This window comes from Aythya fuligula, chromosome 20 (genome assembly GCF_009819795.1).
Source record: "Aythya fuligula isolate bAytFul2 chromosome 20, bAytFul2.pri, whole genome shotgun sequence".
Lineage (NCBI taxonomy): Eukaryota > Metazoa > Chordata > Aves > Anseriformes > Anatidae > Aythya > Aythya fuligula.
In genome coordinates, this window is record NC_045578.1 from 11,121,635 (window position 1) to 11,366,451 (window position 244,817).

General features: G+C 50.9%; 4 protein-coding genes across 15 annotated transcripts; 2 read left to right on the top strand and 2 right to left on the bottom strand.

The window, feature by feature from the left end:
• Positions 1-43,471: 43,471 nt before the first annotated feature.
• On the top strand, positions 43,472-77,377 carry PAFAH1B1 (platelet activating factor acetylhydrolase 1b regulatory subunit 1). Of its 2 annotated transcripts, none has more exons than XM_032201064.1 (11): positions 43,472-43,604; positions 59,528-59,740; positions 61,302-61,386; positions 63,675-63,749; positions 64,733-64,939; positions 66,703-66,871; positions 68,480-68,582; positions 69,338-69,566; positions 70,892-70,993; positions 71,637-71,793; positions 73,746-77,377. In XM_032201064.1, the coding sequence occupies exons 2-11, from the start codon at positions 59,709-59,711 to the stop codon at positions 73,817-73,819; spliced, it is 1,233 nt and encodes a 410-aa protein (XP_032056955.1). In that variant the 5' UTR covers positions 43,472-43,604; positions 59,528-59,708; the 3' UTR covers positions 73,820-77,377. The 2 variants fall into 2 exon arrangements, with proteins under 2 accessions (XP_032056955.1, XP_032056956.1); XM_032201065.1 differs by lacking the exon at positions 43,472-43,604 and adding an exon at positions 43,780-43,834.
• A 2,439-nt stretch (positions 77,378-79,816) lies between these two features.
• CLUH (clustered mitochondria homolog) lies at positions 79,817-114,639 on the bottom strand. 2 transcript variants are annotated; one of them, XM_032200709.1, is made up of 26 exons: positions 114,497-114,639; positions 104,866-105,062; positions 103,562-103,733; positions 103,268-103,411; positions 102,939-103,066; positions 102,171-102,325; positions 100,825-100,950; positions 99,478-99,625; positions 98,656-98,748; positions 97,265-97,959; positions 95,896-96,113; positions 95,138-95,242; positions 93,916-94,016; positions 92,100-92,252; positions 91,447-91,509; positions 90,538-90,782; positions 89,656-89,740; positions 88,862-89,015; positions 88,358-88,497; positions 88,164-88,244; positions 87,447-87,572; positions 86,675-86,796; positions 85,170-85,263; positions 84,292-84,426; positions 82,527-82,600; positions 79,817-81,766 (listed from the first exon to the last, which is right to left on the bottom strand). In XM_032200709.1, the coding sequence occupies exons 1-26, from the start codon at positions 114,582-114,584 to the stop codon at positions 81,598-81,600; spliced, it is 4,011 nt and encodes a 1,336-aa protein (XP_032056600.1). In that variant the 5' UTR covers positions 114,585-114,639; the 3' UTR covers positions 79,817-81,597. The 2 variants fall into 2 exon arrangements, with proteins under 2 accessions (XP_032056600.1, XP_032056601.1); XM_032200710.1 differs by lacking the exon at positions 114,497-114,639 and adding an exon at positions 107,258-107,272.
• Positions 114,640-117,163: 2,524 nt separating this feature from the next.
• CCDC92B (coiled-coil domain containing 92B) lies at positions 117,164-134,448 on the bottom strand. 3 transcript variants are annotated; one of them, XM_032200962.1, is made up of 4 exons: positions 133,908-134,448; positions 127,555-127,708; positions 123,837-123,884; positions 117,164-120,959 (listed from the first exon to the last, which is right to left on the bottom strand). In XM_032200962.1, the coding sequence occupies exons 2-4, from the start codon at positions 127,682-127,684 to the stop codon at positions 120,310-120,312; spliced, it is 828 nt and encodes a 275-aa protein (XP_032056853.1). In that variant the 5' UTR covers positions 127,685-127,708; positions 133,908-134,448; the 3' UTR covers positions 117,164-120,309. The 3 variants fall into 3 exon arrangements, with proteins under 3 accessions (XP_032056853.1, XP_032056852.1, XP_032056854.1); XM_032200961.1 differs by lacking the exon at positions 133,908-134,448 and adding an exon at positions 133,003-133,047; XM_032200963.1 differs by lacking the exon at positions 133,908-134,448 and adding an exon at positions 128,007-128,060.
• Positions 134,449-136,679: 2,231 nt separating this feature from the next.
• On the top strand, positions 136,680-213,201 carry RAP1GAP2 (RAP1 GTPase activating protein 2). Of its 8 annotated transcripts, none has more exons than XM_032200799.1 (26): positions 136,680-136,759; positions 138,995-139,111; positions 154,073-154,108; positions 185,914-185,998; positions 194,011-194,046; positions 194,259-194,303; positions 194,832-194,864; positions 195,176-195,385; positions 195,632-195,735; positions 196,280-196,358; positions 196,548-196,601; positions 197,571-197,654; positions 198,611-198,711; positions 199,305-199,434; positions 199,669-199,824; positions 200,527-200,598; positions 200,915-201,001; positions 201,273-201,407; positions 204,647-204,784; positions 205,175-205,293; positions 205,622-205,735; positions 206,178-206,295; positions 206,540-206,666; positions 207,757-207,836; positions 208,247-208,285; positions 209,088-213,201. In XM_032200799.1, exons 1-25 carry the CDS (start codon positions 136,710-136,712, stop codon positions 208,253-208,255), a joined length of 2,319 nt encoding a protein of 772 aa, XP_032056690.1. In that variant the 5' UTR covers positions 136,680-136,709; the 3' UTR covers positions 208,256-208,285; positions 209,088-213,201. The 8 variants fall into 8 exon arrangements, with proteins under 8 accessions (XP_032056690.1, XP_032056691.1, XP_032056692.1 ...); XM_032200800.1 differs by having other exon boundaries at positions 207,760-207,836; XM_032200801.1 differs by lacking the exon at positions 154,073-154,108.
• Positions 213,202-244,817: the final 31,616 nt, after the last annotated feature.

Genomic DNA, 244,817 nt, shown 5'->3' on the forward strand with positions numbered 1-244,817 from the left:
GCTCCGCCCGGAGCGGGGCAGCGGGGCGGGGCGCGGGCGGCGGGCGGGGCGCGGGCCCGGCGGCGAGGGGGCGGCGGCGGCGGGCGGCGGGGGCCGGGTTCCGGGAAGGGAGGGGGCGGGGGGCGGCGGCGCGGGGCGGCGGCGGCGGCGGCGGGGCCGGGCGGGGCGGGGCGGGGCGGGGCCGGTCCTCGCGGCGGGGGATCCGTGCCGGGCTTTGCGGGCCGCCCTCCCCCCGCAGTGCGCCGGCGGCACGCGGCGAGCTGTCAGCGCGGCGGCAGCCAATGGGCGCGCAGCACAACACGGCGTGCTGCACCGCCACATGGGCGCCCCGCGCCGCCGCCGCCCGCCTTAAAGGGGCCGCGCCGCGCCCCGCCCCGCGCCCTGCCCGGCCCCGCTGTGGGGCTGGCGGCACGGCGCAGAGCGGGGCGGCCGGGGGGGGCCGCGGGGCCGCAATGGAAATCACAGCCGGGCCGTGGGGGGCAGGGGGCGGCTCGCAGCCCCGCTCCGTGCCGTGCCACAGGCCCGCGGGTCCCTGCCCTCAGCGCTGCCCCGTCCCTTCACCAGCACCCCACGGAGCGCCCCTGTGCCGGGCCCAGCTGCGGGCAGCGGCGCTGAGCTGCCGGGACCCACAGCACGGCCCTGCCACAGCCCAGGCACCACCCGCAGCTGCTGCTCCAGCCGGTCACAAACACCAAACACCACCAAACCCAGCAACCAGCCTCAGAAACCCCACCCGCACTGTGAGAGACGCTCCCTGAGAACAGCAGCCAGTGGTCTAGGGACAGGCACCAAAAGCACAGCTCTGGCAAGGAACATGTCAGGCCCTTTCGCACAGCCGGGAGCCGTGCTGGCTGTCCCAGCGGGCAGAGCTTCCCTCCTGGCTGCCCCTCAACATCTTGTGCAACGCGTCCATCTCCACCGAGAGCTGATGTTCTGAACCCTTGAGCTCCGCGGGCTCTCGCTGCTAAGCTAGCTCCCGAGTTTGGCAGCTGGAAGTATAAATCAGTGCCATTAAACATTCATATCAGAGTGACGTCTCCTGATTAAACTCATTTATTGGCGCTTTTGGAACCACCCGATGCAGCAGTTTGGGAGCGTGGCCAAACGCCATCAGCTGTGTGTCCGTCTGCCTCTGGAGGACGGCGCTGAGGAAGGGTTTCACTGAGCCGTTTGACCCTGTTAGCGGGGACAGCAACAAAGCAGCACGCTCGGATCATTTGGATTGACTCCGTGAACACTCAGGGAGAGTTTTCAAAACCTTGCGTATGTGCTGAAAGTACAGAGAGGTCCAACTTCTACCCCGTTACGCCCCACGCCTGTGCGCAGCAGCACACGGAGCTCAGGGCTGCCGCCCAGCAGGGCCGTGGTTAGCTGTCAAGCCAGTCGGCCTTCCCCGCCGGCTGCACGGCCTCACGGCCGCTGCTCTGGGTTACTCTGCTCCTCCCTGTCGGGCTGCTCCTGGAGACAACGCGCGGGCAGGAAATACTCGCAGGCTGCAGGAGCCTCCCCAGAGAGAGCCACCGAGGTCCTGCTGCGCAGCCTGCGGCACCGCGGCTCCTCCAGGGCCTCCGTGCGGCTCTGCCAGGCTTCAGGAGCTACAGCCACCCCCCGACGGGGACAGAGGTGCTCCTCAGTGCCCCTGCACAGTTCTGATACTTTCAGTCAAATCCTTCGACTCCTGTCCCAAACGTCTTACGCTGTACTGGGGATATGCCGGTTGTTTAAAGCACAACCTCAGCTCTGGAGGAACAACCGCTACACAGCTGAAGCCTTGACCGTCTCTGTCTTCCTGTTACTCTGCTTATTTCATTTCTGCCTGCACAGCAAACAGCTTCTCCCTGCACGAAACCATCCTCCAAATTTCGGCCCCACGTGACCGTTGGTGCAGTCAGCTCGCTCGCAGTGCTCACCACCAAGACTTCCCCTGGCTCAGAAGTTACTCGCTGCATTTCCTGGCGGGAGGCGCCTGGAGCAGGAGGCGGCGCGGGGATGCGAGAGCAGCTGGGGGGTGTTTGTGCTGCTGGCACGAGGGGGCTGAGGAGCGGCCCAGACCCACACCTCTGTGCCTGGTGCTCCCGTCCCGACCCTCGCTGCCCCTCGGCAGCTGGGGACAGGCCGCCGAGTCCCTGCGGTCACAGAGGGGCGTCTGCTCCGCAGGCTTCACATGGTGATTTCGTGGGTTTTGTCTCATCGGGAAGGTTTATGGAACATCCCATCCTAGCTGTGCCTGTTGGCAGAAAGAATAATGCCTGAGTGGGAGCTTTTTACTGCCACGATGAAGTCGTATCCCAGCCAAAATGACTTTTCTTTAATTTGAAATATAGCTGGCTTTAGAGCATTTGGGTAATGTAAGCTCATTAAACGTCTTTTTAAACCCTAGCTAAATTGCTTTCTAAAGTTAAATAATCTTCACTATTCACACTATTTCTAAACTTCCGTAAGAAGCTGTGAGCAGCTCAGATAACAGACCTTATGCCACTTCAGCTGAAAGCTCACGTTCTCAGGTTCCCTGTTGTCTACCACTCGTCTCCCTCATTTTAACACTATTTGTTCTCACACGCTTGCCTGTTATTTAGCTCTGCATCCTGCTGAATGGGGAGTGACCCTGAGCACCAGTGGCAGTGCCTGGACTCAGCTCTGCTTTCTGTACTCCAGACCCTGAACCCTCATCACCTGCCCAGCTTGGGACCTGCGGCTCTGCTCAGTGCCCGTGAATCTGCTGCGCTCTGCTCCTCCCCTGCACTGAAAGAACGGCCTCACTTTGGGCCTCTGAATAATCCTCTGGGGTCAGTACTGCTGGAAGTTGTGTTGTCTGCTTAAACACTTTGTTCCTCAGGTCCCAAATTATCACTGAACATAAATGATTACACGAGTATTTTTTCTCCTTTTTTCGGGATTCACACTGGATAAGAACCTACACCAACCGCACTCACATGGAAGTTGGAGTTTATCTCAATATTTTCATTCTGAAATTTGTGTTAAATAGAAAAAACCCACAAGGGTGAAAATGATCAGGCTGGAAACCTCCCCGCTGCTGTGTGCAGGGCGCAGACACGGTCTGTCCGTCCCTGACATGCCACCCTCGGGCAGCGCGGGGAAGTGCCGGCACCGGCTTCACAGGGTCTCGGAAACCCTCCAGGCTTCTCTGGGCTTTACCCAGTCATCTCCGTCCTGTGTCCAGTAACTCTGGCAAGGCATAAGGACAGCCTATATTATGCTACGGCACACCTTCCAAAAAATCTCTAGCTGTGAGCTGGAAATATCACAAGCAGAAGTCAGCGTGTCTGCAGGTAACGCGTCCCCGTGGTTAATTACCTGCTGCAACAAAGAGCTGTGCTTCACTTTCCCTTTGAAGATGACTGAGTTCAGCTTCCAGCCGCTTGGTCTTGCTGCAGCGATCTCTGCTGGCTCAGGGACTGATCAGGACCTCCCCTGTTCCTCCCCCAGAAACTTCCGATATTTTGCAACGCAATCGTCTTGCGGTCTTCTGGGAAACCAAACGGGCTGACTCGTTGACTGCAGAGAGTATTAATGCGAAACCTCCAGAAGCGTTACAGGTAGTGTTTTTTCACTCTCCCCATTTTTAAACCACTCCTGTGGACACCAAAGCTCTATACAACATATGAATGTCAATCACATCAATACCGTATACATTAGCCGAATCTCTTACTGCGACACCAGCCTTACATACACGCAGCCAGCCCTTTGTATGGCTTGCTGCAGCACCGCAGGGACATCATCTCTACAAGCTCCCTTTCTGGCTACTTTCTCCTTAACACCATTCAATCCCAGTAAGAAATGGGGATGCAAGAGTCTGGGCGAGTGAATCTCATCCGCCTGGCGATGGAGAGGGGTGTGTAAGCGTAAACAAGTCCAGGTTTGCTGAGCGAGGTGCCAGGGCCCAGCCAGCGAGTGCCGCTCGTTTGGAGGGGACGCGGGGTGTTTTTCACAGCTCACGTGGCCAAGCCCTGCGTTGTGCCCTGAGCCGCAGGGCCCCGACTGCCACCTCCGTCGCGCAGCCGCGCCGGGCAGCGGTCTCCAAGCGTGGGTGATGGTAAGGCTGGGGGTAAGCAGGCGTGGCTGAGGCTGGAGGCGAGGAGCCACCAGCAGCCATCTATTTGCAGCGCCGAACAATCACTGTCAATAACCCCACCGCAAATGTCAGCCTCTGACACGGTGTCAATATCGCATTGTGGGAGGATAATGCACCGTCTTGGCAAAGGCCAGCGTAAAGACCCGTTTGCTAGCCAGCATTGTGTGATCAGAATCCCGGGGTTTTTCATATATCGTCAGTCATTTGATGGATGGAAGCCGGTGCATTTAGGTGAGATCATTACGGTGCTGCTGAATGGCGGCGTCTGGAGTTCAGAGCAGCGCTTCTCAGACATCAGGCTGGGCTCTCCGGGGAGGCTGTGACCTCCGAGGGATGCAGGAACTGGGCTGGAGAAAATGGGAGGAAAAATATTTGCTGCTCCCTGCAAGTTCATTTGCTGAGGACTCAGCAAAAGACCACTTAATAGATGCTTCTCGTTTTTGATGATTTAACCAAAGCTGACCCAGCACCAGAGCACAGTCAACACATCCTGGCCCGCTTTGCTGCAGCCAATAAAGAGGAAAAGTATTAAAAATATAATGAAGTTGTAACAGAAATTACACACCTAGCATCAACGTCTGTCCATGACTTAAAGCCATACAGGAGTGTGTTAAGCTCTTCAGAGACAAAGTCTCTGCACAACAATAGTGCAAACGGTCAGATAATTTATATACCAACGGGCTATTTTATATTTAAATATATTCTGTAATACACAGGTATGGAGATTGAAGTTTCTGAAGAGCTCAAACCAATCCAATTTGATAAAAGTTCTGAAAAAGGATTTTATTTAGATTTATGATCAACATCTGCGCGGTTCATAAAAATACATTTTCCCTTTCTGTCTGTATGTGCTCATGCTTGTACTGAACATTTGTATACCATAATATATGGCCATGTTAAAATGGGACGGTAGCAAAAGCAGATTTTAAGGAACAACAGCTCTAAAAATCATCCTTTGTGCTTGTGATAGGATTACATTATCAGATGCTACAAAATAAAACCTCAGTATCATAAAACAATGTCGGAAAATACGCCCCTTTTCAAAAACAGACACTAAAAAGCAAGAGAATTCAGAGTTTGCCTGTGTCTTAAAACAGTTGTTGTCCGGAGCTGTTCTGAGGAGGGCCGAAGCAATCGCGCTGCCACGATCGAGTTGAGCAGGCGATGCACCCATTAATTATTCAGCAGTCTAAAATCTAAAAATCAATGCTTTACACTGTGTGATCCAGCTTAATGTGACAACCAAAAAGCCCATTTATGAGCAATTCTAGGTTATGTTATATATGGAGTGGTAATTTGTGTCGAGAAAATGGTTGATATTAATAAAGAAGGGGGAGATTTGGGAATGTGGCCATGGGGTTGGAAAGCCCTGTGGTTGATGAGCACATCAGACTTTTAACGATGAGGCCATCAGGAATGTAAAAGAGTTTAGAGGGAACCAAGAAGGGTGATTCAGGAGACTCCATGAAGTCTTGGGTTGGTTGTTCTCCAGCTGGTCTCTTGCTACAGCCATCGCAGGCTTTTGCTGTTCCGCCCCTGGTGACCTGGACGTGCCTTTTGACCCAGGCCTCTTGGCCTTGAAAAGGAGATGGATATGCTTTTCTTCGATCCAGGAAGAACGGGATACATAAGGCCTGAAGACCGAGTTGCTTGACAACTTAAAACGAGACATATTGTTCAAAAGGAATGGAAAATGGAGACTTGTTAGTAATCAAGAAAAGGAATGGAAAATGGAGACTGTTAAGTCATGGAACTTAAAGGATTGTTTGTTACCTTTTCTGATTTTACGTATGTATGGGTGTACTCGAGTTTAGTAAGTCATGGAACTTATAGGATTTTTGTTCTTTCCTGATTGTATGTCTGTATAGGCATACTTGGGTTTAGTATGTAAAAGCCATGTTCTATATGTTTAGAATGTTTGATGTTCGTGTGTGTGTGTTGGTGGAGCGTAGACTCCCCACACACCCAACGCTGTTTACTTGCCTTTTATACCTTTTAGAAATATTTGTTTTATAAATATTATAAAATTCAGATTGAGTTGAGACCTCATTTATAACAGTTAGGTTTCCCCACAAAGCCTCCAGAACTGAAATTACGAGACAGAGCACGAGAGACGTGCCCTTGCCTCTCCTACGCCAGACGCCCGTACCGCTCCGGGACACACTGGGCCGGCGGCGTGCACCGCGCTGCTCGGTGCTGGCTCCATCCTCGCCCTCCTCCCCCTGGCAGTATAATTAATAAGGAGCTCTGCATAAAATGCTGACACGAGTCTTTTTAAATGTCCGTACTCCCTGAAGTAGTAATTCTGTTACCGCTCAAGGCCTCGCGTACCTCGCTGTTGTTTCTAAGTTTTAGTGGCATGAATCACAGCAAGGGGAAGCGCTGGGCAGTGCCGGCACACTGCGACCTGCAGGACACTGACAGCGGCATCGCTGCCATCAACCTAAATAGCAGCTGTACATAAACAAACCGACCATAATAGATAGTAAATTCATCTGCATTCCCTCCAGGACAGAGCATACGATCAGGGCTTAAATAATTAATGCTCTGGGCTTACGATGTACCTTTCACCCCGGGATCTCAAAGCCCTTTGCAGCGTGCGGGGAAAGATTTTTATTTTGCTGGAGAAAATAGGGTAGAGGAAGATTAACTGATTGGCCAAGGTCATGCTGCCTTAACATTTCCTTTCTGCTTACCATTAACTGGATAGCTGCTACGACCTTGTAAAGCTAAAAGAAGGCTGCGTTTAAAGCTAACAATGTAAAGATAATCTCTCTTAAAGTGTGCCATATGGTTGTGATTAGGCAAACGAAAAGGCTGCAGAATGGCTGGTCCTGCGTGTTCACAGTGTTCTCTGGGGTATACATGTAATAGCTGAAATTTTCAGCAGAGCCTAGAGAAGTAGATGCAAAACTCCCCCACTAGTTCAACAAAAAATGGTTACTCAGCATCCCTGGGCCCTGAAGACATCAGGCCTGTGGATCTCCGGACGCTTCCCAATCAGAAGAATGCAGTGACATGGCGAGATCGCAGAAGGTCCCTTCCCATAGCACATTTGATCCAGGACACTAGAGATGTCACCACAAAGCCTTAAGACAAATATTTCAGCATCGACACGGATTTTATCATCGCTACACCTGCGCCCTTCTCCTTCATGGCGCTCCCACCACCTCCCGCTGCCGCAGCCCCGGGGCGCGGTGTTGGGGCTGGTGGCAGGGCTGGGGGAGGCAGCTCGGGGCCACGGCCCTGCTCCTGCTGGCGTGAGCGAGGGAACCCGCGGTGCACGTGCTGCCCCTCCAGCGGGTTTTCAAGGGGAGGAGGATGCTGTAGCATTTAACTGTCTTTTGTCGTCGCCCTAAACTGATTCTGCAAAGCTGCGCCAGCCTCAAGCTCCGCTCAGACGGGCTCTGAGCAATGGGCTACAGAAACGGAGCCACTTGGCTTGGCAGAGAAATAAAACAATCCCTTCTCGCTGCGCAGCTCCCCCAGCAATGAGTCAGGAGGCCTGACGGAACAGAAAACACGAGTTGCCATAGAAACCCTCATGCCTTCCACCAGGAGGAGAAAAAAATGTAGGCCAATATTTCTGCTTAGCTGGCTCCTGTTCTCGGTCTGCTGCTCGGCCCGCCTGGATCCCAGGGCTGCGTTAACAACCCGCGTTTGGTTTGCCCCCCACTAAGAAGCGCCCGTGCCCCCACCGCCTTGGCAAGCTGCTGCTCTGCGTGTGCACAGGTGTGTGCATGCACACAACATACAGACACACATGCACACACAGCCTCCGAGGCCATGCCAAGGGGCCGTTGTGGTGTTGCTGTGACCCAGGACTGGTTCCTGCTGCTGGAGCACCACTGGGCAGCAGACAGCGGCACCTCCGTCACGGTCACAGCGCGGGCACGGCAGGGGGCAGGCAGAGGGTGACGAACAACAGCTTCACACAGGGTTGCTGCAGCCACCCCCCATCCACACCATCACCTCTCCTCCCCGCTGCAGTTCTGCGCCCCCGCCTCGGGCACCAAAACCCTCATGGGCAGTCCCAGCGTGGCAGGGGCGCAGCAGCAGCAGCAGGGGTCCCGCTGCCCTCTTCCCCTGCCAGCCCCATCAGGGAAGAGCTGTGCCCTAACTGCGACCCTTGGATGCAGGGGTACTTCATGGACAGCGATTGGAGTGACGGAGGAAGCACGTGCTTCCGCAGCAGGACGCCTGCCCAGCCACCAAAAGCCCGGGGACGGGGCTTTCTGTCCTGTTCCACAGTGCCCAGAAAGCACGGGAGCAGGTGCGTTAACGCAGAGAGCCGCCCGTTTGTAAGGGGCTGAGCCGGGGTCTGACAGCTGGAGGGTCAGGGGCTGCTGGCAACACCTCCCTTCCAAAAGGATCCTGTGGTCCGGGGGGAGGAGGAGGACATCTAGGCCTGTGCGTGATCTGTGTCACCTGAGCAGTGATGTGACTGCTAGGTTTAATATCATCCTCAACCCCCTCCAGGTAAAGACAGCTTAATGCAATTACCCACTGACTGCGAATGGAGAAACACCCCTAAAAAACAGCTCCTACAACACATTTACTTCAAGAGAATCTTGAGGGAAAAGTTTTCTTTTTGCTCTGAAATTAGGAGTGAAATCAGACCAAAGAACAATTGGACCTGCTTCACTCTGAGCAGTAGCAGCCTGCAGCAGCACAGAGCCCTCCTGCTGCGCTGAGAGCTGCGTGACGTGATGCTGGCACGGGCATAAACCAAAGCAGCGCTCTTATAACAGTGCTGGCGTTGCTGCCTCAGAAAGCATCCAGTGGTTCCCACTTCCAGAAGTATTTTGCTCGTGCCCTGTAACTGGTCCAGTCTGAGTACTCGTCCCACTATACAAATGGTGACATTGGTTTGGAAACATAAACCACAAGTCGGGTGCAAACATTGCCACTAGAACAGCAACTGGTAGCTCCACATACACCGAATTCCCCAGTCTGAAGACACAACGAGCACAGCCCATCGGTCCCGAGGCTGCTCTGCTGCCCAGTGCCACCAGCTGAGCCGTGCCACCGCCGTGTCCCCGTGCCCACCACGCTGGGCGCTCCGAGCACCGCGGGCACCACATGCCCCTGCCCTGGGCGTGGTGCCTGGCCCCCGCTCACTGCTGAAAGAGACTTCTCATCCTGCTCTGCTCACCCTGCCACCCTTCAGTCCGTTGCTTTTTTTTTTTTTTTTTTTTCTTTTTTCTTTTTTTTTTTTTTTCTGTTTCAACTGCTTGTTTTCTGTGGCAAGATTTGCCTATTTCAGCGGTACCTCACTTCTTTGTACTTATGTAGTACAAGCAGTTACTGGTCTTTTTTTACTTTTTTTTACTGCTTTTTCTCATGGATCTGCAGCGTGAGAGTCAGTAGAGCTCAGGATACCATTCACTGTGTAGGTGTAACAAAAGTAGAACAAAATTTAAGACAAACTTTGCAATGTTTTCACAGGGGAAGGAAGAGTCTAATTCTGTGTCTGCCACTCTGCCTGGTTCAGTATGTGGGACACTTCCCTCTGGGAAGGAAGATAATGTAGAGTTAAAAACTAGAAGTCCTACATTTACTACAAGGTGAGAACTTCAGAGTACATTAAAGCCCTATGATAGTTTATGGAGCAGTGTTCTTCAAAAGTGTAAAATGACAATACTGAAGAACACATTTCTTCCAGTTTCCATCATACTGTTAAACAATTTTCAAACAACGGGAAGTTTGGGAAAGTCCATGCAGTATGAACCAAAGCACAGCACAACATGGGCAGCCCCACAACAGGTTTTTCCCCAGGCTGGACCTTTGCCAGGTCCCTTTCCTTCTCGATGCGCTATGTTTAGTGCCCGATCTCTGCTGCAGGACACTCACGTCGAAGCGATGCCACTACCCCGTGTTGTGTAGCAATGAGGCTGCTTCAGCCCCTGCCAGGGGAAGCAGCTCGCAGGCTGCTCCTCGCTCCGTGCCAGAGCTTGGTCCAACCACAGCTGCCTTCCCATCCAGCAGCCGCCACTGACAAGGTGCTGTGAATCTGATGAATCTGATGAGTTCTTTTGAGCCAAGAAGGTCTAAATTTTGAAAATGTAAAACCCAATCCCACAAACAGCCATGCATATTGATTTGCTGCCCTAGTTCTTTTCAAGGGGCAACTCATGAGTGACTTCAGTCACTTAATGAACCTAGGCTGAAATCATAGTGATAATCATAAACATGGAGTTTGCCATTTGCAAAGTGGTATTAAATCTTTAAAAATATAAAATTCCACAGAATTACAACTGAAAAAATCCTTAGTTCAAAGCAAAACCAAGTATTTCTGTTCGCAGTTCTAAAAACTGTGGGAGGATACGATCCCCTTGATACTGTAACCTACCGCTGAGCAAGGTGCCTACACTCAGTGCACAGGACTGTGATCCTCAGGTCAGCAGCAGTGCTAAAGCTGAGCCCATGCTTGCTCACTCACTACGCTGAAGTAGATCTTCATCGCTTTATTGCTTCCCAGCATCCTCCAAGAAAAATAAGAAAAGCACTGAAAAGTTTTCTTCGCAGAGCTGAAGGTAGGAAGTGAAAGCTCTCTCCATCTCCAGATCTCTGCTAAAGAGAGCACTTCTCACCAAAATAATCTATGAATCCAAAGATGCAAGGTCAGCAAGAAGATTTAAGTCATTGTAACAGCAGAGCTAGAAAGTAACGATATGCAAGCATACGTGTTAGGTTTGTGTTTACATGGGAAAAAATAATATAAAGATGAACCATGGAGGAAACTCTCTGTATGAGGACAGGTGACAGGCAACCAACTTCTTAACACGCCGATTTTAAACATCATTCTTTGTTTTACCGAAATTCCAGGAGTTATCTCATATAGAGTGTTTTATGTGTTACAAGGAAGAGAGGTAATTGGTGAGTGATCAAAGATTTCTGCCTGGTAATTTGCAGTCAGTTTGGGGCAGGATTCCTGTGGAGAGGAAAACCAGCTAACAGTAGGAAGCTAAACGATAAAAAACTCCTACGGAGGTGGTTCTCCATTCATCCACATCTCCCGTAAAAATGCAGCAAGACGTATAAACCTGCTGTTCTGTGAAGGGCGTCAGAAACGCGGCTCCTTTGTGCTGCTGCAGTGAACCTGCTTTCTGTCGGGAGAATCCCGATTCACAAAGGAGTTTTTCGCAGCTGTGAATCCTCCTGGATGGCTTGAGGCACCCACAGGCCACGAGTGCTCCTCTCGCTGGGATGTGCTCCAGGGCGGCGCCTTTGGCCTCACGTTCCCCTTCCTGGGTCAGGGCGAGGAGCTACTGCTGCCTTCATTGAGCAGTACGGCCTGGGTCATTAAAGCACTGCCAAAGCCAGGATGTAATGAGCGGCGTGGTTGGCACTCCGTTCAGACTAGCAGAACAAAGGCATTCCACCAGAAACAACCAGCACCAAGGGGACACATGCAGGTGGCCGAAGGGCTGGCTGTGCTGGGCACCGGCCACACTTCTGACAGCTTTGGCCAAGGAGTTGATAACCCGCACGGACCAGCCAGACAACAGAAGCGCTGCTGTGAAAGACTTGCCCAAGGCCAGAGAGCTGACCAGGCCCCAAACCTGCCCTTTCCCCGAGCTGCACACTGCCTTACCGCAGGGCCGTGCCCTCTGCCTCCCTCCATGTCCTGCTGGAAGCAGCTGTGTCCCTGTGGGGCACCTACCGCCTTAACCATCAGCGCTCCGGGCACCACAATGGCTTCATGATACCAAGAATTAAAAGGAGATGTTTCAAAATAATGGAAGGCATGCTGTGCTAGTGATTTCAACTGTTTTTAATAAACCTAGATCAATTTTTTCTCCCACTTTCTCCAGATTTGAAAGCTCAATTAATTTTGTGCTACAGCTCTGTCTATCATTTCAACCACATGTGGCAGAGCAAGAATTCATGTGAGACAATAGTTAATTTTTGGTATCTTCTGCTGCCTAATGACAGGTGTGCTGTCCTAAATAATTAGCTTTCCAAAAGGGATCCCCTTAACCCTTCTCTAAAACTGGTTAGCGATCTCGGTTTTACTTCATTAAGCTCCTGACAGCTCAATGTACTCACATCTGTTACTGTTTGGTAGTTCGATTCCAAGAACACAAATCGCTTCAAGAATTGGCAACGAATTCATTCAGGCTCGTGATGCAGATCAAAATCCATCTGTTTACTAATCAAAAGCCATATTTTACCCATGGTATAACAGTGGTGTCAGTGATATCGTAACTTCAGACTTTCTCTCTGCCCTAAAGGTAGTACTCTTAATTTAAGCTATATTAATTTGAATTAGATATTTAAAATGCAGGTACTCTGCTAGTCAGGCAGCTTGTATACTGGAGTTAATCCATCTGTTTGCACTGGGCTGGGTCTTCAGGCATTTTTTACCTACAGGCTTAACCTGGAAGCTTGTACCTTCGTTTTTATTTTTATTTTTAATTCCAGGTAAAACCTTGCCCTGTATAGTCCCACCTTTTTATCATTTAACTGCAGCAATGAACTCAGCTCTGCGCTCTCTGCAGATGGCTCCTCTTTCTGCATCTTGCAACATAAACAAAACCTTCAGATCTCAGATGCATGGCATGCTTTGTTTTCACCAGCACTGCATACTTCATTTGTTTAGGAAGCTGGTAGCTGTACAATGAGTAAGGCAGGAACAGAAAATGTTCCGAAGGACTGAACTACATCTCTAGCAGCCATTCTGTTCACTAGTGTGATGTGTTTTGTCTCCAAGTGAAATTTCAGGCCTTGCATTTTAACAGATGTACTCCCATTGTAAGAAAAGCAGCAGAACATTTAATAGCTTAAATAGCTGTAGAACACTGAATTGGGTGCTGCCATCCAGCGTGGCATCCAGTTTCTATTGCACCAATCACTGAAAATATGATACTAAATTATATCGAGATGGAAACAATGTGATGAATCAAACAACAGCTTAAGTTTCCAATTACTTATCCCCACAATGTAAAATATATTGCCTTCCCCAACAAAATTTACAGCTGACTAAGGTCTGTGGAAGTTCACCTTAGCTCAGGTGATGCCAGAGGAATTAACAGAACTGCAGCTTCGCAGAGCACGAGGCAGCCCATGCATGTAGGGCTTCTGCCTAGAGAAGGCTACAGGCTTGGAGACTTCTGTCTGTGCAGCTGGGGAATTCAAGGGGAAGCCTATGAGGAAACGAAAGATAATTTGTTGAGTACAGGGCAGCATGCTCTCTACAAGAATTCCCTCAGATGACTGATGAAAACGCCATCCTTTTAGTTTTGACATTAGAACACACACAGCATATTCTAATCAAATACTTGGCAAATGAAAAAATCGTGCAAAATGCAACAATGCTTTCTATTTCTTTCTGCAAATGAAGGTCTATAAAACCTACAGAGACCAGATAGGAGGTATACGCTCAAATTATCAAGCAAGTTTGCAAATTGTCTCTTTCGGTTTCTTTCCAAAAACCGGGGCACAGTTCATGCTAAATCTGGGCAAACACTGCAAGATCTAGTCCAGGGGAAATGAGGAAGAATCTCAAGTTTCAAGCTGTTTGGCTTAGCCTGGGAGGGCTGAAGAGAAACAACAGGGATTGTGATGGGTAGGACCTGGGTTGAAAACACTTTATTTGGATTTGAAATGGGGAGGATTTGTTGCACAGGCACCCTGACATCAGATCTCAGTGGACACCACAGAGAGTTTTATAGAACCACAGAATCACAGAATTGTAGGGGCTGGAAGGGACCTCAAGAGATCATTGGGTCCAGCCAGAAGGGTTGGGCCACAACAACTCCAAAACCTGCCAAAATAAGAAATAGCAGTTAGCACTGCAGAGGCCTCACTGCTGCTGACAGCGGGGTGGTAAAGCACTAATTTTACATCGCCACAGCATCAACTGTGAAACAGGCAGTGGCTGGATCTTGGCAAAGGAGCAGCTGCATCAGATCTACGTCAGATTCAGAGCATCTGAAAAAAAAGTCCTGCTGAGATGGACAATTGCATGCACGTGGGCAAGGCAGATGACAGCTCGTGTGAGAAATACAGGCCCACAGAGCACCCACTAAAGGCCGAGGACTGCAAGGGGTGAGAGCCCCACACTCTGCGCGGGTCTGATGGGAAAGAAGATGCAGATGAGCTGCTGAAGACCTCATATTCTTCAGGATGAAAGATGGACACAGGACAGTGACTTTTCAGCTCTTCATCTTCTCAGAAACGATAAAAGAACAGACCACCAACACTGACACGGCACAACAGAAGACAGACAGAAGAACGAATGGAAAAATAGTGAGAACATAAGTACATTACTGACTTGCTACAGCTGCTCTGTGGAGCCAGGCAGGTTTCTACACCAATGCAGATGAGGACATCCTTAGATTTATTTTCCAAAATGCAAATCTGAAAGAAGGAATTACATTGCGTGACGTGACAAATGAGCACATGGCTGGATGTGTCAGCTTCTAGCTGCACGAGGTGTTTTGGTTTTAAAGGGCGGGTGAGATTGTAAAATTATGCCATATCATTTGCTGTGCCCTTAACTATGATCCCTACAGCACCGTCAACGGATAGCAAATGTAGGCTTGTCAGAGGCTATTACAGGATAATCACCTCTCCAAATGCGAATATCTGCAGACATTAGGGAGCATAATTCCCCACAGAGTTCATTCATCTAGGAGGCTGCATCCTCGCAGCAGCCTAGCTACTAGGAGGTAAAAGCTACACAAGCGGTCCTCTGGAAAGAAGCCTTAGGGAGAGGGAAGGGAAAGGAAGCAGTTCTAGACTAAAAGGAAACTAGCTACAGTAGAAGGTCAGAAGACACTGACAAAATCTTAGCTGATTTTTGGAGACACAAGAAAAACTAAATAAGGATCTGCGTTAAGTCTTCTGCAGGTTTTTTTATCATGTCTGCTATGTGGACTGTTAGTATTTAGGTTTGCTCGTGTTCTCCTTTACTAGTATTTCAGAGAAAACAGGGAGGTAGAGGCTGCACAGTTTTGAAATATTATGAGTGAATTTAATACCTATTATTAAAGCTTTAGAAGGCAGGGACTAACAGTGCCTAAGCAAACAGACTGTGCGGCTCTCCCTGCCAAAAGCAGGATCAGGCACTTGGTTTGCATCTGGAGCGTACGACAAGGGGCCCAGAGCCAGCCAGACAATGTTTCTGTGCAGATTCAGCAAGCCAAGAACATGTGGGACATGAGGGCTAGACTGCATACAGCAGTTTAGAGAGCATCTGCTGGGAGAGAAGCTAATCCAGGATTATAACGTCTTGTTCAAACTGCACGCGCTTTGAGAGCAACAGGACACACTTGCAGCAGGTGTTTTCCCGATGAAATTTCCTTTGCACACATCCTAGTTGAAAATGCTCAATAGGAACAAGTGTGTGTGATGGACGATGAAAGAGAGCACCGGAACTTCAGACATGAAGCACAATGGTGGTTTGATTCATCTGAAAATACTTGCATTTTTCAAGTGGTATTTCTTCATTTCTCTGCAGAATGAATACATACGGAACTGCCTGGCAGATTTAACCAAAGACTTAATTGATTCAAAATCAAGTTTGCCCATTTCTTGCTGTTGTATTCTAGTTGCAGAGTAACAGCTTCTCACCGACCTCACATATGAGCGGCTCCTATGCTCCAGCTGGGAACACTTACTCTGGAGTAGCTGTTCCTGCAGAAATTCATCCACAATTACACCCACCAAAAGCACAGCCTGTAGGCTCTTAAGATGTATGTTAGGTGACCAGAAGTATTCCGCATGATAGCAGTGCCAATGGCTCTGTAGGGATTATTAGCTAAATTCACAGCATTCAAGTAGATCTAATACCTACTAGAAAAATTTAGTCCTGAAGAGGGCAGTAAGAATTATTCTTGTCCAGAGATGTCCACCACAAATGAAATTATTCATGATTATTAATACAAAATAGTCACATAAGACGGCTGGTACCAGACACTGGACCATCAGTGCTCTTTTATAACAAAATATGAAATACTGAAAATAATAATTTGAACAAATATGCTACAAGATTGAGGCAAACTACGCTTTCCAGAGTTTGCTAGCCACCACCACATAATTGTTAACCTCTTGTACATAGCATAAATATTTTAATGTATATTAGGATGAATTGTGTTGTATTGACTGATCCTATGATTGAATCAACCTCTATTCTTTCTGAGGCATAATTTACAAACTGATGAGTAACACTAAGCAGCTGCAAGTCAATGTCACAGACATTTTAATGTGAGTTACAATAAATTTTGCGGTTAAGAGACAAAAAGTTATAAAAAATATAGTTTTAAAAAATCAACAGTTCAGTAATTGTCTGAAGTATGGGTACAATGTCTGAAAATTCTGACCACTGTATGGTCAAAAACAGGTGGAGATATTTTGTCAGTATAGATCATGAACCCACAAACTGTGGTGCTGGATGGAGCTCCTCTGAAGTCAGCACAGAGCTCTGTAGCTGCAATGAATTGCAGCACCGAGGCCATCAGTGAATTCTTGACCCTATGAAAAATCCACAAAGTTCTGACACTAATTATAGATTTCACCCGTTATTTCCCTTGATATATGGTAAGCCTGCTAGATCCTAGTTTATTCATACCTGAAAAGAAAGGCCTAAGGGATTTTACAAGATGGTTAACCTATGACCACTACATTAAGGCTTCAAAACAAATGTAACTCATTTGCTCAGAGATGACAGATTAATAAATTGTTCCACCTCATTATCCCTGTAATACCTGACGGCATGGCTTAGAGGGAGCCTAGCAAACGACACAGGCCAAAGGTCAGCACTCCTTTTTCAAAAACAAGGTTATAAACCTTAATACAACCATAAATGATTCAGTGAATTTATAAAAGGACAGTAGGAATACTAGTTGGGGTTCAAACAATGCTCATCAGGGGAGCGGCAGATCAGGAGGTGACACATGGCGACGGGAACGGGAACTCATGCAGCTGTACCCAAGACTGTGCTGCCAGCGCCGCGTGCCAAGGCAGCTCCGTGACCTGCGCCCCTCGGCCGCTCATCGCGTGCTGGTGCCACCAGTAACCAGGAGAGGGTATCGCCTCCTGATCCCTTCGTGGGTTGGCACATCAGTATAAAATAACAGAGAGAACAAACAGCAGATTGGACACAGTCCTGCGGCTCCAAAGCCATGAATCAGGATGAAGACTCTCTTGAGTTAAGCTTTGAAATAATACCTCATTTTTAGCGGTTACGCTTTTGTGTTTTGTAATGTCCCTACAAATCTTTGAGCCTGTAGGGTCATATTTGCAAGCTTTTATCAACAACTGCAAAAACAAAAAGGATATTTAAACTCACAAAACTCTTGCCTGCAGGAGTTAAGGAAAAAGCAGATATCATGAAAGCTGTGATGAAATTACGAGACCTGGAAGCCAGGAAATACAACTTAAAATACGAAAAGTTGAGACTAGCTACAAACACGCCGAGGTTTACATGTTGATTAGACTTGGAAGAGACGCTCATAAAAACAGAAGGTAACAGGGAAAAAGGTTGTGGCTCAAAATAATTATTCTTTATGGTAACAGCCATGCATTTTCTATGCAGGCATGTGTAAACATTAATGGATAATATGTAGAATAGAGCAGGTCAGGGAAAACTACATATGTAAGCAAAATGCTATTTTTTTTTGGAATTACTTCTATATACCTGGAAATAGGTGAAGATTTTCTAAACTGTAGAGTTGACAATTTTGAAATGATTGTAAAGACAGCCGAGTGCAACAATTTGAATAGCACGCAGGCACACCACAAGCAGCATACAGACTGTCATGCCAGTATTATGCATGGAACTAAAAAAAAAGCTTTTTGTTTCCAGCTTCACAAATGAAAATCATCCAAACCATCAGGTCAGGAACCTCTGTTGTGCCAGGCCTGACAAGTAGCATGAAATAACTTTAAACCAGCCAGAAGCAGTGAGCGAGGAATTCCCCTTGTGAAGGGAAACTGTACTGGGGCCTGAGGGTAGAGGTCTAGGATGTTCTGGTGGGTATAAAGAGAAGGGGAGAAGAGAGAGTTCGTTTACATAAAAAATAAAAATACTGAAAAGACACTGCCAGGATATAAATCAAATCTGTTCCTCTTCAGGTTTAGTGCAGACAGACATTTGTAAACCCAGGGCTAAGATGCTGAGACAGCTTTTAAATGGCCTTGCTCTCCTGCAAAGTCCGAAGGAGCTCAGATACAGAGAACCTGCTCTTTGCTTTTAGGCTTCTTTGCACATTGGTTAACGGTGTAAGGGTGACTGCAGCAACCCATTACCAGGTCATACTCTATTTTGCTGCTAGGAAATGTATGAGGTAGATAAATAAAGTTACTGGAAATAAAGATGCCATGAAGAAACAAACATGTAATATTCTGCTTGGCAGTAAATAACACTTGTTATCAAAGCACCTGGCAATTTTAAATTTTGTTATTTGTATCTTTCTCAGATAAAATACTGAAAATTTTAAGCAGAATGAACTTCTCTGGAGAAAGAACTGTAGTAGAAAAGGAACACGATCAACCTCAGTCATGCTACAGATTAATTCTTGATGCCACTTGCACTGAAAAAGTACTCGTATTTCACCTCCCTTTTTCCAAAGGTCTTCTTCCTCTGAAAAGGAATGTTATTTTTGCTGTTCAATTACATTTAACCATTCAGTCAGATTGAGCTATATATAAACGTATGGACTCTTGTTTCAGATTCCCTTACTCAGCTTTTACCTCATGAAGAGAAAAGCTGCGTTCCAAGGTCACAACGGATTAATCTTGACCTGTGAACCTTGAAAGTGTAAAGTCTTAATCTAAATGTATTACTCTACATAGTAAAGTGAAATGTGCTCTGCATCCATGACAAATAATGAACTGAATTTTTCTGACTTTACTCCTTAGTTGTTAATTAAGCACTTAACTACAAGATCTGTTAACTCTTCAGTGCTCTTTGGATAAATTATCTGTCTATAAATAGAATGGAAAAGTTTGGCCCTTTGTGCAGGTGTGATGGAGATATATCCTCCTCAATTATTTTACAAGATATTTTTTGCTGAGCCTTGAGGATGCTCATGGTAGAACTGCCATGGGCATGCTTTAGCCTTGTGAAGAGTATAGCATTTACAAATATACATGTTTAAGGCTTCAAAGATATATTATTTATATATGTATATATATATATTATAATTATCATTATATAATATTTTATAGATATATATATTATTTTTCTTAGAAATTTTTTTTCTAAATGGGTACTATCATCATGAATTCATATGTACAGCAAATAAAGTAAAAAACAAAACAAAGCAAAACAAAAAAAACACCATGACTTACATCACCAGGCACCCTTCAGTTAACCAGAAGACATTTAAGTCAAAACAGATTTACCAGGTGCTTCTTGTAACTGTAACCAACGCAGACATTTACGGTCGTGACAATGCAATTAGTTGTGCTAAACAGACGCTGTGAAATCACTTCAGAATACATTAGGACAGTCCTACATGGGTGTTTTCAGCAAGTAGATACCTTATTTCCTGCAGATCTGAGGCCCGACACCAGTGGAAATGTAATAAATCTATTTTTATCTCTCATCATCCATTCTGAAGCACTGACAGGCACATTAGGCACTCCTGTCTAAAATTAGTTCTGTTCATGCTGGAAGCAGCCATTTATTCTCTCACACAATTTGCACGCTTAATATGGGAAGACTTCTGGGAGACGTTGCACTGGTTGTGCCAGGTCTCTCTGCAATACCCCGGCTAGTTCCTGGAATGCTGTCCTGCTATTATAACCAGTGTCCTAAAGCCTCGCGAGTGGCACGTCGTTAAAACTCCCGTTAACCTGCAGACCGCTGCGGGAGTCAGAGTGGCAAACCAGCTCTCAGGCAACCGAGCAGTCAGATAAAGGGATGGTTGCTTTAGGAGGTGCCGGGCTTTGACCCCACGATTGCATTTTGAAAGCAGAAGGTGCCAGGCTCATCACAAGCAGATCCTTCCCCAGCAGCACAGCGGTGGCTGCAGCCCTCAGCCCCGGCAGCGGAGCTCCAGCTGCTCCCTGCTGGCCCGCGGCCTGCTGGCGGTGAGCACAGCCTCCCCGGCACGCTGCTCAGACCTTGCAGGCACAGAGGAGCCCAGCCTGTGACACGGCGCTACCAGGTCTGCGCCTCACGTTTGCAGTTCCTGATTTAAGGCCACGAAGGACCCCGAGAGCACGCCGCCACCTCCCAGGCCTCAAGCCAGCACCTCAGCCACAGTCCACGGCCCCAGGTGTGCAGGGGCACGCACCCAGCCCCACGCCGGGTGGCACGGCGCACGCCAACCTGGCATCCCGCGGAGGTGGTCACCCTCCCTGCACACCCCAAGCACCCAGTGCCTCACTGCAACAGGAGCAGACAATGAGCATCTTCACTGTAATTAACTCCATGCTCAAATTAACTATAAATAGCTACAGTAAAATGAGCCATAAGCTAAGAGATGAATGATTTCCAGTCTCAGTTGCTGACTTCACCAGAACTAGGCTGATAAAACCCAACAGGCATTTGACACAAACCTCCCTTCATTCAGCCTGGAGAAGAGAAGGCTCAGGGGAGACCTCACTGCAGCCTTTTGATACTTCAAGAAGGCTTATAAAAAGGATGGAGGAGGACTCTTTACTCGGGTAGATAGTGGCAGGACAAGGGGGAATGGTCTTAAACTAAAAGAGGGTAGGTTTAAATCAGACATTAGGAAGAAATTCTTCACTCAGAGTGTGGTGAGGCATTGGAATAGGTTGCCCAGAGAAGCTGTGGGTGCCCCATCCCCGGAGGTGTTCAAGGCCAGGCTGGATGAGGCCTTGGCCAACCTGGTCTAGTGGGTGGCATCCCTCCTGTGGCAGGGGGGTGGAGTTAGATGATCTTTAAGATCTGTTCCAGCCCAAGCCATTCTGTGATTCCATTTTCTGCTCTTAAGACTTAGCCTCTGTTACAAAGGTCTGTCTAGCAACAGAGGGTTCCACCAGCACCCACTGTCCTTAGTGAGACTCATTTAGAAAAATAAAATAAGATTTTAAAGAGGTGTCAATTTGTGTCGAAAGCTGTCCATCACCATAGGAGAATATGAAGCAATTCTTCTAGACACTGTGATTTCACCACCATCATCCCAGGAGAACAAGTGCAAAGTTGGCAAGTTTGTGCCGGTCACAAAAGTCTACAATAGTTAGCATATTATATACATTTGCTACAAATTCTACCTGATCTAAACCAACATAACATCATCATTTTTGGATCTTCCATTTGATATGATTGTTACTATTCCTGTGGTTGGGTTGATCAACCACTGGATGTCACTATTAGTCTAAATATATAAACCCAAATAGCATTTGTTTGGCATTAGAAAATCTTTAAGGACATGGTGAATCTGAGCACAGCAAATAACAATAATATTTGAAGATGCTGAAAGCATTTGCTGAAGTCTCTCGTTTGTTTTAACTATATGGTATAAGAATGCCTGATTTAATATTATTTTTTTTCATTTTTTGGTGATTCATTTACAAAACTGACAGCAACTCACATGTTCTCAATTTCACTGCTCTCCTGACAGCAACTTCGTGTCCTGTGCCATGTGCTAATTTCTATGGAGAACCAGCATCAGAACCCAGTATCCTGCAAAATGTTCCTCCCTTAGCACCAGCTACGCTGCTGGCTTTTCCTAGGGATAAAAAGTACCTTCTCCATACCTCTGGCATAGCTCGCTGTCTCCCTCCCATGGACAGTGCAGACAACAGATGCCTTCAAGTCTTCAACCCCAAATTTGATTCTGACTGATGAAAATGTGTCCAAAATCACAGATACACAAAACGTGCCAAATTCAGGAGCCATCCAGATACACCTGTGAATTAGGGGAGGAAAAAGGGAATCTTTTATTCTGCTTCTTCTAATATCTTCAAGCACCAAATTAGAGGAAACCAAGCTAAACTAAACAAATGTTCTTTTGCGTGGGGTTAAAAAACAGATGATCTGGTTCCCCAGAGGGCGAGAAAAGTTGCACAGGCAAAGTAGAATGAGAGAGAATAAGTATAAAATCACTGAACAAGGTGCAAGGCAATGGAGAATCCAAGCCAAGGAGCATAAGAAAGACATGAAAATTGAAAATACAGATAATAATAATAATAATAATACAACTTTACCAGTTAGATTATATGAATCTTACTTTCATAAAACGTCATTTTGGCAAGGTCCTAACTATACTACAGGGAGAGGCAGTTTCCTGAATCCTTTCCCACACACTGACAGGGAAGCTGTCTTGGGGCAAAAACTGGCTGGAATTCATTTTGCACAGGGTGGGAATCTGCTGTAAGGAAATACTGAAACATTCAGTGTTGATGTTCAGGACCAAAACAAAACAAAACAAAACAAAATCTGTCTTGAATGTCCCACCAAAGGCAATAAAATACCTGATGACAAAATCCCATACTAAAAAAAAAATCTAGACAAAGCTTTTCAACATATAAATTTAAAGTTGTTTTTGGAAATGAAGATAAACATTAGAAAACAACTTTGAAAATGAAAACACCAGTCTGATTCTCACTAGCCATTAAAACTAAAAAAAAAAAAAAAAAAAAAAAAAAAAAAAAAAAAAACAAAAAAAACAAACAAAAACACAACAGAAAAAAAAAATGGTGGGAACTGCTTTTAAGTCAGTGGTACACAGCTAGAATAAATAAGATGAAGATCAGGTCCCTTTCCTGACAGTCTGTACTTCTGTGCATTTATTTCCTACTGTAAAAGTAATAGCATGAGTTTCCAACACCTCTTCTACCTAAAACACAAAACCATTTAATTATCCAAGTGACTTATATGAAACCATTTCATCAGAAGCTCTTTATCTCAGAGAACAAGATCCTTTGAGAGCAGCTCTCACAAAAGGGACTCCAGGCCAGGGCAGGAGACCATTGCAAGGTCACCTTTCAGACTTCATTGCGGTGATGTGTGGGGCTTATACCTGCCACAGCCGGTGTGCTGCCCTTCACTTTGCTCTGCTGTGAACTGCCTGATTGCAGCTCCGTGTTCCTCATGCTGCAGGAAAGACTGAGCATCAAACGCATCTCTCGCAGCAGCTCAGAGCAGGTCGATTGTGTCTCTGCTTAGCCAGATGTGCACAGCACAGTCCTGATGCCCAAGTGAGCTGAGTTCGGCTGCACTTTGTGGTCACTAAGGAAGAACAAGAGAAGTCTCATAATACCAACACATCATCAAAGAGGAGAAGAAAAGTATTTGAAAAAAAGGTACTTGAAACAATTTTCTTAAAAAGGATGACCAATTTGTTTTACAATTCTTTTGAAATAATTATTTAAAATAATTAGATTGCTCTGAAGCAATGCTGTAACTTTAACACATGTATAATCACTGCAAATGGCATTAAGAGCTTGTCTACAGGCAAATTGCATTGCTTTAATTATAATGGGATAGTTGAAGCTGAACAAATCCCCACGTCCAGGTATGGTTGACAGAAAGGAAGGGAAGTTACACCAGAAAGCCTAAAACATGTTGGGTTTTCCCTGACATTGCTATTCCATATCTACCCAAAAAAACTGGAAGCAAGGTACATGCAGCCCAAACCACAAACCCACCATTGAAGCAGCGCTGAAATTTTGCTACATTTAAGCTTGAAAGAGAATGTGAGCAAGCGCCATTCCCACTGCCATTTAACAGTGCCTTCCTGCAGGTTGCACAGGGACTGGGGAACAGGGGCTGGAGCATGGGGAGGCTTTGCAGTGCTAGGACCACCCCCCCTGCAGCCGGGGCACCGAGGCACAAGGCAGCCGGCCTGCAGGGCCTGCGGGAGCTTCCCCAGCACCCAGCGGCGCTTGCGCAGCTCACGGCAACACAAAGGCTCGTGACAATTAGATGCCTGCCTTTAGCTAAACCTGCAGCAGAGTGCACGTGAACTGGTCAAGAAAAAAAGGAATTACAGGACACAAGCAGATCGTGGAATCCAAATCCTGCGGTTTGCCCCGTGATTACCGCGTTACAGGACTTTGAGCGTGCCTCACTCCATCGCCACGCGCGGGTGCCTCGGTCACGCAGGGACTCGCACAAGTCGCTGTACCAGCCCCAGGACCAGCAGGTGTGTTGGAAACATAGTGGCGATTTTCGGACCAGAACACTAGGGAACTCCCCGTTCTGCAGACACTGTCCCCAGATCAGAGGAAACAGATTTTATTAAAAATAATTACAGAGAAAGCCGTTACAAAAAATTCCATCCGCTGGAGTTCATGGCAAAATTCGCACCTAATTTAGTGGAAAGAGAAGTGAGTTCGGATCAGCTAACTACCTGCACCAGGTCCCGTCTCAAAAGCTGAAACTAGAAATGAGACTGACTGACCCAAATACTCAGAAATTACTTAGTGACTATTAATGCATCTATTTTTGAGTGGTTAACTACAGACTTCTCAAAGAAACTTGATCACCAGAGATGGAACTTTAACAAGAGGGCACTTTTTAATGTATTTCAATCCGAGGCATACAGAACCACTAATCACTGCAGTGAAAAATTAGGTCAGAGTTATCCCCATCTTCCCCAAAGTGCTGTAAAACCACATTTAAGTGTATATATATTTAAATTAATAGATACTCATACATAATTTTTACTCTACATAGCAGAGGCGGCAAAGCACAGTAAATGCTGAATCCACTTTGCATGGTACTCACCAAAGAACAGAAGTAAAAACACCAACCACAGGGCATTTTCTGCTGAGTCCACTTTCATCCCTGCTCTCAGCAGATGAAGAATCTATACTAATTAGTGATCCCCCAAACTCCACAATTCCTAATGCACTAGGCAGCGACGGGATATTTTTTGCCTATTAGTTACTGCGTACCAGCTGCAATACAGATGGAAACACATGTATACACATCTAGGTGTTGTTTATGGTTGCACAGATCTGTCATAACCTAATAGAGGTAAGTAAAGGTATAATATTTTCCACCAATATTTCCAAACTGCTTAATTCTATTTCTCCCATATGTTCCTATGTAAAATCTTAAATTAGGAAAATTTAAGCACAGTGTGCCTTGAGTGGACTACATTTTCAGTAAGTGTCACTTGGCAGGTAGTAAAGCTTGGCTATTTGTGCTACCTGGGAGCGTAGCCCTAGATTCGCTGTAAACATTGTCTGTGCTTTCGTATTTCTTAAGAAGCAGCCCGTTAAGGTCCCATTTTCAAATGTTTTTCATCAATAATGCCTAAAGGTGGCATGCTCACTAAACAATCTTGCTAGAAACAATACAAGACATAAAGGACATATTAGATTACGCAGTCCATGTCTCCAAATGCAGCAAAAATAAATGCAAAATGCTTTGGGGTTTGTCACTTGCAGTAGGCAACAGCTTTTCCTTTTGCTTTGCCTGATCCTTTGCCAGATTTCTTCAGAACCTGCATGCTAGGAAGAATGGAAAGCGCTTGTCTGGAGGTTACACCGTGGGGAAGCAGCAGGCTGGCATTCCTCTCCTGACTTGCCCTGACCCTTACTGGGCCCTTCCTGCCTTCTGCCCATCTACTGGCGTGGGCATCCCAGCTCCTGTGCTGTGCAACTCTTACAGCGTTACTACACGGCGTTGTTATCTAATACTAATGCTAGAAATAAGTGAAGGAGCCCAAATGGACTGGGACTTCCAGTGATGTGTGACATAGCTGAAGACAGAGTTGAAATTCTTAAATTATATAATTATTCAAATGCAAGTTCTTTGGACTGCAGGGTCCCCAACGTGAGGGTGCGCAGTGTATGTGAAGTGCTAGGTACCTCTGGACATTGCTCGCACATGGAGGGATGTACAGGGAGGCTGCCTGGTCCCAGGTGTGCTGGGGGAAAGCAGTCACTCGTATTTCCCATGTAAGTACTACTAAGATTATGAGGAGCAGGAGTGCTGCAAAAATCATTTATTTGATGCTACCAACGTATTCTGAAGACAAGAAGAGCTATGTAGGAGATACTATTTTAAATAATAGTTTCCTAATTCCTTGTGTGAATTCTAGCTAGGCTAGAAGAACATCTTGAAGCTAAACCTTCTAGACAACTTTTATTTTCTTTTGGTGAGGAATTACTCATTGCAGTTCTACTACACGAGTCCGTAATGTTGTCGCTGAGCTGCCAGCTCCTCAGGGCAAGATTTAAATCAAGTCCTCTTCTGCTTTTCTTTTTTCTTTTTTTTTTTTTTTTATTAAATCAGGAAACTATTTATATTCATTTCAGGCTTTGTAATCTTTTCCAATCCACTGTTAAAAAATAACAAACAAAGAAAAGAATACCCAAAGCTGAATGTTGACTCTAAAACCCCTTTTCCAGACTCCTATTTAATCAGCCTTGTGGCATATTAGAAAATAGATCATTTAGTTCCACTTCATTATTATGGGAATAAAAAAAATCTTGCAGTCAGGCTTAAAGCACCTAAATACCTAAAGCCACATTCTAATCTGTAAAGCACACGGGTGTAAAACAGGCAGGCAATTTTTCATTTCCTTGGGGCACCATTGTTTATGGTGACTGGCAAGGGCTTTCTGTATTTCATCAGGCCCTTTATGAGCACACTGCCAGGCACGTGAAGCTGCACTCGCTGCATTAGTGATCGTATGTGCCGTGGTACATCCATCACGGCAGAAAATGGAAACGTGGCTGCTGAGGGGGGTAGCGGAAGGACTGACCGAAGGAAATCTGAAATCATCAGCTACCATTTGGAAATACACAGGACGTAACATGACGTACACTGAAATTAACATAAATTTAGTCTGCTGCCAGTGAAAGCCACTGCAATTGAAGTAAATTGTTAGTTTTACCCTTAAAAAGTCTTGTAAAGCACTCCCTTTGCCTAACCAGGAGATGGTTACCTGTCTGCTGTCAGGGTTTCTAGCCATCAGAGAACAGAGGGGCAGGAGAGGCCCCTAGGACATGGAGAAGACTCCCATCTTCTTGTCATAAACAACAAACAAACCTACAAACCAACCTCTACCGTGTTACAGACATTTAGAACTGGGTTATGTGACACCCCTGATGGCACCTGGCTGGGCTCAATTACAGACTGCGTTCCAATTGTATGTTCCCTCAGCAGCTTTGCCAGTGGCATCTGAGAATGTGAGATTGTTGATAAAAAAAAGCCTCAAAGTACATTAATGACAAAGTGATAATATCTTTGAACTCATTTGAGTTTGTTTCTTTCACATGCTGTTCATCAACACTCTAAAATCAAAATAAACAAATGTAAATACTCCCTAGCTGAACAATATTGGTACAAAAAAAAAAAACATCAATAGAGATTGAAGACAACTTAAATGGCAAAAAAATCTCTGGACCTATCTCGGACTTTTTGTTTTGAAATACGTAAAGCTGACCATTCCTTTCTTCATCTTCCCTCCTCTCCCCCCTTTGGGCACTGTCTCCATCCGTGCATACCACTGCGCTCACTGACTGCCCTCAGGAAGCCGAAGAAAAGCACCTTCTGATGGCAGCGTTCTAACAGCAGCTACACTGAAATACAAGAAGGCGGCACAGAGTCCTGATCCCTGTATATTTCACAAACGCTTGAAGAAAAGACAATGGCGTTTCTGGACCTAGCCAGCACGAAGAACTTGTTTTGTTTTTTTTTTTTTCATAATAAATGTCAGGACTACAATTGCCCGGCTTGCTCTCTGTGCACCCCGCAGACTGTGGTTGTCCCCAGCTCTGCTGGGGGAGCTGCGCGAGCACGCCGCGGGCAGGGGCAGGAGCGCTGGGCACCCCTGGGCACCCCATGGGTGGGTGGCAGGGGCAGCAGCACCAGGCAGCGCTGCCAAGCCCTGAACTGGGAGTCTGTGTCCTGCCACCGACAAGCAGAAACTTGACCTGAGAAAGCCTTTGTCCCTTCAAGCTCCCTCGCACTGAACATCTCCTTGCGTACAGCCAGCAGGCTGGGGGCGAGGTGGGCAGCGGGTGTCGGGAGGCGAGTGGGGTGCCCGTGCTGTTTGCGGGCAGTGTCTGAGGAACGCACGCCACAGGTAGTTATGGCAGCCACCGGCTGCTACACGGCTGCGTGGTACGGGGCGGCCGGTGGCGTGCTGGCTGCGGGGCGGCTACACGAGAGGCTGATTTCAAAACACAGACACGTAAGCGAGGCAGAAACCCCACCTCCACGTGATTGCCTGAGAGGGATCAAACGGGTGGAAACGCCACAGAGAGACACACTCCTCCCCTTGTTGCTGCCACAGCTGTGGTGGGGAGAGGGGGAGGAGAGCGGATGATGCAAGGAGCTTGGCAGCGCGCTCAGCAGGCGCAGGCTGCTCGCCTTCCGAAGAGGAGAGGCGGCCGGCCTGGGAGAGGGCCTGGGAGCAGGGATGGCTGCTGGGCCTGGGAGTGGGCCTGGGAGCTGGGCACTGGGCCTGGGAGCGGGCCTGGGCGCTGGGCCTGGGCACCGGGTGCTGGGCTGGCCTCTGCTCTTCCTCCAGCAGCGCCCAGCCTCGGCAGCCCGCCCGCGCCCACCGCGTCCGGCCGCTGCATGATTTACGCCAGCAATACCGGTTCCCAGTCACTTATTTCCAGAGCTCATTAAAAAGGGTAATTAAATGGTCGTAGTGTCCCCAGCCTTAACCCTTTTTAGAAGATGAAGTGGGTAATTAGGCATTGTTAGCTCTGTTTTGCATCTATGGAAACTGGTGAGAGAGGCTAATGCAAGGTCATGGGGCTACTCGGAGTCAACTCTGGGCAATAACACACCGGTTACTGACTCTTTCACCCCAAAATATTGGGATGTTTTTGTTAATTTCAAGGAATTATACATCAAAACCGCTATTCCTGTCTTATCACTGAGAAATCTCCTACATAGTGGCATTGCATGATCTGAATCAAGTCTTTGAGAGCTGGAAATGAACACTCGCCTTCATTATTTCATCTGCCAGGTGAGACAACCACCTACTCTCCATACGAGCTGGTATTTGTGTGATGTAACCACCTCTTCTTACAGCCCTCCTCTAGTACCAGTCCACAAGGAAGCAGTCAGATGTGACGAATCTGATACCTGCCCTGTGGAACTGAGGTTTCAGTTATTAATTGTAGCTGCCTAGGTACAGCCACAAAACCCTGCAGCCTGTTCGTCGGAGTTTTTCATTCACACTCACTGCAGCAGCAGTGCTGAGATTTCAGACAAGAGTGTACCCTGATCACACCGTTCATGAGTCACTGGATACTGCACTTCAGACTGCTGTACCCTTCGAGCTATATATAGACCTATTCCTACAAACTATTATCTCACTTTTGGCCAGTCAGCATGCTTCATTCATAACTGTTTATCTTGCCCTAACCGGCAGCCTAAAGGTGGAATGCTATTTTCAGACTATGAGAGGAGCTTAAAGAAAGCTGAATTTTTAAACACTCTCCTTTCCCTCATTTGCAAAATATCACGCAAGATACTACAAATTGAAAACCTCTATTTTTTCACAATATGTGTACAAAACTGACATGAATTTTCTCTACTTGCTTGTCTCAAACTGATTGCTAAGGAGTGGAAAAGACTTCAAACGTTTTCAATTTTAGCTCCACTCCTATGGAGGACAAACAAGGCCTAATAAAAGACCACTTCATGCAGGGACCTCTGGCCAGTCACCAACGTGGAGAACAACTAAATCTGATAGCCAGAGGACTGTCTGAACTATCGGATTCATTGGGCTATCCCATCTCACAAATTCTGGTTGTTTTCCAGAGCTTTCTTAGTAAATCTATGATTATATCCACATAATAATAATAAATTTAAATCCGTATTTCCCTTAAAATCTACGGAAAATCTGTAACTGATTTCAAGTTGAGAGGGGGCAGTAGACCCTTTTAGTAGTGTTTGTTTAACACAAAGCACCCTACAAAATCCACTGAAGTGAAAAAGCCTTTGAAATACAATTGCTTTTACCAAACGTTGAAACAGTAGAAAAAGCAGAGCTCAAAAACTGCCCTTATATCTAAAATTCTTCATGAGGGCTGAGTGGAGGCCAATTTCTTGCCAAGTAATTCAAGCATAGTCAAGTGAGATCCACCTGTGCCATAACACCAGCGTCAGACTTAGCTCGCATTTCCTTAGCTGGGTTAGTACTCAAATACGGTTCAGGAGTTAAATGAATTGGGCAGTTTCTTTCCAATATGGACAGAACATTCCTAGTGTGGCACAGTCCTGCTCTTAGGTGCTGTAAAAGAAGAATAGTGGAGACATCCAGAATATTTAGACAGCTTTATTGCTTATAAACAAGCAAGTAAAATAAAATAAAATAAAATAAAATAAAATAAAATAAAATAAAATAAAATAAAATAAAATAAAATAAAATAAAATAAAATAAAATGATTCAAAAAAAATCAAGCTTTCTAGAAAAATTCAAGGCAGCTGGACACGACATAGGGACTGGTCCGGTGGTGCAGCAACGCTCCCTCTCCATTTCAGAGCTGCCTTTCTACTTGGCTTCGAACCAGTGTCATTGTTAATTGGATGCTGAGTGATGGAGCTGGCCACCTGGCACTCTGTCTGGCTCCTAGCTGATGATCAACTCACTTGGCAGGCTAAGTGGGGAACTGGCCACCTGGCTAATACGAGGGCTACAGAATTTCTGACGAGCTGATTGCCAACCTGCTAAGGCATTTTTTTTATTGTGGATACTGACAGTTACTTCTCACGATTCCTCTGTTCATCTTTCTCACCACAAGTTGTGTGTTCACAAAGGAGCACCCAGCTCATGACCCCTCCTCTCTTTACTTTCCTCTGTCTGCTATGACAGATAAAGACAGATTCCTCCCTTAATTGCTAAATGGGAATAAAATAAGCTTCTATCCTTCTCCTCCAATTCCTTTAAATTATTCCAAGCTCCCTACTCCCATTCCATCCTGATCTGCTTCTCACTATCATTCTCAACACTACAGATGAAAAATTGCCAATGACTTTCACAATCATTTTTGAATGGTGTAGTTTGCTGTCTAATTTTTAATGAGTAAAAATGCTGATATAAATTAAGTATAATATCAAAACGAGGAACAGGACAATAATTACATGAAATTTGATCCATGCCTGAAGGCTAGATTCTACACTTGCCTTGCACCCTGTGTTACTGTTAGCACTTGCAAAACCTCAGTGAGAAAGGCCACAATTTAGATTTTTTTTAACATTAATTTTGCATATATGTAAATTACTTCACATGGAACATGGCAGTTGAAAATGAAGACTGAAGTGCACAAAAATACATCAATAAAGGATTCTAGAGTACTGTCAGTGTTACAGCAAAACACTGCAAGTTCAGCTGTGAAAATCAATTGTATTACTTCAAGATCTTAAAGAAGTTGCCCAGAGCAACCCAACAACAGCTGGGACAAAATGTTACTGTTTTAATTCAGTTCCAGTATTGAGGTTGGGGAAATCTGTCAGTCAGAAGCAGACAAACTGCTAGTACCTTTTTAGAAGGACAGCAGCTGCACATCTCTGAACTTTCCGGAAACTAACCTACTTATTTTTCATAGCTTTTTTTTCTTTCAATTTTCATAAAAGACCTATCATTGTAGGAAGAGTATTTCTCTATGGCTTGAAGGTGGAAGGAAGTATTTTAGATATTCATAAAGAGAGGAATTAATGGTAAACTAATCAAGTTGCTGTCTTCACATTACTTCTAACCTTCTGGAAGCTGGACAGCTGATTTTCCTGAAGGTATCAGGAAACTCTTGCTCTGAGAGCCTTTATCAGCATGACCATCACCTCTGACCATCTTTGAGCATCTTTTTACTCTTCTTTACCTCATGAATCTCCATCAATAAAACTAGTGGTATTTTTTGTAAGAATTTAAAGGCAAGTAAGGAACACACACACCAAACAACAAACATTCCTGGCCACCGAATGTATGTGTCTGTCCTTCAGAAGCCTCCTCCTGCAGAGCAGCATCATTGCCCTTTGCACTCATCATACCAGTTGCCTCTCAAATCACACCAGTGCTCTCTTGGAAACTTGGGACAAAAAGGATTGTGGTACACTTTGCTTTTAGCGTACCTGCAGACTTCTCTGTATTTCCAACATTTTCCATCAGTATCGGTATCTGCTTTTGGCATCCCACCTGCTCTTGGTAACAGTTGCTCGTCACACTGCAGAGGATGCAGAGCCCTCGCTATTCAGTTCAGAGTTAACACTGGAGAGGCTCCTGCTTGCTTCTTTGACACCATTTCTCCAAATTGGCTTTACAGCCCCATGTGATTTCACATTGTTCCCTTTTATGTCTCACTGCTCACACAACACTGGACTTTTCATATTAAATGAAAAAACAAAACAAAACAAAACAAAACAAAAAAAAACAATCCAGTGATTCTAGTTGACTTTCAGCTTCAGGTGTCTAAATACCAAGCTACAAGAGGCTCTCCTGTGCTCTCTGTACCAGCGATTGAACTACCAGCTGTTAGGAGGTAAAAGCTCTTGGCACAGAGCTGCTTCCAACACAATCAGCTGGCTCAGCTCTTTTTGATCTGAGAGTTCTTTCCATTTTTCTGGTTGGCAAAGCATCCTGTGAGCAAGGACCCACATCATTTTCCAGTCTTCAACTGGAGAAGGGCTTCTGAATGAGTGCAATTGTCATTTTAAAGCATGATATTCGGCACTGTTGGCGTTTTTATTTCCCTCATCCTAGGTGTCAGTGAAATACTTGTTGCTGTCTGCTAGCAGGCTTTGGCAACTTGCTGTAGACAAGGACAATAACAACCATAGGGCAAGGAATCTATTAGAAAACGTTAACATTTAGCATTATCTTACTAATGTCTGCAGCCCTATTTCTGTTATTTAGCTGTCACTGATAATATTGTCCCCAGTACTGGAGCCAGGTGCTGCCAAGCCTCTGCAACTTGCAAAAGCCAGAAAGCTTTTCCTTAGGACCTTACCAGTGCCTCCATCGCTCTTCATCTTAGTGCCCACAGCAAATGCACCAGTCATTGCTTGTTTCTGATACTCACTACAGCGGCTGATTAGTAGCTTGTAAGCAACTAAATTTTAGTTCCCTGTATGAGGCTGGTTTTCTTTAACGGGACTGGCAGCCCAGGAATAGCTCTGTGCACTCTAATACATACAGTATTGTAAGTAAAGGCAGATAATGCTATCAAGGTCTTTTCCTAGAATATAGGGATTAACTCACCTCATTAAAATGTACCCATTCTGCATAGCACGATGTAGTACTACATCAGGACAACTACTGAAGCCAGCCAAAAGATATTATGCTCTGTGAGACCTAAGATGATCCTTAGCTGTCCTCTTACTTCCCAGTATGCCGATTTATATAATCTTTTTAGATTAGCACATAGATATCATAGCACTGAGGGCTTTTAAAAGGCTAAAATAGACTGCGTGAGCTTAAATTTCTATGTAGTAAAGAAACTTGAGAGGAGAGAAAAAAATTAACTTGGAGCATGGAAAGATTCCCTTGCGGAAAAACAACCTGAAATACAAATGGCAGCTTGGACAAGGTACCTACCAGTGAAAATAAAAGAATCTAGCAAGTTATACATGCTGAAGAATTAAGTCTTAGGTTCAAGGTGAAAAGATTTTTGGTTTTACTTGAACATTTGTTCTTAGACTTTCAAAACAGATTACATTATTTTCCAGATATGAAAATGTGATTGCTGTTTTCAGCATTTGGTCTATTTCTCTCAAGAAAATGAAAATAAAGCTATGTTGCTGGAATTGTCTAAAGATACTTCTCTACATTCATAACATGCCAAGCACTTGCCCATTCCCCTACTCCTCTGTTTTGTTTTAATTAAATTTATGTTGCCAGCTTAGTACAAACCAAAACATATTTATTTCAGTTGTACTACATGCCATTAACCTGATGAATTCTAAGTCCTAAGAAATAAGAGTCCTAAGAAATATTGCTGTTGGAAGAAACAACTTTGCAGTTCAAACTTCTTACTTATGTAATTCAAGTCAGCCTCCACTGACTTGTCGGAATCTTTGGCTGTTTTACATCCTTCTGAAAAAATTCTTAAAAGAGGCAAATTGTTTGTTCTTGAAAAATTCTGAGGTAACTTTGTAAATACAACATTTCAGAAGACTACTACAGATTAGATGTTAGATATGATTCACATAAGTCTTCTGCTTTATCAGTACATCAGAGAGCTTAGGGGAGACTTTTTGTTGTCTTGTACTGTAAAATGACAAAAATGTTCTACTTTAGTGAACCCTTCACTGAGCCTACTTAATAATGAAAAAGCTGCCATCTAAGATAAAAAAGTGAATACAGGTAACGAAGCCTGAAAACGGGGACAGAGAAAACTCTCCAGGCCCAATGGAAATCTACTGGGATTCTGTAAATGAACCAAAGAGGTGTTCATTCCCCCTTTTTTCTTAAGAATTAGTAAATGAGTCTCAACTAGAATTTCTTCTCAATTCCAAGTAAGAATTGTTGATTTCTAACCATGCATTAAAATAGTAACAAACTGAACCTCACAATTATATTTTTTATAATTAGTCTCACACCTTGTTCCCAGTTAAAAGTTGTAAACCTTTACTGGATAAGCCAGAGTGAGTTAAATAACACCTGTAATAACTTATGTAAAATAAAGGGCAAACACTACAGAAATCGTGTTCTGACATCCTCTGAGACCACTCTGGCCCATGTCTCTTTCAGTCTTTCAGTCATGTAATAATTTATTGAGCTATGACACTGGTCTATAAAACATACTACTACATAAGATCTTATTTTAGTACAGCTCTAACTGAAGCCAAGGTAAGTTTTGTCTACAGAAGGTTATGTCAAAGTTGAATGCTATTTTTTTCCTTTCAGATAGAATTCTACTTCTTTTTTTTTTTTTTCATAGAGAGCTCCTAAAAGAATAGGACAGTCTTTATACATTTTTAGGTAACATACATTAATTTAACACCATTTGCTTAGTTTCCTCCTCAGAATGGATGCAGAAAATACAGTAGAGAGTCCACGACAATTCACCCCTTCCAAAGCATTTTTAATTAAATGTTTTCTAACCTGGCTAAGAGATCCCACATCCTGAAGTTTATCTTCTTCTAATGATATACGTAAACATAGTATGGTCACTGAGGTCACTAAATTACATACTTGGAACAGATAATAGGACTGTACCCAAGGTCTGAGAAAGCACTTGAGCCAGTAGAGTGTGAATGAACATTAACCTTCTGCTGTAAAAATTACAGTCCAGTTATGATTATTCTATCACAGTCACCGAGAGCTTTACTACTGATTTTCTAAAGAGAAGTTTTCCAATACATGTTCATATTATTTTTGTAGTGACATCTATTAAAGAATAAGTATAGACAAACCTCACAGACCTGAGTTAATAATGCAGCCATTTTAAATGCTTGAAAGAGTTTCCAGAAGAGGGTGAATGGTTTTCCCAGAAGAAGATACGTTATTGACAAAACAAAGCATGGGATAATAATCATTTGTAACTTTTCCGAAAATGAAGAGATGTTCTCTCTTTCTACTGTTTTACACACTATTCAGAATTACGGTTTCAACTAGAAGATATTAACTAAAAAAATGCAGATACTACAGAATGAATCATTTTACTGCCTCTGTCATTTACCGTTTTCAGCATTAACTGCCACATGGGTAAGGTCTGCATTGCTCTACACTCTATGTAAATAAATCTAAAAACTCTGGTAAAATTATGTTACCTATAGAAAGATCTAAAGCACATTTCTTTTTAAAGCATGAGACCACACAGTGATGTACCAAGGGAGTAAACCTTCGCAATGCTATCAAATTATTATCCCATTTTCAATAAAATCTCAGATAATTTACACAACTAGGAAAATGTTTCTCCTTTATTTATATTTTCAAATTCAGATGAATACAATCATAAAACCTTTTTTGTTGTTCTCCCACCCCAGTTTGTTCTTTGATAAGAATGCTGGGAAATATTTCTGGAGGACAATGGAATTACAATAAATATAAGCTAATAATTCCCCTTGTTGCCTTAGGAGAAACATTTCTCTAATACACTTAAACATTTTTTTTATCTTTATCTCAGCTTCTCCCAGGCAGCCAACTTTATTTGCCTCTGCAGCATTTTATTTTATTTTTTTTATTTTTATAATAAACTCTTATAGTCCTGTTTCTCATCCTAGTAGCTTCTCATCTTAGCATACCAAGAGTAACAATAAGTATTCTAACGCCACTGTCTTCTCTCTGTATATTTGCTGTTTGACAAAAGTTAAAATCTTATATTTTCTTCTTCCACGTACAATTTTCAGTGCATTTACTACCACAGCCAATGTGGTCCTTCTTCACAATCCATTTTATGTAACATTGTATTAATTATAGCTGTTCATCAGACAGAAAACTGGGTAAAAGACAAGCTAAGGTTACTGTTTCCTTATGAGATATAGTATGAAGAACAGTCAAACTCCACTGAAGCATTTCATTACTAGCTAGCATAATACTGAATCACAGCACAACTAATGAGTATAATTGCATTCAGAAAGTTTCATTTTAAGAACGTGTCAACCATATAATTTCATTAGGGCGTGTGAGTATTTGTGCATGGGTTGATCATGGTACATTCTTATGTATGTGAATCATAACGCATTATGAATGACCCACCTCCTGGTAGCTGGGAAGCTGCAATATTCCTTCCTATTAGGAAGAGAAATTGTCCAGCTGGACCACCTTCTTTAAGGCTGACAGCAGTCCCAACACGCATCTATTTTAATTCCTAAGCCTTCTAGTTAGACCAGTAACATTCATGATGTTACTGAGGAATAGTTAGGAATTTTCTAATCTAAAGAGAATTGGAATTTTCCAGTAAAAATAAATATTTCAAAATTAAAAAAAAATGTGGCATCAGCATGGCATTTACAATTATGTTTTGTCAAAGCAACAGATTCTAAATACCTGTATTTATTTTGTAAAATGGTGCTTATTTCAATATGGTAATAGATTGTCAATTTATTACTCTGAAATAAGTCTATTAGTTAAATAGATAGTGTGTCAGGAAAAGGACATTCATTTTATTATATTTATTTATCATATATATAATGATATTATTTATCATTAAGAGATCAATATTTCTGTTCAGGAAGATATTTTTGCTTAGAAGACATGTACAACTAAAACTTGTCCTTCAGGTAGCTATTGACAAGGTTTCTTGCATCCCTTAGCCTATATATTACAAATCTCCTCTGTTAGCTTGCTAATAACTTCAGCTGCAAAATTCATCATCCTTCTGGAGAACAAGCAACTCAGTCCTCAAGTCTGCTCAGCTTACTGCTGCACCTGACTGGAACAAAAAGATGTTATGTCAATCATATGTACACAGAATACAAAGTCAGAAACCATTACCAAGTTGCCTTTATAAAAGTCACAAGTTACAGCTGCACAAAGGTTTTTTCATTTCCCATATCTATAATGAAAAACGCATTGTGAATAATGTCTGTCTCTAATTTTCTTGGATGAGCTAAGTGAAGATACTTGTAACATCAAAGCTGTGTTTAGAAGACAGAAGCACAGTTAGGACACAGCGAGTATTTCCCTGTAGTTTTACAGTATCTTGAGCAACAGATTTCTGCTGTAAAAGCAGAACTTTAAAGAGACTTCGGTGACTCTGCAATAGCAAACTAATATGTATGGCTAAAAGTGATTTAGAGGATAGAAACTCTTAAATTAGAAGTAAATTCTAGGTTTCTGCAGGTTATATGTAAACAACAGAATTACAAAGGAGTGAAAAATAACATGAGAACACCTTTTAAAATTAGGTTGAGTGCAATGAAACTAGCCCTTGTTGTATGATGATTATAAAAATGCAAGCAATGTCATTTAATATTGTTGGCAGTGCTTTATTATTCTAAGTGAAAAGGAATATAGTGAAAGGAATTTAGAAGGGGAGTTGGACAGTGTCAGCAGCAACAGCATACACAATTACACGTTACTATAATTAGCAATGGAATTTAAAGAATTATAAAAGCAACATATTTGCTTTGTTTTAGCTCTGTTTTTGACTCAGCAGCAATTCTATTGATATCCTCAGCAGAAGAGTTTATCTTGTTTTGTTTTTTTTGTTTTAAATATGAACTCATTAAAAGGGGAAACATTGTGACCAAAGGCAAACACTCCAATACAAACAGGGCCTTAAAAAAACTTCAGAAGGCCGTTTAATCCAAAGCTGGGATAACTATGGATTAAGAGTACGTTGATATTAGTTTGTCCTCCCCTCCTTTAATACTACTACCTCATACTAATATGCTCTGGACTACTTTCCGCAATCTTTATACTGACAAACTTTCATGGTCTAGTTGCTTTTTTTGCTTTGATATACAAATTTGCGAAGCATCACTAAACCACTCCAACAGCTCGCATACTTATTTTATTTCATTCCAAAGGTTATAGATGTAAATGAAAATGTGACGCTGAAGTACAACAACGGCTTGCACTTAGAGTACGTCAATTTTTAATTTCAGTTGCAATATGCTTAGAAACGTTTCTGTAAGATTGATGATTTATCTGATTTAAGATATCTGCATATGCATTTGCAGCAGTTTTCTATGCAAATCAGGTGCTTATGCACACAAATTATTCCAGTTAACTACAGGAGGCTGTGATGACCTGATCTGCATGTTCAGCTATAGTACACCTCGAAATTAGCATGATAACCCTGTGCATCTTTTGCATACAAAAGCACGCACCCAATTAGATTGAGAGGATCTTTTACGATCTCCGAACTGCTTTACTATACTTCTAATTGAAATTTACATGCTACCGGTAGAGCTTTCACTTTAACTAGGAGAAGCGTTTTGAATATATAAGGAATCATATGCTGAAAATATTAAATACATGTTTTAAAATTAAGTATATTTATCCTTTGAATAAGTGTACTTTGTACAATTTTTTAAACATGTGGGAACAGAAAACATCTTCAGGTATGGCAATAACTACCTGCAATTATGATATAACGTTATAAACATTGTGAAGGTCGTTATATGCAACACTTGTTTTCATAGCATCACAAAAATGAAACTTTTAATATCTCACTGTATTGGGGCAGACGTGGTTGAATGCCAGGCATGGCAGAAGTTGACTGTACCCCCCCTAAAATGCAAAAGAGCCAGCAGATAAGTTGTGACTTAACAAACAAGCCAGGCCTACAGCTGTCAGATAAAGCCGTACTTCAAAGGTGAACAATAAAGTTTATACAAGGTCCTCTCTCAGGGTACAACCAGGAAAAACAAAAACGATAAGCTGATGAAATGCTACTTCTACCTGGACTTTCATCCTTTGGCCCTAGGAGAAGTAGTTGCTGGACTAACATGTGACTTTAAAAAAGAAATCATGTGAAAATAATAACCATAGAAATACAGGCGGGCGAATCAAGGTATAGAAAGATAGCAGTGTCACTGACAGTAGCATGAACAAGTTCTAACCTATACAAGATGACCAGTTATGTTAATAAGCAAAATGGCATAAATATAGGCGTGTAAACATCCAGTTGTAGAAATGGAAGACTAGCTGAAAAAATCATCACATTCTTTAGAATAAATCTGTAAAGGAGCTCAGCTCACTTAAAAAATTCTACTGTGATGGGCGCAGCCTTTGCACAAGGCCAAGGTTCTCAGCACTGAAACACGGTAGAGCCAGGATTTGTTGATCTTCTCTTCTTTAATGCTATTAAGAAGGTCGGGTAGAGAGGGACACGGTTACAGATTGTTCTCTTCCTTATGTTGGTAATGTATAGGTAAGGCCACGTGAGTACTGGAAGTAGGATTTCTCAAAACTGAATTTAAATTAGAAATGAATCTGAATGCTTTTGTGCTATGCTTGGCACTGGGAACAAAAAAAATCCACATATAGGTATCTCCTCTCTGTTTTGGTTGCAAAAATAGTCATTTTTTTCAGTATCTTTTATTGATTCCCAAGTGATGTTAAAATTCAAAAAACACAATGGCAAAAACCTCTGCGTGTAGTTCCATCCACAAAAACAATGGAGAGAAAAACTTTGAAGTTTCAGGAAGAGGTCTTGCTTGAGCCACAGAGAAGTCTCTGTTTACTATTGAACAAAAAGATGAGAAAATACTCACTTCTTGCGATTTGTTTCAATGACAGGGTAATGACACAGGCACACGTGCCCATTGACTCACTAAACTGAATGCCAAGACACTGCTAAAAGTTAATTTTCCTTTGGTATGCTTTGGCATCTAGTCACCACCGTATTTGTGTCACCAGGATTTATTCCCAACCTAAAGCTGAGCGGATCTTTCAGTTCAGACCCGTGGAGGCATTTTGGTGCAACTTTCTGTCTTCCAAAGCTCTGCAGCTGCAGCAGATCGCGCCGTTTGTAGGTCAGGCACAGAGACGAACTTGCAACATGTAAATTAGTTCATTACAGGAGAACAGTCACTACAGATGTTTTGCTACACAAAGACGTACACAGTGAGAATATTAATCACAACTTTCACTCATGGACAACATAAATTACCAATGAATGAAGTTTTCAGTGTTTAGTAGCATAATGCCTCCCAAGGTTTGATGTAACATGAGATATGTGATCACCAGGGTCCCCGTACAGTAAAAAGTACCATGAAGAAGGCTGGCTTGCTCTGAAGTGCAGCTGTGCACATTGTAAACGTTTACTTTAGGAATATCCTGAAGGAAAAATTGAGGCTGGCATCAGAATGAGCTACGCAATTTGGATCTACACATCCCCGCTGAGGTTATCTCCGAGTATGTTCTTTCTGTTGCCAAGGTACTCTGCAGCAATCAAGGAAACTATCAAGAAAAATCCTGCTCTGAGACTTCTTGTAGTTCAGATGTCCTGGGAGCTGGGATTTTTTTTTTTTTCATCCCAGTATCAAACGATAATATTGCAAGGAAGGCCAACTGTAAGAGGAGAACAAAATGTCCCATAAAAGTACTGGGAAAATTCATCAGTTTCTGTAAACTTAATTTAATTCTATGGGTAAACACTAATTATCACTTGGCGTATGCACCCCAAAATACTTGATATGTGACAATTTTGAGAAATTTCAAAGCAGCTTAGCCTGCTTTGCAAACTGAAGTAATGCAGATATAATTTTGTCATGCATTTTAAAGTCTTATCCTAAATTTCAGACTGTTTCTGCAGATCTCCTGCTTGCAGTTAATGGACACTTGTAGGGAACTGCACCCTGGCTGCTCAGATCTCAGTTCCTCAGCCCCTCCTGGGGGCCATGTTCAGGCAGACAGAACAAGGAGATGACTGGAGCAGCCAGCGCTGATTTACCAAAGGCAGCTTAATGTGCCCGAGCAGCCCGACACTCTGCAGCAGGATGAGCAGCTCAATGGCAAGGTGAGAGCAGGGGATGTTGCTTTGCATTTAGCAAGGCTTTTCTGTGGTCTCCCGGTGTATCCTTATAGCCAAATGGTGAGGTATGGACTAGATGTGTAGGCAGTTCAGAGGGGTAAAAGTGGCTGAGCCGTGGGGCTCAGAGGGGTGTGATCAGCAGTTCAGAGTCCACAGGGCTCCAGCATGTAAGCGGCATGCACAACCATACAATTGAGAAAACGTTCCTCGACGAGTAACTCGAATGTGAAAAGCCTTAATTTCCTTTACCATACGAGAGGGACAGGCTCTCAGTCGCTTCCGGGCCTGCCCACTTGTAATCAGCACATTAAAAAACCCGAGCCAATGCCTGCACGTCTCTTAAGAGGTAAGAAAATGTACTCAGCACATTTAAAAATTAAAAGCATGTTAATTGCCAGAGAACAATTTAAGAGATGAAAACTGGTCAACAATGGCTAATACCCCCAAGGATTCGGAACATGGGGAGTCATGATTTTCGGTCGGACGTGTTACTTTTCCATGTACCTGAGTGATGGGAAGCATCACAGAGAACTGAAGTTTTGATCCACCGTGCTTATCCTGGTGACATTTCTGAAATACCACTGTCACGTGCTGTAAGTGGGAACTGGGAATGTTATCTCTGCCAAGAAGGCAAGTGCTCTTGCCAGTAATCAGCACAGGAATTTAGAAATACTGGGTGGAAAAAAAGGCCAGGTTGATGAGACCCATTCCTCTCTTTTTGGAAACTATCTGAACACGTCCGTGAAATGTTGTTATGGGATACTGACAGATTCTGCTCCATGTTAATTTTTTTATTAACAAAAGGATCAGATCCACACTGTGTTGTCTCCTCACTGGAAATTGGGCCTACTGGATTATCCAACTGTTTATTAATTCCATTAATCGGTTCATTTAATGCGGTATTACTTTGTTTTTATTATTTTCGATGTCATTAGTCAATCAATGTATTTGGGAATATCTGGGATATCACCGTGTCTGTGTGTAAACTTTAAGAAGTTTTCAAGGCCTAAATGAGTTCAAAACTTACAATCTAGTGAAAAACAAAACAAAACAACAACGAAAAAAAATTAAACGCATGTTCATACTCGAAATTTGTCCTGGACCCATTTGTAGTTCCGCATTGCGGATTGGGTTTTAAAAGCCTACTGCTTTTACCCTACTGCTATAAAATAAGAGCATAACGAGGCAGTGACTGCCTACACGCCATGGGTTAGCAGTGAAGCTGACTGAGCACTTTCAAACCAGTCGACAAACGGAGATTCATTCATATTTGTAATCTGTTGTTACTTGCAATAGAAGCAGATAAAACTACACAGCCTTTGACTGTGAAATCTTCCTTTCAAGATTCTTTAAGTTTTCTGCTACATGGGTAATTTTACATGTGAAACTACTGATTTCCCCAAATCAACGCTCCAGAAAATTTTATGGCCTACACTAAACCATGTATTGTGCTGCTGTGCCTGCCAACGTTAGAGGTGACTTTGGTCACTGGTCTTTGATGGTGCCACATGTACCTGCCCCCTGTAACAGCGGGGCTCTTTACTTTGCACCTGGACTGACTGCGATTGAGCACTTACACCGGCTGGGTCTGCTGCCAGCTCACCTCTCATTTGCCAAACACCGAAGGTTTTGCAAAGCAGCGGCACAGGGACTGTTCTGACTGATACGGAAACCTGTGGGAGCCCCAAGTGCTGCAAAACGAAAATCTTGAGGGGGGAATTTGGCTTCTGAGGCGCAGTTGTTTAACTCCGCGCCGCCAGCTGCCCGCTGGGGGAGGCGGTGGCGATGTCCCTGGGGCTCTGCCTTGTCCTCTCTCAGCCGCTTCGTCTGGGCGCGGGGCTTCAGCCGCCCTCAGCCGCCGCCTGAGCAGCGCGGACACCGAGAAACCGCCTGAGGGGCGGGGGCCGGGCCGGGGCCGTTCCCGGGCCCCGCTCAGGCCGCGGCGGGGCGGGCGCGGAGGCTGCCGGGAGCGGCGCGGGGCATGCCGGGCCGGGCGCGCTGCGCCTCCGCCGCCCAAGATGGAGGCGGGCGGCCGCCCCCGCCCCCGCCCCGCACATGCGCAGAGCCGCGGCGGGGCCGCGCCGCTCCCTCCCTCCCTGCTGGCGGCCGGGGCGGCTCTGACAGACGCGGAGCGGAGCCAGCGCCCAGCGCCCCGCGCCCCCCGCCCCCCGCCGCCGCTCGGGACAGGCGGGCGGCGCCGGCCGCAGGCAGCAGAGCGAGGCGGAGCCGAGCGGCGGCTCGGGTAAGGCGGGCGCCGCGGCTCTCCCCGTCCCGTTCCCGTCCCGTTCCCGTCCCCGTTCCCCTCCCCGCCGCCGCCGCCGCCGCCGCCCCGCGGGCCCGTCCCGGCCGCGCAGCCCCGGCCCGAGGCCTCCCGGCTCCCCGCGGGCCGCCCGCCTCCCCCCGCGCCCCCTCCCCCCGGCGCCGCCCGCCTCCTTCTCTCGCTCGCTCTCAAAATGGCGGCCGCGCCCGGCGGTGAGGAGGCGGCGGGGAGGAGGCGGGGGGAGGCCGGCGGCGGGGGGCGGCCGGGCGGGGGCTGGGCCCTGGCCCTGGGGGGCGGCGGGGCCGGGGGCCGGGGCTGGGGCTGTGAGGGGGGGGGCGGGGGGGGCGCTGCTCCCCGCTCCCTGCCCTCGCCGCCCGCCCCGCCCGGCCCGCGGCCCGCCCGGACACAGCGGCCGCTCCCGGGGCTCGGCCCCGCCGCGCTGCCGGTGACTTGGCAGGAAAACGGGGAGCGGGGAGGGGGGGGGGAGACCGGGAGGGGAAAGAAGGGGGGGGGGGGGGAGAGCGGCCCCGGTGCCCCCGCCCGCGGCTGCCTCGTCCTTCCCCGCCCCGCCTGCAGGCCGCCCGGCTCCGCGGGTGACTTAGCAAGATGCCGGGGAGAGGCGCGGGGCCGGGCGAGGAAAACGGGGAAAAAAAATCACAAAATAACAAAAATAACAGAATAACGCGGGGCGAGGGGTGCGCGCCGGGGGGTGCCGGGCGGCCTCACCCCCCCCCCCCCCGCTCCTCTCCCAGGGTTCGCTCCCGTCCTTATCTCCCGGCCCCTCCGCGGCACCGCAGGCGTTGCCAGACGCTGGCCCGCGCCTCCCGAGCCGGCTGCGGCAGGGCAAACAAAACAAAACCAAATAAAACCAAACGAAACCAAACGAGGCTCGATAGCGGAGCGGCCGGGGGGATTTGAGGAGCCGCTCGCATCCAGCCTGTTTTCCTGCGGCGCTCTCGCGGGGAGCGCGCAGATAGGAGGCGGCTCAGACCTTCAGAGCCAGCTGCAGCACAACGGGGGAGGGAGGTGTAATCTCCTGCGGGGGTCAGATCGCAGCCCGGCGCCGCATCGAGCTGCCCTGGAAGCCTTCTGCTGGCAGCCCGGGCGGCCGCATCGCCCCGCTCACGGCCCCGCTCGAGGTTTTGTTCGGCAGCAGGCTTCTGGTGGGAGTCGGGGGTGGGAGTGGTGCCTCCCTGAAAAAAGTTTAGGGTTGCTCTGTCCTGTGGGTGGGTTTTTTTTTTGTTGTTGTTCAAGGTGGATGCGATTAAACTTGACCTTTAATACCAACGACGAGGCGATAGCTTCCCTTTCTTTGCCGTAGTATCCCTGGTAAAATTGCCTTGCTGGTGGTGCTGCAGCAGAGGGCTTGGTCGCTGCAGGTCAAGTCAATTCATAATGAATTACCTGACCGGGGGGTGCTGGAAGGTTACTGAAGGTATATTAAAAATCGTTAATAATCGCTATTTTACTGCAAATGAATGTTGGGGCGTATGGACCTGGCCGAATTCTGTATTGATGCGGAGACCCCTTCACGTATGTATTTCTCTGGCGGTATTGTTTATACAGCGTGAGGAGGTGGGGGTTAAAGAACCTGTGTTCGGCGGTGATCGGTCCGTAAATGATTGTGCAGCATTCGGCTCGTTTGCAGAAGAGGGAGGGTCTGCTATCAAAATGTTATTTGCCCGTGGAGTCATTTTATTAAATGGGAAAATCATGGTAGGGAACTAAACAAAGAAAATATTTTCTAACAGAAAGATTTATTGCAAATCTCCAGCTTGTTCTCAGGGTTCTCATTTTTGTGTGTTTCTTTTGATTTGGCCATGTTTGTGGATGCTGTGTGCAGCCATTGAGCAGAGAAGAGACTGGGTGGAGTAAGGAGGCAAAGCTGCGAAATGGCTAGATTACCCTTTCATAGCTTTTTTTTTTTTTTTTTTTTTCCCTTTGCTTGCGTTTTGCTGGGGTGGAGGAATACTAATTGCCGTAACAATGAAGTCTCTTTAGGGAAGAATCTAATGGTGCAGGAACCTTCTGAAACGAAACAAATCTCACATTCTGTTTTGAGGCTTATTTTTCTGCAGGGTGGATCTTGATTTGGCTGGCAGTGAGAAGTGACCAGTCACTGTTGCAAAGCCAGATTTTTTGTCTGGTATCTGTTTCAATATATCGATTTAGATATTCACTTGTTGATTTTTTTTATTTACGCTTCAGATAAGAGTTGTAATTTTTGCATGGGCGTTTTACACACGAGATTCCCTTGGTTGTAGAGAACCCTTGTATTGTTGCCTAGTGGTGGCGTTCACATAACTTCTTGGTTAGATTTGGTTTCGGGTGGACACACACACAAAAAGCATCCCTGCTCTCTCTGGTGCCCACGGTAGGGCAGGCAACCCCTGCTAGTACAGGGAGCTGGTTACACTGCCCTCCATGTGCCAGGCTTATACAAAATAACGTCTCAGGGCTTTGGAGGCCCTTGTGAACGAGGCGGCTCTGTGAGACCCGTGCTGTGCTCTCGGCTGGCCTTGCATCCTGGGGTCATACCAGTGTTCAGACTTAAAGTTGTGTTGGAAAGGCATTAGAACAAAGGATTGGGGAATACAATAGGGATCAGCTGGAGCACCTAGAAAGGACTGCTTTTAGAAGTGCTCTGCTATTCCAGATGTGGCTGGTGGCATTCCCACCTGAACCCAGTGCTGGTCAGAACGAGCACCACAATAAAGGTGATGATTGTGAAGCAGGTTGAGGTTTTGTTTTTCTTGGGTCTGTCTCAATTCTAGAGTCCAGTTTTTGCTGGTAGGTTGTCACAGCTGATAACTGCTTTTGGCTTTAACTTGCCCCAAATTAAATTAAGGGATAGTGGCTTTCTGTAAGTTCATTTACTTAGAGGAGTAGATGTTACAGGGTTTAATGGATGCGTTCGCTAAATGCCTGCGTCTATGGATGAATCCAAGGTAAGGACAATGAGGAATGCAATAGAACACTTGCCTGCTTAGAACTTTGGGTGATTTTTTTTGTCCTCGAAATGATGGCAGTTACTTTCTTCTATGGGAGTAACTGGTTAATTTCTCTTCTACAAAAGAAAAAGACATTAACACTTACCTTTGTGACGCTGAGAGGTCTGTCCTGCCCTTATGGCTGACTCTTCAGCCTATACTATTTCCTGTGCTCCACCCAGCCTTGAGTGCTCGGTTTGTATTCTTTGTCTGCTCTCAACTTTTTTGTCTGCTGAGCCTGCTAGAGATGGGGCAACTTCTGAATTACCTTCTGTTGATCGTCTTACCGACACTTAAACCTTGTTATATTCACAAACTCTGGGGCTGAGTGATGTGTTTGTGACCTCTTGTAAGATATTCTGGGCAGACAATAGCTGGAGGAGCTCTATGGCTCTGAACCCTACTGGGCATGTCTGTTACAAAGTTTATTTACTAACCCTTGTAGCTGCTTCTAGGATTCATGAACGGGAATGGCCTGAAGTACTCTAGTATGAAAAGGAGCAGCTTTTAAATGGTTCCATTTCAGTCAGCTTTCCCCTATTTTTTGAACTTCAGGCCTGTCTTCCAAACTGAAGGCAAAGACTGGGAGTTGTGTGTTGAAATTCCTTTGAACTGAAGAGTGAAATAGTACCCGGCCTGAAAAGAAGAGCTGCTTACGCTTAATATATGAAATCAAGAGGACAATAAAAAAAATCAGTTAATAATAACAAATAACAATTTCAGATTTCATATTTTTCCCCCAGCCTGTAGTATGTAACTGGTGATAGCAATTGAAGACCTTTCCCAAGTACCAGAGCCACGTGCTAATCAAAATGCTCCTGGGTTTCTTCTGCCAGGTTTATTGTAGCGATGTGGTAAGCTATGGGCTGTCTATAAATGCAGATTATTAATAAAGTTGCTACTGTTCTCTTCATTCTCCTACTTTTCCTTTCTATAAGCCATAGTTGTCATTGGCAGAAGAACCTGTCTGCTCTAACAACAAAAAAAAAAGTCAGTTGCTTAAGCATTGCCTGGGTTGAATGGCTTTCTTGGGAGCTACTTCATTATGTGGCGGAAGGGGAGTGAGGTTCCTAATGGGGCTTTTGGGTGTTGTGAGTACAGGTGTTCATTAATGGCTGATGGTACTTTGTCTTTTGATCTGCTTGACAGAGTAGGCTACACCTCAGTGTAGATTTATAAAATGGCCATTTACACTAGTAAATAATCCTGACCCACCTAAAACTAGTTCTGGAGCACGTGAAGTTATTTCTTCAGGATTCTTGCTGTAACTGCTGTCTGAGCTGGCAGGAGTGCCCGTGGAAGGTTTGTGCCACTGCTGACAATCCAGTGGTTGGATCTGAGCTGTAACACATGAAAAATAGACACTTAGGCTGAGGGCACCAGCTGACATAACACAGCTACAGTTATTTCAGAACAATGTTCTTCTTCATTCCTACAATGTTTTGAGCCTTTTGAGTATCGCATTCCAGAAACGTTTGAAAGAACCATGATTTCTTACCTTCTGCTAGGCAAATCATCTCACTATATCTGTGTATCCGAACAAGACGTTTTAGCCTGTAAGTTATGTGTTCAGTGTGAAATGAATACCTCAGATCTGGTTTTAATCTAATACTTGCTAGATCCTGCACGTCTACCCCAGCAAATGTGCTTATCTAACTTGTTTGAAGAAGGGTTTTTCTTAATACTCATTAAGGCAGGGCTCAGTCTTGACTATCAGTGCCTGTCCAATTCAGCACATGTAAAAGCTCGTTCTGTGCTGTTTTACCTTACGCCTTCTCTGTAGGGATTACGCACGTGATGACTTAGTCTACCTTGCTCTTAGGTGTTTTCCATGCCAGTTAACTATTGTACTGCTTTGTGCTGGCGTGGACTGTTCAATTTCAAAGGGAAACGTTGCTTACAAGGTGAGTGTGTTTGTTCCTGCTCTGATCCATTTCCTCAGTGCTGTAAGCACAGGGGCCTCTTCCAAGCCCAGCGAGCACAGCGTTGTCATACCAAGCAGCAGCAAGTGCACTTAGGCATGCTCAGCTATGTGTATAAAAATCAGCGTTATAAATTCAAAGCACTTGTTAGCTTTGGAAGTAGTTTAGTCCTTTCTTCCTTACTAGTATGGTTCTTAGCCCAGTAGTTTGATTTGGCTGCTTATGGACTTTTGGGTAAGGATTGTGCTTAAATGAATATAATAAGCACATCTTAGTGGTTGTGATTCCGTTGGTTCTGGAGGAGCTGTTTGTAACTAGTCCTCAAAAGATATTTCCAGTTACGGGACAACCCATTGTGCTTGAGGTTTATAGGTGGTGCTGCAGCAAACGTCTGTCCTGTAATTTTCTCAGATCTGTTGTTAAGCAGGTCCCTGCGCCGGGAGTTCAGAGGCAGGCTTCTCTGAAGCACCTCTCGGTCTCCCAGCTTGCTGGTGAGTCAGCTGAGGCAGGGCTAAAGGTAACAGGTTTCATGTCAGCCTGCCGTCCCTCTGAGATAGCAGTGGCCTTCATGACTGAGATGGCGTATACCTTGCCTCTCCTAGCAGTGTTAATTGTTCCCATTGTTCGGGAAAATCTACGTTCTCTTGGCTTAATTAGATGAGTCTTTTTTTCTCCCCCTCTCCAGATTGCCTCTGCTTTCATTGGTTGTGTTGTTTTTCTTAATGCTAAAGCAGAGGTGTTAAGTTTATCCCTCTTTAAGTCTGCAGGAAAATCAGTTAGCAAACTGTCGGCTGTAGGTAAGGGAGTGTGTCTGTAAGGGAGTGTGTCTTCCTTAAAGAGAGCGCTGACGGCTTGCCTTGTGCTTAATTCACCTGGGGGGCTTTTGGGGGTGACGAAAAGATCGGATAAACAATTTGGTTTATTTAAATGCCGGTGTCTTTACAGACTATTAAGGGGAGGATGTCATTAACGTGAGTGCATGTATATGTTTTGAAGCAGATGGTGTCTATCAAATCAGCGGTGGTGGAAGTCTTTGGTTCTCGCTCAGCTGGGTTTGTAGGCAACGAGCAGAGACTAGATGGGGGAAAGCTTCAGAGAGGAGCTCTGGAGCTCTCGTAGCTGAGGGGAGGCAGCTCCGCGGGACAGCGAGCGCAGGGGGTGCGTGGGGCTCCCAGGTGGGCGCGCAGGAGGTGTGGAGCAGACGGGCTGTAGGAACCGTCAGGCGCCTTCTGCAGGAACCTCATTTTCGTTCCACTGGGTACCAGCATCGCAAAAGATTCAACTCTTCCTCCTAACAGGATACGAGGTGTGTATGACAGCTAGGTTTGTGGTTCTTTTCTCTGTACTTGTCAGGTGGAGCTGTTCTGGGTCGATAAGCTTGGAACATGGCTAATGGATGGAACGGAGCATGCTCGTGAGAAGAGGATGGGGTGTTTGGTCTGCACCGATTTTGGATTTTTTTGTGGTTTTGACCTTCTGCTCCTTCTAGAGCTTTAACATGAGGGTTCCTCCAACTTTCCTTCCAGATGCCTATATATAAACTTAATCACTTCACAACCATTTTTCTCAGCATCACCTTTCTAGTATAACAGGCAGGTTAATAACGAAATCTTAAAATTTGGCTATATTTCTGTAAATTGCTTGACAGTTGCAAGTCTGCTACTCAGCACTTTAAGAAATGGGTGGGGGGGAGAATGGAAAAGAGCAGAATTCACATCCAGTGCACAGCTGCTGCCCACTGTGAAGAATGGTTCTGAGGACGTACGCTCTTCTCTTGGGGGCTAAGACCAAGTCCCGTAAGTGCAGCGTTCCAGAATTGTTATCCTACAGTGTGTGTGTATTGCTTGACCAAACAAAAAAATCAGATTTTTTTTCTTTTGCTGGAGTTATCCAGATAAACCACGTTATGTATTGTGGGTTCCTCCAAGTAAATTGAGTGGAACAGCTTGCAGTGCTTAAGCCAGTTGTAATTCTTCAGCTCTCCTCCTCTCTTCCCCCCCAGGCTGAAAATTTCACTAACCTTTCTCTGACCTTTAGGTCAGCCTTTCAGGTTTCCACTGATATTCAGTGAAAACCCAGGGGGGAAGAACAGGAGTTTAAAACTCATTTTGTGATATAATTCCTTGCTATCACTATTATAGTATGCTGAACAACAGCACAGAGTTCTAGCTCCAAAACCTTTTCACGTATTTTGAAGTTTACTTTTTCAACTGCAGCCTGCTCCCCCCCCTTTTTTTTCTCCCCAGGCTGTTCATTTATTGATAGCTAAATTTACCTGAATTTTCAAGCAGAACTGAGCAGGCAAGCTAGAAATAGAATGGTTTCTATCATCCTTAGACAATCCTCTACCATGTCTTCTACCGAAGTCTACATGGAGTGGACTCTAAACTTGAGCTCTGACATGGACGAAGCTGAAGGATGCCAAAGAGAAGATCCTTCAGCTAGCTGTGGGGTGAAAAGTAGAAAAACGATCAGCCCTGCTTATAAATGAGTAGCTTTTTTGTGTTCTTATGCTCATCCCGGCCGGCTTAGCAGGTGATTAATTCTAACCTTTTCTAGGATAAGGTGTGTTTGCCACGCTGTAGGAACAACCGTCTGGCTATTCTCTTGTGTGCTTTTCTGCTGTAACTGGGGTGAGAGTTAAGGGGGGAAATGGGGCTGGATGCTTGCTGTTACCATTTTTCTTTCCTCCCAAGAGGTGGAGACAGAAGGAGGTTTCTTCTAAGAAACCTTTTTCAGGTCATAATTATTATGCCCAAGAAATACGGTTATTACCTCACTTTTAATTAGGTCAGTATTTAAACAGCAGGTTCGATGGAGTTTGTTCCTAGAGTTCATTTGTGGGGAGTGCTCTGTGGCTTGATAAAGCAGCTTTTTGCTTACTGGTTTTAGAACAAAATCAGCCCGTTAGAGCTGGTCTAGATTAAAAAGAAGTGTTTTTATATATTTGTTAACGTAATCCAGCAGTATAATATAGAGGTGTACAAGAACAATTAAAGATCTACCCTAAGAGTTTGTAACTAGCTGCCAGCAAGTACTTACCAATAGCCCCTTTTTGTTAATGTGTTAGCAAAGGGGATACACTGTTGAAAAGCTTTGTAAGGATCTGACGTGCCTGCCATGTAGTAAGCTGACAATGCAAGGAGAGTTTCTATTTTAATAATGCATAAATAATTAATCCCAACTAGAAAGAATTACCAAATTTATATCTCATCCTATCAATTAAATTAGTCTTTTGGTGGTTCTCATCTCTTCTACCACTTTATAAGTAACTTGCCTTTCACCAGGATTGGAAAAATAGCCAAAGAGAGGAAGCTAGCCAGACAAAGTAGGATTTAGATACATTAACTAGAATGTTAATGAAGAAAACAAGGAATTTTCCTCTGGCTAGCACATCTTCTCAAGACAGTAGACAGTGTTAGAGAAACTGCTTGCAGGTTGAGAGCACGTAGCTGGACATAAGGCTAGTTGAAGGTTTTACACAGGTCGTTGGAAATTTAGCTTTGAATTAAAACCTTAATTTGCAGTCATTTAGATGTGAACAGTCTAAAAATCTAGGAGCTCTGAAGCTGTAAGCCCAGATCAGCACCAGTTGCTCGGTTCCCAGACAGCCGCAGGGGGAGCTGGGGGGAGCTGCCCCGTGTAACTGTGCTGCTGGTACCAACCAAGGGGTGACGCTGACACTGGCTTTCACGATTTAATTTGTAGAAATTCTGAAATAGATGAGAGAAACCATAAAATACAGAAGGGATCAGTGTGCCTGTGGGAATTGCAGGAGGCAGGAGAAGTGTTTGCAGACTTAAGGCCGATGGCTTCCATTGCAGATGAGCAGTGCTCCTGGAGGCGTTCGTCGTGGGGCTGATGAAGTTTCCTGACAGTGGAAGGTGTCTTGATCAGAGTAACTCAGGCCATGAAGGAAGCCTATAAAATTACACTTCTGAGAGTTCAAAAGGCCTTAGAAGAGGTTTTTCTCTACATTACTTTGTGTGGCTTTAGCGAGGTGTTGGTTTTTGTTTTTGTTTTGAAGATCTGTTTAGAGCCTACAAATGTATGCAAGAAATACTGATTCACGATGAACTTGGAATAGCTTTTCTGCTGGCTGTATGTCACTCCTTACTGCTTGTCTGGATTTTGTTAGAGCTCATTGCTGCGGTGGCAGAGCCCTGCTGCCTGAGGAGGCGTTGATGCAGGTGGGTTTGCTGCGGGGAGAGGAGGTCACCTCCTAGGGCATGGTGGGCTGGGGCTCGCTCTGCTGCTGGGGCATGCCTGTGATTCTAGCAAAACAAGCGTGTCTCCGGAATAGAAGGGGAGCTTGACAGCTGTTATTTGCTATTTACATATTTAATGTTTACTGGTGTATACCTTGTTCCTAACTTAAACAATCACTTCTTCTTACAGTGCTAATCTGCAGTGTAGGTGGATCATATATCACATCATATCTCAATCTGGAGTAATTTTTCCTGTAGCTTTTTCTGAAGAGCAGAAATGGATGTTGTCAGGCAATTGAGGCATTTCACTGATTTTGTTGACCGTAAGCAGTACTTTTGACACGCTTGATGCAAGTAAAGGAAGGACAGTGGAGAACTTTGAACTGATCTTGCTAATGAAATACTAAGGAAGATGATAAGGTCGGTTGCAGTTCCACTGTTTGGTATCTGCACACGAATGTATCTTGTGCTACATTTGTGAAAACGCTTGAATGTGGAAGGACTTCCCAGGAACTAGATGTGAAACACCTGGCTTGTGACAGGGTTGTGGAGGAGCCCCCAGGCTGGGGGGCTGCAGGCTGGCAGCTGCTGCGGGTGAGCGCAGTTCTCGTCTGGGGCCACCCTTCAGGCAACGCAGCCGAGAGGAAAAAAGCTTTCAGTCTTGCTGGGATGCTAAATCCCTGACCAAACTAACACCTTGCAGGGACCAATGCAGCATCCTAGTGAGGATGTAATTTACACCATGAGTTAATAACAAGTCACTGATGGTCTCTTTGACCTCTGTATTTGCAGCTCCAGTTTTGTCGTAGTACAATCAATAAATGCGTTGGAAGAGTTGAATGGGGCCCTACTATGTAGAGATAAAACCTTCAGATCAAAGATGTAACACTGAATTATTACTGTTGCTAAACAAAGTTGTAATAACAAAACAAATGGTTTAGATGAAACAGAAAAATAAGGCAACTTTCACCTTCCCTAAAATATGTGGGAGATCAGTTTAGTTTGAGCTGGGGTATCTGTGCAGTAATTAATAGCAGCAAGCAGTAAGTCAGGGGCTAAGACCAGAGACACTTTCAATAGATAAAACTAAGGTGACAGGTTTGTTTTGATTTAGAAAAAATAATAAAAAAATAAAAAAAATAAATAAAAGCAATCTGTCTTAAAGCATGCTTCAGTGCTTCTGTTTAGTTTTTGTGGCTTTGTAAAGTGGGCGATCAGCTTGAAGTAGGTCAAAGCTGAATATGCCAAATCCAGGGCACGGCATCTTTATCAGGCACGTATATTCAAAACAAATCTTAGTTCTGTTTAGCATCCAGTGTACTTCGATAAGCAAAAATGTAAGGATTTGTTGGAAGTAATTTACAGACTCTAATTTGATTTTTAGGAGTACAGAATGGGCAGTTGTAGGAATCTTAATTGCAATAACTTTGCTCTTGCTTGATGCTAGGTTAGGCAAATGACGATTTTTGGCAAGTTAAGATTATAAAACTCAAGGGTTAATTTCTTATTTTTTTTTCCACAGTCTTTTTCTCAATTATTATTTTCCATAGGTGTTCTCCAAATATATCTGAGTATCTTCTAAAGCAAGAATAAACACTGTCATAGAAGTACCATGAACGGTGACTTACTCTTTGTTGGCAGGGTGTATCATGAGGTGAGGGGAATTGGGAGGATCCCTTGCCTGGAAGTGACTTGTTTCTGCTTCGTTGCGTTGACTCTGTCTGTTTGGTGCTGTGCTCTGACTCCCTGCTGCGCACCCCTCTCAGAGGGCTGACGAGTGTTGCTGAACCTGCTTCATCCTGCTACTGGTGCGTTTTAGGAGTGCTTAGCAGGTCTGTCTTGTTAAGTTCTTGCAGTTTTCCAGTAATCTAGGAAATGCTTGAGCCATGCTGGTATAATCAGTACCAGGACTATTGGATGTATCAGTCACTCCTAGGAGCAGAGTGGTTCCTGCTCGATCCCAGATCTTCGAGTTCAATCCGCACCTGAAGCAGACTCGGAGTCAGTGCCTGGCGCTGCCCAGTTGCACAAGGTGTGCCTCCAGTCACCTTCAGGGTGGGCCCCTCTCTAAATGCGTGTCAGGCAGAGTCTCAGCCTCAGCACTTTCAGCAGGAGGAAAGGTGTGCCTTGGGCCTCCTGGGTGAGTCTTGGGGCAGCGCAGTGGGCTCCAGCAAAGGCTGCAGGTGCTGGAGCTGAGGGATCTCTGGATGCTAATTGATACAGGGAAATGGGAGGTGATTCTTCAATGTGCAGAAGCAGAGGGTCTTCCACTTGTTTTTAATGAGAACAAAGAACCTCTGCTGTGCTGGTTCCATGTTCTCTTACAAGGAGGGCTTCTGCTTTTCAGGTTTTTCTTCCAAATTTGTTGCTCTTTCAAAAAAAAAAAAAAATATATAAATACAACTATTGATAAACTCATGTAGGGAAACATTTCTGACCTGGGATGACAGTTGGCTCTTTTCTCTGGTTTTTGAAGGGTTGTGCTTCAGTGTGCCACTCTTCAGTCCTGTAGCACTTAAGGATTGAATTAGGTCTTCTATCTGTATTGTTCAGACGTTCCTGTGAGTCTTTTCCTTAGTATAAAAGGTGATCTTTATTGAAATGTCAGTAGTTGAAACAAGATGGAGCTGTCTGCTGAGGATACGCTACTGCTAATGGAGCTGAGCAGGATGTAATGTGCAGTTTTTGCTTGGTTTGTGTTGTGAGCTTTCATAAAGACATAGCCTACTTACATTTCAGTGGGTAATGTCTGCGTTTCTTTCCCTGCCAGGTACCTGTACGTTCCAGAAAAGAGAAGGGTGCTCCTAGGAGGAGTAAAAGGCAAACATTTGATGTCATTCCTGTTCCGGTGTTATGGGTTTGGCTGGGTCTAGCTCCTAACTTTAAAGTGGTTATAAAGACAACTGATCTAGCTGAAAATACTTGTAGCTCACGTTTTTTGCAAGGTTGTACATCTTCAGAAGGTTGCTTCTCAGTGTTCATGTATGCTGACTATCAGTATGGAATCATGAAATCGAAATGTCCATAAGTTAGAAGCTAGAACTTTTTTGCAATACAGGTGGGGCTGTTAAAAGGAGGTGCATCCTGTTTTGCATTTTATTAGTAGTTATTACTCCATGAATGGCTCTGTTTAGGCTCAATCATTTCTTTCTTTACTGTACTTAATACAGAACAAATTTAAAACTCATCTTTTTCAAAAAAAGACCTGTTTCTGTGTCGACACCACCTTATTCACAGTAAATTATTGATACTAAAAATCACAGATGTCAGACAAGGGGTAATGCATAGGTGTTTTTCCCAAGGGTTCTCCCAGTTGAACACTTGCTTCCTCTGGTTCCTAAGGCTGTTTGCAGGTGTGTGTGTAATGCCGCGGTGCCTATAAACCTCGATAGGCAGTGGAGGAGGACTGGTTAGTCTTGCTCCCCTGAGCTTTGTATGTCACAGCCCTCGCTAGCTAAGCAAGAAGGCAGTGCACGTGGACAACGCTCATCTGCTCTCTGTTGTGTATAAAATGGACGTGTTGACGTCACAGCAGTAACTTGTAATCAAACAAGGGCGATCTGTGTCCTCGTGTCCTTCTAGTGCTTGCGGGTGTCTGCACCATCGTCTGCTTGTACGTGAAGTCTGGAGCTTGAGTACGTGGGACTGCTCCGGAGCAGCCTTGTGGTGAGGCCTCGATGTTTGTTCTCAGCACAGTGCGATGGGCAAGTTCTAACGCTGAACTCCACGAGAGGGGGAAGGTTTCTGTAGGGTCTGTGAGTAGTGTTGGAAGATGCTGGAAGAAGGCACGATCACTGGTTAAATGAGCCCCGGTTTTGGGCGGGATAGACTAAGGTGGGCTTCAGCTGCTCCCAGCTCAGTCGCACCCTGCCCCAACCTTGTCCATCCATTGAAGTAAACGTGTCCCATAATCTCTGCTCGCTTTCCTATTTTACACGGGCAATATTTCAAAAGCAGTTGAGAAATAACTGTTGTTTATTGTCAGTGCCTGTTGACTACCAGCTAGGCCAGATAAGAATTGCTTCCCCTGTAACTGCTAGCTGTGCAACTTGGCTTTAGACAAAAAGGTTCGAAGACTCATTGCTTGCTAAATACTTACCACATTCATAGCACTTACAGCTTTTAATTCATTTTTTCTTTAGGCTTATATTTGCAGAGAAGTGCTGTGATTCACCATCAGTGACTTGGTCTGAAGAAAATGTATTAATGCTGCATTCAGGGCATCCTCTGGCTTCTAAGGCTTTAGCAGATTAAGTAGCCATTATTTGTAAGCTGCAGGATAAACATGGTGGGTGGAGGCGATTCAGTCATTTGCCCCAGGCTGGTAGTGAAACTCAGTTTGACACAAACAATCTCTTATTTTACCTTTGACTGTTACTTTGGCAAACTTGTGGCTAGGGTGCGCTGCTGTATGTCATGGAATACCGGAGTTTGGAATTACTTCTCATGAAAGGGTTTTGCATGTGTTAATGTACATTTACATTAACTGCCACGTGACTTCCTTTTCACTACTGCAGTGCTACAATCCTAGTCAAATGACAAACGTTTCATAAGGCAGCTATGGAAGCAGGTAAAGCCCTGTTGCAGTTCAGCTTTAAGCCAACAAAGTATCGCTGTTGGGGATATAGCAGGAGAAGTTTAGGGTTCCTTTCTGTTTGGGGCAGAATTCCTTTAGATGGTATGTCAAGGAGCACCTTGTAAACCTAGTTGCTGTTGGTTGTGGGCATGAATTATTGTTGCATCTGCTAGATGCAATGACAAAACGAAATCTTGGGGTATCATTTTTCGTGGGGTTATTGCACCAATGTGGGGTGTGCAAGGCGTTTGCTGGTTGGAGGTGGTTCATAATACAGAAAACACCCTTTGCTTTTCCTGCTGTGTGTAGTACTGCAAGCGATTTTTGGATGTTCATGTTTGTGCTCTGCTGCTCAGTGCTTCAAACAGTGCCTCTGTACAGAAGCGTGCCTCATTCTGGCTTTCTCAGTGTTATCAAAGAGTTGCTATGCTCATGCTGAACTACAGGGATTCAGCCATTATAAGCCTCTTTTTTCAGTACTTAAATTTATAGCACCATTGCCCTCTAGAGGGCACTTCTTCTGATCATTTGTGTATTGTTTTTTGTATATCTTAGCTAAATTTCCATGAATCTGTGTGCTCTGCTCCTACCTTGTAGTGAAAAAGATGCATCTATGGAAAACCAGTTGCCACCTTACCTGTCAGGAAGCAAGATGTGGGACAAGAAAAAATGAAATGTTTGCTTCTGGTATCTGAAAGGATGGAACCTGTGCTATTGGCTTTCAACCGAATTGTTTCGGAAAGAGCTGTTAGGGAAGAGGTCAAACCAATTAAATGTCTTGCCTGTTCAGAGTGCTCCTTCCCTGAACAGCTTGCAGTGCACTATTAGGGTGGACAGCGGGTGATGCGGGAATCCCACCAGCAAGGGAAGTACAGGCAGCTGCCACTTGGAAGCAGACAGCAGAGCCTGGATAGGTTTAGAAACCAACTCTTGGTCTCCTGTGATGGATAAGCAGATGATAATGATATTAGCTTAGCATTTCCTTTAACATTTTAATACAAGAAAGGCTTTTGTGTACAACAGCCCTCTTACTTGTATGTCTAGTGGAAAAACAGTAGGGGAGAGGCAGTGGGAGCGGGTTTTCTGAGGGTGGTTAGGTAGAAGCCTAACCAATATTTCCTGAAGTCTTTGTTGTACTGTCGTGATAGCGTTATCTCATTGCTAAAAGCTGCTCGGTGAAACTTAACGGCTTCAGTAAATGACTGTATATACAGATTCTTGACCAGCACGCAAAAATGCCAACTTCAGCATTTCTCGTAATCGTGCTCCTTACAAAAGGGTACCTGCAATGCAGAAATCAAAAAGCAAAGCTGCTAAAATGATTTTAATGCTACGTTCTTGACTAAGATTAAAACAGGCAAGTTGAAGTAGTCTGCACGCTAAGAATAGTTAGCTACTAGTAATTGTTCGTGTCAGGAGTAAATTCATCACCGAATCAGAAGATACTGTATGATGGGGGGAATCAGTCGTTTGAGAAGGGCACCATTTCTGACAGACTCAACTCTGGGCCATGGAATTAGTGCTGCTCTGTTAAGATTGAAGATCTGTTTAAAAAATTGCTGTGCTCCAAACCTGGACTAGATTGTATTTATATAAATAATTGTGTGTGTGTATAAGCTAAGCTCGATTAACATGTGATTAAAAAGACGGCAAAAACTCTTCTTAGAACAGCGTTCTTGGGAACTAACCGACCTGTCAAGTTCGTCTGCTGAGTTACAGCCAGAGTCTGCAAAGACACCGGGTAAATCCTAGGGAGCTGCCCAGTGCAACGCCAGCAGTGGGCTGCAGGAGCCAGCTGCGGGTGCGTGGTGCTGGCTGTGGCCTGGAGCGGGATCTTTGGGGATCTTTGATAGGGGCAGTGAGCGCAAAAAGTAGGTTGTGTAAGGTAGGGCTGAGTTCTTTGCATTGCACTCCTGTAACCTAGGAGTGGGCTGTGTCTGGAGGTGTCTTCAGCTCCCCGTGTCTTGAGGGAACAACGGTAGCAAGAAGAGGAATGAAGAAAGGGTGCAAGACTTTCCAGGCTACTCAATCGAGATCGCAAATGTGCGATAAGGGCATAATTCAGAGTAGCAAAATAAAAGGGCATTTAAAAATTCAGTCAGTTTACTCTGTCCAGTGTGTTGTGATCTGGGTGCATCTTCTCATCGGCCCAGAGTGACTGAATGCTTATTTAAATGAAATTAACAGTATCTCTTTCTCTTCCTTCTAGATGGATTGAATCTTCTGTGTTGAATGCCTCTGGGTTTTCCTATCGGATTTCACATCTGGAGTAATATTTCTGGTTTAAGCCACTCTGTGGCAGACTGAATTGTGGATCCAGGGTTCCTAAGACTTTAGATCCTGAGGAGGCAGCCACTGCTGAATCACGTTAACCTGACATCACAGCCACAATGGTGCTGTCACAAAGGCAACGAGATGAACTGTAAGCTGCAGTTATTTTTTAAGTTTGTGTCTCATTAAGCTTTAGGAATAAACTTTTGTTTCCATCTGTATTTTACAGAATGGCTTTGCTCACGGTCTGATCAAGTACCATGTACTATGGTTTTGATCTCTGTGCTCTTACTATACAAGCTCAAGCATTTGGTCATAGAGATGGGAAATGGCATCAAAAATAGATTCTTAATTTTTGTTGTAATTTATTATCTGCTCTTTTGTTTCAACTTCAGTCACAAAATTATTAAAGGGTTATAATAAATGCATTACAATATTTGTTCCAGACTGATTTGTGAATTCTACTTTTATCCTCAGTAAATTATGACATTTTGGGTTTTTATTCCTTAATGAAGACAAGGACCTAATGAGAATGTGCTGCACTGTGATTACAATCTATCTTTGCTTATGAGGTGTTTAAAATAAGGGAATAATTAAAAATAAATAAATAACTAAACTAAACTAATTCAATTGAACATGGAATTCTTTCCAGATTTTAAGGCTAGGAATAAGCTGTCAAATTCCATGCTTTAGTTTGCTTAATAAATCACGATCGAGCAGGTGGTGGGTAGCGGGGTCAGAATGGGAATGTCTTGCATGCTATGCACTTCCATAGATTTACTTAGAGATCGTGGGTTGGGTTTGTTTTCTTTTGTAAAAGTATGGAACTGCTATCACTTAGCTTCTGTGACTCTTGTCCTAGGTGAGCTGTACTTCTTAATAAAGCTTCTTAAATTAGAGTTAGAAGCTCTCTTCAACTTTTGATTTTCACAACTGTTCACTGGATTTGGATAAGTTCTGGTGTTTTCACACATTCAACGTGATAATTTTTTAGGAATTCTGTGAAGTTTTATGCAAAACTTCAAAGGCTACATACGTTAATGGGGAGATGGAAGTAATGAACCCTATGAATAAAAATAGGGAATGAGCAGAGACCATGATTAGCTCCAGAAAGGAAGGCAATACATTTCCTCATACTTGGTTTATGGGGAGAAATTTGGAATTTCTGCTAGAATGTAGAATTGTAGAGTTGTGTCTGAGGAGAGACTGAACAAATAGGAAGGAAGAACGTGATTAAAGCCACAGGAAGAATTTTCGTTTTATTCGAGTTTAACTGAAGCAAAATTTTGTGAGCACTCTCAAGTACTGTAAACTATTCTTCTGAACAGTTTTCTTTTCAATGATAAAGCTACAAAGTTATGGTCATCTTTTTTGTATCTGCTTTAGGTTTTATATGCAATACAGATTGATAAGTAACTCCAGTGTTTGGTAATATAAAAGAAAAAACCAACACCTTCATCAAACCTAAAATAAGAAATACATTCTAAGAGATAAGTGTATTGCTGTTTACATCTTGAAGCAAAATGTTTACCGAATGTATTCTAGAAATTTGCTTGGGTTTTTAACAAGCCTTAGAATTCTATATAATGTACTGCACTGAAGACATGTTGACTGTGCTTTTGTCATGATAAAAAAAAAAAAAATTGAACCAATCCTTGCACTCTTATCCAGAACTATAGCTAAAGATACTGTTACTGGTTTTATTTTTTTAGAAATCGAGCGATAGCAGATTACCTTCGTTCTAATGGCTATGAAGAGGCTTATTCAGTTTTTAAAAAGGAAGCTGAGTTAGATGTGGTGAGTTCAAACAAAATTATTCATCTATATTCTAAGTAAAGATTTTGTAATCTTGAAGCATTTGTGTCTATTCTGAATGTGCGCATGCTTTATCTACCTGTTAGCTCATGCAATCAGAACTGGAGGTGATACTCATACAGCTTATTGTCTTAACATAAAATCAAAAAATAATCATTGGATGTGGTCCTGAGCGATTGTTCAAGGTGACCTTGCTTTGAGCAGGGAGCTTTGGAGTCTGTTCAGCTTGGAAAGGACCTTTTGAGATCACCTATTTTGTTCGCAATGATCGGAGGAATGCATTTTGTTTTCACGTTTGATTTGTTTCCTGCTGTTGTGTACATCCCTCCTCCCCTCCCTGTAACTAACTCATTTCCTTAACTGTGCTTATTCTTATCATGGAATTCTGCATAAAAGCGTAAACTTCCTGCAGTACAAACTAATCAAACTGAAGACTGTTCTCTTGTCACCAGACTTGAAATGGTATAAGATTGCAACTTTGGAAGCTGATTTTTCATGGTCATGTTTTAGAAATAGGAAGACAGGATTGCTTTTGTCTTTTGTATTTATCAGACAGAGCACATGGTGGAGCTCCATTTTGTGATGGTCAGTAGTTAAATCACTGCCTGGGACTGCTGGGTACTAGTTGGTTAACGGTGTACTAGGAGGGCAGATCTAAACAGTTCCTAGAAGGTGGTCAGCTCTGGTACACAGTTCACTTTGTCAGGCTGTATGGATGCTATTGACACGGACCAGTCATTTCATGCAACTTAATTCTGTTGGTTTGCCTTTGTAACAGATGATTCTTCCTTGGTATGATTTTTAGGTTGTCATTTATTAGAGCTGTGCTTTTCGTTTGAGTTTGTTTCTCTGGAGTAAACCTCTATGAGATGACTTCTGATAAATTCTTGCCTACTCTCTATTATAATTATTGTGTTGTTCTTTTTCCCAAATGCTTGGTTGAAGTATAAATTAATTTCTTCAGTCTGCTTCTAGTATCTAATAAACAAGTAGAAATTACAAATTGGAATACCGTAGTTATAATTGAAAATCCTAATACCATTCCCTTATCTGCTCTATCTATCAACCTAATTAAGTTTTCTCTTCCCAAAAGTTAAAAAGGTGATCTAAATAGGCTGGATTGTCTTGAGGGAAATAGAAAATGCAGTTACTAGAAGTTCCGTATGACTTTCTTACATGAAAAATCTGAATTAGGTGGGATTATAAAATGACAAAAAATATAATTATTCTGGTATGAGATTTTCACTTTGTATGTAGAATGAAGAAGCTGTGCAGCATTTCACACACTATTGTGTGCTTCTGATGCTGCTTGTTTTTGTGTTGCTTTTTTCCTTGTGTTAACAGGTGAGAGGGGGAAAAAAATATAGTAGTCCTCTTGCTTTTGCAATAACATCAGTTGTTCGTTGTAGCTCCCCAGTTATTCCCTAGAGCCCAAAGAAGAAAAATACTTAGAGGAAGAAAATTATCCATCATTAGAATTTCATTAGAGTTACAAAATCAGTGTTGATTTTTCCAGTATCAGAGGGGTTGTTCTGTTGAGCAGGTTCAGTAGTCAGCTGTATGCTGCAGGTACAAAGGTAAAGGTGCTGGGAGAAGTTCAAGCTTGTCTTTGAGATTTTGGCACGAAACAGTGCAATGTTATGGTGGTTATTTGAGGTTAACTATGATTAAGTCTTCAAAAAAGTTCAGAATTAGTTTGAGATAAATGGTTTTCAAGTGAGATGGAATATACGTAACCCTGCTCTGGCAGCTGGTTGCCGCTCACGGTGTGTTTCTGTGAGAAATAAAATGCATTGTGCTAACAAGTAGTGCTGCTAACACGGTCTTAATGGTTGTAGGTAAGAGTTCATTAGCTCATAACGCTCTAGTTGGTGGATGTGAAAAGAAGATTGTCTTTTAGAAGCTAATTACCAGTCCTGTATGCCTCAGCCCTTGCAGTCAATGTGTGCTATATACTGTTGTTTTTATGAGGGTTAGCTGGGGCAGGAGAAGGGAAAACCTGTAATAAAACAGGACACAACTTACGCAGAATTGCATAACACTTAAAAATAAAAAGCTTTCAAGTAATGAAGATTATTTCTAGTTTCTAGATTTTATTTGCAGGATCTTGCATCGTTAATCTCTGTTGCTGCTGTATTTTTAATTTGCTCCAATTTCTTTTTCTGTGGTGAAGAGATTTTTGTTAAAATGACCTGTTTGTTACTTTTGAAGAAATAACTCTAGAGGCTTTGGACCTAGAGTTTGTTTACTTAAACACTCCTCCCCCCTAGAATGAAGAGTTAGATAAGAAGTACGCCGGACTTCTGGAAAAGAAATGGACCTCAGTTATAAGATTACAAAAGAAGGTAAGTAGATGTCTGATAAATTTACTTGTATAAAAAAGTTGTAATTAAAAGCAAACACTCGTCACTAAACAGTGTTACATGTTTTCCTTCTCAGACAAGCATGGAGTTTAGAAAACACTTCAAAAATTAATTTGGATGACTTGTGTAGGGGCAAACAACTAATTCAGTGTTGTAGAAAATGTTTTGTCCATCTTAGTACTAGTAAAAACATCCTCACGGCCTATTTATAAACATTTCTTGACTTCAGTTTATGGATTGTATGTACAATTTCTGAAGCTGGAAAGGAAAAAGGTGCCTTAAGGCAATTTGTGAATAGAAAGATTGAATAGCTGTCTCCAGACAGCTTAACTGGTTTAGAAAGAAGGTAAAAACCTATGCTGCTGGGGTTTTGGGCTGTTACATTAAAGGGGAGATACCATTAACTCCAGTGCATTAGAGCAAGTGACTCTTTTGCAAATGGACAGTACAAAACTCTTTTTAGTAATGCTTCAGTGGGTTTAGAGAGTATTAAAAGCCTTAAAAATCAGTGTACTAACAATAAAGGCCTATCTATCCTAGAGGTTAATATAACGAGGATGTTATTACACCTTCAGTTTCTCTGCTGTTGACTAACATGTGCCACCTCAAGAATACAAAAAATTATTGCAGTAGTCAGATCCCTTTTGCTTACAACTTCCTTCGATCATTCGTCAAAATTAATAAAGAAAAAAAACCTTTGAGTTATTTGCTAGTGCAACTTTGTACAGTATTTGGATGAATGTTATTTGACAGAACTTTTCTTGTGAAAGTGAGAAGGGAATTAGTGGTTGATGTAGGTCTGAATTTTTTAGAAATATCAATGCTATTGAGTGTTGGTAATTGGTGTGGATTTTTGCTTTTCTGTGGATTTGGGAGCCAGTTGGTGTTTGGGGTATCACTATAGCTGATTTAGATCTTGGTGTAAGAGTAGAAATAAATGGTCTCTTTAAAACCCATAAACATAGGTAATGGAATTAGAATCAAAGCTGAATGAAGCTAAGGAAGAATTTACATCAGGTGGACCTCTTGGTCAAAAACGAGACCCTAAAGAGTGGATTCCTCGTCCTCCAGAGAAGTATGCGTTGAGTGGACACAGGAGTCCTGTCACTCGAGTAATTTTCCATCCAGTTTTCAGTGTTATGGTCTCTGCTTCAGAGGATGCCACAATAAAGGTATGTGCTTGCTACATAAAATTAAAATAAGGAGGTCTGAGGATGAATAACACGTAACATCAGTATTTCAGGGTGAACATGTTTTGTACCAATGAAAGATTGTTTCAGATTCTGCTTTAGCATCTTTCGGATATGATTCCATGTGTAACCTACAAATCACAGTTTTATGCTGGTCCTGTTAATATCTGCAATCTTCAACTCAAGAAGACTTTCCTTTGACTTGTGAAGAAATAATAAGCTAATGTGGATTTAGGGACTGGAAAAATAAATGGTTGGTGAAGGAAGAATGCAGTTTGACTGCTCAGTGAGAAGGAGTGTCATACAGAGTGTATAGAGATGTGACGGGGGGGGGGGGAGGAAGGATTGCCTCGAGTCATCTGAAGAAATTATTTTTAAAGCTAAGTTAGTGGTTACACAGATGTGTTCTTAACTGAAAAATGTTTCTTCCCACTTATTTTTAAGTGGGACATGCAAGTCCCATGAATTCCCCATGACTTTCAGGAGAGACTTTCAGTAACTCTAAATGTTAGACGTTTATTGCAATGTACAGTGACACAAACAAATTTGTTATAGTAGGCAAGTAGCTTCTCATTTTAACATCCTCTAAGGACAAAATTATGCGTTTTGTTTTTCTTTGAATGTCACTGTTTAAGACAAATTGCCAGATAAAGGATATTTCTCATTGCTGCCATCTGTGCTGTTTTGAGCATTATTTGGAAAAGTGCTGTTCTGAAAAAGGTTCAGCAGAATATTAAATAATGTGCTTAAAAATACAAGTTTTTCTAATAGTGGCTACCTATTGGAGAAGATTAAAACACCTGTCAGATCTAGTTCATGAGAAACTTTTAACTCATTCTTGTTTCTGTGACAGGCTTGAGCATCAAAAACTGGTCTTTTGTTCTTCAAGCAGACTGGGCAACTGAAACAGTGACAGCTCTGCGTTTGTTACATGTTATGCAGGAGCCTAACTAGCTTTGGTTATTCTTTATTCCTTCTCATGGATAGAGTGGATGAATTTGTTTGTGCTGGAAACCAAGCTGCATAGCGTGATTTTTGACTCTGTTGCATTCCCAGTGATTGACATCTATTGGGGATGATGGATTCTTTTGCTGTTGGGTGTTTTTTGTTTTCTTTTGTTTCATTTAGAGTACAATTTAAAATTAAATGTCTTAATTTTGTGATTGAGAGAGACCCCACAATAAAATCTGTAGGAGCTTGTTCTGTTTCAAAGGCTTTGTTTAAGGTTAGGTGATAGAAGACTGACTTAATTAGGAGGTGAGAATGGTATCTTCCAGTTACTAGCTCTGCAAACATCTGTTTAATCTCTGACAAATTCTGTGATCTAGCTAATGTGTATAAATCAAACTCCTAAGAGTGGTTTGGATTATCACTGAACCACTACATTCTAAATGTTGTTCTTCTTTTAGACAGAATGCTAGCTGTTTAGTTCTGGAGCCACAGTAAAGACAAGAAAAAGGAGGGGGGAATTGTTAAAGAAGGTGCTTTCTGCACCAATTAGAAACAGGCTGTGTCACTAGAGTTAAGGAAATAATATAGAAAGGAATAGATCTATAGGTAACAATAATTAAAACAACACTCGTTTTTTTTGATGTTATTAAGCTTTTATTGGTTTGTCTTTCTTTGTCTCTTGCTCAGTTAATTATTGAATAAGGTGCCAGACTAGCTTGCAAAGTGCAAATGTAAGACTGGAGATTACAATGAGTAATAGGTTGCTGCTAACAGATTTTCTGTTCACTTGTCAGGTGTGGGATTATGAGACAGGAGACTTTGAACGAACCCTTAAGGGGCATACAGACTCTGTGCAAGATATTTCCTTTGACCACACTGGCAAACTATTGGCCTCCTGTTCTGCTGATATGACCATTAAGCTATGGGATTTCCAGGGCTTTGAGTGCATCAGAACTATGCATGGTAAGGTATAAAGGGAACTCATTTAGCAATCTGTGAAGTGAAGAGATTCTCTTGATCCAGGAAAACTGCTGATGTGGAAAGAGGATATAAACCACAGTATTGTCCAAAAGAAAGAAGGGGATGTTATAATGCTTCGAGTGCTCTGTAAATGAAGTATATGGTCAGTGTCTATGGAATGAACTAGCATCTCAAATCTGCTATATGTGATGCTGTGGGTAACTCCCCATAACAATATTGAAATGGCAGAGCAGCTTAGTTATGAAAATTAAATGTTTACTAGATAACTCTCTACTGATTTGAAGATACAGTTTTTGTTATCTTTGTCTACTGATTCCCTAACGTGCTGATTCAGGAAGGAAACAGTTAAGGTGAAAAGTGTTCTGTATGTACTGTGCAGTCTTTTGCTTCATATTTGTCTGATTTCAAATGAATGTGCCTAGTGCATTAGTCTCAAAAAACATGGGGAAAAAATGGGAAAGTAAAGCAACCACAACATAGATCCAGGTATTGGCAGTAACTCCTCATTTTATAGTCTTGATATAAAAGCAGTTTTATACTGCTGCTTGTCTCATATGCTTTTAATGCCATCTTGTAGAAGTGGTGAGTAGGAATAAAGAATGTTTGAGACTTTATAAGAGTAAACACACACCAAAGAAAAACAGAAAGCTGTTGACTTTTGTGCGTACAGTTCTTCAAACACCATGGAACACTACTGTAGAGAAAGAACAGATGTTGCAGTGGAACATGATACACAGCTGGGTGGTGGTGAGAAAATAAAGTGGTGTTTCAGTTTTGTTTTTTTTTTTTTTAAGTCTTTAAGCATCTCTATATGAACACACATGCAGCAGGTATAATTTGATGAACTGGATGTTACAATGTGAGTGTGGGTGAAATAGTTCAATGTGTGTTGCCAGTTACATTCCTTAAGGTCAATTTCAAGTAAAATGAAATAAATTATATTTTCAAGGGGAAATTGTATAGTACATGCACTGAAATTGGTATTCTCTAACACTTTAGAACTTCAGATACTTGATTACCAATGTAGCTGCTTTGTAGTTCAAGTCCAGCAGTCTCTACAGTAGTAAAGTTGCTATCATGGATGTACAACTGGTTCTTACTTGGCTCTTGAATCAGTGCAGTATGGTATCTTACTAATATCTAATACCAGATTATGGACACATTCAGTCTTCGAGAATTACGCACGTACAGTGAGGTTGGGCATGCTTTCTTCCTGAAGACCTCTTTGCGACATCTTCTGCATAGTGCATCAGAATACTACCAGCAGACCTAATTGATAATTTCAGATATAGTCAGCATAGCAGCTGTCTTCTAAACTGCCAGGCTTTGTAACTGTTGCAAAGGAAGTTTTGCTTGCAGTAGTGAATGTCTATTTTTAAAACATCTTACAATTTTGTTTTTTTAAACAGTCCTAAAGGTTGCTCAGTGGCTGGACTGTGTGGCGTAAATTTACATTTAAAGATCATTCCATGAAACGTGCTGAAGGCTGCTGCTGTAGCTACTTGCTCAAGACAAATGAATAGCAAGTCATATATGCTCTGTCAAAACAATATTACAGTACCACGTAATAAAAGGTTTTTTTGTTTTTAGGTCATGATCATAACGTTTCTTCAGTAGCCATCATGCCCAATGGAGATCATATAGTCTCTGCCTCAAGGGATAAAACTATCAAAATGTGGGAAGTCCAAACAGGGTAAGTGCAATTGCAGTTGAACATCACTACCTAAAGAAAACACACAAAAAAGCACTTCCTAAAAGGAAGTGGGCCAACATGCATCTTGAATGTCAGAAAGACTTTTGATTGAGATATGGTATTATGCTCTTTTCATATACAAACTGAAGGTTTCTGCTTCAAATCTTCTAAGTACAGGGCTTTCATAGGCACTAATTAAAGGTAACCAGCTTTATCTTTCTGGGAGCTATGAAGGTGTAACACTAACTCGGGGCCAAGTAGGAATATAAATGTAGTGGTTAACTGCAAGTTTAAACAGTATGACAGGAGGGAGGTGAAATCTGTTACTTTTCTTGCCACAGAGAAAGAATTTGAATTTTAAAATTTTCTTAGCCTTATTGCTTATTTCATTCTTCAGTAGTCTCTTTAATTCATCCATTTGCTCAAGGTTGTGGGTGAAGGCTATCTGAATGACTTGTAAATCTGTGTTCTTAAAATACATATTTAATGCAAACTGGGGTGTCAATTTTATTTTTAGCCTCCGAGCCTCCTGTTTTTTACCTTAATAAGTATTTGCTTGTTCTTAACTGTTGCTTCTTTCTCATATGAACTTCTTACCATAAACTGTTATGGCCTTGTACATCAGCCAGAACTGGCATGCGTGCTGAAATAGCTTAGCTTAACTTCTACGGGTAGGTCAAGTGTCCTTAAATTTCAAAGGCATGTATAGTGGTTTTACTGCAGTGTTAATTACTTTGTTTCTCTGTTTTAAATAGTTACTGTGTGAAGACTTTCACGGGTCACAGAGAATGGGTGCGCATGGTGCGGCCTAACCAGGATGGCACCTTAATTGCCAGTTGTTCTAATGACCAGACAGTGCGTGTTTGGGTGGTAGCGACAAAGGAATGCAAAGCTGAGCTCCGAGAACATGAGCATGTGGTAGAATGCATTTCCTGGGCTCCTGAGAGCTCATACTCCACCATATCAGAAGCTACGGGATCAGAGGTAACGTTTCCAATGCTAACAAACATGAAAGTACGTACTAAGCTTTGTTCTCAAAATAATTGGCAGGTACAGCAGGTATATGAGGCTTTTTGCTGGTTATACTTGGTGTACATTAATCCCCCCTCTCGGCTTCATAGGTTCAGTGCTTTTGTGCTTTTAGCAGTAAGGTGCGCTAACGAAAGTGAAGTTTAGAGAGGCTATTTTTGAGGTTGAGAGTGGAACAGCGTTCACATACCTTCACAAAGAAACATGGAAGGTAGCTTATCTACCATAACATGAAATTTGTAAGGATCATAGGCAAATGAAATGTGTAGGGGGAGTACTAGCAAGTTAGAAATAGTGTGCAGAGTTAATGATATGAAAAAACATCCTTTAAAAAAAAAAATCTGCATTCGTGTGATTGTGGATACATATTCTCTCGTTTGGCCATTAAATTTTTAAGAAAGGCTTACTAAAGGTCAGCAAAAATTTTCCTGTTAAAGATGACAAAGTGTAGAAGGAGTTGACTTTTATTTCTAGTTTAATGAACAGAACAAACATTTCTACCCTGCCCATAACGAACCCGAATACCCCAGGAGAAAAGCAGATACACTGAAGGCAGGAACTTGTCTGCTGATAGATCTTACAGATTATTTCAGTCAAATTTTACTTGCATCCTTAAAAGATTCTTATAATCTTTTAATTAAGAGTAATTAAAGCTAAACTCCGAATGTTCACTTCCTCTTGCAGTGATAATTATCTGAAGTGGTGTCTCCACTGCCCTCTGCTGGTCTGATCAGCTATACACGTCACATGGCAGTACTTAACTTTGAGCAAGAAGCAAGTTAATATGACATTCACAATTGAAGCATTTCATGTTCTGAGAATTAAGTCTCATTCATACTTTGCTTGGTAGCAATTGGCAATAAGCTCAGAGTAGGGACTCTCCAAAAACTCTTAAGCTTGCGTCATTACTTTTTATGAAGAATGAGGACACACAGGTATGTCTGAACTTCATACTCGTTTGTCTGGAGATGTGTGACTCCACTTGAACCGCACCTACCACTGTATTCGATGTCTTGCAGTAGGCAAGTTTGGATTCAAAGTATTTTCGGTATATGAGCAGGACATATAATTCTTTCAACAGATTAATTCCTTTCATTTTTTGTTTTTCTCCTAGTATTAGCAACAAAATGCCTGCAAATCCTAGCTTTAGCGTTGTGTGTTTATTAGTTGTAAGTTGTCATATAATCTAATTTTTCTAAGAAACAGCACTCGAAGGACCTGCTTTCTACCTCTCCTTTCCCCCCTGTATATGCCATAACTTAAAACATAATTTTCTGCAGACTAAGAAGAGTGGCAAGCCTGGGCCTTTTCTGCTGTCTGGATCCAGAGACAAGACCATTAAGATGTGGGACATTAGCACTGGCATGTGCCTTATGACACTTGTAAGTTTATTGGTGTTTTTCTGGTGATGATAGCTGTGTACTTAACTCCAACTTTAACGTAGTGAATTATCTTTTTTTGTAAAAAAGACAAAGTTGTTGTAATAAGGCACACACTGGAAATAGACAGTTTTAATGGCTTCTGTATTTCAGCTCTTGTTGCTGAGAAATACTAAGAATTTCAAAATAGGTAGTATAAATGCGGGAGCGTGGTGGTGTAGTTGTTATAATGAGTAGCTTGATTTGCCAGTGGAAATGCTGATAATCAGCTGAATTTTGTCTTCTTTGGAATGTCATATTCTTTCAATGTGGTCGCCTTCCTGTGGGCTCTGGGCTGTTGTTTTCCAGCCTGTGTTCAGGTTGGCCTGGATGTCAGCACTTGGGGTGGGGAGCAGGATCGGTGGAGGTCACATGAGAACCGCTGTTTGTTTGCTTTCAAGGACAGGAACTCACATTGTTGATAGTGCTGATATAATAAATGTAATAATAGGAACTGAAGATAAAATTCAAACTCTTATAGGTTTTAGAAAAATAAATGATCTCCTTGCAGGGACAGAGCAAAGAGTTGCTCAGTTTGCCATAGCATAAATTGTAGAGCATTCAGCCTTAAAACATGCATCTGCTTACTAATGTCTCTGTGCTTAAGGTGGGCCATGATAACTGGGTACGTGGCGTTCTGTTCCATTCTGGGGGAAAGTTTATTTTGAGCTGTGCTGATGACAAGACTCTACGTGTCTGGGACTTCAAGAACAAACGATGCATGAAAACCCTCAATGCGCACGAACACTTTGTTACCTCTTTGGGTATGTATTGTTCCACAGTACTCACTGAGACATTCAGAACCAGAGATACAAATTTTTCTACATCTTTACCAGCTGAAGTTGAGTACCAAGCTAGGCATTTACATTTTGTGATTCCAGTGAAGTTTTGTGCTGTATGTATCTTAGTCATATAAGGACAGATAGGCATTTAGAGTGTTACGAGTTTTTGCACTTCTGTTACCGGTGTTGCACGTTGGGTGAAGACGTTAACTGTCAAGGTGTTCTGGAACCCTTCATTGCTGAGTGTGCAGGGATTTGGGGCAGTGCTGTGTTGCAAATGCTCACCAACAACAAAAAATGCAGGGGACAAGGTAAAAGAGTCAGGAAATAATGTTAATTTTAATTACTGGGCATTCTAGTTTGGCATTACCAGAACTTAATAGATGTCAGTTCCCCCCTACCCTAGCAAAAACACTCCTCACTCAACAAAACTAGCTTTACTCTGGAATCTTCTGTATTGTTTCTTTCTCTGTGCTCCTTGGCCGGTTTCTAGTTTCTTCATTAAAGCTTTGTGTGCTAGGTTAGCAGCGGACCTGGAATTGGCTACTAAGGTTTTCTAATAAAACTAGCAGTTCTCATCAAGATGCAGAGTTTCTTACTCGACTTCACCCTTAATTTATTGAAAACAGCTGATGAACAAGGGCTAAAGAAAAGTTAAAGAACAGTAGCGTTAACATTAGATCCTTGGAATTGTCTGCTTCAGTTTGTGGGTTGATTTGCTGAACCTTTTCTGTACAATGAGGTGTTTTGAATCATAGAATCATTTAGGTTGGAAAAGATCTCTTAAGATCATCTGGTCCATCCTTTAATCTAGCACTGTCAAGTCCACCATTAAACCATGTCACTACGTAGTACACGCACATGGTTTTTGAAGACTTTTGGGGATGGTGACTGAACTTCTTCCCTGGGCAGTCTGTTCCAATACTTCACAACCCTTTCAGTAAAGAATATTTTTCCAAATATCCAACCTAAACATCCCTTGGTGCATTTCAAAGCCAATTCCTCTTGTCTTTCACTTTGTGTTTGGGAGAAGAGACCAATCCCCACCTTGCTTATAGCTTGCTGTAAGGTAACTGGAGAGTGTGATAACGTCTCCCCCGAAACATCTCTCCAAGTTAAACAACCCCAGCTCCCTCAGTCACTCCTCAGAAGATTTATTCTCTAGACCCTTCACCAGCTTTGTTGCCCTTCTTTGGGCACACTCCAGGGCCTCGATGTCCTCCTTGTAGTGAGGGTCCCAAAACTGAACACAGTACTCGAGGTGCAGCCTCACCAGAGCTGAGTACAGGGGAACAATCAGTTCTCTAGTCCTGCTGATTCTGATCCAAGCCAGGGCGCCGCTGGCCTTCTTGGCCACCTGGGCACACGGCTGGCTCATATTCAGCTATCAACCAGTACCCCCAGGTCCTTTTCCAGTGGGCAGCTTTCCAGCCACTCTTCCCCCAGCCCTTTGATTCTTCATGGATAAAACTGAGTACTGTCTGCTGACCCACCCAGTCCAAAACATGGTTGTATATATGACATATTTTGGGATCTCGTGAGCAACACTGCACGTTTGTTTTAAACATCAGCTCTACTGTCTACAGCAAAAAGTAAAAGTTTCTTGACTTCTGATTCTAACCTTAAATGTAAATAAATGATGATGTCTTCTGGTAATATTCAAGGACTTTATCAGCTTGAGGTATTTCAAACTTGCCTCTGTTATAACTTCATCAGATTTCTTTTCCATGGAAGCTCCATGGAACTGAAAGTAGATTTTCTTGCTTCACAAAACTTTACATTAGAGAATTTGCCTTCAAAACTACAGATATGCAGAGCTTTGAAATTTAGTCTTTGAAACGGTGTCATTTTGGGGGAAAAAGTAATGGCATTCAGTGAGAGAGGGAAATACTAAAGTGCATTCATTCTTAACACACGCTTTTCTTTCCTCACAGATTTCCACAAGACGGCACCGTATGTGGTTACTGGAAGTGTAGATCAAACAGTAAAAGTGTGGGAGTGCCGTTGATTGAATTCACATTTGACCCCTTTTTTCCTCTGGATGCACTCAGATACCATGGTTACCCATTGAGCTCTGTTTAAATAAATATTGTCCTTTCATGTAAATTATTCTGGATGTAGATTGAGCTTATTAAATGTTACACACAAAGTATTCATGCATGGTGAATCCAAATTGTATACTGTAAATTTACATACGTTGTCTAGAAGTACCATAGGTTTAAGAACATGGGCTGGCATTGGTCACATCAGACCTAAGAAGGCAGAAGTTGGATAATTGAAATAGGGCACTTAACTGAATAGTTGACAGTGTCGTTCTATGTCGGATAATTATACCTGTTTTTCTTTCTGCTGTCTGTTGGTGCCTGAATTGGTGACCTCATTTGGGAAAAGTTTTGTAGGGCTCTTTCAGAAATGTGTATCTATGTAACATCACTTAAGTGTGCTTAATAAATCTTCTCTAAGAATACTAGATAATATGGCTGCAATTCAGAATCTTCTGAACCTTGTATGTAATTAATGGAAATTAATTAAACTTTGGAATATTTGTCATGGAACATTTGCCAAATCAACAGAATACACTTGTTTTGGCCTCCTATCACACAAGGTTGGTATATTTATATAACTGTAAACCTGAAATAAGACAACAAATCTTAGTAGCAGCTGATGTGATAAATGTATTTATTTTTTATTTGGTCATTCAATGGTTAAGCTGTGCTGTTAAACTAAGTTTAAATGTTTTGTTTTTTTTTTAATGCTAGACGAACTTCCAGGAGGAGTTGTCCATCCCACTAGAACTTAGTGATCTAATTTCCAATAGAGCTTACTCTCCCAAATGACTGCCATGGTACAACTTGCTGTTTGCTTTCAATGTTTGTTAGAGATGTGCAATTTCTATTACACAACAGTATCAAAGTACACTTCCCTTATATTCACATGCAGGAGGTTGGGGTATGCAAAGGGTTCTTGTTTTCTTTAGTGCCTCCTTGGAAACCCTTTTGAATATGAGGTTATATTTACCTTGACAAGACAATGTGGCTTGAATAAAAACTTAGTGGTTCATGTATTGAGAAATCTTGGGATACAGTATTTAAATGCTTTAAAGAAAGCACTAAATACCTTGAGGATCAGATTATAATGGCAGATAAAAATTGATACAGGCTTCTAAAAGAAAAAGAAAACACCGTCAACAAAACAAAGTCCATCTGCTGGAATGATCCTATCAAGTAAACTTTTAAAAACAAAAAAATAAATCATATCAACAAAACTAGCCCAACTTGGTTATTAGTATTTGCATTGTCTGGTGTATACTATTTTTAACTTGCATATCCCTAAAGTTAAAGATTTTTGACCTGCAGTGAATGAAAATACTATAAATTAATGTTTTAATCACCATTTTGTGACAAATTTCATTATAGATAACTAAGAATTCCAATACTTACTGAACTAACCAGGTCTTTTTAAAAATCCACTTTAAAATCTCCAACATACTGAAGTACCAGTCTGATATTTTAACAGATGAAATTGTGCTTTTTTATTCATTTTGTTTAATACATGGCTTTTTAAACTGTCCCTTTTAAAAATAGAAATCCTTGACACAGGGTGTACACACTAAGAAATTGGTGAGGGGTGTAGTGGTTAATTTCCTACAGTCGCCCACAAAAAGGATCCTTTCTTCTGCATGGAGGAGATGGATTTCAGTGTTGTTTCCCTGCGTAGACTTGCCTTTGGGAAGGGGTGGAGGAAATGGAGTTCTGATGTGGGGGGTTTTTTTTGAGCCAGTTGAAGATTCAGGCTAACTTCTTAAATCCAGTGGTTTACGTAATTTTTAGTGTGTGTTTCTGCACTTCAGCATGCACAGATAAAGTATTTTTTTCTTTGTTAGCTGCTTGGACTGGAAAAATTTGCTGCTCTTTGTCTATTCGAGAATTCCAGATACACAAGTAGTGCATCTTAAAATTCCTCAGTGCATCTGCAATTGTTAAGTAATAAGTCCGTTTAATTCCTGATAGGACCTAGAAACTTTATTTAAGTATAACAAAAACCACACTCATGTACATAACTCGTAAACATGACTGAGAAATTAAAGGTACCTAATAAGTGGAAATTGTCTACTGCATTTTTTTCCCTGTAGCATACAACTATACACAAGGGCAAACAACTAACTAATGTCATGTTAGCAGCATCTAATTGCTTGTGTGAAACACCCTGCCAAGTACTTCTGCAATGCAGTTTGCAACCTTCTCCTTTAATAAGCAGTGAATAATCTCAGGGATGGTCCTAAATGGATCAAAAGTTAAAGCCCTGTTTAGACAAAAAAAGTGAAAGCCACAACACAGGAGTTGGGTTTGTGAGGGTTTCCTGCAGTGTTGCTCCTTGGTATTACACTGTGTTGAACTTTTTCACTGTTTGCAACGTTTTCTGTCAGCTGTCTAATCCTGTGCCTTTCCTGTGATAACAAGTACAATAATGAGGTTACTGGTTTGGATAACAAAATAAATCTATTAGAGCATTTAAGAGGTTCACTGCTTTGTCGCTTTCCGTACTAGAATTGGCGTTTTTTAAAAAGTAACTATATAGACTGTGTTACCAAATAGACAATACAGACTTTTTTGGGGGGTTAAAAACAGACAGACATTCCAGTGCCACACTGACATAATGTGCCCAGGAAGTCTTAGATGCATTCTAAAAAGTGCAACATTTATTGTGGTTTAGACATAATCTGGAAGTTGATGTTTTATAGCATCTTGCACTTTAGAAGATTAAAAAAAATAAAAAATACCGTCCTGCTTTTGTGTATGGTGTGACCAATGATGTGCCCGGGGCACTAATTAAAAAGAAAAAAAAAGAAAAAAAAAAAAAAAAAAACTAGTTGCTAGCAAGTTGTCCAAGGGCTGTGGAGCACTGTAGTATTTTGAAAGCTTTGGCTATAGACTCACCAAGCCCAGTCTTACTGTCAGTACCCTGCTTCTCCTGTTTGCCTCCTCCTGTTTTTATGTGAACTGCCTGATAATATCACTCTTAAATGGCTTTTGACTTGTATGAAAGCTATTTAAAAGGAAAACTTTTTTTTTTTTGTAGACAGTGGTGGCTTGATAATCCTTTTAATGATTTGAGTATAAAGAAAAAAATACTAAGTTGAGTGAAGGAAAAACGCACTTAGAATGAGTTATTTGCTGTCCAGCTGTACATAAAGTCCAGTGTATTTTTAAAAAGTCAATACCAAGAATCTTCTAGCAAAGAATACATGCATAAAATGGTAGGGATAAATGCATTAGGAGTGGGAAAGGTTGGGTTGGATTTACAAGTCACAACTGGATTTAACTGGCCTTTATATCTTTCCACTGTGTCATGTAAGTAGCTGCTTTCTTGTCCTACCTATCCCTCAGGCTTCCCCAAGTTCATTCTGAAGATAAGTGAGCAAAATCTTCAAGTTTTAGAAGTTGATCCTGACATTGACATGAAGGCAAACGAAATTTTCATAAGAACTATGTTAGAGGTTGCAATTGGAGAAAACAGTTCCCCAGACTGTAGGAGTTAACTGAAGATATGACACAATTAAAAAAAACAAACAAAAAAACAGTAAAGGAATGTATATAATACTGCTCTGTGTTTTACAGTAAGATTTGTTGCTCTCAGACTGTGTAAAACAAAATTTATTCATGTTTTCTGCATATTAAAAAAATCTTATTGTACCAATTGGTAAACTATTAAATGCATATAAAACTAGATGTGTTTTTGTTTCCTTGGATGCAAGAACTAAATCTATTTTGAAAACAAGATCCTGGTGTTCCACCCATCAGGTTTTGCTCCACACTGCTTTTTCTTTAAACTTAGTTTTAATTCAAGTCGTATGTGAGTAAGGAAACGTAAGGCATTTTTAAGGCAGTTGGTTGCACTTAGGCTATTCTGAGGTTTTGTTGATGAAAATGGTAAAGTGAGACTTTATTAAAATGTATGCAAACTTAAAAAGCCAGTTTCCTCTATGATCTGAAGGTTTTTAATGCTGTACCGTGTGGTTTCGTGCTCCCTAACGCCGCAGCGCACAGCCCGCAGGAGGAGGCGTGCGCCGTGGGCACCGCGCTAGGAGGCCGCTCTGACTTTTCAGCATAGTAAGATTTTCTGAGATGAAGTGTATTTGGAGCAGAATTTACTGGTGTTGTTGGGTAGAAATCCCCACGTCTTGTACTGCAGGTGTCAGGGTGTCAGCACAGCCTCCTGCAGCACACGCACACCGCGGTGCCCTTGCACGCTGCCGCTGGCGCGGGCCCTGCCTCCCCCTTCGTGGCAGAGCGCGGTGTCAGCGAGGCCAGCGGTCAGCTGTGGGTGGTGGTGGCGAGTCTGAGCATCTCCAGCTGCCCTCGCTGCCTTTCTGCATCTCCTTCAGCCGGCTGCCTCCTGCTGTCCTCCCGCAGCGTCAGATGGTGAGCCTTTGGTTTTTTAACATACCTTGAACCTTAATTTACTGTTGGCCTGGTAGAACCACCTTTCACTTTTCCCTACCTCTGTTCAGTACCGTTGGAGCTGTTCACGCTGGGTGAATCCCCCCAAGCATCTCGGTGTGGGAGTTATTTGCTCTCGTAGGCACCAAAAGCCTTGTGTGGTTGGAGGTGCGTGTATGCAGAGCTGAGGTACTGAAGCAGGGCTTACATTTTATTTCAATGTTGGTGTCTTGGTGTGTAGTTTTTTTCCTTCTGCTCTGGCCTTCATTGCCTTGAGTGCTGTTTATAAATGGCTCAGTAACTAACATGGAAATGCTCATTTCTTCAGAGGTAGAAGGACAAGGCTGTAACCTTGACCATGGTATGGGGAAAGAATAAAGGAAAGCCACCCTACCACCTCTTAGTGCTGAAATCCCTTTGTCTGGAAAACAAGCAGGGAGGATAAAAATAGTGGGTCGCTTTCTCTATGCCATCTTCAGACTTGCTGATGGTTTCAGTATCTCTCTGAATTTAATTCTGTGCACTCTGGCCCCCGTGCCCCTAACACAGTGTGTCGGGGTGTTTGATGCAGAGCCCCAGGCAAAGGTGCACTACATGTAGCTGCATAAATTAATAATAAAGTGCCTAACAGACATAAGCTGGGCTGGGTTCGGGAGAGCTACGTGCAGGTTCCTGAACTTCTACCCTCTGCTTGGTCTGGTGTGCCCTCGGTTTGGGTCAGGGCTTCCAAGTTCATTTTGGCTTCTCAGACTTGTGAACTGAATACCTGAGAACACCCAAAGCCAAAGAGAGGTGAAGAGGATTACAGAACTCTTGTTAAATGCAGTTATTGAACAAATTATAGCATTCAAGCTGCTCAGCCTTGTTAGTGAGACTTTGTGTACTTCTGCTTCCCTTCCCTTGTTTACCTCGCCCGGGGGGATGTGCTTCTGTGGTGTTTGTTAACAGATGGGAGTAGCTCTTGCTTCTCTGGGGCTTTGGCTTGCTGGGGTTATGACTCCGGTGTTAGTGTTATTACTGCTCTCTTGGACTCAAGTCCTGGGACCCCAAGGGCAGCCCCCTGTGGCACTCGGTTAACAGGGGAGGCAGTGGGTACAGAGAGGAGCGAGTATCAGGCTGCCCAAACTCACAACAGGGCAATCTAAGGACACGTCCAAGCAGCCCCGCACCTCTAGAAGAGGTGGTGGAGCTGCTGCCCTGCAGGAGGCGCCCACAGCTGGGAGCCCAACCCCGAGCACGCCCCCATTTCACTTCCTTCTGAGCATCACCCCAAGCGAGCTGCGGGCAGTGGCCCCAGCACCCACCTCGGTGCAGGCAGAAGAGCGCCGGAGGGGCGCTGGGCCCCCCCCAGCAGCTGCAGGTGAGGTGCACGTTTTAAGGCTGCCAACTACCATGAGCTGTTCTGGCCTAGGGGCTCTTGCTCAGAACAGAAGCTGGGGGCTCTGTGATGGTGCTCAGCTGAATGGTACCCACCACCTTAGAGCAGTTTTTAAAGAAACTGATAAGTAGTGTCTAAAATAGTTTCAAAAGCTTTTAATGGACTAAAAGACACTAGCAAAAGAAAGTTCGTATAGGAAAGATGCACTGTAGTCATTTATTGATTGCTTTCCATGAAATTCAGATATTTTTTTTTCCAATAGGAGCAAGGTCTTTTGCAGTAAAGACTCCTCCTGCTTTGCCACCTCTAACAACTCGGAGGCTGCTCCCCAACTTCCCTTCCCCCCCACCAAAGTTACAAATACCTGTAATGTAGTACAGGAACCCAAGGGTACAGAGCACAGTGACAGCACTTGTTTCTCCAGAAGGTCAGTAAAAGCAGCAATGCAAATTAGCATAGGGTACTAGCCATGACAGACAAAATGAGAAAGAGACTGGACTCCTTTGTCAGCACAGGATGGTTTTGGACTAGCAATCAGAAGTTGCTCTACAGCTTGATCTGTTTGGGAAAAAAGGACATTCAACTCTGTCGGCATACCATGGCCTGCAGTGGCTAAGTCTTACCTGCTTAGTGACTTGCACTACCAGGGGAGCCTGTGCTCGTCCTTTAACGTGACGATGGGATGTGTGTGTGGTGGGAGAGGGGGAAAGACAGAGGCAGTTCGTGGCATCTGCCACTCCAGTAACATCCATTGCCAGCAATGGAAGCTCCCCTGGGAACAATCTCAAACCCCGTGTGCAAAACGTTAGTTACGAAGACATCAGCCAGAGCTTTCAGTGCTGGGGGAGGAGTGTTTTTACTTACCCCCCCTCCCTGCCCCAAAGCCTACTAATTTCGTGTTGTATGAAACTCGTGATTCCAATTTAGTTAAATTTGGCAACCAGGTTAAGGTTGATCAGCTCTGTGGTAGAGTCGCTATTTCAAATGAGATCGAGTCCCTGTTTCTTACTTTTCCTCCCCTCTGTTAAGCAGGCAACAGTGGCCCAATAAATCATTTCAGTTTAAACCTTGTTTGATGCCAGTATCCATCTCGTCTAGGCACTGGGGTTTCCATCATAATGGAAGTTTGTGCGCTTTAATTATCAAGCCCTCACTCTTTGGATACAATATCCGAAGTTACTCAGCTAGAAGCAGAGCAGAGGTGGAACTGTGAGTATCGTATATATTTATATATATATTTCTCTATATCTTGAAAATTAGAACATGAATGTTACAAAAAAACTGACTTGCCAAACTGCCAACCAAAAGTAGAAAAAATGGTTAAAGGAATCCAATGGCTATATCCTGATGTAGAAAATGCTGTACATTTCCCCACTTACTTACATACACACATTACAGGCTTCAGTTATCTGAGCAATACAAATATGGCTGCTTAATTTTCCTTAGCACAAATTGGGATAGTGACTGGGGGGAGAGGGGGAATAAATCTTTTGGCTTGGAATCCACATCTTACAAGAATGCTGAGCAGTGGATAGGGGATGTTTCTGTACTGGTTTTAGCAAAGCAGTGTCCTTAGTCAACATAAAAATGACCTGAGAAATGTTATATACCTCAAGACAATTCATTTGGAATTCATATGTACAAAGTAGAAATAACTGATGATATGTGCACACACACACACATACACACACACACAGGCACAACAGCCTCTGGCTGTGCTCACCTAGGATGGGTCTTTCATATGCTGCTGCATCCTGGCCACCTTCCCCCTTCACGTGGCAGATACAAGCTCAGTCAGACAGATTACATTTCTCAGATTAGTTCTTTGCATTGTGTATTAATTGTACCAGTGCAATAACATTGTCAAAAAAAGGAGGAGCTGCTCCAGGGGAGTCCAAGACCCTGGTTCAGATTCAGAAAAGGGTGGTTTAACTTTTTTTTTTTTTTTTTTTTAAAGCGAGGTACACATTAAGCAGAGCTCTGTGTTAAGGGGATCGCAGCGGAAGGCATGCTTGGCTCAGCTTCTTTCTCCTCCACAGCTTTGTCCTCTGGTTCCAGATGTTCACCACTTTTTATGCTTTCCTGGAGCTGCTGGCGTCTCTGCACCTCTGCTTTAAGGTTCTCCAAGTCTTTTTGGCTGAGGGGGAAAACCAGGAAGGGTAGCAAATATTAGCAAATAAAAAGAATGGAGTGAAGCACAGGGACAAAGGTAGTGGCTGCTGTTCACTACAGGTAGGCCAGCACCGCTCACTTCATTTCTTATGGGTAGAGACCACTGACTGTACTTCAGCTACTTCCTGCTCTTCCAAACAGAGCTGAAGAAAGACAAACCCTTTGCTACCAGGGGAACAGGCTGAGAACAGGAGACAATGAGAAATACCAGCTCCCTGGCTGCTTGCAGAGCAACCCAGGGGGAAGCTGCACCGTAGAGGTCTTGCCCACATAAGCATCACTTCTCAAGGAAGGTTCCCAGTTTCCTTAAGATGCATTGAGCGGTTTTATGAGAGCAGAAAGCTGCTGCAAGGTCATGGTTACAGTCCTATAAGAGACCCTGACAATTCATGCAATACTCCTCCAAGAAGGAGCTTTTCTAGCACTGTTACAGCTTGCTGAGGGATCTCAGCGAGCAATCCCTTCACAAGGGTTCAAGAGTACCTTCAGGTGACTGTGGCACCTTCAAAAGCATTTTTTTTTTCTGCAGGAGCGACACTTTGCCTAGTGCTGGCAAAAGAAAAAAAGTACATAACCTCCGGAAACTCCACGTTTTGGGTCTGTGTGACTCCATGTAAAGGGAAACATGGGGCTCGTGCTATCTCAGGAATAAACACAGAGACTGCTTGACTTCTACAGCCATGAGTTAGGAGACAAAGGTACAAAGTACATAGTTAGCACTCTACCTTAGCGGAATGAAGAGAATTCCATTGATAATGTTGAGCTGCTCCAGGATGCTGGCCATACTGGGAGCTGTGAACTACAGCAGAAGTTTAAAAGTCAAAATGCAGACTGAACAACTGAGCAAATCCAGCCCAGGCAATAACCCTCCTTCCCCCCCAACTATAAAAGGGGCACTACAGCAACAGTTGAAGAAAAGCTAGCTCTAGCAGCAGTGACTTTACAGATCATATTTTTGCACCTCTTCACAGCCCCACGTTACAGAGGCACCTATAGATCTCCATTGCTGCAGGAGACTTCCACTATGAGCACAGTTCTGACTGCATTCAGTTACACAGAACGTTTACACAAGTTCCAAATCCCTTGCTCTATTACAGCAAACAGGATCATGAAGTTTATTTCTCCTGGCGTGTTAACAGGAACATGCTATGCTCACAGTTCAGACAGGTGGTCAATAAGGCTGATGCTAGTCTCAGATACCTCAGTTTCATAACACTGCCTTTCACTTCTCCGCACATCGATTGTTCTTGTTATGGGCAAGGAATAATTCCCTTACCTTGTTTTTGGGACAGAGGCCAGTACAGCGCTTTCTTACATGGTTACACAGAGTCCCTAAGCCCCTGAGCACTACCACAAATAGTCCTGGGACACAACTACACTGAAGTATTCTGGGGAGGCTGCAACTGAATTTCCAGGATAGATGGACTCTCAGTAATACTGCTGCTTCTGGGACCATCCTGCTGAATCAGCTGTGACATCAAATCTCAACTTGCCTGCCTTCCCCTCTGCCCCCTTCCATGTGTTATAACACAGGTAGACTCTTCAATGGGTTTGAGCCTCCTAGCGCAACACTTAGACTCGACCATTTACCCGATTCACGGTCCTTACACTCAGATTGCTCTGCCACAAACTCCTCAGTTCTGTATCTAGTTCTTCTCAGTGAGAAGAAAACCCCAGCACTCCCACAGAGAGCTGTCCTTCTCTGCCCTTTCTAGTGGGAGCTGCCTGTGCAGCTGGAAGTCCCTTCCTCAGCCTGCTGACTAGCAGTCTGTGGCAGCCACTCGTGCACAGCATAGCAGGGAGGACGCCCAGCACACAGGTGGCTGCACACTGGCCTAGATATGCCACAGACAGGCTGGTGGGACTTGCCAGGTGCACATGCAGATAACGGCAGCCGGTTCCTGCTGCGTGGAAGGCAAGGCAAAGCAGGCACCCCACGCTCTGCTGTCCAGCCTTACAAACCACAAAGTCCTTGGACTGAGAACAAAGCACTTGGTGAAAGATGCCTTTTTTTTTTTTTTTTTTTTTTTTTTTTTTTTTTTTTAAGGATGAGGAAACTGAGGTGCTTTTGTATTGAGTAACGTGCCTACAGCCAGTGAGTCACCAGCAGGGGCAGGTTTGTGCGGAGGTGTCCCAGTCTCCCACAGTTCAGGCTGCCCAATGTGGGCTTCCCAGTTTGAGCATCCTGCACAGCAGCCGGCTTGGCTTGGCTGCTTAGGCTCAAGAGAAAGAGCCGAAGCCCAGAAGAGCTGTATGCAGAAGCAGAGGAGGCAAGCGCTCAGTCCACAGCAGTAAGACTTTCCTGTGTCTATCTGAGCTTCTGCCCTTCTCAGGGACCTCCTGTTGGTGTCTGCAACTGGCACAGCTGTTACTGCTGCCTGCACAGGCAGAAGGCTGCATGCTCATGCTCACATGGCCTCAGTAACAGCTGAATACGAATCTCTGCATTCATGGCAAGTACTCTCAACTGCTTTCATCGCATAAGGTTACCTTAAGTGGCATGATGTTCGCATTGGAGCCATTCTTGTAGATCTCATTCATTGTGCGTTGAAGAGCGACTGCTTGCTGAGTCAGGTATTTCAAGTACTCAGAGCTCTCTTTGGTCTTTTCGTGGTGTTCTCCAAGCTAACCAGAAAAGGAAAAAAAAAAAATGTTGCGTTATAAATCAGGGTGCACTCCTAGTCTTTGCCAGCTCAACATCCTTACAGAAAATCACCAGAATTGTATTCGACCTGCTTTGGCATTAAAAACCAAACAGAAATCATTCCTGCAGGAACCTTATTGTCAGAAGTACAACTTTCTATCAAGTAGAAGCATGTTTGCAGGGTAAGAGGCATTCCCTCCACCAGGCTGTGCTTTCAGCCAGTGAGATGGCACGGAATCAGTGTGCAACTGCAGACGTGTTCAGACAGACCCCAGGCTGATGCAGAAGTTTCACTGTGCATCAGCAAGGGCTCCAAGCGAGAGGGTACTACCCACAGAACAGCTCAGCTACCAAACTACTTTGGATCTGGCATCTGAAAGACAGGCGATGCACAAAGCAGGAAGAACAGACCAGCTCTTTCCATGCCCTACCAGAACATGGGGCTAAGGCACGAACAGAAGTTTCTGCCCAATGGCAGGGGCACAGCAAGAACAAATTAGCAGGAAAGTCCATTCAAAGACTTTCAGAATAAAAACCAATCAACTGCAGCACAGGGCAGCAATTCTGTCTCATCCTTAGAAAGACGGGAGCTCCCTGGCATCTGCTCAGAGCTGTTTATAAGAAGGGCCTCCCTGTGTTTAAGTTGCAGCATCCCTTTGCAGTGGCAGAACTTGTTTGGGGCAGGAAAGCAGCACAAGAAGTAAGCAGCATGCACGCTTGTTACCTGGTTTTTGTAGATCGTGTAGCCTTCCTTCTCGTGCTGCAGTGCTGACCGGAATTCTGCTTTGCTCTCATACACTCGGGCTACCAAGTGGTGGCTGAAGGAAATAAAAGGGTTGAGGTGACGTAGTGAAGAAACGTTTCTGTGCTACAGAGTGCATGGCTTTAGCAAAGCAAAATGCAGGCTAGAAGTCTTAACAGTGCTGTATTTGCTGCCTGTGACACTGCTGCATACTGCACCTTGGTAGCTACTTTTCCCCACCCCAGCTGGGGTTTGGCTCACTACACTGACGTAGCTTGATTGTTATTGAAATGTTGAGAAGTGACCTACAGCAGACGGGACTGAACTTGGGATTTTGTTTTTTTTCCTGCTGCATCCAAGAAAACTGAAGGTTGCAGCAGTGCACTGAATAAAGGCAAGACATCCACAAGAGTATCTTGTTAACTGGAGAAGGAGGAAGCAGCTATAAGCCCTTTCCCTTTCAAAAAAGGGCTTTTTGTTTCTTGGAAAGCAAATGTGTTAATAACTTGATTAGTCCAGACAAAAAAAAATCGAGAAGTCTTCCAGCACAGAAACAACCAGCAAACAGTGGCAAAGCTGGGATCCAAGTCACCTGGTTTCTCTCCAGTTTGGAGAGTTGACTTGGCTTGGACTTCGCTTCCTTAATGCTTCTGGAATGAAAAAAAGACTTCTATTTTTGGCAGTTTTACTCTGTGGGAAGCGATGGATCTCATCAAGCATCCCAGTGCTACTGAGGGAAGGAAAGAGTCTTTCTCCAGAATAATATCCATCAACTGCTAGAAAACAAATCGGATTCCTGTGCGTGCTTAGTAAGATTTATTTTCACCCTGACGAAGAACAGATGGGTTGCAATGTGGTAGTAATTAGGAGTGGGCCACTGCTTGGTTGTTTGTGAGCCAGTTCTGCATTCAAGGACAGAGCATGCAGCACTGAAGAGCAGTGGGCATTTAGAATAGATCCTAAAGGTGCCAACCACTCATAGCTCCCTTGGAAACAAAATGCCGCTCAGTATTTTACTCAAGTGCAAGGGTTTAATGGTGAAGGACAAAAGCAAATGAAATATTTCCTCAAAGGTAGCTCCCTGAGGGCTGAAACAATTAGCTACACGTGTTTCCATAGCATCCCAGTCTCAGTATAATTACTGGAGCCTTGCTCTTTAACCTTCAGTTGCCACATGCTTTTTTCTCACTCTGCCCTGTGAGTACCAGGATCTTCCTGACGTATTTTTGGGGCAACCAGCATTAAGCAGATCCCACAATTAACTTCAAGAACAAGGGACTTCCGTCCTTCTAGATCGACTTGGATGTTGCGGCATTACCTGAACTGCATGCAGCCCACCGGTCCCAAGGAGCATGAGAGCTGGGACTACTGACTCTAATTTACATGACTGGACAGAGACAGACCAGAGCCCTCCCGTGTGAGCACACAGTGAGCGTACTCACTCCTTGCCAGCACGGTGACCCAGCCCAGCACTCCACCTGCCTCACCTTAGTGCAACTTTCAAAGACTTGGAGCCATGATACTTGGAGCTGATGGCCAGCGCGTTCTCCAGGAACCGGAGGGACAGGTCATACTCCATAACCCCGTGGAGCACCAAGCCGATGTTGTTCTGCACAGATCCACCAAGCACAAGTAGTCAAGTAGGCGTTCATTAAGGCCAAATCAAAATATGCATTTACTGCTTCATGAATACCAAGACTGCACAGGTATTTGCTGCTTGAAAAGGCTCGAGCAGACAGAGGTCCCCAGCAGATATCTCCAGCACCTGACGTATGACTGGAGACCGCTCTCTCCCTCGGGGACTCAGCCCAAACCAGCCAGCCAGAAGAAATAAAAGGAGCCTCCCCGTCCTTGGAAATATTCAAGAGCTGCCTGGACATGGTCCTGGGCATCCTGCTCGTGCAGGGCGGTTGGACCAGATGAACCCAGCAGTCCCCTCTGATCTCAGCCGTTCTGAGGTCCTGTGAACCCTCTCTACCTCATGTACAGGAAACAAGGAACGGGCTGAATTAGGCCAAGCATTACAGGTGCTCAAGTCTACATCTCCAGTGTCCCAGCAGAGAGCTCCAGCCACAGAAGGCTGACCTCCCATCTCCCCAGCTAAACAGTCAAACTCCTTTTTTCTTCTAATGGTAGTAATGTTTTGTAACCCAGGGATGAAGTGCCTAAATGCACAGTTCAAATAGCCTGGGTGTTTTGAAGTCCAAGAGATTTCTTAAGGGTTAAACTCAAAGACATTGACTCTAGAAGATTACTTACATCTAAGAGTGCCATTTCTGGGTGATCCTCCCCAAATACCAACAGCATGAGGTAGCGTGCACGGTACAGTAAGTTTAATGCTGTAGAGAGTTGGCTGTTTGCAAAGCAGTACAAAGCAAGGTGCATCTACAACAAAAATAACACAGCATTAATGTTTTTTTATCACTTTATAAAACAAATTGATATCTCCTTTCTACTCCCTTCCTCAGTTGCACACAAATATAAGTATTTTCATTTATAGCTAAACAGATTTCAACTAGTCAGAAAGGTTACAAGTCTACTGGTTGACTTACAGCTATGCTAAGGGATCCACATAAAATACACTGAAAAACAGCCAAACAGTTTAATTGCAACATCTCTTATGCACCTCAAAAATATTTCAAAGTTGACCTGTATTTATATGATATTCTGATTGTGCTCTTCAGGGGGTTCTTGCCTTTTTTTTTTTCCAGAACTAAAGAATATATATATAAGCATTCAACAGACAAAATCCCAGAAGTCTAAACTGAGTAGGACAAACACTGATCGTATGGGATGCTCATAATGCAAACAATTTCACATACACCTTACAGAATCAAAACCACGAAAGTGGAAGATTCTGGTAAGAACAGCACAGAAGAAACTGCAACTGTTTTCTAGATTCAGACATCAGTTAAGGCTCTCAGAATAGGCGCATACCCAGGGTGCTGCTTCTCCCCCAGTATCCTGTGTACTTACGTATTCTTGAATTGTGTTGGGATGTTCGATACCCAGGACCCTCTCACTCATTAGCACCGCTTTCTGCTGATTACTTAAGGCCTAAACAGAAGAGAAGATCCAAACACAAGTCAAACAGATGTCGTGCACTTGAGCAAGCAAGCATGGGGAAGGAACAGGAGGACAAACAAACCCTGTCTGAGACCTTTGCTTACCTCTGAATAATCTCCCATGATATAATTGAGACGAGCTAGCAGCCTCAGGCAGGCACAGATTTCTACATGCATAGCACCATACACATTGTTGAACAAGTTTAAGGCTTCATTGATGAGCTCACAGCCCTCCTTCAAGAAACCTGAAAAAATACATATTCATCTACGCATACGTAGTAAATAACCCCTAATGCTACTGGAGAAGCCACGCATGTGGAGCGAGCTACGTGTGGCCGGCAACAGTAGTGGGCTATGGAGCTATAGGTCACTGCCCTGTGTAAGGTTTGAACCCCAGGAGAAAAAACGTTGCTCTACATCCATCCTTGCTCACAGGTGGTAACCTTGGATCAGCTGAGTGCTTCACATGTTTTTGGAGACCGTGACTCTCAGCCGAAACAGGGTAGGTGGGGGACACCCTGGCGGAGGGCAGCAGCCCATGCCACACATACCCCACTCTTCCTTTCATCAGCAGTAGCCTCAAGAGGCAAAGGCATGCTGGGTCTGTACCTTGCTGAACCTTTGCTTGCCCGCTCTGGAAGAAGTGGAAAGCATCTGAGGCTTTGGGGTTTACGTGCTTCACTACAGGGAAGATGTTGAGAATGTCCTCCTCTGTGAAGGTGGGCTTGTGCCTGTTGTCGAAGTTGTACTCTTTCAGCAGTATCTGGAGGAACAAAAAAGACAGGAGGAGGTCACAGCCACCACTTCATGGGTACTTAGCAAGAAGAGAGGAGAACGAGTCTCGAATTCTGCATATGGATTCGGTCAAAACATCTCCTGTATCATCACCTGGGGACAGTGCTTTGAAAGGTAACGTAGGCGTGCACCACCACATACTGGTGGTAAGAGCTCCACACTGCAAAGCCATGGCCATGCCAGTGCCAGGGGAAGCCCATCCAGCCTAACTTACACACACCCCCTTACACACCCCTCAGAGGAGGGAGAAGGCACGGCTGCAGGGAGGGAAACACCCTGCCCCTCAAGTGAGGACAACCCTGAAGCCCTGCTCTGCTCCTTCGATGGGGAGAGCAAGGTGTGACGGCTTGGACTGTTAGAGTTCGCCACAGGAATCACGGTCAGACCAGCTGATCTTCCAAGGGAAATACACCACCAGTTCACCCTACAAGGCAACTGGATTTGAAGTCTCCTTTTGCAGGACTGGCCCCTGTATTCCAGCATTAATGCCATGAAGACCTTTAGGGGCTTGCACCGTCTCCCTGACGGGCTGTCCCTGCAGAGCCGTCTGTGCTTCACGCTTCTCAGAACAGAACACAATGGGAGGGCAGAAAATAAGTGGATCTTACTTGGACTCCAGTTTTGAGGGAGATTTCACGAAGGAGGGTGATTTTCTGTAGATTATACACCTCAGCTGCTTGGTCAGCGTTCTCACTGCAAGAAGCAAACACAGGCTTGAGCTCCCAGGGAAGCTGCTGCTCAAGACCTTCCCCAGGCGGCAGCGTATCAAACACAGCTCCCCTTGCACCCAGCTGCTGTCTGAGACCAGTAACATGCTGGATGCCAGTGGTCTATTACAGCTTACAGAGCTGCACGTCACCACTTCTGACTGAAACCCTCTGTCTTCTCTTCCCAGCCCACTGCAGGGTCTGGGTGCAGGCCTGTACATCTGAGGGTTTCAGGTCCAGGTAAACACTAAGCTGGCCCCGACACGAAAGGGGCGATCGCTGACTTAGCCCCTAGTCGCGATTTCCCTCTGAGGACCCCGTTTTCTTGCAACTTCAGTTGAACATCTCCTGTTTGCGCCTGCCAGCAGCCTCACTGGCCTTCTCCACTTCAAATCCAGGAGAGGCTGTCCTTGTTTCTTAGGAATATAGGCTGCTTTCAGCTTAAACCATCTTCCATATATACAGATATATGTTGCCTACGCTGTTTTATCTCGCTTTGTGCTCCCTCTCTGCACCGCTAAGGAGAGCTTTCCCCTTCTCCCCTGGGTGTCCTAGCTGCCTTTGCCTCATAGGCTTCACCTCACTCCAGATTTCAGCTGCGCTTCCCCCTGCTGCTCTTTGGCTGATTTATCTCCATTTTAAGGCCATAGTAATTCCTCAAGAGTACAAATTTATATCCAAACAGAAAACAGATCAAAAAGGCGGGTCTTATTAGAGAGCAGTACGAGCTACCGACGTGTGGTGAGAGGTCAGGCGCAAGTCAGGGCCGTTTGCTTTGCTTACCATTCAAGACTAAAATCGAAGTAGTTCTTTGCTTCTGAACAAATATTCTTCCAAAGCTCCTGAGGGGTCATGCTGGCCCAAGCAGTGTTATCAGCATTTCCAAGGTTCCTGTTTTTCCTTTTCTTATTCTTTTTCTTGGAGACCAGCTCATCAGCTGGAAGATGGGCAATGGGATTTGGAAAGGAGCTTAGAAAGCAATTGAGGAAGTGGCTGATGGCTGCTGATAAACCCGACAGCTCCACGCCCTACAGCGAGACACTGAAGTCAGTCATGGAATACACCTGGCAGCACAGAGGCACTACGCTGACCCTGAGCCTTGCACAGATCCAGTCCTGCCAGAAACAGGGAAATCTTCCAGGCGAGGAAGAGGCAAATATTTGCAAGGGGAACTAGCACAGACAGAATTATGTAGATGTAAAGGTGTACACACACGCACAATATACAGTTCTACTTCAGGCTGCTACTTGGGACAGAAAAACTAGAGAGTGTAAAGATTTGTCACTGGAATAAAACCAGGTGCATTGCTATGCCACATACGTACAGGTATAAAGATGCATTACTGCACATTTAATTAAGAAAAGCTTCTTAGAATGGCAAAAGCAACAGAAAAGGCATTACTAGGAAGACAAGCTGTGATTTCACATTTAAAAGCCTTCAACGTAATGAGTGAGAATCTGGGGAAGAAAAGCATGAATGATTATTCTCTGGGAAAACTACCTTCAAGTGGGAACTTGTTTTCCCTCGCACGCAGGCCTATGCCTATTTTGGCTCTAATAAGGTTGTACTTCCTGTTGCTAGGAGACACCCATGAACTCTCTAATGAGAGAAGAAACTCAAACAGCTCTCCCTTTGTAAAAAAAAATCATTAGAGAAAACATGCAAGGCAAGAGGTTAGACTGCAGGTCATACCTGGAGGTACGTCTTGAAGATGTGTTTAGCCGATCGCGTGATCAATTCACTGATGCCAATTTTCTACCCCAAGGAATACGAGAAACAGAGACCAAGTCAGTCAACAGTAACAATGAAGAACACACTTTTGCTTTGAAGTGGGCTTTTACCAAGATCTGCAGAAGGCACGCTGCTCAGTTCTCACACTTGGGCACAGAACTGCTCTGCATTCGACAATGCTCCCAGGGCTGGAGAAGAGCCCTCTGCTCGCCCATGGGCGAGATGCCCACCAGCCACACCACGCTGCAGAGCTGCCAGGCAGCCACGTCTCAACACCACATTCCACCTTGACCCAAAGCCTTGCCAGGTATTAGAGGCTTAAAAAAATGCATGGCTTAAAAATCCAGCTGGGTGCTGCCTGCTACTACACTTGCGAATCCGTGAAGCATATTTCTATCCCAGGAGGACACTCAAACACACGACCATTATGAAAGCAACTAAGGAACTGGGAGTAAAACTCCCCATCCACCACTTACAAGTACTTCTTCCTCCTCCTCTTACTGAAGCTGTTTATTTTTCACAGAGAAAATTATTAGCCAAGTTGGCATTTACACAGGGCAAATTATGCCAAAGGCAGTTGGAAATGACAGCCCGAAGTTAAGCCTGATGCTTACAAAGATGTGATCCAGCTGAGCACGGCCAGGGGTCTTCGTGATGAAGTTGATCACTTTGCCCAGGTATCGCATGTTGATGCCCCTCTGGTGCATGGCCTCTGCTAGGGTGGCCCCGTCCATCGGGAGCACCGTGTGGTCCAGGCAGTCTTTGACCTGCAGGGTATATGCAAGCTCTGGTTACAGAAACAAACACGAAGGGGAGAATTTCCATATAAAAAAAAAAAAAAAAGATTGGACTGGGGAGGGGAAAACGTGTTCACTAACAGAGAAGGCAATTTCCAAAGATGACAAGAGACAGCCATAGAGCACGAGCGAGGGGAAGGCTCGCAGCAGGCAGCCCAGAGCAGTCTGCACAAGCTCCTTGCTGCTTTTAGCGCCTTTACTCTCACATCTCAGGGCTGAATGAGCACTGTACACTCCCAATAAGCACTGGGAAACGGCGGTGCAGAGATCACCTGCCTTTGTAAAACAGCTCAGACACCACCCAGCTCCCTGGGCAGACCCAGCAGAGGTGACAGCCCAGCAAGACACCAACAGCGTCCTCCCAGCACCTCAAGCAGCACGAGGAGACCAGTGGAGGCAGGGGCAGCCTTCAGCACACAGCGTCCAGCAGCGTGCCCAAGGCCACACACAAGTGGAGCAGAGCAAGGATGCAGAGGACTTGTGTCTCAGGCAATGAGGACCTCTTTCCCTTTGGCATGGGCTATTTAACTGAGGTTTGTGGAACCAACAGGCTATCCCTTCTTTAAGGGCCATACAGGCGCTAACTAAAACCATTTCCAATTAAAAGGCTACATGGAGTGGTACACACTTGGCTGATAAGGGGAAATGGCACTTGCTAAGTTGTGTTGCAGCGCTGATAAGAGTCATTTAATTCACGTCATGGAGTAACACCAGCTACTTTCTGATACACAGAGCTAGGACTGCCTACTTTCAGCATCTGGCCTGTGGCCTGCCCTCACATACATGTCTGTGAAGCATTTTGCATTTATAAACTAGTGTATCAAGAACCTTGTAAAACAACACTCATCAGGCCTTTTTCTGATTCATTCCCCCTCCCTTTCTATTTAAGGATTGAATAGCTGGCCTTAAAAGCTTATGCTGACTGCAGCACTAGTGGATTTGCAGGGAGGTTTTTCAGGGAGGTACAGTTCAGAAGTTTTCCAGCAAGGAAAAGCCCCTCCTAGGTAACACCAACAACTCCACGGCCTCTTGGAGTGAAGATGAGCAATTCCAATCCTACTTCCAGTGCCAGCTGTAATATACATATTAGCAGTCACTTTAGAGAGCGTCTTAAGAAACACCAGCTGTTCCCTTCTTATCTAGCCAGGCACATGGGTTAGCACTCAAAATGCTCCAGACTTTGAGAAGGAGTTTTTAAAATAGATATGAGCAAGAAGTTTCCCAGCTCACTCCAAATCATTCGTCACCCATTGAGTCATGATCGAGGTCGGATAATACGCTACGCTGTGTATGATGCCCAGGGCTAGGGAGGATCACTTTTGTGGTCTTTACTGCCACAAACTCTCAGCAATAATGTTAATCACTAATGCCAAAAGTTCTTTGTTGGAGTGAAGTGAGAAAACTGTGCTGTGATGCAAGGCAGGAAATGCAAAACCCCTCGTGTTTGTACTGGCAATACTGGTGCTGTTCACCGTACTTCATCCCCACTGCAGTAACTTGGCTGCCAGCAGGAGAGTGCAGCATTTGCTCAGGAGGTGAAGCTGATGTACCACCATCTCAGCGCTTGCTCGGAGTGGCCAGACTTGAGGTAAGCTTTCAAACAGGACATTACTGCTGGCCCTCAGTTCCTTACCAAGCCTGGGATCTGGCATGAGAGCAAGAATGCAGCAGCGTCCTTCAGTAGCTGCTTCTGATCCTGCACCTCCTCTTTGCTGGACTCAGGAAAACGAACACCTAGGAGGGCAGAAGAGGAAAACACAGAGCATTAACTCAAAGGAAAACTAACTCAAGGACAGAAGTCATAGAATAAGAACAGGCAACGAGCTAAAGCCATTCTGCACCGCTGGAAGCGGAAATGCTTCTTCACAACTCTACTCTGCAACACGTTTTGATAGGAAGAGCTACCTGGTCCACGGGGCTCCTGGCTGTGCTGCTCTGTGCCCAATTGTTCTTTTCTAATGCAGCTCTTAAAGGCCCCAATCCTGCTCTTTATCTGGTCCATTCCACCTACCAACAAGTGCTGCATACAATTCCAGCACAGAGAACTGGCTAGAGCAGGGCGGCACATCTCAGAAGATGAGCCAGCATATACTGTGGGTACTAGAAGCTCAGAGGCTTTTGCTTTGGCACTCCAAAATTAAAACAAAGTTTTAAGCATTAGCTGCACAGTCAGTGCCAAAACACTGATCTTTACCAGCCTCAGAAGATGTTTGTGCATTTCAAAACACATGCTCCTTTTGACACATGTATTCCAAGATGAATTCAACTACATAACCATTCCCCTGCAATTTACACGCACACAGCCTCTGCGTTCACCCCATAAACACACAGTTTTACTGTATTTCCAAATAAAGCACGCTGATTGCAGGCACAGAAAAATGCATCCGATGCCTGCAACCCATGTACGTGTTTGAAAGGGCACTGTGACCCGTTGACCACATGTTGCTAAAACAGCCCCTGCCCTTCGCTGGGGATCCAACATCACTGATTCAACTACGACTGTTGTTTTTTGTGTCAACTACTACATTAGGATCAAATTTACTGCCCTCCCCCCAGCCTCTTTTCATGTGGTCTAGCAGCTGGAACGATGGAGAATCACAAGATTCTTGGCAACACTCTGCAGACTCCCCCAAGTGCAGCAGTGGGAGACAGCTTACTGCCTGTCTCTCATAGTTAGAGCATTACAATCAATTTAATTTTATTCTTCTCTGTATCTTTATGCTGCACAGAGAACCCTACATTATGCCAACTAGCCAAAAGCCTGTGGTTTTAGAACACACTGTTGCCTGTAGCAGGCTGCACATAGCGATCCTCTGAAGAAAGACCAGAACAAACACACATAGCTGCTCACATACCTGGTGAGAAAATATCTGGGTTAAACCGAATGTCAAATGATGTGTCACTAATGGAGCCTACAGCCTTGCAAGCATTTCGAATCACTTCTCTGCTTTTCGGATCCACTGGAGCAGGAAGAAAAATAGAATAGAAATGAATGTGGATTTCAGAAAATGACAAGCCTAGCTATTAAAGAGAAAAGTTTTGTTACTAAAAGCAGTAACGATGGCACGTTCTGCAGGAAGCCATTATAAAAACAGTCAAACGTAAGATATGTGGAAAGAAGAATAGTTGCAGAAGTGCAAAATCTGAGCAAAAGCACCTAAGATGACCTAGAAAACAAACCCTCTCCCCAACCACAGATACTCAGAAATTCAAGTCTGAGATTTCTGAAGGTGTTTGAGCATTGCACACTCCCCTGCTCTGACACAGCCCGTTCCTCTCCGCCTGCCCCAGAGCTCAGCCCTGGCTGCTGACCATGCAGACCAGCTTGCTGGCCAGGCTTCTTCCTGCGTCAGAGCTGATGGGCTTGCCCCATTTCAGAGACACACAGTCCACCTACCCACCTGCCCCCAGGCAGCCAGGGTGATTAAGGTATTAGTGCGTGAACAGCTCTATCAAAAGAGCTAGAACACCATTGACAACAGAAGCCAGTACTTGTCCTGTTTAACAATGAATAATCACCCTGAGCACCCCCAGTCTGGCAGCTCTGACCAGAGACACAGCCCACCAGCACAGCAGCAGGCCTGAGCTGCTTCTGGTGCAGAGGATTAAATACCTGTTCCATCATCAGATGCAATGGTCTCAGCAAGCTCCTTAACCTGATCAAGTCCAGTCACGTTGTCATCTATTTTACCATCTTCTGACTCAGACTTCTCACTTTCTGCTGTGCCATTCTCTGGAGAGGCACCATTTTCCAATGCACCTGAGCTCTCCTGCTTGTTGGCTTTCTGCTGCATCAGCTGCAGTGCAGCCAGCTTCATGAATAAGAGATACCTGCAGTGAAGGAAGAGAGGAATTCAGCACAGCAGGAGAATCCACTAAGATTGTCACTCCTCTACAAGGAAAAAACCTCAGAGCTGAGGTAATGGACCAGCCAGTTTCCCAGTGCAAAGGCATAATGCACGACGCCTACCAATAAGCTTTCTGGAATTGAAGGAGTTTACATTATTCTAGTATTTATCATTAGCATATCAGAAGAGACAAAAAAGGTGGGTTTTTGTTACCCATCACAATGGGAAACTCAGCTCCTTGCAGCGGTTACAAGTAGCTTTCCAGGCACAGCACCAGCAGACAGCTCAGGAAGATTCTTACTGCCAGATGAACACAACTAGAGACAAACAGAAACCAGCAGCAATTCTGCCAGGAGACCTGAGCACAGGGAGGCCCAACCTCTGCTAGCCATAGAGCAGCAGCAGCACCCTACGGCCACAGTCCTGCACGCTGCTGGTCTGGAAGCTCTCCCAGGGAGCAGCCAAGGCGCCTGCAGGCAGGCAGCAGGACGGGGCAGGGCGCCGGCTGCAGAACTGGTTGCTCAGCGGGCAGGGCTCCCCTGCCAGCGGCTCAGGGCTCATCTGTGCGAGCAGAGCAGACTCTGACCAGTGGTGGAAGCAGAGCACCCTGCAGCCCTTCACACGGGAAGCAGGAGCGTTAACACCACCAGCCCCACATGACTCTGCCTGCCTGCTCTCAGCTCCCGCTTCCTCGCCTGCACCGAGCCAGCCCAACACCAACACACCCCACCACAGAAGTGCCTACAGCAGTTCCCACAGGTAGGTTTTTTTTCAAATGTCTGGGAGGGAGGGGGTAAAGTAGCATTCAGGACGTCTGGAGAGCCTTAAAGATAAACATAAATCCGTCCCGTTCCCTAGATGGCAGGTGAACATGGTATCTGCAGGGTAAGGACAGGAAACAACAAAAGGAGACCCGGAGACCGCAGAGGGCTCCTCTCCCCGGCTCCCTGTAACCCTGTTAGTGTTCCTGTTTTCACCTCTCATTAAATAAGCTTCTATCATTGCACCTGCAGGGCCAAATGGTGGGGAAGCCCACCCCTGGCAGCTGTGAGGCGACGTCCCCAGGACAGCACAGCGTGGTCCTGACTTGGCCATTACCAGTTGTGAGTGGAGGAAGGGGGGAGCTCAGCTCACCTGTGCTCTACAAAGGCATCAACAAGCTCTTGCCGGAGACAGCAAAGCTTGTGTCTGTGCTGCTTGGGAAACCCCATTTTCTTACATTCCTCTGGCATCTCCTCCCCTTCAACAGGCAGGAAGTTTAGATCTGGAGGGAAAGTGCGGAGCAGGTCCAGGATGTAGTGACGCCCGTCATTGCCAATAATGCCTTTGCACTCCACTGAGGAGCACAGCTCCACCTCCTCGTTCTTGTCATTCAGGACTTTGTGCTTCTGGATCTTAAGCGGCCTGCTGGTCTTCTCCAGCAGCTCCAGGTACTTGGGATGCGAGACAACCGTCTTGCCAAAGTCTATTGACCCATAGATGACACTCTGTTCCTGCTCCCGTTCCAAGATCCCAGGAATAATAGACTGAGCTGTCACCCTGTAACCTCTGTAATCCACCACTACAGTCCCCAGCGTGTACAGCCCTTCTACATCCACAGCATTATAGGTCCGCACACCGTTGAGATCGTTGGTAGGTGCCACGTAAGCAGCAACATCCCCGCCAAAGTCCTTATAGTGGTCACGGACATCAAAGCCCAGACTGAAGAAAATGTTGTTCCAGATGAACATTTGCATCTTGGTCTCTTCACTGGGGTTGATGGCCATGACGTTGCCATCAATGACAGCCATGGCACCTCTTGTTGCTGCTGCAGTGAAGTCGCTGTGAACCTGGAGACAGTTGGAGAGAAAGCTAGGTAAGGAAGGGATCACCCCCTCCCAGCACCTCCTTCTCAAAACTCTCTGCAAATTTCTCCTTCACTCCTCACCTCCTGATGGCCTCCAGCAGGCAGGCAGGTCAGCTGGCTTTTGCTTTTGTGAGCCTGGCCAGTGGCTTGGATACAAGCTCCAGGAGCCAAAGCATTAGGGATCACCATGGCTCAGACTCATTAGCTCTCTGCAGAGGAGGTTTAGGTTAACGCGCATCCACCCCTCCCACCCACTCGAAAGAAGGCTGATCAAACAGAACAGCAGAGGACTGGGAGACACAAGGTCAAGGAGCACGATTCTCCCCTGCGAGGCTGGGAGCAGAAGGCAGACATTGGTCAAGCACTGGAACAGGCTCCCCAGGGAAGTCATAGAGTGCCCATCCCTGGAGTTATTTAAGAGATGTGTGGATGTGGCACTAAGATACATGGTTTAGTGATGGGACTTGGCAGGTCAGGTTGATGGTTGGACTTGACCCTGGAGGTCTTTTCCAACCTAGAGGATTCTATGATATGCGAGAGAAAACAAGACCCCTTAGCTCGCAAACAGGGACCCTCAGCTTGCAGCTTCTAAAAGGCAGGCCCAGGTGAAATGTCTAGATGTGAGACCAGCGGCAGAGAAGGGTGTGTGTAAGTAGCTGCCTGCAGATCCCAAAGTTACCTTGAAAATGGCTCGTTCTCTCAGCAGCCTCTCAGGCAGGTTCTTGCGGGGTAGCTCTCGTGTGGTCTGCAGCTCCTCGTTCCAGTCTCTGGTCTGAAAGAGTCAAAAACTCATGGGAAGCACTACACTGTGTAGGCAGGGGCTGGCAAGCCAGTGTTTGATTTACAAGGCATTTTGTGAGAGAAGGGAAGGGAGAAGGGAAGAACTCAGGGCTGTCATAACATCCAGAGGAAGTGAATTCACAGCAGGATCACTCCTTACGAGCTGCCTGTATACAAGGTCTATCCCAAATGGCTGTTGAATTAGTCCAGCTTACACAATGCAGTTTATCTGAGATGCCGGATTGCTAGCTCCGGAGTAACTCAGTGCAGATCTGGTTAACCCGCACACTGTGACGTGGTCACTCCGCAGGCAGCCACCTGCAGGCAGCCCTTCCACGCACGCCTGGAACATTTTAGGTTACGAGGCTGTGACTGAAACCCTTAGAATAGTTTGTTGAGATGTTCCAGGCCTAGCCAGCAAGGAGGAACACTGTGCTGTCTGCACAGTGCAGCAGAGCTAGAGTACAGACACGGGAGTTATAAATACTTGAGCAGAAGTCACTCCTCTCAGACCCTGAGGTACTCAGGGAAGCTGCAGCCTCAGCACTCAGCCCTCTGTAGTTAAAGAGGCTGTAGAAAACAAGGACTAACGCAAGCGTTCCTCGCTGAGCAACACCCCTCCACAAATACCAAAGGTCTGCTTGTCAGTAAAGCCAGCCGGTTCCCAGCACAACGGGTGGCAACCTCCTGCCAGGGCTCCCCCCCAAAGCGAGAGTGCTACCTGTCCGGGGATGTGCTCTTCGTAGCCCAGTCTAGAGGTGTAAGCGTCTTCGGCCCGGACACAGTCCATGGCGTGTTCTGCTTGTGGAGCTGTCCAGCTGTACACTTGGAAAGGAGTTGCTATCCTTTCAAAAGGATGTCTCTGAACCCTGAGTTGGGAGTGAAAACCATTAGGTATTTTCCAAAGAAAGATTTCTAAGAGAGCTCTCCCTGTGCTGCAACACCAGCTTCTGACAAAGCACAGAACAAGACCAGCTCTGCCAGGCAGCACAGTGGGCTTTGGGTTCCCGTGTCTGACAGCCCTTCCTGACCGCCTGGCTTGGCAGTGCCTCTCAGCAGCAGCCTAGGCAATGCACTGGGCTCTCCTCGTTCCTGTTTCCTCAGCTGCACCTCCCGAAATCCCCCCCGTGTTCTCTGCTCACCACAGACCAGGAGCAGAGGCAGGGAATGGCCACTCCCGGCCAGCCACCCCTGTTACTGGCTCTCAGCTGGCGCTGCAGTCCCTAAGCATCGTGTTGTAGCACACATCCCCTAATGAACTGAAAACACAAGCTTCACCTAACGGCCTTCGGTGTAATCCGTCTGCTCTCAGCAGGTGCCGGAGTCTCGTCTGTATTTACTTGTGGCCCAACAAGCAGTACAATATAATCATTTTTAAATGGCCAGATAGTCACACTGGTGGCTGGGAGGCCACTGCTAATTTCCAGCCCTTGTATAGTGTCACTTTCATCTTCCTAATGAGAACAGAAGCAGCACTTTTGAAAACCACACAATGTGCCTGTCAATTTGCATCCTGCTGAGCTAAGGCAGTTCATTAAGTGGACTCTAAAGAATGACAGGCTTTTGCACAGGATCCACTGTCCTGGAGTAGAATAAATGGTCCCTCTGGCAAGGGCAGGAAAATAAAACAATCTATTGTTGTTCCTTATTATTACTGTTAGAAGAACTAGAGGAAAGCAAGCATGTATGAACACGTTTAAGATAATTATTCTTTCTCTACTGTAAGCCTGTGCAAAGCCCTCACGTGTTACTTTTCCAGATACTTTATGCTTCAGCTTTTTTTTGTTGTTGTTTTCAGGGAGAAGCACCTACTACCAGGTAAAGCCAGAGCCCAGGGTGCTGCCACGAGGCCCCGGCAGGCACTGGGCAGCCCCTTGCTGCACGGACTCGTGTTCCAGCAAGCACCCCCGACCATCCACCCACCAGGTGTGTGCAGAGCAAGAGGGCGTCACAACCCCTGCTGTACGAGCACGGCACCCAGCTCCACAGAGCCGGCCAGGTACCGGGGCCTCACCAAGCAGCTTAGCATCACGCTACCCAAGGGGACAGAGAGGAGAACGTTTGCTACCGTTTCTTCTGCAGAGCGGAGAAGTTTTTTTTGAAGGTAGGGCTGATCTGGTTAAGTAGTTCCACCAAGGAATGACTGAGAAAGCTGGGGTTTGCAGGTTTGGGATTGAAGTTGTATGCAGTAGACCTGCAAGAGGAAAGAAGCAAGCTGTTGTCATAGCTGAGACTTCACAACCCACAGGAACTTGCTCTATGAGTGAAAGCCTTCCCAAATAAGCACCTTGTGAAAGGCCTGTGTAACACACTGTTGTCTGTGAAACAGAGACCAAGTGGCACGCAGGCAGGAGGACTGAGAGCCCCCCTGCTGCCCGGCTCTCACCAGCAGAGATGCAATCAGTAATTCCATACCTGGACCCAAATGCATGCAGAAGGCAGCAAATTTCATTCAGAACTTTCTTCAGCCACCACTAGGTTTAAGAGAGGCTCATATTCTCACAGGTAGGAAGGACTGATTTCACAGAAGAGCTTCCCATACGTATCACAAGGGCCTCTGCTTAGCAGAGAACCCAACTGGAATGGCACCAACGACACCAGACAGCCAGAACCTCTTAGGGTACCGAGTCTCCCTGCCGGAGGGCTGAGCACTGACCTGCCAGGGCCATAAGCACAGACTCCCCTCCCCAGCTCACATTTTGCCAAGCCCAAGCAGGCCTCTTATTCCATGTTCTTCGTGCCACTTGCTCTCTCTCCATGGACCCACACTTAGATGTCCATCTCTTGACTCGTTATTTCTGACACATTTTATTTACTTATTAACAGATCTGGGAGGAAACCATAGAATACAAACTGTCTTCTACAAGCCAGCTTAACACAGAGCACTTTCATTTCATAATGGGACAGAATGCAGAAATGTGCTTTATCTTCATCTTCTCTTCAAATGCAGCCACTGGTACGCTGCCAGGCACTGTACGGTCAGCTTTAACAGTTTCTCATAGACACCGCCAAAAAAATGGCCAGTCAAATCCGTGCCCAGGTTACAAAGTGCTGGCAGACTATACTTTTCCTTGAGGGCAAAATGAGCTAGTTACAATGGTCGGGAAGGAATTCCCTCCTGACTTAAAATACTTCAACTAGCTGATGACATTGTGGGATGTTTCACCTTTCCCTAAAGCATCAGGCATTTATCCACTGTGGAAAAATGGTACCGGGCATAACTAAAGAGCCCAATCCAGTATAACAACTCCTACAAACCCCATGTGAGCAGTGAATTCAAATAGGCTATTTTCCACAGGGGAAAGAAAAAAAAAAAAAAAAAAGCAGCAGCATGTTTCTTTGCAGGTTCTTTTCCAGTTTGGTATTGCAAGCTCCCTCCTGCAAGGCCGGACAAGAGAAATCCTAGTTACTCACTGATTCAAGTAAAATCCTCTAGTGGATGCAGTGATACTGACGTGTCGATCCTCCACTGTGATCACGTATAAATACATGAGGTCCCCATGCATTTTCCTGTTGCCAGGTGGAGGGTTCCAGCCACTCATTGTCAATACCTTTAGGCACTGCAAAGGCTACAGAACACAACAGAAACAGTTCCTGTCAGTAGAAATTAATACCCCTGTGTTACAGAGACATCTGCTATACAAGCCAGAGTCCTTTTACCTGCTGCCCCTCTTGGTTCCAGGAACAGCATTCAAAAGAATTGTCTCAAGATCATAGCCTTCCCCAGCTACCTGCAGCCCACTACTGTGCGCCCGAGTTTGCTGCCTTTCACAAATAAGACAGGTAAAAACAGACATCCTGGGCCTTTGGGCTGCACAACACATGGATTTCTTGCTGTACTGGTTTTCAAATGGCAGCTTCTAAAACTGGAATCCAACTGCAAGGGCATGGGAAACCTTAGGGTAATTCACAGCGATCTGCAGATCCTGCCTCCACGACTTTGCAGAGAAATGCAGCCCTCCCTTCCCTGCCACCCCTCCCCAACACTGGCCGCTTCGTGCTCTGCGGCTGTCCAGACTCTGTCCAGCACTTGGACTTTATTCTCTTGGCTAAGCAGTGCTATCCCAGCACTCATTAAGCATCAAGCAGAGCAAATCCCAAAGTCCACCCTCAGTGCAGTTCCCAATTCCTGAACACCAGTTTGCTGTTGAGAGCCATTTCGAGCACACAGGAGAACTCTACCTTCCAGTCTCTGTTCTGGGGCTGAAGGGCACACAGGGGTCTCTCTTTGCTACCTGGCAGGATATGTTCAGGAGGGGTGCAGTCAATTTGTTCCATTTCGGTACCTTTTTTCTTCCGTTTTCCACTGTCTGGAGTAGAGAGACACCAAGTCAGTGCTGCAAAACACCACCTCATCCCCCAGTAATTGTTCAAGCAGGAGTACAGAAGTGCTCAGTTTCTCTGCGCTCCTGAATGAGGTGGGACAGCTGATCATCACAACGTGTTTTAACGAAGCAAGGAGTCAGGGGAATGAAGACCAACCATGCTAGAGAAGCCTTTTTGCCCCTTACCTCCCAGGTCTCCTTCAGTGAAGACGCTCAGGAATGACAGCGAGTTACAGTCCACGCCATTGAAAGCGTCTGATGGGTCAAGACTCTTCAGAAGGTCCCGAATGTGACGCACGTGTATCCTGGCTTCCCGCACTGTGTACGGCTCTGATAAACAAAAAGGGAGGAAATAAACCGCAATTACACAGTTGCTTACTACTTTAGCAGACAAGTCTCAAAAAAGAACAACAGGGAACTGCTGCCAGGTAGCCAAAACCACTCCCTGCTTGTTCCCTCCCGGAGTCTGAAGGAACTTGCCTTCCACCACCTTTAGCAGCGAGCCCTCCTGCAGTCCTTCAATAGTTTTCAGCTCAGCGAAGTTATCGAGGACGTTGCCATCAAGCTGCAGAGAGAAGCAAGTCCGGTGGCAGGTGTCTTCACGGTCCATCAACACTTGGTGGATCTCTTGCACCATCTCTTGAGGAGAGACCTTAAGGGGGCAACAACCCAGCCAGTTACTGTCAGCCAACTGTCAGAAGGCCATTTCTGTCCCTGCCGGAGGACGCTGCCCCTGTGCAGGGTGAGCTGCCCCAGCTCCAACCCCCAGGCTGGGCACCCAGCGGCATTGCAGCCTGGCATTGCACTGAGCACAGGGCAGGGCTGGAGCGCAGCCAAGGAACCGAAGGCGGGGGGAACCCAGGGGCTCGTCCCTCATCCATCCACTGCATGCTTGTGGCGAGGCTCTGAACGACGCAAGTGGAGGACAGACCGCTTCCTCCGCTCGCTCTGCCCCCGGGCACGCGGCTCCTGCCATGCGGGAACCGCCCCGGCTCACGTGCCAGGGCTGCGCTCCTGCTGCCTGCCCTGGCTCCAGCGCCACCGATGCTGCTCGTGAGCTATGAGGACTCGGGGCAGTTTACATAAGCTGCTGTAAACAGCATGGGCTGCTATTATTAGCCTATTAAAACTAACAGCCAGAGAGATTTAGAGAAAGAGAAAAGCTGGGCTGAAATACAGCTAGTTCCACGGGGGACGTCACTTCACCGCACTCCCTGCTGGTCTTGGGGAGATAAGGCTTCCCCCGGGCTTAGGCTCAAAATGCCTCCCCCGAACTAAAAATGCTTCGTCCACATGGCTTTCAGTGCAGTATCGAGCTAAATCAGAGTATCGGCCAGGCATGTCAAAGCCTGTCCTGACCTGGCAGCACGTGTTGCCACCCACGTGATGCCGTGCCGCATCCAGCACAGCTCTCGGGGAGGGAAGGGGAGGAGAGGACAGGGGAAGGGGAAGGGGAGGGGAGGGGAGGGGAGGCTGCATCGCTCTGTGAGCCCCAGAGGTGCCCGAGCTCCCTGAGCAGTGTGAGCACGTGTTGCCGTGCCAAACGCAGCGCAGCCAGGAGGTGCATTGTGCCAAAAGCTCTGAGCAGGCAAGAGGCTTTCCCTTCCACAGTCAGGCCCAGAAGCCGTGTTTACACCTCAGAGCAGCCCAGCAGTGGGAATGCCACTTCCCCTGTGCTCAGACCTGAGCCCCATGGAGAACGACCAGGGGCAGTTCCCCCTTGCCAAGCTGCCCCTGCCGTCACCCCCTGCCCCGTCCCCTCCCGGCCGGCGGGATGCAGGTACCTGCAGCGAGAAGGGCTCTATCCCCGGCGCGCAGATCTTGACGGTGAATCCCGTGTCCTGTATGACGATGACCTCCTGGTCGTTCCCATCTTCCCCCGCCTCAGCCTCCTCGTGGCCGTTCTGCCTGGCGTCCTTCTCGCCCCTGAGGCCCTCGTGCGGCGCGCTGCCGTTCATCAGTGCCGTGCCGGACGGGTGCTCTGCGGGGAGAGGGGAGCTTAGAGCAGGCGGGGGAGACCGGTTCCAGTGACACCACCATGCTCCCGCCAAGCAAACCAGGGGTTACAAGGCGGCGAACATTTCATCCTGCAACTGGTGTTTACTGGGGGTGGGTGTGCCAGGCCCTGCCCTCCTGCCCCTCAGCGCAATTAGCGCGCTCTCGTTCCCTGCAGGGTTTGCATCTTCCACAAACCCTGTGCGGAGGGGAGGGAAGGAAAGCAGGAAGGATGGGTCAGTGTACAACGCGTTCGGCTTAGTCTTAAGAAGCCTCTTAATTAAAAGAAACGGGGGTGTGGTGCTCTGCAGCCCGCAGGCAGCTGTAACCTCTGCACCAACACGTTGCGCAGCTCCCAGCGCTCCTCCTGCTGCGCCGTGTGGCGGGGGGGCTGCCGGGAGGCTCCCCGGCACCAGGCGCTCCCACACCGCGCCCCCAGCCGCCCTCTGTGCCCCCACAACACTTCGCAGAGACCCCGCGGTGCCAGCAAGGCTCTGCCTCAGCACTTGCAGTCGAGAAAGGTGGTGACATTCCCAGCACACGCTTAGAGGGATGCACCCCCGGGACGGGGAGCACCCCGCACCTCCCTGCCCGCTCCCGCGAGGGTTTGTTCTCTTTGTCAGCCAGGTGGAGAGCAGCGGGGAGCTGACACCATCTAGGAAGCCGCAGGTCTCCTAGCGCAGCCCGGACCCACCGAGCTGGGCAGGGGACCAGCGCGTTGCTGCACCGAGGTGCGGGCAGGGCGAGCTCCAGCTGGTGCCACAGAAGAGCTGCCCGCTACAGCCCGGGGAGCAGGGCCCCTCTGACCCACACAGGTCTCAGCACAGCCACAGGAACGGCCTCCAGAGGCCCCTGGGGTCAGCACTGTTTTGTGCAAAAAACTGCAAAAACCAGCGTGTTTTGTTTCAACCCCAACCCGCAGAGTGAGGTGAGTGTGCCCGCAGGACGCGCTGCCCCTCGGTGCCCCGGCTCCTCCTGCCCGTGCTGCAGCACCGCGGTGCCCGGGGCTGTGCTGAGGGCAGCGAGCGGAGGGACCGGCAGCAGGGGCACCGAGCTGCAACGCCGTGTCCTCAGCCCTGCTCCTGAGCACAGCAAGGACAGACCCCGAGCGCACACAAGATTAAACGTCAGAACGGGCTAAGCCCAAGCAGGGAGGAGGGGGCCCGGACCCAGCAATAAGCGTGCGCCCGCCTGAGCTGCACCCGGCCTGGTGCGAAGGCTAAGCAGGAGGATTACGTTTCATCCTTGCACCTGCAGAGCGAGTACACGCCAAGGTGACGGGCACTATTTCAGTCACGCCTCCTATTTATAGGGAGCCTGCAGATGTGGTGGGCACCGCGTGAGCCAGGCAGGCAGCCCCGGCACGAAAGGGGATTTGCATCTGCGTCTGAGTATTGCTGACAGCACACAGCAGGAAGGGGGCAAGATGACGATTGTGGGGAGTTTCCGTTAATAACTCATTAGTGTTCGCACAAATCTTCTAAACCACAGTCAGTCACCAGCTTCCTGACAACAGGATCAGAAGATGTTGCAGCAAGGCAGCCTGGCACAGAGGGGGGGAGAAGTGACAGTACCAGAAGCATTTACTGCGCCCAAGTTCCCCTCCCTCCCTGTAGTGACAGCAGAGGTGATTGGAGATACCCAAACTGAGGACTACGACGCTTCCTCTCTCGTCACTGACTTTCAGTGTGTTTCTGACCGTCAGCTCCGGTTCCATTCAGGGGCACGGGTCCTGTCCTTCCCTCCCCAGAGGTACTTCCAGGCACAGAGAGCCCCACACAGCCTCTTTGCTGCGAGGCCTGAACGCCTCCGGCAGCACAGCAGAGGCACAAAGAGCCAACGAGGCGCTGAAATGGCAACCGGGCAGCCCCACGTCGGTGTCACTGCACCCTGCACACCACCAGCTGCACCGAGAGCACTGAGACCCAGCCCAGCCACCACAGGGGCCAGCTTTGACCTTGGGACCCATGCAGCAGCAAGCCCAGCTGCTTGCGCCCAGGCGGGGACAACAGCCGGCCCGGAGCTGAATCCTTGCCCCAGCCCCCTTCACCCTGCTGCGACCTAACACAGCCTGTGCCCCCCCTCCTCCCTCCCACCCATCCCACGACTGTACACGGCCCCCCGACACCCCCAGGGGCTCCAGCCACACGCAGCCCAACAGAGCACCGCTCCAGTGAGCACCTGGAGGCGGCAGCTTCTTCCTCTTCCTCCTCTTCTGGGGCTGCCTGGAGGGCACCACGTGCATGGAGCCCCCGCTGGGCCTGCCGCCGGGGCCTGCGGCACGCTCAGTCTGCGCAGCACCGGCGCTCGTGGCCGTGCCCTCGGACACCTTCTCCCCGCAGAGCCCAGGCGGTGCGACTGGCTGCTGGACACGGGGACTTCTCCCCCCGCCTGCTGGCTCCACGCAGGTGCTGGGGGTGAGCACGGCACGGGCCGCCCCGGGCCCTGCGGCCGAGCCGCCGTCCTCAGGTTTCACGCGGCACTGGCAGGCCGGAGGCAGCGCGGCGCGATGGAACGGCCCCGCCGGCCCTTCCTCAAGGTCGGCTGGAAGGACAGCTGCGGCACGCGACGCCCCTGCCCGCTGGAGAGGGCCGGCAGCACCGCCGCCAGCTCCCCAGCAGCTGCTATCGCAGGCCGGCACTGCTGCTTCTTCGCCCTCGGCCTCGGGCGAGTCTTGGCCGCGTTCGGCGCGTTTCTGCAGGCTTCCCACCGCCGCCGCGCTGGGGATGACGTCGGGGTACGGCACGGCGCCCCGGGAAGCTGCCGGCACCTCGGGGGAGCCGGCGCGGCTCGTGGGAGGCTTCGGTAAGAGCGGCGACCGCTCGTCGGGCGAGCTGGAGCTGCGTGTCTGGAAGATGAGGTCGGTGACATGCCTGCAGCAGTTCACAAAAATGCTGTTCCCCATGATCTGCGTATGCAGCCTGGCTCACACGACACAGGATTACAGAAGTTAGTTCTGCGTGCAAATCCCTTTTTGCACGCGCATATCTAAGTCCCCACAAGGCGGATTCCTGCACAGCAGAGCTCACCCTCCCTGGTTCGGATCTGTTCGCGTTCGCAGTCAGCCGGGCTCTCCGGAGAAACTTCTTACGTGGACCTGAGGGGAGAGGCAGCACAGGCCCCGTGGCGGGCTCAGGACCGCATCCCGGAGGTGCTGGAGCTCATACCCGTGCCTCCTCCGCAGGCCGTGCTGCTGGCCTGGCAGCAGCTCCCCCGACGTCTCGCCCAGTGCCCGTCACCCGCTGCACGTCCTCGCCCTGCCGTGGCAGCCCCGCAGCAGCCGCTGAACGCCCCCAGCTCTGCCCCAGCAGCGAGCCCACAGACCCGGGGCCGTGCGTGCACCCCCGGGCTCCACAGCGCTCTCTTGCCCGAGTGCTTCGGGCCCCGAGCTCGTTATAAATAGACGGCCGGTATCAAGTGCTGGACCAGTGCAGCATGGGACAAGGGTTAGAGCTCCGCAGCTCTGCCAAACTCGTAGGCAGGCGCGACGCGTTGAATTACAAGGAGGGCACTCTCTGTGGCGGCCTCGGCGGGGCACGGCCGCCCATACTGAGCAGGCGGGCATAAAGGGCCTGGGCAGCAAACTACCGAGGCGTTCCCAGACGCATTTTCTGTCCTCTCACGCTGCTGCACTGTACCAAACGAGCCAAAAAACCACACAGACAGCTCCCCTCAAACCACTCCTCTCTGTTATTTCAATAAATCCAGCAACTGGTGCAGGGATTACAGAGCCCGAGACTTGTGCAAGCGACAAGTGCTGGTGAAACCCGCGGCCCCTGCACACACCCAGCCCCTCGCCTTCCCCAGCCAGCACCACCACCACCACCACCAGCCTGCCGTGCGCTCAGCGGCACTGCATGGCCGGGAAGGAGCCCACATCTCCACCGAGAGGAAGAAAAGTGCCACAGCCCGAGCAGAAAGAGAAAAAAACAAAACAAAAAACCTCAAAACCAGAATGAAATCAGGACTACAGAGCCCGTGCAATCACCTGCCCAGCACCGACACCCGGCCAAGGAGACTCATTTCCAAAGGAGGCCCTGGGAAGGCTGGAAGCTGCCCCAGAGCCTCGCGCTCTGGCAGCCAATCTGCCAAGGGGAAAGGCAGCAACAGGCTGAACAGCACTAGAGAGCTCTCTAGTGCAAGTCAAACCCCGGCTAGCTTCTGTTCTTCTTTTTAAGAACAGAGAAAGGAAACAGAAGAAAAATCCCACTTGAATTCATGTGGGTACGGGGAGTTACCACCCCAGAAAACAGCAGAGCCCAGGCTACGGCCGGCGTTCTCTTCTCAGAGCGGCTCTCTGCCAGTTTCCCAGCGCAGGAGAAGCGTAACCTTGAAATCCCTGGTAACAAGAGGCCTCTCCTGTCCTCGGGAGCGAGGATTGGTTATCAGGTTACATCGGCATCTAAAACAAAAGTTTCTCCTGATGATTTTTGGAAGAGTTTAATGCTCTGACAGTTTCAGCTCTCTCCTCACCTGGAGACCGTGCCACCATCCCGGTGCCCTGCAGCCTCAGCTCCCCTTGCAGCAGCAGCTCAGGCTCGAGCGAAGACGAGCCCAGATTCAGTTTCATTTTAAAGAGGATCAACTGAAGTACAATTTGCTGCAATTAATTAGATCACTAAGTTTAATGGTGCTATTTATGCTTAAACAAAGTTTACTTTTCCCTTTTAATAGTCACATAAACCCAGCCTAACCAAGCAGCTATTGTGCTCATCAGCTGGAGACACCCGCTTCTCCGAGGAGGAGGCCGGGCGGTGACGCTGTGCAATGGTTCTGTGCGATGATCTGCAGCGATAAAAGAAATTAAGAAAAAGCAACACGGCACCAGCCCGTACTAGTGGCGCAATGGGATTTGGGGATGTAGAAATAAGACTGCCAGCATGTCCCGTGCTTGGGAGGCACACCGGGCAGGAAAGCTAAGCCACCCATCCTCCGATGGGATTACACGCACCCCTCCCACTCCACCTCCCTTCCCACCTCCCGCAGAGTGCTGACGCTGCCAGGAGCGCCGAGCGCAGGCTGCAGCAGCCGCAGGAGCACAGCGAGGGCAGCACGCGGGGCTTGTGCTGGGCAGCGCTGCGAGCCCCCGCGCAGGAGAGGTGTCGAGGTGGCAGGGTGCTGAGCGGCACCGCCACACCTCCCGCCGGGGGAAGCCCTGTGCCATGCAGCACGTGCTGGCTGTAGCGTGAGAAGGCTGCCACTGGTCTAGCAAATGCAAAGTGGATGTTAGCCTAGCAATAAATTAAACAAAACAAATAGCTTACTGAATCCAAATAAATTGGCTGAATTAATAGCCGTCAGCATCGCAGAGAGCCCTCGTGGGAAGGTGTCGGTAGGACGGCCTGCCAGGAGATGGGACACGGCACAGATGTGCCTCCCACATCCCCGCAGAGGAAACCACAGCTTCCCAGAATCTTTCGGTGCTCCTCCAGCACAACAAGCACTTCTTTTAATACGAGCCCACAGTGAAGCTTACAGCTGCTCTCAGCCATCATTAAACTCAAATTGGCTTTAACCCACCTGTGGGAAGAGCTATAAGCACTGCCCTTATTTTTCAGCGGCTTCTCAGCACTCAGGTTTGGCTGGCACGGGGACAGCAGCAGGCTGCAGCTCGTGGCTGCCTTCAACGGCCCCGGCCCCGCAGCTCTGCGGCCCCACGGGGAGCAAGCAGGCAGACTGCTCAGCCCTGCGCACCCACAGCCAGGTTTGTGGACCTACACAACACAAGCCACATTCCAGTCTGCTCAGAAGCCTGTGGCTTTTGGTGCTCTCCCGATGCCGGGACATCTGCACTGCAGCTGTGCCCAGGGTGCTCCCGGGGTCCCCCAGCTCAGGCGCTCCAAGCCACCAGACCCCGTGCCCCGAGCCTGGCAGCTGCAGCACCCACACTTGCTCTCCACACCTGGGAACTACATTTGAGCCCATTCATACGCTTTCTGTCCAGCCAAAGCTTTGGAAACTTAGTTCTGAAACCAGCTGGTGAGGGGATTGCTGCAGCAACATGCGCCTCAAACACCACAGGAACTGTGAGCAAAGATTGACACCAGCCAAACCATCCACAGCGCTAAGAAACCGCCTGCTGGAGTCCCAGAGAGAAGAGCTGGCCGAAGCAGTCCCGTTTCAGACATACCAGGAGTAAGTCGATATTTCCCTAAGCATGGCATTGTATTCTGGCATGTACCTCAGTTTCAGAAAGCTACTGAAACACCAGAAGCCCCGGACAGGTGAGCAACCCACCAAACTCTGCACGCAGCTGACCAGCGGATCATCGGCTCCGAGCCAGAAGCACCGAGCTGGGCAGCAACGCTCTGCTTTAAAAAGGCACCACGGACTGGAACGGCACCGGGCTGTACGGGACCAGTGGCTGCACTGCCCCACCGGCCCTTCCCCTGGGGCTGCCCCAGCCGGCAGCAGGAGCCCAGCAGCGCCGCCGCTTCCAGGAGGCACCAGCACCGCCACCCCGGGAACGGCCACGCTCCGCGCGAGTCCTGCTCCCGTGGACTGGTTTTACTGCTCAAATGCAAATAGAGAAACGCATGAACTTCAGACCTCTCCAAGCTTCTAGAAATAACAGCTTTCTAGTACAACCAACACAGCGCAACGCGAGGAGGCAGACGGAGCGCTGCCAAGTTTAGTCATTTACAGACGGCTCAGACAAACAGTTCCCTGCGACGCAGAGTTGTTTTACTGGGCAGGAGGCAGGTGCGCGGCTGCGCTTCTCTGCGTGCGTGTTCCTGACCTACTTCCACTCTTCGCCTCCTGGGTTCCCTAACCCAGGAGCAAGGCCGAGTTTAAGGCAATTTGAGTTTAATGATGGGCAGAGCAGCGAGCTCCCAGGCCTGCAAGGGGCACCTCGGCGGCCGTCCCACGGGCAGAGCGGCTCCAGGCTTCACACCCCCCCAGGTCCCTCCCCAGCCTGCCACTCGGGTGCCGTGTTTGTCACGGGCCTTTCCTCAACCCTGCAGCGCTGAGCAGATTTCTCTTGCAGGAGAATCTTGCAGATTTCTTCCTCCAGTTCCTCTGAAATCTGTTACACCACACGTTAGCGAACCCACCCGCCAGCAGTTCCTTCCCCAAACACCAGCAAACCTCCAAGGTCAAGCGACCTGACAGCCACAGCGGATCCCCAGATTAACAGTCAGCGCTCTGATTGTGTTACCAGCGGACACCTACGCTCACCTCCACAGCAGTTTTCCCATCAATACCTTCGTTCTCCACCCCTGCAACAGAAAAGGCGGACAAATACATGGGGGGATGGGAAAGAACAGAGACAGAGGGACCCAGTTAGAAACAGCGAGTCTTCAGGCGAGGCAATGATGAAAAGGATTTTACGCCAAGCAGACACCACTGAACCTGCACAAGACAAGCTCGTTCTAAGGCAGTGACAACGCTGCCTTATTTCTGCAGAAACAGAAATAATCCAAAAACACTGCACACAACTGCTGCCTTTTGATCTTGTGCTAGTTAATAAGAAAGGTGACTTTAACTGCCCTTGACAGAAGTCCCTACAGGTACCCAAAGCATTCACGCTTCTGTGTTCCTGCTCTCAGGACAGAGCAGCCCCAGCACCGGTGTCTGGCTTGGAGGTGGAGAGAAGCAGCGGGCAGCCCTCTGGCCTGTTCAGAGGCGAGGGCATTCCTCAGGTCTCGATGCCCACCAACACAGAACGTGCTTCCTCAGCGAGGAGCCCACTCGGAGCCTGCCCACGGCACAGCCATGGCGAGTGCCTGCTTCGGGCAGCACGGGACGGAGCCACAGGCAGGAAGCGGTGGGTGCACAGAACCAGGAGAGGCCTGGGCAGCACAAGCTGGCACTGCCCATGGACAGCCCCCTGCGCCGGGCTGGTGGGGGCTGGCTGCAGGTCCCCCCTCCACACAGACCCCTGGGCACCTGCCAGCTTCCTTACACTCACATGGGGAGGATTTTTCCGCCTCCCTCCCTCCCCCAGCAATCAGCTCACACTTTGAACAGCAGGGATTACGCGGCGTAACTTTTTAACCCAGTCGCTGGAGCTGCACACTTGGCACCCGTTAAAAAAGGAAAAAAACAGCACGGGGGGGGGGGGGGGGGGGGAGGCTCTCAGCGCTGCATTCCCCACACACTTGAATTACTGCCAGGCTGCTCAAACGCCAATGAACTTTGCTTTAGGTGACAAACTTCAAAAATTCACCTCACCACCATAAAAACAGGGGAGGGAGGAAGCGGCAGGTCACTCGGGGGGTCACTCGCTCAGTCAGGGCGAGGGGCTCTGGGCCATGCCGAAGGGCAGCCCCGCAGCACCGGGCCTTTACCTTCCCCCTGTGAGTTACAGATCAGGGGAACGGGCCGAGCCTGAGCGCGGCGCTCAGGATGCCAGCTCCTCGGGACAAAACACAGCGTGCTCTGCGGAGCGCACACCCCAGGAGCCCGACCCAGCCGGGCCCACGCTGGGACAGGGCACGGGGCCGGGAGGGCTGCGCCTCGCCCTGCCCGCAGCCCCCAGCCCCCCGTGCAGGATCCGAACCGCGCTGCTCTCAGGCAGAGCCCGGCCGCACACCCGCTCCTGCCCGGCCCCCTCCTGCCGTGCCGGCGGCTCCCCCGCCTCGGCCCCGCTCCGGGCACGGCCCCGCAGGCCGGCGGCACACGCACGGTGCCCGCGCTCCCCGGGCCGCAGCCGCCCGCAGAGCTCCCCCCGGCGGCCCCGCTGCGGCCGAGCCAGGCCCCGAGCCCCGGGCCCACCCGGGTCCCGCCGCAGGGCCGCGCGCAGGTCGGGCTCGGGCCCCGAGGCCTCCCCCGAGCGGGGCCCGCCCGGCCCCGGGGCCGCCCCCGGCCGGGGCGCGGGGCCCTCAGCGGCCGCCCCCGATCCCCCCCCCGCGGCCGCGCCGCGTCCCGCTGAAGGTCACCTTCACGGGGCCGGGGCTCCCCGCGCCGCCGCGGGCAGGGCCCGGCCGCCCCCGCCGCCGCCCGGCCCCCACGGCCCGCCCGGGCCCGAGCCCAGCGGCTCCGCTCCCCGCCGCGGCCCCCCCCGGCCCCGACCGCCCCCCCCCCTCGCAGCGGCGGCGGCCCGGGCCTGCCCCCCCCCCCCCTCCTCTCCTCCCCGCCTTCCCCGGGGCCGCTCGCTCGTTGCCGCCGCCGGGGCGGCCCCGGAGCTCGGCCCCGCCGCGGGGAGCGGAGCGGAGCCGGCGGCCGGGGCTCGGCGGGGCGGGCACGGCCACGGGCACGGGCACGGCGACCCCCGCCCGCGCCGCGCGGGGCCGGGCCGGGCCGGGCCGCCACAGCCACAGCCCCGAGCCCCTGCCCGGCCCTGCCCCAGCCCCGGCCCCGGCCACAGGGGCAGCAGCAGCAGCGGCGCCCCCCGCCCGCCCCGTCCCGTCCCGTCCCGTCCCGCCAGGCCCGGCCCCGCCGCCCGCCAGGCCCGTCCCGGCGCCCCCTTCCCCTCACCCTTCCCGGGGCGCTGCTCGGCCTCCGGCGGCCTCCTGGCGCGGGGCCCCGGCTGCTGCTGCTCGGCGCCCGGCACGGCCGGCGGCATCTGGCCCGCTCCGATCGCCACGGGGCGCCCCGCGCCGTGCCCGCCGCGAAGGACAGGGACAGCGCCGCGCGCACCACGTGGCCCCGCCCGGCCCCGCCCAGCCTTAAAGGGGCCGCGCCACGGAGCGCTCCCGGCACGGGGGGGGCGGGGGCAGGGCCCCGGGAGCTGCTGCAGGAGCGCGGCCCGGCCCGGGGGGTGCGAGGGGAACGGCAGCGCCTGCAGCGGTGTGACGGGCACACAGAGCGGGCACTGCAGGAAGCGCTTGGTTGTAAAGAATAAGGAATAAGGAATAAAGAATAAGGAATAAAGAATCAAGAATAAAGCCTCGGACTCAGTCCCAGGGGGTGATGGTGCCGGGCAGGGAGCTGTGCCTCAAACAAGGCAGCAGCTGTCAGCCCGCGGGCTGTTGCTGTGCTCCGCTGCGGGACGGGAGCAGCCCCGCGCCCACCAGCCCGCAGCAAGGCTGGGACCCGGGGCCCAGCCCTTCACCCACCACCTCACCGCCCGGTGCAGCCCCAGCAGGGTTGGGTCACCGGCAGCCTCTGCACGGCCCCAGAACACCGGGAGCAGGGCTGGGGCTCGGCCCTGCAGGGCCCCGAGGCCCCCGCTGAGGCTGCAGCGCAGAAAGGCCCAGGGGGTTCCCAGGGCTTCGTGGCCACATCACCGCTGTAATCGCAATGGCAGGGACGGGTCATGTTCTGGAAGCTGAAATTCTGTGGAAACAGGCAGGAGGCCTCGCTGCACCCTTAGGATCTTAAATGCTCCTGTGCTGCTTGCACCACCGTGCTCACGCCTGACGCTCTGCTGCCCTGTTCTTACCCAAGGTGAACAAAAGGGGGGAGATGTGGGGGCTCGTTACGGTGCAGACACGCAGTGCCGTGCTCTGTGTCCCCTGCCCGGTTCCCTGGTGCACGACTGGGGGCTCTGGGCAGCTTCGCTGGGCCAGGGGCTCTGGGCTGGCGTGTGACGGGCATCGCTGCAGCGCCACTGGAGAGGGAGCAAACAGAGAAACTTGGCGTTTGGGAGCAAAGGGCAGGTTTTAACTGGTGAGGAGACGCGGCACTTTCATCTCTGTGCTCTACTGAGCGCGTGGGGCGGAGGAGAGCCTGCACGTGAGCGCTGCGATCAGCTCGGGGCTGCTCTGCTGGGCCCGGCAGGGAGGCCCCGCAGCGCGGCTGATGGCACCCAGCGGGAGCGGGGCAGCCTGCGGGCAGCAGGAGGTTTTCTCTCCCCTCACTTCCCCAGCAGTGCTCAGCAGCCAGGCAGCACAGGGGAGTGACAAGAGCAGGCGTGCAGAGAGGAGGCGGCAGCAGCATTACTGCCAAATTGGCTCATCGGGGCTGGTGGGTGGCCTGTGGGCACCAAGCAGAGCAGGGACCCCGAGATGTTCACCTACGGCCCCGAAATGGAAGCTTGTTGGTGTGCTGCCCGTCAATCTTCCCAGTGGGGAGCACCACCACAGTGCCACGCTTCTGCCTCCAGGCAGCTCATTTTGGGTACCTCGTGCATTGAGATGCGTTGTGCAGAGAGAAATCCCTGACCATCGCTCTCTACAGAGACCACATTTCTTGCTGCACCTTCAGCTTTTCGGGGCAACCAGGAGAAGTCATCCCCACGCTCCCACACTGCAGATCCTCATCTATCAGCTGTGTCCTGCGTGTGATTTTCTGTGCAGTGAGGCAGTTTGTGGGAAGCCTCAAGCTCTGCCTCAGGCTGAAAATTCCCCAGGGCAATAGGATTAGGCCCAGCCACCACAGCTCTGCACAGTGCAGTGCAGGAGAGGGGCAGGTCCCCAAGCCAGTGGGGCAGATGTCAGCAGGGAGTGCTCTACCAGGCGGTTTGCAGCACAGCAGATTAGGAGCCAAGCCCACGCAGACTCGCTGCCTCACCAGGGAGCAAGCAGGGCACCGGCGGCGGAGGCGTGCTGGGCTTTGCTGCGCAGGACGGCACTGGCACCACTGCTGGGTGGCATGTTCCCAGCGCGGCCTCAGCGCCAGCTGGCTCACCCGCACAGCCCTGCTGATGCACATCTTGCCGTAGCCACTTTGCCCCTAATTATTTTTCTTGGCCGCACTGGGGCCCCCCACCCAAGTCCGGTGGCAGCCCCGGCCCCTCGAGGTGCTGGTTCCTCCTGGCCAAGCGCAGCCTGCAGGGGCTGGGGAGCCTCTGAGCTATTTGGGCCCTCACAACCGCACCTTCAAAGCGGAGAGGGGAAGGATATAGCCAGGAGCGCTTAGATTAGCCCTAGCAAGCACATTCAGAAAATATGGCTTTTTAATTAACAGGGTCAAGAGGGAGAGCTTCCCGACCAGCCCGCCCGGGGCTAGAGCCAGACGAGGGGAGCGTGCGAGTCACCAGGACTGGCTCTGCCTGCCAGGGCTCGGCGCAGCTCCTCCGCCTGTGCTGCGGGTTGTGCAACGTGAGGCATCCCTTCCTCAGAGAGATTTCAGAAGAGTAATAACGCAAAGAAAAGGGGATTAACAAATCCAACGCACCAAAACCATTAGGGTTTGCACAGCTGCAGAACAAAACCAGCGGGTACAGGAACGGTGCCCGGCTGTTAGTCTGCACACAGAGACTTGTCAGCACATTGTGTTTTATATATATATAAGATATTGTTTAACAACTGAGCGTTATTGCTATGCATCCATTTCCAGTCTAATCATTAAGCTTTACGAGTCAACATTACACATTGCTTGTTCCATACAAAGCATGTAGGTGTCAGCAGTTACACTCCTCGGTCTATACGTGTCTATGCACAGAGCTATACAGCGCAGGTTTAAGCTACGTTAACCATTTCGCCTCCCAAGGAGTCTGACAGCACGGGACAAATGCAGCTGGCAGGTCGCTGCTTTGTCCCCAAGCCGGGGACCCGGGGGTCGGTCAGAGGCTGCCCGCGTCCCTGCTGCCCCCCTGGGCTCGCTGCGTCCAACAGCGTCCGACTTAACAAAATAGGAATGCTGCCTCCTTGCTCCTTTTTTTTTTTTTTTTTGAATTTTTTTTGATCTCTGATCATTTTATATAAATACAAAGATTAAAATAATTTATTTCAACATAATTTCTATTACAATCATACAGTGTATTCCCCTCAAAGCAAGTGCACATATGTATATATGTATATATATTTGTGTATATATAGTACTCTAGAGCTTCCCCCCCGGGAGTAGCAGCAGCAGTGACTGAAGTAGGTGCAGTGCACAGAGCTGGTCCCCAGGCTCAGGGGTGAGGATCCCCTGGGAAGCGCAGGTCTAGCCCCAAACACCTCCATCTCGTAGGCCTGCGGGGGGACCGGGAGGCTCTGCACACCCGAGGGCTGCCAGCGGGGACCCGCAGCGTCCTGCTCCGGGCCCCGCTGCCTTTCCCTGTTCATCCACGCTGCTGGGGTGCTGGGAAGGGCAGAAGTCATGGGGGCACCGGGATGAGATGAGATGAACTCCTCCAGCCAGCTGCTAATTACTGGTGAAGAGGGAGGGATCCTGCAGCTCCCACAGGGTTGCTTCATTTACATTGCTAGGCACTAAAAATGCTGATTGCTAGGAAGGTATTTACAGAGAATAGGAAGGTATTTACACTCCCTCCCCTTTTTAATGCTTAGGTCAGTCACGACCACCATGATTTTATCAACGATTTTATAATAAAAACGCAACACACTCTGTGTATCGGGATTGTCTAGAAACGAGGGGGAAGGCCGCTGCGCAAACCACAGCCAAAGTAACGCTCGGCTGAACGGCGCAGAGGTTTCTTTACCCTCTCACATTAAAATAAAACCAAGCTTGCAGCACGCAGCCGGGTCCGAGGCCCACGAGGCGCCTCACGACGACACGCGCTGCCGCTCGGCCCCGCGGGCAGGCCGCACCGGGGGAGCATGGCCCAGCTGGGCACAGGCCCCGTGGGCACGGCCCGGCCCTGAGCTGTCCCCAGGGGTGCTGTGTCGGGGGGCTCCTCGCAAATTTGGGGTGTGCTTAGAGATCGGTAACGGCCAGGGGTAGCGCTGGGGGGTGCCTCGCCTCCAAATCCCAGCGCTTCACCGGGCAGGTTCGCGACACAGGCAGAGAAAAGGTGCAAAAGCCGCTCATTTCTGTCCTGCCGGTGCAGAGGGTATGCTTGGGGGCTGTTTGAACCATCCAAAGGGCTGGCCCGGGGACTGTTACTGAGAATCTCATAAAAGCATTTTAATATATAAACACTGAGCTACAAAAATAGAGACCTCTGACTGTGTGAGCGCTCTGCGGGCGAGCTCGAGGTGGGTTCAGCCCGGCTGCTGCAGGACGGTGCTTTCCAGGGGCTTCAAACTGAACTCGAGGGGATGGGCTCTGAGGCAGCACACGGCTTCCTCCTGCCCGCACCGGGCATCGCCCTGCAGGACACGGGGCCGTGCTGCGCCCTGGGCACTTCGCTCCCAGACACTGCCCCATGTCCCGACAGCGCGAGGCTCAGGGAAGTGAGGGCTGGCACGCGAACCACCTGGCTCCCGGTTACCTGCGGGGCTCCTTAGGTCCCACTGGAGCCCCCAGGCCAGCCCTGCCCCCTGCCCCGCTTCTTCCTGTCCCAGTTTCTGCTCGTCCACATTTAGGGTACACCTCTGCTTCAGAGCAGCTGAAGCCGTTGGTTTGGTCTGAAGTCAGGCGAGGCAGAAGGGGCCAACACTGAGTGCTGGCACAAGCCGTGGTGCTGGGAGGGAGGACGGGCAGCGTGGGAGGACAGCCGGCAGCCCCACGGTGCCTCTTCCTGCTGCTCCCCAGAGCCCGGCTCAGGGAGCTGCAGCACCCAAGGGACGCGGGCGAGGCGGACTGTGCAGCCTGTGCTCCTCACGGGGCTGCCCCTGCGGCTGGTCCTGCCCCAGCAGGGCGGTGGTGCACGAGATCCCACCTTCACCAGCGTCTTGCTGACGTGGTTATTGTCTGTGGTGAAAAACCAACACCTGGCCATGGGAGCAAGCAACAAACACAGCACTGGTGCACGGCCAGAGCCTGCCCATTGCAGGTGACGTGAGTCAGGAACCTGCTCCAGCAGCACGGGAGGAGCAGCGCCGGGTGCTGCAAGCGGGCGCCTTCCAGCTTGTGGGTCATCTCCATCGGCCTTGTCCCAGCCTGCCAGGTGCATATAACGTGGGGGAAATCCGTGTGACAGTCAGACAAATCCCGCAGAGGGGAGTGGTGACTTGGGACATGGCTGGCACAGCTGCACCGCCCTGCGGAGGGGGAAAACCCCTCTGGTGCCAACGGGGCCGACTGTCACTGGCAACCCCTGGGCACTGAGGGCTGTGCTGGCGGTGTCTGTGCCCCTCCAGCCCAGCCCAGCGGGGGGTGCCTGAGGCAGGGCTGTGCTGAGCCCTGTGCCAAGCCACGGGTCTTTCTGCTGTGCACCCGGTACCCCAGGCCTGGGGAACACGACCGGCGTCTTCTCCAAGGAACAGCAGCAGCAGGAACAGGAGGATCTGCTTGTCTTGGAAACACTACTTTTCTGCCTTTCTTCCCCTGGAAGCTCTGGACAGCTGCTCAGCTGTTCCCCCTTGGCAAGCCTCATGCAGCATCACCACACCGTGCTCTCCGTGCCCCAGCACCGCGGGCTGCTCAGCGGGGAGGGGGTGCAGGCAGGGCACCCACCTTCCGCTGCCTCCTTCCCCTCCCGGGGGACAGGGGCAGCAACCTCGGCCGGCGCCCACCTCAGTGCCGCCGGGCTCAGCGCCTTCCCGGCCGCTCGGGCCGTGCCCACCCCTGGCCGCCTACTCCCGGGCCCGGGCTCCGTGGGGCCCAGACCCTGGCCGCTTGCTGGGCTCGCCCTTGGCTGGCCGGGCTCTGGCTGCGGGCTCCTGGGGGGGTGGCCGGGGGGACCTCTGTGCCCGGGGGGCCGCAGCGGTGCTGGCCGTGCCCCGGGCCTCGGCGGGGGGCTCCGGTGGGCGCTGCGGGGCGGGCGGCCGTGTGGTGTAGAGGAAGAGGGCCGGGTCGGGCATGGCGTCGTGCTCTTCACGTGCGGGGTCCCTGGGGTGGGCACCGTCCCCGGGAGGGCGCCGTGGGTGCGCCCGGTGGCCACGGCGCCGGGGCCTGGCCTCGGGCGGGGGCTGCTCGGCGGGAGGCCGCCCGCTGGCGCGGGGTCCCGGCAGGCGCTGGGCAGTGGCGTGCAGCTGCAGGGAGAGGTAGGCGGCCGCCTCCGTCTGCTTCTGCAGCTCAGTGTCGAGGATGGTGACGCGGTGGCTCCGCCGCTTCAGCTCCTCCAGGAACCTGCGCTCCTTGTTGCGGAGGCTGGAGCGCAGCGCGGCCACCAGGGTCTCCTTGTGGCGCAGCTCCTTGCGCAGCTCCAGGTTGTCCTTCTCCTTCTCCTGCAGCTGGGCTTCCATCGCCCGGCACCTCTCCTCCAGCTCCCGGTCCAGCACGTCTGCAGGGCAAGGCATGGGGGGTTAGGAAGAGGCAGGAGTGGCTCTGCCCAGCAGACAGAGCAGTTCCCCACGTGGGGATGGCTGTGAGGGCACCAGACCCAGGGGCATGGTTCACAGCACGTCCATGCTGTGCCACCGGGCTGCTCAGGTGCTTTTGGAAACTGTGGCCCGAAAACTCCCTGCGGGCAGCCCACCAGCACATGCAGCTCTTCCCTGTGTTCCGGGGCAAGGCACAAGATCCCCTCTCGATGGGGCTAGTGTACAGGCTGGGACAGAGGAGAAAAACCCAGCAGCAAAGCAATCAACCCAATTTATTGAGTGCTGTTGCCCTCATGCCAAGAGACTGCAGAGCCAGATTAGAGGATAGAGGATGCTAATCCAGGATTACCAGGCAGTCGAGCCATGCTCAGCTGAGGGCCCAGGAAGAAATGGACATACATGCATGTGGCTATTTGTACGGGGGCACGTAAACGTGTTCATTTATTTACGGACACCCAGGAGGAGCCAGGCGCTGCAGCCGAAGCAGCCCTGGGTGCTCCCCACACAGGCGCTGCCCCGCGTCCCCAGCGCCTCGCCCCGCTGTCCCACCCTCGGCTTGGCCTCCGCCTGGTGACGCCAGGGCCCTGCAGGGGCGGCCGGTTCCAGGTGCGAGTGGAAGCGTCCGTGAGCAGCAGCGATCCCGCTGGCACGCAGCGCCCCGGCAGCACAGGGATGTGCCCGCAGTTGCCTACAGGCAGCCGTGGGGTCGGGAGCTGGGGTGCAGCCCCAGGCTGGGCGTGAGGCAGAGGACAGGAGGAGAGGGACCCTGCCGCTGCTGCGCTATGCTCAGTTCCTCCCCGTGCTGCAGCCATTCTCCAGAAGGAAAACCTTTTCCGAAAACAGTTCCCAAGAAGGGTGGCGTGTGCTCAGAGGGAACTGCTGCGCCGCCTCTGGCTGCCCACCCCCTGCAGGGGCTGCGGGCTCACCGCTCCCCATCCTCCGGGGTGTGCTGGGCTCCAGTGAGGTGGGGCGAGGAGGTCGGGGGCTCTGGAGCCGGGGCTGCGGCAGCACTGCCCAGCGCAGGCAGCAGGCAGCCAGCTCCTCTCCTGGCTGCGATGCACTCACCACGCCGTCACCCCCGGTTGCTGGCGCCTGACCTGTTCGTCTTCTTCTGCTGCCGGCAGCAGCTGGCTGCCAGCGACGGGGCGCTGACGGGACTTGTTGAAGCAGAGGCGCTGCTCCGAGTGGCAGGTTCCCTGCAGCTCCCACCCGCCACCTCTCCCTACACCCCGCAAGTGATGGGTGCCCTCCCTGCCCCGGCCCTGCTGAGTCACGCCGGTGGCACCCAAAAAAGTGTGATTTCACACCAGCCCTGCACGCTGCTCCCGAGCACCCTGCACCGCTCCAGCCAGCCTGCGTGGGCCCCGTGGCAGCTCCAGCCACGGCTCCCTCACCTGCCTGCGGGGGCACAGCACCGGCCACCCCCCACGCACCCACCCTGCCTTCTGCTCCCCCATAGCAGCATCAAGAGACTGCCTTTAGTAACTGTCCATCCGTAGAGCAATTTGGGTAACAAAACTTTGCATTTCTCTACTCCCTTCTGTCCAATGATCCTGATGGGAGGAGCGGCTGGGGACAGGGCTTGGGGAGCACCGCAGCCACAGCGGGACATCTCTCGGGGCTCCTCCAGGCAGCCTTCAGGACACGCAGCGGCCCACTGAGGTACGAGGATTCCCTGTATGAGGACAAGCCCTGCCCCATGGCCACAAGTGTCCCCAGGGGGACCCAGCTCTGCGCCAGGCGAGGTGCCCCCGGCAGGCCGGGCTGTGAGCCCCTCCACGCAGCCCTCCCGTGGGGCCGAGGAGGGCAGCGCCCGTCACTGGGACCAGCGCAGCGCACACGGCATGCCCAGGCGCGCTCCCGTGGCTGTGGAAGAGCTCTGCTTTTTATGATACGCTTTGCAACCACTTTATGGCTTCAGCTCTTAAGTGTCTTCTGCAGAGGAAAAACGCTTTCTAATGAGATCTTAAGGGAGGCAGCTGCACGCGGTAATTATTACATGAGTGGCATTTGAAGAGCGATCATTTGATGGCATCTTAATTTAGGTTGTTGCCCCATAAATGTAGCAAATGTGCTCGTACTCCTTCTGAGCTGTTAAAAGGCTGAAGGATGGGCAGAGACCTGCAGGCGGTGCTCACTGCAGATGGTCCCTGCAGCGCGGGCAGGGACGCGGGGCTGGGCCCCAGGAGAGGAGGTGGCCACGAGGCTGGGGCAGTAACACCAGGAAGGAGAGCCCGGGGCGGTGCTGGGGGATGCGTTTCTGCAGGACCTGGGCAGGGGCAGCACTGGCACCCCCCTCGCCACTGACCCACACCGGGACCCAGGGGTCAGCACACTGAGAAATGCGCCTTGGCAGCTCCGCAGCGCTGCTGCCGGCCCACGAGGCTCATGCCAGCCGCTCGCAGACATTCAGGGTGCAGCAGCAATTCTCTCCCCCTTAGTTTGGAAGGTGGGAGATCATTTTGCAGGTCATAGTCAGGATGGTGAGAGGAGCTCAGGGGGTAACTGATAACACCCTTGTTTGCTTTTTCCTGGGGCTCAAGGCTTGGCAGGCTTTGAGACGCTCCCTGGGGGTCCGTGGACTACCCCTAAGGGCTCTGTGTGAGGGGATTAGCAAAGCAAACCCTATGGATGCTTGCTTTCACATGCAAAACCTTTTTTTTTTCTTTTTTTGCACAGACTGTTTAATCTCGGTGCTAAGAGGCTGTGAACTGTGCAGGTGGGCTTCCCAGCCGCCCCCAGCCCCACCACCCCCTGAGGACAAGGGACCCCACGCCCCCAGGCTCCGTGCAGGCACCCCGCACACCCCACTGAGCGCATGCAAACCGAGATCCTACCTTGCTGGCGGGCTTCCAGCTCTTTCATTTCAAGGTCGTGGGTCAGCTCTAGGAGAGAAACCAAACGGGGATGAGCCCGAGCCCCTGCCCCTGCTTCCCCTCTCCTGCTGCCCGTGCTGCCGGGGCTGAGCCCTGGCTCCTCTGCCCGGCCACGGCGCCCGCCCCTGCGCTCGCAGCCGCTCCCAAGCCCGGTGCCTGGAGTCCGTGGGTTGTGAGGCAGCCTCGGGACCCGCAGCAGCCCTGCTCCTGGATGTGACTGGTGCAGCTGCAGGTCCTGCCCCAGCGCAGGCTCCCTCACACCCATGGGGCCTTTTTTTTTTTCTTTGGAACCATTTTCGGTGCTTTAAATCAGGGCAAAGAGCAAAGCAACGGACTGAAAATAGACCAAAGTGTAAACTGCTGCCTGAAGTATTTCATAATTTACGGCTTCCAGCCTGCTCTCTCTGCCTCTGCACATTATGCAAGCGGGACGTCCTTGTCCCTGCGCTGTGCCTGGAGCAGGGCGCTGCTGCAGCACCGCGTACCCCACAAAATCCTCTTCAGACCCATCACCCCATGCAGCCAAAGGGCTGAGCTCTCCCCCAGGGTCCCCAGCCCCAAAGCACCCAGGGCTCATACAGCAGCTCAGGGACCTGCTGGAGCTCGCCTTTAACCTGCAAACTTTTACAATTTCTTTTGGATTAATATGACAGACTACTGGACTAGCAGCAGCTAAGAGGAGAAGGAAGGAGCTAACAGCAGTAGTCAGTCATTTTGGAGCTCTTTTTTTCTGAATATGAATTCAAATGGTTAATCTTTGCCCTACATTTTTCTTTTAATCTGCTTTCGTGTTGACTCTAATCCTCGTCACTGCCATCCTTCTGAAGCGAAATGCTTGGCTCAGGCTCCTCTGCCTGTCTGTCTTGGAAAACAAATCTGTAGTGAGAATGCAGAAGTAACTGAGAACGTAATGCAATTTCTGGAAAGCTTTCAGCACTCCTGACTGCCCCATTGGAAATCAATGGCAGCTGTGTTATTTTTCTGAAGCTAAAATAATGGGTTTGGAGTCTCAGAGATATTCCAAACGAAACCTAAAGCAGTCTCCCGTTTGAGCAGACAGCGTTGCTCTGCTGCATAACGCACAGAGCGGGCTCCTTGCTGCTGGGTCAGTCGTGGGGGTGCTGCAAACCCCCGCTGGCTGCGGGCTGGATGCGTGCGGTGGCAGCTCTGCCCCAGCTGCTCTGCCCTGGCCTTGCCACAGCGGGACGTGGCCGTGCCCTGGAGGGGCCGCAGCCCGCTCCAGCTCCGTGTTCCTCACCCCTCGCCCACCTCCAAGGGGCTCCCCCCGCCTCCTGGCACCCCACCGGGCGCTGTGGTTGCGCTCTGCAGTGTCCAGGACACCCTCACCGTGCCCAGGGCCATGCGGTCCCAGAAGTGGGACTCCATCCACGCCCTCGGGAGCAGCCGGGGCCCGCAGGGTCTCTGCTGCCCTCTGGACAGCAGGATGCTCCTGTACGCGGGTAGACGTGGGGGAGAGCGGAGGGGCTGCCAGCGCCTTCTCTGCTGCACGTTGCTGATCCACCACGCTGCCTCCACGGATTCCCTCCTGGAAACCCGGCTCTGCTTCCTGCACGAGCTTCCCCTCCTGTTGTTCTGCTAACACTGGGGAACATGCTAATTATTGCCACAAGAGTTGAGCTCATCTTCCAGTAAAAGGAGAAACAGAAGAGTCTGAAAGAATCTATTGCTATTTCTGCTGTGTTTATGCTTCGCAAATAAAATGGGAGTGGGAGGAAAGCCAACTCTGCTCTGTATCGTGAAGTTTATTCCAATAAATGAATCATACCACACTGTTCTTCACTGCATTTATCTTCCTGTAAGCGCTGCGACTGTGGATGCTGGGCTGCAGGGCTTCGCTAGGGCCGGCTTCCCAGCTGACCCCCCGCAATATCTGCGGCCCCGCCGGCCCCTTCCTCCCACCCGTGCTGCTGGGGGAGCGGTGTGGAGCCCAGCGGGTGCTGGGGCCCCCTCCCCAGCTTGCCTTCGTCCCGCTGCCCCACAGCAGCGCTGGGTGGCGGAGGCTGCAGAGGACAGAGCACAGCCTGTGCCAGCCCAGGTCCTGAGGCAGAAAAGCTGTGGGTTTATCTACTCAGAGAAGCTCCCTTATCAGCACAGCTATTCTGCTGCCAGATCCAGCCCGGTCTGGTGCTGTGTGCCCTGCACAGCACCCCTGGGGTCACCTCGTGTGGCACCACTTGGCTCCCTCCCCGAATAGCGCCCCAGCACCCTGACACTGCCAGGGCTTTGTCAGAGGGCAGCAGCAACACAGAAATCCACTGGGGGCTGGGCTGGCAGCGATGCTGCTCAGACACCGAGGTCACGGTGCAAAAATCCAAGGTCTAACAGCAGATCAGGTGCAGCAATGAGCTACGCACCTGGACCAGATGGGGAAGTGCTGAGTGACCAGTTCACCTCTCATGCAAACTGCATCGCAGGGGAGGGCACGGAAAACGTGACCAAAGTCATCCCAGAGCTGCATAGGAGTTCTGCCCCCATTGCTCCTAGCGGAAAGGCGCCGCAGAACTACACATCATGCTCATGGCACAGCACTCATCCGGCCCCACGGTGCTGCCAGTCGGCGCGGCTGGGAAGAGCTGATTGCAAACAACAGACGTGGACGGGGCCATCTCTGCCACGGGTGGCTCTGAACCCCTCAGCGTGATTCAGGCCTGAGAACCCCGCTGTCTCATACTGCCTCATCCTCAGCCTTCCAGATATTAAAAGAAATGAAACACAACAGACAAAGCTGGGGAAGGATGGGGAATAAACTGACAATTTTAGCAATGCCGTCATGTCTCTTTCCCAGGAACCAGTGAGGACGAGAAGCTGGAAGACAATGAGTAATTCGCTGCAGCTGAATTATTGATGAGAGCGCTGGGATGGATTTCAGTGGCAGGCAGAGCAGGGTCGCTGCTGGGCAAGGGGTTTTGTGGGAGAGCCCCCACACCGCGGGGACCTGCCCCCAGCCCAGGCTCCCCAGGGGCCAGGAGGGTGGCAATGTCTCTGCAGCCCTGCGTGGAGCCGTGCTCCTGGCTGGGAGTGGATGTGCTGGTGCCGTGGGTTCAGCGCTCACACAGCACCGGGCAGCAGACACGGGCACTACCAACAGCATCAGTGCCGAGCTGCTCCGGGCTGGGCTGGCAGGAAAGAGGGGATTTCACAGCTCCAAATAACAGAAAATAATGCACAGTAACAAGATAGAAACAAGAAAATCACATTCCCCTGGTTCTGAAAGTGACTTTGGCACAATCCAGTGCACCCCCATCATCGGTGTTCAGCCCTTTTCCTTCCCTTCATCTACCAGCATCAGGGAGAAAGGAAGAACTGCTTTTACATTTTAACAAACAAAATACCATTGAGGGCACAAATCATAGAAAGAAAAGGCAGGACCACCTTGCTGGCTGATGCTTGTGTTTCTTTTCCTTTCCTTAGCCCAGTGAACACCTCCAGGGGAGCGACTACTGCAGTCAAACTACGGCTGGGTGTGGGCGCACGGCCTGGGCAGAGCGCTGAGCTGGGGGGGCTGATCCTCTTTCAGAAGCCTGCCCCAAGCACTGAGTTAAAACGAAGGAAGAGGGTCCTAATTACGGATTATGAACACGGACCCCTCTCCTATTACCCGCTTTCCTGACACTGGGGCAGACGGCGCCCGGCGGGAGGGGAGGCACCAGGCGCTCACCTGAGCAGTGCTTCTGCAGGCGGAGGATCTCCAGGTGCAGGTCGTGGAGCAGCTCCATCTGCTCCTTCTTCAGGAAAGCGATGTGCCGCTGCACGCTCTGGATCTGGCGCTCCAGGGACACGGTCTCCATCGCAACCGAGCTCGCGGTCCACGCCTGCGGGGAGAGGAGACGGCCTGCCGTCAGACAGCAGCGGCACCGCGGCACCCCGGGAGCGGAGCCGGTCCCGGAGCCCCTGCGGGAGGCAGAGCTGCCGGGCACCGCGGGCACCTGCTCCCCGCTGTCCCCCCCAGGGATGTGGCTGCGGGCAAGGCGGTTCCGTGCAGGGGCTGTGACCCCGCTGGGGGTCCCGCAGGAGCAGCCCTCGAGTCCCCGCACGGCCCCATCCCCAATGCCAGCTCTCGCTGTGGGCTGGAGAGCTCTGATGCTGCACAAACAGAAAGTGCTGCCGTACAGACGTGTGTTGAAACAGCTCGCTTCTATTTTAAATTTGGCCCTGGGAAATCTGTTTTATCGCTGAGCAGGATTACATCTGGGACAGGATTGCTTCCTGCTCCCCCCGCGGTCCCCAGGTGGGAGCCACACCAGCGCTGATTTGGGCTGTCACTTGGCAAGCCACGTATTACAAAGCAGCAACTGCAGCAGCAGATCTAGCACATGAAAAATACAATATGCTCGGTCTAATCCAATCAGCGTTACGTGGTGAGGAGCTTCGCGCTGCCTTACAGCCAAAGGAACATCTTCACTGGTAATGCACCCGACAGACGTGCTGCTGCCAGCTCCGCGCCCGGAGCTTGGCCCCAGGGTGCAGGAGTTCATGGCGCGGTAATTGCTCTGTGAAGCAGCCACGTGAGCTGCCCACCTGCACTGGGGAGATAAAAATAAACCTCTGGAAGAATCCTTAATTCTGGGAAATACCATTTTGTGTGGATGTGGAATCCGTCCTTATCCCAAACACCGAGCCTGGGAGAAGGGGAACCTGCAGCAAGCTGCTGGACAGGCTGGGATCTGTTTGCCAGGAAGCCCAAGGACAGCACGCTCCATCCTGCCACTGCTACTGCCATCTCCTCGTTCACTCACATCTGATTTTGTGTTTCTCTCGATACGAACTTGAAGACTAAGCAAGTGCTTTAGCTCATGTTTATGAGCAAACCCAGTCCTTTAATGTAGCACATTTTAAGCTAATTCCCACAGCCTAAACCAAATCAAACCCCATTTAAGCTTGATTCCAAAGCAAGTAATCTTGGCAGAGTTCCTAGCTCAAAGCTTTGTTCTTGCCAAGGCCTCCAAAGGTTTGTGGAAACCTTAAGATCAGGTCTCCTATTTCACGAGAAGGGAAGGGGCCGCAGTGAGGCTCCAACCCTGGGAGCACCTTCCCCACTGCCCCTGCTGCGGGGGCATTGCCTGCAGCAGCCCCAGCCCCCTGGGGACCTGCTCCTCCTGCCCCTGTGGAAGGTGATGCACTGCCAGCCCACCACACAGAGCTACAGCCACCAAGAGATACACAGGGAATTTTTAGCTCATTTAAAGCTGAATTTATTTAAGCCTATAAATTCCATATTTATAGGAAACAGCTGCAGGGCTTGGAACAGCGCTGATGTCCTGTAGCTGCCCCCGTCTCCCAGCCCTGGTGTTAAACCCCCCAGCACAGCAGTGCTGCTTTCTTCATGGGGGTGCTGTGGTGGGGGGGGGCTCTGCTTGCACAGGGTGCTGCCCCCCACATGTGTACAGCTGGGATCTGGCCGGCCCTCTGCCTGCTGTGGGGCTGGGGTCCCGGTGGTGTACGGCCAGGGTGCTTGGAGCCAGCTCTGGCACAAGCTGGGTTCTGCTGTGGCCGTCTCCTGCACTGGGGGTACGGGCCTCAAACTGGAGCCGTGTGAGGGGCTTGGGGCCCTCGCTGTGGTCTGTGAGGCTGCAGGAATCTGGCTAAAGCCTGAAATAAGGAAAGCACGTTATGTGAACTGGCTTTGGCATATGTGGTGGATTGTTATCGGCTATTTTCATGCCTCAGGGAGCTGTTTCTAGTGGCACAATAATGACATGCCTGGTTTTAGGATGGATCTGCTCTTCAGGGAATGAAATGCTCCGAACACTCAATGCATGAATGCTATAGAAAAGCACAAAAAGGCTGGTGTGATACATAAAAGCAACAGATACAGAGGTCCTGCTCCTCGTTTAAGCACTTATTGTGAGAGGTATGATTTATACCAGCTTAAAGCTTCCCTGTGGAACAATGTCATGTAAGTGGAAATTGCCCTGAATTGGCCCTCCTGTTCCTGCCTGCCTGGATGTAAGGTTCATGTGCTCGGTTCAAAGCAACCAGGGGCATTGCCTGGGACCTCAAGGGACTTGTAGACCCTCAGTGTTTGTCATTTCAAAGTGGATTTTGGGGGAAAAAATATTGCTCTAGACTTAACATCCTAATCACTCCCATTCTTCTGAATGTCATGATGACGGTTTTGAAGCCTTGTAGGTTAGTTAACTTTTCCTGATGACATCTTAATTAACAGACAAGGTTAAAAGGTCTGTATCCTAATGACTTCCAAGAGAGCTGGCACTTGTTCTGCGTGATGTGAGATGGCAATGAAAGGAGCTGATGCTGGAGGGCGAGGTTACTTGTGCCATCGCAGCGTGCCCTTCTGCAGCCCTGGTGGCGGGGGGGCTGGGGAAGGTGTGCCCCCGCTTTGGAGCAGTTTCTTTAAGGAAGGGGAGGAACCTTTTCTCTGGAAATGTCAGAAAGTAGGTTGGACAAAGCCCTGGAGGATACATAGTGCTATTTTCAAGCACTTTGTTCCGTCTGGTTGAGATGTGTTTGGTAGAAATGGCTGGGATCTTTCCACTGAACTTTTCCTCCCCTCCTTTAGGTGGAAAACTATCCATTTATTAACTTAGCATTCCACACGGATCTTGAGCCCTGAACTTTGAAAACCCTGACTCCCCTGGGACTGGTTTCCCCAGTTATGGAGCTTTTCAGAGCCCACAGCTTGGCAGGGATTTCTTCAGCGCCCACCTGAATGCTTCTCCTGTCATGACTCGGGGGAGCTGTGGGGCTGCCACAGGGTACACGCGTGCAGCCTCCAGCAGCCCCGTGGCTGTCAGCAGGCAGCACAGACACGAGGCGCGATCCAGAGCCATGGGCAGGGGCTGTGGGAATGCCCCGGGCAGGAGGTGCCTCTCCCCCAGCCCCTGCCTCTCCATGGAGAGGAGCAATGGTGCCACCCAGCAGCTACCTGGCATCTCTGGGGTACAGGTGATGATGCAAGAGCCAAGAGCTATTGGGGAAGCTGCGATTTAGTTGTGGAGCTTCGGTAGCACCTGTAAGCTGCTCGAGCATTTCCGATGTTACTGGCTGTGAACGAACCTTTGCCTTGCCGGGAGGTCCCCACTCAGTACCCAAAAGAACTTCTAAACCAAACTCTCAGCAACTTGTTTTCCCTCCGTTGCTTTTGAAGTTAAGCGGAGATTGCAGCTGCATTGTGAGTGTTTAGTTTGCGGTGCCTCTGGTCATTTCACACAGCGAAATCACCTGGGAGGTGTCGGGAGTTAATAAGGGTTATTTGCTGCTGCTGCTGCTGGCCGACCTCATAACGTGCTACAGAGCCATCCTGTCTGCCAGCTGATGGCCCTGCAGCCTGTGGGTGAGGCAGGGCAGGAGCCTTCAGCCCAACACGAGGCAGAGCGCGGTCACCGGGGGTGCTGAGCATCAGCGCCTCGCCTCAGGAGCACAGCTCCCCATGGGACGGCTGCACTGCTCCGAGCAACGCGAGGGGCTGGGAGCGAGCTGCTCCGATCCCTCCCTCGTGGCTTCAGCCGTGACTTTGTGCTTCCAGGCTGGGGCTAAGCTGCCGAAGCAGCTGCTGGTGGGAGGCCTCACGGGGCTGTGCACTGCGGGGCTTGGGGGAGTCACTTGCTGTAAAAGCCCGAGGGTAGGCAGTGCTCCCCTCAGTCTGAAGGATGCTCGGTGCCTTGTTTCTGCTACCTGCGTGTGCACAGCTGGAGAGGAGGCACCCACTGGAGTGGCAGCCGCCCCTGGAGCTGCCCCTGTCCCTGCAGGGCTGTGCCTGCGTGGCTGTCCCTGGTTTGCTGGGGTGTCAGCCCCATGTGTGCCTAGGAATCCTCTGAAATATGTGCCACTTGGGTGCATCCACCCTGCCACAACTTTCCTGCCAACCTCAAACCCGTGCCTCTTCAGAAAGCTCCAGGATGTGGCCAAGCACTCCTGGGTCTTGCTGGCCATGCCTCGGGAGGCACTGGTGCCATGCTACGGATGAGGCACCCAAACATCACCGGGCATTCAAGGGACTTTGCTCTCCAAGCCCGGGCAAGGTGCTGACGGGGAGTGTGGCGGCTCTGGGCTGTCCCCACCAGTTTCCCAAGCTGGGTACGGCCGTGAGCGCTGAGCCTTCTCGTGGTGCTGCCCTCCACCTCCACAATGGAGCGTGCTTTACCTCCCTCCAACACTACGCTGCAGCCTTCGGGACAGAGGGCACTGGGAATGCTGATCTCAGCAGGGTGTTTCAAGTACTGCTGGAAGCTTGGTGAGGTCTGCAGTTTCATCCCAATTTATCAGAGTTCTTATTTCTCTAAAAACAAAGCGAGTTAACCTCTCAAAGTAACTACAATGAGCAACTGCTCCCAGTCTGCTCAGAGCTGATCTCCAGCTCATGGACAGCTCGTCTGAGGATTTGCTTCTGAGGCCAAACTGCGCTGGAGCCTGTGCACGTCAGTCCGAATCCCAGAGCTGTGACCTCAGAAAGCGACCTCGGCCCCTGACGATGCCTTCCAGAGGCAGGGGTGGTTTTGCATCTGTGCATAGCCCAGCACAAACACGGTCATGCAAAGATGCAGTCTCTGCTCGCATCATTTTTCCTCATAAAGGGCAAATTACCTGGGGAGGCTGAGGGCGCAAACAAGGTTTGCAGGGACAGGTCGATGATTTATCCCGCTGTGGCTCCAGCACACGCAGGGCAGCTCACGGCCACGCCGCAGCCACCCGCGCCGCTCGTCGCTCCTGCTCTCAACGCAAGCCAAACTTCGCAGTGCTGCTGTGGGCGGGAGGGCTGCGCGGAAACTTGCGGAAGGTCACGGAGCGGCGGGGCCGGGAGGGGAGACCGGGGGGGGAACCGCGGCCTCGGGGGAGTCGCCGGGAGCGGCCCCGGGGCTCGGCAGCACCGCGCAGCGCCCCCCCCGCCGGCACCGAGCGCAGCCTGGGCCCGATGCGAGCGGCACCGGCGGCGCCCGAATCCGGCCGGGGGTGGCCGGGGGGTGCCGGGGGCCGTCCCGTGCTGCCCCCGCGGCTCCGGGGGCGCTGCCGGCGGGGTCGGGCCCGGTGCGGGCCGCGCTCGGCGTCTCCGCGGGGCCCCCCCGTGCGCTGCGCCCCGCGATGCCGCCCCCACCCCCCCCGCTGCCGTCCCCCCCCCCCCCCCACCCCTCCGCCGCCGCCTCCTTACCTCCGGGGAGCGCCGCGGCCCCGCGGGGCGCCCGCTGGGCGTCATGGGGCCGGGCCGGGGCCGGGCCGGGCCGCGCCGGGGCCGGGCCGGGGCCGCTCCGGGCTCCCCGCGCTGCCCGCGCTGCCTGCGGCGGCCCCGCCTCGCCCGGCCCGGCCCGGCCCCGCCGCCCGCCCGCAGCCGTAAACAGGCGGCAACGTGACCGGAACTGGGGCTCGGCCGCCACGAGCGGGGCCCGCGGGGACCGGGACCGGCCCCGGGGCCGCCCCTCGCGGCCGGGCCCGGCTCCGGGATCCCCCCCCCCCGGCCCCGCCGCCGCTGTCCGCGGTGCTGACGGCGCCCGCCCGGCCGCGGCCCCGAGCACGGCGATCGTGGCCCCCCCCCCCCCCCCGGGCTGTGCGGGGAGGGACCGGCAACCGCGGGGCGGGGAGCCCGGGGGCGCGGGGGGGCTCCCGGGGCTGTGCCCTGAGGGCCGCCGCTCACCCCGCGGTGTGTGCCCGGGGTGCCTGCGGCCTGCCCGTGCCTCCCGCCGGGGACCGGCAGCTCCCGGCCCCGCACCCCGGGACAGGCAGTGCCCCCGGGCCTGGCCGTGCTGCCCTGGCCCGCGCTGCCCGCACTGCTGTGCCCTCAGCCTGCCGGCAGCTCACAGCCCGCACCGTTGTGGGGCAGCCCGCAGTGACGGCCCCGTGTCGCTGCCATCCCGCGTCCCTTCTCCTTCTTGGATGTCTCCGAGCTCTGACAATGCCTGTGCCACGCACTGCGACCAGGGGTGTGCCATGGGAAACAGCCCTGCTTCCTGCCGTGGACAACCGTCCTGCGTGCTGCCCGCAGGCACACATGGTAGTCCGGGTACAGCGGGGGGTCTGTAATGTCCCCGTGCTGCAGCAGGCAGAGGACCGGCTCCTTACCTGGTGCTGAGTGCTGTGGCACAGCCTGGCTTGGTGCAAGCTGCTGGCAGAGGGAGGCTGGGCTTGGAATCAGGACTGTTCTATGGAGAGTGAGCTTAATTCACACCAAGAGCAAAATCGTCACATCAGGAGAAAAGGTGACTGGGGAGCTCCAAAGGTCTGCACATGCAGACATGAATGTACGTGGAAGCTTCTGGTTTCCATGACTTACTCAGACATCTCTGCTTAAGGCCTCCTGGCGGGTGCAGCTGAGAGCTTTGGTGCTTCCTAGCACGCCTCTGTTCACACTGACTGCTGTGGGCCTTCTCTAAATTTTCTTGTAAAAAAACGAGTTTTTCTGCCATGACGGGTTGCTGTGGGGTGATGGATATTTGTCTGGATGAGGAGGGCAGACTTCCTTGCTCAGGGAAGTGCACTCTGGTTGGGGTCATCTCGCACCCATCGTAACCGCAGGTCAGCGCTTGCCCCCATGCCCTTGGTGCACTCAGTGCGGTTTGCTGCGTGTGGCAGGGCTGCTTTGTGCATCTCACTGCGACTTCCCCCAGCTCCTGCGCTTGCTTTGGCAGTACCGAGTTGCAGCCAGGGAGGGCCGATTCTGAGCGCATCGTGTTGCACCAGATTCGTACGGCTTTCATCGATTTTCCACCGGATAAAACGCAAGCCTGCAAACGACCAAGGTCGGGCGCTCGGGGGCAGCCAGCTCGGTGCTGGGGGGGCAGCGGCGGGGAGCGGGGGGGTCGGGGCTGCCCAGCGCCCCCCCGGCCACGCCGCGGGGGTTTCTCCTCGCTCCGAGCCGCCCTCGGCGTCGCTGCCCGGGGCCAGGCGGCGCAGCCCCCGCTCGTGCCCGCACCGAGGCCCCCGGCGGAGGCAGGACGCCCCCCCCGCAGGACGCCCCCAGCCCCCGGCCCCTCCGCTCGCTCGGGGGCGAGGAGGGCGCCGAGCCCCGGCCCCGCGGCACGGTCGGAGCCTGCGGGCGGCGGCAGCGCCGGGTGTGCACTGACCCCTAGCGGCACCGGCACCGGCAGCTCCCCGGCGGGCGGCCGCGGCTCTGAGCAACCCAGCGAGGAGCTCCGCAGAGGAGCGGAGGGCTGAAAGCCAGGGGGTTTCGATGCGTTTAACGTTAGCCTAACATTTCCACAGGGGCTGGGGGAGATCTCACCCGCAGGGGTATTTGCTTGAGCTACGTAGTGCCATTTGCTGTCCCCCAAGGAGCTCCTGCTCTGCACCGCTCGCTGCGGACAGGCCACGGGGCTGAGCGGGGCTCCCTGGGGCAGCCTTGGGCCGGGAAATAACGGGGCCAAATCCGACAGCCTCACCTGGGTGTGCTGGCCCCAAAGGGAGACCTGCCTGTGATCGGTGTGGTGCTGGCAGTGCAAAGGGGCAAATGGGAGATGCCTGATACATTAGTGTGTGGTTCCTGTGAGATTGTGCCATTTATTTATTTTTAAACCTCATTAGTTTATTTATTTATTTATTTATTTTCCTAAAATAAAATTTATTTTCATTCTTTAGATCTCCCAGGCCTGCAGAACCAGGTGTGCTGGACCAGGGCGGGCTGGTTCCCTGGCTCCAGGGCAGAAGGGAGAACCTTGGCCTCTCCCGCACCCGTTCTGTTCCCACGTGGCCCCGTTGCTGCTTCCCCGCCTGGCCCCTGCCAGGGAGTGAGCGCTGGAGAGAAGCCGAGGGAGCACCGATCGGAGAAGGCTGCGGCCCTGCCCTGCTGGGGGCTGCGTAGGCCAGAGGGAGTGGGAGTGGGCTCGCTTGCTCTCAGCCTCATTAAAATCTGTTGGGTTCAGTATAAACAATTGCCTTGTCATCATTTCAGCCAAAGCGTCCAGCTCAGGACAAAGTTATTGGCCCTGCCACAGATGCTGCTCCCTGCAGCCCAGCAGGCTGCCAGCCGCCAAATGCTGTCCTGTCACTGCAGGTGCTGCTTCTGGGCTCCCCCCGAGGGAGGGTCACTGCCCACATGCACAAGACCCCGGCTGAATCCCCGTGTGTGACCCTGGGAGAGCCACAGCCTGTGCAGCCACCAGAGCCCTGCTTTAGTGAGGATCAGCTGAGACAGAGGTGTTGATGTGCTCCAGATGGGCTCAGCTCCTGCAGGAGTGGGACTCTGCAATTACTAATAAAAGGTACTTACTTGGGCTACTGATGTTACTTAATTTAAGTGAAGCTGTACAAGTGAAGTGTACAACACCTGGCAAATGAGAACTTGCAAAATTTTGTTCTTACAAATCAGAAAAGTTAGGATTTAGGGACAGAACACTCCTTTTGTGAAACCACTTTCAGCGTGATTTGAATCTCCTTGAAATAACATCTAAAAGTAGTTCCAGTCCGTTCCCTAAGCACCAGGGGCCACCCGTAACCGCACCAGAGGGGGGCACAGCCGGGACCCCCGCGCTTTGCAGCGCTCGGTGGGGACTCGCTGAGCGCCGGCTCCGGGACGCACCCGTTCCCTGGGGGCCACGGGGGGGGGAGGGGGGGGTGCGCGCCCCCGCTGCCGGTCCCGCGTGGTGCCCGGGGCGGCCGGCGGGGAGCGGCCCTGCGGCTGCTTTACGTAACGGGGCCGCCGCCGGGGCACCGGGCCGGGCGCGGGGTGCGGGGAGCGGCGCCAGGGGGAGCGCGCAGGGCCCGGCCGCTCCGCACCGCTCCGCTCCGCACCGCACAGCCCAGCCCAGCCGCGGCGCTGCCTCCGCGCTGCCCGCAGCCGGGACCCGCACCGGGACCCGCACCGGGAGCGCCCCGGGGCTCCGCTCCCCGCCCCGCCTCGCCGTGCGGCGCCGAGCCCCGAGCGGTGACATGGCCTCGGGCAAGGCGGCGGGGGAGCGGCGGTGGGAGCTGGTGCGCTGGTGAGTGGGGCCGGGGGGGACGGAGGGGTCCCGGGCGCTGGGGGCCGCGGGAGGTGCCCGGGGGTCCCCGCTGGTCGGGTCGGGTCGGGGGTCCCCGCGCACGGCGAGGGCGCACTCTGCGCGGTGGTCCCGGCTTGGGTGTGCGGGGCAGCTCCCGGTGCTCCGCTGGGGGGGGGCACCCAGCCCCTCCCGGCACGCCGAGAGCAGCCCCAGGCGCGGGGGGCAGCGGGTGCTGGGGTGGGGACGTGTCCCCGGGCAGGGAAGGGGCAGCCCCGGGCTGCGGCTGGGTGAGGGGCGTTCGTTTGGGGTGCAGCGGAGGTAGAGGAGGGTCAGGGACCCAAAGAGGTTTGGTGTCCGGGGAAATGTCCCAGCCCGGCACGGGAGAGGTGGGGGGCACCAGCAGCGTCCTGGTCCCACTCACACCGGGCTGGTGTGGCTGCCCCCAGGATGTCTCGGGACACTCGTGGGTGTTTGGGGAGCATCGTGGCTGCTGTCGTGGGGCTGAAGGGGTGCTGAGGCGGCCGTGGTGTGTGGGGACCCACTGCTGCTGGGGATGGAGTGCTCGGAGCAGCTGGGACAGGCTGACATTGGAAACAAGCTTTCTCTGTATCTTTTGATTTTTAATTGTGTAGTTTGTGACGTCCAGAGCGTGTGACTTTTGAGCAGGGCGCTGTAGCGATGCCAGGCTGTGAATGGAGTGGCTCCGGGTGACAATGCCCTGCTGGTGACGCGGGAGCTGGGAGCGGGCCCAGGGCTTGTCCCCATGTCCCAGCTGCGGCTGGGAGCCCTGCGAGCTTGGGCAACAGCCAGAGTGGGAGCCATTGCAGGGTTATTCCACAGTGTTTTTTTTTTTTTTTTTTTAATTATTTATTTATTCTTTTTTTTTTTTTCCTTTTTTTTTTTTTTTTTCTTTTTCTCCTCCCCTTGGCAGTCCAGAACACCTTTTCTTGCACACTTAGACACAAAGTATTATAATGGCTGCTTTGCTTGGCTGTTCTGCCATCCCTCTTTTCCTTCTCCTTCCTTCCCCCAAATCCCTCTGGCTTTCCTGTCAGTGCTTTCGCAGCACTATTACATGCAAGAGCTGTCAGGGAGCACTGGGACTGCACTGCCCTTGGTTCCTTATACCAAGAAACCCAGCAGGTCAGCTTGTCCTGGAGACTCGCCAGGAGCCTCCCTGGCTTCTTTCTGCTGGGGCTGCGCCCTCCTGATTGCCCTTTCCTCTCGGCTTCTGTTTGTCCCAATTAATGGGCACAGGAAGTGAAATTCCATGTGAGTGTGTGCGTGTGCGTGTCTCCAACCAGTGCTACAGAGGTTTTAAATAATTAATCACTTGCTGATGAAATTTCACATTCAGAGGCAGGCGTGTGAAGTGCAGCTGGCTGTGGGGAGGCAGGCAGCAGAGTTTCCCACTGAAGGATGGGAACAACTGCAGTTACAGACATCTTGCTCACGTAATGGAGAACCCACACTTCTTTAATCAAAATAATAACCATTGATTCATCACTTGAATACTGTTTAATAAGCTTCAACATCTGGCCTGACATTCAAAACAATGTTAGAAAGGCATTAGTCTGCTCTGGGAGCTGGTAGCAGTGCTGGGGGCTCGGCGTGCCTGCGGGCAGGGTGGGGGGGATGCGCGGTGGCTGCCGGCCGTGCCCCCACGCCGGGTGGTGCTGAGCAGCACTGGGAGAGCTGAGACCACCTCAGCCTCCTGGGGTTTCGCAGTGAAATGTCCTGCACCGCTCTGGAACTGCTTGCTCTTTGTTTTTCTGTGTGTGGCTGCTAGGAGTGGGTCTGGCTGAGGGGTGTTGGGGGGGCTGCAGCTGGTGGCAGCTCCATGGGCACTGGGCTTGGGGCACAGGAACCCCTGCGAGGCTCCGCGCTGCATCTGCTCCCGCTTCTCTTGGGGCCACTTCTGGTGGCAGCAGGGCCAGGAGCAAGGGTGGCCGGGGGGTCCCTGTCCCTGAAGGTGCCCGGGAGCAGAGCCCTGTCAGGGCTGTGGCAGCGTGCCCGTGGGAACAGCGGCTGCTGGGCGGGGGACCCCATAGGGAGGTGGTCAAATGGGCCGTAATTTTGCTGCTTTCATTAAGGAACACACAATTATTACTATTATTGTCTCCCTTCCATCCTTAAACAGCGTTTCTGAGCCAGTTGCTCCCCGTGTCCTGCATCTCCCTCTCCCAACCATCCTGCGCTAATGAATATTTCAGTCTGTCTTCTTGTTATTTTTAGGTACGTGAGAGAGGGCCGGTTTCGGATCGAGGAGAGGACGCTGACGGCTTTCCAGTGGCTGTACTCACCGCAGCAGCATCGCATCGTCAGCCGGGCGGACCTGGGCTCGCCCAGCAGGTACCGGGGGCGTGGGAAGCACGGCACGGCCCCGTGGGGCTGGCCCTGGCCGCCCCTCACCATGAGCTCCTGTGGCATGGCCGGAGCTCTCCTGGGTCTCAGCCTCTGCTCCTGGGGCCCTGCAAGTGTCTGAGGCTGGGGCCTGCTTCAGAACAAGGCTCTGGGAGCGGTGGTTGCAGACAGGAACCTGGTGTGAGCACACCTCTGGTTCGGAGCAGCAGAAAGGGCAAACTGCTGACTGCCTCCCCAGGCTCCCTTCTGCAAATCCCGTGCCTTTGGTCGGGCACATCACCTGCTGAGGACCTGCTTAATGCATGTAGCACAACTCTTTCCTCCAAAACTCATTGCAAATATGGCTTGGAGCCACATTGTGGGGCTGTGCCATGGCTTTTTCTGCCTCTGATGCATATGCATTGCTGTCGTTTTAGATCCGAGTGTTTGGTGATAAAATGTCATTACAGTAAAAGCCTTGTGGGCCTCCAGAAACCTATAGTGCAGCGCCTATTTCCCTGCTTGCTAAGAGTGGAAAACACACAAAAAACAAAAAGCAAACCTACCTCCCTCTGTGGATATGTGGCTGAAAGCTTTTCCCTCTGTATTGCAGCAGATCTGCTACGAGAGCCCTTAAGAGCCTCGAAGCACTTACCTGCCCAGAGCAGTCGGAGGGGAAAAGGGGGGGCTGTGGGTGCCCCCGAGCTCTGCTCCCAGGGCCCCTCACAGGGCGTAGCAGGGCACGGGGTGCAGGAGGTGCCTGGCTCCCAGCACGAGCTGCTGCTGCCAGCTGGCTCCTGAGGTGGTGATTCCTTTGCTTTGTGAAAAAAATCCAAATTACCGTGCTGGCTATTGATTTTTAACTGGTTTTTGCAAATTGCTGTCAAAGTTCACATTAATCTCACCACTGAGGTGTGTATATCGCGCGGAACTTAAATGCATGTAATGTGATTTATAATTAGTGTTTAGTGCTACTGGAGCTGATTCCACCAGATCCGTTTGATTTTCCCAGAGGGCTGGGAAGTCACCTGGAGGGCTCGGGAGGTGCAGGAGGGGCAGGCACTGAGCTCTGCTCCCTGGGGCAGGAGGTATTAGGGCAGCGCTCTCAGACACAGGGTCTGGTTTTTGGGTGGTGCTGTGTGGAGCCAGGAGCTGGACTCGATGAACCTTGTGGCTCCCTCCCAGCTCAAGGTATTCCGTGGCTGTGACACCAGGGGCCAGCTCTAAGTGGTGCCTGCATCACTGTCAAGGGAAAGGTTCACGTCGGCAGCAGGTGAGTGGGGGGTATGGGGTGGGGGCCATGGGCAGCAGGTGCCAGAGCTGCCCTGGCACCAGCACACCCTGGCCGTGGGGCTCGGGCTGGCTGTCACCTCCTGTGCCACGTCTGTTGGAAGGCAGAGAAATGCAGCAGGCGGCGGCTGCAGGGTGAGCAGGGTACCCACACACAGCGAGTCCAGCGCTCCCTTTGAGCAGTGTTTTAGGCAGGTTCCCACCAGTGATAAGCAGTTAATGAACAATTAGCCTGACAATTAAAACACCCGTCCCGTTGGCCTGAGCTCCCGTGGTGGCTGAGGCAACGTACCCAAGGGTTTGTGCCGGGCTCTGCCACCCACCCTCAGCTCACTGCGCCCCTGTGAGCCTGCTCTGGGACAGCAGTGAGGAGTCAGCTGCCTGTTGGGGATGTCTTTAGGCCTGCTACTGATCGGAGATGTCTCTGTCAGAATGGAATAGGAGTTGTGTTTGGACTACACGGTCAGCAGTGCAAGCAAAGCACCCCGAAGGGGAGGGAGGTTGTAACACAGCTGAAGGCTGGTGGCGCCGCCGTCCTTTGGTGGGCAGGAGTGAGATGCTCACCCCAGTGCACCACGCGCTGCTGTGGAGGCGTCGCTCAGGGAGTGGTTTTGTGCCCCGGGTGGCACAGTGGTGCTGGGGTGCTCAGCCGCGTTGCAGGCTGTCACGTTAGCTATCGTCACGTCAATCCGATCCGGGTCTTTATGTCGCGTTTGCTTCTTGTTCTGTGCGTGATGGTAGTGGGACAGCTGAATGAGAGGATGGGTGATCCATTGGAAGGCTTAATGTAACAGGTGTTTAATTGGTTGTATTATTAATACAAATTAATGGACTCACTCGAGCAGCACTTAAGGAGGGATGAGAGCATGCAGTCCCAGCTCCTGCGGGACACTTTGCTCTAACAGCACACTGCAGGATGCCCACGCTGTGCTTCGATATCACGCTCTTGCATCTTTTGCACTCATTTGGGCTGGGATGCTGGAAATGCTCCTGCACCCGCTGCCGGGGAGCACCACGCTGGGTATGGGGCTCACAATGGGGAGGAGAGCTGGGTGGCAGAGGCCGCTGTGGTTTTCATGAGCTGTGTGGTTCTTGCTGGGCATGGGCAGGACATGGCACAGGGAGCTGCGAGCCCCGCGCTGAGCGGCCTCATAGCTGAAGTCACTCCCTTGGGATTTATTGCTGTTAGACAGACATCAGTGGTGCCAAAAATGGGAATTCCATTGGTTTCACTAATTCTCTTCAGAACCCAGTGGAACCAAAGTGATGCAGCGTGGATTGATAGGAGCATCGCATGTCCAGGAGCATCCTATGGGTTCTGCTGGGTAACAGCAATGTGGTGCTGTGGCAAGTGCCCTGTGAAGCAGGAAGGGTGGCCCTAAACCTGTCCCCATTGGCTGGAAGAGGAATTCTGCCTTCCAGTTCAGTGGATCCAGATTTTAGCCCTGGAAACTCCTGCCTGGTCCCAGCCTGTGTCTGTCTTCAATTCAGCCATAACGGATGAAAGGGCTCACACATAAAGGCTGAAGTCTGTTTTGCAACTGAATCCAAAGATTTTTTTTCTCCATTTTTTTTTTCCTTCTTCCCACTCCAATAGCCTTCCCTGCCTCCCTCCCTGCAACAGCCCTTTTGCCCTGAAAGCTCCAGGGAGGTTGGGGTACGATCCCCAGCTCTCGCTGGTGGCTGTCACCCCGGCGGGGCTGCAGAAGCCCCCGGTGACACCACTGCACACCCTGCCGAGAGCCCGCTGCCTCCGGACCTCGTCCTCCCCTGGGGCAGGGACGCGGCCCCAGGCCCCAGCCCTGATCTTGGTGCTGCGGGGGCGAGGCGTGCGGCTCTGCCGGGCCCCGGGGGGCTGCGGGAGCGCAGCTGTGCCCGCACCCCGCGCTGAGCCACCAGCCCCTCCTGCTCGTGGCCGCGGCCGTGCTCGCCGCGAGGTGAGCGGAGCCGGGCGCAGTGCTCGGGAACGGCGCTGCGATAGCTGCAGCTGCGCTTCGGGGCTGCCGTGGGGTGGAGAAATTCCCTTTCCCTGCGTTTATCCGGCGCTGATGCTTGCCGTGTTAGTCTTGCACAGAGAGAGCAGCCAGAAAATCAAGGTAAGATGCTTCTGAATCTCTCTGAATCTGAACTGCCATCACGATGTACGGCAATATTTAAATAGCGTGTGGGGACTAGAATATAGACAAGCATGATGAGCCTTTAGCAGCAAATATTTAAATCTGTATTTGTCCTTGTTTTTACCCTGGATGGGCTTGCCTGGATGTAAATGTGAGGCACAGCTGGGAGGTCTATTGTTGCAATGCCTTACAGTTCTTGGTTTCTGTTTGCGTTTAAATATGTAAGGACTACTTCAGGCATGCGGACTTTGTGTCAGGCATGGGGACGAGGAATATCCTGCTCGTCAGGAACGTGCGAGCTGTGTGCCCGCGTGTGGCAGTGTCTCGGCGGGGTGGCTGCCAGTGCTTTTGTTAAATACTGAAAATTCAAAGGAGCAACTCCAGAGAGCTTTCCAGCGCTCTGCTTGTATCTGTCTCCGGGGGATTGCGATGGTTGGTGTTTGCCCCACTGCTGGTGGGGCTGGGGGGAAGGTTGCACTCCTGCCGTCAGCAGGGCACCTCATTGCCAAGGAGCCTGCGATATTCTGTGCATTTGACAGAAATAGGACATGGGAAGAGATTGTTCCGACCGCGTCCCTTTGCTAGCCCAGGGCACCCTTTGCTGGGGTAACCCTCCTCCCCTCTGCTTTTGAGCAAGATCTCTCGCTTATCTCTGCCAGACAAGAGAGCACCATGTCTGCTCAGCAGGCAGGGCAGAGCACCGTGGTTCTCTTTATCCTGCTCATCTCTGCAGGCAGAGCGCGAGCGGCAGCCCAGTGTGGGAGCTGACAGCGGGGCTGATAAGGGCTGCGCGAGCCTGTCGTTTGCATCCCTGGTGTACGCAGGACATGAGATGAATCCTGCTGGCTACTGTCTTATTTCCTCATCTTTTGCGTGTTCCAGCCTCTGCTGTTTTATTTAAGATTGCTTGTTGCTTTAGCAGCACAAGGGACATCATATCTGTCCACACGGAGTGATGTATTGAGGGCTGGAAACGAGCCAGCGAGTCTAAATTCAGATTCAACAAGAAGTGTGATTCCAGACGGCAGGCTCACTCTTGGCGTGCACCAGCTTTAACAAATATTTCTTTCTCCCTTTGCAGCTGATTCTTCCCAAAGGGCAGTTCACGATACCCACAGCAGCAAAGCTGCTCCCCTTTGCTGATATCTGTTTTGTCATTCTTCCTTCCTTCCTCCCTCACCGCTAAGCCTATCTGTGTGGTAGCAGGGTCCTGGGGGCTGCTCAGAGTCCATCTGCTTCTGCTGCCTCTCTTCTACCTGGCGTTGGGCTGCTCTGTTTGTCATTAGTGGCTGCTGTGGAAACAGGAACAGGACTTCAACAGCAACACCACCAGGAGGAATTTTTTTCCAGGAGCTAAAAACAGCTCCTTCTCCCCAGACCTCTCTGCAGTTTCGTGGGGGTAGATGAATCCCTGCTCAGACTTAACATCTGCCTCCAAGTTGGATGCCAAGCCAGAAAGAGCTGTTCCTCGGTTCTGATTTGAATCTAGCCCAGATACTGCAAAACCCACCCAAAATGGTGGAAAAATACAGGTGATGCTGGCAAGATCTAGCAAGGTTTTGACAAACTTTTGTCCAAATCTGGAGCGTGTCGTTTGCAGTATTTAGATGGAGTCCTGCACAAGTTTGGCCTTGAATCCGGGTGCCGCTTGCTGCCTACACCTGACCCGGTGCCAGCACATCTTGACTCCAGGCAGCGGCTCCTCAACCACCTGCTCGGGGGCTCAGGGAGCGCGGCAGCGAGGGGCGAGGGTGCCCACGGGCTGCCCACTGCTGTGGCAGCGCCCCGTGGGACGGCTTCATGAGGGTGCTGAGCACCGCTGCGGGCTGCTCCCTGGTGCTGTTGGCAGGGGGCTGTTCCAGGGGTTCCTTGTGTTTAAAGCTCATAAACCTCCTCGTTCCCAGCCGAAACACGCTCGGGTCTCTCTAAGGCCTGTGCTTTCCTCCCACCCCGCGTTTTGCCAGTCCTGGTTTTCAGTGTAAGCAGTTCTTTTTCTGTCTTGCCACAGTTTCTCCACAGACTGGTGGCGCACCCCCTGCCAGCCGGCTGTGTCAACTGGGCCGAATGCTCACAGTTACCCTTGGCTGCCTCCTGTGCTGCTGTGGGGGTGCTGTGCACGCTATGGGGACAATTCGGGGGAGAGCAGCAGGAATTGGGGTCTGTCAGGTTTTGCCCTGCACGTCTTTCCTCAGCAAGGCCACGAAATGCTGGGTGAGCAGATGAGCTCCTGCTCCTCGTGGTGCTGGGGCCACGGCACGGCCGTGTGGCAGATGTGGGGTGGCCGCAGGGGTGGCACCGGGCACGGGGCTGCATGGCGGGGACATGGTGGCAGCGGTGCCTGCCCGGCGCTGCCTTGCCTTGCACGGGCCTGCAGCAGCCTGCACGTGGGCTTCCCTCGCACGATGCTTGCACGTGCTGTGTGTGTGGGCACAGAAAGCTTTGTGCTGGGTGCCCCGGGGAGGTGCTGCCCGTGGGCACCGGGGGCTGCTGCTTGTCTGAGGCATCCTCCTGGGGGCTGAGAGGGGCAGGGGTGCTGCAGCTGGGGGTAGGGACGGACACGCAGCACATCTGTGCGCTTGAACAGGTTCTTCCTAAAGGGAGAGTTTCTGTGGGGAATTCCATCTCCTCGCTAGCAAGATGGAGCTCTGAAATGCAAGAGCCTGAGAAAACCAGCTACTCGGTGCACCAAAAGGTTCAAATTAATAGTGGACCAGAATAGTTACTGAGAGACCGGCGGTCTGTGTGGTGGCGTGGGTCTCACCTGATTGCAGTGCTGTGAGCAGTGCCCGTCTGCAGTGAAGAGCGGGGCCGGGCGCTGCTGGGACACACCAGCTGCCGACGTGCGCCCCGCGGGGAGCTGCCCGGGGCAAGCTCTGGGCTAGGGGAGGGCAAGCTCAGTGCTGCTGCAGCTGCCTGCAGAGTGATGCGCTGAGTGGTGGCTGCTCGGAAGAGCACTTCAAAGCAACGTTGGTAGAATGGACGACAGGGCACCGCATTGCCCAGGGTGCAGGGACGAGCCCCTGAGCTGTCAGCTGCAGGGAATGGCCTCAAAACCGTGGAAGCTGTGCTGGAGCATGGGCTGTGCCGAGTTGTGTGGGGCCTCAGTGCCTGCAGGGACGAGACCCGTGGGGCTCCCCCTGCACTCCATCTGCCGTCCACACGGGAATGGTGCAGGTGGAAAGCGAGCTCCCGAACCCGGCCCTCAGCACCTCCGTCCCTGCCGGGGCTGGTGCCCTGTGCCCCAGCTGCATGGACGGGGGTGCCGGCACGGCCTCCATCTCCCCCTCCGGGCACTTGCAGCGGGTGCTTTCTCCCTGTTGTCTGTTCCTTAGGCTGGGGGTACTCCAAACAGAGCGGCCTTGTTAGCGTGTAAGAAAGGCAGCCGCTCATTTACGTGCTGAACTTCCTCTTTGTTTTCTGGCCAGTTGAGCATTTTGCTGGGAATCGGCTCTGCATTTCGGTGTGCGTGTGTGTGCAGTTGTTGCTCTGTTTTGCCGGCTGGTCCTCCCAGTTAAGCCCCAGATGTAATGAGCCTTCTCTAATGAGTTTAACAAACGGGTTTTAGATAAACAGGCTGCACGGCTCCATCCCTCCCCGGTCGCTGCCTGCTGTTCCCCACGAACAGCTCCGTCTGACCGCCTCAACGAGCGGCCCCGTGGCTGCTGCAGGTGCCGGTGCTCCCCGGGGGTCTCTGTGCCCGGCTGCCTGGTACCAGAGGTTGCCTCGGGAGGACGAGCAGCGCTGCCCCCCCGCTTGCAGTTGGTTTCGGCAGCAGCGAGAGCGCCGTGGCAGCTGGTTAATGGTGCAGACCTGTGGGCTATCGAGCAGGAAACAGCCTCCTTGAAAAGCAAGGTTTAAAACCCTGTCTTGTGGGAAGCTGCTGTTCTAGGCTTTGAGTTCCTCTCTTCATTTTACTTTACCACAAAGGAGAGAAAACGCTGTTAAAAATACTTCATGTACTGAGTCAGAATTAATTCGGACTCTGTTTTCTTTTGCTGTGTATATCGAGGCTGATGATATGCACAGCGTGTTCTTCCTGCCAGGACAAAATCTAATATTTCTGGGTGCCCACAACCTTCCTTAGAATCATAATGGAAAGATGAATACCCTCAGTGCACCGCATACAATATTAAAACACTAATGATGCAATCAGTCTCTCTTAGCCTGAACAACAAAGGGAAGAATTATGCTGCCCTTCCTGGGCAGAACTCATCTCTGGCTGCGTGGGCTGTTTGCTGCCGAGGCGATGCCTGCAGGGACGCGGTGCCAGCCCTGCCCTGCCCGCGCCGGGTGCTCGTCCCTCAGCCGGGTAGCGCTGTCCGTGCTGAGGAGCCGTACGGGCACCCTGTGCTGCCTCCCGAGCATCTCACCAGCGGTTGCAGTTCCTATTTTTCTATTTTTTGTATCTAAAATCTGGTCTGCTCCTAGCCTGCAGCAGCTGCTGGATCACCCCTCTGTGGGCCTGGAGCAGCTGGTGGGGTTTGAGCCCCATGCTGCAAAGCACCCTGCAGGCTGCAACCCCGCCGCGAGCAGCGCGCAGCCACGCTGGAACCAGGCAGCCTGGCTGCTGTGCTCCCGTGCTGCTGTCCCCTGGCCCCTCGGACCCAGGCTCTCCATCCATGAAGGTTTTTGGGCTGGTGCTGCACTGAGCTGCCCCCTCCACGTGGCTCAGCCCCGATGGCGTGGCCCCTCCACGTCACCACCCGCAGCTGGGCACTGGGGGCACAGCTCCATGGCCCCGGGAGGGCTGCCTGCTGCGGCCGTCGGCTCCAGCGTGCTGGCAGCATTCTGCCTCTTGTAAACAGCCCTGCAACCCCGCAGTTTGTGCTCATAAAGCTTTAATGCCATGCACTTGTCAGCATGCTGTTATTACCGCAGCCTCTTGCTCCCTCCCCTGTCTTGCTCCTTTGTTGTGCTCGCTTGGTGTGCACGACGGAGCCACCCAGAGCTCGGGCACCTCCTGCCCGCGAGGCCCCCGCGGCAGCGAGCAGATGGCAGCGGCTCCGGGGGGGCAGGACGGGGAGCGTGCCAGGTAGCTGCGATGCCTGGTGCGCCAGGAGAGCTTGGCTTTATTCGTGTGCTTGTTAACAACTTGATTCACTGCTGCCAGCTGCACAGCACCTCCCTCGTCCTCTCCAAAGGCAGGGGGCAGGGACGCAGCGCTCACGGCCTCAAGTGTGGAGCGGAGCAGATCTGGGCCTCAGTGGTGAGTCAGGCACGATGTGCTCTCCTGGTTTTGTCAGAGACCCCTTGGGAAATTTTAATTTTGTCTCATGCAGATGGTACCAAGGAGGCATCTTCCCCCAGGCTTTTGTTTCCTAGATTTAGCCGATCAATTATGATTTGGCTGCATCTGCTCTGAAAGGAGGAGTTTTCTTTTTTTTTCCTCTTTTTTTTGAGCCCAACTGTGTGAAATACCTCGGAGGGAAGAGGCAAAGCAAGAGAATGAATGTCACTGCAGACAAACTGCTCTGGCCATGCTCCAGCAGGCGACACGGCGCTGGCAGGTGCCTCGTGCCTCCTGCCTGGGGCAGGCGCTGCTGCGGTCCCGCTCCGTGTGCGGGCAGCGTGCTGCGGGGGCGCAGGATGCTCGCGGCTCCGATGTGAGGTGGTTGGAACCGGGTGGCTTGTTGGGGTGACTCTGAGCTCTGCTTGGCCCAAATGCCCATTTCTGTGTATCTGCCGGAGTTGATTTAACTGTGAACTGCTGAATGTAGAGGTCTCTGAACTAATATTTAAAAAAATTGATGTGTCTGCTGCAGGCCCCCCCGGCTGCCCGGCGCTCGCTGCGCCGCTTCCCTGCAGCCCTCGCTGTTTACGCGATGCCTCCTACGGCTCTGAGCCAGCGAGTTCACACAGGGACTGAAGTGGCAGGACGAGATGCAGTAATTGGTGCTTACAGCACTGCAAGAGCCTGCTTTTAAATGAAGAGCCGCCTGCTTTCCCTTGCTTTCCAAGCTGTTTCTGGTGTGATGTGACTATAGGTTGATGCTTCCTATCACTGCTGTCGCTACCTGCCGCTGCACCGGTATTTGCAGGGTGTGCTGGAGCTGCTGCAGCTGTGTTGTGATGCACTGCAGAGCTCAGCCATGCGGGGAAGCTCCCTGCTGCTATATTCAGGCGTGGAAATTGTGAGCAGCTCGGGAGAGCTGGGCAGAAATCCACTGGTGTATGTGTAAGAGACGTGACCTAGGGGAAGCTGAAGGGAACAGCTAACGTTGTGCTGCTGCTGTTGCAAAGCTTTAACGTGGAGTATGAGGTTGGAAGCAAATGTGCTCCCCACAAATATGTTCTCCAAATGCTTCATGGTACCTAAATTGCAGCATTCAAGCAAGCAGCATATTTTGGATTTTTTTTTTTTTTTTGTAAACGTCCTTAAGAACTCTAAAATGCAAAGGATTTCCATCATATTTCATCCCTTTCAGGAGAGATTGCTGTGGGCTGGAAAGTGGGAGTTGGGATGGCTGGATTTCAATCCTAGCTTTTTCCCTGGATGTTCTTTCTCTCTCCAGCCCCCTAGTTCCCCCTCCTTTCACACATCAGACAGAATCCAAATGCCTCTCAATGTAATGCTGTCAGGTGCTTGGAGGAGAGCCTTACTGCCAGCAGCCCCTGCTGCCCAGCCGCCCCAGGCTGAGGGGATGCTCCCTGTGAGCACTGGGATCGTGCTGCCTCACTGCAGTGCAGGATGGCTGCTCACATCCATGAGCCTTAGTGCTGAGGATGGGGAGCAGGCTGAAAGGGGCTCGCTGTGGGGGCTGTGGGTGCCCAGGGGCTGTGGCACAGCCATCCGTCTCGCCTCCAGCACGGGCTGTGCTGCTCCCGCTGTGCCCGAGTGCTGTCGCAGGACAGCCGCTTGTTTTCTTGGGACTTTGTAATTTATGGAAGCTCCGACCCAGCTAGAGGTCAGCATTTGCATTTAAATGGCTTTTCCAAAGCCTGGTTGTACAAAGACTGTGTTTTTTTGGTAGTGGTCAGGCTGCAGATGCACGCTGCGGTTGTACTGGAGCTGGTGAGCAGCCCAAGGAGAGAAAACCCCGGTGGCAGCTGCCTGGTGGCCAGGTGGAGTGGGCTGGGACAGCCCCCATGGGTGGTGCTGCCACAGGGCAGGAGCCCCTGGCTGGGCGGTGGGAGCTGGGGCAGAATCTGCTGGGGAGCAATATTCCACTAGAGGAGAGGCAGTGAGGTTTTTGGTTCCTCAGATTCAGTGCTTTGGGTGGGATTTCCCATGAGCTGCAAGGGTGGGTCAGGATCCCCCGGTGAGACGACCCTGCAGCTCCAGGGGCAGCAGGTGTGAAAGCCGCCTGTGGTCGCGAGGTGTTGGCTGGTACCTGTGAGCAGGACGCCCTGCACCGGGCCCGCCGCGTGATGCCGAGTGGCTCTCGTTAGGAGAAATACGATATTTGCAGCGTAAGGTTGTGAAAAGCCTGAGGCCAAAAACAAAAACAAAAAAAAAAAAAAAAGGAAATGACTTTTTCTGGTGTGTGTGTGCATGCGCCTCTGCGAGGCGGCTGACCTGGAGGCATCGGGGTCCCCCGCCCCGGCGCAGCAGGCGCTGCCAGGAAGCACCGCGGTGGCCGTGCCGTGCGGGCGTGCTGCCGGCCCTGCTGCGTGCCCCTGCCCGCGGCACCCGGCGGTGCCGAGCAGCCACCATGTTCCACAGAAAGCGCAGCGTCTCCTTCGGCGGCTATGGCTGGTGGGTGGCTTTTGCTTCAGCACCCTGCTTGCTCGCGGCTTTTCTTCCCTCTTTGGCTTCTCCGGGGCCATTCGGGTGAGGAAGCACCGCGGGGCCCTGCTGGCACATCACCATCGCTGGGCAGGACGCGCTTCTCCCGGTGCCCTCAGGGAGCCCAGCGCGGCACCAAGGGGAGGGTGCTGCGGTGCCCGGGGAAGCGCCCGTGCGGCTCGTGGTGGGTGAGCACTAGTGGGCACGGCACCCACAAGGGCACCCCGGGGCTCTCCCCTCTCCTCCTGCCCTGCTGCTGCCCGCCCTGTCCTGCCCAGGCAGCGGTGCCTGCAGCCACCTCCGGCACCTTGCAGCCCATGGAGCGCTCCCACCTGACGTACGGGAGGTGCTGGGGCCGTCGGTACCTCCCCTGGTCATCCCTGCACCTTCTGTCCTTGCACAGAGCACTGCGGTGGCCACTTGCACCCTGAGCTCAGCAGGGCTGTTTGGTTTTTGTGTCTCTTTTTCTCAGAGATGTATTGATCTATAGGGAAAGATTTTAAGAAAAGGGCACTGTTCTTCCTCTGCCCTTGCTTCACTTTTCCTAAAATATTTTATGCCTGTTCCAAGTTTGTGCCGCGTGGTTAGGAACTGAAGGATGCACCGACACCGTGGGGGTTGTTTAGCTGTTGGTGGTCGGGCAGGAGGACGTTCTCCCTCGTCGTGCCCGGGGGCTCTTCAGGCTGCGTTTGGTGGCTGCCCGCTGCCACTGGCTCCGGGGCTGGGCAGCCTGATAGGCACCGGCGGTTTTGGGAGGAGCACTGGTGCCGGTGGCTTTTGAGCTGAGCTGCCTGAAACGTTCTGGGGGAAATGCTGAGTAACTGAGATGGGGGACGGCAGCAAGATCGTCAAGTGTCGGCAAAGTCTTCTGGCAATGTGTGTGCCTTAAGTCGAGCATTTTGCTGGATTTTTTCTTTGATATAAAGATTGGAAGAAAGCGCTCCAATTAACTTGCTTGTAAATCAGTTTTGTGAAACTTGGGCTCATTTTGTGGTGCAAAGAAACGGCAGCTGCTGGGATGCCTGGCCCATTGCCACCGCCTTTTGGAGTGCTGGCTCTGGAGCCCTGACCACGCTGGGCTCATCCCTCGAGCTGCCGTTTGCTGACCACTTCCTCAGCTGTGATCAAGTGGCACAAGTGCAGACTGAAGCCCTTAGCTTCACCTTTGCAGGGTGTTTGGAGTAATCCAGGCTTCACTTATTTGTTCTCTTTCTCTGCTTTGGCAGTTGCAGTGAAGAGATAACAGCTAACCAGAGTAACACAGGAAAAGTGTCATCTGCTGGCTGTTACGCGGCGCTGCTGCCGTTGGAGGATGGAGTGCTGGCTGGTGGGGGAAGCAGGGTGCTGACTTAAAATATATCAGGATCGGGTTCTGCGAAGCCCTATTCCCCATGTGCTGCTGGGAAGGTCCCAGGTGAGGTGGGCAAACGAATTCCCAGGGGTCCCCTCGGGAAGATGCCCCTCGCAGTTGTGTTCCCTGCAGAGTGCCCGTGCCGTGCCTGGAGCTGGCCAGCTCGGAGCGCGTGCCGTGCCGCTGCCTGCAGCCATGGCAGGGGGCTGCTGTGTGCCTGGGGCAGCCTCTCCTTGCAGCGTCCCCCAGCTCCGCACCATCCCGCAGCCGCTCTGCAGGCCTACTGGCGAGGCAGCAGCCTGCCACAGCCGTGTACCTGCACCTCTTCATCTTCTCACAGTCATTTCGGGTTTGTGGCCGACACGCCCTTCCTGTGGAAACCTGGTGAATAAGCACGAGAGGTGGCCGGGCACACCCAGGCACCTCTTTCTATGGGCTGTAGTTGCTATTTCCAGCCCCGAGCTGCGTGTGAGTTGTTGTTATTTTTCTCTCTGCCGGCTGCATCCGTTCCCACGGGGCCTCGGGAGCGGCGTGCCCGTCCCGGGGTGGCCGGGGCTGAGCGCGGTGCGGAGGTGGCGCTGGGCATCCAGGGGCGCGGTGCCGCGGTCGGTGTCACCCCACAAGGTGCCAAGCCGCTGGCTGGGGCTGCTGCCGGGGAGTGCAGAACCTCAGGAGGGCTGCTGCCGGGCTCTGCGCCCCACTGCTGCACGGCCTCAGCCCCTCCGTGGGAAGGCCCAGCTGTGTTGGCAGCTCCGTCCTCCTGAGCTCTGCTCCTGGGTCCCGGGGGGGCAGAGGCGCCCCGAGCCCTGTGCTGTGGGGAGGAGAGCCGGGGGCGTGCGCTGTTTCACATCGCCCCACCTCGGGAGGGGAGCGCTGCGAAGGGCCTGACCACGCTGCTCGCTCAGTTTAGTCATCTCGCAACTGCGGTTTCCCCAGCTGAGGGTTTTCTTTCTTGTATTTTTATTTCTTCTTCTTCTTTTTTTTTTTTTTCTTCTTCTCCTCTCTCCATGAGGCAAAATAACAGCAACTGATTTTTCTTCTCATGCTTCCTTCCTGACGGAACCCAAACCGCTGGGCACAGCCCTGCTGCCGGCGCGGGCCCTGCAGGAGCCGTCCCCGCTCTCCTGTCCCCCAACTCGCTGGCCCCATTACAGAGCTCAGCAGCAGATACCTCACAGCAGCGTGCTCAGTGCTCAACCCCACCTAATGTTCAACGAGGTCTGTAGGCAGGCTGGTTAAATATTAAGCACTAGTAGCAGCCGACCTGGGTCTGTGTGTACGAGCGGCAGTGTGCCAGGTCTCTGGAAGCTGTGAGCACGGGCAGATGTCGGTGGGGGGCCTGCAAGGATGGCAGGGGCGACAGCTTCAGTGTGTGCTGCAGGCGGGGAGCCTCCTGCTGATCCGTGTGCCTCCAGGCTCACCTGGTGCTCCTCAGCCACAGGGGAGCCCCCACAGGTTTGGGGCTCTGCCCCTGCAGCGGACCGAGCAGGGCAGGGGCCAGGAGGTGCGGGGAGCGCGGTGGCTGTGCCCACGGGCAGTGGGGACGTGCCAGGCGGGACCCCCGGTGCCGGCACAGCCCAGCCTGCGGCAGGGTGCAGGGGACCTGGCCCCACTGTGCCACTCGCCCAGCCTGGGAGCAGGGGGAGGTAGGGCTGCTGGTGGAGGGGAAAACGCATTTCTGCGGCCTCGCAGCATTTTCTGTGATCACAAGGCAGAAACCAGTAGTGTTCTGTTGGGTTGGTTCGGTTGGGTTTGTTTTTTTGGTGCACCATGTAGCAGACAACACAGAATTCGCAATTACTGCCAAAAGACAGAATTTTGCATTTTGAGACATTACTATGATTTGCATTAATTAATATTAATATGATTTGTAACCATAATAATTCTGTGGAGACACGCGCTTATTACCAGTGCTAAATACAGAGGCGATGCAGCTCGGGATCCAGCCGGGCCTGCCCTGTGCTGCTCCAGCTCCAGGCTCGGGGTGGCTGCGGGTGCTCACAGCCAGTGCGGGCACCTGGGCACGAGGTGCGGGGCCGGGGCAGCGCTGCGGGGCCGGGGCCGGACCTGTGCTCGTGCAGCGGGGCAGCCCAGCCAGCTGTAAAGGCCGTGTGCCTTGCTGCACCTGGAGTCCTCACCCCAGGGACCGTGCTGCTTGTGAGGCTGCAGGGCTGAGCTGCAGGGTCTGGGGCAATGTTCGGGTGTACCTGCGTTGTCTCAGGTCTGTCTTCATTAAATCTGTGCTTTCTGGGAGGCTGTGGGGAGAGCTTGGATGTGGGTAAATGAATTTGGGAGTGCGATGGGAGAGCCAGACCTTGAGTAGAGCTAAGGGGGAAGTACAGGAACAAGCTGGCTGGGGAGACAAGGGGATGGGCTTTGTTCCTTGGGTCCTGAGGTGAACGTGGACACCTGGGGACGGGTCCCAAGGCCGGACAGCCCGTGTCTCTGTGCCATCACAGTAACACGCTGCTCTGCTCTCTCCCCAGGATCGACAAGACAATGCTCGCCAGCCTGAAGATGAAGTGAGTACCACGCTTTTCTCTTATCAAGCCACTCTCGTGTGGAGTGCATGGTGGCCAGCGATGGCTTGGAGCAGAGGGAGGATGCTCTGCCCTTAAAAACCAAGCAGCCAGCCAAACCTACCCCCGTACACGGGGCAGGCTCAGGGTGGCTGTGCCGCAGGGGGGGCTCAGGGTGCCAGCCCCACGCTGTGCCTGTGCCTGACCCCACGGCACCGGCCCAGGCAGAGCGGAGCTGTGCGGGGCAGAGGGCAGTGTCTGTGCCCTCCGTCTGCCTGCTCGTGGAGCTGCTGCTGTGCATGTCACACAGCCCCTGCTCCGTTAGTGTAAGGTGATGCACGCAGCGAGCAGTTCTGGTGAACAGGATGATGTGAGTGCTGTATTTTTAGCGGGTTTAAGGCACGCGTGGTGGAATTCACAGGGCTTTGGGCTTGGAGGGATGGGAATGGGAGCTGGCAGGGCAGGCTGCTGGCTGCGTCGTCAGCAAGGTCTGGGTTTGCTCTGGTTGGGATTTGGATCTCGCAGTCTGGGGAGGGGGCAGCTCCTGGTGGGACATAGGGTGTGCGGCGCCCCTCACCCTGCTGACCCCGTGAGCTGCTGGGGGAGTGCCGGCTGTCGCTGCAGGCGGCTGCTGCCCGTCCCCTCGGCTGCTGTGAGGGCAGCGGGCAGCGTGGCTGCGAAAGCTGTGCTTGTTCCAGAAAATGAGCTTGAAGACAGAATGTGTTCAGAGTGCAGGGTCTGAGCCAGCTCCACCCAGACAGCCCCTGAGCACCCCAGTGACTTGATGCTTTGCCGGGGAATCGTCTTCTATCAGTGCAGCCGTGGCTTTCCTGGAGGTTTCAGCACTAAAGGAAACGCCCTCCTCCTGCGGCACCAGGGATGCCTCTCACGCCGGGCCCTGCCCGTGCTGTGCCCCCCTCCTGCTTCCCGAGCCAGGGATTTTCCATTGCAAGCACTCCTGTGGCTCCCAGCGCTGTTAACGCTACTGTGTGCTAATACAGAAATATTCTGGCCAGGCCTCCCTCGAGTTCAAGGTAACACGTGTGGGTAACTGCTCATGCAGTTTCCCTTTATAATCATTACTTGTGCAAATTATTCATTAATGGAAAAGTATACAGAAAGCCTTCGGGGACCTGCTGCTTGAATAAGCCTGTAAAATGCCCTTTGTAAATAGCACAACAGAAATGCTGTTACTAAGCTCATTGCTCAGGTTTCCACTGAACTAATGAGAAGTTTAAATCGACGTTTACAGCTTTCAGGAGCGGGGGGGGAGGCATCTTGGTGAGTTTTCTTTTTCCCATGGTGCTGGGAAGGATTTAGCTGTGCCACGCACACCGCTGCCCTGATTTATTTATTAATTTATCTATTTTTCAGGGCCTGTGCAGCAGTTCTGCTGCAGAAATATGTTTGAACTTCTTTGCCAAACGTGTGGGGCAAACGCTGCCTGCTCAGACTGTGGTGCCAGCGCCCATGGTGTGCACCGCAGCTCCTGCCTGCACCGGGTGCTGGGGTCCATCCCTGGGAGAGGTGGCGAGGTGTGGGGTGCTCGGGGGCACCCATGGCTCTGGGGAGCTGCAGGGCTGGGGCTGTGCTGGGAGCTGTGCCTGAGCAGCTCGCAGTGAGCTCAGTGATGCTCAGCCCTGGCTGCTCCCCGCTGGCACTGCTCCTGCCTGAGGACAGCAGGTATCTGGGGCAGCTGCTGATGTTGATTTTTTTCCCTACATAATGTGTTTTTGGCGATAGCAAAAGATCTTTGCTGCTGAAGTGTGTCACCTGCCCCCAAATGCGGATATGACATAACGCAGGGCTGTGCAGGCTCAAGCACTCGCTTTGTTTTCCACGCTCGGCAATGCGACATCTGCCCGGTGTCCCCTCTCCCGATGCCTCCAGTTATGGCCGGGGCCACATCAGCTCCTGCTGTCGGCTGGGAGAGGACCTGGGAGCTGTGCTTCTCCCCCAGGGGTGTGGGGAGATGAATTTTCCATGGGGGAATTGATTTTTGCATGTCTGCAAAGCCTCTCGGAGCACGAGAGAGGAATGAAAACACTTACTTCAAAGGCAGGGCCGAGAGATGATTTTAAACGCTCATGAAATGCTGCTGGAGCCTGGCTGCGGCCCCTGGGGAGCGGGGGGTGCCTGTGGCTGCACGGGGAGCCACGGCCCGGCCCGGCCTGGCCTCCTGCTGCAAGGCTGAGCTCGCAGCCAGGAGCCGTGCCCTGGGCTGCTGTGTTTTCCCTTCTGGTCCCGGTGCTGTCACATGCAGAAAACCAGTGCCCCCTCCAAGCGCTGAGCCTTCCCGTGGAGCAGGAGCTCCTTTCCCCAGGTCTGGTCCCTGTCGCCAGCCCCAGCCGCGTTTGCTCAGCTGAGCGTCCCCTGGAGCTGTTCCATCCCCGGCACTTGCAGCTGCTGCTTTCCACAGCCTCTTAGTGCTTCTGCTTTGTGGACAGATTGCATCATTAAATGTTTCTGTAATTGGGGCCCAGCCAGAGCCACGTTAGATATTTGTAAAAGCCCTTAAAATAAATAATAAAAAAAAGTAGTTTTGGTTTTCTAACGCCCTCTTTTTATTACTGCAGCCTTCTGGCTAGGATACCAGGCGTGGGCAATTTTCTCTGCTCTATAACTTGTTAACAAAAAGACAAGCTGCTTCCTACAAGCCAAGGAGCACTTCAAGAAGCCTCGTGCGTGCTGCAAACATCAATATTGACTTGTGGAAGGCTGGCGGAGGCGGAACAGCGAGTGGCTGCTGGTTGTGGTCCAGAGCCTTTGGCTGCAGAGGGCACCCTGGTGCAGCGGGGCGCTGCGGGGTCCCCACCATGGACCCGTCACTGCCAGCTCCTGGGCAGCCTTCCTGGGGCAGCGAGACCCTGTGGGGAGCACCAGGGCGGCTGCGTGTCCCTGCGTCCCCGCGGCGCCAGCGCCTGGTGAAACCGAGCGGGGCTGTGGGGCTGCTGCTGCGTGTGGCGTCTGCTGGTTGTGATAATGAACTCACACACACAGGTGGCACCGCAGCTTCAAAGCAGTTCTTCCCTCTATCTTGCTCCTTTTTATTTTTTTTTAATTTGGTTTTCATTAGTTCCTATGGCAACCATGAATATGTCTGAGGGACTTGAAACTGGAGAGCATGAGTAGACATTGCAGAGGGGGAGCATCGGAGGAGGAGAGACTGATAGCCCTGGCATCTCGGCCAGGGATTCGGTTGTCCTAATTCTGGTGAAGGAAGTGCTGGGACGTACCTGCAGGTACAACTGGCGAGCAAACGCGCCGCAGAAGACCGAGCATCCCTGTGCAGCGGGGGGCTCTGGGCTGCCGCCTTCGCTGCTCGGCCTCCGCAATGCCCAGGAAGCTGTGGTGAGTGCGGGACTCGCTGTGCCCCGTGCCCGGCTGGCTGTGCCCTCCTGGCCGGCAGCTCAGCTCGCGCCGTGCCCCCGCCTCGTGCCGCAGCCCCGCTGCAAAGCGAACCTGGCAGCAGGGCCCTGGCTCTGCAGAGGCTGCTCGGCGTGATGGGGAAGGGCAGCGCGGGGTTTGCGGCTGTGTGGTGAGCCGGGGGCTGCTCTGCAGGGAGCTCCGATGCTCAGATTCCCACCGTGCATGGCCAGGGGCTGCTCTCGGGAAGCCTGCGAAGTCTGTGCGGGAGGGGGGCGGCCCTGGCAGCAGGCAGGAGCGAGCTGTGGGGGTGTCGGGGTGCAGGTTGGGGTGCCTGTCCGTGGGGAGCGTGGGGAGGGCTGCGCTGCTGGGAGCCTGAGATGGGGCCTGGGGCTGCCAACAGCGGCACCAGCACCAAGGGGCTGCGAAACTGAGACTGGGAGCAGGATTTGACATGTGCAGGCGTGGGATGCTGGCACAGGCCAATTCCACCACACTCCTTTTTCTGTGTGTTTTTTTTTTTTTTTTTTCCTTTACTCTTTAACTACTCCATGTAAATCTCAAAAGGGGCACTGAGCCCAGAAGAAGCCCTCCCTGTCTCGGCTCACTGCTGCTTTTTCTTCTTGTGCCACCTGCGGTACCTGCAGAGGGCAGGCAGCAGCTCCCGGACCCGTGGTGCCATCGCTGCCCCTCGGGGTACGGCTGCCAGCAGAGCTTGTAGGACACGCTCAGGCTCCGTGGCACAGGTCGTGCTTCCCAGGAAGGGGAGAGCAGAGCCAGACTGCAGATAAATCCACTTCTGAAGCCTGAATGTAACCCCAGGAAAAAAAGTAATCATATCAAAGGAACTTTGCATATCCAGAAGCAGCCCTGGGCCAGATGAGCTTACTCAGCTGATTTGCACTCTCACTCGAGGTGCAGGTTCAATGCAGGGTTCCCAGGGGCCAGGCAGGTTCCTGTGGATGCCTCCCAGCCCCAGGGTCCTGAGCTCCTTGTCTGGTGGTCCCCTGGGGCCGGCACAGGGTGGGGAGCTGCGGTGGGACAAGGATGAGCATCAGCTCTTCCCAAGGCTGCAGCAACGAGCTGCTCAGGGGCTGTCCTTCACTCAGAGACCCTTCGTCTGCTGGTTCCTGCTCAGCCCTCTGGGTTCTGATTGGTTTCTCTTTGGTATCATCAGTAGGATGTAAAGAGAAACCAGCAAGTATTTTAAAAAATCTATAAAATAAGTTACACCTTCAGGCAAAGAATCACTTCTTGCTTTATCCTTATAAAGCAAAAATCACGATGCAATCATGTCTGTGTGGAACAGAGGAGCCTTGTACACCAACCACTGCAAGTTAGCACGTGCACAGCTAAAATTCATGTGAAAGAGCATGTGATGCTCGTCTGGTAATGGGAATGGTGGCAGAACGTGAAGGTGCAAAGAGATGAGATTGCCCTGACCTTCGTAAAATGAGCTGTGTCCAAGCTTGAGGCTCTTTAATATTTGATGGGCCAGAGCTGTGTTAATGGGGAGATGTGGCAATGATTTAGTTTCTTGGCAGGAGCTGCACTGATGATTGCAATAATCTTGTAGGTATGTGCTTAGGTCCTGTGAGGACAAGGTCTGGAGAGCAGGTTGTGTCCAAGTAAATTCCTCTGATTTTACTGCCGCCTTTAAGATGGGTAATTGCATGCAAATGAATGCTTTACAATTATACCCTGGCTGTAGTAGTAGTACACGCGTTCCAGCTGGGCCTCAGCTCCGCTGCAAAAAACCACTACCAGCAGTGCCTGGAAAGCAGCCGTCTCCAGCAGACAGAGGCAGGCTTTGTTTTTCATTTGGTTTTGCAACTGCTGATCTTCCGGGCTGCAGAATCTGCCGAGTGAAGCTTCCAGAGGTGGTCCCCTCACCAGCCTGCCTGCTAGGGAGATTATTAAAGCTGTGGTGCGGAAATGAAAGAGAAAAGCCGATCACGTGGGGCCGGCGTGCAATTGCGTGCGCAAAGAGTTTCTGCAGCTCTCGGGGTGAGCGCTTGTGCAAGGCGCTGGATGAGCTCCGTGCTGCTCCTCTGGGCTCTGCCTGAGGTCCCACGTCTTTGCAGGCCGGGGCCGTGTCCAGGCCAGGGGCAGCCGGGGGGCTCTGGGGCTGACAGCGCCTCAGGACTTGCAGCAGACTTTAAAGGGTGCCGGTGATTTCTGGTCTGCATCTCGCTGCTCGTTCCCGTCCCCGCACGTTGCTGTCCCTGCTCACAGGACCGAGGTCTCTCCCTGGCCGTGCAGAGCCAGACACCGGGCTCCTGGCAGGAGGTGACGGCCCCGCCGGGTGTCCCCAGGCTGTCCCCAGGGGGACCTTGCCCCGAGCCGGGCACGCAGCTGGGGCCAGCAGCAGCCACCAGGGCTGGCGAGGAGCCACACGAGGGCTTGGCTTTGCCGCCCTGCTCTCCTCTGCAACTTGCCAGTTCCCATTTCACATCTTCTTCTCTGCCTCAGGGTACAGGGGGACGCGTCCCCGACTCGCCGTGTCCGTGCAGCACCCGCCGGGGCTCGCGGCGCGCTGCGGGACGGCCGCCTCGGCCCCTCCGGCGGGGGGGCAGCAGCTGCGGTGCCCCGCTCACGGCCGTGCTGCCCGGGGGGTGCCTCTGCTGCGGCTCCTGGATCCGCTGCTGCCTTCCAGGAGCAGAGGGGCCGCGCTGGGAGCAGCACGGGGGGGGTGGCCGTGCATGGTGGGGCGGCTGCAGGGGGGTTTGACCGTTTTATCCGTGCCCTCCGCAGCGCTGGGATTTCCCCCTCCACCCCGCGGGGCTCGCCCCGGCCTCGCCCCCCCCCTCCCCGCGGCCGGGCTCGTCCCAAGGCGCCGCCCGCAGCGGCCGCCAGGGGGCGCCGGGCCCCGCCGCGCCGGGCAGGGCCGGGCCGGGGGGGGGGCCGCGGGGCCGGGGAGCGGCACCCGGCGGGGGGGGGCAGGGGGTGGGCGAGGGTCGCAGCCGCCCCCCCCATGCCCTGGGCACTCCGCTCGCCCCCGAGCGGCCCCGCGCTGCTGCCGGGGGCTCTGTGTCGGTTCCGTGGATTATTGGCGTGCGAGCGGCTCCTGGTCGCAGCACCTCTCCGTGCCGTCCTTCTCGGCACCGGGCTCCAACCTTGCCCTGGCTTTTGGGAAAGCCGTCCTGGAAGCGTGACCCGTCTGCGGCAGGCAGCAGTCCTCTGTGTTTTCCCTTGCAATTGTTCGGGTGGGTTCTTGCAGCGTTTCATGTGCTCTCATACGGCAGTGAGGGGTGAGGAAGCAGATTTCACTCCGAAATGGAGCAATCCCTTAAAAATGTCAGGGTAAATCCTGTGGGGATGCAGCATCGCTGCTTCCCATTGCTGCTGCTGAGCCCGAGGCACTCGGCGGAGGGGCCGCATCCTGCCCTCGGGGGGTGGGCGAGACACCTGCCCGTCCCCTCGCCCACCCTTGGGCTGTGGCTGCGTGGGGTCGGGGCAGAGCCAGCCCCTGCCTGCAGCCCCCGTCCCGGGGTCAGAGCCCTTGGGTGCTGCTGTCCTCCGCCACGAGCAGGTCTGGCCCCTGCGGGGCTCACAGCGACCGACAAGTGAGATCCGGGACCCTCGGGGACGGGGTCTGGCCGCTGGGAGCCAAGTGTTCAGGACTGTGGCATCTGAATGAATCATTTTATAACAAGGACTGTGGAAAAAGTACGGAGCTGTTTTCCGAGGTGGATGCTTTCTGCTTTCCCTGTTCCCCTCCTGCACATTTCCTCAGGACTCAGCACGTGAAGTGCTAGCAGAGTCCAGCCCCAGCCCGTAGCTGTCTGGGGGGGAGCTGGTGCAACACGCTCCGAGCATCCTGGCTGTCACTGCCTGATTTAACGCTTCCCTGGAGAAGCTGCTCTGCCTTAGCTCCTGGGAGGCTGCGTTAGGGTCAGGGTCCTTCACTGAATCAGAATGATTTCCAAAAACCACCAAAACTTTGAAGAGAAAAAAAAAAAAAAAAACTCCACTCTGAACGGGTTTGGGCTTGTATCCAAACCCAGGCAATATGATTCAGTCCTCTTATTCTGGGAGGAGATAGGCATGTGTGAAAGCGCTTGCATGTCCTTCTTTACTTGCCCAGTGCGTGGTGCACGCAGAGCCAGATGCAGCGGTTGCTGCGGTGCTGGCCGAGCCCAGCTTCAGGAGCCGGCCCGTGAGGCTTGGCCAGGCCGTGGCTCTTTGCCCGTGCCCGGTGCCTCCTCTTGTGCGTGGCCAGCTGCAGACACATGAACATTTGGCTTTTCTCTGCTGTTTATTCTGACTGTGAGTGGATAAAAGCAAAGCGAGCTCGGGCAGTGGGTGGTGCTGCTGCTCGGCCACCCGGGGCCCTCCTCACGCAGGGGATCTCTGCCCATCGGGAGCCGGCAGCTGCGCATCGCTGTCCTGGCTGCCCTGGGTTGTTAGCAGAGGGCGGCTGGGTTTCAGCTCCTTGGCCTCCAGGAGAAGAGAAGCCAGGTGGGGGCTTTGCTCCGGCTCCTGCTGGGGGTCCTGCTCGTCCTGGCCAGTGCTGCCTGTGTGCTGCCAGGCTGTATCTGCGTGCGCACAGCCCTGCCTCTGAGGGTGAGGAGTGCTCGTGTGGCACCGGGAAGCGAAGATGGGAGTTGGAAATCTAGAGGGAGGAATGCAGAAAGCAGTGAAAATGGGGTGAAAGTAGGACAGAGCGTCTGGTGGCTCGAATGAATCATCAGTCAACTCTCACTTCTGCTGCTTTATTTGCTTTTCATGCAAAGAAATTAGTGTCGGCTGCATTTTCCTTGCCAGTTTGGGTGCCCTGAGCTGTGGAAAGGGAAAGGGCAGCGCCATGCCTGGGTGGGTGCGGGTCCCGTACCGTGTGGGCCGTTGTTGGAAATGGCCCGTCCCCGCCGCCCGCCGCTTCTCTGAAATCTGGGCTTTGCCCTCGTGGCAGCGCTGGCTGCGGGGCTGAGATAGGGACGGCCCCGTCCCACAGCAGGGTGCTGCTGCTCCCTGCGGCCGTGTTGGGGCCGTGCTGGGTGCTGCTGCCGAGCCCACGCCACGCACAGCATGGGGTGGGGTGGTGAGGAGGTGCCCTAGGTAGGCTGCACTGAGTCCGAGCACCAGCAGTGCTTGGGATTGCTCAGGCTGTCCTTAGCCTGAAATAGATTTGGATTGTGTGTGTGTTTGTTTCTTTGCTATCTCTCTTTTGTGCCTACAGATAAGGCAGAGCTGGGCCTGTGCTGGAGCAGGCGGTGTCTGCCCTCACCTCTGGCTCTGGGGCAGGCAGGGGCAGCTCAGTGTGGCAGCCCCACGTACCCCCGGCCGGAGCCCAGCACACAGTGCCACGGAGCACGGGGAGGGCATGGGCACGTTGTCTGACACCGTGTTTGAGAGCAGATCCGCTGTCAAAAATCACATCAATTTTCTAAAGGGGAAAAAACAACCCGGGAGATGGGAGCCTTAATGATATCCTATTTTCTTTATGGACAGAAATGACTCCTAATGGGCACAAGAGCTGCCTTTTTGCTGAGGGACCATGTAATTTAAGAAAAGTCAATTTAAGATGGGTCTGAGGTGTGTTGGTGAGGCACAGCTTGGCGGAGGTCGATGCTCCCCTTGTCCTCCTCGCCCCTGCGGTGAGGACGGGGCAAGGCTGCGGGAGCTGCCCCTGGGCTGGGGGCACCAACTCCATGTGCAAGAGCAACGTGTGTGCAGGCAGGGAGCTGCCCCTTGGCCCCAGGGCCGCTGCTGCTGCTTGGCAGCCAGAGCGGTGCCCACCTGTGGCAGCCAGAGACCAGCAGAGGTGTGGGACCAGCGCACGTGGGTGCAGCCGAGCCACCGGGGCTCACCCCAGGGCCATCCCGGGGAAGGCAGCAGTGGGGCATGAGCCAGCTGGGCCGGGCTGGGCCCAGAGCTGGCAGCGGATTTACCAAATCCAGCCGGCCCCAGCACCGCTCCCTATCTGTGGAGCGCACGCGGCTCCGCGCGCCCCTTCGGGGAAGGGCGGTTATCGCTGCCGGCCTCCCCCGGAGACACCCAGCCCTGCGCCCGCGAGGCAATCCTCCGAGCACGTTTCAGAGCGTGCTCGGGACCACAGAGCCTTTCCCAGGAAGAGAGAGGTGCTGTCAGCTGTACGGACTTGGGGGTTTTCAGCCGTTCAATCTGGTAAGCTGAATTTGTATAAAACGTTAGGGGCAGGTCTGCTGTGGGGAAACCAGCGCGGCTCCACTGATGCTCCTGAGACTTGGCTTGGTGTTTGGTTAGATGCTTTCCTTTCGGTGGCTCGCCATAGATATTTGGGTTTATTTTGGGGTTTATTAATGCAAAAACCCAAGCTATAATGCGGAGGCAGTCAGCTGGGATTCTGCGACCTGAACGCTGCTTGCAGGAGACGTTGGACGTGGCGCAGCGGCGTGCTCTGCTGCTGCGTGCTGCCGAGTCCCATATGTTAAAATGTTGTTGTTGCTATCAAAACAACCTTCACATATTTAAAGCTAGATTATCCACAATTACATCTGCCCAGAGGACTTAGCAACCCCACGTGGGTCTATTTTTAGCTCTGTTTCAGAAGTAATAAACCATGCTGGTTTATGTATCTCCTTCCTCCTGCTATATTTATAACTTGTCAAAATAGGAGCTGTTTGCAGACAATCAAAAGGATTGAAAGAGTATCAGCCTTTTGAAAGCAAATATTGTTGTAACGGGGGGAGGGATGTTTAATGGCTGGAGCGATAAAGGCACCATCTGGCTACGGATGTGTGCTCCCAGGCGTCCTGGTTTGCACAAGGACAGGGTGTTCTGCAGGAGCTCAGCATCCCGCCCAGCACGCTGCGCCCACGGCTGCTTCCTCACACCACCACCGGTGTCCCCACAGCCGTGTCCCCCCAGCTGTGCCCCCACTCCTGCTTGGCTGCTGGGGTGGGTGCACTTCGGGGAGCCTGGTGCCCCCCTGTGCCCAGCATCCCGAGCAGGTTTAGGGCAGCACCGGGTGTGGGAATGCAGCTGTGGCTTATTCCTGATGATTATTTTGTTAATCGCTGCACTGCTCCTGCTGGTTGCGGCTTTTCCCTCTGCTGAGTGGGATCCCAGCCTCAGGCAGCCCACGGGGCCTGGCCCTGTGGCCACCACACCGAGAAATGTCCCTCTCCATCTCCGGAGCTTTATTTCCTGCGGGGCTCATAATGTGCGGAGTTACCCTCAGTTAGCAAACAGGCAACAGCCAGCTGAGCCCATATGATATTTGAGATCCTCACATCTTTAAAGCCTGTTGTAAAAGGCTGGGGCATCTCAGGCTCCTACCTAGAAGAGGTGTAGAGGCTTGGCAGGTACTTGAATAGGTTAGGGTTGTATTATGAACCCTCTGTGAAGACTCAAAGGTCACTCCTTTCAAACACAGTCCTCTCTTATTCCTCTCAAATGTTACCGGTGTCACACACCAAGGACTACGACAGCTCCTGCCTCATAGAAGCAATTTGGTGTTAATTCTCTCCAATTTGGAAAGCTGAGCTCGATGTTCTTTTCACTGAGATGACGTGGGTTGTACTTCGTGGTGATGTGCTAATAATGACCAGCAGCCCCGGCCTGACTGGGAGCTCGGGAGCAGGAAGGGTGTCCGTCAGACCTTCAGCAGCGCTCCACGACGTGAGTGTGGCTGTACCGGCTGAAAGGTTCGCTGCTCACCTGCGTGTTAAGCAAGAGGACAGGGAGGTTTGCTGCCAGGCAAGAGAAATGGGGTGCGGTGATAACAAGTCCAGGATCAAGCCAGGGGTCTGTGTCCATTTTCCTCTCCCTGGCAGTGCTCGGGCTGGGAAATGGTGTACCCAGGTCATGCTCCATCCTTTGGGAAAGGGCAGCTCCTGCCACGTATGGCTGTGCCCGGGGCTGCCCCCAGTGCTCCAGGCATGCCTCCTCCAGGCCTCTTGTTCCCATTTGATGAGGTTGAGCAGTGTGAGAGCATTTAAGGAGGAAAACGGTAGTTTTCTAGCTGCTACCTACATCATATTCTCTTTCTCTATTTATTTTTTTTTGATGCAGAGCAAGATGCAAGGAAAAAGCCGTAGAGCAACAGAAACCAGTTTCTGAACATGATTGACTCGAGCGCACTCCCTGTTGTGGGGATGTGTCATCAAGATAATACCCGTGTTTTAACTCCACAAATTATGTCTTTTCACCCGCTCACATCAAACAAAGTGTCAGATGGAGATAGTAACTGAGTTACTGGGATCCTTGGGGTGCAGAGGAGTGGGGAGCGCTGCTGGGGCTGGCTGCGCTCCCCAGGTGCAATCCCCCCAGCACCAAGCACCCACACGTCTCCCAGGGGCCCCCGTGGGCTGCGGGATGGGACTGCAAAATGACTGCAGGGTGGGAGTGTGTCCTGCGCAGGGGGCTAGGGCTGACGCGAGGGCTGGGGGTGCTGGTGGCTCTGGAAGCATTGGGCACGCGACTGGTGTTTGTTTGCCATGCATCCTGAATCTGGCTTTATTAATGATGTTAATGATAAACGATGGCATTTAGTTCACTGATTTGTTAGTGAAATTCAAAGGAACTGCTCGTACTGTAAAGACTTATTTCCTCTGCTAATCTGATCTAATTTAATTTGATGCTGAAATCTTGAAACTTGTTTATTCAGAAAGCTTTCATTCATAGCAAAAAATACCCCAAATTATCAAGAATACGATTTCCATGTAATTGCGCTGCTCTTGTGGGGATGACTACGCTGTGCTGCGTTTCCCCGGGCCCAGGCAGCACGCTCACACGGGGACTGCAGCGGGCAGGGGCTGGCGTGGCCCCGGGGCCTCGGCTCCAGCCCGCGCTGTGCACCTGGTCCTTCTCCTCTCTGCTGCCGATCCTCTCCTCTGCCTGGCCCTCGGCAATTTGCTTCATCGCCCTATGCTGCCGTTTCCCTGTCCACCGAGTGGCTCTGATTTATGACGTGCTGGTTGGCACTGCAACATGCCGAGGAGTCAGCGCCAGCGCTCGGCTCTGCTCGCAGAGGCTGGAAGGTGGCTGGAGGTCCTGGGATGGTTGGTGGGAAGGTGCCTTCTGAAAGCTTCTTAGCAAAGCCGTGTCTTTCTGAAGGCTGCTGAAGAGGGAATGGTTACAAAAATAGTGTCACGAGAACCTGCAGATATATAGAAACATAGAGGTATCTGCAGATATATAGATAGCAAGTTATCTATAGATCTTCTCACATAAAAGCGGATGCCGCTGTCAGCCCTTGGACTCTGAGGGATGGTTTTGTCCTGAAGGCAGGCTGGAGAAATGAATGCTCCCATCCAGCCCGGAGGTGTTCGGATCTGAAGAGTGTCGCTGCAGCAGCTATGGACGGAGAGTTCTGCCCTCATTCGCTTGGCCCTACTCAGTCTGCAAGGCTGTCTTTGCGAGTCATGATTGCAATTTGGGTGATCTTCCTGGACCTGTCACGCCACAGGCCACTGAGGCTCCTGGGGCAGAGACAACAGCTGCGTGTGACTAATGAGTCCCCTGAAAGGCAAAACGTGTGCCTGGGGTGACACTCCGTTCTGGGTAGGATTAATTGCATGTGCCGTGGCTGCTCGGGGGGCTGGCAACCATCGCCCTTCTCTCTCAGCTTTTGCTTCTTGGGTGCCTCCCTGGCCCCGCTGGCAGCTGAGGCTGGCCGCTGCGTCCGAGCGGGGTGATCAGAGCACGGCACCAAGTGAGGTGCGTTTGCCCATGGCCTGGGACGTGTCCTGGCGGTGTGGTGCCAGCGGGTGGCACAGAAGGAGGTGGCACGTCGTGGCTGGCACTGGAGCAGCGGGCGCAGAACCGACCTCAGTGCTTGGGCAAACCGAGTCGACCTCCTGCTGGCTCTAGTATGGGTTGTGTTACGTGGGCACAGATAGCCACACACTGTGAAATCCACTTCCCGTCCTTTGTGCTCAAAGTTTATTCCAAGGTGATAAGACAAATTCATTTTTTATCACTGTGCTAACACAGATATATCTTAGTTTGTATTCTGCATGCCTTTGTGATATGCAGTTACCCTACAGGGCTCATGGGATCACCCCTGTGGAAAGGCATCCAGCTGGGTTTCGTAACTGCTGAGCCTGCTTCCAGCCTGCCCGGCGCTGGCAGTCGGACCCCATCCTGGCATACAGGCCCATGTTCCAGCAGTTCTGATTATCTCAGTTTGAGTGCTCCAGCAGATGACAGCCCATTTCAGGTGCATTTTAAAGTCAGATTAATAGCGCAGTGTAGCAGCAGTGGCACGGTGCTGCTAATCTTCTGCGCACTGCAGCGATTATCCGCTTCCTCGTGATGCGCCGGGGGCTGAACAGGCGCGAGCAGGGGTGGGGCAGGGCAGAGGTGCTGCTGACACCGTTGTCAGCTGCCGCTCCTCTGTGCCTGCTCTGGCCACGTGGAAATGGCTACATGATTTGCTGGGATCTGTTTGCAAGCAGCAGAAAACAGCTAATTGCCTTGAGTAACGCACCAGCGAGTGACTTGCCCGGCTCTCTGTGTGGAGCAGAAACAAAGACAAAGCTGCACTTCCAGGAGGGCTGAACGTCTGGGTTCCCAGAAAGGACCAATTTGCACCCCTGTGGTTAATCAAGTGCCATTTCCTGTCTTGCTGAAGCTTAAATTGCTTCTTGACTCTCCTCCGCAGGGCACAAAGGGGCTGTGCGTGAGTTTGGGTGTCTGCCAGCATGGGAACACCCCGTGCCCAGCCGGGAGCAGCACCCACCTTCATGGTACTCAGCTCACCTCCGCGGTGCTCTGCCCACCTCCACGGGCCAGCTGCTGCACGGCTGTGGGACAGGCAGGCACTGCCGAGGCCTGGCCGGTCTGTGCAGGGGGTCAGGACAGGGAAATGCAGGTGTTGCAGTCCTCTGGGGCTGGCCATTGTTATGGCTCTTCATTATTATTATCACTAATTTATTATTATTATTATTACTGTTGTTGTAGTTGTATTTATTTAACTGATGCCTGATCTGAGGAGTTAGGAAGGTGCTTTCAGTGCTGCCAACCATTCATCTCACCTGTTTGCCCTGCAAATACAGAGAGTGGTCTCATGAGATGCACTGAAAGAAGTACACCACATCCAGAGAAACTGTGGCTTGCGTGAAAAGGTGTGTGGGCAGAGCGCTGCCAGCTCTGGGTCCTTCTAATCCCCACTTTGGTTTTAGGTCTTTTGCGATCTCTTTTCCCGCTGAGGTCTCTTCTCTCCAAGCCTCTGCAACCACCGAACAGGTGCCTGTGTGCACCAGCGTCGCTATCTGCCCATCTCGCCTCCTGTCTGCTTCCTAGCACTTACGCACAGCTTATCTGAAGTTGTGTTGATCTTCAAACACCGCCGCTGCTCTCATGCGGTCCTGTTCTATTTTTAATGGGTACCGATATCTGACCGGGCTGTGGCTTCCCTGCGAGATGAGAGGTCGTTCGTTTGTAATGAATTTTTGTTCTTTCATTGCAGCTTTGATTGCTTTCCCTGTTTATTTCCTGGGAAGGCTGATAATTGCGCTGGGGAGATGAAACACCATGGGTGCCGCTCAGCTGAAGTCAGGCAAAAGGTCAACGTGTGTGCGTGTAGCGGGGGGGTGCTGGGCTGCCCGCTGCAGCCGGGCGGATGCGTTTGGTTTCCCCGTCACTCTGGTGTCCTGGTGCAGGAGCTGTGGAACTGGGGGGCTGGCTGGCATCTTGGCCCCTCGGGCTGAGGCTGCTGCCGGTGCCACGGGCTGTCCCCTGCTCTGAGCTGGGCAAACGCTCGCTTGCACTGCACGTGCTGAAATGCCGAGGCCGCCTTGTCTTCACTGGCTGCCTGGGCTGCCTTTCACCGGCAGGCAGTGGAGGGCACGGAGGCTGCGGTCCCCCCCTCACAGCTTTGTTTGCTTGCTTTTAACCAGGTGACCTTGCGTCAAGAAAACAACTGAGTTGTGTTTTCTGCTTTTATTGAATCTGTCCATTCGGAGAGGGCTCTCAGCTGGGCACAGCAGCCCCCCCTTGGAGCCGAGGAGCTGTGCAGACTTGGCAGCGTTTTGATGCTCCTGGTGCATGCCGACCGTTGGGTGTGTGGTGGTGCAGGCGTTGCCCCCAGCTGCCCGCAGCTCCAGGGCTCAGCGCTGGCTCGCAGGTGGCGGTGCCTCGATCTCCGGTGCAGGCTTCTGCGAGCGCCCCGTGCCCAGGACCCCCGGGGGGCTGGGTGGGTGCTGGTCACACTCACGTGCAGGCTGCAGCACGGCCTTGGGCTCCGTCAGCTGGCACGTGCCAAAGGGGAGCCCCTTGCCTTCGCCAGGGCCACGTCTCACCTGCGCCTGCTCCGGGGGCTGGGGCAGATCTTTTCTTCGGTGGTGGGAAATCGTGGTAAGAGCCGCGCAGTGCCCCGTGCAATGCTGTCCGGCTGCCCCAGTCCTGTGGGCTGCTTCGCAGATGCTGGGGCTGTGCTTTTACAGCCTCGGAATCTATGCGAGATGCTCCAGCCAGCCTAAGACTGCAGCAGCAAAAGTCTTGATCTTCGATGACCTTGATCCTCGTGTAACAATGCGTGTCTGGCTTTTGAAGAGGGTATTGAGCGTCAGAATGGCAGGGACTGTACCCAGAACAAAAACAGGTTGGAAGTTTTCTTGTCTAATTGGTGGGTTTTCTGTATCCAGCTGTAATTTGAAAAGTAATTAAGCTTTCCCAAAGTCACCTTTTACTGCTCTCGATGCATATGTCAGTGCCTGAACGGTTGCTCTGGGGATTTGTCAGCTCTGGATGCATAGGGATGCTTCATCTGAAGGGAAAAACACATATATCTGCCTCCTGTTTTCTTGGTATTTTCCCTATGTCTTTCTAACTGAAGCCATAAAATAAATCTCTAATCAGATTACTTAGGGCTGGATGTAACATAATCTAAAGCTCTGTTTCTCATGATACTTCTCTTAAACCTGCATGCACTCTTATCCTCTTTCTGCAGCACATTTTGAAATGCTATAATCACCTTCTCCCTAGTTTGCAAGCTCCAAAATCTTTTCTTCTTACCCCAGGAAAATAGGAATGTGACTGCCCCTTTTGCAGAAGATTGATACTATTCCTGTCTTTTGGTCTGCGCTGCTGGTGCTCTCCTTTTGTCCCTCTCCTCCATGGTGCGGGCAGGGCAGGGGCAGTGCCTGGCCCCCAGCCTCACCAGCACCCCGGGTGCGTGGCCGTGCTCTGGGGCAGCTCAGCCGGGAGCGCGGGGCAGGGCTGGCCGGGGGGCTCTGGGCAGGGGGGGTGTTTGCAGGGTCCGTCCGGGACGCTGAGGGCTTTGCTCGCAGAGGCTGTGCTTTGCATTTGAGGAAGGGAAGGCTCTGACACCGTGATGTGAAATGAAGCGCTGAGGGGTAGCAGCTGTGTGACAGTGGGGATCGCTGGGGAGGGCTCGGGCCCGGGCCCCCATCCCTCCTGCAGCACCACCGCTGCTTGGCGCATCTCCTGTATTTATGGCGCTGCCCCGTGAGCGAGGCGGCCGTAAATCCCTGGGCAGGGGAGGCGCAGAGGGCTCGCGGGCTGCGTCCTGCGTCGCCTGGCGGGCAGCGCCTGGCCGCGGGCCTGGCTGCAGAAGCCCTGAGTCACCGGGCTGGGCTGCTCCGGCCGCGGGTGCCGGGGCTCTGGCCGGCGTCCCCCGCTGGAAATGTGCTCGTCAGCAGCTGCGGGAGGTCGATGGGCGGCTCTGGGCAGCCTGGGCAATTCCATCTCACTGAAGAATTAACACAAAAGCCAAAGCTATTTCGTAAATGCACAGCCTTTCAATAATATTAATCATATAATTTATTCAGGGGGAGGTTCTGTGATATTGGGAATGAAGGCTTGGTCTTGTCGCAGTCTGGTATTTTCAGATCGTTCTTTCTTAGCAAAGTGTCCAGAATAAAATGCCAAGCGTTGCATAAATGATCCGGCCACCCAGGTGATTTATTAATCGTGGCGTATAATTGTTCCAGCCTGAAATGAGTTCTCTCCAGCCCCTTGGGATTCAGTTTTGTAGTTAGCTGCAAAACTGTTTTCTCTGAAGCAAAAACGTCAGGGCAATATTAGAGAGAGATTTATTTCTTCATAAAACAGTGGCAGCTGCTTAACTCAGAGGTTATTTAGTCACTGTCGAGGTAACATTGAACGCTTACAGGAAGGACAAAGGCTGAGGGGAGCCCAGAGCGGCCGGCTGGGGCTGGGAGGCATCCCCGAGCTCCAGCACCAGGTCAGCTCGGCCGCGGCTCCATCCACCTGAGGCCGGGGGCTCCATGGGTGGGAGCTGGCAGCCTCCTGAGGACTGCTCCAGGGCTGAAGCAACCTCCTTGCTTTTCCTAATTTCCAGTCTAAGCCTCTCAAGCTGCATCGTCCCGTTTTATAAGATATCTGTTCATCGTGGTGTAGACACCATCTGGAGGGTATTCTCTGGGTGCTGGCCCTGACTGGGTGTCCCAAACCCTCAGGGGGGTGATGCTCTCTGCATCAGCACATAAAGCAGAGGTGTCCGGAGTCACCCCAGCCCCACAGAGCCCCCAGCTGCAGGCAGTGCTTCTGCCTCCCGCTGGATGCAGGCAGAGCACTTGCCCCGTGCTGCGGCTCTGGCTGAAGCAGCATCAGGGCCATTTGATAGGATCCTCTCTTAAAAAGAGTAAAGGATGAACTGAGGACATGCAGCACACCTGTACGCTGCAGGAGCCTACACTCCTGCTCTGGAGGCAGCGGCAGACTTGGCTCTGCTCCCAGGTCAGGGTGCCCTGGGGCTCCCGTGCCATGCAGCTCACTGTGCTCATGGCTCACCGTGCCTGTCCTGCCACTGCTCCCCCTTTTGCCAAGCAGAAACCATTCTGTGGGTGCATAATGTGCCATTTCAACCTGCCAGGTGTGATGGGTGAGAACAGCAGGTGCTAGGGAAGGAAGGCTTCCCTGCCATCCTGCTCTAATCTGCCCTGGAGCCTTTTATCAGACAGCAGAATGTAAGACATATAGGGCAGCTCCGCAGCCACCCCAGGGACAAGTGATGTTCTTGGGGGAAGGTCCCCGGTCCCCATTTACCTGCACTGTCCACGTGGCTGAGCAGCACCGAGCGCATCAGTCTCACTTCCCTGGCCATCACCGCCAAGGACACGTATCCCAGGCGCCGTGAAGTGCTGTGTGCTGCCTGGGGGGATGACTGGAAGTCCACCTGGGGAATGGAGCTGGAGGTGAATTGGAGCCCAGGGGCTGTGCCCAGCTCCCTTGCTGCCTGGCTCCTGTCAGGAGCCTGTGCTGCCACTTTTTTCTTGCTAATGTTTTGCCCCTGGCTGTGGTCACAAGGACACATCCTAAAGATGCTTACTGTGGCATTGCTCACTCAGCCTTGTAAAAGAAGCTGTTCTGGGAAATAAATCTACTGGCTGGGGGGTGCCTTCACCTCCTGGCGCGGGGGCTGCCCTGGCTGGAGCTGAGTTCTGTGCTGCAGGCACAGGGGAAGGGGCTTTGTGGCACCTCCTGCTTCCTGATCCGGTCCTTTGCTGCTCTTAGGGTAGAACTGGTTAGAAATAGAATGTTTAACCTTTTCTAACCTTTTAACTGGCAGCTTGTTTTGCCTGGGGTAGCAGGGCAGCAAGGGGGGCTCCAGGGTCTCCACCCCAGCTGCTGCTGTGCGAGGGAGCGCGAGTCCCCGGCACGGCCGAAGCTGTGGTGTGAGCTGCTTGATGTGAGCTGCTGCCTCCCTGCCCGAGCCTTTGCCCCAGGCAGCCCCGTCTAGCCCCTTGCCATTAATTATCCTGCCCTTTTCCTATAAATTACAGATCAGGTGCAAACAAAGTCCAGAAGAAATTGATTACAATGAAGACTCATTTGCAGTATTTGGGTGAAGAAGAAAATATGGCTAAGTGTGTCTACTCAAAGTCATTCTCTATTTCCAAATATGAGAGAATTGAACATCTTTAAAAATCAATACAAAGGCACTTCAGCATAAAACAAGAGAAGATTAATACTTAACTTGTCTGGAAATGGGGAAGAGAGACAGTGGAAGATGTCTCCAGAGACAGAGAGAGACTCAATGAAATTTGAAGCTGCTTGTTTAATGCGAGAGGCAAAAGGTTTAAAATTAAAACCCCTCCCCCTCCATTAAATGAAAGCTAATGAGGTGCGGCAGAATTGATATAATTTGGCACGGGAAGCGGGTTATATTTTCTTTCTTTCTTTTTTTTTTCTCTATGTCTCAGAAATTTGTCAGACTGATGATTCTGCTTGAAAGGAAGCAGACAGATATTTTCTGCAAGAGCAAAGGGATTTGTTGGTCCAACAAAAACTTTATTAAAAGGCTTTGCAGTGTGAGTTAAGTGCTCTTTCAGTGAGAATGAAGGTAGCATCCTGGTTCAATGTACCTTTTTCCTCCTATCCTCTCACATCTCACCCACTGCACATGGTTTGGCATCATCTGATGCTGTCCCAAGGAGGCATATGTTCCAGGGTGCTTTGAGAACTGGTTGGATTTTTCATTTTGGGAAAGTGGGCAGCTCTGTGCCTGGTGAAATCACTGCATCTTCAGCTGCTGCAGGAGAGGCCGTTCTGCTGCCCCAGACTTCCCAGGGACCCACACAAGATCTGTTAAAATATTCAAATATTAATCTTAGCTATAAGTTTAAATCTCAACGCCTTGCAGAGCTACGTGCTGTGTAGGTGAATACAGATGGGGTGGCTGTGACTGTGCTGCAGCCAGGTTGTTCTGGGGTTGAAGTGATGTGGCATGCTGACAGAAATATTGTTCCACATACTTTTTATCTGACTTAGAGTGGAATGCATAAAGAAATGGCACTGAAGGTGTTGGGATTTTTGTTGAATTTAACGAACACATTGATTAGAAATTGTGCAGAAATATTTAGACAGAAAAGGCCAGAGCTAAGGTGGTATTGATCACCTCGAGCACGGCGGTAGGGAGGTGGCAGGCAGGAGGAGGCAGCGAGAGTGGCAGATGTGCTCCATGGACTTCGCGAGCTGTTTGCTCCCGAGCAAACACATTTGTCAGGGGCTCTTCCAGGAGAGCCCCACGTGCTGTTAATAATTGACCGCCCATCTGAGCGGGATTGCAGGCAGCTCGTGCTCCGTGTCCTGGTCAAGGTGGCCATTGGATGCTGAGCCTGTGTGTGGCGGGGCCCCGCAGAAGTGGGGACAATTGCTGGACTCCTCTCCGGGGGTCTGGGTCTCCCTGGTGCCGGGAGGTTTGTGCTCTCCCTGCTTTAAGGCCGGGCTGAGGAACAGACCCAGAGGAACGATTTCATGGGCTTGGCCAGATGTGCAATAGGATTATTACGGCTTCTCTGAGGCTGGCTGCAGAGATGCAGAGCACGGGTGGGTTTTGGGCAGGTGCTGATATTTCAGTCCTGTGGAGGACTGGAGTTTTGTGTACATGTTCTCATGCCCTATATGCCTAAAGCATGGGCTGCATTTTCATCCCTCTAACAAGGAACACGTTCAGAATGCTGTAGCTGGTCCTGAATCTAATTCCCGTGAAAATCCCGCTAGCAAGGAGGAAGGTGAGGCGGGAGGTGAAGGGGAGGAGGGCAGAGAGACCCGGCTGCTTCATCGCCATGGCGACAGAGACTTCCAGGGAAAGGTGCTGAGCTTGTGAAGTAGATCATCGACAGTTTACTTAATAAAAAAAATATGTGTGTGTTGCCTGGAAGAAGTGGTGTGCCGGCTCCCCCACGTAAGAGCCCAGCTGGAGGGCTCGTGCTCTGTCGCACCGCTCCCAGCCCTGGCTCTGAGCAGCTCTGCAGCACAGGGACCTTCATCCCTGGCACGAGCACGGCTGGAGCCTGGCTTGGGCCAGCCTGGAGCTGTCCCATAGGGGAAAGGCTAAATAATGTCTGCAAAAGGCAGAAGGAAAGGTGTGTAAGGCAGGAAAAAAATCCTTCGCACAATTCAGGTTTTAGGGGGCTGTAACGTAACCCCGTCCCCCTACATTCTGAGGAACCCGCGGTACGGGTACCGCACGGGCTGTTTTCAGCAAAACCTGGGCAGCAGCAAAATGCATCCTGAGCTGTGACATTACAGCCCCGGGCCAACAGCTCCCGCCCGCCGCTGCTCCCCGCGCCCGGCAGCGATCCCCGAGCGCCGTCCCTCGGGGCAGCTCCGGGGCGCGTCCCCGCCCCGCTGCCTCGGGCGCGTCCCGTGCCTGTGGCCTCGGGCAGGGCGGGGGAAACGGGGAAAAGAGGGGGAAAAAAAAGGGAAAAGGGGAGAAAAGGGGAAAAGCGGGCAGCGGCCGCCCGCAGCCGTGCCCGGCGCTGGGGGCGGCGCGGCGGGCGGGGAGCGTGCGGGGAGGCGCGGGCACGGCGGGGCGCGGGCACGGCGAGGCGCGGGCACGGGCGCGGGCGCGCCGCCGTCCCGCAGGTGCCGCGGCGGGGCCGGGCGGCGGGCGGCGATGTCCCGGGCGGCCGGCAGGATGCACTCCAGGCGGGCCGGGATCCGCGCGGCCGTGGTGCTGATCGGGCTGCTGCACAAGTCCAGGAGGCAGAACAAGGAGAAAAGGTACGGCCCCGGCTCGGCGCCCTCCTGCCCGCGGAGGGGCTGAGGAGCGCTCTGCCCTCGCCGCTCGCTGGCGCGGTGCCGGCGCTGGGGAGAGGGCTCCGGGCGAGCCGGCGCCGGCGTCGGTTGTGCCCTTCTCGGTGCCGTTCCTGGGACAGGTCTGGGGGTGCACCCGCAGGGTTCCCCCGGAGCCGGCCGGCGGGCACGGGGGGACCGCAGCCTGCTCGCGGCGCTTCCCGAGCCGCTGCCGGGCGCCCGGAGGAGCGCAGGGCTCGTGCTGCTGCCGCCACCGCTCCGGGTAACCCCGACCACCGGCCCCTGGGGCCGCTCCAGACCAGGGCAGACTGCTTGCTTTCGGAGATCGTGGTGTTCACAGGACTGCTTTAACTCAGCTCAACAGCTTTGTCTCTTTGCTGAGGAACAGCTGACAAATGGTTTCATCTTTCATTGACTAAGCCGCGGATTGTACTTTATGTTCAACTTTGTGTTTGGAGGAAATAGCCTGTTTGCAATATTGTGTTAGCTGGCATCTGCTCTGCATGGCTCCTGCTTTCTCCCCCCACTTATTAGTGTGAGTTGCTCTTTGCTTCAAAGGTTTACCGTGCTCTGATTTATTCTGTGCGTTCTCAGTCAGGGACTTCTCTCTCCTCCAGGACTGTGCTGCTCTGGCAACTTTGTTGTTAAAAATAGTACGAAATATGCATCCAAATCTCAGTGGCATACATACTTCTGATTTGGGATGGAGACAACATGGGCATTGGTGCAGATTGATGGCTTCCTTCTCTTCGTTTATTTTTTTTCAAGTTGTGATTTTGTAACAAAATGATACAAACGAAGAATCGATTATTTGGAGTCTTTGTTATAAACTACACAGCCCACAACAAGAAGCCCTGGTTGTTCCCCCTGTCCCACCCCAAAGTTTTGGGTCACAGGGGCCACCCCATGTTTTGGTGCTGCTGCTGTAGTTGCTTTGCCTCGCACAACAGGTGCACTTGGGAGCAGGATTTCAGTGATGCTTTTGTGGGTGGGCTTTCTGCGTAGCTTGTGTTGTTGCTGCTGCTCGAGGATGTTTTCTTCTCCATTTCTGGGGCCTTAGGTAGCCCATCAAAGCTGACTGGATGGAAATAAACAACCCACTGGTTTTGGTGGTTCTGAATGAACAGCCCAGTGCTCCCCAGAACTGAGCCATGGAGCAGGTGTAGTCCCCGTCCTCCCCCTTCCATCCTCTCTGTCCCTGCCCCTGTGGGGGCCCCTCGCTGCCCTGCAAGGTGCTGAAGCCGCGTGCTGCAGTGGGGCAGTTGGAAAAGCGTGCTTACAGGGGCTCCGCTGAGCTCAGCTGGGTCCTGTGGGCATCTGCGCTGGCTGTGTCAGGGATATTGGAGTCAGTCTGGGCCAGGGTCATGGGATTTGAACCCTGTGAGCAGCCCAACCGCCCCATTCGGGTGCTGGCTTCCAGTTTCCAGGGTCACCTCCTGGATTTTGGCTCAGGTGGCCAAGGGCCTTCGCTGTCTGTCTTGGAGGGGCCGGTGGGCTCGGGGTCCCCATGCCCTCCCCAGCACTGGCCTGTCCCCAGTGGAAGGCCCTGGCCATGGAGCAGGGCTGCAGGGCTGCCACGCTCTGGAGCCCCTTCTCCCTTTTCCCTGCCTGTGCGGGAGAGGTCCGAGCCCCCCAGCAGGCTGCGCCACGCACCGGGTGCGCGGGGCATGGGCACCCTGTGAGGCAAGCAGTGCCCAGCCCAGCACGGCCTGGCCTCTGTGGCAGGCAGCAGGGCCCTGCCGGCTGGAGCGGGGCCGTTTGCACGAGGAGCAAACCCATCGCCTCCACAGTGGTGAGGCACTGAGGGGTGTTTGCTGTGCTATCTGCAGGCAGAGGCAATGCCAGCTCCTGAGCATCCTGTAGTAGGGATGCGTGTCCCCAAGCGGGGGTCTGGAGGGACCTGGGTCCTGAACTGCTCCTCTGAAGGCTGTCTCTGCTGGAACTCATTGGTAGTTCCTGCATTCACCTCAAAATATGTCAGGAAAAGGAGGTAGTGCTTTACCAGTCATACAGAGAAGGCTTTTCCCAAAGAGACTCCTTTCCACCAGGTACCAGATTTCTGTGAATGAGCTCAGCATGACACTTGAAGGCTGAGAAAAAAATCTGGCTCTGAACTCTCACAGAATTTGGCCTGTAATGTGGGAGCCTGATTTTTTTTTAATTTTTTTTTTCTTTCCTCACCATCACATTGAGCAGAAACCCTCCCAGTGTAGTTCTTGCTGTGGGGTTTATTCAGGACAGTGAGAGTCATATAGACATCTTAAGGGGAGAACGAGACCCTGAGGAGTTTTTTTTTTCCTGTCTGCTGTGGACTGAGGAGCCTTCATGGGAGTGATTGTGAGAATTCAAGCAGTGCTTTACGGTGACTGCTTCATCTTATGCAAGCTGCCAGGACCATCAAAGTGACATAATCTGAGGGAAAAGGAAGGGACTGTTAGCGGTATAGTCAAAAGGGACTCTGTTCCTCCACCTGCTCTTATTTTCTTTTTTTTCCTCCTACATTCAGTCTTTGTTCTGTGTTTGCAATTGAATTTTGCTTTACATGAGCCATATGCAAGTCTGGCAGGATCAGTGGCAGCTGCAGAGTCCCTGGTGGCCCATGTCCCTTTCTTATTAGCAACCCAGCAAAGTGCAGCACAACAAATTGACTTCAGTGAGCTCCCCGTGCAGGAGCGGGGTGATGCTTACCTTGTTCCCTCCGCACGCCTTCCCAGGCAATCAATCTCTCCATGCCTGCCCTGCTCGCTCGAGCTGAAGCGAATGAGCAATGTGCACCAACAGCTGGTGTGCGCGGGGCTGCAGCTCCCGCCGGGCACGGGGCTGCTCCTGACGCCAGCCCCTCTCCAGAAATCTCGGCTCAGGGCACTCGTACCTGACCAGGTCCCGTAGCTGCTCCCCTGCCAGCGAGGTGGTGCCGTGGTGGTTCCCTCCCGCTGGGCAAAGCTGGCGGGCTGGGAGCCTCAGGCCGGGGTGCACCCTGCTGCTGCTTTGCTGGTCCCAGCTGTGTTAGAGGCAACCAGAAATAAGGCAAGTGCTTCTAACACAGTTGTCACTTCACTGTTTGGTTCAGCAAAGGATGCTCGTAGGTACTCCCTCCTCTGAAGTCATTTGGAATGGAATCTTTGCACTGGTGAAGTCAATTTTTAAATTCCCATAATTTTTGGGTGGTAGCAGGGCTTGGGTTCACAAAGACAGCAGCTCACATGTTTTTGGCCTCTCCCCACCTTCAGAAGCACTCCTGTCCCCCGTGCGCCCGTGGCACAGACGGCCGGGGGGAAGCAGTGTCCCTCCGCTGTTCGGAGCTGGTTCTGCACGTGGTGGGAGGCTCTGGTTTCTGGGAGCTGTTCTGTTTAATTTACAAATTATTGAATCAGCTCAGAAATGGCTGCCCAAGGTTCCTTGGCTTGTGTGTTTTCAGGAATCAGATCAGACAATCCTTCTGGTCTTAAAAAGTCCACGAGTCCCTTGGCTCATTTATCCAACTGCTGCTGGAAATCACTGCTTCCTCTGCTCCTGGAAGTGAGATCAGAGAACAAAATTTGTAAGCGATAAAAATCTCTTTCCGCCATTATTTGCATATCAAGCGTTACTTTCCTAACGAGACAAATTGGGAAGTCCTTGGTGGGTTGGAAAGGATCCAGATTCCATCCAGCTGCAGGCAGGAGGTCGCTCTTCTCCCTTAGCGCAGAGCAGGATGGGCGGCTGCGCGGAGCGTGCCAGGACCTACTGAAACAAGCACAACGGCAGCGCCCGCACCAGCGCGGGACGCCCTGAACCACTCTCAACAATATTTATTCTTGCTGCAGAGTAGTAATTAAAGTTAAACTCATTTGCAGTTAAATGTCACCTTGCTCTTAGCAGGGCTTTGGTTCCTGCTTGTGTGAGCTGTGCAGTCGGGAAGCCTCTGTGTGCACGCAGATGCGGGCTGGCAATTTACAAATACATAATTCATTGCAAGAAATCTAGACCAGAAACTGCTGTTCTCTTTCTTTGCTGACTCTCAGACTTCAGTGCGAGAAAGTAATGTTTCAAGTCAGGGCCAGTCTTAGCCCAGGACACAGCCAAGGTAAATCAGGTGACTGGGGAAAGCGTTGCACTGCAGGGGCTCTGCCTGCACCTGGTGTAAGCCCCGGAGCACCTGCAGCTTTGCAGAGCTGTGCACACGTGGCGGGAGTGCCTGCGGTGGCAGCTGGGGCCAGGCAGCTCCAAAACGGCCATGCCCGAGGCCGTCACCTCCCAGGGAGCAGTGACACGGCAGGGACCCCCGCCAGGTCACTGGCTACGGATGGAGCGTGGTGCAGTTGGGCTGCAGGGCCTCATCTAAGCTCTTGCTGAAGATTTCCAGGGGTGACATCTGAGTGAATTGCCCTTACTGCTGTTGCAAAAAAAAATCTTTTTTTTTTTTTGGTGACTTGTGAGCAGGCGACTGAGGTCCACAGCTCCAGGCAAGGCCAGGAGCTCCCCAGCATCTTGTGAGCTGGACCTGGGGCAGAGTCAGGCCTTGTGCTGGAGGGTGCTGAGCTCCCCCGTGTCTCCTCTGCAACCCACTGAAGGGGAGGCTCAAACCTAAGGTGGGAACCCAGCCGCTAGTTACTGATGAAATGCTGGGGAGTTTTCACATCCAGGCCTGCAGCTCCACCTCATGTGTTCGCTGTGCTGGGTTCCCAGCCCGTGCGGGTGGCTCAGCTCCTGTGCAGCACAGGGGGCAGGGGCCGGAGCTGCCTGGCACCCCCCGGCTGCAGGAGCCTGCCTGCGCCTGCGCCTGTGCTGCCGGGGTGGGCATGAGAGGCAATAGAGGAGCCCGGCCCCTGTGAAAACTTCAGGCACTGGGCACTGAATATTAAATAAAGGAAGCAGGGAGCAGCTGGCAAGGTGATGCCCATCAAGGACAAAAAATGATGGTTCCAAATATAGAGGCTGTTAATTTACAGGACATCTTTGCTGTCCTTCTCAAGGATAAAGCATCTAGACAGCTGAACTTGTTGCAGGGGGGTGTGCTGCAGGAGATTTGTGTCTCCCTGCGCCAGGTTTCTTCTGCAAAATTAAGCGTAGGCACAAAGGTAACCTGCGATGCTCCGAGCGTTTAGTTTACACAGCGTAGCAAAAGGTAGAGCGCGAACACCGCGGTGTCAGATAGCATCTGACATCTCCCCTTCCCACGCGTAATTCGTACGAATGCACCGTGTCAGTGTAGGACCTGTCTGGTAAATCGGACAAACAAAACAAAACGGCAGGATGCATTTACAAGTTTTCATTACACTTCAGAGTGAGAAGATGGGAGGAGACGTGCACGCTGAGGCCAGCACCCCGTGGGGCCAGGGTGCGTGCAGCCCTGGCTTGGCCGCTGCTCCTCGCAGGGTGCTCGCGTCCCCTGGCCCCACGCCGGGGGCTCCAGCCCCGCGGTCAGCCAGTGCTCTGGGGTGCTTCGGGGTGCTGCAGGAGGGCACAGAGAGGTGGAGAGCATCACCGCAGGGGTGCCTGGCTGCCCTGTGGGGTGGAGACATCTTTAACTAGGAGCTGATGAAACAGATGTAGGGTGTAGAGCTCCTGGGCTCTTCCCCTCACAGGCGCTGTGGGCTCTCAGCAGCGGAGCCGTGTGGAGCTCTGTGCCTGGCCTCCCGACTGCTCGGTTCCCAGAGAGCTCTTCACAGCGCAGCACCGCAGGCTGCTTGGCTCCTGCTGGGCGGTTGTTTTATTGGTAGCATAACACATCGAGGCAGGATTCGGCACTGAACAGGATGTTTTTATCAGAATTTCAGAACATCAGCAGGGTTTACAAAATTCATGACCTGAATTTGTAGGTGCTTTAGGGCTGTGAGGGGAGTGCTCTGAAGATCAGAGAGACTTCACCTGTCATCACTGCTCCGGGAACTCGCCCGTACACAAACACTCAGAACAAGGGGAAAAGGCCCCCCCCGCTCCCCCTCGGCACCCCCGGCTGGAGGGGGCCAGTGCTGCCCGGCAGGGCTCATCTCCCCGTCCTCGTCAGGAATCCCTGCCGTTGCGCCTGTGTAACTGCATTAAGGTATTTCCTTAATTAGATTTACTAAGTATGTAGGATTCTATTTTTTTTTTTCTTTTTGCCTTCCCTCTTAATTTGCCTAATGAGGAAAATGAAGAAATAAAATTACTAAAACCATGCCTGCATTGCTTTCCGGGAAGCCACTGCCGTGCCTGGTGCTGGCCCCAGCCCTTGCAGGGTGCGAGCGAGCGGCACGGCCAAGGCCCTGCCCGCTGTGCGCCCTGCAGCGAGTGGCGCGGGGCCACCCTGGTGGGACACATCCTGCAGGAGGCTGTCCTCCGCGGGGCGCCCAGGCTGTCCTTCAGCTTGCGCCTGCCTGGCTCAGAGGAGCCAGTGTCCAGGAGGTGCTGCTCCGGAGGATGCTCTCGTCCACCCTGTGCTGACGCCGGTGCCCAGGGGTGCCAGGTGGGGGTGAGGCGCACGCTGCCCCCCGCTCCCCGTCGGGTGCTGCCTCCAAGACCTTGTGTTGCGTGACCAACCCTCGACCCTCGGGGTGCGCGTGCCCATTGTGCAAGGGAGAGACAGGTCAGCAGTGATTGCAGAGGCCGTTTGTTCCAGCCATGACGTGCCAAGCCCAGGCTTCAGCTCATAATCATATTACTGTGTCCTTCCCCACCCCATCCTCACACGGTTTGCTAATTGCAGCTGCAGACTGCAGGCGGCTCAGGCAGGAGATGTTTTCTCATGCTGGCCTGGGGCAGAACTGGGTGGCAGCGGGCCGTGCTGGGGGGCTCCTGGCCCTTCTGGGCTTGGGGGCACGCAGTGCCCGGCTGTGAGGCAGTGTCCAGGGACAGGGGGACTGCCAGCATCCCCCGGCCACCCTGTGGTCTCCAGCTCTGCAGAGATCCCTGAGGGATGAGCATCCTGGGTGGCTGTGGGGCGCTGGTGTGCTGCCTGGCATCCCTCGGCCGTGTCCAGCCATGCTGCAGGTGGGACTCTGCAGGGACCGGAGCCCTTTGCCAGCCCCCAGCCGGCTGTGATGGGGCCGCGGCGAGCCCCCGCTCGCTCTGGTGCAGTCTTCATGTGAGCTCCTGGGGGCTGCTTGGACGTGCAGGTGCGCCCTGCACAGATAACCACATGCTAATCTTCCTCATGATTCGTTTGTCATCCCCAGAGGGTAATCTCCTCAAATTACGCTGATGGCCCTTGACCCTGTAGCTGACAGCAGAGTGAATCGTGGGACATGGTTGCAATTTAACATAATGTATTTCCAGTGCATCAGGGCTAATTACAAGCGGCTGCTGGTGAATGGGTTTGTTTTGCTCTCCCTGGAAGTGCAATAGCAGTTCCAGCAGTTTGGCCCCAGAGAAGACATCAACATGTGATAGAAGAACATGTTGTTAAGTAGTGTGAGTGATTTTATAATACTTAAAATGTGATGCTATGGCAACCTGTTACAAATCCCAGATCAAGTCAAATTATTTGTATGCATCCCCGTAACTTTAATCTTTGTGAGGTCTGTTACGTTTTATGCCTTTGAGGCCACTGTACAGATTGGTGCAATCAGCCAGAGAACAGGGTTCAAAGGAAGGAGAGCAAAGACGAGTGGTTGCCTCCAGAGCAGCCTGTGCTGTAGTGCCCTAGAAAGTCAAAGAGCAAATAGTAAAAATCTGTCATCCTGTTGTTTTTTTTTTCAGCAGTGGAGTCATGGTGGGTTTGTGGAGAGGAAACAAGGAAGGAGCTCAATGGACAATACGGGTGGTCAGAGAATAAATTCTGCTGGTGCCCCTATGTAGTCCTACAGAATTTCGATTCATTTCTTGCACTGCAAATCTGGAAAATGTTATTTTCTTTTTAAAACAATCTCCATCAGCCTAGATGAGACATGGCTGTGCAGCACAGCAGAGATGGGGATGGGCAGTGCCTTCATCTCGCAGCGGCCACCTGGGCAGGAGGGCCCCTGCTGTGCTGCAGCGTGCGGGGGGCTTCGTCTCTGCGCGTCCCACCTGGGGCTGCAGGGTGAGCCTGGGCACAGCCACTGCTACTTGGTGCTCTTGGAAGAGCTCCGAGGACTGCAACCAGCAATTAATTAGACGTGTCACAGGTTGGTCCCCCGGTCCCCAGGGCTCAGCTAGCCCTGTCCCTGTGTGCTGGTGGCCGGGCTGGGCTGCAGTACTGCACCGGCATGGCCGAGCATCGCCCTGCCTTGCGCGGTGATGGTCCACGGCTGTGCCACCCCCTCCAGGGACGGGGCTATGGGCTTGAAGCTGAGCCCTGAATTTCCCCTGATATCCAGCCGCCGTGTCCCTGGCTATAATTTAAGTCCATTATTTCTTGTTCCTTGGTTGTTAACTAATGGGAACTATTGATCTGTGTCCTGTTAGTGCCTTCCCTCTCTCTGTTCGCAGCCACCGTAACTCCAGCTCCTTGGCTCTCCTTTCTCCACCCGGACGCCTCGCAAGGGACAGGCCTTCACCCGCTCCCTTGCATCCTCTGCTTCTCTTTTGCATGGGGTGATTTGGAGTGGGGGCTTTTAATTTATGTTGTGATGGGGGCAAAAGGCTGTGGGCTGTGACCCAGGCGTGGGGAGGCGCGGGGCAGCTGGCGGGGCCAGGTGCTGGCAGGGCCGGGGCAAAGCCCGCTGCGGGTGCTGGCGATGCACGGGGCTGGGCTGGGGGGAGGCAGGCGGTCCTTCCTGCCGCCCCTGCATGCACAGGCTGGGTGCTGAACGCTCGTCTGTGTGCACGTTTGTGTGTGCGCGTGTGCATGTATGCGTCTTAACAGATGGAGCTAAAGTCCATTGAGACTGGGAGAAGTCTATTAGCAAAAGCAGTTGTAAATACAGGCAGAAAGAGCAAAAAGCAGCCCTCGTCAAGCTCTGTCTCAGTCTCTTTCATGAGCAGGGACACATCTGGGCAGCCACTCCATGCTCGTGCAGTGGCAGCAGGGCTTGGCACTCGCTGTTGCCTCAGTGGTCTGGTAGAAAACCAGGTCTGCTCTGGGAGTGATTTGGTGGCACCCTGCAAACGACCTGTGAGAGTGTTCCGATTTGTTAAAAGTGCCTTTTCTGCAATGCAGCTGCTGTTCAGACCCCTCACCCCCAGCAGGATCTCCTGTGGGCGCGGGGGTGCCCTGTCCGTGCCCCGGCGGGCATGGCTGTGCCAGGAGCGTAGGGCAGGGGCTGCCCCTCCAGCTCTTCGCTGGGAGTGAAGCACGGCTCCTGCAGAGCAGCCTCTGGGCAGTTTTTGTGCAAGAGGCTCTGCCGACGTACCGGTGCTGGGTGCAGGCACCCAGTCACTTTTTTGGGGGGGCCTGGTGTGCACTGGAGCCTGGTGCCACGCAGCATCGCCCCACGCGCCGCGCTCTGCCATCCCGGGGTGGGCTGCCATGGGAACAAACCTCGTTACTGTGAGATAAACAGTTGGACATTTTGGCCCAGTTTCTGCAGGACTAACCTGGCAGGGATGAGAGGAAACTAAATTAAATCTCAGATTTTCTGACTCCCAGAGTAGCATCTGGCACTACCACTGCGTGTGACGATTTGATTGTCTGCCTGGGAAGTGATTTTTTTTTAAAAGGCACAGTGTATTTTTATCAAATAATCAGCGGAGGGCTTTGGGTCCACCTTATCAAGGCTGAGGAGAGTTTTGGGCTGCATTTCTTGGCAGGATCTTGGTACAGCTGCTTCTCCCCTGCCTTTCCCAGTGTTTCAAGTCCTTGTGAGACCCCCCCAAAGTGCTGAGCGCCCGCTCCCCCATCCGTGGGTCTGTGTGCCGAGATGTGGGGATGTGTGTGAGCAGCCCAGCCCGTGCAGGGCATGGGGCTCTGCAGAGAACTTTTGTATCACCTTTTTGTGCAGCTGTCTTTTTTTTCTTTGATGTGAGATTATTTTGCAAAGAGAGCATTAGGGCCTCTTGGTTCAACAGAAATGTCCCCTGCGTTTCCTTATCTCCTGCCTCCACTGCTCACTTGCCTCCCAAACCTTCGGGTGCAGGGAGAGCTGACCGGCTCTCATTCTGTTTTGCAGGAAGCAGGAGCTGCTGAACAGCTCGGATGTGACCCTCCCGGACCGGCCGCTGTCCCCCCCGCTCACCGCCCCCCCCACCATGAAGGTGAGTGCGCGGGCGCTGCGCGGGGGCCGCTGCCCCCTCCTGCTGGCGGCCCCGGTGCGTGGGTGCGCCGTCCAGGCAGGGTGCTGGTTTTGGAAACTGAAGCCAGCGAAGAGCAGCACTTCCAACGCAGCAACTGTACCAGTCTGGGCTGTTCTGAGCGGAGCAGAAGTAGGTGGTTTCTGGAGATCAGCCTGCAGCATGTTCAGACACCATCAGCTACAGAGGGGCGTGCGTGCCAATGGGCCTGATCCTGCGCTGCCTGTTACGTTACGCAATCCCGAGCAGTGATGCCGGGCAGGGGGCAAAGCCTGAATGCTGTTACCCCTCTGATCAGCCCCCCAAGCTCCCCTGTGCTGCTTGAGCGGCCGCTTGCCCAGGCAGACCACGTGGCCCTACGGCAGGGCTGGCTTTGTGCCCACCACCGGCTCCGTGCCCGCAGGACCCGGCCAGTGTGGCCGCTGGCCCCTGATCTTTGGCCGCAGTGGAGCCGGTGGTTGAGGGACTCAACTCCTCTGCTGCTGTCGGAGTAACCTGAGTAATCTGTGCAATGACTGCGTTTCCAGACAAAGGAAATGGTAGCTCTTCTCCCTGGGTTGCTGCAAAGTATTCAATATGTTGCCACCCGGGAAATTACTCATTAAGCTGGAGAAGATGAGATCGATGAGAGGATTACACGATGGCAAAGAACCTGGTTAAATGGTTGTCAAGAGCAAGGGGGCTTGGAAATAGAATATTGAGCTGGAGGAGATTATTAGCAGAGTTTCTTGAGTTTTGGTCCATTTGTACTTTTGTTGATGACCTGGGTGCACAGAGTTGGAGCGAGCTGACAAAGTTCACTGGTGACACGAGGTGCGGCACCTCGGTGGTGTTGCAGAGGAGGGGACTCACTGCTGAGAGATGGGGGGAGCGGGGCATGGGGGTGCGGCAGTGGGGCACATTGGCCTCAGGGCACTGGGCAGTGGCATGACCCTGCCCACGGCGCAGCGGAGGCACAGGGAGGCAGCGCACAACGCGCGTGCCTTGTGCCACTGCTCCTCGCACCGCCTTGCCCGGCATCGGCACGGCTGAGACCTGGCAGCTGGGTCCTGCCTGGAGCCGGGCGGGAGCAGCGCTGGGGCAGCTCTCCTCGCTCCATCCCGAGGGCAGAGACACCTCAGGCCTCTGCAGCATCCTCCAGCTGCGAGTTTCACAGCTGAGCTGTGCGGTGCGAGAAGGTTCGTCCTTATGTGCACTTTGTACTTTCTGCTTAATTTCAGGCACAGGCTGCAGACAGCTTGCTGCAGACGCTGTCTTCCTGCAGTACAAAGCGTTGCTAATGCAGCTGTGTGAGCAAACTCCTCTTAAGAGCATGGAGGCTCTGCTAACAAGAATGTGTTTTCCTGGTGTAGTTTAAATTCCCTGAATGAGGCAGGCTACAATGGCAAGAACCTCCTTTGCTGGTGCGATTCTATGGTCAGGATTGCCTCCCATCAGTCCTCGGAGGGAGGAATTTGTCTTGCACTCATAATCAGCATGGCTGTGCAGCAAAACTGCGTGCAGACCGAGCCAGCAGGGCACAGCACTGAGCGGCTGTGGGGTAAGCAATCCATCTGTTCCCGGGACTCTCCTGCTGCTCTCCCCGTTCCACCGATGTTGGTCCTGGAGTCTCGGGGGGGAGAGGAGAAGGGCAGTGCATGCAGCCCCAGCTGCTGGGTCGGCGTTTGCGGTGCTGTGTTTGTCCCCTCCCGCTGGGGTGGGCAGGGATGCAGCCCTGCGGCTGCCTCCACGTTCCCTCTGCACGGCTCTCCCCGGCTCTGTCGTGTGGCCAGGACCCTGCCTTGCTCCCTGTGGCCGTGCCAGGCATTTCCAGCAGGCTGGGACAGGCGGGGGCACGGCACTGGGCAGCCGTCCCCCAGGGTGCAGCCGGCTCACCGCCCGCGCTCCGAGCCGCGTGCCAGCAGCAGAGCGTGCATCCCATCCTCGTGCCAGCGAGGCAGAGGAACAGCCAGCAGATTTCCTGGCTGGACTTCGGCTGGCGCCCAGCAAGGGGAAGCCGAAGCCCCCGCGTTGTTTACCACCCGCAGAGGACACCACGTTTCCCCGGGTGGCTCTGGGCAGTGCAGAGGTCCCGTTTTGGGGGTTTCCAGCAGCAGCGGCGCCCCGAGGGTCCCGGCTGAGGGCAGCCCCGTGTGCCTGGCCCTGCCGCATGGCTGTGCGGGAGCTCACCCTGGGCTCGGCAGCAGCCGGTCCCACAGGGGTGAGGTATTGATCCCAGGTTTTAACTGAGGACAGTGAGTGTTGGAGCAATTAAGGGAGAAAAAATATCATATGGCTTCTGAGGGATGAGGGCTGCTTTCCTTCTGGAGAAGGAAAGAAAAGGCTGGGAGCTTTCTTCCATAGGGGCTCTGAAGGCAGGCTTGAAGGGTCAGCATGGATATTTGACCATGGAAACTGCAGATGATATACTGAAGTTTTGCCCAAGCTTTCTGGAATTAACTCCCTTTGTAAATCTGCTGGTGTTTATTTTTTTAATTCAGTAGCTTTTTAGTGGCAGCGCTTTTCCTCTTCTCTCTCCTTTTTGTGAGAGCAGAGTGGACTCTCTAAGGGACCAAACCTGTTTGCTCCATTTCCTTATCTGCTCTCAGATATTTGACATTTACTGTGAAACGAGCCCCTGGCTCGAGCCCTGATGGTTCCCCACAGGGGATCCTCCGAGGTCAGGCAGCAAGAGGGAGCAGCTTTCTGTGTCCTGACCAACCAGCCACGTACAGACAGTGACCCCACTGCAGCCTTGCCATGTGTGGAAGGACTTCTCAGCATATTGGACCTTATCTCAAAACTGAAACCCGCCGCACAGCTGACAACCCACAGCCTGGCCTTGCTGCTCCCAGGGGCCCAACCGTGCCATGGGCAGCGGTGTGCGGCTGCTTCCTGCATGCGCCGTGCTCGGGCAGCGCTGCCGCTCCATCGCGGTCCTGCCGGGCCTCTGCCCTGCCAGGGAAGCGAGTTGTTGGTGCTGTTTGTGTTGTTTTGCAGAAAGGTGTTAAGCGGCCTGCTAGCAGCTGCAGAAGTTCAGGTTGGATGCTCTGACATCGAGCGTGCAGCCCCTGCTGCCTCCTTGTGCTCGTTCTGCTGCAGTGCTCCCTCGCAGCTTCCTAATTTTGGAGCCACGGGGCGGATGGACCGTGAGCATCCGCACGCTGTGCAGGACCACCTGTGTCCTGAAGAGCTTCTGCCTCTGGCTCTGTCCTGATGGTGTTCTACATGGAAATGCTGAGGCAGGGTGCCTGCTGGCAGGGGCCTGCTCCTCCCGGCAGAGCTGCACTGGGGGCTACAGGGGCAGCATTTTGGCAGTGGGGGGTCCCTTCTTCCATCACACGGGACCTCACCACCCTGGCTCATGCTGGCCTTGGGGAACGAGGCTGGTGGTAGAGAAGGACAGTCTGTGGGACCAGGCTCTGCAGGCAAGGCTGGCAGCACCTGCTTCACTGCTTGTTCTTCGTCTTTATAATCACATAATTAAAGCAATTAAAAGGTGATTACTGACTTGTTCTGCTTTATGGCAGGTTTAAAGGATGGCAAAATCTTTTACAGGTGGCACAAAGTGTCCTTTTGGAAAAGTGAGGTGGAGCTGGGGCTCTTCTATGGGTGATACTTTGCCAAGTGCCGGGGAGCCCCTGAGTTGCCAAACACGAATAAAAACCGTATGGATCTAGCCGTGCTGCTGAGAAGCTAGGAAGCAGGAGTGAGTCGAGTCAGTATCCTCGGTGCTCATCCTGGTCTGGCACTGTTCCTCAGAGATTTTAAGGTGCTTCCCAGAGAGCTGTGTGAGTTCTGGTATCCCTGTCACAGCGAGGGATGAGGGTCATGCAGGGGGTGGGAGCAGGGACAGCAGAGTCCCTGGTGGCTGTGACACCCGTTCTTTGGCAGAGTCATGAGGGCGTTTGGGCCAAAGCAGTGGTGTGCTGCCTCCTCCCCGGGCCGTTCTGGGGCAGGAAAGCCCTGCTGGTGCTGGTGCCCAGTCTGCAGCTTCTGGGTCACCAGTCTGGGGTGTCCGGAGCTGATTCTGTGAGGTTTTATGGTTGGGATTTGTTTGTCTCCCTCGGCAGGGCTGTGGCTTTTTTGTGCTTGCAGATGCCAGGTGGTTCCAGCTGGGGAGGCTGAGTGTTGTGCATCAGCCATTTGCTGCTTCCCATTGGGGAAAGGGGAAAAGGCACGTGAGTGGTGAGGCACCGATGGGCCTGACTTGTCCTGAGTGTCCTGAGACTTTGTGGGTCACCTTCCTTTGAGTAAGCAGAAAAGGGAAGGCTTGGGTTTTGGAAGTATTTGGAATGCGTTTGAAACCCATCTGGGCACAGGCAGAGCCCGTCCAGCTGCGTGCTGGCCACCCAGAGGCGGTGAGCGACAGCTCGCTCCTCCTGCAAAACCAGTTGTCCTGGTGGACGGTGTAAAACTGGTGGATTACTTTTTTTCTGACGTTCCCTTGGCCTTTTCCCCTACAAGCCCCTTCACTGGTGTCTCTGTTTCCCTCTTTGACCCCGCACCACAGGGACTTGCCACACACGTTGCCCCCGCAGCACTGGGTCGGGGGGCAGCAGTCTCCTGCTTCGTGCCCTGCCTCACGGGCAGCGGTGTTCGACCAGGTGTTTTGCAGGAGGGGGTGAGGGTCCTGAGCTCTCAGCCTGTGGGAGCAGGGCTTGGGCACCCTGCTTCCAAGGGGACAGCCTGTGGCACCTTGCCAGCTTGAAAATAAACAATGGTGAGGAAGAAAAATCAAAATGTCCTCTGCTCGTCTGCACTTGCGGCAGGCTCAGGCTGCTCCGAGCTATTTCTGGCACTTGGCTGTGGTGGCTCCATGTGCGTGCAGTGCTGGCACTGATCCTGCAGCCTGGGGGCACGGCACCGGTGGCCTCACGGAGGGGTCTCACCAGGACCCTGCATCACAGTGTGGCTGTCACAGGGTGAGGGGGTCCCTGTGAGGGGCAGACCCCACGGCAGTGGTTGGGACATGGTACCTGCCGCCTGGTAACTCTGGCTGTGCCGGGCTCTTCTTGCTCTGTTGGCCGGACAGGCCAGGTGTGGCTGTGCAGCAGGACTGGGGAGATGGGGATGTGGGCTTGGTGGGAGCAAACCCAGCGTCCCCCTTCCCATCGCCTGCTGCCCTCCCCTTGGCTCCCCCACTGCATCTCCTGCGTGCCCGCCGGCCCTCCCAGAGCCGCGCCAGTGTTCAAACCTTTGCCTGCTTCCTGCCCAACCTGTTTCAGGCACTTCCCCGCGGAGCCACCCTTTTAAATAACAAAGCAGCAGTCCTGCAGTGCCTCTGGCTTGGAGAAACATTAACGAGGGGAGGTGTCGGGGCTGGGGATGGTGTCCAGGCTGGCGCCCAGCCTCCCCGCTCCGCACTGGGCTCCCGTCAGGACGAGTGGCAGCAGCAGCAGCTCCCGGGGCATGAAGACGGCTGTCCTGGCTGATGCGGCAGGGGCGATGTGGGGACGATGATGGATTTCCTACGGGGCCTGCTGGTGAGTGCCGTGCCGCCCCCAGGGAGCACAGGGAGTGCGGGGCGGGCACCTGGCTGTGAGCACCTCCGTGTGCTTGGTCCTCAGTCGCTCTTCTGGTGCAGTCTAACTTCTAACTTCTTTCTTTCAGTTTTCTTTCTGGGTGTCATTTTCTTTGTAAACCTTCAATGTGGGCATTTACTGGCTGTGCTGCTGCTTCTGCTCTGAGTCGCTCCTAGTCCGCAGGCACCTGCTTGCTGCAACGTGCCTCCAGGGTGCTGCGCGCGCGGTTCTGCAGACACTGCCCCAGCTAACCTGCCTTTGGGCCAGACTCAGTGCTGAAGGAGAGGAATAAATGTACTTTTCTGTGCTGGAATGCTGGGCTGTGATGCTGTGCATCCCTTCTCTTTGCTGTCAGGGTAACAAGTTTAGCTGTGAGGGAGCATGGGCATGTGAGCAGGAAGGCAATAACAACTGTACCATTTTTGGCTTGAGTATTTTGTGTTCCTGAGGTCATTAGTACAAGCTACTGGACAGGTTTGCCCTGCCTAAGGTAGCAGGGGAAATGACTTTCCACACTCATGTTGCCTTTGCGTGCATTTAAAAAGCAGATGCAGTCATGGCAATCTGGAGCAGATAGGCTCAGTGACTCAACTGGAGTAAGGATAAACTCTGTGCTGGCTAACTCCACTGCAGGTGACATAACTTCCGACTGAGCGACACAAAGGTATAATTGTCTTAACTGTAATTATCAAAATATTTGTGGCCCAGTAAAGCTTAACTTCAAGTATGCATAAATTCCTAATGGGTACAGACTGCTGTTTGGTTTATTAAATGTGTGTACACATTTTCTACCGGAACTCACTTTAGAAGTTGGATCAGGTTTAGCCCTGTGGTTTTGCCTGTCTGGTTCTGGCTGCTGGCAGTGGGACCTGAAAACTATTTTAATTGTCTCAAAGAGCATGTGTCCATTGTAGAGACCTGAAGTGGACCTTAAAAGGAGCTTGAAATAAGGAAAAGCCTTTTTAAAGTGCTACTAGTTTGGGCACAGAGCTCTTTTGAACCCTGGGTTCATTTTTTTCTTGCTGCAGGTGCAGGCGATAAAAAAGGGGCATAGTCTAAGGGTAGAAATATGGCCAAGGCTGCTGCTGGGGTGTGCTAGTCCCTTGCTGTGCTGCAGTGTCTTCCTTCCACCACAGCCGCTGTGAACTGGCGCAGCCACTGGGCTGCTCATGCAGCAAGCCTCACTTTGGCTTGTTATGTTTATCAGAAAGAAAACCAGTGTTTTTCGTTTCTTCACCTCCTTCTCTGTTTTTTTTTTCTCTCTTTTCTGTCTTTTGAGAAATTCAGTTTAGTCTAGAGTTCAGTGTTACTTACCCCAGTGCCGTGCTCTTTGCCGTGACGCCCCTGCCCCATGTCCGGCACAGAGCTTCAGAGAACCAGCAGTGCCGCTGCTGCCCGTCCTGCTCCCTGCTCTCCCTGCCCATTCCGAATTAGGCCATACCCCCAGCCTCTGCTCAGCAGTGTGAACCATCATCCCAGCCTCCTGCAGACGCAGCGAGGGATAGCCAGAGCAAAGGTGGCTTAAAGGAGACTGGGTAGAGGAGGAAAGAAGCTGCTTCACCATATCTCCAGCAAAGCCACATATTGGTTTACTGGGAGTGCCCCAGTATTGACAGCTGGAGTCTGCCTAGATAATCTATTTGCATGTACCCGGGAGCAGGACAGGCCATGTGAGGGTGGGGGACCATGCAGCCGATGTCCCCAGTGGCTGTACTGCCCAGGACACAGCCCTGCAGGTGCCGATGCGTCGAGGAGCCAGTGCTGGCCACAGAGAGTGGGTTTTCCCCACGCCCTTGCCCCGTTCCTGTCCTTGCCTGCTGTGCCCAGCTGCCCTGGCAGCACCAGCACAGGAGCAGGGGGCTCTGGGCAGTGCAGGTTGGGTGAGACAGGAGCAGCATTTCCTCAAGTCCTCCCTCTCGTCTGTGGTTGTGCACCTGTGAGCCTGCCCCAAGCTCTCAGCCCATCCAGAGGTGCTGGGGAGCTGGGATGCTGGTGGGACAGGGCAACCCCTGGCAGCAGCAGGGCTGGTGACAGGCTGCAGGAGCGGGACATGCTGCCCAGCCACGGGGTCAGGACAGCTGAGCCACTCTGCTCCACGTCTCCAGCCTGTGTCAGCACTGTGGGGAGCTGGAAACGGGGGACTGAACAGCCTGAGAAAAAAACTGGGAACAAAAGGGACCCAAAGAGGTTGTCCAAACTACGGTGCCAGCACTGATGTGATTAGAAAAAGAAATAACTAAAGAGCATTTATCAAACTTTACACAAGGCAGGCTGGGAAGTTGTCCGGGGTGAGTGTTATTTGCAGGTTGAACTGCACTTTGCAGGGCAGGCTCTGAGGCACGCCAAGGCGCCGGGCACTGCCGGGGCTGCCGGCTGCCAGCGGGAGGAGCGCCCGGCCGTGGCCTGGGCTGGGGCTGCCTGACCTTGTGCCCACTTCAGCTGGACAGGAGATTTCTCTCTTTTCTTTTTCAGTCTGCAGAATTCTTCGAAATGCTGGAGAAAATGCAGGTGAGCAGCGGTGTGTCGGTGAGGCCTGTTTCCCAGGTTTGCCCTCCCCATGCCCGTCCCCATTTCGCGGTGTGCCAGCTCCCCGCAGACGGCTCCGCTCCTGCCGCTGCCGCAGGGTGACTGTCCTGAAATGTCCTGCCCTGCCCTGCTGGCACCCCCTGTGCTGCTGGAAACAGCTCTGTTATTCTGTCTGTTGGTTTTGTTCCAAACAGGCACCAAAACTTGAAGAACAGAGAACTGGAAGCCAAAAGCATAAGGTTTGTTGATTTATTTTTTTTCTAGCATGGATCTTTTCAAGCACCCCCCCTTATCTCTACAAATCTGGGCTTTAATGTTTGTAGCCAAAGACAGCCACTGTAAGGACTAAAAAGGATTTCAGTGTTATCTAAAAGCAAGGCGCTGATTGAATCGCAAAGATAAGAGAGTGGTGCTTGTAAATCTCTAATCCAGCTTTGTGTCCAAACCTGTGTATTTCAGCGGAGAGTGATTTAAAATGGCTGGGTTTTGTATGAGGCATGGGGAAGCTTGTACCACTAACTGGGCGGGGGAGCAGGGAGCAGCAGGACAGGATGCTGGGGGCTCACAGGCCAGATCCGGGCCGTGCTGGGGGCTCAGCCGCCTTGCCCGATCTCACCACTCAGCGCCTGGGTCAGGTTTGGGGTGCGGGTCGGCAGGACCAGCTCACTGGGCAGCACTCCTCGATTGTGCTGGGGAAGGCTGTGGTTTTAGGGGACGGCTAGCAGGGAGCAAACACTCATAGGCGGTCTTGTGATTCCTTTTTCCAGGAAGACTACATCCCGTACCCCAGCATCGATGAGGTGGGTGCTCTGCAACACGCTCGGGCAATGCCTTTCCCAATGTGCCGACAGAAGGGGAGCGTGCAGAGATCCTGTTCCCAGCAGGAGCTGTGCAAACCCCATCTCCTCTCCCCTTGCTCCACCTCTGTGGCTGAGCTCTTCCCAGGCAGCACAGGAGCCCTCTTCAAGGGGAGGGAAGAGGCACTGGAGAGGGGCAGGATCTGCCCTGCGGCACGGGGCTAGGGGCTGTTGCGGGAGAGACAGCCAGGGAGGGGGCAATGAGGTCCCAAAGCTGGACCCCAGCACTGCCCAGCTTCCCTGTTCCTCCCCAGATCCTTGATAAGGGCAGCCCCTACCCACTGATCATCCTGCCCCAGTTTGGGGGATACTGGATTGAAGACCCGGAAAACCTTGGCACACCCACCTCGTCTGACAGCAGCATCTGCGAGGAGGAAGAGGAAAACCTCAGCCCCAGCACCTATGGGTACAAGCTGGAGTGCAAAGGAGAGGCCAGAGCCTACAGGAAGCATTTTCTGGGGAAGGTAGGTGCTAGAGGCAGTGAGGAGGCAGCTGAAAAATGCTCCTACCCTGCCCAGGAGAAAAAAAAAAGTCCTACAATTGTGAGCAAAATAGGCAAATTTTACAATTTGCCCTCTTGCAAGGAGAAGGGATGGCTGGTGTGCAGCAACGGCCACGGTGCCCAGCCACCTGCAGGAGCCGGGGGGGCGCAGGGCAGTCTCCTGCTGTGCACAAGCTGAGCCACCTTAACCTGCTTTCTCTATTTGTAGGACCATTTAAATTTTTACTGTACGGCCAGCAGCCTGGGAAATCTGATTCTTTCTATTAAGTGTGAGGAGGCAGATGGCACTGAATACTTAAGGATTATACTCAGGTATGGAGAAAAGAAGCACAGTGCTTAGCCAAATGTTTTCTCTTTGGAAGGCTCTTGCTTTGTTTCCGCTCTAAATGCTGCGGGTGTGCTGGCAGCACACACGTGTCACCCGCATGGAAGGGCTTGGGTTGGGTGGGAAGCCAGAGGCATTGTCCTGTAGTGACTGCCTGACTTCTGATAATGAACACAAGGCTTTAATATGCTGCTGAAACTGAGTGTGGAACTCTCCGTGACACTGGGTGATATCTGTCATATCTGTCACTGTCCTTCCTGTAATCTGACAAGGCCCAGGGTGGCTGAACTGTTGTCTCATTTCTCCTCTGAACTATGAATATTTTAAGATCTGCAGAGATTAAAAGAAAAAATGAGCCTTTGCTTGCTAACCCAGCCCAGCAAGTCCAGCAGAACATCTCCCAGGGCCTGGCAGAGCCTCCTGCGGCAAGCACGCCACAGAGCCAGCCATGGCTGGCATGCAAGGAAGCTCCGGTGCATCTGGTATCGCAGGATCCTCCCGAACATCCGTTCGTTTCTTTTTCTTTGCCAGATCCAAAGTGAAGACGTTGCATGAAAGGATCCCTCTGGCTGGATTTAGCAAGCTGCCTAGCATCCCACAGATAGCAAAGGTAACCGGCACGGGGTGCCTGCTGTGCAGGCATGCAGCGCGCGGCGAAGCCTGCACCATGCTGGGTCTGTGGGGCAGCCGTTCCTTCAGATTTCCCAGGCCAGGCTGCCCGTGGCTGCCTGCTGGCAAGGCTCCAGGCAGGGTCCCAGCACTCCTGCGGGGGCTGATGACACTTTTCCCTTGCTCCCAGGCCTTCTGCGATGATGCCTCCGGACTGAAGTTTAACCCAGTTCTGTATCCCAAGGTGAGGATCTTACCCCATGTTGGTTGCACATTCAGCCAAGGACAGGTAGGGTTAATTCTCTCTTTCTCCCATGACCTAGAAGCTCTGATACAGAGCGTAGGCACTTGTACTGCATCTTCCTAGCTCTGTCCCTTTGCGAAAGTTCCCCTCAGTGCTTTGTATAGATGCAGGGTGTAAGATACTGTTTTTATCTGGGCTCAGCAGTACAGGATCTGGGATAGGACCTGCGTGCACCCACCATGGTCTCATTTGGGAGCTGTCCTCCCAGGCATCACAGCACCTGCCCCGGGCCATGGAGAAGGAGAGAAAGGCTGTGAGGTGTGAAACGGCCTTGGTTTGATGCCTTAAGATTGACTTGAAACCCAGTGAAAAGTGTTGAGCTTGTGCTTGAGAAGCTGTGTGGGAAGGGGAGCCGCGATGGACGGTTGGCTGTGTGGCGGGACGCGGTGTTTCACCAGCAGTCCCTGCGGGGCACAGCAGGCTGTCCTCGCTGCCCTCACTGCTGACGGGGCCGGGACTTGCTCATCCCCCCACTCCGGGATCGCTTGGCCTAGAGCTCTTGTGCTGCCACAGAAACCCATTATGGGGAAGTTACACAGCAAATCCGTCATTTTCAACTAACTTTTATGTGGCAGACTTCTCATGTGGCAGGCCCAGCAGTGTGTTACGAGGCAGTTTCACCGCCCTTTGATGTAGCCGAGATCAAGGCAATCCATTCATCCATTTTCATTACTCGCGTTGCTACCAAACCATCACCTGGAAGTCTGAGAGCAGCCGCTGCCCACGTCAGGCTGACAGACACCTCAGACGTGTGCCCACACAGCGAGAGCTGGTTCGGCAGAGCGGGGCCGCTGCCCGCCATGGCCACGGCAGGGCCGGCGCTTGTGGCGGCGGGCAGGAGGCTGTGGGGCCCCTACGGTGGTTGTGGGTTTGGACAGCCGAATGAAATTGTGGTTTGTTTCACTCCAGGCATCCCAGATGATAGTGTCTTACGATGAACATGAAGTCAATAACACGTTTAAGTTTGGTGTGATCTACCAGAAGTTCAGGCAGGTGAGTAATCCCTGCATCATGCTCACAGAATGAGTCCTGCGGCACCAGGGCTTGTTTGTCAGGAGACGTGTGGGACCCTGAGCCTGAAATTTGGTCCTGTAGTTAATTTTGGGACAATGTTTAAGGACACTGTGTCACTGGTGTCCTTACGAATAATGCACTTCTTACTACTTGGATGTTTCCCTGACTCGAAATATGATGTGGCTGAAGAAAAATCAGTATGAAAATCAGCCTGCAAGCAGCTGTAGGGAAAAATGGATGTGAAAATGCATTTTAGCAGCCGTGGTGTTTTAATCAGATGTATGTTTAGACAGTGAGACCGTTACATTTGTCTTGGAAGGCTGTAGGCTATGCAGACATGCGTTTGCTGAAAATGCTTTCATTAGCCTAGGAACACTGGATGCGAAGCACGGAGACAGCCGAGTCTTATAATTTACCAAAGATTATTCTGACAGGCACCCTAATTATCCTTACATATTGCATTTTATTTTGGATTGAGTAACTCATGGAAGACCGTAATTACGGTCTTGTTGTTTTGAAATATACCACACAGAGGATGATTAAGACTTAGATTTTTCCAATGAAATATTAATCTGTGTTCCAGTATTACCCCTGCTTTATCCTCACATCTCTTTCTCTTGGTCAGAAGTTGTTCTCAGCAGCTTTACTGCTGGAATTTCTTGGTGGCTGAAAGGGCTCTGAACCTGCCCACGCTGGCAGCTGGGAGGCACGTTCGGTGGTGCAAAGCGGGTGCTGAGCACGTTGTGGCAGTGCACAGCACGTTTGGTGGTGCAGAGCGGGTGCTGGCAGCATGGGGATGTCCCTGGCCCCCGGAGCCCCCTCAGTGTGGCCGTAGCCCAGCCCTGTCCTGCCTTGCTGGGAGGTGTGGGCAGCCGGGAGGGGCGCAGCCCTGTTGTGTTGGCTGCCCTCCTGAGATGGGCCTGTGTGTCCTGTAGACCCAGGAGGAAGAGTTGTTTGGCAATAATGAGGAGAGCGCTGCCTTCAAGAACTTCTTGAATTTGTTGGGAGACACCATAACGCTGCAGGACTTTAAAGGGTAAGTAAAAAAAATGATTTTATATATAAATTCAACAAGACACCATATAGTATGTAAAGTACCTCTCGTGCGAGAACAGAAGTCATCTTATTCATGAGCAGTACAAAGCAGAAGCAAATATAGCCTTGGCTTGTTTTTCAAACTTGAGGGAGTTTTCCAGAAAAATTGGAACTGCCAAGAGAAAAGATCCTGCTGTTTGGAGACTATATCTGGTGACACTCAGCTGTAAATGAGAGACTTCCATAGAAGCACACACTGTGCTGAGCGCTGTGCCGCAGGGTCAGGGTCAGCAGAGCCAGGCGGGGAGCAGCCGTGCAGTGCTTGGCCCCGTGGCCGCTGCGGATGCTCACGGCTGCTGCCAGTGCTGAGCCCGTCGCTGTGACCACATTGCCTGCCCTGAGCTCCAGACTGGTACCGGGATGCTCAGTTACGATATATGACGCATGATTTGTTCTCTCCCATTTGCTAGCTACTAGATAAAGATAAATGAGCTGGTTTGTTCTATCACCTTGTCCCTGACAACCGTCTATAGGCTTTGGTAAGCTTTCAATTAATATTTCTTCATTTCTCCCTTAATTTCTCTTCGGTTCTAGTTTTCGAGGAGGCCTGGATGTCAGCCACGGGCAGACGGGGGCCGAGTCTGTGTACACCGTGTTCAGGGACAGGGAGATCATGTTTCATGTCTCTACAAAGCTGCCTTTTACTGAAGGAGATACACAGCAGGTAAGAGATGTACAGACGCCTTCCAGCAGCCATGTGTCGCTGCTACAGCCGTGTGGGAGCTGTGACCTACCCAGCACCACAGCCACAGAAGTCCGTGCTCCAGAGCACCCTGACCCCTGTGTGCCGGGGAAGGCTGCTGCCGCCTGTGCTCCTGGTCTGCAGGAGCCTGCACACACAGCACTGATGTGGCAGAGCTGTCTGCTTTTACCAACCACATTTTCCCTTTCCGCTCAGCTGCAGAGGAAGAGACACATTGGCAATGACATTGTGGCAATTATCTTTCAAGAAGAGAACACGCCGTTCGTCCCAGACATGATTGCCTCCAATTTCTTGCATGCCTACATTGTTGTACAGGTGGAAAACCCCGAGACAGATAACACATCCTACAAGGTAGGGGGAATCTCAACTTTCACGTGTTGATGTTCGCTTTGGCCCCAGGCATGAGATGGTGCCCGTGGAGCTCTGCTCACTCTCACGGATGTCTTTGCTTCCTCTTCAGGCAGTTCACGCCCAGCTCATGTGTATGTGCATTGTTTGTATGTAACTGTGCAGTAGGACAGACTTAAATTCCAAATTTCACATTCACTTACGTGTACTCAGTGATATATACATAACCGGAGTATGTATATATTGAATGTACATATGTATACACACAAATATTTATGTATGTACTATTACGTAGTGTGTGTATACATACACAGGTGCATGCTCATTTATTAAGAATTTTGGACTTTTTAATAAGGATTTTTTGACTAAATACTTGAATAAACCTCAGGACAGCTCATGCCCTCCTAAACACAGCACTCAAGCGTGGGTAGCATAAACCCTGCTCTCCCTCTGCTTTCCATCAGGAGGTCAGTAGAACATCACATTTCAAGCTGAAAGCACACCGCTTAGAGCCGTGAATGAAAACAAAGTTCATAGGAAGTAAATGTAAAGAGCACTGCAGCCAGTCCTGCCCTGGCAGCTCCAGGTGCCGCAGTCAGCAGGCGGGGGCACCTCTGCCAGGCTGGGAGCATCGCCTGGGGTGCAGGGGCCGCGCTGGGGGCTGCCCTCGTGCCTCTGCCTCACCGGCTCCTCCTGGCCCTGCAGGTCTCCGTCACGGCCCGTGAGGACGTCCCCTCCTTTGGCCCGCCGCTGCCGAGCCCGCCGGTTTTTCAGAAGGTGAGAAATGGGTCTGAAAGCGTGTACCAAGTCAGGAGGAATATACGTGTGTGTGTCCAGGATGCTTCAGAGCATGCCCTGTTGGGGGGAAATGTGATTTGTGGGGTTTACACGCATTATTGGTAGCGAGGACTGCGAGTCTGTGGCAGGGCAGGAGGCCGTCCATGGTGTGTCGTCGTGCAGCATCACCCCTGCAGGGTGGCAGATGAGGCTCCCCGGGGCACTGCTCGTTGTTGGGTCCGTAGGGTTACGCTACCAGAATTGCCAGGAGCAGTATGATGGCTGGTATTCAGCCTTGCCTCTCTTGCTCCCCCAGAGCCCTGAGTTCAGGGAGTTCCTGCTGACCAAGCTCATCAATGCTGAGAACGCCTGCTGCAAGTCAGACAAGTTTGCAAAGCTGGAGGTAACGCTCACTGCCTTCCGCCTCGCGCCACCCCAAACTGCCCTATAGCACCCTGCAACACCCCGTACCACCCCAAACCACCCCCTACCACCCTGCGGTGCCCTGTGCGAAGGCTGGGAGGTGTGCAGCGGGGTGCAGAGGGCTCTCTCCATTTCTCCTCCCAAACTGCTCTTCCCGGCACTGAGCCAGGCCAGCACTCGCCAGCAGCGCGAGCAGGCGGGCGTCCTCGCGCCCGAGGCCGGCCCCGGCTGAGCCGGCTGTCACTCCCCAGGACCGAACGCGTGCCGCCTTGCTGGACAACCTGCACGACGAGCTCCACGGGCACACCCAGACCATGCTGGGGCTGGGGCCCGAGGAGGACAAACTGGAGAATGGAGGGCATGGAGGCTTTCTGGAATCGTTCAAGGTAAGCCCCAATCCCTTGCCAAAAGTAGGGTTAAAACATGCCTGGGGTGGGCGAAACATCTGCGGGGCTGAGCACCGGGCACGCTGCGCTGCGGGAGGGCGGCTGGCGGGAGGCGGCTGGTGTCAGCCACAACAGGAGCCACAGTGAGAGGTGCCGGGTGCTGAGGGAGGGAAGGTGCTGCCATGCCAGGGTGAAGGTGTGGGGTGGGTGTAAGTGGGGACAGCAGGAAGAGTGGGCTGGAAAAAAGGAGAAAGAAATGAATGACCTGGAGGAAATTCTGGGTGACCGTTCCAGGTACGGACACCGACCTGCGGGGTAGCAGGGAACAGCCCTGGTAAAGCAGGGAAGGCTTTTGGACAATGTCCCTGACCAGGAGCCATGGCCAGAAGCCTCATGCAAAGGCTTCTGTAAGACAGTGATGGGGAGCTGCTGGGAAGGGCTTGCCCTTTGGGCTGGCTGTGTACAGGGGGTGATGCATGGAGTGCCCGGCTGGGGCTCCCCATCCCCGTGGTGGGTGATACCCGTGCCCTGGCTCTGGGCACACGTCTCCTTTGCACCTCTCCCTGTCCTGCTCCAGGTGGCTCTGGCCACAGCTGCGGCAGGGATTGCTGCTGGTGCCGTGGTGTCCCCTGCTGTGGTGGGCAGGGAGGGCTGTGTGGGCACAGTGCTGGAGACAGCTCCTGGAGCTGTGCTATAAGCACAGCTTTCTCTTCATCATAGAGAAAGAGGCACTTGTAGGAGGTTAACCTTGCCATACCGCAGGCAGCTGTGGAGGTGGGATGAGCGGTGCTGAGGGGTTTTGTCTGGTCCCTCACAGAGGAGGGGGTGGAGGCTCAGCTCTGTCCTGCTTAGGTACGAGATGGGCTGCAGAACCTGAGGTACCACGCAGTCATCTGTCACAGTGTACTTCCCGGCCTCAGACATCGATGTTAAATGATTGTTTTCTCACACGCCTTTGTGTATGAGAAGATGCACTTTGCTTTCTTGGCATTTCAGGGTTTCCTGGGGCGTGTGGTGCATCCAGCTGCTGGAGCTGGCTTGCACTTGCCCCTCCACCTCGGGACCGCACTGCTGGGCTGCTTGCTAGCTTACCTCCTGCACAGTGTGTTCCTGGAGTGAGCGTGGGGCAGGGAAGTGGCAAGCACGGAGGGCTGGGAGCAGGGCAAGACGTGATCTGCTCCATTTCTGTTTGCCTGTCGCATCACATCGGTGAGCCAGCCCTTGGCCCGCTCCCTCCCAGCCTCTCCGTGGGCACCGTGGCTCTCGGAGTGCTGGCCCTCGGGGACATGCGGTACATGAAGCGGTACCGGGGCGAGGGGCTGCGCCGGGCGGCAGGTGGGTGCTGGGAGCACCGCAGGGCTCCGCGGCATCAGCAGTGCCAGGAAGAGACCTTCCTGCCTGCGTGTCGCGGGCAGCCAGGGTGGCTGGCAGCAGAGCGACCTGCTGCTTTCACCTGCGGACACTGACAAATTTTGTATAAGTTGCTGATCCTAATAAATCCGGTCTGATGGACGCTTGCTTGCAGTTCGTTACTCGAGGGGCAGGAGGGGCTGAGTGTGGGGCTGCTGGGGACACCGCGGTCCCTGTGCAAGCAGGGTTCTGCACAGTGCAGCAGATTTTGGTACCTGTGGGGTTTTACAACTGGCTGAAGCCAGCAGCAAAGCCACCTGTGCACCACAGGATGTGGTGCTGGGCACCTTCAGAAATACGCCCCTTGCCGGCTAGTTCCCTCTGACATCTCTTTACCTTGAGCTGTCATTGAATGGGTTGGGGAAGAACGTAGCCATGGCATGGTAGATAGCACAGCAGAAATTCAGAAGGTAATAGCTGCAAAGGAAAAGTTTACTGTAATTGGCACACTGGTATCATAGTCCAGTTTGGGCTCCAGTTACTATGGTGACTACAGTAATTAAAATAAGTGTATGGATTTTTTTTAACTTGCGCATTTCACTGTTGCTTTTCATAGTGTGTGCCAGACTTTCAAAAGATCTCGTGGTCTTATTTGTAAGTGCTTGGGACAACAACTGAGGGAAGGCTTTAAAAATAGCTCAGGTCCTGTTTAAGCATCCAGAATGAGTGTTCAGATTTACAAAAGGTCTCTGCCTCCAGTATGCGCAGCTCTGGTTACCACAGTTTTGAGTCAAAACACATTAAAGTTGTCCTCATTTCCTGCTTGTGCAGTTCATGCTCACAGAGCTGTGCCTTTGGCCCTTTTTCTGGCGGACTTGGAATACTCTTCACATCCCTTTGTGTTCACACCAAGCACAGCACCGCTCTGGTCTCTGTCAGTGGACTGGAGCCAGCACCTTGTCTGGAGAGAGCAGGGGCACCAGACCTTATCCTGGGATCTTCTTCCTGATAACCAGTCTACACCAAAATCAGCACAGATGTCTCAGGCCAGCTGGGAGAAGGCTGTGGTTTGCTGAATAGCATGGTGCCGAAGGCTGCATGGGAATCATCATGCAGCCAGCCTCCCAGCCTCGAGAGCGGGCAAAAAAGCATGCCTAGAGAAAGCATGTCTGGAGATGCAGGGAGCAAGGAGTGCAGACAGGGCACTGCAGGGTCTGGAGGGATGAAGGCTGAGGAGCAGCCACAGGCTGCAGCTGCTGGTAGCTGCCACAGGAACACGGCTCAGCTCTCCTCCATGGCCACTGCAGAGACGAGTGGGCCAAATGAGCAGCAGAAGCACTTTGGGCAGGATGTGTTTAGCAAGCATAAGCATGCTGAAGACCAGAAACACTTGCGCTGATGAGGATGTGAAGCCTCCAGCGCTGTGATGTTTAGGGGCTGGTAGATGGACCTGTCAGCAGTGCGGGCAGCGGGGAGGGCTGGGGGCTCCTTGCAGACCTTTCCACTCCAAATCCAGGGAGAGGTGCCGGGGTGTGCACCCGAATGCAGCTATACAGCTGGGCTGCAGCTGCTGTTCCTTGGGGCATTTTGGAAGGTTGTGCACACGCAGGGCAGGAGCCAGGGCTCCAGGGCTTGTCCCGGCCCTGCTGCTGCTCTTGGCCCTGGCACCCTGTGACTGCAGGACGAACCCCACCGCGGTGCCCACGCAGCTCCTGCTGCTGCCAGGGCAGCTGCTGTGGGCACGTGGCAGCGCTGCGGGCGGTGCTGGCGCTGCGGGGCGAAGCAGGAGGCAGGCTGCATGCCAGCAGGGCCTGGGGCTGGGACGGCTTTGGGCAGCAGCAGGCCCCTAGGTGGTGGTGACCGCTGTCCCCTGTCCCTCGCGGCCACAGAGAGCCATCCGAGTGCGCAGCCACTCCATGGAGACGATGGTGGGCAGCCAGAAGAAGCACCACGGCGGTGGCATCCCGGGCAGCCTGAGTGGGGGCATCGCACACAACAGCGGCGAGGTGACCAAGACCACCTTCTCGGTGAGCATGGCCGCGTGGCCACACGTCCTGCTGTCCCTCTGTCTGTCCCTCCCTCCCCATCCCAGCGGGGCGCTGCACCCTGCTGGAGCCGCGTGGCAGTCGCCTGAGCAGACAGAGAACAAAGGGACAAGGAGAGGATCTGGGCACAGCACGCTTTTGTGTGTGTTGTTAGAATCAGGTTTGTTTTGTGGAAGAACCAGAAGATCGGCTTCCTGTCATTTCTTTAGCCCAAAAGTACATAGAAGATGTAAAAGGAATTCTGGTATTACACATTTTCTAGATGTGCAGGCTGAGAATTGCGAGCAGCATAATTCCTAGTAGGATGTTTGGTCTCTGGAGTTCCCAGGATGGAGCTCTGCTCTCTGAACGTGGGCTGTTTCCTTCTTGCAGCCCCCTGTTCCAGCAGCCACGGCCAAGAACCAGTCGAGGAGTCCCATCAAGCGCCGGTCAGGGCTGTTCCCCCGCCTGCACACGGGGTCTGAGAGCCAGTCGGAGAGCAGGACAAGGTGGTAAGTCTCACATTGTCCTGGTTGCTGGGTCAGAAACGCCCAGTATGTGTTAAACATTGCAGGAGCTGTTGGCTGGTGCTGGAGGCCTTGCAGTGTGTCTGGGGTATTGAAACCCCCCGTTTCCACACCAGGCAGCCACAAGGGCTTCTTCTGCCATGTTCAAGGCTATGGTGTCCTGAATGCCTTCTCTCTGTTTTATATCAAAGCGGTGGTATCCAAAGAGCATCTGTTACTCTTACAGTTTAGCACTTGGTGCTAGGAATATAATTTGACCATCCATTTTAAGTCTCTTGTGTAACTCACGCAGCCTGCTTTTTTGTGCCCTCAGCGACAGTGTTTCTGGAGCCCAGAAGACACCAGATATGGGACATTCATCACAAGAGATGAAATCTGAAACCTCATCCAACCCCAGCTCCCCTGAAATATGCCCCAACAAAGACAGGTGAGTCGAACAGAGCTCAATCCTCCTCTGAGCTCAAATTCTTGCAAGCCCCTGTGTAGCTAACAGCCATCAGGGACTGTTGAACAAAATCTTCAGGTCTTAGTATAAATAAGTTTGATATTAAGGGATAAAAAAAAGATTCTGGTGATTCATGCACACAGCTCCTTTATGGTCTGAAAATAGTCATCTTTAAAAAAGAACAGTAGCAAGGAATGGTATTCGACAGGAGTTGTCCAAAACCAGGCACGGGAGCAGGCACATGCTGTAGAGCCAGCCAGGCCCTCGTGTTTCTGCTGGTGCCACTGGCAAGCTGCTTTGTCCCGTTGTCCGGGGGTTTGCTCCTAGCAGTGCCCCGAGCAGCAGGTCTCTGTGGTGCCCACAAGGCGCTCAGCTCTGCCTGCAGCAGCCGCGTCATTTCTTTCCGTATCACTTTGTCTCCTAGGCCATTCATCAAGCTGAAGGAGAACGGGAGGTCAAACATCTCACGCTCCTCCTCAAGCACCAGCAGCTTCAGCAGCACGGCGGGAGAGAGCGAGACACTGGAGGAGTACGACAGCGTGGTAGGCACCAGCCCCTGCGCCTCCTGCTCCTGGGCTCACGCAGCCAGAGCTCTGCAGGTTCCTCGGCAGCCCTGGGTCCCTGGGTGCTGCCTGGCAGGGCAGGAGGCTGGCAGGGGGTCTGCTCCGGAGCATAAGCCTTCCTGGGGGCTCTCTGATGAGCACGGCTGTAACAAGACGTGAGCAGAGCCCTGGGACATAAACTTGCTGCAGGAGATGGAGCTGTGCCTCGCTCTCTCCCATGCAGGGAAGCCAGCCGTCCACGGCGTCGCCCTTCAAGCAGGACGTGTTTGTCTACAGCGCATCGCCTGGCAGTGAGAGCCCGAGCATGGGGGCCGCAGCCACCCCGGTCATCATGAGCAGGAGCCCCACAGGTGGGTGTGGGGGCGTCCCCCGGGGGGGCAGCTCTGGAGTCGCAGCAGCTGCCAGGCAGGGGCAGCAGGAGAGGCCGCGGGATGCCGCGGGGGCATGCCCGGGGCATGGCTGTGGCGCTGGTGCTGTGCTTCCACGGGGAGTTTGCTTCCCTGCTAAGTCAGAGGTAGCTTCTGTGGTGGCTCTGTTTACTCCACTCCCTCCTGACAGACATTTGCAGTAGTCTTGGAAACTCGCTGTCTCCAAGGAATGAGCCATGACTCACAAATTATTTAATAAACGAACAGCATTCCTTGGGCCTGGCTCTATTGCCCCTGCTGCTAACTTAACTCTGTACTAATTCCGTCCATTTTAGTCAGACAATTAGCAAAGTGAGGCACAAGTCGGCATGAGCAAAATCAGGCCCTTTGTTAGTGCAGTGCGGCGGTGACGACACCGCTCTGCTCGGGGAGCCCTGGGGTGTCTGCAGCGCCTGCTCCTCGCCTGCACGTCACAACCCTTTAATTTCCCCGTGCGCTGTGGTCCTGCCGGAAGGAACCACGATTCAAATGAAAACGCACATTATGAACTTAGGAGCACTTTGCAAAATAGACAGAGCTGCAAATCCACTGTTAGCAGCTTGGTAACTGGGAACAGCTCAGGAGAAAAACTAAGCTGGAAAATGCAGTCTGGCTTGCTTGCTTTTTGTATCTCTGCACCCCACAAGTCCTCCTCCTTATTTTATTAGAGAATTTCTGAATGAGTAAAACAGCCTCTTTTAATGCTTAAAGTGTTTATTTTGCATTTTTCCTGCCAAGAGCATTGAAATCCACCCATACTTGTACGGATCAGTCATTTGTTGTAGCCTTTTCAGTGGCATTTCCAGTAGAAACACTGTGAAATGTAATTAAGCCTCAATTTATTCCATCAAAACCACTTAATGTACAGATTTTGCCAAACATTCAGCCAAGATAGACTAAATATTTGTAACACTGGTGACAATCTATTAAAGTGCCTGGCTGCTGCGCTGGTAGCACAGCAGTCAGCACTACAGCTTCAACGAACGCGCTTGCTCGTGGATTAGTACTATTTTTGCTTTTCCCCACCCTCCAGCAGATATAAAGAACAGAAACTCTCCAAGGTCAAATCTGAAGTTCCGCTTCGACAAACTCAGCCACGGCAGCTCCAGCACGGTAGGTGCCGCGGCTCTCAGGGGGGATGCACAGGGCCACATCCTGCCCTACCTGGCCATGGGGCAGGGGCAGAGCCCGCAGCGCTTGTGCCATGGGGCAGCGCTTGTGTGGGTCTGCACGGGAACACTGAGGGTGACAGAGACGGGACATCCATGGGGGAACAGCCCCGCTCCTCCGGGCCGGTAGGGCAGGGCTGTGCAGCACGGGGCAGCCTCTCCGTGCAGGCAGGGCGCAGCGCAGGGCACGGCCCAGCCCCTGGTGTGCTGTGTCCCACCTCCCCTGCTCCCAGACGCAGTGCTGGAGCTGCTGTGGGTCCTCCTGAGAATAAATACAGGAGATGCGGGGAGGAGGGCTTGGTGACTTCTTGTGCCTTTTTTTGCAACTCAGCTGTATTCTGGTTTTTCATTTAGAGCCACTAGCAGGAGAAAGAAGTCAAGAACTTTTCAGCGGTAAGTGTTCCTAACACTGTTGTGCACAGTGATTCATCTCATCTGTGGTCACGTGTATCCTTTAGTGATAGCCCATATTGGCCAATTGCAGTGTTTACTATTAAATATGTGATCAATAACGTGTCTTACAGCATCCTAAATGCTTTTGTGAGATGAGGGCAGCACTGACTGAGAAAAACAGCAGTGTTTAATGATGGGAATGATTGGTGCCCCTCAGTGCCACCACGTAGCAGTATGTATTTCTTTCTGGGGTGCTTCTAAATGTTCCCCACAGCAGTTCTGCCACCTGCTTTCAGGGAAGTTGCTGCACGGCTGCAGCGGCTGCACTGAGTCCTGCCAGGGACAGGGGCAGCCAGCCCCCTGCTTCCACCCTGCAGCTCCACCAGTGCCCGCGTGTTCTCGTGCCTGGAGGCATTTACAAGTTTGTTTCCTGGTTCTCCCACAGGCTTGAGTTCCTGCAGTCTTTTTTTGTCATGCAATTCATGGTATTTGTTAGGAAGTTTGTAGCTGAGCAGAAGAGCCCTCAAAACTTAAAAGGAGAGGAAATTCCATTTCCAAAAGCACTGGCTTCTAAAAGCCCCAGTCTTCTCCCATCACCTGAGTCTCCTTCTCTCCCTGCCTGGGGCCACTTGGCGCCTCTGAGAGGATGGGCACTGCCACACCACTGCCATACCAGCACCCTACTGTATGGCTTTGGCTCCTTCCCTGGGGCTGGCACATCGTAGCCACCACTGCAGGGATATCTTCAGGAGTGAGAATATTCAAAGTCTCTGAGGCTTTTATCCTTTTTCTTTGTTTTCAGAATTTTTTGTTCCAATAAAGGGAAAACTCTTCACCACCCAGTGGGAACGCGCACACCCTGCACTAACAGCGAGGTTCCCTCATCGCTGCAGCTGCACCCTGCGCCAGGAGGAAGCCGTCAGTGTCACTGTGCAGCCGCTCCTGTCCTCTGGCAGAGACCCAGCCACCCTGCCCCAGCCGATGGCGTTGCTAGCTCGGGGGCACCCTGCGCACTGCCCCAGGAGACCCCTGCCCACCCGCCCCACGTCCCCCTGCAGTGCCGGGCGCGCTGCGGCGCTGGGGCCAGGTGAGCGCCGTGCCTCTGCCCCAGCGGGAGACCTGCACCCTGCGGCTGGGGCACCAGCACCAGTCTCCCCCCTGAGGCTGGCCTGCCCATCCCAGGGGGCGGGAGGGAGGCCAGGCGGATCCCCCCCGAGGTTTGGGGGTCTCCTCCCTGTATGTGTAGTATCAGTGCGGAAACACTTTCTTTTTGTATTTTTCCCTTATGGAAGGGCAGGCGGTCAGGGCGCAGTTAGGGCTTTCAGTGGGCTGGTCATGGTGGCTTTCCCCCCATTGTTGCTCTCCTCTGCCAGGGGTCAGGAGGCAGCAGAGCAATGCTGCCCAGCACGGGGCTGGCAGGGCAGCAGCACAGGACCTCATGAGCTGCCCTCTCTTCTCCTCCTGACCAGTTTTGCTCCTTGGGTTGCAAATTTTCAAGGCAAATGCAGCCTCGTGTCCCGTGCCTCCTCAGGTGCTGGCACAGGAGGCAGCCGGGGTTGACTTGCCCTCTCTTGGCAGCTCAGGAGATGGTGTAGGTGGCCTCTGTGTTTTTTCCCTGACCAAAACTCCATGCATGGGCCTGGAAAAGATTAACCAAAGCTAAAGCTGTAGTATAACTAAATACTAAATCTGGCACTTGGAGTGGATTTATTCTGTGGGCTCTACCTTATCCTGTGTGTTAGCTTGCCAGGCAAACAAATGTATAAAGCGCCAGTGATTTTTGATGGCATTGGGCTTTACCCCTTGCAGAATTTGTCCCTCTGCTTTTGAACATGCTTTTGTTTACTTTAAAAGAAGAGGATTATGAGTTCTGGAAGGTGACTTCCCTATAACACCCTTTTCCAAAAAATACCTCTCTAATCATGCCACAGAAGTCCCTTTGCTCTTATGGAGCTTTGTCTAAAGTTTACTGAAGTCTGTCCACTAATTTCAGGATGCTCATAGATTTCCCTCATGGATTTTTTAAATAATACACTGCAGTGCTGCAGAGGTGCAGAACTGCATCTTGCCATAATCCGTAATCTTTGCAAAAAACACCCCATGAAATAAGGTTCTTGATTTCAAGTGAAAACTCTTTTGTCAGTTCATGATTCTCAATGAAAACAAAACTTTGAGTGCCAAAGTTAATCATACACAGCTGGAGCTCAGAGGCACAGGCATGTCTGAGCAGCTGGGCTGGTGGCTGTGGTGATGCACGGGGCGAGGGCTTGTGGCAGAAACCCACCGCCCCTGCCCCACCACCTCCCACCTGGGCCAGAGCAAAACCGGGCTGATCCGAACCAGCTGTGCTGAATGAGGCTCTGCGTGGAACTGGGAAACAACCGGAATGTGTGCTCCAAATGGGTGCTCCCACTTGTGCGTGTGATTTGCACATTCGAATAGAAAAGGCGGTTGCCCTCCTGGGAGAAGAGTCAGGTTAAAGAAGGAGCCACATTGTGGAAAAAACAGAGAACGCTTTCATGGGCATTGAGCACACTGTAGAGGATCAGTAAATACAAATAACCAGCAGTGGTGACACTCCCTCCTGCTTTCAGTGAGTTGCTTTTAAATAACATTTAAATCTTGAGATTTTCTTTGAAAGAGGAAAAGCACAACACATTTAGCCCGGTCCGCAGCTAGCTCTGGATGTCTCACATTCCAGATACTTTGCTGTTCAGTTCTGCTGTCTGACGATGCTTCAGTAGCACTTTTAAGCCCATCCCCAGTTCTTCCTCCTAGAAGCTTTTGGTCTGGTTTTCTTATGCCCTGCAGTGAATACTGACTGGTGCAAAACCTTGTTTTGAGGGGCTGTTTTTGTTTGTTCGTTTGTTTTTCTCCTATGAAGTTGCTTGATTCTATAGATGTCATCATTCGCATGGGTGTTGATCTCTGTGAGATCTTTCAGCAGAAGATGCAGTGGCTACTCTTGTCTGGGTTTTTCATTTTGAGTTGTTTTTTCTTTTTTTCTCACTTGAAACTGTGACTTTCCTTTTTGACCTAGGTCAATTTGTAGAATTATTAGAAGGTGGTTAAAAGGCACACAGGACAGTTTGAAGCTCCAGGGAGAGAGATGCAATGTGTTAGATGTGTCCTGAGCCGTTCCAACCGGCTGGGAGGGCAGCAGGGCCGGGCAGACAAGGTCTGCCAGCTGCTCCTATACTTCCTGGGACAGTTTCAAAAGTGCTGCTCACAACTGGCTGTAAAACCAGCTCCTAAATAACAATGGGCTTTTAAAGCTCCTGTCCTAGCCAAGCTCTAGTGTGGCTTCTGCCTATCTGCCCTGCCCTGCAGCCCTGTGCAGCAGCCTTTCAGTTCTGGGATTGTCCTAGGTCACCCTGCAGCAGCGCTGGGGACTGCTGAGCAGTTGTGTTCAACCTCGGAGGCATTTGCACTCCAGCAGTGGGTGAAGATGTTCCTGCATATATATTGCAAAATGTTTTGTGCTTACATGTGACACACACACATACATATACGTATATATATATATATATATAACAGAAAGGATCCCTCGCTGACACTAACTGGTGGGGCAGTGCGCGTCAGAGCTCGGCAGCTCCTGCCCGCTGCTGGTGCTGGTGCTCTGCGGCGCAGGGAGCCCAGCATGGGGCTGCCGGGGGCTGCCCAGGAGGCCTCAGGGCCGCTGCTCCGTGGGCTCAGCAGTCGCAGCCCAGGGCTCGGGGCTGCAGCGGGGATGCCTGGTGTCAGCCTCAGAGCAGCGGTTTGCCTGTCCCGTCTGCACTGTTTACATGCCCGCAGCTCACACCAAACTCAGAAATGATGTTGCACAGCAAACGCCGGAGGTAGGACTGCAGCCTGGGGAGGCTCAGCGGGATTTCCTGGCCGTGTAGGACAGGTCTCTGCTGTCCGGGTGTTTGCTCTCCTTTTTCCCCTGGGTTTCGGTGCCCTGGTTACTCCTGCCGCACCCTGCCTCCTGCTTGGCACAGACTTGCTAGCTATCCTGCTGGGGGCAGGATCAGGCCCAAGCCCAGGCCCAGGTCTGCCTCCCAGGCCCAGCGTTGGGGCTCAGGGCTGTGCCATGCACACCATAAGGCTCTGGGGATGTGTTTCAGTCCCTCGTGCACATCCCTGCCCACCCCACAGCCCCCCGGGGCACAGCAGGGCCCGTCCTAAGGGCGAGGGTGCGCGGGAGGCACCGGCACCACGGGCCTCCTTTGAGGGCTCCCCAAGCCAAGCACACGCTCAAGCACAATGTGAAAGTGCTTTTTTTTCTGGGTGGAGAGGGGGGGTGCTAAGCACAGGTCCAGCTTCTTTCCAGCGTTTTGGGGGTCTTCAGGAATGGCAGCGGAAGGGGCCAGGATACTTCCTTGACATAACTGGGCTTGTTAACCCCAACTGAGGATCTGGCTCAGAGGTTTCTCGGCTGTCTTTGTCTTGACTGCAAGAGGTGGTTGGCACTGATAATTGCTCTTAAAGGCGGTCAGAGCTCAGCACCTCTGCAGATCACAGCTCGCACTCATGCTGCTTTGCTTATGTTCCGACTCTGTCCACTAGAGCTGGTCAAGAAGCTCTCATTTCTGAATCTTAGAGCATGCTTTCATTATGTTTTAATGAATGTAGCACTGCGTATACCCTGCAAAGGAAAATGCTGAATTTATATCATTAGAATGTGAAGAGAGTTTATAGAGTGAAAAAAAATCTTGAAGAAATGTATCTGACAAAAGTTTATTTTTTATGTAGAGAGGCGGTGCTTTGTAGTTCCTGGTGGCCTGTCTGTTGTAAATAATGTACATTTAATTTATTGCTATGGTAGCAGATTGTATTTGTTATGTATAAAACTAAAGGTTCACAAATGTATATTTTGTTGCTTAAATGTGTCTTTGCAAAATTCACAATAAATAACATATTTTGTGTCTGTATGTGTATTATATTATGTATGTCCATGAAGGGACAGCTTTAGCTGAGCTCCCTGGGGACAGTCTGGGGTCTTTATACCCCTGTGAAAACCATGCAATGGCATAGACTGGGGTTGAGCTGTTACTGAGGTGGGTAAGATCAAATAAAGTTACGATCCAAAGCAGAAGAGTACCAGAGTGTAAGAAGGTGCAGATCAGGACATCTCTGCTGGTCTTAGTGACGCTAGGACCTGGTCAGCAGGCAAGGATCCAGCATCTGTTCCCCACGCATCGGAGTTTCCATCAAGTGACCTGTTCTGTCTGAGTTGGAGTCAGCGTATGCCTAATATAAGCCATGCAGTGTCAGAGTTAGAACTAAAACCTGTTCCTGTCAGTCGCAGACCATGTGTGGTATGGAAAACAAACAATTTCATAAAATGAAAATGAACAAGCAGCAATTTGGTTTCTCTAAAACAGCTTCGTTTACCACAGAGCTTCAGTCTCTGGCATCTTGGCTGCCTTACGGACATCCTCTCTGAGTGAACTATGAAATTGGATTTTCTCTCTCAAGTTCCTCAGGAACCATTTCAAATCCCTCTAATTTCCCAGCTCTCTTCCTCCCAGGACACTAAGAAAAAGCCATTATTGTACAGAGGAAGCCTGTCTGGTGCGTTTTTCCCCACAGCTCAGGCTGAATGACAAACAAAGCTATTCGCCAGTGTTATTTCTCTAACATTTTGTGATGGGGGAGAAAACCCATCAACATGCATGCGTAAGAACAAAATGCTTGTCCTGGGGAGGGAACAAGCCCAGCGGAGGGGCGTGGAGTCCCTGGAGCGATGGGTGAGCAGCGTGGGCGCTGTTCCTCAGACTCCCCTGCTTCCATCAGGAGTGGCAGAGGAGCAACAAAACAAAGCACGCAAAGTTCAGGTTCTCTTAATGCATCCTGACTGTTGTAAAACTTATACTCACAGCTCCCCACTTTGCCCGTAATGAGAGTAAGAATTCTGGAAGGCAAGCTTCATTTACTTTGGCATGAAATGATAGCCCCCTGCTATCATTGTCAGGTGGACACAACCCAAGCCCCTTCTCTCTGCCCACCCCCTAACCTCACACCTTTGAGTGTCCCCTTGCCCACCAGGACTTTCCGTGCATGACCAGCAAAGTGCCTGGACGCTGGCAGCCTGCTTTTGTCCTGCTTTGGCTGTGTTACAGCTGTGGAGCTGCTGGGTGCACAGCCACCACCACACCTCGTGCAGCGCCCTGAGCTGCAGCCAAAGCCCCGCAGCCAGCCTCAGCCACAGCCACTTGCTGCTTTGGAGTGAGGCAAAGTTTCCAGATCCAAACCCATTCAGGTGAGCCTGCATTAAGTGGGGATCTGAGACTCTATGCTGCAGGACGTGGGACGCCAACTGGACTTGCTACGTGAGGCCGAACAGGTGCCACGTTCTGACCACGGCTGTGGGGTCTTGTGGCATTTAAATCTGGGATAGCTGCAAAGACAGTGGTCATACTCCACAGGCTATTGAAAAGCATAACTGCTAAACTAATTCCTCCCAGCTTCTTCCTTCCTTCCTCTCCACTGCCCCCATCCCCAACAGCACCAAAACCTCACAGCAACGCATTGTGGACAACCTCCTACCAGCACAAAAAGCAGGCACCGTACAGCAAAGCACCACAGAACATGAGTGGCTCCTGACCGCATGCCAAATGTCCTAAGGTACGGTATCACAAGGCGAGGTAAAGTCGGCGGGGGGACGCAGGGGCAGCTGGTGCAGCGCACGCACAGCGGTGCTCCCCGGGGGCTGCCTGCAGGGCTGGGGCTGGGTGGGCCCCTGGCAGCCCCCAGGGCGGTAGCACTGACACAGGGCACTGAGCTGCTCGGGGTGCAGCGTAGCTGAGCCACAGGGAGTCAAGCACCAGGAAGCTCCCTGGTGACACTGGGCACAGTTGTATTTGCTGGTAAGGGTGATTACAAGACATCCAGGGCAGTAAGGCACTCTGTGGTCACAGGGCAGATTCTCTCCTGATTTTGTCTACATGCGTTATGTGGCTTTAACTGGACCAGTGTACGTGCGGTGTTGTTAGCTCTGATTATTATTTCACATCACCACTGAAAAGAAATAAATCCATGCAAAACATGCAAGAACGGCCAGCTGTCTGGTTAAACATGTGTGCTCTGCTCCTCCCACGGTGGCTGCTGCCAGCTGTGAAGTGTACACAGCAGCTACCAGACCCAGATTGTCCTCTCATCCAGCAAACGGTGAACCAGCTCTGAGTCAGTATCTGTGTCACCAAAGCCCATCTCTGGCTGAAACAAAGTGCAGTCCAAGGTGAAGTCACTTCCTTCTTCCTTCCTTCTAAAAATCTATGGTTGTTATAAAAAAAAAAAAAAATAATGGAAATGTATATTTTTCAAGACAAGCTCAACCTGGTTTTGTTCCCTCCTGCCAGAATTTAAATACATGTCAACTGAGCAATTTGCATGACTTTGCAAAGTCACTGGGGAGAGCAAAAGCCTTTGGGGATCTGTGCCAGGGAGACCTCTGTGCACTGCCCCCACTGTCTGCTCAAATCGGGAGAGGGGACAGATCTGCCCCGGCTTTGAGCTCAGGGAACAACCGTTGACATTCTCCACATGTCAGACACAGATACTATTTCATTCCTCCCACTTAGCCTATTTTCAGCCAAGGACAACATGCCATGCCCAGCACAAACTGGAGCAGCCATCAGTGGTGCCTCGGTCTGCCCACAGTCCCTGCCCAGCATCTTGGGGCTCAAGAGCATCATCCTGAACAGCTCAGCATGAGGAATGTGGGCAAGAAGCTGGCCTCTCCTCAGACATTTCCTCAACCTGATTTTGAAATCAGAGGGCTTTCACAGCAGGGAAATCAAATGAGAATTAAACTCAAGTGCATTTATTTAACAGAAAAGAGCAGGGAGGTTGTCACGAATGAGCATGAAACATTTATTGAGGTTCCTGTGAACAGAGGCTTGGCCAAACAGCCTCTCTTACATTAGTACATGCACAGAGACAATCCCTCCGCCACTCTCACTGTAACAGGAGATATAACGGAGTAGTTTCTTTTCCCACCAGACCGACTGTTGCTTTGCAAATCATTGCAAACCTCAAAGCTGCAGAGGGAACATGCCCACAGGACTGTGTGACCTCAGCATGGGCTACAAGGCAGCCACCAGCTGGGAAGAGCTAAGGAGTGTCCAAATGCTTTGGGTGGCAAATCAAAGTCTGCTGAACAGCCTGATTAACCTGCTGGGGAGGTTAGAAGAGGCAGATGGGTGGCAGCAGAAAGGTTGGACTGAGAGGGAGAGCTATGTTGGGCTGCTCCTTGAACGATGGTAAGGTGTCCAAACTGAGTTTCTCACGCATTTTGTTCGCTTGTATGAAGCAGTGTTAGAGAAGCCCTTCTGATGGGGTGAGCAATAAATATAAAGGTGTTTTGCTTTGTTTTCTCACAATGGATGGGGGAAAGGCTGATATAAGCCAAGGGCAGTGGGAGAACCTGGGAAGCATGGTGTGTATCTTGGGAATGTGGGTGCCTGCGATGTGCCCTCAGCTCCCTCTAACGTGTGTGGTGCTGCCTGCTCTGGTGTCACTGGCCCTGCGGGGGTACCTGCTCCTTCCTGCAGTACCCTGCTGACACAGCCCCATCTGCGTGATTGTGGAGCCCTGCTCCTGCTGTTTTTAAGCACTGCAGCTGCATATTTCTCATCAGCTAAGGCAAGTTTTTGGCGGGGCTGTGGGTTCAGTAACAGAAGTTTGTGGCCTGCAGACAGGAACTGGAGACTTATTTTCTTGACCTGGTGCTGGCTTGTAGCCTGCTTGCAGATGCCAGCTAACCCGCTGCTTTCAGTTTCTTCACCTGAATCTGCTCCCTGACCTTAAAAGGGCAGTTTACGCTGCGGTGCTTCCCTTCAGCACAAATACTGTGCAAGTGCTCCGCCTGCTGAAAAGCCGAGATAAGTCTTAATGTGTGTGGCCATATTAAAGCCTGGGTGATTTAAGTATTTGCTGTTAGGGCTTTTAGCGATGATAACACAGAACTAGGCAAACAGAAAACAATTATGCTTTTGAGAAGCTTGAAGTTACTACTTTCTGCAATGTATGCATAGCCTCCAACACAAGGGAGAATGTATACTTTTCAATAAAAGCATTTTGTATTACAGTATGATAAAAAGTTAGTTTAAGCTACCTGCAAATTCATGAGTATTTGGGAAGTGACATGAAGCAACAAGTGATGCAATGCAAAACTAAATTGTGAATTCATAGCACTCTAGCACAGCTGGAAATGATTTTTTTTTTTTTTTTAATATCTCAGACTTGAAGCTTGGGATGTGGTTTGGGATACAACTGGAACATCACAGTGGTACTTGCTCACCAATTACCTTTTTGGACAGCTGCTGCACCCTGACTGTTGCTTGTCCCCTCTGTGCTTCATTTGGGACATAGGAGATTCCCTATCAGAATGCTTCTTTTTCTGTTACCTAAAACAAGACTGCTCTGAGATGCCCTGAGAAAGCTGTCATGGATTTTTGTCTTGTTCTCTTTACGGGCTTGCACAAGGAAGGCAGTACCTGTGTGTTTCCCAGCTTTGTGTTTGATGGTGCAAATGAACCAGGACACCAAGGTATGGGCTCAGATTTCTCTCCCAGGGTGGATGATCTGAGTGTTTGCTGTAAAGTGAGGGCTGATTCCACAGTAGAATTTGTTGATATCTTATTTGTGTGCTGCAGAATATCCACTGAGGACTCTGTATGAAAACACATGCATGGATTTGTTATGATCCTGACCAAACTAAGTGTGCAGCAAAAGCAGCCCACCATCTATGCACTGGTCTTTCATGCAGTGTGAAATCCTTGACAGTGCCTCACATACAGAGAAGTATCAACCCCAAGAGATTTAAAGTTAAACTTTAAGTAGTGTGAGACAATGATGACAGTTAAACAAGCAATTTAGGTATACCTTTTAAAGATGTATATAAATATTTTGTATACCTAGCAGATGGGTGAGTTTTGAATTAACAGAGGAATATTCCAGCCAGAATATGGAAACTTGCCCAAATAATCTGGACTCTAAAATCAATTGGGAGAGAAACAACTTCCAGACAACTTTGAAAAACTTCTCATAATAGACCTCATTGCAAGAGCTGCTTCCCTAGTTCTTGTAGCTCAAAATGTGAGGGCTGTAGAAACAACCATTTAAGTCCAGGACTTGGAGGGCAGCAATTGACCTAAATTGTTCACTTTTACAGCTGAGACTGACCAAATCCTTATGTGACATGCTTCATAATGTTCGACTGCTGGAAGCCTTGCTCATCAGGTGAAATGTAAAACCAAATACTGCAAATCCTTTTCCCAAGAGGCCATTAAGTCTGATCTTGAGTTTGGGTGGTGCTTTCTGGACAGGAAGCTCTTCCAATTTTAGCTGAAGAACGTGTTTCAGTTCAGCCATAGCATGTTTAAGACACTCACCATAATTTATTCCAGAAGTAGCTGCAATTATGATAAGCTGTGTACACAAATTTACAGCTCAGTCTTATTCCATATAATTTTGAACTTGAGTTGCTTAAATCAGGATCCTAATTTTCTAGGCTCTATAGACAGAGATGCACAGGATGAATGGCACTTGGTAACTGTGTTGCTCTTCCTTTTCTTATGAACTACAGAAAATCTAATCAAACATGAATCCAGGCATAAGAGGAAAATAAAAATAATCATTAGAGCATTTTACCTCCTAGAAGTTTATTACTAGATTACTTGCTAAATTAAGCTGTTTTCTTTACATATGTAACTGCTTATAGGCTTGACTAATTTTCTCACCTGGAAGTGATCTTTCCTTTTCTCTTCTTCAGAAGGCATTAATGGTTTGCTTGGGTCTTTAATTCATTTGCTTCCAGCTCGCCTTTGCTGTTATAACACAGCTCATCAACAGCATCAGTCAAGAAAACTCCTCGTGCTACTCCAAACATGGGAATCTCTCATGCACGGCCACTAGGCAGACAAATTTCATGTAACCATGTGTGAGATTTTTGTCTTCAAGTGACTATCCACATAGTCTAAAGAGCATTCTGTATGGACTCGAGTGATTTGGGCTGGATATGAGAAAGTCAGCCAGGAAGACTGAAATTAAACATCAAGAATGCAACAAATAACTTATCTCGTTCCTTGGCAGCTTCCCTGTTAATCTCACTAGTTTCAAAGATAGTCTCATTTAAGAAGAGCAGAAAGCTAGCCTGATTATCTTAACTTCTCTTGGTGAATAACTGTCAAAAAATTCCTATCAGCAACCTCAATCAAATAGGAAAATTTTGTTGAAAACTTTAGTTTTAACAAGTTCCTTGAAACTCAGACTGCAGAACGAAGACACACTACTCAACCTGCCTTTGAGCTGTACAGATGCAAAAAGACAGCTGAGAACATGGTGGTTTTGTGAGGCTGCTCACCTGGTTGCAGGACTGGACTGATGGAAAGGTGATTGGGGATTTTTTTCTGTCCAAGCACCTTCACTGCTTCTTGTAGGTATGCTCACTATGTCACGGACTTCTAATTCTGATCACAGAAGAGAATAATGAAATCAGTTACAGAACCAGCTGCAGATGGGAAGCTGTCTTTGATGCTACACCTGCAGCACAAGATCATGCCTAAAACTTTGAACCAGGTTGACCACAAATGCAGAAGCAAACATCAGCCACCAGCCCTCCATGCTGCCGGCTGACTGTGCTGAGCCCATAACCCAGCATAACTCACCACGCTGACGTTCTGCTTCTCCTGGCTTGAAACCCCTGACCTAAACAATTGAGCAAAACCTGGATGTGCAATGAGGAGAAGTGGCAGAACCAGCAGAAGAACAGCTGTGCTGCTCCAGCTGGCCTCTGGTACAGCGGGGAAGGGAGCACAGGTCAGCTGCTAGATGTAACCGGGATAAACCAGAGCACCATCTCCTTCCTGGGATCATTATTTTCCATCAAGCTAGACAAAGGCTCCTTCCAGAGCTGCCTGCGAGGCGAGCAGGGCCGCCTGGTCTGGCTCAGGGCAGCTCTCTGCCTGCCTGGGTCGGAGCCAGCGGTGTGAGCATCGGCAGGGGAAGCTGCTTGAAACTTGAGGCCCCTCTCTGCCACCACAGCGCTTATCAGATCTGGCAGAACAGCGCCGTACATCTATTAGGGAAGCTGATAAGGCCTTGTCTTCTGCCTAATGAAAGTCTGTGCGCACCAGATAATCATGCTGATTTGCAGCCCTTGGAAAACCCCTCAATGAAATTTATCAAGTAACTTTCTAGCCACAGCTGGAAAGCAGAATGAAGAATGAAATCTAGGCATCTCTTCTAGGTCAGCAGTTCCAATTCAGCTCTGATCGATGGCTTTGTGTGGCTTTGGCAGCCATCAAGGGGACTGCTAATTAAAAAGAAAATTTGCTCTTAACGTTTGAGTTTGGACCTATGGACAAGAAAATCCAATTTATGAATTTTATATCTGGTGAGCTCTTGAAACAATATGAAAAGCACAGTCCTGGCAAGAGTCTGTAGCAGTCATTTGTACATGTTATTGGATAAAGTAGAGTTATTTGGGAACAAGGGGTGCATCCCCAGGTGCATGCAGTGTGGCCATGACACGTGGCACTGTAGTGTGGAGTAGCCAATGGAACTGGAAATCCCATCGGACCTGTGTTTTTTTTTTTTTGTAACAATGGATGTTTTTCTCATCCATTAAATGTCATCCCAGAAGCTGTATGAATTTATGGAAAACTCAAAGTGAAGCTGCTGTACTTTCTTTGTAAAATTAGAAGTGTTTGGCACATGTGGGTGTCTTTAACACACAACTCGGTATGCTGTTGAACTACTGAAAATGTAAATGTCTCAGTGTTTAATTTCGGTAGTTACTGTGCTCCCAGGTGGGCGGGGAAGAATTTTCCGGCTTCGTTCCTTGGAGCTTCTGAATCTGCCTCTTCTGTACAGCAGGTGGCACTGGAAACACGCGCATGGAAGCCCAATCCTCTGGTTTCTTTTGCAAGCCTGCTATTTGCATAACGAGTTGGAGAGCGATTCTCACCTTCAGAGAGAGAGCATTGCCCCCTTCGCGGCTGTTAAGCGTCCACTTCAGCCTCTTGCAAAGGTGCTATCTGTAACTTGACTTGTACTGACTTCAGAGGCTTAAAATGGAGAGGATGTGCTCTGGGTCCCACCCGGTCTGGAAATAGGTCGCTGGGGACAGGCTCATCCAACTTGCTCTAGGTCTAAGTACTTTTATTTGGCATGATCTGCACAGATCATTCAGACAACAGCACAGCTGACTTGTTTTGTGAAATGTAGGTTGTTTTCCTCCAGCCTATGTGCCCAGAGCTTTAGAACGAATACAAAATAATGGAAATTACCGCAGCATCTTAAAAACATGTCTGAGCTCTAGAGATGAATTTAGATATAATGTAAATTGTTATAGCTCCTAAAATTCAGGAGAACCAGACATTCAGAAGTGACTGTGGTTCAACAGTACCTCCTGATGTGTCTGCATGGGCAACATTTAAGTGGTAATTTGATGTCTCTCTTGCCATGCATCAATTGTCTTCCCTGTGCTTTCCATATGCACTATGTTTTTGTGGCATGATATAGGGTTCCTTCTGCAGGAAGTTCCTATAAAATTAAAATTGATGATACGGTGAATGATTTCAGCAACGTGAGGAAAGAGATAAATAATGGCTTTCATTCTGTTGTACTGCTAGCAACTATACTTGGATAAATAATATTTTATCTTTAATTGAAGTGAGGTTTCCAGTGCCATAACACTGCATCTTTACAGGTCCTAAGCAGGGCTCTTTTATAGTTATTGATGAGTTGCTATGGAGTTTCGTGTTATATGCAGAAAAAGCAGTAGTTATGCCATTTACACTACTTTTTTAGTTTAATGAGTTTGGCTCTATTCCTAGAAGTGGTTCTTGCCATTTTTGCTGTCTCTGCTGCTCTAGAATGACATTAAGATGCGGGTATGTAGAGAGGTGTGACATCAGAAAGCGAAGTGGGTTTGGAAATGGCACACTTGTGGAAGTCTCAGTCCTTTCAGTTTGTGTCATTAGCATAAGGACAAGTTGTCTCTACATTAAAACAGAATCAGGTCCCTACTGCTTATGGCACTGCCAGCCCTCAGGAGACAGTGTCTTATCTGAGATTTCCAGGGAAGATCCGATTGCTGCCTGGTGGATTAGAAACACCACTTTTGACAATTTCTTCCAGCTGAATAATTTAAAAGGTTTTTCTGCAGCTGCTTCATTTCCTGCATTTGTTCTGATCCAAACCAATGTTTTCTAGGAAAGCTCCCACTGTTTCCCTGCTGTCGCCATGGTGACCATGCTCGTGATGCATATTCCTTCCCTGAGCTCTTGCAGAAGAGAAGTGAAGGAGTAATTCTGCTCTCCTGCCGCAGCAGGGGACAAGGCACAGTGTTTGCAAAAGCACTTTCATGACTTGATCTGTATTATCAGAAGTGCCTTAAATCCTCAGAAGTGAATTGGGGCTGGGAATCAGCTAGAGTCAAGCAGGTTCTGACATCCCTGGGACTCTTTTGGAAGAGGGAAGGCAGCCTTTCAGAGGTGCCTGGACAGCTAGCCACAACTGCTTGTGTGTGGGGGGTGTTCCTGCATCCCCTCTGTGCACCCGGAAGCTTTTGGAAACCCATCCTTGATGTTTTCCTACGATGGCAGCCTCAGTTTGAGTTAGCCTGGAGGGACCAAGAAACTATTTGTGTTGGGGGGGTGGTGCGGAGTGCGGTGGCATCTCTGTCCTGGTGGTGGGACCAGGGCAGCAGGGCCAGGAGCAGGACTGTGCTCACCCACCCTCGGCTGTGCTCACCTCACCCACCCTCGGCTGGGTAAGACCTGGAGCCTTTGCTGAAGTCAGGGAGTTGAAGGGGGCCACCCTGAGCCCCGGAGAAGCTGTCTGCTGGCGAAGGGGTTGCTTTGGCCACTGGAGCCAACACAGTCCTAAACCGCTGTAGAAAAAAATGGCAAAGCTGCCTTGACTCTTGAGTGTAACATCTGTGGTGCTGTGAAGATTAAAGCTCTGATCTCACTTTTTTTTTTTTTTTTTTTTTTTTTTTTTTTTTTTTGAAACAGCTTTCCAGAGCCTTCTCCCCTTGCATTTCTTTTCATTGTCTGCCAATTAACTGAGCAGAACTCTTTGTAGTTTCATGAAGCTTTTCACCCCCACACAGTTTGGAATAAGATTGATGACAGATTCATGTGAATTTAGATTTTTATTTTTATTTTTTTCTGAAGAGTTTGATGTGGAGGCTAATCCCACAAGCAGCTCAGCAAAATGGAAGGGTGACGTGGGCAAAGTCGGAAGAGTGGACCTTGGGAACATATTTCCTGCAAAAGATAGGTATTTATTGTGGTTGAGACCCTTATGGCTTCATAGTTTCCTGTGTAATGCTGTGGCAAGAGCCATGCTTTTCTCCTAGTAAGAGCTCTGTGCTTGCATCCAGGTGCCCCGTGTGCCTGTGCACCATGTGATGAAGACAAAATGGGCCTTTTGGGGAGTTTTATTCTGCCACTTCAGCAACCAGTGAGTTAGGGAGAGCTGAGATTCTGGACAACAAGGTCATCCTGTGGTGCTGACAGGGGCTGTGCTGAGTGCTGGTATGGCAGATAACTTCCCTGCAGCTCTCCTAAGGACACTCAGGCCCACCTGAGGTACAGAAGAAGCAGGGCAGTGAGGGAGCATCTGCAGCAGCACATGTGGTGCCGTCATGGTCAGGAACAGGAGCAGTGACCCTTTGGCAGTAGTGATTTTGTTCCTTGGTTGGTTCCTGTAGTGCTTGCATACGCTCTGGCCGTCGGTCATGTCCTGTGTTGCTCTTTTATGTCAGTGAGACCCATTCCTCTGTGTCACTCCTTTAAACACTCTGTTCAGGGAAGAGCTTGGGTTCTGGGAGTCCACAGTTGTGCTGTGTCAGCTGGGGCCCTGCATCCCTGCCCACCGTGGGGCTGTGGCTCTGCGTCCTTCCAGACAAGCGTTTGTATGTAAGCTGTTAGGAAAGGAAGGGCAGTCTCTGCAGCACTACCGCAGACGTGTGGAGGGTGTTGTGAAGGCCTGCGTTGCACAGAGCTGTTCTGGGCTGTTCTGGAAGTTAGTATCACTTAGGTTAGTAAGTGGGAATGTCCATTGCAATAACTGGAACGCGCTGGGATAGACGAGGTCACCCAACTGTAACAGCGCTGCAGGAAACCAGCATATGAGTAAACGTGCTGTGCAGGGATAACTGCGGGGGACAAGAAATCCCCAGCCTTTGTGCCTGTAAACTTGCGTTGGGTTACCAAATGGAAACGGTGTATGGGTCATGTACAGAGGCTGCCTCCTTGTTTTAGAGGACTTGACGTCTGCACTGCCTGGGCTAGGTGTCCTGGCCAAATATAACCCAGATTGCTAAAAGTACAGGTTTCCTGAATTCTGCTGTCAAGGATGGCTACCCTTTCACATTTAGAAGCCTAGAGGAATTAAAAGCAGTGCTGGCCACTGCATTTGCAACCAAAAGATACAGAGAGAAGAGCTTTGAATAATTGTGTTCCTCCAATAATGACAAACAAAGGTTTGGCTGAAGTTCCAGAGCTGACTTAAAGTCTGGCAGCTCCCATTGTCTTAGAGACAGTTCTGTAGTCTTTAATTTCCATCATGTTTCTAGCTGTATGTCCAATAGGAGAAGAAAGTTTGGAAGGGAAAATTAATAGATCTGTCTTTCTGTGCACATAACTTGTGAGATAAATTGTGTAGCTCTGTAAAGTGCTGGACAGCATGAAAAATTGGACTGCTACATTCTGCTCTGTCCACCAATCCGTTTCCCCTTTGAGGTTTTTCCCCCTGTATTACCAAATCCCTTTTGCAGTTTCAGTCAAGTTCCTTCTTGCCCCGCTCCCCTGCCAGCCACCTAAATTCCTACAGAAATGTCTTCCTTGCACATCCTGATGCAATTTTCCCTCTGTTACTTGAAGCTAGAAGTTGGCTATGGTTTGGAATATAGAAATGGCCGCTTTGGGACACTCCATTCATTCCCCTAATTGTCTGGTTTCTCTAATAGGAGTAGTATTACTTTTCTTCTTTGCTCTCCTGCTCTTTTTGAAAATTAGGCAGAGGAGTGGCAAGTGGGTTGAATTTGGCATGCTCTCTCCTCTCACTGCTTGAGGTCTTCCTAGTGGACTTTCAGTTAAATTAAATGTGATGGGAATAAAACAATTATTCATAATTCATAATTACTGTATAAAGACTTGGTTGTGTACCACTGACCCCAGTGGGGATTTTGACTGACATCAATAAATGCGTTATTGCATCTAAACAGTGCTGCTCTAAATGTGGTTCTGTCTCTGAAGAAATGACCATGCTACTGACGAGAAAAAATAATCTTTTTTTTTGTTTGTTTGCATGGATTTTGCTCTTGCAAAATCCAGCTTGTTTTCCATTTCTGCACCATGAGAAATGTATTGATTTTTCTTCACTTCTGATTGTTCACATTACTGGATTGCTTTTAAATAGCTGACAGAGATCATTCATTTTCCTGACCCAACATATTTTACAGCACCTTTTTGTTTTACTTTTGTGTGCACGGTGTTTTTTTGGCACTTATACATTATATTGATCCCATTTTTACAAACTGCGGTCTGTGGATGTGTTAGAAGCTGTTCCTCTGCAGTATTTTTTTCCTTTCCTACCCTTTCCTCAGCAGTTTCAGCATCTGCTTTCCAGGTTCCTGATCTGGAAGTTGGAGACGAAGCTCAGAAAAAACCTCTAAGCCAATGATCAGAACATACCAAAGAAAGAAAATGACCACTCCTAAATCTGTAGAGCTGTAAGAGGTGTTTGTTACTGACAGAAATATCAGGAGTGGTCATTTGGGTGTTGTAATTCTAGGAGCACTGAAGAAGGGATGGTGAATTCTCCAGGTGTCCAGGAAGTATTCTTCCAACTCGGCTAACACAATAAATGAGGAAACTTGTGGCACCTTTTCATTTCAGAATCTGCTAGGCTTTGAAATGCTACCCTAACCTGAACATACGCTAGCATCTATTTAAGGTATGTGTACAAAGATGCAACATCTTCTTCAGTCCAGGCCTGTCTGTAGTGCAGAAGCAAACCACTGAAGTGTAGCAAAGGAGCAGACAGCAGGTTTCATTTTTATTTCAAGATTAGTATTAGAGGGGAAAACAAACAAACAACAACAAGAACGACAACAGAAAAAAACAACCAGTTGGCCATTAACAAAGGATGTCAGGAGCTTAAGTGGCAGCACTTTTTTGAACACAGTCATGTGTTGCATGGATATGTTATTTCATTCCTAGAGTTGACCCCTGGGGAGTGGAAAAGTGTAAATTTTTTTTTCTTCATTTGCAGATGGTGACATTAAAACCCAGGCCTCCTAAAATATGCTCCTACAGCACTAAAAGCATGGGGCTCTGGTTTCAGTGAGGCCCCTAGGCAGCAGGACAGCGAAGCTAATAATGAGAATTAATAATGAATTTATCACTTTACTCTCAGTGAACAATCTCCAATAATCATGTGCAATTTGCTGCTTCAGTGAATACTCTGATAGTAAACAGATCTGTTAGAATAAAGTCACAGGAACAGAATAGAAAAGAAGTGAGAAAATGGTTGAGACTAATTAAAAAAATTCTAAGGAACACTTATGCATAAATGTTTGCAGTATTTGTCTGGTGCTAGTAATGGCCTAGATAAAGTAAACACAAGGGAAAGCAGATAAAAGGAAAGAGTGGCACAATCTCATACACAGTTCTTGTCAGAAAGCCAAAACCCAGCTGTGCTATCCTGACAGGATATGCAGTCCTATGCTCGCAGGAACGCTGACTGATGGTCCAAGAGGTCCTTTTCTCTCTTAAACCTCATTGCGGGGTGCAGAAAACAGTAAGAGAAGTGCTGGCCACTGAATCAGCTACGTGGGCATTAAATATTCACAGAGTCCAAATGATTGGGGCATCCAGATGAGAAAAAGATCAAGCCTGCTTGAGAAATGCAGGGAAAATGGTCTTTTACGTGGTATTGCACTCAATGCAACTAAAGGTTAATTTTCACATAACTGTCCATAGTAATGAAATTGCATTTAGTTTTCCCATTTGTTCCTTTCTTTATCTTTCTGGCACTTAGAGGATTGCTGGATTCATAGGGCTGTGTTGATTTAGAGCTAGCAGATCTGGCCCTTGTTTTAACTTGTGTTTATTGCAGAGGTTTTTGTGAAACGGGCAGATAGAGGCAGCAATGAGTGTGTCAGGCTGCAGCATTATAATTGGAAGCTGTTGAAACCCAGGGTCTGGCACCAAAACATAAACCTCTTTCAAAAACAAATTCCACTTGAATTATATTGTTTTATTTGTAGCAGGGTGCTTAGAGTGCCTTCTCATATTATCCCCTCACTGATGTATAGTGATGATGCATAAGTTAGATTTCTCAATGCTGAGAAAATTAATGCTTCAGAAGAATTTATCTCCGTGTTATTGATGTTCTGTCGGTAGCAGCGCTCTAATATTCTCTCTAGAGAAACTAATGGCACTGACAAAAAACACTGAAGTTCTGTTCTCATCTAAATATCTCGATAAAAGATGGCATTTCTGTGTGCGAGAAACATTATTTGGTGATAGCAAACTGTTATCTGTTTTTCTGTGTGGGTAACAGGATATTTGTTAGGTTTTTCTTTTTTTTTTTTTTTTTTTTTTTTTTTTTTTTTTTTTTTTTTTTTCTGGCCAGCTTTCTGAAACACGATTTGGCAGATATTATTTACTGAAGCCTTGGTCTCTTACATCTTTTTCCACAGAAGTATTAAGGCATTTAACTTTCATTTAGGCCACTGATTTTCCATTACTTTCAGCTAGAAATAACACGTCTGGATACCTAGGAGGATCTCAGTCTCTGTGCTGATCCTTGCAGCACTGTGGTTACTGCACAGCGTGTCTGCAGCACTATTCAGCTCTGACAGGCAGTGATGCTTTTCTGCAGTTGCTGGCTTTAAGAGTGCCAAACCTGAAACTTCTGATCTGGAATGCGATTTGCAAATCCACCCAAGCAGACGCTTCTGGAGAGATGAAGCACAGTCAAAAGTTGGATCCAACCTTTTTCCAGAAATGGGGTTGGATGTGAGGTGAGACTTGATTTTTATGTTGTGTGATCATAAACGCTTAGATTTTCAAGGCATGTAAATCATTTAACTCTTGTCAGATGCTCTAAGCTTTCTTAAACATGACATGCACAAATCATTAGGAACATTCAGATTGTAATCTAGAGTTTATAATCACAAGCCTGGTTGAGTTTGCACCTGTTTTCTTCTGTTGCATGGCAATCTAAAAGTCTCATTTGGGGGGGTAAAGTCTGGGGAGTTTTCTCATTGTGATTACCCCATTAGCAATGTGCTCTTTCTTCCCAGGAAGATGAGAATCATCCTGAGAACATGGTGCCATTGTTGCCACGGTTATGAAACGGTTTGCAGTCTCTGAGAGGGTGAGAACAGGTGATTTCCCTCTGCATCATGCAAATGAACTAGACCTTTCACAAATTCTCTGTGAAAGTGGTAAAGCTGAGGGTTCTGGCTGCAGATGAACACGCCATAGCTGGTGTTAAAGCTGGGAACTGCCCGACAGTGTCTGTGGCAAAAGAAGCCACATCTGTCTACCTTGGCTCTCTTACAGGAGGGTGCAGGGCAATTTTGGGGTAAGAAGAGCCATTTGATGTCTGTGCATGGTAGTGGACTTCCCAAGCATATTAACTGTTAGAAATGACAGCGAGTATCTCTACAAAATGGCCAATCACTCACTGAAAGGTCAAGAGTAACAAACTTCATGGGGCAGTGGCTGGGTGGGACCGATGGTTTGCCACTGGCAGCCCTGAGCTGGTCCAGGGGCTGGTCCTTTGGGCAGGCCGGGCAAGTGGCTCAGCTGGGGCTGCAGCCGGGCCTCTCTTTCCGGAGAGACCTGAGCCATTCCAAGTGCTGCGTCGTGCCGCTGCCCTTCTGTTGCTCTTTGATTTCATTTCTAACGAGGGCTATTAAATGTGTTTCCCCAAATGAATAGTCAGCGATACATATTCATAAGTTTGTGAATAAAGCCCTCTTGGTGGAAGCACTGCTACAGATTTCCTATGCTATAAAAGCACATGTGCCTCTTAAAATAAAAATGAGAGCATAACATTTTAAGTTATAAGAGATTCAAATATTCAGTGTTTTGGACAGCTGAATTGAAAGTAAAAATCCAGGGAGGGATTTACTCATTTTCTCATTAAGCTACATAGAGCAAATCACAATGGCTTTGCAAGAGGCTTGCAGGGACGGACACAAACATTTGCCATCTCCAACGAAAGCAGCCTGTGCTGGGGCACGTTTGGGGCTCCTGCTCTGGCTGGGTGACAAGGACATGGCTGAGGCCAGCGTGGGCTGGACCTGCTGCTCCTCCACTGAGGGATGAGGCTGTCACTGCTCTGTCATGCTGCCAGTGTCGCCTGGAGCCAGGACTGCTGCAGGAGCCTTGGGGTCTGGGGGTTTCCTTCTCTCTTGTGCTGGTGCTGACAGACACGCACAGGTGCTGGTGCTACCTGCAGGTGCTGGTGCTACCTGCTGCTCTGCAAACACACAGCTGCTGCTCTATAGGCATGTCGTGAGACATGCTCGTGAAGGATTCTGAAACCCTTGGGTGACAAGCAGGCTAAAATAATTCTAGTTCCCAGGGGGCTTTCCCCATCAGCAAGGATTTTTTTTTTTTTTTTTTTGCCTTTCTTTTTTTTTGGTTTTGTTTTGCATTTAGTGAGCAGTATTGTCTGAGGACTGTCCTGACAGTGATTATCTCTGAGGCAAAGCAGCAACAGATTCACAGGGAACTGCTGAATTTTTAATAGACTTCAGTTTATTATTGAAGTATGGCAATGGAGCAAACAGTCCCTGTTGCACCACAGCAGAAAGCCTGGCCAGGGTTGCTGCCCCCAGAAACTGCTCTGTGGCTCGGTGTGAGCGTGCACACATGAAAGTCTCAGTGCAACGTGGAGATCAAGAGGATCAAGGTGTTCCAGCTTTTCATCCTCAGGTAAATACCTATGAAGGCAGACAATTCACCCTGTCTGTAGGAATGTGTCTTACTTACCTTGCTCTGCATCTTTAAGCTGGGCAGTAATTTCTTCTTGTACCTTGGGGGAGTTGGGGCAGTTCAGCAATGCTAATGAAGAGCACTGTGATCATGCAGATTATGTAAATGTACCATTTTTCCTACCATTTCTTGTGCTACCATGGGAGCAAGTATTTTCTGGTGTGTGAGCAGGCTGCAGAATTTAACCCTGTTCCCTTTTAAAAATGCTTTACAAGAACAGGAGTGCCTTCGGAGGTTCACTTGTCTAATACCCTAACTAGAGACTGTGAACACAGCATGCGCTGTGCAGAAGCCAAATAACCCTCCAGGAATTCTTCCTATTAAAATAACTGCTAGGGCAGAAGAATACTGCAAACAGCTGTGGTTCATCCTATAAACATATTCTCCCTCCTTTTGGAGCCTTGGCTCCCTACTTATGCCAGAGCCCATCAGCTGCAGGAATAGTGGAACATATTTCCTTTGCAGAAATGAAACGATTACTGTTGAATAAATATGTTATGTGTAGACCTGAACTATCCAGTGAGTATTGCATATGCAAAGAGGAAAAAAGTGACAGTGTTTCACACTGAAATGAGCTGAAGCGACAGATCATCTGGCTAACATGATGGCAGCGGAGCTGCCTTGTGTTAGCAGCCTAGCAACACTGAGTTTGATGAAAAAATCCCCTGGAATCAGTTCAGCTCTGAATGGCAGCATCCCGCTGTTAAAGTGCGCTTGCCTGGGCTGGGAAGCCAGCTGTGAACCATCATGTGGGATGTGTCCATAGAGAGATTCCCCTCTGAATGGAGCATCCTCCTTTCGATGGCAGGCGTCCCTCTCCTGCGTGGGGTGCAGCATCCCTGCCCCGCAGCGCCCCAGCCTCTGTCCGCACCCCGGGCTGCTCCTCTGCGGATCTGGGGCCAAGCCCTGCTGTGGGCTGGCAGCAGGGGTGCTCCTTGGGCAGGGTTACCTGTTCTTGGTCTGTCTTGCTGCCCAAAATGGTCCCAAGGTGAAAGGCTTGATGGTTATTGTGGGGTATGTGGCTCTGATCCCAAGCCTACCCACCCACCTCTGTTGACAAGTTCCCAATTTGTTTCAGAGGGCGTTGACTCAAGACCATTACCTGCTGATCCAAAATCTTAAATACAAGGAGCCTTTCCTTTAAAGCTGTAAGGAGACATGCAGCAGTTCTGGATTGTGAAGCACATGGTCACAACTTTAATTTTGTCAAGGAAATGCCAATATCTTTCGGCATCTCTTGTGTTTGTTCATAGTAATGCATGACTTCTTGCAGGAACTTCTTTAAATGTTTTTGTTTGCACCAGGGAGGCTTTACTCCATTCAGAAGTTGACACAAGCTTTCAGGGAAGATGGTGTAAGGTGTACAAAGCTTTTTTCTTTTTTTTAAATTAAGACAGATTGATACAATGCATGGAAGAGAAATACAAGCTGTCAGACAGGTGCCATTCTTCAGCATCTAAAAAAAGGCAGAAAGCTTCAAGGTAAAGACAGGTAAAGAGTTAATTTAGTTACTAATTAGGTAAATTGAGAGAAAAGGGTAGTAAAGTCAATCCTCGTCAGTGTAAAGGTGCTGTCACATCCAGGTTTTGCAGCTAATAAATGTAACACTGCACTTGCCACTCAGAGCCCGTGCCTGGTTTTGATGTGACACTGAACAAGTCTCCTGGTCGAGGCAGAAGTGTGGTGAGGTTGGACCACAGGAGCAGCGCAGGAGTGTGCAGATGGGGATGGCACTGCCCAGCAGTGTGCTGGCCAGGGGAGGCAGAGCAGGTGCAGGAGGATGCCACTGCCCTTCTGTGTGGGCGTCCCAGGTCCTAACAAAGGGCTGCTAAAGCTTCTTAGCCATCCCCAGTGGGGTTCCTCTCTTCCCACTGTGCTTTTACCACTCCTAGTGCCTGTGAGACATCAGCTCATGGAGACCTTGTCAGCTTTGCTTGCATCAAATGAAAAGCTCTGGCGAGGGCACTCGCTGTGTTCCCTGAGGCCAGGCACCAGTGGGCTGGGCTGTGCAGCTCCCTGGGTTGGGGACCTTTAATTGCAAGAAGTTATTCCCTGGGTTTTAGTTTACATTGTTTTGAAAAAGAAAGCATGAGGCCCCTGGGGGCTGAGAAGCCTTGCTGAGCAAGCAGAGTTAACACTTGGGCTGGAGGCAGGGTTAGGCTTTAGAGCTAGCACTGCAGCAGGTCCGTGGGGAGCTGGGTCCTTGGGGAAGTGTACTCCAATGCTGACCCAGTTGGAAATGGGGCTGACCCAATCCTACCTCTTCAGCAGCACACTAAATTCACCACTTCGCAATGCTCTGCCATATGCCCAAATCCCTCACCTGATGTATGGGAGAATGCTGCAGTGATCCTCATGCCTGCTACTGGAAGTCACTGGAGTGGGGCTGGTGTATGGAGCTGATGAATTGCTCTGGAGATACCCAGGAAACCAAGCCCCCAGGGCTGCATGAAGTGCTTCTGAACCAGTTTTTTCTACCCTCTAAACTAACGTCTGCAAAGCTGGAATAAATGTTTTCAAAAGAAGCAGAGGGATAACAGCAGATCGATTGCTCCTGTGCGCCGTGCGCTGAGGCTGTTCTGGAATTCACCCCGTGCACTGCAGGGCTGGCTGGCAGGCACAGCTGTGAAAGCTTCCTGCAAGGAACTGATGCACAGAGTCAGCAACGGCCTGCATTTGGAGCATCTCCTCCGTGGCCTCCCAGAAGGGCAGGGGAGGGTGCACACAGTATCACCACCGATGGTGCCGTGCGGGCTGGTGCAGCCTCTGGCAGTGCTGCCGTCCCGCTGGCACAGCGGGCTGTTCTGGCTGGGTGGGCACTCGGGTACTCCAGTCTGGCTGCTTGGTCTGCTGCTTCACCTGGATATGGGGGTGGTCTGATGATACTTACTTTTAGCAAATGTCATTTGCTTTTTGCACTGTTTCTTTATCATGGGCTTGGACAAAATGTAGTCTAATCTTGACCAATTCACAGATAGCCATAATCTGAACCTTGGCCCTATGGAACACTTAGGATTCCATAAAGAGCTTTGGTTGCCTGGCTGATATAAAATATGATCTGAAGGAAGTCCTGGATTGGGAGCTCCTTGCCTCTCCCCGTGGCACAGCACTGCTCCCAGCCAGGCAAAGGGCTGAGCAGGGGAGGGCTGGAGGCTGTGAGCCCCTGGGGCCAGGCTCAAGCTCCCTGGGCTGGAGACCACCGGGTGCTGTGGGGCTGGCCAGAGCCGTGCGAGAGCTGGTCCACCCAAGCAGCCGCCTGGCAGTGGCCGGGAGGAGCTGAGAAGAAGCAGAGCGAAAAGCCCAGCCTATGGCTGCAAAGAGACATCAGGGAAAAAGTGCAGCGGTCAATGTGAGCCATGTTTGTCCTAGTTTTATGGGTTTGGTATTTGTCTGACAAAGTCAAACCTTCTGACAAGCCCATTTATTTCTTTAATTCACGTCCTACTGGAGGAGATGAGCAATGGACACTGCCACCTATGAACCTGATGTATTGGCTAGCTGTCACGAGCCCTTACTGTCACAGCTGTATTTCTTCCCACTTGGCGTGCGGGAAGGGGAAGGCTTTGCAGGGAGTAGCGCGCACCAGGCACGCTGCCTCCGCTGTCCGCCTGTCAAGCTTCTAAAATAGACCGCACCATATTTGCAAAATATTGTTAATCAAGAGACACAGTTCAAGGCTTTTGACTGGCACATCCAGTTAAGTGGTAGCAAACACATGTTGTAAAACTACTGTGCTGAGGCCACCTTCCTAATGAATGCAAAGTGGGAGCAATCAATCAGACTCGAGAGCAGTCAGCACTCAGCTCCCTGCATCTGCAAACGCAAATTGAATGAACAATAATGAGTGTTATCTAATTAGTCCACACAGCTGCAATGTTACAGCCCCATATAGGACATACCTTGTTAAATTTCATGGTATGTATAATAGAGTGTCTAAGTTAAAATGATTGAGATTCACCATGTGCGTGCTTAGTACAATAGAGATAGGTAGATTCTTGGTAATAAATGCATTATCCTCAGCAGATGGCCTCTGGATTAACTAATGCAAGGATCGCTCTAACAGTAAGCTAGTTAAAGAGCAAATTAGCCAGAGGCAGCACAAGTGCTTGGTGTCTAAGTGCTTTAGCCCACCATCATCAATAGACGGGGAACTGAGAGCTTCACTTTTGCAGAGCCGGGTCCTGGCAAGCTTACTGCTGCATCCAGTTCTCCAGGAGCTCTGCTATTTGGTGTCTTTGAGGGTTTGAAACATTTGCATACAGCCCTGCTGCTTGCATTTGTGCTTGCTGACCCTCCCGCGCTTCCTGGCAGCATTAGGAAGAGGTCTCTGTGCCCCTTTGGAAGGGAAGACTGCTTTGGATAAGGTGACTAGGTAGCTACGCAGGCTCGGCGTTCTAGCGTCTAAAACAGAGAAAGCCTCAAACAAGTCCTCGGTCAGTAAAACATTAGCCTCAGTCCCCTGCTAGCCATGGAGCTCTGTTCTGTGTGAACCAGCCTCGTAAGAAGCAAACCTGCCTCCCTCCCCCTAAATCACAGGTGGGAGTTCTGCGTGCACTCAGCTCTCCCCACACACGCCTCAGCCATAGCATCTGTTTCCTGGTGTGACCATGCACAAGATTTTCTTTTGTGTTGTCAATAATCCTGATGTTTTGAAGCACTTTTCATGAAGTGATGCTGGAAAGCAAATAATAAATGATTTAGGAATGACCACTGAAAGCCCATTCTCTCAAGCAGCCTTCAGTTCCCTCCAGCAGTGTTTGAACTGATATATGACCAGCAGCAGGCACAGTAGCTTTTGGAGTCACTCAGGTGACGTAGTCCTGAGTCTGTTTAGATGTGACTTGCACGTTTGAAGTGGTCTGAGCCTCCCTCACCTCTTCACCGTCAGGCTCTTAGCAGGAGTCCCACTGGAAAAGGTAAGTTCCAGAGGGCAAATCAGCCTCCCTCCACTGGCTGTTAAATCCTGAGCCTTCTGCCCTACAGCTGGATGCTTGGAAGACCTGCTGCAGAATGCTCCTACCTGACCGCAATCCAGCAGCACACAGCGGTACCCAGTCTTGTGTCCACTGGCTGCAGCCCCGAGGCCATTCCTGGTGCTTGCAGCAGCATGAGCTCCTTGCTGAGGTCTCCAACTGAAATTAATTCCCTGCGTTCATCTGAGTTCCACTTCACCTGCATGGGGGCTAGAAACTCATACTGCTGTATTTCTTAACAGTGAGGGAGAGAGAACACCTGGGGCCAGATTTATGCCTGTGACAGTTCTATTCCAATCCATGTCAGGAATTTGGCCAAAGAAGTGTTTCAGGCAGTTCCTGTGACTTCATCACCTTCATGTTCAGAAATATCTGCTCTGCCAGCAAAATCTGTGGTGACACTGCAGGGGATGGAATTTAAATATTAATGTTTTAGTAGTTTTACGTTTTTAATACATTTTAAATTATGCACATATTTATTGGACTTTCAGGTTCATCATCAGTTTAGTTTCTTCCAGCTCCATAGCAGGGTGTGTGGTAGCACTCAACCTTTGAATTCTTATGACTGGATGCATCTTAGTGCCTTGGCAAGGTAAACAAAGCCACAGGCCTTTATTCGAGCTCTGCTGGTTAGTAGCCATAAATGTGTAATGAACAACTTGATATACCTGAAATTAGATCTTTCTAACAATCATTAGTTTAATCCCCCTCCGTTTTAATAAACCTCTTGGTAGCAAGCCAGAGTCAATTATACTTGTGCTTGTAAAATTATGAAACAAGGAGAAAAACAGAGTGTTGCCCACAAATAAGTGAGGATTTGAACTAGTCATATACTGTAACTCTTCAGGTACTCGTGTTATCTAGTTGAAGTTGAGAACTTAGTACTGGAGGCAACATTAAGGGTATCTATATTTATATATATGTTGATTCTCCCAGCTGATGCTACCTTGGCATCGGTGCACCTCCTGCTGTAACAGCAGTGTCAGGAATGCTGGGGCTTCCAGGGTCTGCAGTTTGAAGAGGGCTTTCCCTCCAGGTGAAGAGCTTACACTAAAAATGTGGAAACCATTGTCATCTAAAGCCTAGACACTCCCATGTAGCCCAATTTTTCTTCACATTTGGTGAATGAGCTCTGTATCATTCAGTGGGAATGTTGCAAAGTGCAGTGAGAAGACGTATTTGCACCACGTACAACTATTGCGTAAACTCTTCCTACAAGAAAATCATTAATAAAAGATCCATTCATTCTTCTCCAGGCAGTTCTTATACCATCATGCACAAGATATATTTTTGGAGTGAGGTGATAAGTTTGTAGGATGCAACATCGATTTTACAGTAGAGCCGCTGGCATTAGCGAGAGGAGAATGGTAACATGAGCCATAAAAATAACAGATGGAAGACAGATATAATAAAATGGAAGTGCAGGCAAATTATAAAACCATTCAAACTGTTCATGCAGATAAAACAAGGAAACAAAAACATCTGAAATCACAAAGACTGGGTGTTTGTTGGGGAAAAAATGTTTGATTTTGTTGTTTGTTATTGTTGTTTGCAGCAGAGGCGTTCAAGTTGGGAAGACCTGAAGGAGAAGCAATGATACGTGCTGCAGAGGGAGCTGTGGCTGTGACACCACCGTTTGTTGATCGGGATTGTTTTCTGTGTGGAGGCTTAAAGATAGTGTTTTTTTTCTCAACCTCCACTGCAAATGTTAATGTGCATCTTGTGCCAATGCAGTTACTTTATTACAACAGTAAAATATTACCTAAACTTAAGCAATGCAAAGGGGAAAGGAGCCCACAGCACCAAAGGGGCAGCTGTGCTGGGATGGTGCTGGTGCGCTGCGGGTGTCTGCAGGGCATACGCTGGGCATGGGGGTGGCACCACGGGGATGTGGGCAGGGGACATCCTGGGGAGGCTCCTGGGGGGGTTCTGCAAGCACACAGTGCTCAGGGGTGGTGTTTCAAGTACCCACAGCACAAATGCCTGCCTTTTACAGGAGGCTGTAGGCTCGCGGCTGTGGCTGCAGTGGAGCAGGGGTCTCTGTGGTGTCAGAGGCCCAGACCATGGGATGCTTTGTGCTCATAACCACTGAGAACTGAACTGGGGCACATGGAGCACCCAGCTGTGGTGCAGGCACCGAGGGAGTTTCAGGCCATCACCTCCGGGGGAGGAGGGGGGGTGTTAGCCTCATCCTGCTCTGGCGGCATCAGACACAGAAGCCAGTGCCATGGCTTGCCCTTGGCCGGTCCCATCGTGGCTCTGACATGCTGACTGCTGCTGCTCCTGGGGCACGGGCTGACCCCCAAGCCTGGGCTTGCAGACCTGCTGAAAGCTCTACAGTAAACGCCTGTTCTGCCCGTGCTCTGCAGTGCTGTGGGGAGCAGAGTTCGGGGTGTCCCTGGCACCGAGCTGGTGGCCCCCAGCTCCCCGTGGACAAGGGGTGCTGGAGGCGGGGGACACCACAGCACGTCTTGTGAGATGTTAAAGGACCCAAATGAAAGTCGAAGCATGTTAGAGCATCCAAAATCATCTAGCCAGTACCCTGTCTCCAGCAGGAACTGGGCAAATACTGAGTGCCCCCTGCCTGCAAACAAGCCTCCCGGTTTCTAGTAATTAGCAGATTAGTGACCTCCTGAGCCAGAAGTTGCACTGGGACTGAGGTGCTTAATAGCCACAGATAGGTTTCTCCTCTCTGAATTAATTGAATCCCTTTTTGAACCCATTTATCCTTCTGGCTGTCATGCCTCTTACAGTTTAATTACACAGTGCCTGATGATTTAACTGGGTGCCTCGTTCCTGTTGTACCGAGCATAAGAAACAGCCATTTATAATCTCACCTTCTTCACATCATTTATCCAAAAATCTCACTGCAGGTTTCTACAACATCTGATGCTTATTAATGCCTTGATTTCTGAAGACATTGGGCAGGAATCTAGTTTCTTTCTCTTAATGGTTTTATTAGTGCATAAAGCGGGGGGGAATGAGTTCTGAACATGTTCCAAAAGACCTATGTCTAGAAGGTAAACAAAGACTCTCAAGTGAATTTCTGTTCTCAGGTCCTACAACTCTTAAGCTGATTGCACTCAGCTTGGCAGGAGGGAGGGAGTGGGTCACTGAAGCAGCGCATGGTTAGCAGAAGGTAAACCAGAGCTAGTGGAGGTAAAGCAGGGTGGGGGCTCTGCTAAGCCCCCGTGCAGAAGCACGCTGTAGGGCTGCTGATTGCTCTGGCTGCTTCGTGATTAAAAAGCCTAGGATGTCACTTGTTATGGGAGAAGTCTGTATGAAGGGGGGGATTATGAGCTATTATGTATATTTCAGTTCAGCTTTGTCGGTGAAGTGTGTGTAAGAGTTCCTAACAAAGTTGGGGTAGCTCAGGACGGGAGCTCCAAGGAGCACAGGCAGTCCTTGCTGCAGGCGGCTCCTCTCCCTGGCTGCCAGCCCTCTGCATGGCCCGGCCCCTTTCCAGGAGATCTGTCCCGAGAGCTGTGCCCACCCGTTTGCTCCTACGCCGGGCTGACCTTTGTCGCTGCGCACCCCGAGCTGCAGCAGTACTGAGGGGTGACATTGACACAAGGCACAGCGTGCAGTGACAGCAGTTTGCAAACAGGCTTTGACTGCTGTGGCGATGGCGATGAGAAACTCGAGGGGCAGATTCCAGTTCTGCCCAGCCCACACATGTGGGTGCCAGATACGTAAAGGTGATTTGAGATACGCTGTGCTGAGTGGGTGTGTGGGGAGGAGCAAATAGAACAAGCGTTGGCATCTTGATTTATTTTAAGGTATCATTGCAAAAGCCTTGAGCTGTATAATTGACTCTCTTTCTTCTCTAAGATTGTCATTATTACTCTAAATTTCATAATTCTTCCTAATATAGAGCTCACTTCAATATCACAGCATTTGGAATATTGCACTGAAACATTTGGATCATTGCAGTGGAGCTGGGTGTTATAGCTAGCCATTATGTTTCACTCTGCAATGGGTGCAATTAGAGAAACAGCTTCAGAGTTAGACGTGGGAAAATATGAGTACTGGGAGGGTAAGAGGGAGGAGAGAAAAAGTACTGACTAGAAGCAGAGCCTGCTCATCTAGGAAGAAAAAGACTGATGGCTAATTCATCAGTATGAAATCTGGCATGCACCAGATGGGGCGTTCTGTCTGTCTGGGGCACTTTTAGGACACTGCTTGCTGCAGCACAGCAGTGGGAGCTGCTGCTCAGAGCCCCTGCAGGACTCAGCAAGGTCTGAAGAGCCGTGTGGGTAGCAGCCTCGGGAGGGCAATGCCTGGCACCAATGGCACTGCGGGGCTTTGCTTTGGCCCCTGGCCAGCTGGGGGCCTTGGTCTGGGGCTCAGCAGGAGCCGTGCCCAGGTCCGGAGGCACCAGGGCAGGGCGTGGGAAGTGGAGCTGCGGGGAGCCAGGGGAAGGCTGGGCGGCTGCTGAAGGTGAAGGGGGTTTGCAGGCAGCTTGCACAAGGGCTGCTCTGAGCCCAACCCTCTCAGCTGGTTGTGGTCACAGGGATGCCTTGGCTTTGCCACAGCTCCAGGAAGGAAAAAGCAAGCTCCAAATCCATGCAGATAGGCTGGGGCCTTGAGTTCTGCGTAATGTCTTTGTAAAGGTAAATAGACGAGCATGACCGCAGGCAGAGCACCGCGAGCCAGAAGGACCAGTCCCCCACTCCCCGTGCCCCAACTTTTTGCCAGAGGGGTGCTCGTCCTCCCCATCTGCCCCCCCACTGCCTGCACTCCAGAGCAAACGAGTGACTCAAGTTTTCAGCGACCCCATCGTACCTGCAGTTTTCTATGCTTCACCCTAAGCAAGAGAAGCCACTGGCCTCTTTGTAATGCCTGGAGGGTTGTTTTGAGTTTGTCTTTTCTTTTTGATTTGGCTGGGATTACAAGGATAATGCTTTATCAGAAATCCATAGTTTTCTGTGGTTCTTAAAACACTTCAGTGTATTTTACATTTAAATAGAAATGAAGCCTCCTTGAAACAAATTTATTCCAGTTGGCTTTGCACATTGATGATTAAAGAACGTGGTTCAATTTTTTTTCTCTCATTCTGAGCAATGTCTCATTAGACTTGCTTTTTATTGCTTTTCATATCCATCATGATTTGTGTCAGCAGAATGGTTATATAGACGGACAGCTTATTATCAGCTTTAAGTGAAGAAACAGAATACAAGAATGGTTGCTAAAAAAGGGAAAGGTAATTAATGCTGGGTGCCAGAATATAAATGAAGCTTGACATTTTCACTTTGTAAATCCAGATTAACCCCTGACTTAATGCTATAGAGCACGAGAGGGAACGCTGAGCCTCTGCTCGCGTCTCTGCCTCGCCCCCCACCCAGCACATCCCGTCTCAAGCTGCAGTCCCAGCTGGGGTCTGGCGGGTGTGGAACACAGCTGCAGAGCTTCACTGCCCCTACCTGAGCTGTGGTTACCCCTCTGGGAAAGCTTTGGGTCTGCAGGGAATTCAAATGATTGTTTTTACAACGCACTTTGCTGTTCCCCCCTTAATTTTATCATCCTGATGTGATCCGTCTGCAAAGTAATTAGGGTTAGTTATTTGATGTATAAGGTGGGAGTGGGAGTGAGGGTCAGGGAGGACAGATTAAAGTGAATTGGGACTCTCCAAGTGAAGAGAAAAGAGGACTAAAGGGAGCCATGATAGCTCTTTACAAATACTTAGAGGGACATAATAAAGAAGACAGGGACCAATTACTTTCATTAGTCAATGAGAACTGAACAAGAAGTAACGGCTTACCCTGCAGAAGCTAAGTGTAGATTATGACAGAAAAGTTGTAAGGATAACACCACAGAATGAGCTGCCAAGGGGAGCCGTGGTTTCTGTCTCCCTGAGGCTGCCCGGGGAGGTTTTCTGGAGGTGGCTCAGCCCCTAGAGCTCTCAGGTGGATGTTGGATGCCCGACTTGCACAGAAACCGTGTGAGAGAGTGGCCTTGAATCTGAAGGTTGATGCTGAATATTTTGGAAATGTGGTTCCGAACGCTAAATGCTCCCTTTCCTTCTTTTCCTAGTGCTGGTGCAGAAAAGCTTCCAGCTTTGCTGTTCACCTTCGTTACCTGCAGTGAGCAGGGGCAGGCGGTGCCCAGTGCGGCCGGGCCGGGCAGTTTCGGGGATTTGGGGCTGCAGCCTGGGTCCTGCTCCACAGCCGTGAGCTCTGCGGTGGAGAGAGGATGGAGTCTGCCAGAGGCCCGCAGCTGCACCAGGAGGGAAGGCAACTCCCATCGCCAGCAGAGGATCTGTGGGTGCCTCGGCACCCTGTCTGTGAGGAGGAGCTCCCAGTTCTGCCTCTGAAGCCGTGTTGTGGATCCCAGTGAAGTAGTGCTAACATGAACCTTAAGCAGTGCAGAGACTGGCTGCTACTGGACCATTGCCGGGCTGAAAACGCCCTTAGCACCTTTGAAAAGCAACCAGTAGAACATTTTTATTGTCTGATAACCGAGCAATTAACTCATGTCACAACTGTATAGTGTTTCTTTTGCCATAATATGGAGCTTTTAAGAAGAAAATTAAACCTGCCAAGCATCATTACATGATAAGCCTACCAAGCAAACAACTATTCAGATTTCAGTGGCCTTGACTGAAGAACCTGGGAAAGTTCAGACAACTGGAAAATGTAAGCATCTGGCCAGACTCCAGATAATTTACCAGTACATTAGAGGTAATTTTTTGCTGGGTTCATGTATACCTGGTGATTCCTATTCAACTATGGAAATTTTTCTTGTTCTTGTATACATCCTCATTACACGCAAGTGACACGTTAGACACCAAGCTACAGCCTGTTGCTCCTGCTGCTTCTTATCAGAAACCTGACATCTTACTGAAATGGAAGTGAAAATGTGGAAGGCTTTGGAAGATCTGGGTAGGAATCCTATGGAGTGCATTAGCATTTGGTGAGCTGGGCACAAGAATTACTCAGGAAATTAAAAGGAGGATGTTATTTTGAGGTGATAAAACATTAAAATATGGAACTTGCATTTGAGTCAGATCCAGACTTAATTTTCCCTTTTTAAGCTGTAGCTTATGAAAATCCTGATTCTATGCCAGTAATGAGTGAAGTCTTTGGGATATTGCTAGAGGGAGAAGGGAACAAATTTGATGGTGCTGGTGTTGGGCTTCTCAGTGACATTTTGATGAAATGAAAAATGCTGAAACAAATCAAAGGACAGGGAAGGTGGCAGGGTAGCTGAAACAAAACGGCAGGCAAGCCTACTTACATGACACGTTAATTAAGGTGATGTAGTTGTAGCTATCCTTGCTGCAGTGGGTCACTGAGCAAGGAGGAAGCAGTGGGACGGCTACAGCCTCTTTGATAATGAATTCATTTTGATAGGCTCCCGCTGACACCTACAAACGTTTCTCTGATGGAGTCAGCCTTTCAGAAGAGCTAAATTCTCAACAGTGCAGCCTTGGCTTAGGTGGTCCTGCTGCCATACCAGCTGGGGGGACGTAATGATTTTGCGATACCATTCTCTTTTTTTCGAGAAACAAAGTGGATGCGAAGTAAAAATTCATCCCTCAGTTTGCTGCATAGACCAGCTCTAATATGAAGGTCTTGAACTTACAAAATAGCAATACATATCCTTCCCATGTTCGCCAGCTTCATGTAATTTCCAGGCTGACTCAAGTAGTCCCAAGAGGCTGAGGAGGACCGTCCCCTGGAGTCCATCTTCAAGGGAACTAGGGTTTACAAAAAGGTCTGTATTTTGCTGCAAGTACCAGAAAAAAAGATGTGGGCATGAAACCTGTAAGGAGGCACTGTGCAGATGTCTTCCTGGGGCTGCTGGAAGGAGGAACACCCCAAGTCTCCAGCTACAGCCCTGTGGTCCCAGGGCTGTGCTGGGTGCAGCTCACGGATCGCTGCGTGGTGCTTTTGTGAGGCCTTGGCTGCTGGTGAAATACAAACCAACCTTTTTTTTTTTTGTTTTGTTTTGTTTTTTAATTAGATGTATTTAGCTCTGCTGTGGCCTGTTGGAAATATGTGTAAAGAGATTAACAAAGTATTCTGTAAAGGCAGAAAAAAAAAAATATCCTTAGTGAAATACAAAACCCTCAAGTCTTTGCTTTGTGCTTGTTTTCTGTGCTCTCTGTGTGTAAATGGCTCAGTGATTAAAAAGCAGTATATGCCCTCTTTCTACACATGCTGCATGCTGCATCCAACCTCCCCCAAGCCATAGCCAAATCTTCCCACCCGCAGGCACTGCTGCAGTCCTGAATGCACAGCAGGAGATGGTGGTGCGGGTCCCTGCTGCTCCGCATGGTGCTCAGCACCTCCCCCAGGGGTGCGCAGCCCCCTGGGACCCTCCCCACTGCGCCCCGACCTTTTTCCGTTTCTTTGCTTCAATTTGTTCTGCTCTGCAGCAAAATGATTCCCTTGGTGAGCTGTTGTTTTACTGTTGGATTTTCTCATTCTTTTGTGGCTGTTGGTGGAGGTACAGGTTTCATCATGGCTGTTCGGTGGAAAGGGATGATAAAAACCAAAGTGGAAAGGCAAGAAAGCACCATTTAAGAAATAAATGCAAAATTATGAAGCCTCACTCTGCCTCAGAAAGAGAGGGTTTTATGCAGTTTTTGGCATTTACAAATCCTTTGTGAAAAGGTCACCCTCTACTTGGAATCTTATTAATACTGAAGAATGGCCCAGAAAATGTCATGTCTTTTTACCATGATATTTACACAAAAAAGAATGACTAAGCATGTGAAATTTCTTAAGCAGGATAGCATAACAAGGCCAGAGAGCACAGTCTTGCAGTACTGATAGGTGTTTTTGTCAGCCTGCTGACCCCACCAGCACCGTGGCGGTGGTGAGGTGACGTCCTGTCCCTGTCACCGTGCAGGGGACAAGGGGACAGCCAGCGGTGAGAAGCGTGCTGCTGGCTGGGCGCCAGCTGTGCCGAGCTGTGGGTTTGCCCATGCGGGTGTCCTGCAGGCCCTGGGGCACGGGGCGAGAGAGCGGGCACGGGCACGGACTGCAGAGACAGGCACAGCTACACTTCTGTACACACGGAGAGACAGACGGACATGCTTGCATATGCTATAGAAATGTACATGTATTTTAAAAGTTACAGTTTTATGGATATAGTTATATATAATATAGATTAAATTATATATAGTGTATATACATACACAAGCAATATACAAGACATACAGACAGGTGCACACAGATGTACATGGCTACACACAGTCTCACAGTGTAGGTACACATATACTATACATACACACACACAGTACGCTCGCACCGTATCTGCACACAATATACATACCCAAAACCATGTATCTATAGATACAGCAAACATCTTACACACAGTGTATGTATCACAGACACGATATAAATATGCACACAGGCTACACGTACTGCCTAGCACGACCAAGCCCCCACTGCTGTTGACCCCTGTCATGAAACCCAGCAGATGGGAAACCGATGGCTAAGCTGGAGCAGCTGTCCCCTCACTCCACAGCCACCACTCCCTGTCCCCATGCCCCGGCAGCAGGCACTGGTTTTGAGCACTGGGACTACC

Excerpts from the sequence above, each read along its gene's own strand:
- RAP1GAP2 (XM_032200799.1), top strand. The coding sequence starts at position 136,710 with ATGGCCTCGGGCAAGGCGGCGGGGGAGCGGCGGTGGGAGCTGGTGCGC. Across the intron at positions 185,999-194,010 it reads CCGCCCCCCCCACCATGAAG|TCTGCAGAATTCTTCGAAAT; the intron begins GTGAGTGCGCGG and ends TTTCTTTTTCAG. Across the intron at positions 198,712-199,304 it reads ACGCTGCAGGACTTTAAAGG|TTTTCGAGGAGGCCTGGATG; the intron begins GTAAGTAAAAAA and ends CTTCGGTTCTAG.
- PAFAH1B1 (XM_032201064.1), top strand. The coding sequence starts at position 59,709 with ATGGTGCTGTCACAAAGGCAACGAGATGAACT. Across the intron at positions 59,741-61,301 it reads CAAAGGCAACGAGATGAACT|AAATCGAGCGATAGCAGATT; the intron begins GTAAGCTGCAGT and ends TTATTTTTTTAG. Across the intron at positions 66,872-68,479 it reads GTGCATCAGAACTATGCATG|GTCATGATCATAACGTTTCT; the intron begins GTAAGGTATAAA and ends TTTTGTTTTTAG.
- CLUH (XM_032200709.1), bottom strand. The coding sequence starts at position 114,584 with ATGCCGCCGGCCGTGCCGGGCGCCGAGCAGCAGCAGCCGGGGCCCCGC. Across the intron at positions 103,412-103,561 it reads GCTGCTAAAGGTGGTGGAAG|AGCCGTACACAGTGCGGGAA; the intron begins GCAAGTTCCTTC and ends TTTGTTTATCAG. Across the intron at positions 94,017-95,137 it reads CCCAGATATTTTCTCACCAG|GTGTTCGTTTTCCTGAGTCC; the intron begins GTATGTGAGCAG and ends CTGCCCTCCTAG.
- CCDC92B (XM_032200961.1), bottom strand. The coding sequence starts at position 133,047 with ATGACGCCCAGCGGGCGCCCCGCGGGGCCGCGGCGCTCCCCGGAG. Across the intron at positions 127,709-133,002 it reads GGCCGCGGCGCTCCCCGGAG|GCGTGGACCGCGAGCTCGGT; the intron begins GTAAGGAGGCGG and ends CTCTCCCCGCAG. Across the intron at positions 123,885-127,554 it reads CCTGCAGAAGCACTGCTCAG|AGCTGACCCACGACCTTGAA; the intron begins GTGAGCGCCTGG and ends TTTCTCTCCTAG.